The following is a 227318-nucleotide window of genomic DNA, read 5'->3' as shown; positions in this document are numbered from 1 at the left end:
GCCAGCCCATCTAATATTTCGGAGATGATTTAGAGATTTTACTCAAGAAGAGATATTAAGGAGGGTCTCAAGATGGACAGTGTGGGTGAAGAGCAGGTGGAAGAAACAAAGCCTCTGTGAATGAGGATTATATTCATTTTCTCGTGGCTGCTGTAGCAAAGTACCACAAACTGGGTGGCTTAAAACAATAAAAATTTATTGCCTCAGTTCTGGATGATACAAGTCCAAAATCAAGATAGTAGGGTCATGCTCCCTCTGAAACCTGCAGAGGGGAATTCTTCCTCACCTCTTTCAGCTTCTGCTGGTTTCCAGGCATTCCTTGGCTTGTAGCCCCATCACTCAAGTTTTCTGCCTTCCTTACTTGTCACACAATATGCTATTTGTGTGTCTTTGTGTCCACATGACCATCCTTCAAGGACACCAGTCATACTGGAGTAGGGGCCAGCCCTACTCCAGTATGAACTCATCTTAACCAGTGATATCTGCCACCACCCCAGGTTCAAATAAGGTCACACTCTGAGGCTTTGGGGGTTCGGATCTCAATGTATCTTTTGGGGGAGGGACACAATTCAATGAGGAGCATGACCATTTGGAGAAAAGTCAGTGGTTCAGTTTGGCTGAGAAGTTGACTATGATTAGGGAGTAATGGGAGATGAAAACAATCTAGCAACTAAAATAATTGGAGAGTAAAACTGTGGACTTATTAGCTTAGTTTAATACTGAGAAATTCTCTCCATCTCTCATTCCAGTCCAGCACCTTACAATTTTTGCAACTGGTCAAAAGAAAGAGGGCTACCATGCAGGTAAGCCAATAATGTCTTCTCTATCTCTCTGTCTTTCCTTTGTTTATTAATCCAATAGTATTTATTGAGCCCCATGTGTGAGGAACCATCCCAGACGATGGTTCGGTGGCAAACAAGACAAACCTAACTTCTGCTCTTCTGGAAACACAACTCAAAGTGTGATCTTATTAATCTCCACCTATGACCTTTTTCATCAACATGTAAAAATGTTTAAAAGGAATTCCAAGGTAGAAAAATTAAAAACGGGCAGGTGGCAAAATGCAAAACAAAACAGGAAATCATTTTAAAAGTAGAAAATAAGTAAATACACCCCAGGTAGGTGGCAAGCATATGCAAAGCTCTTTCTATGTCAAGGCCAATGGCCTTAACGTATTATAAGGTATCAGATAACTAATTCCTCCAAACTGCCGAGGCATGCTTGTCATTCCCATATTGAAAACTGGAAATCTTCAACTGCGCCTCCTGGAAGGTGACAGTGTAACACACTGCCCAATGCTCAGCCACCTGCTGAAGTTTAAAAGGCACAGTGGGAAATACATAGCTATTTCTTCCATACATTAGGAATAATTGGACCATGCCTGGACAAGCACAATGAGTTGGACGCAAGCCTTCAATTCTAATCTGGCAGCACACTTGTTGATAAATTGCAAAACGTCTCCTGGTTTCCATGGAAAAAAAGGAAGGTACTGTGGACATGCGACTCAGTGCAATTATGTTCACTATAGTTAATATTTTCCATAAACTACAGATGGTCTCTGGATTGGGCAATATTTGCAGAAATTATATTATGATACTATCAAATACTACATAGAATGAACTTCCTTTTTTTTTTTTTTTAATGTTTATTGCTTTTTGAGAATGAGACAGAGAGACAGAGCATTAGCAGGGGAGGGGCAGAGAGAGAGGGAGACACAGAATCCCAAGCAGGCTCCAGGCTCTGAGCTGTCAGCACAGAGCCCGATGTGGGGATCGAACTCACGGACCGTGAGATCATGACCTGAGCCGAAGTCAGACGCTCAACCGACTGAGCCACCCAGGCGCCCCTGAACTTTTAAAGGAATAATGTACGAGGCAACAGCACATCTCTTATCATTCAGCAAGTGACCTTACCTGGCAGGGTTTTTTTTTTTTTTTCATTTAATAGTATATTTTCACAAAAGGTAGGGAAGAAGAAAAGAAAAAAAAAAAAACAACCAGTAAGATAGTGAATGTCATTTGAGATATTCACAAATAGTCTGGCATTCATCTCTTTCTAAGAACATAGTAGGACTGTATTTCTCTGCCCCCTTTCAAGTTAGGTATGACCATGTAACTTACTTTGGCTGATGAAATGGGTACAGAAGTGACGTCATTCCTTACTGAAACCTTTCAGAACCAGTGCACAGTTTGTTACATTCTCCTATTTTGCTGCTTTAGAGGTTGTGGAAGTAAGTGTCAAGGTGAGTCCTCTCAGGATGGCTCTCTTGATGACACTGATGAGCAGAGAAACAGAGTGTGGGTGAAAATCACAGATTTATAGGATTAAGACATTGAAGCTTAGGGTTTTTTATTACTGCCACATAACCTATCCTGTTCTGATTGAAATCAGCAGCAAATTCTTCGTGTCCATTTCTACTAACCAACTAGTCAACACCTTTGGTGTTAATGGGGGAGAGTTCTCAGATGGGTGGATGGTGCCCCCTAAAGGGAATACTTTTGGGTGTGTACCTGTCAGGGTGGATCTGTCAGGGAGACCAAGGTTGGGCTCCAGATAGATTGTAAGGCTTTAGTAGGAAGATACTAGAATACGTTTATTTTAATTACTCAGTTGTAATAAATGCTTTGGATAACTATGAAATATTTCAATATGATATGATTTCAATGTGATTTTATTCTAGTCAATACTCAGCAGTGAAGTTCCAAGAATATTATGATGAACAAAGGGACAAAGGAAAAAGATGGAAAACCATAGTCAACAGAATATCATGTTAATAGATGGACGTAGCCATTGACTTAATGTGAAATTCATCCATCTCTCTCTTTTCTATTCTTAACTCCCTTAGTTAAGTCAATCTAACCACCCATTTCCAATCCAGAATTCTACTCTTACACTTCTACAATGACTATCATAGCTACCTAAGATTACTTTTGGGACAAAGCAGGGTACAAATGGAGGAATAGACAATTCCTTTATCCTAGGGAACTGTGAGGTTTGCTTTACCATGGCTTTTTCACTTCACCCATAACTCCTTTTTCCCTCCCTGCCTTCTAATCAATTCCCTTTACCCCAAACCACTCTCTTGCAAGTATGCTCTGATGGCTTTTCTCACATGGTTTCACTCATCTGCAAAGCCCTTCTTGCTCATTTTTTCCTATTCAAATCTGACCATCCCTCAAGGCTCAGCTGCCATCTCCATGAAGTTCTGGAACTTCCTGATGTCTTTATTAGCATTCCTCTTTTCTAAATTCCTGTAGCAGTAACAGTCTGGAGTACATCATTTGGTTCTTAATTATATAATGGTTCACCCCTGTTTTGGGTGCCCCTGTTCTGTCCCCCAGTCACTTTTTGGGGTTGTGTGCAACTCAAGACTTCTCTCTCTCATCCTTTCTTTCTCTGTCTTATGTCTTTTCATAAAAAACACCCTGCACCATGCACAGAAACACAAAAATGAAACAGGCCTTACTATTAAAAACAAAAGAGCATGACAACTCAATGTAACCAAAATAATTCAAATAGTACCTTCACTTATGATTGATAACATGCCCTTCTGAAAAGTAAGGTCTATGTAAGATGACTATTACACGGAAGCTATTTTACTGTGCAGAAGCTAGCAAAGGACAGATTACATATTTAAGATAAAATATTACATGTGGACTTCATGTGGACTTTCATCTTCTTGATATTTTATATGAAATTGAGATTCTTTGAATCATTTACAAAACATGTCAATTAATAAGAGATTTCAGGAACTTTTGCTAATGTGTTAGGCTTTTGGTTTTACCAAGCACAAATGTAGGCTCAATGCCTTTTTTTTTTTCCTTTTCAAATATTTTATTTACTTTTTAGATAGAGTGTAAGCAGGGGAGGGGCAGAGAGAGAGAAGGGGACAGAGGATCCAAAGCTGGCTGACAGCAGCGAGCCTGATGTGGGGCTTGAACTCACGAAATGAACCACGAGATCATGACCTGAGCCCAAGTAGGATGCTCAACCAATTGAGCCAAGCAGATGCCCCGGTTCAATGCCTTTTTTTTAAAAAAGTTTTATTTTATTTATTTATGTATTTATGTATGTATTTATTTATTTATTTATTTTGAGAGAGAGAAAGGGAGAATGTGCGTGTGAGCTGGGGGGTGGAGCAGAGAGACAGGGAGAGAAAGAATCAGAAGCAGGCTCTGTTATCAGTGCAGTTCTCGAATTCGAGAACTGTGAGATCATGACCCGAGTCAGAATCAAGAGTCAGATATTTAACAGACTGAGCCACCCAGATGCCCCAGGCTCAATGCCTTTGATGATTCCATATACCTGTACACTCATAGAATCAGAAATGGTAATTAGCATGTGGTCAGTTGTCAATAAATTTTTGTTGATTATTCACCTTCACTATAAAGTGCTTTGATTTTTTTTGACAAAGCCTTTTGGACCTGAGCTCTGGCTTTCATATGCTAATATATGTATAATACATACATATCCATGTATTTTAGTTTTAAGTGATTTGAATGTATGTGTGTACTTAAAGCCTTTTTGGCAAAACTAGGAAAAATTGAATACAGAGGACTACATGTTAGTTGTCATTTGTTAATTTTCTTAAGTATGAGAATGGCATTATGCTTTTATAATAGCATTTTCTTATTTTTATTTTATTTATTTTTTTTTTTTTAATTTTTTTTTTTCAACGTTTATTTATTTTTGGGACAGAGAGAGACAGAGCATGAACGGGGGAGGGGCAGAGAGAGAGGGAGACACAGAATCGGAAACAGGCTCCAGGCTCCGAGCCATCAGCCCAGAGCCCGACGCGGGGCTCGAACTCCCGGACCGCGAGATCGTGACCTGGCTGAAGTTGGACGCTTAACCGACTGCGCCACCCAGGCGCCCCGCATTTTCTTATTTTTAGAAGATACATACGATAATACTTAGGTTTTGAAGTACCGTGATGTCTGTAACTGATTTTCAAATGATTCACCAGAAAATTATAGGTAGGTAGATAGATAAAGCAAATATGGAAAAATGTTAACAATTGTTGAATTCAGGGGATAGACAGTTGGGTGATTCTTTATTATTCTTCCAATTTTTCTGTATATTTGAAAATGTTAATAATAAACAATTGATTAAAGAAAACTTGCTATCATGAGAAAAATCAGAAGCAGGAACATTAATATTCAGACCAATTATAATAGCCAGTGACGTGGATGTGCATACATGAATTGTGTGACGGAATCTCTGTTACTGAGGTTTATCGTGCTGTTATTTCTGAGCAATACTTGATGCATTCTAATAAATAGATGTTACTATTTGCTTGACCCATTTGGGGGATCAGGAATAGAAGTTTAATTCTACAGTCAAAACAATGGCTTAAAGGTATACACGGTCATTTGACATTTCAAGAGATGGAAGTTAAAAACTTACAATCAGGCTTCAATCAGAAAAATAAACGGGTAATTTAATTTTTAATATAAGGATGTTTTTGGAAAAAAATGATACATTGCAAACTACTTGAATGTTATTTTCTCTTTTTAAGGTAATATAAACAAAACTGGGTAATGTGATTATATCTGCCTGACCAGATTTTCTTGATGATAAAAACCATTCCTGGTTTTTTATTACTAATGTCTGATGAACTCTTGCAAGCATTTTTAAATGCCACAAAATTCATCAAAGTCATGATTTCTTCCATGTGGATAAAATCAACAACAATGGGATGAACAATTTTGATGAATGCAAACTGAAAGAAAATGCAGCATATGAAATTCACATTTTGGTATATTTTTATTTGCTAAGTCTTTTCAGCTTTAATAAACACATGTCAAGATATACCTACTAAATATTCTATCTTCTATTGTGCATTTTAGAATGTCAATTTTAAACTTAAAGTGCCCCCAAATATTTGGAAGACCAGGGTGAGGTGCAAGAACTTTTTTTTTTTCAAGAAAAGAAAATCCAGCAACAAAAACAACAACCAACAACAATAAAGAGGGGGTAATGACATAGATTCAGAGCTAAGCTTATCTCACTCTACACTGTATAACCTCTATTTCTTACTGTGACATTCAGAATAATAAGTGTACTCATTAGGACATTTTTAACCAAGCACATCTTAACAAAGTCTGTTTTCCTCTTCAATCTCAGTTCTTGGGTTCTAAGTCTAAAGAAGAAACACCATTAGGATTTGGCTTCTGTTCAAAATAAGGATATAATTACATAAAAAATTGCTCCATTCCTTCGGCAAGGTGGGTGTCTTTCCCAAACACGAAGACAAAGATACTCTAGCAAACCTCTGACCGGCAGAAAACAAACCTGGCTCTATGTTGCCATCATGTGGTCAATATCTATATTACACCTTCACTCCACCGGTGCCGCGCAAGATGGCAGCCACCTGGAATCTTAAACCACCTAGAGTAGTGTCAGTGGGTCAAACCCACAGGCCTCATTTTTCATATAAAGAAACCACATTTTATGGAGGTGCAGTGTGTTAGTTATGTTTTTGTTTTCTTAACCCTTTATTCTTCAACCTAGTAACTGTACCCAGAAAAAGATAACAGATTAACAAGATGGATACAAAAATGTTTAGTTTCTTAGTTCCAAGTTCAGTGATTCTTTCCTTAAAGATCTTTACTTTTAATGCACCTACACATAGTTCACATTAATTTCTGCCAATTGACTAATAGCTCCCTTTTGATTTAATGAATACTGAGCACCGTGTGTTTTAGTAGATAGAAAAGGCCCAGACTATAGCATTGTGTGTCAACTATACTTCAGCAAAAATACATACATACATACATTTTAGGAGATCTGTGTGTTAGATCCACTTGGTCATCCACCTAAATATATCAGGCCTCATGCAAGTCACTCGATGTTTAAAGGGCTCCTTCCTCCTCTGCTCAACAAAGGACTTTTATGGGGGAGAATATCCAGCAAAAAAATCCTATCATTATTTTGTTTCAGTGTGCACCACGAGATTTAGTACTTAATTTTACTGTCTTATTTAATTTTATAATTTTTCTAATGAGTCCTAATCTTGTTTCTACAACTAAAATTTAAGTTATTTGATTGCAAGAATGATAGCAGACTCTCTGGCCTGTGGACTGTATTACATTACCTGAAAGGTTAATAGTCTGCATTTAATAATTCAATGTCGATTAATTTTCAGCAAGTCAAAATAACAATGAAATTGTAAAACTATTTCACTACTTCACCTTCATATTATACTAATATATAATATGCAGCACCATTGATGTACTAGCTAATATATTAACAACAACAACAACCAAAATGTTTCAAATGTGGGCCAGAAGTGAGCCATCACTACCCACTTACTTGAGCCCACTGATTCTCTATATTACTCTGTGGTTCATTTTATCAAGCACAGTAGAATCTCTTCAGGACTGATACCTAAGAGTATGCTAGGCTTTTATTATTTAATCCTATTTTGCTTTGTGGCAGATGATTCACCCTTGTATTTGAATTCATGTAATGCTAAGCAGCATTACACAAGGTTCTACCATTAAGTCAGTTTCTAAACCTACAAACACATCCCCCAGAAATCTCTGTTACTTACACTGAGTTAAGCCCATCCATTACCATCAAACAGCCTCTACTAGGGGGGAGGGGTCTCAAAATTAATCAAAGTTTTTTTTAATTTTTAGTAGGAAATATCTAACTTCCTGAGAACTTGAGGATGTGTTTTCGTTTGTTTGTTTGTTTCCATTAAATTTTACTCATCATACAGAATTCACAAGGACTCCATGGTCAGGTCAGTGATTTTCCTGTTGTGATTCCTGTATTTGAAGGTGGTCAAATGAACTTAAAAATTATGCTAATCAGATAATATAGTCTAATATCTCTATCTGCTTATCTGCCTATGTACTAGAGTCCCACTAACGTGCTTAAGAGTTGGATTAGGGGTGCATAGGTGGCTCAGTAGGTTAAGCATCCAACTCTTGACTTCTGCTCAGGTCAGAATCTTGTGGTTTGGGGGAGAGAGACCTGAGTAGGGCTCTGTGCTGACAGTACTGAGTCTGCTTGGGATTCTCTCTCTCCCTCTCTTTCTCTGCCCCTCCCCTGCTTGCATGCTCGTGCATGCTCTCTCTCTCTCTCTCTTCAAATAAACAAATAAACATTTTTAAAAAAGAGTTGCATTAAGGGCCATAGATTGCCTAAAAGATTACATCCTACTAGTTAAGTACCATCAATTTGATTAGTGACATACAAATAAGCCACTAACCTTTAAGAACTCTATTCTTTTAAACATTTGCAAGATAATGCAGCCTTGGGGCACCTGGGTGGCTGGCTCAGTTGGTTAAGCACCTGACTCTTGATTTCAGCTCGGGTCATGACTTTGAAGTTCATGAGCTTGAGCCCTGCATCCTGCTCTATGCTGACAGCGTGGAGCCTGCTTGGGATTCTCTCTCTCCCTCTCTCTCTGCCCCTCCTCTGCTCATGTTCTCTCTCTCACTCTCTCAAAATAAATAAATAAGCTTAGAAAAAAGATAATGCAGCCTTTGTTAAGCAAGGTTTTCTTCTTAGGAGTAGGTTAACATATGTTCCAATATTTAGTTTATGTTGGTGAGAGAAAATCAGCTAATTACACTTCTGCTGTTTGCTTATTGATCTTCCTTATTACTAAGTGAAAACAAGCAATATTGCTTGTTATTTTTATACCCCTGTGCATTTGCTCATGTTACTTCTGTCTGGCATGCCCTTTCCACATCACTTGTCATGTACTATTGCCCTTATTCATTTACTCTCCTAAGTCCTTAAAGAAAAATGACCAGGTCTTTTATAAATTCACTCATTTATCTATTCGATAAAGATTTAGCTATGTGCCAGCTCTGTGGAATACAGCAGTGATAAAATCAGACAAAAATCCCTGCCTTCCTGGAACTTATATAGACATGATATAACAAATGACTAAAACATATTGTTAGCTGGGTGGCAGCAAGTGCTAAAGAAGTGGGATAGGGTGTTGGGAGGATGGAGTTGCAATTTTTAATAAGGCAGCCAAGGAAAGTTTGGCTAATGCAACAACTGAGCAAAAAGACCTGAAAGAGGTGAGGGCAAACCACATAGAAATCTGGGGATAGAGAGTTCCAGAAAGAGGGACTAGCAAGCATAAAGTCACTAAAATGGGAGTATTCTAGATAATTCTAGATTTGAAGAAGAGCCAGAAAGGGGCCTATGTGGCTGGAGTAGAATAACGTGAATAATAACCTTGTTTATCTTGATATCCCTAGGTTTTATTACTGTGTCTGAAACATATTAGGAATGAACAGTTTTGATGAATTAATGAATATTTTAATGATAATGTAAAAAAAAAAAGGTCAATGTTTCACAAAACCTGAATTGTGCTAAATCCAGTTACTTTTTTAACAAAAATGTTTTCTTTGGTTGTCCTATCTTTAGTTTGTCATTGGTATGACTTTTATTCAGGTTGTAGGTACATTCAGGATGTCATGTTGCCGTATATTATAATCTTCTCTTTGCGCTTCTTCCTATTAAAGTACTTATAAAGAACTGTAACCTACAGTGAATGCAGACACTGGAAAATGCTAGCAAACATTGTTGGATGGCATTCTTATAACATTCAGATCTCTTAGCAAATTAATAGTGCTACTTAGAATCACTTAAAGAATTTGCCAGTTTATGGAGGGACTTGTCTTCCAAAACTTATTTCTCAGAACATCACTCATAAAATGTGTATAAAGCGTACCATGTGCATAATCTTATTAACATTTATTGTATTTGCAAAATGACTCACTGTTAGCAGCAGATGGGGCCATGAACACATGTACACCAAGGCAACCACCACCAGCAAGACTGATTAGCTCTTGACCACTTTGTGCCTGATTGTTCCTTTCCCTGGGTCACTTTGGACCCCAGGTGTTAGCATTTCCTGCTATGGCTTTTTTTTTTTTAAAGCAAAAACAAAAAACTTTTTTATGTTTTATTTATTTTTGAGAGAGAGACAGAGACAGAGACAGAGCATGAGTGGGGGAGGGGCAGAGATAGAGGGAGACACAGAATCCGAAGCAGGCTCCAGTCTTTGAGCTGTCAGCACAGAGCCCAATGTGGGGCTTGGGCCCACAAACCATGAGATCATGACCTGAGCTGAAATTGGATGCTTAACCAACTGAGCCACCCAGGCAACCCCCTGCTATTGTTTTTAACTTGTCAGTGGATCCCTTTGAATCAATGACCTCTCCAAATTGGTTGTTAATCTTTAATACTGATTAAGTTTTTATTCTAATTATGATATTTTCTGTCTTCCCAATTTCTCTGCTGATTTCTTCTTGAGATTCAGAAAAACATATTCAGGGGTGCCTGGGTGGCTTGGTCGGTTAAGCGTCTGACTTCGGCTCAGGTCATGATCTCACGGTCTGTGAGTTCGAGCCCCGCGTCGGGCTCTGTGCTGACAGCTCAGAGCCTGGAGCCTGTTTCAGATTCTGTGTCTCCCTCTCTCTCTGCTCCTCCCCTGTTCATGCTCTGTCTCTCTCTGTCTCAAAAATAAATAAACGTTAAAAAAAATTTTTTTTAAATGTTTAAAAAAAAAAAGAAAAACATATTCATTTCCCTACAGTTACCAAGAAATGCTTGAAGGGGAACACCAACTGTAAAAGATTTATTTTCTCAAAGTTGCCAGATCCTGATAGTTTTGGAGTTTTAACAGAACCCTCAAGAAATCAAATGTTGTCAAGTGTCAATGCCCTTCAGCTGGAGGCTGAAATCAGGAAGTCAGCTATAGTAAACCCAGTTGTATTTATTTCTTGTTGCAACAAGGAAGAATACACACCATGGGGAACCATGGGCTGTCTCAGTAAGATGTTCAGAAAACACCTATTACAGAATTTGGGCTTTGGTTGGTGACTTGAGGTAGAGTCTGAAGAAACAGGGATTTGTCCTCAATTGGATGCTATCAGAAAGCCAGGACAATTCCATGATTGGGCATCTCAATAAATCTTATCTATAGGGAGAGAAGACTAACATGAGAATAAAGCTATAGTTTGTAAAGAAGTAATAATCATTCATTTTGGCCAATAGAAAGGGTGTTTGGTATTTTGTGGGACAGAGTGATATTGTTTTTGTCTGTATTTAGACAAGTTTCTGAAGTGTTTTGTCTTATTTTTATCATGCTTTTACAATGATACCTTGTCCAAGGTTGATATTTCATGAGGTTATTTATATCTATAGGAGAATAATACAGCTTAACTGTGAGTGTCAGGCCAGCTTCTGAATGTCAGGGACTCTTCATGTTTTTTCCTTTTCATACGTTATTTTAAAAAGTTTTTTTTAAGTTTATTTATTTATTTTGAGTGAGAGATAGGGGCAGAGGGAGAGGGAGAGAGAGAATCCTGAGTAGACAGCACAGAGCCTGATGCAAGGCTTGAACTCATGAACCATGAAACCATAACCTGAGCAGAAATTAAGAGTCGGATGCTTAACTGACTGAGCCACCCTGGCACCCCTTTCACATGTTATTTTTTACCTTTTCATTCAAATACAGTGTACATACAGAAAAGTATACATTTTAAGTGAGCTTTGATAAAGCGAACACACCTGTGTAACCAGGGTTCAGTTCAAGACTAAAAGTCTTTTGACTTTTAACACCACAGAATAGTTTTGCCTGCTTTTGAGCTTTTTATGAATGGAAGCATATGAGCTCTTTTGCGTCAGCCTTCTTGGGTTCTACATTATGAGATTTATTCGTGTGTTGTATGTTACTGTAATTAGTTCATTTTTGCTGCTAAGTAGTACTCCATTGTGTAAGCACACTACAGTTTTATTCGACTGTTGGTGGACATTTGGGAGTCTCCAGTTTGGAGCAGTATAGAAATAATGGTGCCATGAATGTTCCGGTACATGTATTTTGGTGGACACATGTATGCATTCTTGCTGGGTAAAAGTAGAATTGCTATTTGCTTATATTCATAAAAGAGTTTTGCCTGCTTTAGTCCCATGTTATTTAAACTGCTGTTGAATACAGAAAAAGATGAAACTTGACTTTTTCCTTGATTCTCTACTTACTAGTTGTGCACCTTAGGCACGTTATTCAATGACTCTGCTGATTTCCTATGTGCAGAGTGGAAATAACTGTACCTACCTTTAGTAGTAAGGATTAAGTACCTTAAACAAGAAGGGATTCAATGAGTTATTATTATTATCACTTTTTAATTGTAAAATTGTTTAATTGTAAGAATTTGTTCTCAGCCATCCCTTGCTCCTTGAGAGCAAGAGACTGACAGTGGCACATTCTAGATACTCAAAGAATATTTGTTGAATCCTGACCAAAGCCTTCACAACTTCCTGTCTTTTCTTTCTTCTCTCACCTGTCTTTATCCCATGTCCACCTGCATAAAGTCTAACCCCAAATGGTCGATAACCACTTTTTTTTTTCTTTGAGAGAGAGAGAGAGAGAGAGAGGGAGCGCACATGTGAGTGGGGAAGAGGGGCAGAGGAAGAATGGGACCTTAAGCAGGCTCCAAGCTTGTGGAGCTGGTGGAGGGACTTGATCCCACGACCATTGTATCGTGACCTGAGTGGGAATCAAGAATGGGACGCTCAACGGACTGAGCCACCCAACTATCCCAATAACCGCTCCTTAGAACACTTTCTTTGTACAAAATCTGATGGTGCTTATTACATTGTTTTGAGTACTAAATGAACAATGTTTTCGTTTTTGTTTTACAACACTTGGGATATAATAACTACTAAGTAAAAGTTAATTGTTATCATCAGGTTAGTTTTTGTGTGGTTTTGTGTAAGTTCCTTTAGGGCAGAACTGTGTCCCAGTTTTTGGTTTCACTTTAGTGTCTTCAAAGCACAGTGGCAAAGGCTGTCAGAGAAGACAAGTGCTAATGGCGGGGAGGGAGATGGGGCGTCCCAGTACCACCCAGGGAAGTGGGGCGTCCCACGGGCGTGCAAAGCGAGACAGAGAGGAGTGGGTCGAACAATTAGTCACGCGATTTAGGCGGTGAAGGCCCCAGCTCCCAAATTTTCACTCATTATTCAAGTTAGAGCTAAGTTCTCAAGCAACAGACGTTTGTGCAGGGATCGGAGGCCAGTTTGGGGACGCCCGGGTCACACACCCCTGGAGGCGGGTACAGCGGAACCTTCGTCCTCAGCTCCGTGTTTCCGCGACTCCGCTCCCATCGCTACACTACCAAATAGCCTGCCTCCTTCCCCACTCCCGATGGCCTATTCCGGGAACAGGTTCCAGACTTTGTGACTAGAATTTCAACAAAACGATTAACAGACATCCCGATGATCGAGGACAGTTTCTCCGAGCACCGTGTCTCTAGCGCGCCCCCGCGAGTTCCCCTTAGCGGAGGGCGCCCAACGCAGGGCCGCCCGCCCTTGCGGGTCCAACGCCGAGACCGCCTCCGCGCCTAGCCCCGCGCGCGTGCTCGGACGCGTGCTCAGGCGCGTACGCCGCCCGTCCTGCCCCGCCTCTCGCGCACGCCGCCCCGCCCCGCCCGGCGCGCACGCCTCCCGGCCCTCGCCGCCTGCAGCCCTTCCTCCCCGATCCCCCAGCTGCGCAGCCCCCAGACTCGCTCGCCGGTGGAGGGACCCGGGACGAGCCAGAGCGCGCTGTTAGCCTGAGGAAGCCGGGGGAGACCCGCTGGGCCGGGCAGAGCCGTCAAGAATAGCGGAGCCTGCCCCGCACGCCCGGGAGCGAAGTGAGAGCGAGGCAGAGTTACGTGAGGCAGCGCAGAGTAAGTGGGCTCGGGTCCGACTCGAGGTCGGGCTCGGGACCGAGACTGGTGGGCCAGGCCCCCGAGCCGGCGTTACCCCCGGTCTGAGGAGCACCGAGCGGACACAGAGGGACGGACCGAGCAAGGACTCATGGCCTCGCCATTCCTGCCCGCGGGGGCCACCACGGGCGACAGCGGCGGCGAGCTGAGCTCGGGGGACGACTCCGGTGATGTAGAATCCCTCCAGAGCCCCGAGACCGAGGCGTCCGGGAGCCTGACCGAGCTGTTTGAGAAGGCTGCAGCGCACCTCCAAGGCCTGGTTCAAGTGGCCAGCAGGGAACAGCTCTTGTACCTGTATGCCAGGTACAAGCAGGTAAAGTCCCAGGGAAGGGGTGGGTGCGGGAGAGCCATAGGAGACCTCTTTCCTCCAAAAACTAATAGTAATGGCTAGGTTTAAGTGTGTGTGTGTGTGTGTGTGTGTGTGTGTGTGTGTTTAATCATCTATTAAGGAATAGCATCATTCTGAATTTGGAAAGGACCGATCTGCTTATCCTAGGGATGAAGGTTCACTGGACATTGAATGTCAGGTTTCTACGACTTCTCAGACTTGCACAGTGACCATGTACTTATGCTTTTACCAACTTTAGAAAATGAGGATGAGAAAATAAGATTGATCATTCACTGTTGCTAAGGGTCATATGGAGGTAGTTATGGAAGTAATATGGTCATATGGAAGTGATGTTAAAAAAATTGTGAGATCCGAGGAAATTATATAATTGTCATAAAAGGGTGATGCAATACAAAATAAAGTATTACCACTTTTATTATTGTGATTTTTTAAAGTCCTAAATATATTAGACTTATGTTTTGGCTAAATATGCTTCTGTTAGATACAATTATAAAAATTTTAGAGCTAGTAAACACCAGGTGAAATAATCCCCTTCTTTTGCGGGAAAGGGAAGCCCAAAAAGAGTAGATAACTTGCCTAGGGTCATACAGAAAATCAGAACTAGAACTAGGTTGTAGCTCCTGGACTCTCTCTAAGGTTCTGAACTTTACCTGGAAATAATAATCATAATGTCATGTAAGACATATTTAATTTATCATTCAAAGAATCAAAGGTACCAGAAGTGAAAATAATTAATTGCTTTATCATAATCAACCAATACACAGCATCTTTTATGTGCAAAACACTTGGGTGTTATGCCTTCCGGGAGTGCAAAGAAGAAAACCATGATGGTATTTGCCTTTAAGAGACTTAAAAAGTTACATGAGGCATCTAGATTTAAACATGTGAAAAATTGCTAACAAGAGTTAAATAACATTTTAGGAAGACTCCATCTCTTTGGAACACTGGAAGCAATGACGTTCTGGGTAATAGTCCATTTTATTTTACTAAAAAATTTTCCCCTGTCTTTTGCTTCTTGGTATCTATTTCCTCCTGTTTCCTTTTAGAAAAAATAGTTGAGGGTCCCTCTGTATTCTTCAAGTGAATATGCTGAGTAGAGCATTGATGAATTTTGAAGATTGATGAATTTCAGTTATGAATATCAGTTAAAGTGGTTTGAGAGAGCTGTAGATATGTATGATATAATAGTGTTGAATGAAAATTGCCCCTGAATTGGCCTTGGAATTTGCTTTCTTGCAGAAGTTGTGGATATCTAATTTTTCTTTGGTTATTTACCCTGTCCAAATAACGTTAAAATGAGATGTGCAATGATTTAACAAGAGTTTATTGAACGTTGTCCTAGGACCTTTAACATATCTGAATAATAATTCTCTGGGCAGTATAAGACTTTTCCTATAAATTTGCTGGAGAACATTCTTTTTCTTTCTAGGACATAACCTTATCTACTGATATTAGAGTCATAATTATTAAATATCTGATTTCTAAGTTACCAGTGAACTGCAGTCACCTGTCAGCTGGTAACGATTCTGTCTCAAGTATAGTCCATCCAGATACACTGAAAGAGGTGTGCCCCTCACCCTTATAAGAGTTTGATGTTAAGGTGTTTAGAAATACTTTGTATCTGGAAATAAAATTTTTCATTATTAGAGAATAAGGTTATGTTTACTTAGACATGACATTGGGACACAATTTTTATGAATCTCTTATAAATATTTTACTTTTAACAGAATCCTGAGATAGTGTTAAAAATAGCATCTTTGATAGAGTAATAAAGTTGAAATTCCAATATAATTTTTGCATCATGAATCAGAATTTCTCATGAAACAATTATGTTTTGTTTTGGAATAGCACTGTATTTTGTAGGCTGAATGAGGTAAAGTTGTCCCCAGGAAGATGATAAAAATAAGCTGAGCTGTGAATCTTCTTTTCTTGGGCAGAGCCCTAAACTTACCTAACATAGTAGCTCTTTTAGTTTCAGAGAAGCCTGTAGCTCCAAAATCATCTTTCAGTGAAGTTTCAAAAAGATCACACAAATTAACGGTTTTTTGATTCTCTGCATTAGCAGCAAAAGATAACTAATTGACACCTGTGAAAACTCTAGGACAATGAAAATTTCAAACTCCTTTTGGCTTTATTTTATAGGAGCCTTCAGCATGAGCACAGTGAGGATACTCAGCATGTTCTCTTACTTTAACCTGGTCACATGATTCACTGGCATTTGCTATTAGCACCCTTTGTTAAAATATTCTCTTTCAAGGCACTGGATGTATTCTATATATCAGAGAGAAGAGAGTTTAGATGTTCTTTTAAAATGGTACCTTTTATAACTCTGCTTTATAGTTCATGATTCATTATTTAATCATTTGGAAACTGTTGCTCATCAAGTCCTAAAATCCTGTAGTTTTGTTTTTCCAGTCCTTTCTGATCCAGAACTGTTCTTTGAATTTGGGAATACAAAAGCTTCTGTGTCAGAATACAGGGTCAGCTGCTGAACTTTTATTTTCATTGCACATAATGGTGTGGAGGTAGGTGATCTAGAGCTGGTAGGGTGGCTCTGCTTCATGAGGTCATCCAGGGGCTTGGTCTTTTTCTGTCCTGTAGTTCTGTCATCCCTCAAGGCAGCAGTTCTCAAATTATGGTCTGGAGATCCCTGAGAATCCCTGAGACTTTCTCAGGAGATCTGTAAGGTCAAAAGTATTTTTGTAATAATACTAATACACTGTTTGCTTTTTTTCTATGTGATGAAACTGGTGATGCATCAGTACGAATCAAGGCAGTGGCAGCAAACTATACTAGTAGTCTGGTATTTTTACCACTAAGTACTCAGAGTAAAAAAAAAAAAATCCAATTTCACTTAAAAATGTCTTTGATAAAGCAGTAAAAATAATTGATTTTTATTAATATTAATTCTTGAGTAGGAATCTTTAGTATTGTGTGTGATGAAATGCAGGGTACACCCAAGGCACTTCTGCACACTAAATTATATCGGCTATTTTTGAGGAAAAACACTTGTGTAATTTTTGAGTTGCAAGCTGAGCTATCCAGTTTTTTCATGAAATATCATTTTTCCTTAATAGAACAAGTCACAGATAAACTATGCTTGTTCAAATTTGAGTATTTGGGAGATAGTTTCTTCAAAGTGAATAAAGTGAGCCGGTCACTTTAAGGAAAAAAGCTGATAGTATTTGTTGCCAATGGTAACATTTAAACCTTCAAGTGAAAATTAGTAGTTTGGAAAATCTGTATCTGCCATATAAACCAAACAGCTTCCTAATACTTAAAAACTTTTTGATGAGATTAATGGTGATTTTAATGATTGTAAACTTTTGCTTTTGTGTAATGGACTGTGTCAACCTTTGGAAGGAATGCACAACTCAGTGAACCATATTTTCCAAATATTGCATGAAATGTTACAAATTGTGAGTAAAAGATCCATTCAAAGTGCAAGTTAGGGCGCATGTGTGGCTCGGTTGGATTTCCGACTTTGGCTCAGGTCATGATCTTGTGGTTTGTGGGTTTGAGCCCCACGTCGGGCTCTGTGCTGACAGCTCAGAGCTTGGAGCCTGCTTCAGATTCTGTCTCCCTCTCTCTCTGCCCCTCCCTCACTCACGCTCTGTCTCTCTCAAAAATAAATAAACGTTAAAAAAAATTTAAAAAAGAACGAAGTGCAAGTCAGACCAATGGATTTTATTGTAACAGTATGAACAGTTCATTGATAGGACCTCAGAGTCCACATTGCATCTAACCTTAAAGAAACTGCCACTTGTTGAGTTTTGGTGTGGAATCAAAGAAGGATAGGGGCGCCTGGGTGGCGCAGTCGGTTAAGCGTCCGACTTCAGCCAGGTCACGATCTCGCGGTCCGTGAGTTCGAGCCCCGCGTCGGGCCCTGGGCGGATGGCTCAGAGCCTGGAGCCTGTTTCCGATTCTGTGTCTCCCTCTCTCTCTGCCCCTCGCCCGTTCATGCTCTGTCTCTCTCTGTCCCAAAAATAAATAAACGTTGAAAAAAAAAAAATTCAAAGAAGGATATCCACAGTTATCTGAAAATGCTACTAAATTCTTCTCTCATTTCTAACAACAAATCTGTGTGAAGCTGCATTTTCTTCATATACTTCAAACAAAGCAACATATTGCAGTAGATTGAATACAGAAATAGATAAGAGAATACAACTGCCTTCTATTAAGGCAGACGTTAAAGAGGTGCAAAATGTAAAACGATGTCACTTTTCTCAATAAAGTTTTTTTGCTTCATATAGTTTTACAAAATTTTGTTATTAATTTAATGAGTTTATTTTTAAATGAGAATGCATATTTTAAGAAGTCTTCTAATTTTTAATATGGTAAATATTGATAGAGACAACTCACATAAAGCTTCTTGGGGTCCTCATTTTCTAAGAGGATAAAGGCATCATGAGACCAAAAAGTTTTATAACTGTTCCCCTTAGATCCTCTTTTCCTGGCCAGAGATGGCTCACCATCACCGCATGCATGTTCTAGTGAGGGAGGGCTCAGGGAAAGGGAAGGACAAGCCCCCTTTTCTTTCCTTTTTTTTATGTTTGTTTATTTTTGAGAGAGAGAGGGCAAAGAGGATCCCAAGTGGGCTCTGCGCTGACAGCAGAGAGCCCAATGTAGGGCTCGAACTCACAAACCATGAGATCATGACCTGAGCCAAAGTCAGTCGCTTAGCCAACTGAGCCACCCAGCCACCCCATTAAGGAAGATATTTATATCACTTTCACACACATCTCGTCCCTTGAACCTGGGCTTAAGTTGCGTGACCACATGTAATGTTTAGCTGGATGACCATGTGTCTGGCCAAGATTTCGTGTAGGAGAAATGGAGAATAGATACTGTATTTGTTTCTGCCACTGGCTGGTGTCTGGATAAAAACCAAAGGTAGTAACTGCAGCTGTTTTTATGATGTGTCATAGTTTCTCTTATGATTCTAATAATCCATCAGTTTGGGTGATTTTAGAGATGCCAGAACTGAAGCCTAGATTCTATGTGGTATGTAAAGCAAAGTGGTATAGAAAAGGAATATTGGACTTCGGAGTCAAACAGTCCTAAATTCAAATCCTGACTACTAATTCAGGATTTGCTAATGTAACGTGTGAACTCCAGCACCCCTCTCAGTTTTTCTGTACTCATTTATAAAATGAGTTTGTAATGGCAAACCTAACAGGCAAATGAGTTGTATGGCCCAGTTGACACAACGTGTGAAACTTTTGTTTTATGGTGATCAAGAAATGCAGTTCCTGTTCTCTCACTGTTTCCCCTTTTGGTCCCATTATAATAGATCTACTCCTGTGTAAAGGTACATTTTAATATTCATCTGAGGGCCATGTGATTGTTTGCTAAACAAATGATAGAGATGATTATTGTTATGAATTCAGAGATGGATGAAATCATTGTAGACTGAAAGGGTTCTTACATCTGAACTTTTGAGTGGGACTAAAAGGTGTAGCATTTTGAAAGGCTGAAGGAAGAGAAGGCATTTCATGTGAGGGCAATAACATGAGCAAAACAGAATAAAAATCCCTAAAGCAGTGAGTAGATCCGCCTGGTTAGCGAGTAGACCATCAGTTTGATTTTAGCAAAATTCAAGTGTATAAGAGTAATAGTAGATAGTGAGTAGGTCTCTGAGAAGTAGATGGGGTCGGGTTGTGGTATTTAGCATTAGGAAAAATAGATATTTGGTTGAACATGTGCCTGACACATTCATTCCACGTTCATCAAGCATTTTTAACAACCTTAGATTAGGCATTATATAAGGTGCAAAGAATGTGTTAGGAATGGTTTCCTAGCAGCTGTGTTCTGACAGAAAGATGAGACTTTACACAAAATTTTCTAATACCAGGTAAAAGTGAAAAGTGCTTTCAGAGGTATACGGAGTAAATGCTGTGAGAGTTCATCAGAAAGAGAGATTACTTCTGCCAGTGGGAATCAGGGGCTGTGTAATGAATTCTACACTTGTGTGAATTTCATTTGTTTATTCACAATGAAAATAATTATTGTATAGTTTTACTACAAATGTTATTTGAGGTTTTACAAATAAGTATTGACCACAAACAAGAAAAGATTATTGTGGAGTAGATAGAATTTATTTTGTTGTTGAAAAACCCTTCAAAATTTTTTGCACGGCTTTCAGCATCTATATTTGTACTGATTAGTTTCATAATGGGATACTTTACAAATAGTGTGCTTTATCCTGGAATTTGGGAGAGAGAAAATGCTAATAATGTAATGAGAATCAGCATAAACAATGTTATGAATTCTGATAAATTGTACTATAAATCTTGTTTTTTGCATGTTTAAAAATTCTTCAATAGAATAAATGGTAATAAGGATTACATAATCTGTATTTATAATTTGCCTTACATATATAATTTGTCTACTAGTTTAGGAATGCCAGTGTTTGTTACCCATGTTTTTTTGTGTATCACAGTGTTAGACAACAGTTGTTTTATGTGGTAAGCCAAAGCAGCCTTTATTTAAAGTTTGTTTTTTGTTTGCTTTTGCGAAGAATATTAAGTTTTGTTATTTTATATAGATATTTTCTAATCTATAGTTACTAAGTATATATAATAAATTTGAAAATAAAAAGTTTCTCTGGTATTTCTTTGAAAAATAAGTTCTTGATTTTTTTCCCCCTCCCTTCAATTAGGTCAAAGTTGGAAATTGTAATACTCCTAAACCAAGCTTCTTTGATTTTGAAGGAAAGCAAAAATGGTAAGAAATTCTTGGAATCTAATGAGGTTGTTGGAAATGGTTTAGGTGTTTAAGAATTAGAAAGTAGTGAGCGGATTAAAGAATTATTTTTATGTTAATCTCTCTGCTATAGACTGTACTAACAACAGGCAATTGGGAGAGAGATTAAAAGAATCCGCTTTTAGCTAAGTATCCTAAAGGATTCTCATACCACGATGTTGGTATATACTTAGTCCACAACAGACATACACTTCTTACATATGAATAGCTTCTTAGACAGTGACCATAAGAGCTATTCCTTGAGATTTTCCTATCCTGTCATACAGCCCCTAATGGATCACCACTTCTGTCCCCTGGAAGAATCTTTGGAAGAAGGACAGGAGGATGGGAACAGAGAACAGGATAAATCCTCATTTTTACCCCTCACCCCTGCCCCAATTTTATCTTCTCATTTCTATTGCTCTTCTGTTCCTTGCCCTACCCACACCACAGTGAAGACTTGCTTATAATAATCTGTTGGGGAGAAAGTGGGGGGGAAGATACTGAGTCCATTTCTTTCCTGAATCCATAAGAAAAATTATACCCTCCCCAGTTTTTTTACTTATAATTCAGAGGTTCCTTCTTATCATATGAGGCCTTATTTACTCTTACCTAAGTGAAAAAAGAGCAATCGTGTACAACAGGGACCCTTAGTTACAGAAGGAAGGACTTTGGAGTGTCAGTCTTGGGATTAACAGTATAAAGGAAAGGGTTTAAAAAAAAAATATGGTTGTAGAGAGAGGGGTGCTAGAAAAGGATTCTAACTTTACATTTTAGAGCAGTGCTCCTCAAAATGTGGTCCCTGACAAGTTGCCTCTCTGGACTGTTACCCAGCTGTAAAGAGAGAGATGCAAAGCTTGAACTTAATGTAAATCAGTTATGTCATTAAGCCCCTGTTTAGTTCAGCTTTTTTTGGTGTAGGACATTCTCAGTAAAGGAAGCATTGCTTTGATCTCCATTCTGGCAGCATCTTTCTTTGCTAATGATGACAACTAGTTCTCTGACACTTTATTACCGTTGTAGAGAATAGCTGATGAAACTTTTATTGTGAGTTTTTTTGTTTTAACTTAAGAAATTTCATAACTTCAGCATTATTTTTTCCTATATGCTTGCCTATTTTTTCATTGTTTTTAGCAATTTTAAAAAGTTTTGATTTTACAACCACATAATAATTCAAGCAAGAATCATCAGTGGATGATTTCACCGTTAGATGAAAAACTACTGAGGAGCAGCATTTACACAATTCTGACCCACCGTTTACTTTTTAATTACAAGGAAGACAACTGGGAGATATTGCTTCTAGGTCTTTAATCTTATCATTGATGATGGGACAAAGTGATGTTATGTGCCCCCTGATGTGATGCATGATAAAGGACACTCACCTATATATTGCTCTTGCCAAAGCATTTAACCTGATTCTAATCATGATTGATCATTTTTGGCAAGAACACTGTAGGTGAGGAAACAATCAGAGAAATCCAAATTGATAGATCTTTTATAAAACAACTGGTTTGGACTCTTAAAAAATGTCAATATCATGGAAGACAGAAAAAGCTAAAGATACATGAAATCAATGCTATGTGTGAATCTTGATTGGCTCCTGGTCTGGGAGAAGAAATCTATACAGGACACTATTGGGCAATGAGGGAAATCTGAAGGTAGTCTATATATTTATATAACGGTATTGATGTTAAATTTCCTCACTTTGAAATATGCTGATGTATTTAGAGATAGAGTGTTAGGATGTATTCATTTATCGACTCAGGAGAGTCAGTAAAAATAAATTTGGAAAACCTCAGAAAGATGTTACATTCGTTATGGGTGCAGGAAGGTGGTAAAAACCTGTGGCACTGAATTGTGTTTTATGCTGGATCAGTGGATCTACTTCCTGGTTGGAAGCAGAACTGGGAGGACAAAACCAAGAAAGAGCCTATCTTGGCAGCTTGAAGAAAAAAGAAGAAAAGGATGACCCAGAAGGGGGCACAGGATTAAAATATTACTCTTGGTATTTATATTGCAAGTAGTCCCTACCTTCTTACTCATTGGAATTCTTATCTCTGTCCTTACCACCCCTCACTTTTGAAGTCCCTGTCTCAGGACCCACTACTAGCAGCTTACAGATGAGATAACAGCAGAAGGGAAAGGTGTATTTCTCACAGCTTAAATAAGAAGTTTGAAGTATTTTCCCAGGAAATATTGTTTCTTGTGTTGATTAGTTCCTATGTTACTGAAATGCTATAAGCACAGTTAATTCAAAAGGTGGAAACTACTTTTATTGGTCTGTAGATCATACATTCTCAATAGGGATGAAAGGTGGGTTTGGGGGAGTTATAAAATCTTGGATATTCTAGTGGTTTGTGGTCTTCCAAAATTCAATTGTTATACAATGTATCTGTGTTACTAAAATTTCATGGGGGAGGGTGATTAGGAAAAAATGTTTAAAAAGACTCCTTAGGTGGTGGGATATAAGGTGTGCATTGGTATAGACCAAGGTAAATGCAAAAAGAGACCTACTCATCTATGGCTTATTAGATCTATATCCCACATCCTTAAAATGTGTATGCCAATTTTTTAATACTAAAAAGGAATGTGCTGTTTGCATTATTTCCATAGTTAATGATAGGTCATTTTGGATATTCTTTACTGTAGGGAAGCATGGAAAGCACTTGGTGATTCAAGCCCCAGTCAAGCAATGCAGGAATACATTGCAGTAGTTAAGAAATTAGATCCAGGTTGGAATCCTCAGGTAAGATTTGATGATTGTAAATAATGCTTTCCAAAAACATGATCTTCGTCTCCCAAATAAAGGTTTAAAACCAAGTGTAGGCTTAAGTAACATTTTTAAAGTTTTATTTTCTTAAAAGATTGTAAAGTTATTATAATATTTGCTTGTCTCAAAATGCTGTTGCTTGAATGTTAACATAACCAGCTACTGATTCTGAGAACTCCTCTGAATTATAGAGAATTTTTAAAAGTATAATCATAATTTCAATTTTGTAAAAACTCCGTTCATGTCAGAATTTGAAAGTTTAACGTGAGATAATCATTATCTTGAGAAATGGTAGGTTTCTCTTGGATTTTTTTTATGAGCACTTTCTGTACATGTACAAAATGCTTTTTGATGGGGATAAAATGTGTGTAAGACATGCTTTCTGCCATTGTATAGTTTATATTATAGAAGATAAAACATAACAAAATATGATTATAGTATAAAACAGTAGTAATATGAGTGCTAGGGAATCCCATGGAAAGAGATTACTTTGGACTTTGGGGGTATTGGATGTTGTTCACTTAAGCGTACGCTTTTTTCCTGGTAACTTATTGGAGAACATCTAGAAAGAACTTAATAACAGTGGGGATGCTATTTTATTTGAAAAAAATTTTAAAAACATGGTTGACAGGTGTTTTAGTGGAATAAAGACTACTTTGGTATCATGTAAAAAATTCAAATTGAGAGGTTCCTGGGTGGCTCAGTGGGTTGTGCCTGACTCTTGATTTCAGTTCTGGTCATGATCTCATGGTTCGTGAGTTCAAGCCTGCATCAGGCTCTGCACTGACAGTGTGGGGCCTGCTTGGGATTCTGTCTCTCTCTTTTTCTCTGCCCTTCCTCTGCTCATACTCTTTCTCCAAAATAAATAAACTTAAAAAAACGCAAATTATTACTTTTTATTAATAATACTTAGACAAAACATTTCAGTAATGAATGAATACAGTGATTTTCAGATTTTTTTGGTAATAATTGATTTCATTGGTACACATGTTTTACCAGTTTGAAGGAAGTTTGCTCTATTAATTATGGAATCCTGCTTAAATTTTTTTTTTTTAGTGTTCATTTTTGAGAGACAGAGTGTGAGTGGGGGAGGGACAGGGAGAGAGGAAGACACAGAATCTGAAGCAGGCTCCAGGCTCTGAGCTGTCCATGCAGTTTGATGCAGGGCTCGAACTCACAAACCATGAGATCATGACCTGAGCCGAAGTCGGATACTTAACCGACTGAGCCACCCAGGCGCCCCAGTCATGGAATCTTAAAATGTCTTAAAGATTATATCTTATGACATAAAAAAATCTACCTTAATTATGACTATAGACAGGGAGAGATAACCAGCTTAGGGTATCTTTAATGGTACGACTGGCTTTTTGAAGTCATTGAAACATTTCCTGATGTTTTTGATGTGCGTGAATATTCATTTTCAGAAATATTCCATTTTGTTAATATCTTTTATAAAACCAAGTTTGCATACAAATACATATCATAGAGGTCCTAAGGACTTCATATCTGAAATTCAGTGGTCAAAATAGGTGCCCCTCTGAGCTGAACTCAGCCTGAACACATATGGCACAATGTTTAAAAAGCAAAACAAGGAGGGTGTGCCTGGGTGGCTCAGTTGGTTAAGCATGCGACTCTTGGTTTCAGCTTAGGTCAGGATCTCACAGTTTGTGGGTTTAAACCCCACATCGGGCTCTGCTCTAACAGTGCCGAGCTTGCTTGGGATCCTGTCTCTCCTTCTTTCTCTGCCCCTCCCCCACTTGTGCTTGCTTTCTCTTTCAAAATAAGTAAACATTTAAAAATACATAAATAAAAAGCAAAAAAAACCTTGAGTTTGAATGCATTTTGGTGAGTACTTGTCAGTCACTGTGGTCTTAGTTCTTCCCTATTGATTTTACTTGACTGTTTCTGATGGCTGGCCCATGTAGACATTTGAGTTTAGAACTTCTTTTTTTTTTTTTTAATGTTTATTTATTGTGAGAGAGAGAGAAAGCACAAGCAGAGGATGGGCAGAGGGAGAAAGAGGGAGAATCCCAAGCAGGCTTCATGTTCAGTGCAGAACCTGACGTGGGGCTTGGTCTCATGACCATGAGATCATGACCTGAGCCCAAATCAAGAGTCAGACGCTTATATACATTGGAATACTACTTGGCAATGAGAAAGAATGAAATCTGGCCATTTGTAGCAACGTGGATGGAACTGGAGAGTGTTATGCTAAGTGAAATAAGTCAGGCAGAGAAAGACAGATACCATATGTTTTCACTCATACATGGATTCTGAGAAACTCAACAGAAGACCAGGGAGAAGGGAAGGGGGAAACAAAGTTACAGAGAGGGAAGGAGGGAAACCAAAGAGACTCTTAAATACTGAAAACAAACTGAGGGTTGATGGGGGGGGTAAGGTGAGGGGAAAGTGGGTGATGGGCATTGAGGAGGCACCTGTGCGATGAGCACTGGGTGTTGTATGGAAACCAATTTGACAATAAATTTCATAAAAAAAAAAGAGAGATGCTTAGCCAACTCAACCACCTAGGTGCCCTTGAGTTTATAACTTCTGGTAAATGACAAAAATTATGATTTCTTACCTTCAGTACCTTAATTACTACTAAATAAACTTGCGTTAACTCTCACTCTTACAAATGGTTACAGAGTCCATGTGGTTAGATAATTCTTCCTTATGGAAATTTAAACAGGCAGTAAGGATGCTTTTTAAAAATATCTGAGGGGCGCCTGGGTGGCTCAGTCGGTTGGGCGTCCAACTTCAGATCAGGTCACGATCTCGCTGTCCGTGAGTTCGAGCCCCGCGTCAGGCTCTGGGCTGATGGCTCAGAGCCTGGAGCCTGCTTACGATTCTGTGTCTCCCTCTCTTTGTGCCCCTCCCCCGTTCATGCTCTGTCTCTCTCTGTCTCAAAAATAAATAAACGTTAAAAAAAAAATTAAAAAGAAATATCTGAATCTCAAAAATTAAAAAAAAAAAAAAAGAGGGGCGCCTGGGTGGCTCAGTCGGTTGAGCGTCTGACTTCAGCTCGGGTCATGATCTCACAGTCTGTGAGTTCAAGCCCAGCGTTGGGCTCTGTGCTGACAGCTCAGAGCCCAGGGCCTGCTTTAGATTCTGTGTCTCCCTCTCTCTCTGACCCTCCCCTGTTCATGCTCTGTCTCTCTCTGTGTCAAAAATAAATAAACGTTAAAAAAAAAATTATAAAAAATAAAAAAGTAAAAATATCTGAATCTCAGGTCACCTGGGTAGCTCAGTCAATTAAGCATGTGACTTCGGCTCAGGTCATGATCTCATGGTTCAGGGGTTTGAGCCCCACGTTGGGCTCTTTTGCTGTTGGCACAGAGCCGCTTCAGATCCTCTGTCCTCCTCTCTCTCTCCCCCTCTCCTGCTCTCTCTCTCTCAAAAATAAACATTTAAGAAAAAAAATCCAAATCTCACCTATTGAACATAAACTTGAATAAACCAAGCAGAATCAAAGGTACTTTCAAATAAAGATCATTCTTCAATACATTGTTCTAAAAATATTTTGACATCCATAATCTAGTTGTAAAGAGGAATTTTATGTTTTGTTTACATTTTTTTAATGTTTGAGAGAGGAGGAGAGAGCACATGGGTGGGGGAGGGGCAGAGAGAGAGAGGGAGAGAGAGTCCCAAGTAGGTGCCATGCTGTCATCACAGAACCTGATGTGGGGCTTGATCTCATGAACTGTGAGATCATGACTAGAGCTGAAATCAAGAGCTGGACGCTGAATCGACTGAGCCACCCAGGTGCCTTGTTTACATTTTTGTTTTTAATTTAAGCACTCTGAGCTGGTCCCCTTTGACACAGCTGTTTTCCCCTTTCTTTTTGACTGATATGAAGTTGATCATAACTGAAATCTCAAGACATTTGGTATTCATTCATTATCTTTTAGGTTAAAGAAATCATTTTCTTTTGATACTAGTTTCTGCAAACAAATAACAATGCCTCTCATTGCTGAATGTGCTAAGCTCTTTATATGTATCATCCTTTGAAATCTTCACGAGAATCTTAAAAATTAGATTAGAAACTATTATCGTCTTCATTTTAAAAATGAGGAAATTTAGGGATGTCTGGGTGGCTCAGTGTAAGTGTCCCTCTCCCTCTCTACCCTTCTCCTGCTCTCGCTTTCCCTCTCTCTCTTTTAAATAAATAAACTTAAAAAAAAAAAGGGCAGCTGGGTGGCTCAATTGGTTAAGCATCTGACTATTGATTTCAGCTCAGGTCATGATCTCGCAGTTGGTGAGATCAAGCCCTGTGTGGGGGCTCTGTGCTGACAGCACTGAGCTTGCTTGGAATTCTCAGTTTCCCTCTCTTTTTCCCCTTTACACGTGCTTTCTCTCTCTTTCTCTCTCTCTCAAAATAAGTAAACTTTAAAAAATAGAATAAAATAAAAATGAGGAAATTCAGGCACAGTGACTTAGTATCTTATCCAAGATTAGCCAGCTAAAAAATGATGGTGCTGTGATACGCACTTTTATGTGTAGGAGTCTAGAGCCCCCACTTCACCACTCTGCTATCTGTTCTGTAGCTGACATTTTATATTTACATGTATTTACACACATATATATTTGTGTATATATATAAAATGTATATATTGCATGTAAACTTATGGACGTGTATATGCATGAAAAATTCAAATAAAAGCAGCTACTGATTTAATCAAAGCTCCATGGAGTGAAGTATAAAATGAAGTATGAAATGAGCAATGCTTTAAAATGTAAACCATTGAGGGGCGCCTGGGTGTTTCAGTCAGTTAAGTGTCCAACTCTTGGTATCAGCTCAGGTCATGATCTCATGGTTCATGAGTTCAGGCTCTGTGTTGAGCTCTTTGCTGGTGGCGTGGAGCCTGCTTGGGATTCTCTCTCCTCTCTGACCGTCTCCTGCTTGCTCTCAAAACAAATAAACATTAAAAAATGTAAACCCTTGACTATGTTTTCTGTTATGTTTCATCTTATCTCAAGAATGTGCTGTTGAATGTCTAATCAAGGCAATTCTTTTGCCTTATTTGGTTTTTTGCCAGGGAAGAAAGGTGAGTTTTTATTTTGGTATAAATTATTATTTTTTTGACAAATAAAAATTATATATATTTAAGGTATATTTGATATATGTATACAGTGTGAAATGATTATCACAAACTAATTAATGTATTCATCACCTCTCATAGTTACCATTTGTGTGTGTGTGCTGAGAACACTTCGTATTTATTCTCTTTAGCAGATTTCAAATATATAATACATTAACACTATATTAACTAATAATGGTATGTTATTATTAACTAATGTATACTTGATATAATTAAAACAATTTTTTAAATATTTATTTATTTTTGTGAGAGAGAGTATGAGCAGGGGAGAGGCAGAGAGAGAGAGGGAGACACAGAATCCGAAGCAGGCTCCAGGCTCTGAGATGTCAGCACAGAGCCCAATACAGGGCTCAAACCCATGAACTATGAACTCATGACCTGAGCTGAAGTTGGATGCTCAACCGACTGAGCCACCCAGGTGCCCCGATAAAATTTTTTTTAAAGTTTCAGCAATAGTACAAAGAACTTTTGGACAGTCTTTATTTAGATACACCAGTTATTTATGTTTGCTTTAGCATTCTATTTACATGTATACACTCAAAATTTTTCTGAACCATTTTAGACTTTACCACTAAATACTTCATTATTTCTTAGAACAAGGACTTTCTCTTCTATAACTACACCATAATTATAAAAATTGGGACTTTTTTTGGTGTTATGAGTTCTTTTGAAATTGCCTTTTTTTTAAATCCCTGGGCTCAGAGTCCCTGTGGGGCATTGTACACACACCCACACACACCCACACACACCCACACACGCACTAACTGTATATACTTAAGGTACATACCATGATTTGATATACATATAGTGAAATGGTTACTACAGCCAAACTAATCAATATATCCTTTCCCATATAGTTTTTTTTTTTTTTTTGTAATGAGAGTACCTGATATTTACTCTCTTAGCATATTTCTAGTATTCAGTACGGTATTGTTCAATTATTGAAGTCATCATGCCTTTATGTTATTTATTTTATTTATTTTTTTTAAAGCTCCATATCCAATGTGGGGCTTGAACTAATGACCCCAAGATCAAGAGTTGCATGCTCTACTCGCTGAGCCAGTCAGGCACCCCTATCATGCCTGTATATTAGGTCTTTAGATGTATTCATCCTATACAGCTGCAACTTTATACCCTTTGACTAACATCTCCCCATCTCCCATTCCCTACCAGCCCATTAGTAACCACCTACTCTACTCGCTGCTTCTTTGAGTTTGACTTTTTAATTTCCTCAGATTCTGCATATAAGTGAGATCATACAATATTTGTCTTTGATTTATTTCACTTGGCATAATATCTTCCAGGTTCGTCTATATTGTCACAAATGGCAGTATTTCCTTCTTTCTCATGGCTGAATAATATTCCATTGTTGACATATAACACATCTTTTTTTTTTGCCTTTTTAAAAATTGTTGTTTATTTTGGGGAGAGAGAGAAAGAGAGAATGAGCATGTGCACGAGAAAGGAGGACAGAGGATCCAAAGCAGGCTCTGCACTGAAAGTGTGGGGCTTGAACTCACAAACTGTGAGATCATGACGTGAACTGAAATTGGGTCAGGTGCTTAACCAACTGAACTACCCAGGCTCTTTATCCATCTTCTGTATCTATTCATCCATAGGTAGACACTTGGGTTGTTTCTGTATCTTGGCTGTTGTGAATTATGCTGCAGCAAACATGGGAGTGCCAATATCTCTTCAAGATTCTCATTTCATTTCTTCTAGATGTAGAGTGGAATTACTAGATTGTATGAGGGTTCTATTTCTGATTTTTTGAGAAATCTCAATGCTGTTTCCTGTCTTGGCTGTACCAATTTTCATTCTGGTCAACAGGATGCAGTAGTTCTCTTTTCTCAAAATCAAGAATTTTAACATTAAATTCAATATCACTGTTGAATCCATACTCCATATTCAAATTTATCATTTATTTTAAAAATCTGCTTTATCGTTATTTTATTGTTTTTATTTATTTTTAGAGCGAGAGAGAGAGAGAGAGAGAGAGAGAGAGAGAGAACATGCACAGACATGCAAGTGGGGAGAAGGGCACAGGGAGAGGGAAAGAGAGAATCCCAAGCAAGCTCCACACTCAGTGCAGAGGCTGATGCAGGGCTTGATCCCATGCCTGTGGGATTATGACCTGAGCCCAGATCAACAGCTGGATGCTCAACCGACTGAGCCACCCAGGTGCCCCTCCTTCAAAGTTATTTTAAAACATTCTGATCCATCATCCAGTCCATGCATCCAATCATGCACTGCATTTAGTTGTCTCTTTAGTCTCTTTTAGTCTGCAACAGTTACTTAGCTTTTCTTTTTCTTTCTTCATTGTGATAGGTTTGAAGAATATAGGCCAGCTGTTTTGTAGAATGTCCCCAGTTTGGCTTTGTCTGCTGTTTCCTCATAATTAGATTCAGATTATACATTTTTAGGAGGAATACCACAGAATTGTGTCCTCAATGCATCATACCAGGAGATACTTGATGTTTATTTGTCCCAATAGTGGTTATGTTAACTTTGATCACTTGCTTAACATGGTGTCTGCCTGATTTCTCTACTGTAACGTTCCTATTTTTCTCTTTGTAATTAGTAATTTGTGAGGAGATACTTTGAGACTATGTGTCCTTTTCCTAATCAGATTTCATCCACTAGTTTTAACATCCATTAATGATTTTTCAACTCCATCATTTCTTCTACATTTATTATTTGGCATTCCGCTGTAAAAGTGGGCTTTCCCTTTTTCTCTATTTGTTTACTTATTCATTTTCAAGAACTATGAAAGATCTAGGATTGTACCCTACTTGCAAACTAATAAGTTAGCCTGTTACTGTTTCTTAGATGCTGGCAGAGGTACAAGACTCCTGGGTCTGAGCCAAAGGACTTTATTATTCATGGCATGGCAAACTGCATGAGATTCATTTGATTTGCATTGGTTTCTCACATCCCCCAAGTCCCACAGGGATGATGCAGGTGAGCCTAGATGGATTCCTACATATGCAGTCGGTTGTGCTATAGCAAAGGAGCACTGAACTTTTGGGATTCACCACTTTTATAGTAGGTGGAAGCAAGCCTGCTCTTTGTCAGGAGTTGGGAAGACATTACCTCATCCTTGAGGGTTGCTTGCTGCACACACAACCCTGAGAAATGGCCTAGGTAGAGAGTGGTCAGAGCCTGGCCTACTGACAGAGAATGTGCTGATTGCCTCTCCCAGCATTTCATGTATTTATATCAGTACTGTATATACTTAGGGATTTCTGTTTTATTCAGTGAGTTATAATCCATTACTCATCCTTAGTTATTTGGCTACTGGGAGCTCCTTCAAGATGGTTCCTGTGTCCTTTTGATATGTGTCCATCATTCTTTGAGCAGTTTCTTACTTTTTGGCACATGATGTTATAGGCTATATTAGTTTCCTAGAATTGCCATAGCAAAGTACCAAACACTGGTACTTTGTAGTTGAAAACAACAGACATTTATTCTGCCACAGTTCTGGAGGCTAGAGGTCCAAAATCAAGTGTTAGCAGAGCCATGCTATCTTTGAAGGCTGTAGGGAAGAATTCTTCCTTGCTTCTGCCAGCTTCCAGTGGCCGTAGGCATTCCTTAACTTGTGTCAGCATAACTCCAGTCTCTGTCTGTGTCTTCACATGGCCTTCTTCCCTGCATGTCTGTATCCAAATTTCCCTTTCCTTTTTCTCACACAGACACCAGTCATTGAATTTGGGGTCCACCTCAGACCTCATCTTAATTGTCCCCCCACCCTGATTTTTGAGGTATAATTGGCATAGAATATCATGTAAATTTAAGATGTAAAACATATTGGCAGAGTTTGGTAAGATGGCAGGGGAGTAGGAGAACCCTAGGCTCACCTTCTCCCACTGATGCAGCTAGATAACTATGAAGTCATTCTAAATACCTAAGAAATTGACCCGAAGACTGGCAGAACAAACTTCATAACTAAAGGCAGAAAAGAGGCCATATCCAAGAATGTAGGAAGTACAGAGACGTGGTTTGGAAGCGAAATGGGTTGTGGCCACTGCAGTGGGAAGGGAGCCTTGGTTGCGGAGAAGAGTGAGAAACAGACTAGCACACAGGGGAGCACATGGGGAAAACGAATCTCCATAGCAGTTGGGTTGGAAGGGTTTTAAGAGGGGCTGGATTTCATGAACTCTTGCAACCAGCAGGGCTTAAAGCCTTGACTTTTCAATGTCGGTGGGCTTGGCTTGGGAGAGCCTGTAGGGATTGGGGCTGCTTTTGGAGAGAAAGCAGGACAAACAGCCTGTGGATGTATAGTGTGGAAGCAATGATCTGAAGAGCGCCTCTGGCACAGTGGGAAAGTTATTAGCTCATCTCAGAGTGTATGCCAGAGAGGCAGAATTCATGGAGAAATCCCTCCAGGAACAAAGGAACTGGCAGATGCCATTGCCCTCACCTGCCCCACAGCATAAGAACAGAGCCTGTGGGAACCAGCCCATCACCAACACTTGCTACTTAACTTGCTTACACCAAGCCCTTCACCCCATGTTTCGTTGGAACCACCCTTCCCAGTCAGGCTTGTCTCAGTCCCAGGATGGCAGGACCCTTCCCCAAAAGACCAGCCCAGACTGTTGTCCATACCACATCTCCCTTCTGGGAGTTTTGCAGGACCTCAGTTCTGGAGGCAGTGGTGACAGGTCACATTTCACAAGCAGATCAGAGCACACCTACTTAAAACTTAACCACATTCAGGCCAGGGACAAAACACTGCCCACAACAGGCAAAGAGAGTCTCTGCAGACAACTGTCCTGAAGGAAAAAGCAGCCAGGACACAACAGCAGAGCACACACAGCACACATTAGAGGCACTCCCTGAAACACCAGGTCCTGGGAAACAGGGGACACTACACTGCAGGACACTATAGGACGTCTTCTTCATAAGGCCATTACCCTCAAGAACACAAGAAGTAGCTGGCTTTTCTAACACAGAGAGAGAGGCACAGAAACTTTGGCAAAATGAGACAACAGAGGAATTTGTCCCAGATGAAAGAACAGGACAAGGCCACTGCTGAAGATCTCAGTGAAACAGATAGAAGTAACATGCCTGATAGGCAATTTAAAATAATGATCACGGCGGGGCAGGGTGGCTGTTGGCTGAATGTGACTCTTAATTTTGGCTCAAGTCATGATCCCATGGTTGTGGGATCAAGCTCTATATAGGGCTCTGTGCTGAGTGTGGAGCCTGCTGAAGATTCTTTCTCTTGCTCTCTGCTCCTCTCCCCAACTTATTCACTCTCTTTCTCTCTCATTAAAAAAAATAAATAATGATTATAAAGATACTCACTGGACTTGAGAAAAGAGTGGAAGACATGAATGAGACCCTTAACAGAGATGAGGAATAACATAGCAGAGATAAAGGTTTGAATAAATGAAATAAAAAAATACACTTGATGGAATGAAGAGCAGGCTGGAAGAAGCAGAAGAATGAATTAATGACCCCAAAGACAGAGCAATGGAAAGTAATCAAGCTAAACAAAAGAGAGAAAAGAAAATTAGGGAGAATGAGAATAGACTTTGGGAGCTCAGTGACTCCCTCAAACATAACATTCATGTTACAGGGACTCCAGAAGAAGAAGAGAGAAAAGGGGGTAGAAAATTTATTTGAAGAAATAATAGCCAAAAACTTCCCTAATTTGAGGAAAGAAACAGATCTCCAGATCCAGGAGCCACACAGAAACTCCAACAAAATCAACAAAAGCAGATTCACACCAAGACACATTATAACTAAAATGACAAAATGTAGTGATTAAAAAAAAAATTTAAGTAATGAGACAAGACAGACACATACAAGGGAAACCACATTAGTCTAACAGTCTAACTTTTTTTAGTCACTAAACCAGAAATATTAAAGGTGACTTTGAGTGGAAAGGAGAGACCAAGAGTGACAGTATGGAAGTAAGAAACACAAAAGCAGTAAACATAAATATTTCTGTATAAAAGCAATCAAGGAAATAACAAAAAGGTGTAAAGTGTGACATCATATACCTAAAATGTGAGGAAGAGTAAAGAATGGGTTCAGACTTAAATGACTATCAACTTAATATATAGACTGCTCTGTGCAGATGATATTATATACAAACCTAATGGTAACCACAAATCAAAAACCACTAATATATATGCAAATGATAAAAACAAAAGATCTATCACTAAAGAAAACCAGGAAACCATGAAAGAGAAGAAAGGATCAGAGAAAAACTTCAGAAACAACCACAAAACAAGTAACAAAATGGCAATAAGTACATATATCTTGATAATTATTTTGAATGTAAAAGGATGAAATGCTATAATCAGGACACAGGGTGACAGAGTGGATTAAAAAAAAAAAACCATCTATATGCTGCCTACAAGAGACTTATTTCAAATACCTGCAGATTGAAAGTGAGGGGATGGAGAAACATTTATCATGCAAATGGATATCAAAAGAAAGCCAGAATAGCAATACTTATATTGCACAAAATAAACTTTTAAAACAAAGTCTGTAAAAAAAAGACTAAGAAGAACTCTATATAATAATAAAGGAGACAATCTAACAAGAAGATATAACAATTATAAATATGTATGAACCCAACATGGAAGCACCCTAATACATAAAACAGTTAATAACAAACATAAAGGAACTAGTCAATAGTAATATAATAATCGTATGGGACTTTAACATCTCACTTACATCAATGGACAGATTATTCAAACAGAAAATGAACAAGGAAAAAGTGGCATTGAATGACACCCTGGGCCAGATGGATTTAACAGATATATGCAGAGCATTCCATCTTGAAACAGAACACACTTTCTTTTCAGGTGCATATGGAACCTTCTCCAGAATAGATCACCTATTAGGCCACCTAATAAGTCTCAAAAAACGCAGAAAGATTGAGGTCATTCCATGCATCTTTTCTGACCACAATGCTGAAATTAGAAATCAACCAAAAGAAAAAAAACTAGAAACACCACAAATGCGTGGAGGTTAAATAACATGCCACTGAACAATGGATAGGTCAACCAAGAAATCAAAGGAGAAATAAAAAAAAAAATTGGAAACAAATGAAAATCAAAACACAACAGTCCAAAACCTTTGGGTGGGATGCTCCAAAGCAGATCTAAGAGGGAAGTTTATAGCAATACAGGCCTACCTCAAGAAGCAAGAAGAATCTCAAATAACCTAACCTTACACCTAAAGGAGCTGGAAAAAGAACAACAAACAAAACCCCAAACCAGAGAAGGAAGGGAATAATAAAGATGAGAGCAGAAGTAAATGATGTAAGAACTTAAAAAACCAAACAAACAGATACATGAAACCAGGAGTTGGTTCTTTGAAAAGATAAAACAGTATTCACATACACATCGTATATACTTAGCCTCTACTCAATATATACACAATACTCATGTATGTATTTGTATAGTACCTAACCCAGACTATAGATACAGACATATGTATGTATGTATGCACACACACCTGCCTAACCCTCTCTCATATCTCCTATATTTATACTTATATATTTATGTGCTTATATATTAAAAACCACAAATTTATTTTCATACCTCTAATTCCAACCCAACACTACATTGGGTACATTTTAGTCTTCCCTCTTCCCGTATTTGTAACTCCTTTCTCCAACACAATCTTGGCTCCCAGTATTCTCATTATATTTACTTATTTGTTCAAACTTCGTCTACACAGAAAGTAGTTTCAGAATTGTTAACCTATAGTACTGTGAAAAACAAGCTTATTAACTGAAGTTCACTATTTTTTAACAGGGCGTTTTTGTTTATTAAGGTAAAATTTATATACAGTGAAACGTATAAATCTTAAGTGTATAATTTGATGTTTTAACGAATATTCAATACCATTTTGTAAAAACCTTGGTGAATTTGGAGAATTATTGTATCCTGGTCACTTTTTCTTACTGCCACCTAATTGACTTTAGTCACTTGGGAGATCAGGATTCTTTTTAACGTGAATGCTCTAAACCATGCAGTAATCCTGTTCTGAAGTGGCCACCTTGCTTCTCAACAGGTATCATTGACATAAAGTAGGAACACCAAATTGTAAGTCCTATAACAATTTTAATACATTTCTCACTCTGGATAAAAAAGATTAATAGTTCTAGAAGAGTATATTTTCCAAATTAAAGAATTAAATGTTTTTCCATAATTTCTAGCTAATATTTGATATTTTTATAGCTCCTTTGAAAAGATTCTTGTTCCAAGGTGCATAGTGTGATAAATACTGTTTTGTTTTTTAGTCCCATATGATGGCTTTTGAGCACTATAGCAAAATGCTTGAATTTGAGCTTATTTGTTATCTGTTTGTCCTGTATTAGGCAAAAATAAACACATACACACCCCACACACAATGCTCTCTCTGTAAATCTCATTTATCAAAAGATTAATATCATGCATTTTGCATATATAGTTAAATTTTTATCCTAATCTGTAAGAGATTATTGTTTCATGTTGAACTAAATATGAAATGAGGCCTTTGGTCCTATTTTGGATATTTGTTAAGGTATTACTGATATTATCCATTAATTCTCATTAATTGTATATTTATTGTGTGCAAATTATGGCTCTAGGTGCCGGGCATATAACAATGAACAAAGGAGAACCTCTCCTCCTCTTAAGGAGCTTATAAAGTATAAGTAATAAAATAAGTAAATATTATAGTGTATTTGAAGGTGATTAATGCTATGAAAAGAAAGTGGGAGAGGATGTACAGGAGGTGGGATTACAATTTTAAATATGATGGTCAAGGAAGGCTCACTGAAAAGGTGACATTGAGCATAGATTTGAAGGGGTGAAAGAGTGAGCCATATAGCTGTCTGGGGAAGAGCATTCTGTATAGATGGGACAGCCAGTGCAAATACCTTAGACAGAATCATGCCTAGTGTGCTTTTGAAACTGCAAGGACTGAATGGTATATATGGCGATGGGGAGGTGGGCAGAGAAGTAGGAAGAGGTAGAGTGGAGCACAGGGAATAAATAGTCTACCCTAAGGATTATGGCTTTTACTCTGAATAAGAGGAATAGACTCATTAATTGTAAATTTGTGAGAAAGTTCGGGTGTTTTTCTATATTGTCCAAAAAGTAATGTTTTACTGAAAGTAATATAGGCATATGCAAATATGTAGAAGACTATCAAATGAAACTTTATATTGCCCCGCACATCATATACTCTTTCAGTTATATTTTCCAGAAGTATCTATCCACTTGTGACTGTGTAATTATGCATGGATACCTTTATAAGACTAAACTATAAATTCGTTCTTTTAAAAAAATGGTCTTCATAGGTTGAACATTTATTTGACATACAGTTGGAGGTTAATCTGGACAGTTCCTGCAGTTGTATTTGCTCTCTACCTCCATGCCTACTCTAGTAAAACCTCTTGTGGCCACCAGAGGGAGCAAAGTTCACTATGAATAAGATGAGATTTTACTCTTAAGAATTTTTTTATTTTATTTTTTTAATTTTTTAAATATTTATTTTTGAGAGAGAGGACAGAGCACAGGCAGGGGAGGAGCAGAGAGAGAGAGAGAGAGACAGAGACAGAGACAGAGACAGAATCTGAAACAGGCTCCAGGCTCTGAGCTGTCAGCACAGAGCCCTAAGCGGGGCTTGAAGTCGGGAATGGCGAGATCATGACCTGAGCTGAAGTTGGACACTTAACCAGCTGAGCCACCCAGGCGCCCCAGCTCTTAGGAATTTCTAAGGCTTTCAAGTGTATTTCAGTGGTATCGTTAATACCTTGGTTCTCGCCATCTAGTCTCTTGCTCTTTATTTTTTTTTTTTTTGACTCCTTAGATTTTTAAAACTTTTATGTTTACTTGGGATCTTGTCAATAACTTTATTTCTCTTTACCTTACTAGTGTGATGACTTTTAGACTAGTGTCTGTTGTATTATATTCGTGTGTTGTACATGAAGATAAATAGCATAAATGAGAGAACTGATACTCCATTCTCTTTTGTTCTGATAGCCAAATAAGTGGTTATCTAGCTGTCCAGTAGCCATCTAGCCTTTTGTAAAACTTGCTATATTCATCTGTGGTTTTTATAGCATCGTCCTACCTATCAATTGATCAATAGAGTACATAAATTCATATGTATAAATATACTTACCCATGATCTCACGGTTCATGGGTTTGAGCCCTGCATCAGGCTCTATGCTGACAGTGTGGACCCTGCTTGGGATTCTCTCGCTCTCGCTCTCTCAGTCCCTTTCCTGCTTGCGCTCACTCTCTCTCTCTCTCTCTCTCTCTCTCTCAAAAATAAATAAATCTAAAGAAGTAAGTATATTTACCTATAAATGTAGTCATAACTTTTAAAATTTACATTAAAAAATACTGGGCAGATATGTTTACTTTTGCCAAAAATTTATCTTTGATCTTTTTCTCATCATTCAGATTTAACTTTTTTTGACTGTTACTTACTGGTATTGCATTGGGTACCAATTCAGTTTAATGTGCTTAATGAAAGGCACATTGGCTGCCTTATGCTAGAGAATCATTCTTTAGGCTACAGTCTCTCATATGTTAAAACTCTCACATTAGAAAGAGCCTTATCTAACCTTTTTTGATGATAATACGTCTAGCCCACAGGCTCCTGAAAGCCTAGGACCATGCTGGGTTCATCTATGTATCCTGGCCATGCTGCCCACTGGGCAATGCCATAGAAGGAATCTAGTAAATAGTTTTTAGATTATTTCTTCTTTCTCAAATAACTCTAATCTTTTTACATTTGTCTCACAGGAGGTATTTCTAACCCTTTTCTGGCTCCTCTCTTGTTGCTTCAAGTTCCAGGGCATAACTTATACTCAGTATTAGGGGGATTGCTTTATTTAATTCAGCAGCATTTATAGAGCATGAGATATGCATGGTGTTATTTTAACTCCTGAAAAAAAGTACCTGGAGATAAATAGAAAACTCATCATTTATGGTTAAGGACTAACAGTGTTGCTGAAGGGAACACACAGGGAAAGTGAATTTTGAATGAAGTTGTGAATGTGGTAAAGGCCATTTTTGACTTGATAGAAATATTCATAAAGCATGAAGTCCGCATGATTAAATACTGTTTTGCCCAAGGATTCAGCTTATGTTGATGTTTCTCCCTACCATTCTTGCCATTTTAAGTATAATCTGTGTTGATTATAAATGTATTTTTTAGCTCTGACCTTTTCTATGATCCTGATTACAGCTTTTTAGACCAAGGTTACAAAAAAGAAAAAAAAAGAGAAATGCCTGCAGAGACAAGGCCATTAACATAAAAGAATGAAGTGGGTTGGAATTTATACACAGTTGTGGGGATTATGGTTTACAGAGGTGTGTAGGTCCTATTTACACAGGAATCCCAAACAGGTTCCACGCCATCAGCACAGCAGGGCTCAGACTCAGGAGCCGAGAGATCATGACCTGAGCTGAAATCAAAGAGTCAGATGCTTAACCGACTGAGCCACCCAAGCACCCTTGTGCTTAGCACTTTGAATTTAATTTTTCTTTCTTTTCCTATTATATTACAAATTTACCCAAAATTAAGATTATATTTATATTCCTTGTAGCAGGACAGTATCTGAAACAGAAGTGGATCAGTAAATGTTGAATTGAAATGATCTGGCAGTTGTGTCATGTGTGATGCTGGGGGAAGGGTTGTTTTGCTTTATATAGCTTTCCCAATTATAATAGTGCCAAGGTAATAGGAAATTGAGTTAAGACGTTGTATACATTGAATTCTGAATGCAGTGTCTTTATTCCTCTTTTATATGGCTTGTGTTCATGTTTTCTCAGGTACGTTGTATATGGATTAATTGAGTTAGATTTTAATTGGCTTAAGTAGTGTATTCCTTATGCAGGAACATGAAAGTTAATGCCTATTTAACTGCACATGTAGTTTTGGGTGAGCCAGAGAGGAGAAACTTTAAAATTGAAGAATATTTGAAATAGGCATTTATCTAGGATAAACCTATTTTTTTTTAATGGTTATTTATTTTTGAGACAGACACAGCATGAGCAGGGAAGGGGCAGAGAGAGAGGGAGACACAGAATGTGAAGCAGGCTCCAGGCTCTGAGCTGTCAGCACAGAGCCCGACGCAGGGCTCGAACTCATGAACTGTGAGATCATGACCTGCGCCGAAGTGGGACGCTTAACCGACTGAGCCACCCAGGCGCCCCTAGGATAAACTTATTTTTAAAAAGAGCTTTATGTAGTGTAGAAGAATCTTGCTACAAAAACAAGGCAGGAATGTCCAAAATTCCTTGGCTGGATTGAATGGTGATTTAGATAAATTGAATTGTCTTTTAATTCAGTGGACTGTAGAGGGCAGTGTTTCACAGTTTAAAGTTACTGTGATTTCCTGTGAATGTTAATAGACTTATTTTGTGCTTATTTTGTGTTTTTGTTTCCCTTATAGACACACATTATAGTAACTGTAGGGTTAGAAATTTAAAAAATTTTTATCTCTATTTAATATATCAAAATGTAATGTTTCGATGAAAAATAAGGATATAGTTTCAATAAAGAACATCTTTTATTTTTACATTCAAAAATGTAGGCTTGGAATAGTAGATGAGAACTAAAAATGAGAAAGGATTTTATTTTCCTATTTAATTCATATAAGGAAAATAAACGATATAAATTTCATTTGGTAATTAAATTTATTAGAAAATTAGTATCTTGTGTAATTAAAATTTTCTTTTACAGAAGAATTCTTAAGACTTTTCTTTGTGCAGTAGAATAGGATATATTTATTTGTGAGTAAAGCAATTACACATTTGACTAGACATAATTCAATTATGATATTAAAGACTTAGGCAGAAGAAATAGTCTAGAAATAGTTTTTTTTGGAGTGGGTTATTATTTCAGATTTATTTTATTTTTTTATTTTAGAGAGAGAGTGCAAGCTGGGGAGAAGAAGGGGAGAGGGAGAGAGAGAAAGAGAGAGAATCTCAGGCAGGCTCCACGTGCAGTGTAGAGCCCAATGCGGGGCTCAGTCTCATGTTTGTGAGATCACGACTTGGGCCGAAATCAAGAAGAGTTGGATGCCCAACCGACTGAGCCACCCAGGTGCCCTTCAGATTTATTTTAATTAAAAAACAACTTAAGTGTATTAGTTAGGAATTAGTAATTGAAAATGCATTTTATCTAGTTTCCAGATTATAGATTATTTTTTCTACTGGAAAACCATTTGTTCTAAGAGTAGAACTCTATTATAATATGTTTTGTTATTAGAAACAAATATTGAATATACTTAGGGTCAAATTGATTAGCTTCCGTGTACAGGTAATTTCTGATACAGAGAAGCATGGTGTATTAGTAAAAACATAAAATGGTCTACCCTACTGATTTTATAGAGGGTGGTACAATATGGAGCTGTAGAATTCGTAATACTTGTGTGCATGCATGTATGTGTGTGTTTGCATTTGCCGTTTTAATCTAGTGGTCCCCATTTGTGGTTAAAAAATGTATAATGTTTTGGTTAGTTTCAGGGGAGAATTGACAAATAGGATAATCATCTGATGTATCCATTGGGTATTTTCACATTCCTTCTTGCATTTACTTGTCCTCTCCTGTTATATTTGCCAATTGAAGAAAGGAAGAAGTGGTGTGCATATGCCTGTATGTGTGTGTATGCAGAATTGAGTGACACGTTGATTCTTTGTTAAAAAAATAATTTAGTGACATAACTTAAAATACATGAATGGTTTTAGGACTAACATTCTGTCTTTAAATAGCACTGTAGTTTTTCATCATAGATCTCATGCAAAATTACCTTGGGATAAACTTCTAATGTTTTCATTGATATTGGTGGGAATGGATTGCACTGGAACCAGATACTGCTATATAATGTGTATTTGCTTTGATATTTCTTCTTGAAGTACATGGACATAATAAATAAATGTTGTCATCTTCCACTTTTTCAATTTCTCATTAGGTTAAATATTTCATATATTTGAAAAAATTTAGTGGAATTCTTAGTAGTCTATAATTTTAAATTAAGTAAAGGAAAATATATTTAGAGAAGTTTTTTTGTGTTTTTTGTTTTGTTTTGTTTTTAATGAGATGTGTCCCACCTGCTCTTGTTAACATATACTTAGGTTTTACCATAGCATTTTCCCATCATACAGTAGTTTTGACACAGGGCTTTTTTAAATTTAGGGCTTGAAAAATCTGCTAATTTGGATTTGAAACCCAGTGAAGGAAGATAATTTTTGTTCCCCATTTATTTTAAAAACATAATGATACAAAAGTCAGCAAAATTGTATATTGCAAACTTAATGTAGAATTGTTACAGATTTCTCCTGTATTTTAAGCCAGTCTAATAACTTCATATTTTATAACTTTTAAAAGAGAAATATACAACAGATTTGTTTCAGTATGGCTTTATAGCTTTAATTCTTTCTTGACAACATAGTGTTACTCCTTGTATTTACACTGGATATAAGTGAATATTGACAGAATCATTAATAAATCGGAAATTGTAAAATAACTGAAAAGTGTCCTCTTTGTTCTGAAATTGAAGTCTTTATAATGTTTTAGGTAAGAATTCACAGTGTTTGAAAATATTTAGAAGTATTTAATGTTAGATTTACAGTGAGGAGAGGGGCTCCTGGGTGGCTTAGTCAGTTAAACATCCAACTTTGGCTTAGGTCATGATTTCACGGTTTGTGAGTTTGAGCCTTGCGTAGGGCTCTGTGCTGACAGCTCAGAGCCTGGAGCCTGTTTCAGATTCTGTGTCTTCCTCTCTCTCTGACCCTCCCCATTCATGCTCTGTCTGTCTCTCTCTCAAAAAGAAATAAACATTAAAAAAAAATGTAGATTTACAGTGAGGAGAAATCTTTTTTTAAAAAATTTTTTTAAATGTTTATTTCTTTTTGAGACAGAGACAGAGTGCAAGCGGGAGAGGGGCAGAGAGAGAGGGAGACACAGAATCCAAAGCAGGCTCCAGGCTTTGAGCTGTCAGCACAGAGCCCGATGCAGGGCTCAAACTCACAAGCTATGAGATCATGACCTGAGCCGAAGTCAGACGCTTAACCTACTGAGCCACCCAGGTGCCTCTGAGGAGAAATCTTAATATGGACTGAATATTATAATTTCAGAGTTTTAACCTTGTAAGTAAGAACAACAGTATATGTATGTATAAACTGATATCAATGTAGGTATTAATCTCTTAAAACAGGTATAAGATTATAAGAAATATTTTGATCAAGTGAATCTAGAACTTCTACTTTGGTGGTGATGGTTTGTTAGTTTCTTGTGTGTATGTATACATGTCTTTTAAATTTCCTTCATATTACTTGCTGTCATTTAGCATTCAATATCAGTAATTGTAGCAGAGCAGTTTGAGGGTATTACTAAGAAATGAGATATATTAAAACCTAAAAAATAGCGAAGTTGTGTTTACATATAGTGTTAACATTGCATCCCAAATAATCCTATTTGTATTGCTTACTTAAAAAAAAATGCTTGTAATTGTCCCCTATTTAATGTTTTTAAAATTCTGAACATTGTTTTGGATATCAAAATTTTATAAACCTAGATGGATAATGTTTTTCAATTTAATTTTAATTCCAGTGCAGTTAACATACAGTGTTTTATTAGCTTCAGGTGTACAGTGTAGTGATTCAGCAGCTCCATATATTACTCTTTGCTCATCAAGATATGTGTACTCTTAATCCCCTTCACCTACTTTACACATCCCCTCTGGTAACCTAGATGGATAAATTTTAAAGTTGATTTCCCTTCCCATCCCCCCAAATTTGGATCATGTGCACAAGTTTTACATGTTGAAAGATAGAATGTTTCAAAGTCTGATATTTGTACAATAGCTGGCTAAATCCTTTTTATCACTACTTTAATCTTTGTGTCCTTTCTATGAATTAATTTTTCTAGTCACAGAGCGTTTCTCTTGTATATGCTTTATTCTATGGAATTATTCTGTATCAGTTACTCTAGTACTGTACTAGGTTTCTGTATTTCCAAGTGCTATAGTCTTTGTTTTCTTTTTAGATCTATTTGTGTTGTAAAACTAGGGGTGATTTATTGAGCCTTTTCAGGCTGCATTACTTAGTGTAAACTAATGGTGTAATCCCGCTGAAATCTTATAATAATAATGATTAATTATTTGTCATCTTCTGAAGTTTTAAAAGAAATGATCTACTTTGGAATGTGATTTTCTCGGCAAACTCAAGATTACTTATTTTAACCTTCTTCCTCTAGCATTTCTGTTGATCAGTGTAAAATCATGAAGTCATCCAATTCAATTGTGTCATAGGTATGACTTAAAAAATAGAAGATTTTATGATTTTTACAATTATCGATTTTACACGCACACACACACACACACACCCCTACACACCTACACACGCACTTTGTAGTATGTCCCAGGGAAATTTAAATGGGGATATTTCCCATTAGTCCATTAGTCCATTAGTCCAACAAGTAACCTCTTTTGGCTTTATCCAGAGTTTCCAGGGATGCCTGGTGGGGTGCTTCAGCTGAGTCTGTACTTGATGCTGTCACCTTCTGATACTGAGACAGTCTTGGTCTATCAGTAAGGTGTGAGCATTTCCTACTCTGGCTTTTTGCCAGGTGTCATCTACCCAGATGAACCAACCCTGAGTAATGAAGTAATGGAAGAGTTAATATATTTTGTACCCAGATAACCCCAGCAGAGCATATGTTAGCTTAAAGGATGAGTTTGACATTAGTTGGAACCCCTCAGATCAGGCCTTGTCCTATTTCTATATAAATTGCTAAAATTTCAGCACATCATATATAATTAAGTGCACAACTTTAGTACTTAGAGATGTAAACATTTTCTGTATGTACAGATGTGTGTGCATGTGTATACATGCATGTGTGAAAGAGGTTTTTGATGAAACACATTGATATAAACCTCTGCTGAGGCTGAAAACCATGTATATTCAACAACTTGTTATACCAACCACACTTATTTTTTCTTTGATCATTCTTATGCTTAGATAAAATCTGTCGCCTTTTTATTACCTTATGCTTGTTGGAAAAGAATGAAGTGTCAATTACCTCCTTCCTTACAAGATGACAGATTAACTTTTAATTACTTGTATCATGTTGGAATAAGAAAATACCAGTTGCAAAATGAACAGGACAATAATTCTTAAATTGCAAATTTCTGTTTATGTTATTTCTATAAGTTAATGCAAAAAGCTCTGAAATATGGGAAAACTTAGAATGTACTTCTATTCAGATAACACTTTTAAGAAATGGGTTGAATAAAAAATTGAATAGTTAAACATTTTTATCCATCTCCACACAATGGCATTTGTTTTTTTTTTTTTTTTTCTTTAAATTTTTTTTTTTTTTCAACGTTTTATTTTTATTTTTGGGACAGAGAGAGACAGAGCATGAACGGGGGAGGGGCAGAGAGAGAGGGAGACACAGAATCGGAAACAGGCTCCAGGCTCTGAGCCATCAGCCCAGAGCCCGACGCGGGGCTCGAACTCACGGACCGCAAGATCGTGACCTGGCTGAAGTCGGACGCTTAACCGACTGCGCCACCCAGGCGCCCCTCCACACAATGGCATTTGGTTTTATTTTTTTTTATTTTTTTATTTTTTTCAACGTTTATTTATTTTTGGGACAGAGAGAGACAGAGCATGAACGGGGGAGGGGCAGAGAGAGAGGGAGACACAGAATTGGAAACAGGCTCCAGGCTCTGAGCCATCAGCCCAGAGCCTGACGCGGGGCTCGAACTCACGGACCGCGAGATCGTGACCTGGCTGAAGTCGGACGCTTAACCGACTGCGCCACCCAGGCGCCCCGGCATTTGGTTTTAAATGTCACTTCAGTCATGTACATAAAAATCATGTCAACTTGGGGCTCCTGAGAGACTCAGTCAATTGAGCATCCAGTTCTATTTCAGCTCATGGTTTGAGAGATTGAGCCCTCCATTGGGTTCTGCACTGACAGTATGGAGCCTGCTTAGGATTCTCTCTCTCCCTCTCTCTGCCCCTCCCCCGTTTGTGCACATGTGCACATGCACATCTCTCTCTCAAAATAACATTTTAAAAAATCAGTTCAACTTAACTTTATATATTTGTACAAATATATTTTACAGTGAACACAAATAAAATGGCCTCTTAATGCCTGGATATGATAAGATGTTGCGGATGTAGTATTTGTATGAAAAAGTAAAAGCTATGTTCCTGCTTTTTTTAGGCCTTTTTTTGTTTTGCTTTTTTAATTTCTGTATACTGGAGTTCTTCATCAGCTGTGCAAATATAGAATCATAGGGGGCTCGAGATCTTCTAGGTATTTGAAATATTGTAATATATTCCCTAGTTTAAGTGTATGCTGTTTTACAGATAGCCTTCATTTCATGGAGAGTCCTGTATTTAAATAATTCATATCATTGCTATTCTAAGAAGTGCTTTTGCAGTCAAACATCTGAAAGGTGATTGACTTTTTTCCCATAGCTCCATAATTTATAAGAAAACATAAAATGAAAAGACTAGACCAAGATGATTTTGGTGCATGGTTATAATCTTAATATCAGTACAGAAAAGACGAAGACTAAGTCGGTTCAGAATAGACTGGTTAACTAACTGATCAGCTTGAAAATTATATAACTCTTTTTCATTGTTTGTGTTTGCATTTAATTTGTAGGTGTTGGGTGTCTTTGATTTTATGTCTTTTGAGAAATTTATGATCAGGTACTTTATTTATGACATTGTAGTCTCAGCTTAGGCAATTGATTGAAATACAATATAGGGAAATTTAGTGTGTATTTTTTAAAAGCTTAAATTGGGAAAATGAACCAACCGTGCTAATGTGGAATTGTCTTGGAGCAACTAAGGGAATGGCATGTTAATTTCTTTATACTTGTATTGGTCTTTTATTGTTAAAATATTATTTTAATATGATATTTGATATCATAACATTTGATATGATTTACTTATGCCGCTTTGTAGTATATTGTCATTTTAAAGGTGTGAAGGAAGATTATAATTCATTGAGATTATATATGTATATGTTTGTAAACTCTAGAATGTAATACAAATATAAATTATTTTATACCAACTGTAGTTTTAACAGATGCAAGAATTATATTAATATGGTACTAAAAATAAAATGGGTGTTACTGTTGCTGAGGTTTGTGAGTGAAAATGTAGCACATGGTAGACTATGTTGAATAAATGACCAAGTTGAAATTACAGCGGAATTATTTGAGGGAAAAGTTAATTCATATCTTTCCTTTTTGTGACTGCAAACCTTGAATAGTATAGGACTGATTTAGTTAAGTCTAAGTCCTGTCCTTTTTATGCAGAGTTGGAAAATATAGTTTTTCTCTGTATATATCCAATCTGTCAGCTGTGTGAATTAGAGTTTATTAACCAAGTTGAAAATAAATATCTTCATTTTAAAGAAAAAGACAAAAGATGTTTGTGATCTGAAGAGAAACAATAGATTAATCGATAAGGAGGGTGTGGGGTGTGTGTGTGTCTGTGTGTGTGTGTGTACGTATGTGTATACATAAACAATAAAATACTACTCAGCCATGAAAAAGAATGAGGTCTTCCCATCTGTGACAACATGGATGGATCTAGAGGGTATGGTGTTAAGTGAAATAAATTAAAGAAGGACAAGTACCATATGATTTTATTTATATGTGGAATCTAAAAAACAAAATGAACAAACAAAACAGAAACAAAGTCATACAGAGAACAAATTGGTGGTTGCCAGAGGGAGGGTGGGAGATGGCTGAAATAGGTGAAGGGGTAATGATTAAGAGGTATAAATTTGCAGTTATATAATAAATAAGTCCTAGAAATATAAAGTACAGCATAGGGAATATAGTCAGTAATATCATAATAAAGTATGGTGACCGATGGGGACTATACTTATGGTGAGCATTGAGTAATGTATAGGATTATTAAAACACTATGTTGTACACCTGAAACTAATATAACATTATATGTCAACTATAATTTTTTAAAAAGGCTTGGATTTGAAACACCGTCTGAAAACAACATTGTTTTCATTCTCACTATAGAGTACTCCTCTTCTAGAGGCAGTGCTGTTTATTCACATCACAGTGCATGAGAAGTAAGATCTTCTTCCAGGTATTCCAGGCACAGTTCCTAACTTGAGAGCAAAAATATTACTAACTTTCAGCTTTATAGTCAAAGCTTCCATGTTTGTTGGTCTTTCAATTTTTAGAGTATGGCAGAGATGAAAAGGGAGAGAGTGGGGTAATGGATTGACCCTTGGGTACAATGCAGAAATTAAGAAAAAAAAAAACAAAACACAATCAGGATAATTTTTGAAAGGGAAAATGGTGATGAGAGGAAAAAGAGATGTTATCGCAAATTAGGGTCTGAATTTCTTTGTACCTGTGTTTGTATGGAAAAAACTTCTATGTTGGGGATGCTTATCTTATGATCAAAACCCTACAGTGATAAAAGGAAATTTGAACTAGACACTGGCAATGAAGTTTGATTGGTTTAGAAACAATGATGATGGCAAGCTGGAGTCATTGTTCTGACTGATAACTTAAGCATTCAGGCCAGAGCTCAAGGACATATGGAAACTGGATGGAAATGCAAACTTTTTTTTATATATCCAAGTTTCCCTAAATGGTACAAAATGTGATTATGGAAACTGGGGATAAGGAAGTTGTGTTTTTGCCTTGTCCTCTTCTGTTACAGCTATGGACAGAATAACCAGTGAAGATATTTTATGTTACCATATTTAAGCTAGCTGCTGGTCTTAAGTATCTGATTTATAGTAACCCAGAGTAATTTTAGGGAATAGGGTAGCACTGAGAGTGACAAAATCCTGTAGTTTAATTATAGTCTTGAAATAGAATGGTGAGAAATGGCACCTGGAATTTAAAGGAATAAGCCATTCCCAGAAGAAATAGTGAAAGATGCTTGATCTCACTAATAGTCGAGAAATGTAAGATAAAACATTGTGTGCTACTTTTCTTCTGATAGATTGAATTAGAAGCCCCTTTGGCAGGGCATGGGGCAGTCAGCACAGGCATGCACTTTTAGTGGAGTGTAAATTGGCAGCAGTCTTCTAGGAGATGATTTCTTTGCCTCCTAAAACCACTTGCCTGCCCACTTAGCTTCTTTTGGTATGAGGACCACCTTCAGCAGGATTTCCTACCCAACCAGACTCAAAGAGGCTTTGATTCTGTCTGCTTCTTCCAGGTTCAGGTGATCAGGTAGGGTATGTGCGGTAGAAGCTATTGCCCAGCAGCTATTTGAAGCCAAGAAGTTCAGGGGGCAAAGTTTGAACGGGTAGAGACAGGAAATGGGACAGAACTGACAGTTATATAGCTTTTCCTTTCTTCCTTTCTTTTTTGCCTGTTCTGAGACAGTATGTCCATTTAGCCTGACAAGAAGACATCCTCTGTTACCTAGGTCAGTGAAGCCAGCTCAATAACAATATCATCTTTTATTTGCTTTATCTTCCTTACCTGTCTCACTTCCTTTTCCTTCTTATTCTTCATATCCTAAGATTTTACCTCCTAAGAATTCCTTAGTTTGGAAGATTTGCCCCAGATTCTGTTCTTTAGGGAATAATAGGTCAAGAAGCTAGCAATCCACGTCCAAGACTCAATTTCATAAAAATATTTGCAGTTTCGGGGCACCTGCGTGGCTCAGTTGGTTAAGCATCTGACCTCAGCTAGAGTCACGATCTTATGGTTTGTAAGTTCAAGCCCTTCATCAGGCTCTACACTGACAGTGTGGAGCCTGCTGGGGATTCTTTCTTTCCCCCTCTCTCTGCCCCTTCCTTGCTCTTGCTCCCTCTCAAAATAAGTAAATCAACTTAAAAAAATATTTGCGGTTTCTAGAAGATATATGTTTGTGGATGTACATTGCAGCATTGTTTACCTTACTGAAAAGTTGGAAACAATATAAATGGTCTTTAGCAGGGAAGTGTTTAAATAATGATATACAATGGAATGCTATCCAGCAATAAAAAGAATGATATTGAAAGTTGTCCATGATATATTATATGAGATAACGTGCAGGTCAGTATGTTCAGTTTGATCCCATTTGGGAAAATTAAGCCACCCAATGAATCAGACACAGGCGTAACATTGAAAGAAATGATGTCAGACTGGGGAAGAAAGTGGGGAGAAGGATTTTTACTTTTCCCTTTATGTACGTATGTAAAACTGATTCTCCCCCCCCCGCCACATTGAACATGTAATAAAACATTGGAAGAAGAATTTGCTACTTAAATCATTTAGACAACTGGGAAAGTTATTAAAAATGTTTAGGAGAGAGAAAATATATCAGAGTGCTTAGTCCATCCAATTTTAGTGTTTGGGGATCATGCAGAAACTAACTTTTAAACTTTATTATGTAGGGGTGTGTGTGTGTATGCTTAATATAAACTGGGGCATTATTCTGAATGCTTTGTAGATATTATCTTACTGGTTACAACAACTCTTATGAAGTAGGTGCTAATAGTACTTCTGTTTTACAGATGAGGAATCCAAGGTGTAGAAAACTTAAAAAAAAATACCCCACAAAACCAAAACATTACTTGACATTATATAGATTTAACTGTGGTTAGGCAAATCCAGTTTTGCCTAACTCCAGCGTGTGACGTTTTAACTATATTGTTTCTATCTAATTCAGTCTGATAGCACCTAGTTATCACAACCTAAATATGATCTGATTGCAAGGTTGCTTACAAACTACTTGACATAGATAGCCCGGTTTTATTGGTATTTGGTGGGTAGGAACAGATATTTTTAACGTTTGTTTATTTTTTGAAAGAGAGGGAGAGGGAGAGAGAGAATCCCAAGCAGGCCCCACCCTGTCAGCTCAGAGCCTGACGTGGGGCTGGATCCCACAAACCATGAGATCATGACCTGAGCTGAAATCAAGAGTAGACGCTTAACTGACTGAGCCATCCAGGTGCCCTCAGATTTTTTTTTTTTTAATCAAAGTGGAAATCAGTTTTTTTTTTCTGATTGTAAAAAATTTTATAGAAACTTGGAGACAACACAAGTTTTTGGATAAAAGTAAGAATTGTTTTAAAGATAACTATTGTTAATGTTTTGGTGTTTGTTTTTTGAAATTTTTATGTGAACATTTGTATACATATGTAGTTAGAATTTTAAAAATTTAATTTTTTCCCAAATGCATCATACCACTCAGATGATTTTTTTTAAATGTTTATTTATTTTGAGAGAGAGCGTGTGCAGGCACGAGCTAGTGCAAGCAGCAGAGGGGCAGAAAGCAAGGGAGAGAGAGAATTCCAAGCAGACTCCATGCTGTCAGCTCAGAGCCCGACTAGGGGCTTGATTTCAGGAACCATGAATCATGACCTGACCTAGTGGAAATCAAGAGTCTGACGCCCAACCGACTGAGCCACCCAGGCACCCCTTCTCAGATGATTTTTAAAAATCTACTTTACTTGCAGTTATCATAGTCATCTTTCCTTATCCGTGCATGTGTGTATAAATTTCTAATGACTGCCTAGTATTCTGTTGTGTGGATAAATCCCAATTAATTTAGCCAATATTCTATGTTTGGCTGTTCAGCTGGTTTTTTTTTCTCCTTCCTTCCTTCCTTCTTTCCTCTTGCAGGTAATGCTGCATTAAATGTTTTTCTACTTATATTTTTATACGATTACCTAATTATTTCTTTAGAATGATTTCCTAGAAATCAGTAGCCAAGTTTTATAGTTTCAGGTCTTGATTAATGTCTTAGATTCATTGAGCAATGCATTATTTGTCTAGGAAGAAATACAATCTCATGTTTTAGTCACTTGTGAATTTTCATTAGTGGTTAATAATTATTTAGTACTCACATGCATATTGAGTACCACTGTGAACATTGCACCACATTACTAGGTGTTATTTTCAGAATTTTCCTCTGGGGAAATCTGTGACTACAACCCATAAGCTGGAGTTGCTTCAGAGTAAAGCCTGAAAGCAATATATAAGAATATTATTCCTTAAGATTTGGAGGAAAAAGAATGAAATATTATTTTAAAATCTATATAAATTATACTTTTCCTTTATATAGTGTTTACTTACATTATAATTGATTATTAGTACTTGTCTCTTCCATTCTCTAAACTTTAAGCTCCAAGAGGTAAAGAAAACATTTATCTGTTTAGGTCACCCTTGTACTCCCAATTCGAAGTAACTGTACGTTGAATTATGAATAAATGAGAAATAATATGTTTATACAGGGAAGTATGATATCTGTTTCCTAGGTTATTTGTAGAATTGTAGCTACCAAGCTTTGTCTACGGCCATACCACCCTGAACGCGCCCGATCTTGTCTGATATCAGAAGCTAAGCAGGGTCGGGCCTGGTTAGTACTTGGATGGGAGACCAAGCTTTTTGAATACATATATGATGTTGCTAAATATAATGTTTTAAAGCTATATATGTGAAACCAGCATTCTCAATTCATTTAATTAAACTATTTCATTTTATATGTCCATACCATTTCATAAAGTGAGATGGTGAACCACCATTCTGTTTCCACATTATGCAGTTATAAACTCAGGGTCAGACCAATACTGGGAGGCAGCAGACTAATGCATCACTATTACAAATGATATGCCCCAAAGGAGTGTTTACTGGTTACTTTAACCAACTTCTAAATGAATAGCTTAAGACCACAAATAATTAGATAGGGTCTGGAGTAAAGAATTCCTATAAAATGCATGGCAAGTTTCTTGGTATTTGAAAGTGTTAACTCCTTTATGCTGATTTTTGTTCTAAGTTCTCACTGGTGTTCTCTGTATAGGTTTTTCAACTTTCACTTGTACGTAGTTAAAGCTAGATAATCTTTATTGTAACTATAAGAAAATACAAGTAAATCACTTTAGAAACAGCAAATTTTCTGGGCCAATTGAAAAGTATTTCTTGGGGCACCTGGGTGGCTCAGTCAGTTAAGCATCCCACTTCAGCTCAGGTCATGATCTTGCTGTTTGTGAGTTTGAGCCCCACGTTGGGCTCTATGCTGACGGCTCAGAGCCTGGAGCCTGCTTCAGATTCTGTGTCTCCCTCTCTCTGCCCCCCCCCACGCCTCTCTCTCTCTCTCTCTCTCTCACTCTTTCCTTCTCTCTTTTTCTCTCAAAAGTAAATAAACCTTTAAAAAATTAAAGTATTTCTTAAGCTTTTGGCATTCATAGTCTATTATTTTTGTGCATAGGCAAACTACTAATTGAAGGTAAATTTCAACCAAGATTTATCATAATTGTTTTAATAATAAAACAAAGTACTTTAAGTTTAAATATATCCAATAATACATTATTAATTTCCTTAACAAGTCAGGAAAACCAGCAAGTGCTGGGGAAGCTTTAGACTGTTGTTGAATGAACCTTAGAGTCAAACCACCAGCCTCCAGATCACTTTATAGATTGTCAGTGACTGCCAAAAGCCTAATGAACCTTAAAAAATGTTGATTTACAAAATTTAAAACACTGTCTATATTAATCCAAATTAGTTAGTAGAACTATCCTCTATGACTAGACTTAGATAAAAGGATATTAGGAAAATTAGTTTGATGTGCTTGGTGATTTTGTTACTATATGAAATATAATGATGCCTCAACTTCGGAATGTTTGAAATGGTTAAATGTGAAGACATGGCTTAAAATGTGTATTAATCAATGTTTTGCTTTTATTATTTACTTTTTATTCATTATGTTAATAGTTTATTTTTTTCTAAATATTCTTCTAAATCACGAAATTATCTAATTCAGTGGATTTTGGGGTAGCATACAAAATATTAAATTTCTGTAAGTTGTATTGTAGTACTGTGCTATAGCTACTGAATTACAAAGATTTAGTAATCATTTGTTTGCTTGTTTACTTATTTTTTACTCAGTCAATATGCCTAGCCTTAGTGCTAGATTTGGGGATACAAAAATAAATAAGGCATAATCCATTTTTTCAAATCCAAATCTAGTAAAAGAGAAAAAAATACTTAAACTGATCATTGTGGCAGAGTGTGAAGAATGCTAACAGCATTATGAGCACAGGGCTGTAGAATCATAACAATGACTATATGCTTGTTGACCATTGGAAAGCCATGGAGATAACCTGGGTCTCATGGTGTGAGCAGTTTTATTAGAGGAAGAAGAGGATGGAGCTGCATTTTGGGTAGAGGCAGAAGGCGCAAAGGAGTAGAAGCATAAGAGAGTTGGTTTGGTGTATTCAGAAAAGGGAGAGAAGTTTATTGTCTTCTTTATTATTATTATTATATTTTAATTTTAGAGTGCGTGTGAGCGGGAGAGAGGGACAGAGGGAGAGAGAATCTTAAGCAGGCTTCATGTTTAGTGCAGAGCCCAATGTGGGGCTTGATCCCACGACCTTAGGATCATAACCTGAGCTGAAATCAAGAGTTGGATGCTCAACTAGCTGAGCCACTCGGCGCCCCTAGATTGTTATTTTAGGATCAGCGCAAAGTTCTGTCTGGAGTCAGGAGAGACTGTTCTTTAAAAGAAAATATTATTTTGCTTTAAAATGTTAGAATTTATTCATGAATTCAAGAATATTTAGATGCTTCTTGGCAGATGTTGTATTCTTACCTGAAAATTATTAATGTAATGATTTTACTTTAATTGATAACAGTTTAGATATTGATCTAGAAAAATTCAGACACGGAAGAACTAGGTTCTATGACTTGATTTGAAAGAATGAGGAGATAGTTTAGAATAGTGTGCATATATCTGCAGTACTTAAATTTGGTTTAAATTGCTATAGGAAAATTACAGAGCAATATGTATGTCTAACATCCTTAAAACTTAAAATTTTTTTTTGAATTCTGAATGTGATATGTGAATAACATTCTAATATATACTCTCATAGTAACAGTGTAAATAAAAAGGCATTCTTAAATAATCATAGGATACTTAAAATGTTTAGTTTCATCCCATTGATTTTACTCTACTTATCAAGATATAAAAATAGAAACAATTCTGTCAAGGGTGTTCTCTTCTTTAAACTTGCAATTTCAACTGTGTAATGTTTGTTTTACCAGCATCTGAAGGATTCTCTTTCCTAAACCTTTGGTATCCAATGTAGTTTATTGCCTCAGCTCTTTTGTGAGATAGAACTTTATTCACTAGATTGTACTAGAGCTATTATTAGCCAGATGAAATGTTAGAAGGAACAAGTATCTCTCTAGTCCGAAGGAATAATCATTGGCAAATTCAGGAAAAAGGAAAGCCCACTTAGGTGAAGATATTCTGTAGTGCTTGGCATTTTGGTTACCAGTTTTAACTTATGTGTTGAATGTTGACTATACTAGACACAATTCTTTCAGATTAGTGGTTTGGGTTTTTTTTCCTTTTTCAGGATTGTAGACATTATTTGCTATAGCCTAGAAGTATCTTTCCTTCTGATAGTTTTGGAAGTGACAAAATTGACTCAGATTAAGCTTTCCATTAATAATAACTTAAGAAATAACCTAATGAGTTTGCTTCTGGCATTGTGATATTTTGGCCAATGTAGTTTAAAAATTACTATCTTGTGGGGCACCTGGGTGGCTCAGTCAGTTAAGTGGCCGACTTCGGCTCAGGTCATGATCTCACGGTCCGTGAGTTCGAGCCCTGTGTCAGGCTCTGTGCTGACAGCTCAGAGCCTGGAGCCTGTTTCAGATTCTGTGTCTCCCTCTCTCTGACCCTCCCCCGTTCATGCTCTGTCTCTGTCTCAAAAATAAATAAACGTTAAAAATTTTTAAATAAAAAAATTACTATCTTGCACTATATAATGCTTATTATTTACATTTAACTACATTGTCTATGAAAGTTTCTTTTAAATCACAAAGTATTATGGGTATCTTGAAAATAAATGATTCCAAATTTATTAATTTCTGTGGTGGTTACCACACAATTGTGAGGAACTGCTTCCAAATCACATGTGTAGTAAATATTTTTATAGAAATATGGTCATAAATAGTCCCAGGAAATCCCTCTTGAATATGCTATATTTACATTTCAATTTTATGTTGTTGGTTTGTTACTTTAAAATTGAATATAATTAGAATAAATAACATGCTAATGGCTTCATTTTACATTTTGAATCAGAGCCTGCTAAATTAAACCTTTACCCCCAAAATAGCATCTTGAGTAAGCACATGCAGTTTACTGTGTTTAAATGTTTTCTTGCGATAATGTGTTTGATGTTTTCCTTTATAAAATTTAAGAGTGTTCTATAAATACAACTAGATGTATAACAACACTTCCCTTGTACAAGCATCCCTCATTTAATAGAATTCTGAAGATGAGCAATTCATGAATTAAATAACAAATTGACTTAAATTTTTCCTTTTTCCCCATGGAACTTGAGGATCTTAGCATTGCACATACGTTATCAGATGGAGTGCCAAAGCCTTCTTACTGTGTATGTTATAGTTAAACTAAAATGAATGAGAACACCTTTTTAAATGTGCTGACAGCTATTAGTGAGATCCTAGTCCCTATTGCACAGACCTTTATATTGGGAATGGAATGGTCACAAAGACCAAGCTTCTCATTTGCCGTCATCTTTAGGATATTTGGTGCTAAACTGTTCATCAGCTGTGAGTCCTAGTTGTTCGTGTTGAGTCTCCTTAGCTAAACTAGGATTGAATATTTTAGTCTTTGGCTTTATGAGCTGCTGTTTCTTCACATCCAAGGATACCCTTAACAAACTGTAGGGATATAATTAGGGCAAAATGTTAGGAAATAGAATAAATTATAGTTATAATGGAGAAAGTACAAATAAGTTAAATTATTGACCATGGTTTCAAAATTAGAAATGCTTAAGGTGAACTTGAGCCAAATTACTGAAATATTTAGAGATTTCTCTTGAATAAGTGGAATATTTTAAGTTCTCTGTTATACTACCAAATTATCTGATGAGGTTGTCACTTTCTGTATATTAATACTACAAATAATTGTAGAGTTTGTAATATCAATTACTTTTAGAGATCTGTACTACTGGGATTCTAAAAAAATTATTACTTCTATTAGAACATTTGAAACTAAATGTTTTAAAATTTGATATGTTCTAGGTGTGATTAAATTACATATGGAGAGGAACAGTTTTATACTGGAATGTATTTTCCTCTTTATAATGAAGGTTAACAGGAAGATGACAAAAACTTGTCTTGTGCTAAAGTACTGAGGAACCATTAACTCAAATCTAAGTTAATTCTTAACATTCAAGTCCTCTGTAACCTGTATCTCTTTCCCCAACATTGTGAATCCAGACTTACCTCTAACTTGACATACTGTAAATTTGACTCCCATCTTACATGCTTTCTCATTGTCCCTCAAATACAGTTCATCTAGTATGCTTTTCTTTACTCATGCTGTTTTCTGAAATGCCTTCTGTACTTTTTTTTTTCATGTTTATTTTGAGAGAGAGTGCGTACAAGTGAGGGAGGGGCAGAGGGAGAGACCCGTGCTGATGTGGTTCTCAGACTCATGAACCGTGAGATCATAACCTGAGTTGAAATCCAGAGTCGGCCCCTTAACCAACTGAACCACCCAGATGCCCCCGTATTTTTGTTTGTTTGTTTGTAGCTCTGATTAATTCCTATTTACTCCGTGAACCTCTAGTCACATTAATTTTCCCCTTTCTGTAAATCGGTTAAATTTATTGTTATAGTGTACAATTTAATATTTGATCTTACTTCCTAAATCCCTGGTAACCCTAAGTGTCTTGATTGAAGGTACTTCAATTAACATACCTTCAAGTGATAAGGTTTGTTTTTAAAAGAGTGATTGCTTAAAAGTACTTACTGTGTTGAATTGAGTTGAACTGAAAAAAGGGATATTTATTAACATAAATTATGCCTCATAAGATGGCATATATGCTTTTCGAATGTGATTCTAACAATTATATATGTTTTCATTGTCTTTTTGAAAATCTCCAGTTGCTGAAACATGCTAATTCATTGAAGGGCTATTTTGAGCCATGCTGTAGAAGAGATATTTAAAATAGGATGGGGGACCCCAGGTGGCTCAGTTGGTTGAGTGTCTGACTCTTGACTTCGACTCAGGTCATGATCTCACAGTTCTTGGGATCAAGCCCTGCATCATGCTCTGCACTGACAGCATGGAGCCTGCTTGGGATTCTCTCTCTCTCACTCTCTCTGCCTGTCCCACGCACGTGTGCGTGTGTGCACTCTCTCGCTGTCTCTCAAAATAAATAAATAAACTTAAAAAAATAAACCAGGATGTATGTTATCAACATTGATAAAAAGTTAATGTTTACAGTAGACTTTTATGGAATAATACATTTAGTGTTCATGTATGTGTGTGTATAACATTTTATTGTATGAAAGTTCTCTTTATTCAATTAATTTTGCCTCCCTCAAAAAAAAGCCACTTGTTCTGATTTATCTTAGCCTCTTTCTCTTCTTAAATGATGGTAATTTTTTTTCTGACTACTGATTGTAAGTTTCCTTAATGCTGGTCTGATTATTGAGGTCTTTGGAGCAGTGACAGACTGACAGGCAAAGAGAGATGTAATTTTTTTTCAAGTCTGGTAGGCCAGTGAGCTAGCAACCTCTGATCTCTCACTGAGACAAAGTGAAATGGAGTAATTGAGACCTTTCTTCTATTAGGACTCTGCAGGTGAATGCAGATCCTTCTTGAACGAAGAGATTGAGGACAGTTCAGCCTACCAGAATGCTTAGGACCATAGATAGCATGTGGTGACCCCTCTCTGCTTACTAAGATAATCTATTTTCATCAGATGTTTGGGCCCCTGAAAGTTCAGGTTTTACTCCCAAGGAAATTTTGTCCCAGCCTTTGGCCCCTGTACCCTCTTCCTTTAGGCATACCCATAATTTCTTCTAGGCTTGTTTAGTTGTTGAGTCCCTCCAGCATGTTATATGGAGGGAGAGGGAGCCAAGGATATGTGTTTAGTCTACCATCTTCCTGCTTTTCAGATAAGTTTGCTGTCCCTGCTGTCTTTCTGGTGTTTCCAGAGTCCCCAGGTTTCCTAGGCTCTCGGTTCAATGTAATTTCCAAATACTGAGTAAGCTTTTGTTACGGTATGATGTTATGAAAGAATTTATGTGGACTGTGCAAAAGATCAACATTTAATCAGATTCATTGTGTGAATTTCTCCGGCATTCTTCATAGTTAATTGAAAGGTATAGGTAGAAATATCTTCTAGAATTGCATGTTGTTCCTATTTCATGGTTTATCAGTCTCTTATCAAAGGAATGTTCTGCGTGTCTGCTGTGCCTATATCCAGTGTATTCATACTCCTCATGTGCTTTCTTTGGGTGGAATTCCTGAACCAACTGTATCCAAGGAGAGTTTGCCATGAATTTTCTTTGAGCTGACCCTCAATAGTAACAGAAAATACCAGAGCAGTTGCTGCACACACGTTAATGGTCTTCTAATCTCCAGCCTTGCATGTAATTGCTGCTGTCAAATACAATTACTGTCTGCCCACGTTTCTTCCCCTGGGGGCGGTCGTGCCATGCCTTGATACATAGTTAGAAAATGAGAACAGAGTTTCCGAAACTTTTTGAAGGTTTTGCTTATAAACCTATCTACTTTGAAATTTTAAAACTATAAATTACCTTGCTTTTTTTTTTTATTTTTTAGAAGATTGACCGGAAGAAGTCTGACAGTAATAAGAGAAAAAGAAAAAAAGATTTGAAGTTTCATTGGGTGTAATTATATTTCTGAAGAATTAATTATAAATACATTTCCTTTATGGATTAGTACCATGTTGACCACAGTTCAGGAAATGTAATTCTAAGCTGGTGTTAATTTTTTTTAACAGTATACATACTAGCTAAATCCCTACATAATCTAGAATTAATTCAGTTTTGTGATTGTAGCAATAAGACAAGATCATAATGTAGTGGTTCATGATTGGAGATTGATTCCTTGATTCCACACCTGTCGAATGAACTGTTCTACATGAGTGAATTTTTCAGCTAACCAAATATATTCTTAAATAGCTAAGCTTTTTTATTTTTAGGTGAAAATTCTTTCTATGTGATTATGAGTTTCCTAGCTTCTTTAAACATCGTTTATTGAACACATTTTATCATTTTCCTTACTTTTCAGGGTTTTATATTTACTAATCATTGTGATAATTAATGTGATGAGCTTATGGGCTAGTGAGGATGCAGATTATTTATCCCTTCACCTACTGTCTCAATACTTTATGCTCTTTTGGGTGCTCTTTTTTTTTTTTTTTTTTTTTTGAGACACCGTAATTCATACACTGTACAGTTCACTCATTTGAAGGTTTTTAGTATGGTTACAAAGTTGTATAACTTTTACCACAATCAGGTATGAACATCTAAAAACCCAAATGTCCATCATTGGGTGAAAGGATGCACAAAATGTTATACATGCATACAACAGAATATTATTTGACTGTAAAAAAGAATGCAGTACTGATACATGCTACAACTTGGAAGAATCCGTGTTGTTCCATGCTAAACTGTCCTAAATGAAAGAAGCCATTCACAAAAGACCACATATATTATGATTCCATCTATTTGAAATGTCCAGAATAGGCAAATCTATAGAGAAACAGATTAGTGTTTGCTTAGGACTGGGGGAAATGAGGAGACTGATAGCTAAAGAGTATGGGGTTTCTTTTTGAGGTTTTAAAACTACGTGTTAGCTGTCAGTTTCAGTCTCCCCGTTCTTATTGCCAAATAATATTCTATTGTATGGAGATTCCAAATTTTTTGTATCCATTCATCCATTGATGGACATTTGGGTTGTTCCACCTTTTGGCCATTAAGAATAATGCTGTTAAACTATATGCTAACTTGGATGTAAATTTAAAAAAAAGAATAATGCTGTTAAAAAAAAGTGCTGTGCAAGGTTTTATGGGGATATATGTCTTCATTTCTCCTGGGTATATGCCTAGGAGTGGATTTGCTGGGTCAAATAGTAACTGTATGTTTAACAGTTTGAGGAATTGCCAGACTTTTTTCCAAAGTGGCTACAGCATCCTTCATTCCTGTCAACAGTGTATGAGGGTTTGGTTTCTCTACATTCTTGCCAACACTTGTTATTTTTTCACTTTTTGATTGTAGCCATTCTAGTGGGTATGAAATTGTATCTTATTATGGTTTGATTTACATTTCCCTGGTGTGTAATGATGTTAGGCATCATTGACCATTTATGTCTTTTTTTAAATTTTTTTTTTTCAACGTTTTTTATTTATTTTGGGGACAGAGAGAGACAGAGCATGAACGGGGGAGGGGCAGAGAGAGAGGGAGACACAGAATCGGAAACAGGCTCCAGGCTCCGAGCCATCAGCCCAGAGCCTGACGCGGGGCTCGAACTCACGGACCGCGAGATCGTGACCTGGCTGAAGTCGGACGCTTAACCGACTGCGCCACCCAGGCGCCCCTATGTCTTTTTTTAAAAAATCATGTTTCCCTTCTTGTAGGACTGTAATCTTGTAGTTAGAATTCTGTTTAGTGGTTGTCTAGACATCTCGAGTCTATTCCAACATACGGCTTTTAGCTTCTGTTAGAAGACTCATGAAAGTATACAATTTAATAAGTAGTAATAATAAATTAATAAGTATTAATAATTAATAATTAATATATTAATTATAATTATTATATTATAATTAATTATATATTATATTAATTATATACAATACATTCATTATATTCATTATAATATATTTATTACAATATAATAATTAATTATATTATAATTAATTAATTAATAATTAATAATAATAAATTAATAAGTCAGCCCAGTTAAAAAATTTTTTTAACATTTATTTATTTTTGAGACAGGGAGAGACAGAACATGAACAGGGGAGGGTCAGAGAGAGGGAGACACAGAATCTGAAACAGGCTCCAGGCTCTGAGCTGTCAGCACAGAGCCCGATGCGGGGCTCGAACTCACAAACCGCGAGATCATGACCTGAGCCGAAGTCGGCCACTTAACCGACCTAGCCACCCAGGCGCCCCCAGTTTTTTAACTCCAGTTATTAGAAGCTTCTTTCCATATTAGGCCAAAATCTACTTTACTGTCTTATTTTTATTGTTCTTTTCACATATATTCCGTATTTAGCTTTCCATGCCCAAGTCCAGTTCTTCATCTACAGAATAGTCCTTCATTGTTGTAAGACAACTTTGACATTTCCTCTTCTTCAGGCTAGGTATCCCTAATTTCTGAAATTGTTCTCCACTCCTGATTATATCAAGCCCTTTCACCATCCCAATCATTCTTGTGTGAAGAAGTTTCAGTTTCTTAGTATCTCTTACAGTATGGCTTTTGGAATTGTGAACAGATTCTTTAAGACCCAGTATGACCACTAGAGAATAGAACTTTTCTTTCATTTGAGTTCTGTACTTCTGTGATGTCATTTAAAATTACTTTCACATTTTTGGCAGTCACATTAAAATGTTAGTTTTTCTTTAACTTTCAGAGAACTAAAATCCCAAGTCTTTTTTTGTTTTAATAAATCTTGTTATGCAATGTCTGTCATGAACTATGTTTAGTACTTTATGTGTCCTCATATTAAATTACATTCATCTGATTCATTATATTTTTCCAACATTAAGATTTTTTTGGAGGGCGCTTGGGTGGCTCAGTTGGGTAAGTGTCCGACTTTCGCTCAGGTCATGATCTCGCGGTTTGTGTGAGTTCCAGTCCCACATAGGATCTGTGCTGACAGCTTGGAGCCTGGAGCCTACTTTGGATTCTGTGTCTCCTTTCTCTCTGCTACTCCCCTGCTCACGCTCTGCCTCTCTCTCTCAAAAATAAAACATTAAAAAAAATTTAAAAAGATTTTTTTGGGATCATGAGTGTGTTATCTATTTACAAGCTCTTTTTCATTGACCCTGTCATCAGGAAATTTGATTAGCATGCTTTTTCATACCTTGAGTCAACTATTGATGAAGATGGTATATAGGGATAGGGTCAAAGACTTAACTTCCAGTAGAAATTTAACTGGAGATTGATATTGATCCATTTATACATGCCTTTTGGTTAAGACAGTAATAATAAAAATAATAATTAGCTGTATTTACTGAGCTCTTACTATGTGCTGTGTGCTATTCTAAGTGCTTTAGATGCATTATTTTATTTCACTTTCACCACAATCCTACAAAGCAAACACTATTATTTGCATTTTCTGGAAGAAAAATCCTCAAAGTTAGGGAAGTTAATAATTTATCCTAAAGTTACATAGCTAATAAGTGGTAGAGTAGGATTTCAACACAATATGTTTCATTCTAAAATTAGTATAGAACTTAAATTCACTGTCATGTAAAAACCTACCTATCTGAAGCTGTGCCTTATTTTTCTTATCCATTTATTCATATATTCAAAAAATATCTATTAAGTGCCTTCTGTGTACCAGGCACTGTTCTAAGTTACTAGGGTACATCAGTGAACAATAATAGACAAAAAACCTTTCCCTTGTGGACCTTAAATTCTACCACAGGAAGACAAGAAGACAAAATGTGTAACATACAGGAGGTATTGGATTATAGTTCTAAATAGGGTGGTGAGGGTAGGCTGTGTTGAGAAAGGCAATATTTGAATAAGGACTTTAAATTGGTAAGAAAGCGAACTACTCAGATAACTGGAAGAAAAGATTACTATTCATTCCTCTTTGAAGTTATTCTTCAGTATAGTAGGACCAGAGATAGTTACTTAAGATTCTTTTTGATTACTGTAGAGGATCTAAAATATACTCTCTGGGGAACTGCTTCTTTATCAATCTTTCTGTGCCCCGTGTATTGCAGTTTGCCTCTCTTATACCTAAATAAGAGGAAGGGCCTTATATTGGCCAAGGAGATTTTTGTTTTGAGCCTTTTGTTTCCATCCATCAGTTTGTTCTTTGATAAAACAAGAACATATTTCTCTTTTTTTTCCAAGTGGGAAGCCAGAGAATCCACTAAAAGTTAAGAATATTTCTGGGTCTTTATCCTCAATAGGTTTCTTCGTGAATGAATTATAATTCCCAGAGGACATAATGTTTTTAAGTTTGCATTTCAAGAAGCTACAAAAAGAACCAAAAAAAAAATTAAAAAAAAATAGAAAGGTAAGTGGAAAAGCCAATAAAATAGAAAACAGATGTGTACTGGAGAAAACTCTGCAAAGCCAAGAGTTGGTTCTTTGAAGAGATTGATAAAACCCTAGCAAGAATGATCAAAAAAGAAGAGAAAAAAGACAAATGGCCAATGTCAGGAATGCAGAAGGGACACCACCAAATATCTCAAAAAATTAATAAGTAGATCTTATGAACAACTAAATTGATTATCTGGAAAAAATGGACAGTATTTTCAAAAAACCCCAAATCAATAACTTAGCAAAGCTGACTGAATAAGAAATGGAACAACTGAATAGTTCCATATCTATTAAGAAATGGAAAAACATTCTATGCTCATGGATTGGAAGAACAAATATTGTTAAAGGAGTTGACTCTTTAGAGACCTTACTGCAAAAAAAACCTCTGGCCCAGATAGCTTTACTGGTAGATTCTTTCAATTGTTTAAGGAAGAAATAATGCCAATCTTACACAAACTCATTTGGGAAACAGGAAGAGGTGGAACACTTCTCATTTCATTAAAAAAAAAAAAAGTTTACCTATTTTGAGAGAGAGAGAGAGAGCAGGGGAGGGGCAGAGAGAGACAGTCCCAAGCAGGCTCTGTGCTATGTTGCCAGTGCAGAGCCCAATGCAGGGCTTGATGCCACGAACAGTGAGATCATGAGCTGAGCTGAAGTCAAGAGGGGTGCTTAACTGACTGAACCACCCAGGCACCCCTCATTTCATTTTTTAAAGACCAGAATAAACTTGACACTTAGGCTTGGCAAGAACAATACCAAAAAGGATAATACAAATCAATTGCTCACATTAACATAGGTGAAAAAAATTTTAAATATACAGTATTAACAAATCAAATCCAGCAACAAATAAAAAGAATAACACATCATAATGAAGTAGATTAATTCTAGGAATGTAAGAGTGGCTTAACTTTTAAAAAGCAGTGTAATTTGTCCTATTAGGAGAAAAAAGAAAAAATCAATGATCATCTTGACAGAGGGAAAAAAAGATTGAACAAAATTTAATACCTATTCATGATAAAAATTAATAGCTGCTAATAATAGAAGGGAACTTTCTTAATCTGATAAAAGATATTTATAAAAGCCTATACCAAACACTGAACTCAAATAGTTTTAATGTTTGCATATTTGTTAAATGTTTTCAGTGCCTAAGTTGGCATATCTGATGAGTTCATGAATATATATTTTAAAAGTAATGATCATAAAACAATAGATACTGTACTTCATGAGTGCTATCCATCCATAAGGTAAGTAACATTGATTTGTACTTGTGGATTTCCTGATGACATTAATTAATATTCTGTGTACTTAAAATATGAATTAATATAAGTTTGATTTAATTATTTGAAATCTGCTCATATCAAACATAATACTTCTGTTAATGGGATCATACCAACCAGATTTTGAGCTGTGAATCAAAAAGTGTGATTTGCTGTAGGTCAGTGACATGTTGCTCCATTTTATATCCATCTGGCTTGTTTGTGCATGTGACTGATGAAATGTAGGTCAGAGGCCTGCCTATAGTTGCTGCAAGGTAGTCTTGGGAAATGAGGTTAAGAGGATTGTGCTTTGGAAAGTTGAGATCCACAATATGGAAAGTTATTAACATGTTGAAATAGTATTTTAAGGACTTTGGTAAGCCACAAATAACACATGTTCACTAAACTTGTCTTGCCTTGGGGGGCCTGGGTGGGTCAGTCAGTAATCTCAGGGTTGTGACTTCCAGTCTCACATTGGGGGTAGAGTTTACTTAAAAAAATAAATAAATAATCTGGTCTTGCCTGATCAATCTTTGTACCTCTCTTTCATGAAATCATCCATTCATCCTATTAAGATGGTTGGTTGAATGGCAAAAGCAATGGAAAAGAGAATGGAATGGAAATACACCTAGTTTAAACTTAAAAAGAAAGAAATACACCTAGTCTAGCACTACTAATTTATTTATTTGTATATTCCCATTCACTTATTCCATCAAAAATCATGTGTGATTATTGGAATTCTAGGAAGATGGCTATAGCCGTGGCTCTGGCATAACATTCAAATATTTTTGAATATTCCTAAATGTTTCCTTAATGGAATAACCAGAATAACTTAACCAGAAACTCTTAAGCAATATCTGTCAGATAAAATTGGGACAAACCATCAAGATTGGTGTAGCATTGGGATCTCCATAGGATGAAGCAGTAGGGAGTCTGACCTGAGAATGGCATGGTCCTAAAATTGCCAACAGCTAGTTTAGAGGATTTTGCACACTTCATGTCTGAGTACAAAGGATTTTTTAGAGCTGTCTGGGCTCTGGAACTTCCAAAATTAACCAAATTCCTCTTCCATTATAAAACCTTATACTACAAGGAATCTGCTGGAAATTTGATCACAACCAAACAAGACATTGACAGGCAAGACAATAGGAAAAAAACAGATAAAAATGGGAGAGGGGATCAGGGCCAAGCAATCTTGAAAGTATCCCCGAAGTCAGATTTTTAAGTACTTTATGAAAACAACAGAAAAAGGTGTAAACCCCAAGATCTATCCTGATCCACATTTCAGTCTTAAAAATTCAAGAACATTTATTTCATGTAAAGATGAGTAACAGAAAGGATTGTGATTGAATCCTACAAATTCTAAAAAGTTATTATAATTCAGAATTGTATTTTTTTTCTTATAATCCACAAGCTGTATTATTGGTGAAAATAATAAAGGTATGCTAATATTTTTATGGGTCTTGGTAAGATTGCAGTATTGCTTTCCAAAGAGTAATACCATCTTAGAGGCTTCTGGGAAGATGGCAGAGTAGGAGGATGCTGGGCTCACCGTGTCCTGCGGATCACTTAGATTCCACCCACACCTGCCTAAATAACCCAGAAAATCGCCAGAAGACTAGCAGAACGGATTCTCCAGAGCCAAGCGTAGGCAAGAGGTCCACGGAAGAGGGTAGGAAGGGCGGAGAGGCGGTGCGCGCTACACGGACTGGCAGGAGGGGCAGCCCGCCGGCAAAGCAGAGCCCCCGAGTCTGGCTTGCAAAAACGGAGGGGCCCGACGGAGTGTGTTCTGACAGCCAGCTGGACTTAACATCTGGAATGTTATAAGTTAACAGATCTGCTCGGAGAACGGGAGGGCTGGAGGACAATGGGAGGGAGAGTTGTTGAGCCCCGGACAACAGAGCGTAGCTTGGCGGGGAACAAAGGCACTAGCCAGCGCCATCTCCCTCGCCCATCACCCAGCCAAAATCCCAAAGGGAACCAGTTCCTGCCAGGGAGCTTGCTTGCACTGCACAAACATCCAACGCTGTGCTTCTGCGGATCCATCCCTCGGCGGGTCTGACTCCCTCCTGGTGCCGCAGGGCCCCTCCCGAAGTGGATCTCTGAAGGAAAAGTGAGCTGAGCCTGCCCCTCCTGCCCCTGTGCACCTTGCCGATCCACCCCAGCTAATACGCCAGATCCCCAGCACAACAAGCCTGGCAGTGTGCAAGTAGCCCAGACAGGCCACACCACCCCACAGTGAATCCCGCCCCTTAGAGAGGGGAAGAGAAGGTACACACCAGTGTGACTGCGGCCCCGCCCACCAGCGCAGGCTATTCAAGACAGCACAGGGGAAGTGCCCTGCAGTTCCGCACCACTCCAGGGTCTATCCAAAATAACGAAATGGACGAATTCCCCTCAAAAAAAACCTCCAGGAAATAACAACAGCTAACAAACTGATCAAAAACGATTTAAACAATATAACAGAAAATGAATTTAGAATAATAGTCATAAAATTAATCACTGGGCTTGAAAACGGTATAAAGGACAGCAGAGAATCTATTGCTACAGAGATCAAGGGACTAAGGAACAGCCAGGAGGAGCTAAAAAATGCTGTAAATGAACTGCAAAAGAAAATGGAGACGACCATGGCTCGGATTGAAGAGGCAGAGGAGAGAATAGGTGAACTAGAAGATAAAATTATGGAAAAAGAAGAAGCTGAGAAAAAGATTAAAAAATCCAGGAGTATGAGGGGGAAATTAGAGAACTAAGTGATGCACTAAAGAGAAATAATCTACGCATAATTGGTATTCCAGAGGAGGAAGAGAGAGGGAAAGGTGCTGAAGGTGTACCTGAAGAAGTCATAGCTGAGAACTTCCCTGATCTGGGGAAGGAAAAAGGCATTGAAATCCAAGAGGCACAGAGAACTCCCTTCAGACGTAACTTGAACCGATCTTCTGCATGACGTATCATAGTGAAACTAGCAAAATACAAGGATAAAGAGAAAATTCTGAAAGCAGCTAGGGATAAACATGCTCTAACGTATAAAGGGAGACCGATAAGACTAGTGACGGATCTCTAATGAAACTTGGCAGGCCAGAAAGGAATGGCAGGAAATCTTCAATGTGACGAACAGAAAAAATACGCACCTGAGAATCCTCTATCCAGCAAGTTTGTCATTCAGAATAGAAGGAGAGATAAAGGTCTTCCCAAACAAACAAAAACTGAAGGAATTCGTCACCACTAAACCAGCCCTACAAGAGATCCTAAGGGGGATCCTGTGAGACAAAGTACCAGAGACATCGCTACAAGCATGAAACCTATGGACATCACAATGACTCTAAACCCATATCTTTCTATAATAACACTGAATGTAAATGGACTAAATGTGCCAACCAAAAGACATAGGGTATCAAAATGGATAAAAAAACAAGACCCATCTATTTGCTGTCTACAAGAGACTCATTTTAGACCTGAGGACACTTTCAGATTGAAAGTGAGGGGATGGAGAACTATTTATCATGCCACTGGAAGTCAAAAGAAAGCTGGAGTAGCCATACTTACATGAGACAAACTAGACTTTAAATTAAAGGCTGTAACAAGAGATAAAGAGGGGCATTATATAATAATTACAGGGTCTATCCATCAAGAAGAACTAACAATTATAAATGTCTATGCGCTGAATACAGGAGCCCCCAAATATATAAAACAATTACAAACATAAGCAACCTTATTGATAAGAATGTGGTAATTGCAGGGGACTTTAATATCCCACTTACAACAATGGATAGATCATCTAGAAACATGGTCAATAAAGAAACAAGGGCCCTGAATGATACATTGGATCAGATGGACTTGACAGATATATTTAGAACTCTGCATCCCAAAGCAACAGAATATACTTTCTTTTCGAGTGCACATGGAACATTCTCCAAGATAGATCACTTACTGGGTCACAAAACAGCCCTTCATAAGTATACAAGAATTGAGATCATACCATGCATACTTTCAGACCACAATGCTATGAAGCTTGAAATCAACCACAAGAAAAAGTCTGGAAAACCTCCAAAAGCATGGGGGTTAAAGAACACCCTACCAAAGAATGAATGGGTCAACCAGGCAATTAGAGAAGAAATTTTAAAAATATATGGAAACAAACGAAAATGAAAATACAACAATCCAAACGCTTTGGGATGTAGTGAAGGCAGTCCTGAGAAGAAAATACATTGCAATCCAGGCCTATCTCAAGAAACAAGAAAAATCCCAAATACAAAAACTACAGCACACCTAAAGGAAATAGAAGCAGAGTAGCAAAGACACCCCAAACCCAGCAGAAGAAGAGAAATAATAAAGATCAGAGCAGAAATAAACAATATAGAATCTAAAAAAACTGTAGAGCAGATCAACGAAACCAAGAGTTGGTTTTTTGAAAAAATAAACAAAATTGACAAACCTCTAGCCAGGCTTCTCAAAAAGAAAAGGGAGATGACCCAAATAGATAAAATCATGAATGAAAATGGAATTATTACAACCAATCCCTAAGAAATACCAGCAATTATCAGGGAATACTATGAAAAACTATATGCCAACAAACTGGACAACCCGGAAGAAATGGACAAATTTCTAAACACCCACACACTTCCAAAACTCAAACAGGAGGAAATAGAAAGCTTGAACAGACCCATAACCAGCGAAGAAATTGAATCAGTTATCAAAAATCTCCCAACAAATAAGAGTCCAGGACCAGATGGCTTCCCAGGGGAGTTCTACCAGACATTTAAAGCAGAGATAATACCTATCCTTCTCAAGCTATTCCAAAAAATAGAAAGGGAAGGAAAACTTCCAGACTCATCCTATGAAGCCAGTATTACTTTGATTCCTAAACCAGACAGAGACCCAGTAAAAAAAAGAGAACTACAGGCCAATATCTCTGATGAATATGGATGCAAAAATTCTCAATAAGATACTAGCAAATCGAATTCAACAGCTTATGAAAAGAATTATTCACCATGATGAAGTGGGATTCGTTCTTGGAATGCAGGGCTGGTTCAACATTTGCAAATCAATCAACGTGATACATCACATTAATAAAATAAAAGATAACCATATGATCCTGTCAATTGATGCAGAAAAAGCATTTGACAAAATTCAGCAACCTTTCTTAATAAAAACCCTCGAGAAAGTCGGGATAGAAGGAACATACTTAAAGATCATAAAAGCCATTTATGAAAAGCCCACAGCTAACATCATCCTCAGTGGGGAAAAACTGAGAGCTTTCCCCCTGAGATCAGGAACACAACAGGGATGTCCACTCTCACAGCTGTTGTTTAACAGTGTTGGAAGTTCTAGCATCAGCAATCAGACAACAAAAGGAAATCAAAGGCATCAAAATTGGCAAAGATGAAGTCAAGCTTTCACTTTTTGCAGATGACATGATACTATACGTGGAAAATCCAATAGACTCCACCAAAAGTCTGCTAGAACTGATACATGAATTTAGCAAAGTTGCAGGATACAAAATCAATGTACAGAAATCAGTTGCATTCTTATACACTAATAATGAAGCAACAGAAAGACAGAGAAACTGATCCCATTCACAATTGCACCAAGAAGCATAAAATACCTAGGAATAAATCTAACCAAAGATGTACAAGATCTGTATGCTGAAAACTATAGAAAGCTTATGAAGGAAATTGAAGAAGATATAAAGAAATGGAAAAACATTCCGTGCTCATGGGTTGGAAGAATAAATATTGTTAAAATGTCAATACTACCCAAAGCTATCTACACATTCAATGCAATCCCAATCAAAATGGCACCAGCATTCTTCTTGAAGCTAGAATAAGCAATCCTAAAATTCATATGGAACCACAAAAGGCCCCGAATAGCCAAAATAATTTTGAAGAAGACCAAAGCAGGAGGCATCACAATCCCAGACCTTAGCCTCTACTACAGAGCTGTAATCATCAAGACAGCATAGTATTGGCACAAAAACAGACACATAGACCAATGGAATAGAATAGAAACCCCAGAACTAGACCCACAAAAGTATGGCCAACTAATCTTTGACAAAGCGGGAAAGAATATCCAGTGGAAAAAAGACAGTCTCTTTAACAAATGGTGCTGGGAGAACTGGACAGCAACATGCAGAAGAATGAAACTAGACCACTTTCTCACACCATTCACAAAAATAAACTCAAAATGGATAAAGGACCTGAATGTGAGACAGGAAACCATCAAAACCCTAGAGGAGAAAGCAGGAAAAGACCTCTCTGACCTCAGCCGCAGCAGTTTCTTCCTTGACACATCCCCAAAGGCAAGGGAATTAAAAGCAAAAATGAACTACTGGGACCTTATGAAGATAAAAAGCTTCTGCACAGCAAAGGAAACAACCAACAAAACTAAAAGGGCAACCAACCGAATGGGAATGACATATCGGACCAAGGGCTAGTATCCAAGATCTATAAAGAGCTCACCAAACTCCACACCCGAAAAAAAAATAATCCAGTGAAGAAATGGGCAGAAAACATGAATAGACACTTCCCTAAAGAAGTCATCCAGATGGCCAACAGGCACATGAAAAGATGCTCAACATCGCTCCTCATCGGGGAAATGCAAATCAAAACCACACTCAGATATCACCTCACGCCAGTCAGAGTGGCCAAAATGAACAAATCGGGAGACTAGATGCTGGAGAGGATGTGGAGAAATGGGAACCCTCTTGGGAATGCAAACTGGTACAGCCACTCTGGAAAACAGTGTGGAGGTTCCTCAAAAAATGAAAAATAGACCTACCCTATGACCCAGCAGTAGCACTGCTAGGAATTTACCCAAGGGATACAGGAGTATTGATGCATAGGGGCACTTGTACCCCAATGTTTATAGCAGCACTCTCAACAATAGCCAAATTATGGAAAGAGCCTAAATGTCCATGTCTTTATGAATGGATAAAGAAATTGTGGTTTATATACACAATGGAGTACTACATGGCAATGAGAAAGAATGAAATATGGCCCTTTGTAGCAATGTGGATGGAACTGGAGAGTGTGATGCTAAGTGAAATAAGTCATACAGAGAAAGACAGATACCATATGTTTTCAGTCTTGTGGATCCTGAGAAACTTAACAGAAACCCATGGGGGAGGGGAAGAAAAAAAAAAAGAGGTTAGAGTGGGAGAGAGCCAAAGCATAAGAGACTCTTAAAAACTGAGAACAAACCGAGGGTTGATGGGGGTGGGAGGGAGGGGAGGGGAGGTGATGGGCATTGAAGAGGGCATCTTTTGGGATGAGCACTGGGTGTTGTATGGAAACCAATTTGACAATAAATTTCATATATTAAAAAAAAAGTAATACCATCTTACAAGGTCATTAGGACTATTTGTGAGTACCTGTTTCACTACAGTTTTGCCAAATTGGATAATTTTGTTATCCTAATGGAATTAAAGTTTCTTGCTCATTGATTTAATTTGCAGTTTTAAGTATTTTAAACATTTGTTTTTTTATTTAAATTCAAGTGTAATTAGCATACAGTCATTCATTTCAGGTGTATAATGTGGATTCAACAGTTCTTTAAAAAGTTTTTTTTAATGTTTATTTATTTTTGAGAGAGACAGAGACAGAGTGTGAGCTGGGGAGGGGCAGAGAGAGAGGGTGACACAGAATCTGAAGCAGGCTCCAGGCTCTGAGCTGTCAGCACAGAGCCCAATGCAGGGCTCAAACTCACAGACTGTGAGATCATAAACCAAGCTGAAGTCGGATTCTTAACCAAGGAGCCACCCAGGTGCCATGTCCGCAATTCTATACATTACTCAGTGCTCATCACAAGTGTACTCTTAGTTCCCTTTACTTATTTCACCCATCCCCTTCCCCCCCACCACCACCACCTACTTCCCCTCTGGCAACCACCAGTTCATTCTCTATATTTAAGAGTCTGGTTTTTTGTTTGTCTCTTCTTTATTTCTTATATTCCACATATGAGTGAAATTATATGGTATTTGTCTTTCTCTGACTTATTTCAGCAAAAACACTAATTCAAAAAGATCTATGTACCGCTGTGTTTATTGCAGCATTATTTATAACAGCCAAGGTATGGAAGCAACCCTAGTGTCCATCCATAGGTGAATGGATAAAGAAGATCTAGCATGTATACATATGTGTGTGTGCACACACACACAATGGAATATTACTCAGCCATTAAAAAGAATGAAGTGTTGCCATTTACAACAACATGGATGGATCTAGAGGCTTTAAGTTGCCTTTTTAAATAATGAGACATGTTAAATGTTTTCCCAGGTATTGGTAACATTATTGATATTTATGTGTATATATGTGAGTAAAACCCTAAACCTCTGTGTAACTTCAGGTATTTAATTATTGCCTGCTTATAACCATGGTCTGTTTATCCATTGGCTCCTAATGTTTTTCTTATATATGAGGTTGTTCAGTTATATTGCTTATAATATTATAGAGATATAAGTTGTTTGTTTAAAACATAGCTACTTCTGCTTATTTTTACCATATTCTTACAGAAATGGTGTTTTAAGTATTTGAATGTTGATCTTTTATGATTTTCTTTGGTGCTTAAATCTAAGAAGATTTATATTTTCTGAATAGATACAAATATTCAGAATAATTTTCCAAAGAACATTTAAATATTAACCATTGTTTCTTTTCTAGAAACTCATAATGAGTTTAATTTTGCATGAGAGACATTTTAAGCTAGCATTAAGTAAAAATACTGCATAAAGATAAGTGTGTTACATATTATATAGTGGAAGCTGGGCATGTGTACAATTGATCATCTTTATACCTTTGTTTTACAGTAGCCTAGAACCAAGACAGTTGACAATAGCCAGGAAATTTAGAAGACAAAATTAATGTATTTATTCTTAAATTTCATTATAGAGTGGTAAAAGAGCAACTTACTGTTTTTCGTTTCGTTGTACAGTGATAAAATTTATTTGGTGAATTATAAGGGTTCTATAAGAGTTCTATTAACCATATTAATTATCTGGAGAAATTATCATATATTTTGGTGATACAGGTTAAAGTATTTGGTTAAAAGTGTGTTTTTCAGTTTTTTAATATATTTTTTAAAGTTTATTTTTTGATAGGGAGCAAGAGAAAAATATGAGTGGGGGAGGGGCAGCGAGAGAGGGAGAGGGAGAGAGAGGGAAAGAATCCCAGGCAGGCTCCACATTATCAGTGTGGAGCTGGATGTGGGTGGGACTCAAACTCACGAACCGTGAGATCATGACCTGAATTGAAATCAGACATTTAACTGACTGAGCCATCCAGGCACCTCATCAGTTTTTTTTATATTTTAAAAATCTACATTTTTGAGCTAGTGTATATAGTATATACACAAAAAATAGTGGACACTACTGAAATTTGGAGGTTTGGATAAAATACTTGCACATATTTCTCCTTTTTTTCTTTGATCTAAAAATTATTTTCCAATTGTAATTTAAGCATTTCTAGATAATCGACATTGATATTATTAAATATCCATTGTCGTTAAGGTTTTAGGAGTTGAATTTTTTAAAATATACTGTTTGTAATTTTAAGAGAAACTAAGGTTAAAAACACATAGATTTGGGGCACCTGGGTGGCTTAGTCGGTTAAGCGTCTGACTTCTGCTCAGGTCATGATCTTGCAGTTCATGAGTTCGAGCCCCACGTCGGGCTCTGTGCTGACAGCCCAGAGCATGGAGCTGCTTCAGATTCTGTGTGTGTCTCTCTCTCTGCCCCTCCCTGTTCATGCTCTGCCTCTCTCTCTCAAAAATAAATAATAAAACATTTTAAAACTTTTAAAAAAAAACATAGATTTATGCAATTTATCTTTCTTGTGAAATTTTAGAAGTATTACTGTTATAAATTATAGCAGCCAACAATATTCTCATGGTAATTTTTTTTAACACTCATGACAGACAATAGCTGAGATGAGGTTAATATTATAACTTTTTATAAAGTTTTTATTTACGTTGAGAGACAGCAGGAGTCGGGGAGGGGCAGAGAGGTTGAGAGAGAGAATCTCAAGCAGGCTCTGTGCTGCTAGTGCAGGGCCCAGTGTGGAGGACACTGGGCGATCATGACGTGAAGCAAAACCAAGAGTTAGATGTTCAACTGACTGAGCCACCCAGCCACCCCACTATTCTTACTTTTACATTTGGAAATAAATAAATACTCATGTTTCAGGGGAAAAAAAACTACAATGAATATTGGTAAGGGATTATTAGAAAAATATTCTTTTTTAAGGACTTAGAACTATAGTATTGGTCATGTAATTGATTAAGTTCATAATTTATAATAAATCAGCTCCAAAAAAGTTGATATATGTTTAATTTTAAAGTTTCCTTTCAAATTATGTGTTTAATTTTTAAAACCAAAGTTAAGAAAGTGAACAGAATTTTAATTCAGAATATTATCAGTATATAATAATGGCTTCTAAAAGTAGCCTGGAGAGGTAACATAGTTAAATGAAAGAGCAGAAGCTTTGGATATCAGAAGATCTTGTTTGAATCTTGATTTTGCCACTTACTATGTGGCACTGAGTACTTCATTTCTCCTATTTTCAGCTTTCTAATCTGTAAAGTGGAGGTACATTTCATCAAATATAAAGCAGACAGTTATTAAGTTCTTGACATTTAAAAAATTCTGTGTCGTAAAATTGGTATATTTGTGGGCTTTTTTCTTAGCATTCTAGAAAATAATGGTACTCTTTATAATTGATGTCTTAGATTAAGTGAATACAATAAAAATGCCAACTTTCTAGAATTGTTTTGAAGTTGGAATTGGATAATATATATAAAGTGCAAAGCACATGGAAGACACTCCTTAAGTTCTATTCCTTTTTTCTTAATGATAAGAGTTACTATGTTAAGTTTTTTATTTGTTTATTTGATTTTGGGATTGGTGGTTTTATCAGGAGATTCAGAAGTTTAAGGGTATTAGAGGAAGACTCATGGTTCAATAATATAAGTCCCCACATCAGAACGTCTTGTTATCTGTATTACTGAGACACTTTTGCTTTGAAGAGATGGCTGTATTTTGGCTAGTGATCATTATTATATTAGCTAACGCTTATATAGTGTCCTCTTTGTGCTGGGCACTGTTCTGTTTTACATACATATTTTATACCTTAAAACACCCATATGAGATGGGTACTAATATTCCTATTTTTGCAAATGAGGAAACTTGGACAGAGAGGTTAATTTATCCAAATTTCTACAGCTAGACCTACAAACAAGTAAGGCAAACAAACCAATAAAAGAAAAGCCAAACAAGGTAGCACATGGAAGCAAGAAACCCCCTCCTTGCATATATTAGCCTGATAATCTTTGGAATAGTTATTTTTCAGTTGGAAAAGAATGCTTCACAAGGTTTTAAATCTGGACTCTGCAACTAAGGTGGAATCTGAATCAAGTGATAAAGATTCAGCCAACAACTTATCCTTTCCCCTTTGAGTGAAGGAGCATTTCAGTGTCTCAAATAATATAGTCTGAGGCAATATAAGAATTGGCAAATTTTATCCTATTGGCTGCCAAGTTGGAGTCTCTTTCTTTAACTGCTGATGTAACATAAAAATAACTTAATGGATTTTGAGTAGAGAGAAATGGAATAAACTTCTTAAGCCTCTATGAGAAACATCTCATTGGAGTGGAAATAGAAGGATAAGGTAGCCAAAGTTTACCCCTTCTTGTAGATGAAATAGATGGAGAGCAAAACTAATGCATCTTTGGCAGCTTTATTCTGAATTCAATCTGATAATGGCAGACTTTTTTAAAATATTATTTCTGCTTAAAATACAGCCTTTTCCCTCCTCCACCAAAAAAGTTGACACCAGCATTCTAACATGCACAACGCTTCAGAAAGAGAAATTAATCCCAGGAAGAAGAAGTATATACTATAATCAGATGAGTCATTTTTTTCCTAAAGATTTTAATTAAAACTAAACTATGCTTTATATACAAAGACATTTATCATATCTTCGCTTATGTGTGAAAAAGTGAAAATAACCTAAAAATTGTCAGATAATGGATAAGTAAATTATGCATGGAATATTATGTTAGATTTTAAATTAATGTGTGTGGGACTTCTGGGCATTGTGGAGTAATGGTGACAAGATTTACCCTTTTGTCTTAAACTGGAAGAAAACCAGGCACAATAGATGAAAGATAGTGATTTTCAGACATTGTACTAAAACTAGTATAAAACTAGGAAAGAAGAGAAACAAACAAAATGAGCCCTACAGTTGCCTCAGCTTATGGCCAGGAAACAATTTCCAAGCTGTAGCCCAGGGAGGAGGGTCCCAAAAGAATCTGACTCTCTTACTAATTTGAGCTGGAAAATGCAGGGCTGAATACTGGAGAGGATGTTCTTGCATAGAAAGAGAGTTTTAAAGATGTACAGAGGGGTCCCTTTGGCTGAATACTAATCTGTGCGTGAGAGAGGAAACTAACAAGCTGAGGAAAGAAATACAAGAAAGCAGTAAGCCAAAATAATTCCTGGAGCTGACACATTTCATTTCATACTAGTCAGAGTGGAAAGAAAATTTAGTATATGGGACATAATGTTTTAGAGGCCTCAGAAGGATTTCTGTTTAGTAGTGAAGCTAAATTAAGCTCTGGATTAAAGGCTGCTCTGCCTCTGCCTTAACAGAACTTAAAAGTGAGCCTTGAAAGGATCAAATTGATTCCACATAACTGAATTCATACCAAAACAAAGTCTGACATAATTAAAAGAACACAACAACATCAAGCAAATGATTAAAATTCACAATGTCTGTTTTACAAAAAAAAGTAAAAGTCTTTCAGGCATGCAAAGATGGCAGGAAAATATGACTCCTAACCTGGAGGAAAACCTGTCAATAAAAGCAGATGCAGAAAAGATAGAGATGAGAAAATTATAAATATATTTTATAAACTCAAGAAAGTTGAGGAAGACATACAAACATAATGGGTAAGAGAAATAGGAGATACAAAGAGACCCAAATGGAATTTCTAGAGATGACAAAATAATTTCTAAAATGAAAAATATACTGCATAAGATTAACAGCAAATTAGACATTGCATAAGAAAAGATCAGTACTTGAAGATGTAGCAAGTGAACCTAATAAAAATGAAGCACACAACATAGAAAGACTGACTAAAAAATGAACAGAGCCCCAGTGAACTATGGGAAAATATCAAGCAGTGTAGCATGTATATAGTCCCAGAAGGAAGTGAAAAAGCAAGAGAGAGGAAAAGATAGGAGAAAAAAAAAACCCAAAATATTAATGATAGCTGAAATGTTAAAACATTTGATGAAAACTTATAAACCAGAGTTTTCAGCCTTTGCACCATTGACATTTAGGGCTGAATAAGTTTTTGTTGTAGAGGGCTGCCCTGTACATTGTAAGATGTCTAGCAACATCTCTGGACTCTACTGTCTAGATGCTTATCCGACCGAGCCACCCAGGCACCCCATAAACTATGGACTGTAATTAATTACATGTACTACATTAATGTAAGATGTTAATAACAGTGGAAAATTTGGGAGAGGGAAGAATATGGGAACTTTCTGTACTTTCCACTCGATTTTCTGTAAACCTGAAACTCTAAAAAATAAAGGCTATTAAATAAAAAAAAACTGTGCTCATCCCTTTCCAAAATACCATATAATTCTTAATTATTAGTATGTGTTTTCACAGCAAATAATTGCCAAGCAGATCACAGGTGTTTTTCTAAATTGCCTATTCACATTAAGAGGTTCAGTGAATGACACCAACAGAAACTATGATTGTCTTGTGAATAACCTTGTGTTCTTGCTTCTGTCTTGCCCCCTAAAATATACTAATCAGCCTTCAGCAAAGAACACGAATACATAAATTCTGTAACATTCTAAGCATACCCTCACACTAAGGCCTGTGCACTGGCTGTTTCCTGTACCTGGAACAATATTCCCTAGATATTTGCAAGGCTCACCTCTACCTCTTTTATGTCTTTACTCATATGACCTTCTCAGGGAGGCCCTCCTGACCTTATTTAAAATTACAGTTCTCTTCCCCACATTAATTTTTTTTCCATAGCACTGATCATTTTTAATATTAGAAAACTTACTTATTTTTCTCACTCTCTCAGACATTACATGATTTCAGTGTGTTAGTATTATATCCTGCAATTTCGCTAGATTTGTTTATTCTTTCAGTTTCTTGTGGTCTATATGTGTGTATGTGGGAGGGATCTTTAGGATTTTCTGCATATAAGATCATGTCATCTGTGAATGGAAATAATTTTATTTCTTCTTTTCCAATTTGAATGACCTCTTTTATTTTCCTTGCCTAATTGCTCTGGCTAGGATTTCCAATACCGTGTTGAAAAGAAGTGTTAAGAGTGGGCATCCTTCCTTTGTTCCTGATCTTTGAGGAAAAACTTTAAGTTTTTCACTATTGAGTGTGCAGTTAGCTGTTGCTTTTCATATTTGGCCTTTAGTATGTTGAAATAATTTCCTTCTATTTTGGGTTTATTCAGTGTTTTTTTTTTTTTATGAAAGGGTGTTGAATTTTGTCAAATACTTTTTTCTGTACCAATTGAGATGGTCATGTAGCTTTCCTTCGTTTTGTGATGTTTTTCATGTGTTAACCATACTGTCCTTACGTTCACAGGAATAAGTCCCACTTGGTCATGATATGTAATCCTTTTAATGTATTCAGTTTGCTAGTATTTAGTTGAGGGTTTTTTCATCAGTATTCCTCAGATATTGTTCTGTAGTTTTCTTCTAGTTTCTTTGTCTGGCTTTGGCATTAGGGTAACGCTGACCTCATGAAATGAGGTTAGGTATGTTGCCTCTTCTTCAGGTTTTTGGAAGAGTTTGAGAAGGATTAGGTTTTAATTCTTTAAATGTTTGGTAAAATTCTTTAGTGAAATGTTCTGGTCCTGGGCTTTTCTTTTTTGGGAGATTTTAAATTTCTGAACCAATCTCCTTAATGTTTATAGGTTTCTTCAGATTTTTTATACATAATTGTATCATGGTAGGTTCTATATATCTAGAATTTATGTATTTCTTCTACATTATCCAACATGTTGGCATATCATTGTTTATAGTAGTCTCTTAAAATTCTCTTTCATTTCTGTGGTATTAGTGGTAAAGTCTCCTTTTTAGTTTCTGATTTTAGTTGTTTACTCTTTTTTCTTAGTTAATCTAGAGCAGCTCATTTCTTTCTATCACAGAATAATATTGTATTGTATAGATATACCACAGTTAGGTTCTCTGTTCATCTGTTGAAGGACATCTTAGTTGTTTCTAGGTTTTGCCAGTTATTAAAAAAAACTGCTTTAAACATTGATGTTTTGTGGATATAAATTTTCAATTTGCAGGGGCGAGGGGGGTCAGTACCTAGAAGCAGAATTACTGGATCATGTAGTAAGATTATATTCAGTTTTAGAAGAACTGCCAAAACCCTCTTCCAAAGTGGCTGTTCCATTTGCATTTCCTCCAGCAATGAATGAGAGTTCCTGGTGGCTTTACATTTTTACCAGCATTTGGTGTTATCAGTCTTTTGGAATTTAGCCATTCTAAGAGGTATGTAATAATGTCTCATTATTGTTTTAATTTGCACTTCCCTAATGACATACGATGTTGGACATCTTTTCATTTGCTTACCTGCCATCTGTGTATCTGTGTATCTTTTTTGGTAAGGTGTCTGTTCAGATCTCTTGCCCGTTTTAAAAATTGGAATACTTATATTGAATAAAAGTGATGAGGGGGTGTCATCCTTGTCTTGTTCTTGATCTTAGAGGAAAAGCTTTGAGCTTTTAACCATTGAGTATGATGTTAGCTGTGGGTTTGTCATATATGCCCTCTATTATGCTGAGGTATGTTCCCTCTGTACCCACCTTGTTAGGAGTTTTTCTCATGAATGCTGTTGAATTTTGTCAGATGCTTTTTCTGCATCTATTGAGATGATCATATGATTTTTATCCTTCATTTTGTTAATGTGGTACACGTAGATTTTCCCCTCTGGTATGTTCTTGGAGTCTGTTCTTTGTCAGGAAGCTGCGTGACGCACCCTTTCCTTGTTTTCAGTCTTGTCACTCATTTAGCAAGCATCTCTTGGACACCATCTGTGTTTCAACTTTATTGTACTAATGGAGTATGTATTTAGAACATAATTGCGTTGAATAAAATAGGTTCTCCCTATGGTATGTGCTTTTTTAGTATAAAGAAAACATTCTCTATTCTGGAAATTCTTTGCAGCATTTATTCTCTAAGAATGGTCTTCAGAGAAGAGAGGGATCTGGCATTTACTTGGTGCTTCTTACTTGCCAGCATCAACTAGTATACCTTGTCATTAAATTGTGACAGGAATTATTTATGATATTGTAGCTTTGTTTCTGTCATAAATTGGTAACTGCATCGATTCATCTCAAAAATTTCCACCCTTTCTCAAAACTGGTTTTCCCAGTGATCTCAGGAACTAATAGAATATGCTGTCTCCAAGACCTTTTTCCTTTACCCAGTGGTTCACAAACCAAAAGTAACCACAGAAAGTGACAACAATAAAACAAAACCTCTTCTTTAAAGAACAGGGGGAGGGGTGGGGAACCAGGTATATGGGGATTACCTATATTTTTCTGAAGTGAAACTAGTTAATTAAATTAAACAATAACAGTATTAGTTTCTTTTTTTTATTATTTTAAAGTTTATTCTTGAGAGACAGAGAGTGAGCACATGATCAGGGGAGGAGCAGAGAGGGAGAGAGAATCCCAAGCAGACTCTGCATTGTCAGCGCAGAATCCAACATGGGGCTTGAACCCACAAACTGTGAGATCATGACCTGAGCTGAAATCCACAGTTGGATGCTTAACTAACTGAACCACCCAGGCACCCCTGTTTTTTTTTTTTTTTTTTTTTAGAGAGCAAGAGAGAGAATCCCAAGCAGGCTCCACGCTCAGTGCAGAGCCTGATGCAGTTCTCAACCCCGTGACCCTGGGACCCTGACTTGAGCCAAAATCAAGAGTTGGACGCTCAACTGACTGAGCCACCCTGGCTCCCCTAAAAGTATTAGTTTTGATTCTAAGACATTTATGTTTAGAATTTTGATTTTGGCAGGGTGTCCTGGCCTAAAAACTGTCATTATTGCAGGAGATGTGGGCTTTTGCAGAGATTGCAATTTGAACCTTTTAGACAATAACATCTGAGTTTACTGCTTCCATATTATATGTTTTAGAAGAATCTTATTTCTAAATTAATCTTAATTTTGTGCTTTTTTAAAATATTGAGGGTCAGGGCCTATTGACTACTTAATTTTGGAAAGTGTTTCCATAATTGCTTCTTTTTTTCATTTATCTTAGGTCATAATTTCCTTTCCTTTCTCCTCCACCTTCTCTCCTTTCTTTTTGCCACCAAAGAAATATTTTTTCTTTGTGTTTGAGTTTGAAGTTTTAGTATGGTTTAGTTTTTTTCTTATTTGGAAATTGTAATTTTGTTAATAATCTAGGTATGATTTTCTTGATCACGTTCATATCTGGTATTTATAGGTCATATTTCATTTTCATTTTTCTACATTGAGCATCAATATTCTCCACAGTGAACATAGCATCTTCTAATCAGCTAAGGGAATGGTGGGCTTCAGGTGGCTCCAGAGCTCAGTAGTGGAATGACCTTGGTTTGCTAGTGGGTACTCATTCCATTACTCTGATGACTTGAGAATCGTTTTGCCTTTTGGATACCATCTTGAAATTGTTACTGGGGCCTCAGAGAAATTGTGGACCTCAAATCTTTAGTATTCCTTAGCAAAGTATTATATTGGAACTATTTTAAATACACACTACCTTAATCCATGTATCTTTTTCCACCTTCCTTCCTCCCTACCCCCTGTCCCCATACAGTTACCTGAGAAGAAAGGAAAAGAAGCAAATACCGGTTTTGGTGGCCCCGTTGTTAGTTCTCTATATCATGAAGAAATCATCAGGTAATTTTTCTTCTGGTATTGGGTAATAGGGATACATACATACATATATATGTGTATTTATGTGTGTGCATATGTATATGTGTTTGTGTGTATTTTTTTTAATCCTGAAAGCTTCTATTTGTGAAGAACTTTTTCTTAATGTGAAATGAAACCGATTTTGGTGGTATCTCTAGGAGGATAATAAATAGCAGGAAAGAATTTTTTAGGTGTTTTATCTTTGAGATCAATAAGTGTCTGAATCATTGCCAGATAGTAACCTTTTCCACCATGTAAGTAGTTGGTAGGGCAAGGTTTTGTGTCTCACACAGTCTAAAGCTGTGGATTTTTGTTGTTGATGTTGTTTTCCTCAAAATATCATCATTTCTTCGTGTGTGTGTATGTGTGCGTGTGTATTTGTGTTCATGTTTATTTACAATACTGATAAAAATGCCATTATCCTTTCTTTTCTTTTTTCTTAGTTTGGCTGTAATCTGAACTCAAGTATGTAAAGGGAGGTAGTGATTCAGTCTCATAAAGCTTGTACAATTTCTAAAAAATATTTATGTTCTTTTTTAGAAAACAAAGGTTTTTAATTTTTTGTTGTCATTGTTAAATTACCATTTCTTTTAAAGATTAGAAATCTTCTTGAGTATAAAACGGTACACCAAGGAGAATATTGTGGAGAGTCCTCAGAAAGTTAAACAGAGAATTACTATATGATCCAACAATTCTACTTTTGATTTTATATCTAAAAGAATTGAAAACAGGATCTCAGAAGACCCATGTTTACACACCCACGTTGACAGCAGCACTATTCATAGCAGCCAAGAGGTGGGAGCTACCCGGATGCTCATGGGCAGTTGAATGGATAAACAAAATGTGGTCTATACATATAATAGAATATTATTCAGCCTCAAAAAGGCAGGAAATTCTGACACATACTATAGAACATGGATGAAGCTTGAGGACATTATGCTAAGTGAAATAAGCCATTCACAAAAAGATAAATACAATATGGTTCCTCTATATGGAAGTATCAAGAGTAGTCAGATTCGTAGAAACAAAAAGTAGAATGGTGGTTGTCAGGAGCTGGAGGCAGTAGGAAATGGGGAGTTGTTATTTAATGGGTAAGGAGCTTCAGTTTTCCAAGATGAAAAAGTTCTGGGGACCGGTTGCACAACAGTGTGAATAATACTTAACACTACTGAACTGTATACTTAGAAATGGTTAAGAAGGTAAATTTTATGTTATGTAGGGTTGTTTAACTACAGTTAAAGAAATTCTTCGTGATCATCTCATATTATTTAACTAGGATCTTAAATTTTATGTATAAAATGTCTTGATTAATCTTTTTCTTTCAGTACCATGTGAAAATCAGGAAAGCGATTTTGTCCTGCTTTAAAGTCATGTGGCACATTCTACTAAGATTTTTACCTTACAAACAAATTTAAATAAGAATCTCTAATGCTGTTACACTTTTTGAGTTACCTGAACTTTATTTTTCTTACTTATTCACATGAAATGAATGAGCAGTAATTTTTTTAAATTTTTTAAAAATGTTTTATTTATTTTTGAGACAGAGAGAGACAGAGCGTGAGCAGGGGAGGGGCAGAGAGAGAGACACACACAGAATCCGAAGCAGGCTCAGGATCTGAGCTGTCAGCACAGATCCTGAAGCGGGGCTCAAACTCACAAACCGCGAGATCATGACCCGAGCCGAAGTCGGACGCTTAACTGACTGAGCCACCCAGGTGCCCCGAATGAGCAGTAATTTTTAAGTGGAAAATTGGGTTCACCTAAATTTATTGAAGGGCAATATCTATCTTTATTGAATAAAGAGTAAATTGTACCAAATATGTATGCTGCACTCTTACAGAAGAGTTTGCTGACATTATCTCCCACATGAAGATGTAATGATAGGACTCCGGGGAAACATTCTAGGAGGAAAGTTATTGCTTCCACTATGAATCAAAAACTTTAAAAGCTCATAGTTTCCCATTCCTGACCAGTCATTTGGTACTAAAGGTCCTATCTTGAATCTGTTTGCAGAGTAAGCATATCATTGTTATAGATTAAATGTTTATTTGGGGTGGGATAGGGGAAGGCTGATGAGAATACATTTGCCACTCTGATCCCTTTTTGGGACCCTGAGAACTCTGAGGAGCATAGTTTAAAAACTTTTTCAGAGTTAAACCCCCCCTTCCCCTCAGCCCTTATATAGTGGTTTACTTAATTTGTGTATTCTGTCTTTAGAGTCTTCTAAAATTGGCATTTTAGAACTTTAATCCTACCAATCAAAATTTATTAAGTGTTTAAATCAAATCAGTAAAACCTTTAGAGTCATTTTTCTATATATTAAGAGGACAGGTTAGTCATTCCTTCTGTTTTCCTGTAAGTCCTTTATTCACACTTGTTATAGCATTTATCACGTTATAACACATTAAATAGAAGTTTTAAAAAGCCTACATCCTGGAGTGCCTGGATGGCTCAGTTGATGAAGTGTCAGACTTCGGCTCAGGTCATGATCTTGTGGCTCATGAATTCAGGCCCGCATCAGGCTCTGTGCTGGTGGCTCAGAGCCTGGAGCCTGCTTCAGATTCTGTGTCTCCCTCTCTCTCTCTCTGCCCCTCCCCTGCTCACGCTCTGTATCTCTCTCTCAACAATAAATAAACATTAAAAAAATAATAATAATAAAACCTTGTATCCTTTCTGCTGAATTTTTAGTTTTTGGAGGCCAAGGATCATATTTTATCCATTTCTGTGTTTTGAGTGTCTGAGGAAGTTCCCAAAACTTAGTAGGTTATCTAGTAAAAGTACCCAGAACTCAGGAGGTATCCATGGCTCTTCCTTCAGGGAGCTGATAATTCAGTGATTGTTGCTCACATAGAGTTAACCTAGTGTTCATATCATAAAGCAAAGAGTGCTGGTTTGGTTTTCTTGTGATAATACCCATACTCACTTATTTTCCTAGGCAGTTTTTAAAAATGTGTAAGCTATTTCCTTTCCTAGTTAGATTAAATTAAGATTATGTCTTGACTTTTTTTAAAAAAATCATTATACTTAACTTTCTAACAATATCAGTTGTCTATAAACAATAGTGATCTTTATTTTGTGTGCCAATTTCCTTAAGGGCTCCCAAAGCCTAGTACTTTTCCAAAAAACATTCTGAGTACAGTTTCTTTTGGAATGTCCAGTGACATGGCTGATTACAGTTAAACATTACTCCACTGGAAGTGAAAGTAAATATCTGGATAATTGGTGTATTTCTAAGACAGAATTAAACTATCCTGGAAGAGTTAACCTACCTGCTTATCCTCCACCCAGTTCCTAAAGAAGTCACTCTTAGATTTAAATCAAATATTTAGGATTTTGACCATGAGAAACAATAACAAAATAACACAGCTTATTTTCATAAAGTACAGATTTGAATTCATCTCCTCACACATTTATTATGAATCTGTCAGACAAACATTGTGGATATTTGTGCTTCCCATCTTCACTTTTGAATAGTATGTTCTTAGTATTTTTGGCATCTATAGTATGTTTAATAAATATTACTCCTTAATCCGGTGAAATATGAACCTCTGCTAGGGACAAAACTGATTAATCTTGGCCTTATTTTTTTAAGTCATCTAAATTTTCATTCTCTTGGTGTGTATTTTGGAACGTATGATTAAGATATGAAACAGTAGGAAACATGAATGTGAACCACTGAAAGCCTTTTAACTGTTTCAGATGTTAATTTTGTCACTACTAACAGTGGAATCACAACACTTAGTCATTTTCTTGTAATCAAGAAGTCATTTTACAATTGAACAGAATTCTACTATAACAAACTAGATCATGATAAAAATCATTCTAAACTGAGGGGCGCCTGGGTGGCGCAGTCGGTTAAGCGTCCGACTTCAGCCAGGTCACGATCTCGCGGTCCGTGAGTTCGAGCCCCGCGTCGGGCTCTGGGCTGATGGCTCAGAGCCTGGAGCCTGTTTCCGATTCTGGGTCTCCCTCTCTCTCTGCCCCTCCCCCGTTCATGCTCTGTCTCTCTCTGTCCCAAAAATAAATAAACGTTGAAAAAAAAAATTAAAAAAAAAAATCATTCTAAACTGAAATGTTGATTATTTCAGTAACGGAGTAGAGGTGGTCCCTGTTGTTTCTGAAGTATAAAAATGCAGTTGCAGCAATGAAAACAGGCTGTTTGTTGGAGTTTGTGTAATCAAATTTTGCTTGTGCTTAGGTGACATATCTGGTATTTTATTTTTCCAAGAGGAAGTTGTGCTTTAACTAATTGCTAATTGCAGTTTCTTGGCAGAATCACGCTCAACTGAAGTGAAAGTGACAGGTTTTAGAGTTTTAGAAATGTCAAATGGCAAACTTAGGTGAAAGGAAAAGTTTTCTTTTGTAGAACCATTTTTTTAAAAGCCACTAAAAAAGTATTTTGAAGGTCTGTTTTAGATACTTTAGTATATAAACCTCTAATTTTTTTCCCCATTTTTAAAGATCAGGAAAATCAGTATCTAATAAACTCACGTAATAAGGCTTGGGCTCCATTTTTGTGGCAGTTTTCCTGACTAATGTGTATTGTAGGTGATAAGTTAAAGGCCCATTTTCATTTTATTGTAAATGTTCTTGAGCCGAGGGCCACTGGGGCCAATTCTGAGCTTGCTCCTTGCCTGTTGTGGTTCTGACCCTTATTTCCACTCTGTCACAGAAAGTGACAATATCATGTCATAGATACAGATCTCTGTGTTAATATTCTAGAGCCCCGACACCAATTTTTCACTATGAAGCTGGTTAATTGTTCTGTAGTATAATGGAGAAGATACAGTGTGAGGCTAATTAAATACCAAAAATTATGAGGCCAGACTGCAGCATTCAAATGTTGATTCCCTCAATAGTTCTGTGACCTTGGACAAGTTACTTTATCTACAAAATAGGGGTAACTGTATTACCTTTCTCATATGACACTTACGTGAATTATTTGAATATGTATACATAGGCATCCTAGAATAGTACCTGGCACAAAATGAGTTACTATGTAACTTTTAACTTTTATTAACATTGTTATACTCAGCACAACCCCACAACAGGAACCGACAGCACAGGGCTCAGGTTTTGAACTAAAAATCACATGTCAGCCTGGTTATAGAATTAGGTACAGGTTGTTTGCTTTTGCAAGAGAAAATGGAAAACAAGGAAGAAAGAGCCAGTGCTATTAGAATCTGTATTAGAACTATAGAAACAGGAGAGTAACAAATCTTTTAACTCAAAGACAGTTGCTCTAGACTTGAGATCAGTTGTGTTTCATTTATACTGCAGATGGGCATAAAAAGCTCTGATTAATAAGCATAGGGCTTTGCAAAGAGTCAAATGCTTCTGCACTACATATACTGACTCACTTAATAAGAAATCACTTTTGGTGACTTGTATACTTAGAAGGTTTTATCTAGAAGATGGCACATAAACTGAGAAATTAGGGCAAGAATTAAAAATACAATAAATGAAGCATGTACAGTGTCCATTCTACCCTGCAATAAGATTTGGTCCTCCTTGTTATATTTTGTACTTTGATGCTATGTAATCTATCAGAATTTTATTAATCCCACTTAGACAGGCAGCCATCTGGACCTTCTCTAAGCAAGACCAGACCAGTATACAACCAAAATGATTGATGGGCTCTGGAATTGATTAGTTGTTCTGTGAGACAAATGAACTGTTTTGGCAGAAAATACCAGAGGTCACTGCTGTGGTCAGACACAAAAGCCTGTAGAATTTTAAAGAGATGCTTTCATCATTGACTTAGAAAGTTAAAAATTTTAAACAGTAATGGATTTTGAAAATATTTAAGAATTATCTTTTTATTGGTTGCTCTTTAGTTCTGAATATAAAGTGGAATAATATAAATATAATTCACAATAAAAGTGATTATACTTTAATTTTGTATTTGTGATGAAAATATGAACTGGAATGATAGTCGTATAGAGGCCTATCACTTACACATAAATTGTACTCTAAAATTTTCCTGAAAGAGGTGTGATTGGAGAAAAAGCTACAACATACATTGTTTTATTTTTAAGTGATGTATAAAATCAGATGGTATAAAACTCCATTCAGTTATGTATTCAGCTTCACATTGTTAGATAGCAATCTGTTTGAACAAATCTATGTAAGACTCCAAAGCTTTAAGAGAATGTGTTACATATTTGTACTTTAAAATTTGAATATTTGGATTTTTTTGCTTTCAGTTGGCTAAGTCTTTCTGGGATACTACTGTCCCATTGACACCACTGTCCTTAGCACCAAAAAGATTATCCTGCTTCCTTACATCTGTTTGGCTGGTAGTAGTGAAAACCTTCCCTGTTTCACTGTGTTGCCCATGATCAACATTGTGTTAACACTTTGGTGATAGGTGATAAATTGGATGACATATGTCTTGTTACATTCTGGTTATTCTTTGAGGACTACACAAGTGTGTATAGGCAAGTGGGCAACTCCCCCTTGAGAATCTGACTGCTCAGAATGAACTTGAGTTATGGATTTATTCAGCCTGTAAAACCTCAGCTGGCATAAATAATTGAGAAAGCAAAGGTTTTTCTGTGGTGCATACCTCAGGGACTCATGGCTCCCTTCCTCCTCTCTACCCTCCTTTCTTATGAAAATGATCCCAGTTGCACTCCTAGATAATAACACACCAAGCAATTAAAAGCCATGGGTGGCTGGAGAGAGGAGAAAAGGTTTAGTTAATGAGCTTTTCCTCTTCCAGTGCCCAGGAGAGCCTTAGGAATGACAAGGCGATTAAAGCGAAGAGATAATTATAGATTATGTGAAAATGGGTCCCTTGAGACAAGCAGGTCTTGCCATAAACAGTAACTGTTGTAAGAGTCTCCTGGCTCTCATATTCACCCTTTTCTTACGTGCTTAATTTAGCTCCTGTGTGCTCAGTGTCCTGATGCCAACCAAGCATCTAGGCAGATCCACCTGTTCGTAGATCAACAGCCCTTTCTGAACAAGAGGTCATTCCTCAACTAAAACCATCATCTTCTCCTCTCTCCTTTTCTTTTTTCTTTATTCTTCCCCCTCTTCCTTTTCCTCACTTTGTTGTCTCTTTTCTCTCTGCTCCTCTAATCTTATCCATATCCTTATATAGTACTTGTGAAATGGTAGACACTTAGACTTGTTTACAAAGTTTAGTGTGTGTGTGTATGCACTATAAAGATGCATATAGTTACGGGTTTATTGTATCCATTATAATAAAAAGTAGTATATGTATTACACATAATATAAATAAATGTTTTCTGCTATTTAAATGCTTTAGAGACATAAAGATATTTTAAAATGTTAGAGATGTTAGCATTGTGAAATAGTCATCTTCTTAATTATCATTTAATTATTGTCACCTATTCTGTCAATACTGAAAGCAAGCAATTTTGGTTCATTACATTGCCTTTTGATTTATAAGAACTTTGCTGATTGCATTGTATACAGTAATAAATGGTGTTTATTAAAGTTGGAATTCTGTGTGAAAAGGACATTGTTATATTATATGATTTTATTTATAAATTTTACCCAATATAAAATTTTATATATGTATTAGGTAAGTATTTTACCAGTATTTTATGTAAAATATGTCATTTCTAGGTCTCTTATGTCACACTGGTCTACTGTCTCCTTTATCCCTTACTATATCAAAAATTCTGTTTCCTCCTGTTCCAAAATAATTCAGATCCACCTAGCTTTCATTATCGCCACCATCCTGCCTTTTGCAATACTGTCACTAAACAGTCATCGTCTCTTGGCCAGGACACTGCAGAATGGTTTGAGAACTAGATTCCTTTTTCCTTTCCTGCCTCCTCCCCAGATTTATAACTCATATCATTGTGTCACTCTCCTACTTGAAGCCCTTTTAATGGTTTCTTATAGCGCTTAGGATAAAGTCTAATATTCTTTAACATGTCTTACAGGGCCCTTCATCATCTCATCTGATGCCAGTTTCTCCCCCCCCCCACCCCCATACTGACTCTACTCCACGTACATTGGCGTATTTTTATTTCCTTGGAGGTCTAATTAAAATTTGTTAGATGAATTGATTGATAGTGTTATATAAAGGTATATGAGAAATGACCCCAGTGTACAACATGTGTTAAAACCTTAAGGTAATAATATCAGCTAACATTTATGGACCACTAATTATGTGCTAGTTACTATACTACATGTGTTATATATATTATTTCAGTTAATCTTCAGAATGATCCTTTAAGCTGTAGGTATTGATATCCCTATTTTACAGATGAAGAAACTTAGACTCAGAAAAGTTAGGTTACTTGACCAAGGTCACGTGGTTTGTACTCTGCTGTTGCTACAGTATACTGCCTCTGAGATGGTTGAGGAATCCTTGTGTTCTGCAATTAGTGAAATTAATTTTGATAGTTGTTATTATACGAACAGAGTGAATATCTTCAATTTAAACTTTTAAAGCCCTTTTCTGTTTGTTTTTTAAGATGTGCTTTACCAGTAAAATTATATCATCATTATACTGATGATGTTTCTTTTGGATTCATTGACGTTATTGATTTTAGACTTACTGTAATGTTTGAGAATGTAACTCAGCTCTATAGAGCCTGTTAGCCAAGGATTCTATAGATGTTTCTGATGTGGCCACTGGTTTTCCAGGATTTGATCAGAATTAAAATAAATTTTTTCATATGGTCATTTGAAGTATCAGAAATTTTAATCAACTATTTTAGAGTTAAGTAGGTTTTTAAGAGGTAGAAATGCATTTTTAGTAACTAGTGTCTATAAATCATGGCTAGATAACTTTTCCAGAATAAGAGGTTATCTTCAAGAAGTACCTGGGACATTGATCTTTCCTTTGTCATTGCTTCCTTGAAAAAATGTGAGGAAAATACATTAACAGCATATTAACAACTTAAATAAGATAACAGATAGAACTTTTTATTTAAGGCTTTTTAAGAATTTTCTAGACCTACCAATAAGTATGCTATAATATAACCCTGTCGAAAATATTTATTATTTGGTGAAGAAGATATTGTCATTACCACATAAAAGGAAGGGGGAAAACTAACTGGTTATGTACTATAACTGTGTGAAAGTAATTGCAGATACAGTAGCAGTCTGAGTGGGAGGATTGCGATTCAGTATCTATAAGTTCTTTCATCATTCACCTGTCCTTTTGGCACTGTGTATTTTGAACCTACCTATTTTATTGACTCTAAAACACCACTGGTTTAAATACCATTAAGAAAAAATGCCACTAATTAATTGTAAGAGTCTACAGATAATAAGATTCATCAGAAATGTTAAAATATGAAAAAATTTGTGGTTTTTGTTTTTGGTTTTTTTTGAGAGATCTTGCAAGCAGGGGAGAGGGACAGAGGGAGGGAGGGAGAAGATCCCAGGCAGGCTCCATGCCCAGCATGGAACCCAATGTGGGGCTTGATCCCACAACCCCAAGATCATGACCTGAGCTAAAATCAAGAGTTGGATGCTCAAATGACCAAGCCACCCAGGCATCCCATTATTTGTGTTTTAGAATCAATGAAATATGGCAGCTTTAACAAAGAGTTTCTCAGTGTCTTTTTGCCATCTAGGATTTCAGAAATTATTTTAAGAACAACACTGCAAACAACAAAAACCCCACTTTTGTAAGTGTCTTGATCTGAATGCTAGGTTTCTTGAGCTTAGTTATTGCTCCAGCATTGTTTGCCTCCTCTAGGGCATATGACCAAGGTATTTCAGAGAGGATGTACTATTTACAAGATTTTATCTGGAGGACCATAGTATAGACTCTTATTTATGGTCTTTGTAAGATTGATACTCGAAAACAGTGTTTTACGATGAAATTAACATCCAAAATTTTAATTAGATATTAATTAAAAGTGGGATTTTTGATGTGCTAAATATGACAGCTCTGAGTACTATTTAATTCTTGAGATAGGAGCTGACTTTACCAATTTGCTTCTCCCAGATAAGTCTTTCACCAGCTTTGCTAAAAACCTTTGAGTAAGAACAGATTTTTTCTTTCAAGAAAGAAGCAACTATAAACAAAGTTAAGATATGCTTGTATTAATTTTTTTATATTTGTAAATTAAAACATTCTTTTTTTAAGAATACAGTATCTTAATTTCTTTTTTTTTTTTTTTTAATTTTTTTTTTCAACGTTTATTTATTTTTGGGACAGAGAGAGACAGAGCATGAACGGGGGAGGGGCAGAGAGAGAGGGAGACACAGAATCGGAAACAGGCTCCAGGCTCTGAGCCATCAGCCCAGAGCCCGACGCGGGGCTCGAACTCCCGGACCGCGAGATCGTGACCTGGCTGAAGTCGGGCGCTTAACCGACTGCGCCACCCAGGCGCCCCAGAGTATCTTAATTTCTATGTAGATATTTTATCTCAGTTTCTAAAGTATTGATAGTTTAGTCATATCAAAGGTTATGTTTAGATATATATGAAATAAAGGTTGTACATTTACATATAAAATACAAAGGTTATATAAAAAAGAATTAGCATTAGACTTTGGGCTTTGTATTTAGCCTACAATAATAGAATGTTGATAATTTAGTCAGTGAGATCAGTAAGATGACGTAATTATTTACTAAAGTTATATTTGGACAGAATAGCAAGTCTTTACCTTTCAAATTGACAACTTCTGGCCATATACTTGTCAAGTGAATTAAGAACTTAAATTCCTACAAAGAAGGTAGTATTCAGCAACAGCACTACTAAATTTTGTAAGACAGGGAGCAGGCTTTCATCCTAGAAAGACTGGCTCCTAAGGAACTTCACAGTGTGTTTTTAGTGAATTTATGTCCATTCTTCAATCTCAAAGATCTAAAAAAAAGACGCGTAGGTGAGCAGACTCTCAGAGACAGAGTAGTATAATAAAATTCATCTGAAACTGAGGTGTAAACTAAAAAAGGCTTATTTATTTACCAAAGGCTGTGTCTTTGTAGTGATCCAAGTGTTTAGGTACCCTGGGTACCCTCTAAGTATTCAGGAACCCAGACAGATTAATAGGCGACCATTTGTGAATATGTAAATAGGTGAACCATTTTAAGAGTTGCTTTAACCAAGGTTCTAATGAAGCCTCTTGAACAAACTGTCTCCCAGCAGAGAAATAACTCAGGATTTTTTTCCCCCTCAAATTAATTGTTTCTTTTGGTCCGAGTTCAAAATTGGCTTCACTTTTCCCCTCCTATGGTTTATTGCTAACCATACCTCCTACTGAGGATAGTTGCCTTTTCAGGTTGGTTGGTTTGTTTTAGATATGCTAAGGTTAGTGTCTGACTCCAGTAGCTCTTTGGGTCTATATCTGGTATCTAATTTATCTCTCAACACTCTTGAGCGCTTTTTGTTGTTGATGCTTTTCCTTTTCTTTCTGTTCTTTGGAATATTCTTTCTGTTCTTCAGTAACCCAGCTGGCTGGCTGGTCAGTTCATCTTCCAGAGAGATAGGCTATAACGTCAACTCTTCTGTAGTGCTTTATTTGATCATCCTTAGTGGATTAGCCCACTCCTTATTTCAGGCCTCTACTTTATAGAATATTGGGCTAATTTGACACTCAAAACAACTTTTTGCTATTGTAGTCCCTAAGAGAATTTTGGAAGACTATGTTCTCCTTTAGAATTTTATGATAACATCTAAAATTCTTATTTAAAAGTTTAAGTGTATTACAAAGGGCACAATTTCTGGTGTTTTGTAAATAATGGATTTTATAAGAAGAGATTTTATTTTGAAAGAGAGTGCAAGCTTGTGAGTGGGGGAGGGGCAAGGGGAAGGGAGAGAGAGAATCTTAAGCAGGCTCCACACTCAGTGCAGAACCTGACACAGAGCTCTATCTCCCAACCATAAGATCATGACCTGAGCTGAAACCAAGAATCAGACACTTAACCAACTGAACCATGTAAGCACCCTGTGCAAATAATGAAATTTTAAAGTAAATAGATCACTCTTTTAGGTGAATCTAAATACTATAATGATAATCCATTTTTAAAAAGTTTTGCTTTGTTTTTTTTGAGAGAGAGCAAGAGTGGTGGAGGGGCAGAGGGAGAGGGAAAGAAAGAATCCTAAGCAGGCTGCACCGCCCATTGTGGAGCCTGTCCCAGGACTATGTCTCACAACTGCAAGATCATGACCCGAGCTGAAATGAAGAGTTGATACTCAACTGACTGAGCCACCCAGGTGCCCCTATAATCCGTTTTTTAAAGTACATGAGCATGCTACCATTGAGAGGAGCTGGGAAATGGTACGCAAGATCTCTCTGTATTATTTCTTATATTGCATGTGAATCTTCAGTTGTCTCAAAATAAAAAGTTTAATTAAAATTCTGATCTTGATTTAAAAATACATGAATAGGGTCTTTAACAGAAATTTTATGTCATTCCTTTTTCTCCTTTAATTCTACTTCTCCCACACAATTGTATTTTAAAGTAATACATTTTTATGTAATCTTATTGCACTATCATAATTCTGTGTAACAAAAATATGTATATAAGTTGGACTTTTTTAAAATGTAATTTTCTTTGACCCAGAACTATGCATTAAATCTTTTCCCATTTGAGTTATCACTTTAATTCTTCCTTTTTTTTGTTTTTAATGTTTTGTTTTATTTTTGAGAGAGAGAGCATGTGCATGAGAGCAGGAGAGAGGCAGAGAGAGAGAGGGGACAGAGGATTCAAAGGGGGCTCTGTGCTGACAGCAGAGAGCCCAACATGGGGCTCGAACTCACAAACTGTGAGATCATGACCTGAGCTGAAGTCCGATGCTTAACCGACTGAGCCACCCAGGTGCCCCATCATTGTAATTATTCCTATACAGCTGATCAACATACATCATAAATATTATTAAAAAATTATTAAACATAAGTAAACTTTAATCGAAAATAGGTCTTAATGAGGTGGGTGAAGCTTTTAAAAATAGTTTTAACACAAAATATTACTTTTTATTAAAATGAGACAGAGATCAGCATCGTCTGTTTTTAGCTTTGTTTATTTCAGCCCTTCCATTCTCTAACCTTAGCTATAGAATGTTTCCCAACGCCAATCTTTCACCAGAATTGTCCCTTTATTTAGTACCAAGGAAGGTTTTCTATCTTGGGCTAATACAACCTACGTCTGATTTTTTCCCCCAAACCTTTTCCAGTATATTAGTTAAACAGAGTATTTCTAAGCAAAAGAGTAACAGGCTTAATTAATAGTCATTGCTAAGTCTTAGCAAAGTCTTAGCAAAGTCTTTTGGTTATACTTCTTACAAGTATACCATACTAAGGAGAGAGGTATATGCCTTTCTTATATAAACTAGGAGGGGTGTGATCAGAGCAGAGGGAATTTTGAGAAGGAGAATGGTGATAAAATATTTACCACAGTAGTTTCTTCAGGTAGATCAGTTAAGGAAAAAAAAATGCATTTATTTCCAAGTTTGAGCTGTAAATTGATTCACTTAAAATTTTTCTTTTCTTTTTTAGCTTAAAATTTTCATACCTGCATATCCCTTTATTTATTTTATTGTTTAAATTTTTTTATTTTATTTTAGTGAGAGAGTGTGAAGGGGAGAGGGACGGGGGGGGTGGGGTGGGGAGAGAGAGAGAATCTCAAGCAGGCTCCATGCTCAGCTCAGAGCCCAACATAGGGCTTGATCCCATGATCCTGGGATCATGATCTGAGCCAAAATCTGAGCCAAAATCACTCAACCAGCTGAGCCACCCCAGCGTCCCAATTACCTGCATATCCCTGTAAAGGTCTTTGTGTGCCTCCACAGAGCATGCAGGTCCACATTCCTTAGTTTGAGGATTAGTGACATTTGTTTATTTATATTTGTGTGGGTACTGGCTTACTCTGTGTTTTCCTTCTTTAAATAATTTTTCATTGCCTATTTACTGGCATTCTATTTTTTATCTGATTGTGAGTTGCTTAATATATAAATTGAATTGAATATTTATTGAATGTATCTAGGAAATAGATATCTGAGCTAGTCCCATAAATATGTTTTTTTAATTCTATAGAATAGGTGAAATAGTAGCTAATGGACTTTAGGTGGCCTGTTATGAGACCTGTTTGAAGTATTCTTTGTTTATTTTTGAGAGAGAGCATGTGCGAGAGTGGGGGAGGGGGGGGGGAGAGAGAGAGAGAGAAGAAGGAGGAGGAGGGGGAGGAAGGAGGAAGGAGGAAGGAGGAAGGGAGGGAGGGAATCCCAAGCAGGCTCCATGCTGTCAGTGCAGAACCCATTGGGAGGCTCAATCTCACAAGCTGTGAGATCATGACCTAAGCCGAAATCAAGAGTCGGACACTTAACTGACTGAGCCACTCAGGCACCCCTGAAATATTCTTTTGGTAGGAAAATGCAATCTTTGTAGAAAGTGGTACAGATAATATTTTTATGAGTGTGCAAAGATCTGTTCTTCCTATAATTGATGAAAGACAACCATACTTAAACACCATTCCTCTTTCCATAAGGGTGTGTTCTCATATTTCAAAAGAATTTCAGAGAAAACCAGTGACTTTTCTTCCCTTCAGATACACAATTGTGTATTCTGTCAATTTCCAAAAATTTGGAGTAGAGAGAGACATTCTGTCTTTTGCTAGGGATATTGGGATATCTTTGAGGGTAGCATCTTGGCCATAACTCATGCTTATCCATAGAGAATGGATATGGTCATGTTATCACTCATATTCAGCAAAGAGAGGAAGATAGCTGGCCAAGAATTATGAGAGAAAGGAAGATAAAGTGAGAAGATGTGGAAGAGAACTAACATTTATTTAGGCTCTACTGTATTTGGTAATGGCTGAGTTCATTTGCACGTTTTATTTAAAGTAAGTGTGTTTATAGAGGAAAAGATTGCCCATGGAATACTTTATTAACAGGGAAATGTAGAGGGGAAAAGAGAATTTGATTTGTAAACTGTACGTAATCTTGCTGACAAGAAAAGAGATGTGGAAAGTTGTTGCTCCAGATGTTTCTTCATTTGGGACACTAGGTGGTGACATTGTATAAAGACAGCTTGGTTGCTGGCATGGAAGAGAGTCAAAACTTGGAGCAGGGAGAACTGTATTAGCAACTAAGCCCAAGAGTGTCAATTTTCTTTTTTATCTTAGTCACTTAACTTTGTAATACATTTGTGGTGATTTTACTAAATTTCTTTTTCATATTTAATTTGCATTGTGTATTCTACCCATAAGTATTTTTTAAGTCCTTTATGTGCCCGACATACTTTGTGGTGATAACAGATGATAAACTGGTATTCAGATAAAAAAAAAAATGTTCCTGCCCTCCAAAACATTCACATATCAAAACAAAATAATTTATGTAAGTGCTACATATAGTAAATATTGAAAATGTAAAATGAGTAAAATAAAATTTTAAATAAGTTTGTACTATATTTACTCTTTTACTGCTTATGGCCTAAGTATACGTACACATTTGGGATTCAGGAAGAGAGAGCTCATAGATTCAGAAAATCCTCTCATCTATGAATAACCCTTATGCGTTACTGGGTATGGGTAACTTACATCCCAGGGATCTTCCTTACTTTCCTTTCTGTTCCTCACCACTAACTTTCCATTATTTCCAAGTTCAAAACAACTAGGGAATAGTGTATTTTTTGTTATGACTTCAAATGATACAGTCCTTTCTCTCATAAAGTTGCTGCCTCTTGAATTAGAGTGCTCTGTCTTATTGGATTGGAGGAAAACAGGTCCCTCTTATTCCCAAGTCAGAATTCTTAATATGCTTTTTCATAGAAACAGTGGTTTGTTTGTGTGTGATAAATATAGCTGAAGTGGTATTATATGCAGCCTTAATTTTAAAAATCATACTTCTCCTTTCTGGGGTTTTGGCCTCAGACTTAGCTATTTTCTTTCAGAAAAAGTGATCTGGAAAAGCGTTTTCTCTTCTGTAAAATGGACATTTTTGAGAGACCATACGTTCTTTTTCTTCCTGGAAATCTACCTCTTTTTCTCCAGCTTAAAGCAGGCTGTTTCCCCTGTGTACTCGTATAAGCCTTTTTAAAGATCCATTTTTATTTTATGTTAATTGTATATGGATTTTATCATCCTAACTGTATTGAATGTAAAGTTTCTTGTTCATCTGTTACTAAACGGAATCTTGCCCAGTGCCTTTGCATGTAGTAGGTGCCCAGTTAAATACATCACTTGCATAAGGAAAGCTTAGATGGTTAATGCTAAAGTAGTGTGTTTTAAGTTAATTACCTCTGAGTGGAAATAACTTTTTATAGGGTATAAGGTATTTAAATTGGCTTTTAAGATAGGAAGATTCCTATGGCCAAGTGCTTGCATTAGTGATGAATAGAAGCTATGGCCCTGCAGGTTGTAAAACATATTAGTATAATTTTTGAAATTCATCTTGCGTTCTTTTATGCCTGTCCAGAATGTGTAGTCCACATATAGAACAGTTTCATGGATAATATTCCAAATTACTGGTCCTTTTGAGAATTACTGATTTTTTGAGACTCTCATTGATGCTATCCCTTACCCCCACATACACACAGCACGCTCAGAAAAATGCACACACATTTACACAATTCTGTATACTGTTTCAGAGAACTCATAGATCTCATGTTAACTTCTACATTAGGTTGTAGAATAGACTAGCTGGCTAGTCTAGATGTAGCTCAATACAATAGAAAAACACACCATATACAGAATCAGCTGATCTGAGTGAGTTCTAGCTCTTGTTCTACCTTCAATAAATGTGATGCCATTTGGCAGGTCATATAGTTTCTCCTTACCTGTTTCTTTTTTGTGTGAAGTTGTTGGATAAGAGTGAATGAATTTAGTCGATCAGTATACTTAGAAGAGCACTTGTACATAGTATGCTTCCCAGTTTTTGTTCCTAGTCTTTGTTTCTAATATCTCATAAAAGATTGTGAATTTTGTGATGTTTTAATTATCTTTTCCTTAGGAAAATTGCTTTTTGTCTTTCCTTTAAGAAAATTACATTAGTGTGTGTGTGTGAGTGTGTATGATTGTGTGTGTGTGTGTTTGCATGAACTTGAGTAGCAGCAATCAGCTTATTCTGTTATCCTGTAAGAAAAGTAATAAGCTGTGTCCTGATTTTTTAAAACCTCTGTATAGACAATAGTAACCTTGTTACTGCAGTGCTACTACTGAAAATTCTGAGTCAGGAAAATTTGTGCCTGTCAGTGTGTAAAAAGGAACTGGGGAGAGGAAGAGGGCTGAGAAAAATGTACTAAAGTGTTATATCATTGTATTAGTGTAACTTGTTAAAGCAGATGAAACTTTTCCCTGTAATTATAGTTGCTAACAACTTTAGAGATGGGATATATTATGTCTTATGGAAAATCCATTATTGTTCATGTAAAATTCTTCATGAAAACAGAAATTCCATTGATGTTTGTCAGCAGTAAACAAGTTATGTTAAAAATATGTAACTTTTATGAATTACCTAGTAAAACACTTTTTATTTTTACTCTAATTAGGGAAGAAGACAAAAACATATTTGATTACTGCAGGGAAAACAACATTGACCATATAACCAAAGTCATCAAATCGAAAAATATGGATGTGAATATGAAAGATGAAGAGGTATGGAAAACATGCCTTGTTAATTTTTTTTTTATGCCTGCTGTTCTGCCCCAGTGTTTTTTTTCGAAATGGCTTATGAACTACAACTCAAAATACAGTGTAAGATTGAATCAGAATATTTATGTGAGATAGTGTCACTCAGTTAAGATGCTTTCTATGTATGTGTCCATCATCTTTCTGTTGATGTTGTTTAAGTTACTAGCTGAAGCTTGGTGCAGTCAAGTAACTTGTTTCTTCATAATAAAGGGAGAGACTGTTAACTTAATAAGTGAAATCTATAGATTATATAAAAATATTTTTAAATAGTTTTCACATCTTCTATCATCACAACTCCTATCATTGTACTTTTTTTATTTAAAGATTTAAAAGACTTTTTTTTTAATTTAATGTTTGTTTATTTTTAGTATATGTGCTGCCGAAGCGAGCACTAATGTTTGTTTATTTTTGAGACAGAGAGAGACAGAGCATGAATGGGGGAGGGTCAGAGAGAGAGGGAGACATAGAATCCGAAGCAGGCGCCAGGCTCTGAGCTGTCCGCACAGAGCCCGACGCAGGGCTCAAACTCACGGACTGTGAGATCATGACCTGAGCTGAAGTCGGACACTTAAACAATGGAGCCACCCGGGCACCCCTAAAGATTTTTTTTAATGTTTATTTATTTGGAAGCAGAGAAATAGGGAGACACAGAATCTGAAGCAGCTCCAGGCTCTGAGCTGTCAGCACAGAGACTAGCGTGGGGCTCGAACTCGCAAACCATGAGATCATGACCTGAGCTGAAGTCAGATGCTTAACCAACTGAGCCACACAGACGCCCCACTGTCATTGCATTTTGACCAAGTATATTGTCCTTTGCTCAGTAAATATATTTCTAGAATACTGTGTGTCAGAATTTTGGTAAATCCATTCATTTAAATGTGAGCCCGCTACTTAAAGGGAGTCTGTACTAAATTATTTTGTAAAATATATTACTTTTTAATTTATTTGGTTTGTGAATAAAACTGTTGACATACAGAGCTTAAACTGTCCCTGAGTTACAGTTGTTAAAATAGGGAATAAAATTTACTAATTCAGTTTTAATCATTTTACTTACTCTTTGATAATGCAGTGTAAAATGATTGAAATGACCGAAAGGTGGTGATTGTTAGGAGGTGCTTCTTGCAGTGATCATAGATAATGTGAGGAGTAGATAAATAATCAATGTATGTATTAATTGAGAGCTCTTTATACAGGCTAGGCCTTATTTTTACCTCATTTTCAGGCGATATCTTTCCTGTAATACATATTGTCAATGACATCTGGAACTGAAAATATAAGACTATAATTCTGCAGTAAAGGGGGACCAGTAACAGTTGTGTTCTCCCCTAAGTAATGAAACAAACAGCTAAGAGAGATGTGGGTGGAGAAAAGTAGATTGTGAAATAATAAAACCAGGTCGGTTTTTTTTTAGGCTTTGTTTTTTTTATGTCTATTTTTGAGAGAGAGGGCCTGCATGTCCACACGTGTGTGAGCAGGGGAGGGGGAGAGAGAGAGGGGGAGAGAGAATCCCAAGCAGGCTCTGTACTGTCCGCACAGAGCCCGACATGGGGCTCAATCCTACCAACCGTAAGATCATGACCTGAGCCGAAATTAAGAGTCAGACACTTAACCGACTGAGGCACCCAGGTGCCCCTAAAACCAGGTCTTTTGATTCCCACTAGGATGGGTTTTTTTGCCTTTCTGGATTAGACTACATTTTTGTCCCACTAAATCAGGTGTGACTGCTTTCCTTGATTTTATTGTTTTTTATTTTTGTACTTGTGAGTTAAGATTTTTATAAAATCAGCATAGGGGCACTTGTACCCCAATGTTCATAGCAGCACTCTCAACAATAGCCAAATTATGGAAAGAGCCTAAATGTCCATCAACTGATGAATGGATAAAGAAATTGTGGTTTATATACACAATGGAATACTACGTGGCAATGAGAAAAAATGAAATATGGCCTTTTGTAGCAACGTGGATGGAACTGGAGAGTGTGATGCTAAGTGAAATAAGCCATACAAAGAAAGACAGATACCATATGGTTTCACTCTTATGTGGATCCTGAGAAACTTAACAGGAACCCATGGGGGAGGGGAAGGAAAAAAAAAAAAAAAAAAACAAAAGGACGTTAGAGTGGGAGAGAGCCAAAGCATAAGAGACTGTTAAAAACTGAGAACAAACTGAGGGTTGATGGGGGGTGGGAGGGAGGAGAGGGTGGGTGATGGGTATTGAGGAGGGCACCTTTTGGGATGAGCACTGGGTGTTGTATGGAAACCAATTTGACAATAAATTTCATATATTAAAAAAAAAGATTTTTATAAAATTAATACATGCAGGTAGTTCAAAGAAAATTAGTACTATAAGTCTTATAACAAAAAAACGTATTCCTTTGCTTGCACTCTTCTCACATTGATTCTAGCTCCCTTGAGGCAAAAACTCTCAATTCTTTTAGTTGTTTCTTTTGCAACTTACCTGCATAATTCTAAATAATATACTTATATCTCTTGACATTATTGATTTTCCTCTATGTTTTATTAGGATTTAGCTGTTTTACTCATATTCCCCACTCCTTCTCTCCCCACCCTCCTAACAACTATATCACAACTTTTAGTTTCAGCTTTCTGATTGCATCTCTATAGAATCAATGTTAAAATATTATTTTATAATTGTAATATAGCTATAAAGTAATTATGTTGTTATTACTATGTAAATTATGTTCATTGCTGAGCCATAGGTGGTACTGTATGTACTAGTCAGCTTTTGCTGTTAGCCAGATTTCAGTGGCTAATAACTACATTTATTTCTTGCTCGTATTTCAAAAGAGTTTGGGATCAGTCCAGGCTCAGCTGGGTTTGCTAGCCTTATTTGGGTTCAGTTCATCTTAATTCAGCTGTCTTCTCATTCTCATACTGAGATCCAGTCTTAGTGGATAAACACTATCTGGGGCAGAACTAAAGGCAGACAGAATCAGACCCCACGCATACATTTAAAACTTCCGCGTGGGAGTAGCATGTGTCACATCTACTCACATTCCTTCAGCCAAAGCAAGTCATGAGGCCAAACTCCAAGTCTGTATGGTAGAAAGCCTATTCTGATTATGGTGCGATGGTGGGAAGGAAATGAATAATTATAAATTATGAATAATGCAGTCTATATACCATGGCACAGCATTCTGTTTTTCGTAAGGCTAATAGTTGCTTCTTTTTTGTTTTTTTGTGTTATATCTTCTGTGTTTCTATCATTAATTCTTTCCTCAAATTGCCCAAAAGAGGTCTTCTCTGCAGATGTGCAAACACATCAGGTAATCAATCCCATATTGTTTTAGTGGTAGCCCTTCTGGAACTCTCCTTTCTTCTTTAATCTCCATTGGTTGCTCTCTAGGCCTGTTGCATAGATGTCATCCTGGAATGATGCTTTACCACTGTCCTGGGAATTCTCTTCCCTTCTCTCCTGGATTCTTCTGTTTTCTGGATCCTGGGTCTTTATCTTTTATTGTTTACTTCCTTGTTTGGATGAAGTGTCTCCTTCAGTAGCTTCCTTTTTTATTTGGTTCACAGTTTTGATGGCGCATTTCTTTCAGTAGCTTCTTGAGAAAGATAAATATTTTGACATCTTCCTTGTTGAAAATGTTTTATCAGAGTTTTTGGCATATTCCACTCAATATGCTCAATAAATATTTGATGAACTAATGAATGATTCAGTGAATAATTAGAAGCAGTATAATTGTGGTGAGCTAGACTACATGGGTTCAAGTCTTGGCACTATCATTTCCTAGCTATGTGACTTTTGTCACATTTATTCTGTGTCTCGGTTTCCTAATGTGTAAAATGGGGATTGTGATGGTACCTGTGTTAGCGTTGTTTTGAGGATTATGTTAATGTGTATAAAGTACTTAAACAATACTGGACACACATAACAAACTGTTATCTGTTAGATCAATGAAAAATAAGAAAACAAAAGTTTTTATTTTGCCTTCACTTATTGCTTCTTCTCTCTTCTCGTTTTCTTTATGTAGATCCAAGTTATTATTTTCCTTCTCTCTAAAGAACTTCTTTTAACATTTTTCCAAAGTCTGCTGACAACAAATTCCCTCAATTTTTGTTTGCCTTCATTTTTGAAGGAGAATTTCTCAGGATACATAATTCTAGGTTGGTGGAGCTTTTTTTTCAAAACACTTAAAATATTTCACTCCACTCTCTTATTGTCTGCATGGTTTCTGAGGAGGAATCAGATGTAATTCTTATCTTTGTTCATTTATAAGTAAGGATTTTTTTCCTCTGACTTCTTTTAGGATTTTTCTTTGTCTTTGACTTTTTATGATTTGAAAATAATGTGTCTAGGTGTAGGTTTTTTGACATATATATATATATATTACATGTATATATACATGTATATATATTACATGTGTATATACATGTATATATATATATTACATGTATATACACATGTAATATATATACATATTTTCGTTTATTTTTATTTATCATGAGAGAGAGAAAGTGAGAGCAGGGGAGGGGCAGAGAGTGAGAAGCCCAAACAGCCTCCTCACCATCATTGCCTAACCTGACACAGGGCTTGAACCTGTGAACCATGAGATCATGACCTGAGCCGAAGTCAGATGCTTAACTGACTGAGCCACCCGTGCGCCCCTGACCTTCCTGGATCTGTGGCTTGGTGTGCAGCATTCATTTGCAGGAAATCGTCATTGTTTTATATTCTTCTTCTGTGCCTTTTGTTTCTTCTCCTTCTGGTGTCCCCATTATGTATACGTCACACCTCTTGTAGTTTTTACACAGTACTTGGATATTCTATTCTGTTTTTTTTCAGTCTTTGTTCTCTTTGCTTTTCAGTTTTTTAGGATTTTGTTGGATATATCTTCTAGCTCAGAGATTCTTTCCTTAGCTGTATCCAGGCCACTAGTAAGCCCATCAAAGGCATTCTTTATTTCTGTTACTATTTTTTTTAATCTCTAGCATTTCTTTTTGTTCTTCTTTAGGATTTCTATCTCCTGGCTTACATTGTCCATCTGTTCTTGCACGCTGTCCATTTTATCTGTTAGAGTTTTTAGCATATTAATCATAGTTTTAAATTCTTAGCCTGATAATTCCAGTATCTTTGCCATGTTTGGTTCCACTAATTGCTGTCTTTGAATTGTGTTTTTTGCCCTTTGGTATGCTTTGTAATTTTTACTGATAGCTATACATCATATACCAGGTAAAGGGAACCTTTTAAAATAGTCCTTTGGTAATGTGGTGGCAAGGCGTGGGGGAGGGGAAGGGCTCTGTTGTCCTATGATTAGGTCTCAGTCTTTAATGAGTCTGTGCGTCTGGACTGTGAATCCCAACAAGTGTTTCTTTTTTTTCCTCCCTGCTTAGGTGGAATAGGATGGCTAGAGTGGGCTAGATTTGAGTATTTCTCTTACTCCAGGTCAGTTGGCTCTGATAATACCCCAGCAAGTTAGACACTAGTTAACTAGTTTTCCCTGAAGGCAGGCCTTGTTAAGAACGGAGTGCTCTGGCATATTTTAGAAGCATTCATTTCCCCCTCCAGAAGTGGGAGGGGAGTTTTCTTTGAAAGTTACTTTGGGAACCTGGCCAAGCTCCTGGAGGTAAATCTCACAAAGATTTCTACCTTCCCCACCATGAGTAGATCCCCCTGGAGTTTTTAACTCTCAAGAGTTGTCCGCACTGAGCCTTTAGCAATTTGTCATTATAGTCCGGTTTTTCTGCCTGGCACTGGTTCCTTGGGTGGTTTTCACTTGTGAAGCTCTGCTCTACAAAGTCGAGTCACCTGTCTGTCTCTTTAGTCTTGGGGGCAGTGATTTGCCCTGTGTCCTCCCCTCTCTTATCGATCCAAGAATAGTTGATTTTTCAATCTGTTCAGCATTTTGCTTGTTGTTAGGATGGAGTGGCAACTTTCAGCCTCCTTATATTTGGAACTGGAAACTCAAAGTCCACTTAACTTTTCAAGGTCACTTTCCCTGGAATGTATTGTGCATGTACTAGATGTTCCCTATGAGAACTTTCCATCTTTCAAATAATAAACTTTATATGGTGTGTGTTTTAGTTCACAGAGTATTTTCACTTATCTTCCCAACAATCCTGTAAGTAGATGCTATCCTCATTTTACAGACAGGAACTAAATCAGAGTTGTCAAATACATATAATTGCTAAGTGGAAATGGGGGTCTGAGAGTGTTCTTTTTGCCACTGGATTTAAGAAGGACGTACAATTTCCAGTTGACCCTGCTAGTGTTATGCTGATTTGCAACAATTTCTTTTATCAAATAGTCCTAAAAGGCAAACCTACACATGAGCTTTGCAAAGATCATTGGACAGCAGTCATAGGAATAAAATGTCTAGAACACAAATAGCTTCCACTAACACAATTTTTTTAAAGATAAAAGGAACTGATAAAATGTATTGCTTCTGTCATTCAGTTACTCTGGTGTAGTATGGCTTCCCAGGTCTTCCAGTTTGTTACCCATGCAGCTACCTTCACCCCCAGCCTGCCAGAACATTGTGTTTCCATGAACAGATGAAGTGCTTACACATTCATAGACTGAGACGCCAAGAATTCAGTTGGGTTCTCTCATTGCTCCAAGCAGATTTCTGCCCTCTCAGCCATGACATCTCAGGCTGGGCCTTGAATACTGATGGCAAGACTTTTATTATTAATCAGGGATTGGTATGAATTAATTTAAGAACATGAGGGAAATGAGAGCTTAAAATTAGAATCAAACTTAACATCCTAAATAAAATAAATGGTATTGCTTCATGACTTTTAAAGCTCTAGCAAATAAAACAACTTGTTAAGCCTTGATGATGAGCTAAAAGTATGCAATGTCAGAATTAAATTGCTAGCAAAATACTTTTAACCCCTTTATTTTAAAAAAAAAGGCATTTCCCTGCTATAATAAGTTGGGTGACAATTACAGTTTTGAAAGGACATCCAGTTCTTTGTGTCTATCTATTTGATATTTGAGCTTGAGAGATTTCATTACTGATTGCCTAGGATTCTTTGGGGTGGTATATGACTTTATTTAAAATGTTCATCCAGCAAGTTCAGCCCAATTTCATTCTTGCCCTTAGATGACTAAAAATTACATTTATTGCACTTAAAATTTGCTATAAGCTCATAAAGAAATTTAATTATAGTCATAAAATGATAAGTCAAAGTCATAGAAATTTAATTTATAGTCATAAATGACTTGCTTGCATTTCCACGTATTGAAATAAACAGTCGTATACTGCTGGAAATATATATGTATGTATATTTGGATCTATAACTATCATGGCTCGTGAACCTATATATAAAATGTATTTAAAATAATCATATTTTATAATGAAGTTAATTTATTATGAATAAGTATAGTTCCTGGTGTGTGTGTGTGTGTGTGTGTGTGTGTGTATAATTTATTCAAGTTGTAATTACTAATATAGTAAAGCATGTATTTCTTTGTTTTTAATATAATTTATTGTCAGATTGGCTTACATACAATACCCAGTGCTCATCCCAACAAGTACCCTCCTCAGTGCCCATCACCCATTTTCCCTCTCCCCACACCCCCGTCCACCCTCAGTTTGTTCTCTGTATTTAAGAGTCTCTTGTGGTTTGGTAAGACATGTATTTCTAATATGAGAAAATTGTGTGGTGTTTCCAGCTGATACAGTAATTAGGACATTGTGTTTCCCATAACAAAAAAGTTTTGTAGTTAACTTTTCTGTACCATTTTCCATGTTTATTGATTCTTTCAAATGCTTTGAAGGAAGTTACCTTTCTCTTCACTCCTTTCCCTTCTTGCTTTGTTTTGAATTTGTGGCTCATATCACAATATAATTTACATGCTTTTGCCTTAGAAACTGCTGAAAAACCTGGTAAAATTGAGAACATAAACCTAACAAAAAGTTTAAGAAGCAGAGTCCATACACTGAGGCTAAATTTATGGTTTTATTTAGGATTTGAGAAAGGAACAAAATGTATTTTTTTAAATAACTCTCTACATTTGAGTATATGTTATTTCGGTTGTATATTTATTTGATTTAAATAGTAATTTGAAGGAATTTGTTCATTCACACTAATAATTGAGAAGTGCATTCTAAACTGTCATATTAGTTTCATTTGCATTAATGCAGCAGCACCATTTCAAAATGTAGCCTAACTTTACATCAGAAACTCAGAATTAATACAAAATCAGAAAAATAGTAAAAGTAGTTTAAATCTTATGCTCTTTTTGGCAACTTACTTTTTATTTATTTTTATTGTGGTAACACATACATAACATAAAATTTACCATCTTAACCATTTTTAAGTGTGCAGTTCTGTGGCACTAAATACGTTCACATTGTTGTGCAACTACCACCACCACCCACCTCCAGAACTTTTTCATCTTCTCCACCTGAAACTCTGGGTTAAACACTAACTCCCCATCCCTCCCTGATCTCCACCCCCTGGCAACCACCATTCTACTTTGTATCTCTGTTACTTTGACTACTTTAGATATCTCATGTAAATGGGATCACAAATATTTGTCCTTTATGACTGGCTCGTTTCACTTAGCATAACGTCTTCAGGTTCATCCATGTTCTCGCGTGTGTCAGAATTTCCTTCCTTTTATATGTATTTATATAGTATTGCATTGTATGTATATACCACATTTTGTTTATCCAAATATCTGTCCTTGGACACTTGAGTTGCTTTCATATTTTGGCTGTTATGTATAATGTTGCTGTGAGTGTGGGTGTAACAAATTTTTGTTTCATTTTTTCCCAGCACTTTATTATGAAAAGTTTGAAATGTACAACAAAGTTGAAAGGGTTTTACAGTGAACATCTATATACCTACCGCCTAGATTCTACCACTAATATTTTACTATGCTTGCTTTATAAGTATCTATCCACCTTTCTATCCATCAATCGATCTATCTCATTTGATGCATTTCAGAGTATTTTGCTTCCATCTAAATGCTTCAGCATCATATTAACTACAATTCAGTATTAGTTTGATTTTTAAGATCGCATTTACAAACAGTGAAATGCACAAGTCTTAACTGCACATTCGATTAATTTTGATAAATGCATATACCTATGTTACTGAAGCTCCTGTCAAGATCTAGAACATTACTATCACCCCCAGAAATTTCCCTCATGCCCCTTCCCAGCTGGTTTGTTCTTCTAATTCCAGAAAGGTAACCACTGTTCTAACACTTTTTCTACCATAGATTGATTTTATGTGTTCTAGAACTTTATATAAATGGAATCATAATACTTTTTGTGTAAGTTTTCTTCCATTTAGTGTAATGTTTTTGAGATTCACCCATTTTGTTGTGTAAATCAGTTCTTTTTTTTATATTGCCAAATAATATTCCCTGAAAATAATATATTATTACTTAATCTATTGTCTTGTGATGGGCACATGGGCTGTTTTCATGGCAACTTATTATTGCTTTATTACTTATTTTATACAGGATAAAGTAATATCTCCTTTACTTATTTCTTCACTCTTAAGTTGCTACCAGCATGGCTTAGTAACTCCTTGTGAAAAGATTTTTTTTTTAAATCCTTCTCAATTCCCTGATAACTCAGCAACACCATTTCTCTTTACCTTAGATCTTAGCCAGTGAAAGAGATCAAGCAGTTGCTCATTTTAAATATGTATCACACATATTGGTGTGTGGTGTTCTTCTTAATGCTGGTAAATAAATTATCCTACAGGGAGCCGCTGGCTTCCATGCTAGGTACATTTGGAGACCTTAAACTGCCTCCCAGTCCTAATCCTGTATTTCAGTTTTTTGTTTTTTGTTTTTTAATTTTTTTTTAACATTTATTTATTTTTGAGAGACAGAGTATGAGCAGGGGAGGGGCAGAGAGAGAGGGAGACACAGAATTCGAAGCAGGCTACAGGCTCCAAGCTGTCAGCACAGAGCCCGACACCGGGCCCAAACTCACAAACCGTGAGATCATGACCTGAGCCGAAGTCGGACACTTAACCGACTGAGCTGCCCAGGAGCCCCTGTATTTCAGTTTTTGAAACAACAGTGTCGATTCATTATTGAGAGGGATTGTGACATTGTATGGTTTCTGGTGCTTGCAGGTGAGGATTGTCACTGTAGCCAGCTGCTACAGCAGCAGCAAAAGGTGGAAGATAAGGATAGGATAGAGGAGATAGAGACATGGAAGGTTATTGGTAGCTGACGTCAGCCTCTACTACAATTGTCAATTTAAATACAGTTCTTTTGCAGAGAGAAATTCAAGTCGATTTGTTTACCATATTTCATTTGCACAGAATGGCAAGTGACAACTCTTAGAAATTTAAACATACCCATTTTGCCAGGTTTTTGTTTTTGTATGGTGTATGTTTTGTGTCTGTTCACAAAATACTATAAGAACATCAAGACTCATTTTATAATGCATTCTCTTTTTGTTTAATTTGTACATCAGGAGAAAATCTAGTTTTAAAAAATTCTACAGTTTATAAGGGCAAGTAACTAAGGATATCAAAGAAGCATTTAAAATATTAAGACCTGCTCTGTATTTTCGAGAAGGTATGAAAGTAATACCACTTAATAGGTTAGCTGCCACCCTGCACTTTCCAAGCACTTAAGTCATTCATCTGTCTGAGGTAGGACAGTATCTGCACCTGTGGTTAACAGATGAGAACTCTTCTTTTTTGCCCCCTGTGTGTTAACTGTATTTGAATTCCAGAATTTATCCAGAGCTCTCCAAATAGTGCTTGTAAGTCTTCTTATGGCCACAGATTCCTTTTAATAATGGCTTTCCCTCTAATCTCCTAAATACTTGTAAGATATTTTTTAAGAGAGTTGTTAAAACTAGAAACAAAGATTGTCACCTTTTGTGGTAGCAGTAAAAATATATTTAATTTGAAAATGTGTAGGAGATTTTATCATTTATAGAAGATAAAGCAATTATATAAAAAATGCACAAACTACTTTATGAATTTGGATAGTCTGTAAGCAACTACAGCTTTAATGTGCTCCTAATTCATGGTTTTTCTTTTGGAGGAGAGATGTAAATCCTGTATCTAAAATAATTTAATAATTGCATTGTGTTGGTCCAGATGTGTTTGTGGTTAACAAAGAGAAAGAAAAGAAACCACAGGTGTTTACTTCGTGATTTTGTCCTGAATGGTTTTGAGGTTGGCATCTCTGCAAATTACTGCTTATGTTATTACTTGAATTAATAATCTCAAATTAGAGCATGTTTAAGGGAACTTTATAATTTGAAGTAAAGAGTTATTGCATTCAGACACCTGGTTGTGCTGGTCTTTGTTCTTTTAAGTATAGAACATTTTGAAAGCAAAAATTCCAAAGCCTGATTTATCTTTGCTTACTTACAAGTATGTTTAATCTTGCTCTTGTTTTGAGCTTCTTAATACTGCATAAAGATATTAATCATTAGGTGGTCTTAATGTAAGATATTTTCAGCACTTCTATAGAAAGTCATTGTCAGGGAATTCATTCTAATTCAAGGTTAATTAGTGTACCATTAAAATAATGTGTTACAAAAATTAATTACATCACAGGTCAAAAAACGTATTAAAAAGCATAGTGTAAATGTCTGAGAGCACATCATCCTCTTAAAACATTGCTATACTCGTGCTACCGTTCTGGAAAATATATCTAAAGTGAAAATCACTACTGAGGTCCAGTCATAGGTGTTTCTCTTAAAGTAAATTTTTGGCACCACATATGGGAAATTTAAAATATATCTCCCATTAACAGTAAAATGTGTTGCTTGTCTGCTTTCCCATTGCAACAGCTAAAGATTTATATTTTAGCATTAGTCGATATAACCCTATTGGGTTAAACCTAAGGAGAAATCAGGAACTTGGTTAAGAAGTAGAAATTATCTGTACAGTTTGAGGTAAAAGTACTAGATTTATTAATACTATGTTTTCTTACTTCACTGTTAGGTGTTTTGGTAGGTGTTCTGTGTAAGTATATCACACATCGTTTTGACTATGCAGTAATTCTTATTAATAGTTTAACTTCATAGCCGTAAAATGTACACTTAAGATTAGGTTGAAGATGGAGACTTTGAAATTCTATCTGATTCTTTTAATGTAAAAGCTATGAAACAGTTAAATAGAACTATAGAATACTTTATACATTGGTATTTTTCCCGAGTCTTATCAGGATATCTGATTGTCCATATTAAGGGTTTTGGAATTCGTGCCTTAATAACAGCAGGTCACTACACATTAAGAGCTACAGAAATTTTAACATATGAGACTCTTTATTCAACGATACATTTTTTACTTAGTTTTTAGAACTGTCTTCATTAAACAAAATTCTTACTGGGCTCTGAACAAAATAGCTTACTATAACAAATTGTGACTAATTTGCCCACATTTAAAAATTTTCTTCTTTCCTGCGTCTTTGGATTTTGTGTAAGCCTATAGGAAAACATATTCACAAGTAAATATAAACAAATTGAGTAAATGAAAGAAAAAAAGAAGGATAATTTGTAGGGAAGAAGTTGGCTTTGTTTTGTTTGTTTGTTTCAAGAATAGACCTGGTTTAATTAGTTGAACTACTAGGTGCTTGAACAGAGTCTGAAAGACAAAGAGTAAAAAGTGGGTTTAGAAAAGCTTTCTTGAAAGGTGGTTTTTACTTTTAAAACCATCTTTGTCCCAACTTACATCTTCTTAAATCTTTTCTAAAATGACATAGAGATTTCTACTTAATGTAGAAAAACATTCCATTCTTTAAAAATGACATCACTACCACCCTCAAAGAATAGTGTTAAACTATGCATCACTCATTTCTTCAGAAAAGCCCTTAGCTTCTAGGAGTTTTTTTATTCTTTAGACCAAGTGAGCTTCTTTAATTAACTAAATCAAGATTTTCTGACCGTGGAGAATAGAATTAACCTGTTGATAGTGACTGTGAGTCTTAGGTAGACAATGATTAAAACTAGTGTTTCATATTTAGTACTTGGTCTCCTAACAGTTTATCATCTATTCTGTTTTGCAAGTGCAACATTTGAAGATAGGCACTAGCAGACTGTGTTAGTGTTTTTTTAGATATTTCAGAGCGAAATTTGGGATATTAATGAGCAATGCTTAGTTTCAAACTGATTAAATTTTCTTGCATTTTAAGGAATATATTTGAGTAAATTTAGGTATACTGATTATGATTTCTACCTACATTTAAGTATTCATATTTTATCCACAAGGTTTCTTTCACCAGAAGAAGTAACCATAATAATTCAAGAAAACTATTCTTTACATGTGTAAACTACTTTAAAATTAATAAGGCATTATCTTATAGCTCATTCATTCAACAAATACTATTGGTGTTACTGTTTTAGTAGTATTGTTTTCTTCACTCCGTAGGTGAGGAAATGGATCAGGCTGAAGTAAGTCATTGGGCTAGTGCATAATGGATTCCAGAGTACAACTCAGGAGTTCCAATTAATTTAGAAAAGTCTACCTTCTTTCCATAGAACATTTTATATCAAGCATGCTTAGGATAATCAACCTACAGTTTTACATATTACTTTGTCTTTCTTAAGACATTGTATCTTTTAGTACATACCTATCAATAATTACTTTAATGGCCTAAATGCTCCATTTGAAAGACACAGGGTGACAAGATGGATAAAAAACAAGGCCCATCTGGGGCGCCTGGGTGGCTCAGTCCTTGAAGCGTCTGACTTCAGCTCAGGTCATAATCTCACGGTTCGTGAGTTCAAGCCCCATGTCAGGCTCTGTGCTGACAGCTCAGAACCTAGAGCCTGCTTCGGATTCTGTGTGTGTGTCTGTCTTTCTGCCCCTCCCCTGCTCGTGCTCTGTCTCTCTCTTTCTCAAAAATAAACAAACATTAAAAGAAATAAAAAAAAGACCCATCTATATGCTGCCTATAAGAAACTCACCTCTGATCTAAAGATACATACAGACTGAAAGTGAAAAGATGGGAAAACATTTACCATTCAAATGGAAGCAAAAAGCAAGCTGGGATAGCAATACTTCTATCAGACAAAATAGATTTTAAAACAAAGACTAATGGAACATAGAAGAGCATCATTACATAATGATAAAGGGATCAATCCAATAAGAAGATATAAGAATTGTAAATATCTATGCACCTAACATTGGAGCACCTAAATACATAAAGCAAATGCTAATGGACATGAAGAGAGAAATTGATGGTAATACAGTAATAGTAGGAAATTTAACACCCCCCTTACATCAATGGATAGTTTTAGGCAGAAAATCAATAAAGAAGCAGTATATTTGAATGACACAGTATACCAGATGGCTATAATAGATGTATACAGAACATTCTATCCAAAAACAACAGAATGTACATTTTTTCAAGTGCACATGGGATATTCTCCAGAACAGATCCTGTGTTAAGCCACAAAACAAGTCTCAATTAACTTAAGAACATTGCAGTCACACCATGCGTTTTTCTCATCAACAATAGTATGAAACTAGACATCAGTTACAAGAAAAAAACTGGAAAAAACACAAACACGTGGAGTCTAAACAACATAATACTAAACAGCCAAAGTGTCAACGAAGTCAAGAAAAAAAAAAATACATGGAGACAAATGAAAATGAAAACACAAAGGTCCAAAATCTTTTGGATGCAGCAAAAGCAGTTCTGAGAAGGACATATATAGCAATAAAGGCCTGCCTCAAGAAACAAGAAAAAGCTCAAATAAACAATCTAACCATACACCTAAAAGAACTAGAAAAAGAAGAACAAAGCCTAAAGTGAATAGAAGAAAGGAAATAATAAAGAGCAGAGCAGAAAGAAATGACCTGATGACCTAAAGACTAAAAAAAAAGAAAAGAAAACAAGAAAAACACAATGAAACCAGGAGGAGGTTCTTTGAAAAGATAAATAAAATTGATAAACACTCATCCAGACTCCTTAAGAAAAATTAATAAATAAAAAGACCCAAATAAATAAAGTGAGAAATAAAAGAGAAGTGACAATTGACACTACAAAAATACAAATGATTTTAAGAGACTGCTATGAAAAATTATATGCCAACAAATTGGCCAACCTAGAGAAAGTAGATAAATTCCTATAGACATACACTCTTCCAAAATTAAATCAGGAAGAAATAGAAAATCTGAAACTCTAGTAAATTGGTGATCAAAAACTATGAAAAAAATAAAGTGCAGGACCAGATAGATCCATAGGCGAATTCTATCAAACATTTAAAGAGTTAATTCTTATTGTCCTTAAACTATTCCAAAAAATAGAAGGGGAAAGAAAACTTTAAAATACATTCTACGAGGCCAGTGCTATCCTGACACCAAAATTAGACAAAGATGCCACCAAAAAAGAAAACTATGGTTCAATCTTCATGATGAACACAGGTGCAAAAATCCTCAGCAAAATATTAGCAACCACATTCATAATACATTAAAAGGATCATTCACCACGATCAAGTGGGATTTATTTTGGGGATGCAAGGATGGTTCAGGATTCGTAAATTAATCAACATGATACACCACATCAACAAAATGAAGGATGAAATCATATCATCTTAATAGATGCAGAAAAAGCATTTGACCAAATTTAACGTCTGTTCATGACAGAAACTCAGCAAAGTGGGTTTAGGGAGAAAATACCTCAACATAAGAAAAAGCATGTATGAAAAACTGACAGCTAACATGATACTCAGTGGTGAAAAACAGAGTTTTCCTCTAAGATCAGGAACAAGACAAGGATATCCACTCTCACCACTTTATTCAACATAGTACTAGAAATCCTAGCCATGGTAATCAGACAAGAAAAAGAAATAAAAGGCATCCATATTGGTAAGGAAGAAGTTAAACTGTCACTATTTGCAGATGAGATGATACTCTGCATAGAAAACCCTAAAGATTCCACCATAAAAACCATTAGAACTGATAAATGAATTCAGTGAGGTTACAAGATATAAAATTAATCTCCAGAAATCAATAGCATTTCTGTATACTAATAACAAAGTAACAGAGAAATTAAGAAATAATTTCATTTACAATTACACCAAAAATAATAAAATACCTAGGAATAAACTTAGGAGATAAAAGACCTGTACTCTAAAAACTATAAAACATTAATGAAAGAAATTGAAGACAACACAAACAAATGGAAAGCTATCTTCTGCTCATGGATTGGAAGAATCAATATTGTTAAAATGTTCATACAACCCAAAGCAATCTACAGATTCAGTGCAATCCCTATCAAAATACCAACAATATTATTCACAGAATGAGAACAAATAATCCTAAAATTTGGATGGAACCACACAAGAGCCCAAATAACCAAAGCAACTGTGAGAAAGAAAAAGCTGTAGGTATCATAATTTTAGATTTCAAGATATACTACATAGCTGTAGTATTCAAAACAGTATGGTATTGGTACAAAATAGACACATAGAGGGGCGCCTGGGTGGCGCAGTCGGTTAAGCGTCCGACTTCAGCCAGGTCACGATCTCGCGGTCCGTGAGTTCGAGCCCCGCGTCGGGCTCTGGGCTGATGGCTCGGAGCCTGGAGCCTGTTTCCGATTCTGTGTCTGCCTCTCTCTCTGCCCCTCCCCCGTTCATGCTCTGTCTCTCTCTGTCCCAAAAATAAATAAACGTTGAAAAAAAAATTTAAAAAAAAAAAACAAAATAGACACATAGATCAATGAAACAGCTCAAATATAAACCCATGCTCTTATGGTCAATCTATGATAAAGACAAAAATATACAATAGGGCAAAGATAGTCTCTTCAGTAAATGGTGCTGAGAAGAGTAGACAGCTACATATGAAAGAATGAAACTATACCATTTTCTTACACCATCCACAAAATTAAGCTCAAAATTGATTAAAGACCTAAATGTAAGACCTGAAATCTTAAAAATCCTAGAAGAGAACACAGGCAGTAATTTCACTGACATCAACCATAGCAACATTTTTCTAGATAAGTCTCCTAAGACAAGGGAAACAAAAGCAAAGATAAACTATTGGGACTATAGCAAAATAAAAAGCTATGCATAGCAAAGCAAAACAAAAAGGCAACCTACTGAATGGGAAAAGATATTTCCAAGTGACATATCCAATGAGGGGTTAATATCCAAAATATATAAAGAACTCATATGCCTGAACACTAAAAAAAATAAACAACCCAATTAAAAAGTGAACAGAGGACCTGAATAAACATTTTCCCAAAGACATATAGATGGCCAATAGACACATGAAAAGATGGTCAACATTAGTAATCATCAGGGAAAATCAAATTAAAACTGCAATGAGATATCACCTTACACCTGACAGAGTGGCTAAAATAAAAAACAAAAAATAAGTGCTGTTGAGGATGTGGAGGAAAAGGAACCCTCCTGCGTTGTTGGTGGAATATAAATTGATGCAGCTACTGTGAAAAACAGTATGGAGGCTCAGAAACTTAAAAATAGAAATACTGTATTATCCAGTCATTTCTCTACTGGGTATTTACTCAAAGAAAATGAAAACACTACTTTGAAAAGATATATGCACCCCTATGTTTATTGCAGAATTATGTACAATAGCGAAGATATGGAAGCATCCTAAGTGTCCATTGATAGATGAATGGATAAAGAAGATGTGGTATATCTGTATGTACACACACACACACACCCACACACACACACACACACACACACACACAGGAATTAAGCTCTTGTAAAAAAGGATGAGATCTTGCCATTTGACAAGACAATATGGATGGACCTAGAGGGTATTATGCTAAGTGAAATAGATCAGACTAATAAAGACAAATATCATACGATTTCACTCATGGAATCTAAAAACAAATGAATAAACAAAAAGCAGATTCAGACCTATAAATATAGAGAACAAACTGATGGCTCTCAGAAGGAAGGGGGTGGGGTTATAGGAAAAATGGGTGAAGGGGAGTGGGAGATACAGACTTTTAGTTATGGAATCAGTAAATCACAGGAATTAAAGGCACAGCATAGGGAATATAGTCAGTGATCTTGTAATAACATTGCATGGTGACAGATGGTAGCTATGCTTGTGGTGAGCATAGCATAACATATAGAGAAGTTGAATCACTATGGTGTACACCTGAAACTAATGTAACATTGTGTGTAACATTACTCAAGTAAGATAAATAAAAATACAATTCTCAACCAAAAAAAAAAGTATTTTACATGGCCTCATAACTGGATTAAGAAATTCATTTATCTCAATTTTTGTGTTTTTAGGGCAGAACTCTACTCCATTGGGCGTGTGATCGAGGACATAAAGAACTAGTCACAGTCTTGCTACAATATAGAGCTGATATTAACTGCCAGGTAAGAGTGATGATGAGGGAGTTTTTTAAAAAATTGAGGTAAAACCCACACAACATAAAATTCACCATATTAACCACTTTAAAGTGTACAATTTATTAGCATTCATACACTTAACAGTGTTGTGTGACCGTCACTACTTTCTTGTTTCACATTTTCATCACCCCAAAAGGAAACTTTGTACTTATTAAACAATCACTCCCTATTTCCCCCTCTTCACAGATCTTGCCAATAGCTAATCTTTCTGTTTCAATGGATTTGCCTATTCTGGATATTTCATGTAAATGGAATCATAAAATATGTAGCCTTTGTGTCTGGCTTCTTTCACTTAGCATAATGTTTTCGAGGTTTATCCATGTAGCATGTGACAGTACTTCATTTTTTATGGCTAAATGTTATACCATCATATGGATAATACCACATTTTATCTCATCATCAGTTGATGAAAAGTTGGATCATTTCCATTTTTTTTTGGCATGAACAATTGATATGAACAATTAATGCATGTGTTTTTGTTTGAATGCTTGTTTTCAGTTCTTTTGATTCTGTACCTAAGAGTAGAATTTCAGAGTTGTATGGTAATTTGATGTTTTTGAGGAACCTCTACAAACTGTTCTCTACAGAAATTGCACCATTTTACATTCCCACCAGCAATGCATTGGGGTTCTAATTTCTCCACTGCTTTGCCAGTACTCGTTATGTTCTTTTTTTAACAGCCATCCTAGTGGAGTGAAGTGATATCTCATTGTGCTTGATTTTGATTTGCATTTCCTTAACAACTAATGATGTTGATATCTTTTCATATACTTGTTAACAATTTCTGTATTTCCTTTGGAGGAATGTCTGTTCAAACCTTTCACCATTTTTAAAATTGAGTTGCTTGTCTTTTTGTTAAGATGTAGGAGTGTTTTATATATTCTGGATAGTAGACCACTGTCAGATACATGATTTGCAGATACCTTCTCCCTTTCTGTGGGTTATCTGTTCACTTTTTGATAGTGTCACTTGGTGCACAGGTTTTGAATCTTGTTTTCAGGTTTTTTTTCTTTTTCTTTTTTTTTTCTATTCTTTTTGTTGGTTGTGCTTTTGGTATCATACTTAGGAAACCATTGCCAAGTATAAGGTCATTAAGATTTGTCCTCCTGTTTTCTTTCTTATTTGTTTTTATTGTTTTAAAGGTGCATAACATAAAATTTACCATTTTAACCATTTTTAAGTGTGCAGTTCTGTGGCATTAAGTACATCCACATTGTCCAACCATCACTATAATCCATCTCCAGAACTTTTCTTCTTCCCCAACTGAAACTCTGAATTCATAGCTAACTCCCCATACCCCCAGCTCCTAGCAACTACCATTCTACTTTCTACCTTCATGAATTTGACTATTTTAAGTACCTTATATAAGTGGAATTACATAATATGTGTCCTTTTGTGACTGACTTATTTCACTTAATATTTTCAAGGATCATCCATGTTGGTAGCATGTGTCAAAACTTCCTTTCTTTTTAAAACTAAATAACATGTCATTATACATATATACCACATTTTGCTTATCCAAATATTCATCTATAACATTGAGTTTCTTTATTCTTTTGACTATTGTGATTAATATGCTATGAAAATAGGTAGCAAATTTGAGTCCTTACCTTTGTGTGTCTTGAGTATATACCCAGAATTGGAATTGCCGGGTCATGAGGTACTTCTTTATTGAATATTTTGAGGAATCACCATACAATTTTACACAGTGGCTGCACCATTATGTATCAGCCTTGCATAAGTGTCCCGATTTCTTCACATCTTTACCAACACTTGTTATTTTTTGTATTTTTGATAATAGGCATCGTAATGAGTGAGAGGTGGTATCTCATTGTGGTTTTGATATGCACTTCCCTAATGACTGGTGATGTTGAACATCTTTTCATGTGATTATTGACCATTTGTATATCACTTTGTTTATGTCCTTTGCCCATTTTTAAATTGAGTTGTTTGTGTTTTTATTGTTAAGCTGTAAGAATTATTTATATATTCTGGATGTCAGTCCCTTGTCAGATAAATGATTTGCAAATACTTTCTCCCATTCTGTGAATTGTCTTCCACTCTATTGGTAGGGTCCTTTGATGGACAACAGTTTTAAATTTGATGAAGGCCACCTTTGTCTTTTATTGCCTGTGCTTTTGGTATCATATCCAAGAAATCACTGCCAAATTCAATGTTTTGAAGCTCTTTGCCTATGTTTTCTTTAAGAGTTTTTTAATTTCAGCCCATATGTTTAGGTCTTTGACCCATTTTGAGTTAGTTTTTGTATGTGGTATAAAATAGGGGTCCGGTTTCATTTTTTTGCATGTGGATAGTCCGTTTTCTCAGCACCATTTGTTGAAATGTCTTTTCCCCATTGAATAGTCTTGGAACCCTTGTCAAAAGTAATTTGATCATATCTGTAAGGTTTTGGGCTTTCTATTCTGTTCTGTTGGTCTATATTTCTGTCTTTATGCCATTACCATACTTGTTTGATTTACTGTAGCTTTGTAGTAAAATTTGAAATCAGGAAGTGTGAGACCTCCAACTTTTTTTTAAGTGTATTTTCTTTTTTTTTTTTTTTAAGTGTATTTATTTTGAGAGAGGGTACACGTGCCCATGTGTGAGCAAGGGAGGGGCGGGAAGAGAGGTAGAATCCCAAGCAGGCTCTGTGCTAACAGTGCGTAGCCTAATACCATGAACTGAACCATGAGACCGTGACCTGAGCCAAAATCAAGAGTTGGATGCTTAACTGACTGAGCCACCCAGGTACCCCTTGTTTTTCCTTTTCAAGACTGTTTGGCTATTCTGGGTTGCTTGATAGGATGATTTTTTTTTTTTTTCTGCAAGAAAATGTCATTGGGATTGTCATAAGGATTACGTTGAATCTGTAGATCACTTTGGGGAGTATTGACATCTTAATGTTAAGTCTACCAATCTGTGAGATGTTTTTCCATCTATTGGTGTCTCGAATTTCTTTAGGCAGCATTTTGTGGCTTTCAGTGTATATTTCTTTCACCTCCTTGGTAAAGTTTATTCCTAAATTTCTTTTTCTTTTTTGATGCTATTGTAAATGAAACTGTTTTCTAAATTTCCTTTTTGGATTGTTCATTGTTAGTGTTCAGAAACACAATTGATTTTTGCATGTTTGTTTTGTATCCTATAATAATGCTGAATTCATTTATTAGTTCTTACAGATTTTTGTGGGATCTTTAGGGTTTTTTACATATAAGATCATGTTGTCTATGAATAGAGATCATTTTACTTCTTCTTTTACAGTTGACATTCCTTTTCTTTTCTTTTTTTTTTTTTTAAGTAATCTCTACACCCAACGTGAGCTCAAACTCACGACCCCAATATCAGGAGTCTTGCGCTCTAATGACTGAGTCAGCCAGGCACCTCAGGATTCCTTTATTTTTCTTGCTTAGTTGATCTGACCAGGCCTTCTAGTACTGTGTCGATAGAAGTGGGTATCCTTGTTTTGTTCTAGGTGTTTGCTTTTTAATTTAGTGTGTTAGATATAAAATGCTTTTCTTTATGTAACATTTGTTGCCATATATATCCATTTTGGTCCAACTCCCTAGGCCTCATGCACTCATCCTGGCTCTTTTCATTAAATCTGAAATTTTTAGTTCTGACCACACTCTCCATTTCATCTAAATCTCTTACTTCACCTAGAAGATATCTTTAGTTTCTCTGCTAATCCACCTTCTCCCATTTCATCTTCTCCCATTCTCATGCTATTATCCTCAGCCTCATCTCCATTCCCTCTATTTCCACTGTTACAGCCACCTGGAAAAAGCCTAATTCTGATTAATCCAGTTACCTGCCTTTTGCACGTATACACCTAGTCTCTGGGCAAAGCTAGGAAGAAAAAAAAAGTATACAACCCTGATATTATCATAAATCATGGTATGCATCTTTAATTTTGCCTGAAAAGTCTTATGGTCCTTTTCATTCTCAGATTACCTCTCATTTCATAGAGAATAGAAGAAATCTTTATCACCAACTCAGATCTTAGTCAGTAGATCCAAAAACATAGAACTCTTCTTAGCTATCCTTCAGACACTTCCAAGTCACATCATCTTACACTGAACCCTACTGTCTCTCAACAACTGCCGCTACCCCTCACCATAATTGGCACCATCATCCAACCAGTTTTCTAGGAATCATCCTTGATTCTTCTCTCAATTTTCACACCCATTCAAGTCCTTTAGGTTCTACCTTCTATCTCCAAACCTACCCACTGCTCTATTTCAACACTTCCTGTACACTAGTTCAGGCTTCTTAAATTATTTCAGCAGCTCTGAACTCTCTTTCTCCTTCTAATCTTGATATCCTTCAGTATATTTTCAACTTTTCCTCTGGATAGTCTTTCTAAAATGCTAATTTGCAGATATTTTCTTGTTTACTTTTGTTTTTAAGATAAAATCTAAATTTAATATACTCTGTAAAGCCCTTCATGATCTTACATCTCCACTGTTTCTCAGCATGCTGCTTGCTTATAACCCTCCCTGGTATGCCAAGCTCCACTTCTTTGAAGAACTTGATATACTGCTCATCTCCTGGTCTTTTTATATGCTGTTTTCTTTCTTCTTCATTCTCCTTCCTAGGCCTCAGCTTACACATTACTTCCTCCAGGAAGCCTTCCTTCACTCTAACCAGTTAGAGATTCCCAATAGTTTATAGCTCCTTTTTTTAAAAAAAATTTTTTTTTAATGTTTATTTATTTTTGAGACAGAGACAGAGACAGCACAAGCTGGGGATGGGCAGAGAGATAGAGGGAAACACAGAGAGATAGAGGGAAACACAGAGATAGAGGGAAACACAGGCTCCAGGCTCTGAGCTGTCAGCGCAGAGCCCAATGGGGGCTTCAGCTTAGAAACGGCGAGATCATGACCTGAGCCAAAGTCAGATTCTTTTTTTTTTTTAATTTTTTAATGTTTATTTATTTATTTTAATTTTTTTTAATGTTTATTTATTTTTGAGAGACAGAGACAGAGCATGAGCAGGGGAGGGGCAGAGAGACAGGGAGACACAGAATCCAAAGCAGGCTCCAGACTCTGACACAGGGCTTGAACTCACAGACCGCGAGATCATGACCTGAGCTGAAGTTGGACACTCAACTGACTGAGCCACCCAGGCGCCCCAATGTTTATTTATTTTGAGGGAGAGAGAGTGTGCGAGCAGGGGAAGGGCAGAGAGACAGGGAAACACAGAATCCGAAGAAGGCTCCAGCAGCACAGAGCCTGATGCGGGGCTCGAACTTGACAACTGTGAGATCATGACCTGAGCTGAAGTCGAATGCTCAACCAACTGAGCCACCCAGGCGCCCTTATAACTCCCTGATCTTAAGCGCATCAAAAAGTTATGACAGTGCAATCACTTTGTATTATAACTGGTTGATTACATGTCTGTATTCTCAACACTATCATATACAGGTACTACAATTTGGTTGTATCACTAGCGCCTCAAATAATATCTGACATACAGTAGATGCTTAGTAATTATTGAATAAAGGAATATTGGTTTATAAAGAAAATGTTGGAAAAATAGAACATGAGTACCAGGAAGGACCTGAGCACTTTCCAGAGCTTTTTGGGTATCCTTGTTTTTTTAGCAGAAGAAATACCTCTTTCCCCATTAGATATGTGTATATTGTTCTTGGACCAGTTCCCTAGCTTTGAGTTATAGGTCAGATCATAGCTTATGCCATAATCTTGCCTTGAAATATATATATTTCATTGATTTTTTTTCTTTTAGTTGGTAGTATGTATTAAAAAAAAATACCTGGGGCACCTGGGTGGCTCTGTTGGTTGAGCATCTGACTCTTGATTTGGGCTCAGGTCTTGATCTCATGGTTCATGGGATTGAGCCCCGTGTCAGGCTCCGTGCTGCCAGTGCAGATCCTGCTTGGGATTCTCTCTCTCTCTCCCTCTCTCTCTGCCCTTCCCCACTCACTCATGCTCTTTCTCTCTCTCTCTCTCTCTCCCTCTCTCGCTCTCAAAATAAATAAATAAACTTTATTTTTAAGTAATACACTTTTTTTAAAAAAGTCAAAAAATGCAAAAGACTAATTTTTTTTAATTTTATTTATTTTTGAGGTGAGAGAACACAGACGAGAAGCTGTATATATATAAAAGCATGTACAGCAGCAATGTGATACAAGCTACACACGCTATTCTATAACTTGCTTTCTTTATCTTGGAGATTGTTCTATATCAGTATATAGATAATGTTGCCTTATTCTTTTTTTTTTCTTTAAATGTTTATTTATTGGGGTGCCTGGGTGGCTCAGTTGGTTAATAAGCATTGGGCTTTGGCTCAGGTTACCATCTCAGAGTTCATGAGTTCAAGCCCCACATCGGGTGAGCTTGAGCCCCACATCTGGTGAGCTTGAGCCCTGCTTTGGGTGAGCCCTGCTTTGGATGATCCCTGCTTCTCTCTCCCTGTCTCTGCCCCTTGCTCACTTGCACCCTCTCTCTCTCTCTCTCTCTCTCTCTCAAAATAAAATAAAATAAAATAAAATAAAATAAAATAAAATAAAATAAAATAAAATAAAATAATAAAATATAAAATAAAATAAAATAAAATAAAATAAAATAAAATAAAATAGTATATTTATGTTGAGAGAGAGCATGAGTGGGGGAGAGGGAGAGAAAGAATCCCAGGCAGGCTTCACGCTGCCAGTATGGTGCCCAACGCAGGGCTCCAATGCACGAAACATGAGATCAAGAGTCATACACTTAACTGACTGAGCCACCCAGGCATCCCATGCCTTATTCCTTTTAATGGGTGCATAATATTCCTTTATAGAGATGTATCATAATTTAGCTGGTACCATATAAATGGGCCAATGAATTAATTAATGGATTAATATCCTTTAACCAAGAACCACTTGTATTTCATTTTCTGTGAAACATCTGTTCATATTTTTTGCTCAGTTTCCCACTGGATTGATGTTTTCTTCTTAATTTATAGGAACTTTTTATGTGTTAAGGAAAATGAGCACTTTGTGATATAAATATTAAAAATATCCCCATGTTTCCTTCTCATACCTTCATCATTTCATGGTTTCCTTGATACATCTAGAATTAATTTGTCACATGTATGTAATACACATTTTATTTTTGTCCAGATGGTATCAACTTTATTTTTGTGTAGATGATTAACCTTGTTCACTAATGTTTGTTGAATAATCTTTCCTCTACTGATTTGAAGTACCTTTTTTCTTTTTTCATATTCTCACTTCCTCTGTGTATTCCTGGGCTGTTTCCGATTCCATTGCTCTGTTTTTTGTTTACATACTTGTGTTATGATGTTTTAATGGTTATAGCTTCAAAATATGTTTTAATATCTGGTAGGATAAATTTCTTCACTACTTACTGAGAATTTTTCCCATGATTTTTACTTATTTTTCTTTATGAACATTTAAATCTTTTCATTTGATAATAAATTATATTCAATAAATAAATCATCTTTTCATCTTTTGCTTCCCTTATCCACTACCATTAAGTTAAGTAAGTTAAAAAACAAAAGCAATAAAGTATTGGTGTGCTCATGTCTTTTACTTGGTTTGTATTGTTAGGGGGTGTTTGGAAGGGAAATGTTCCCAAGTTAGGAATAGCCTGAGGTTTTCATCTGTTTGTCTTGTATTATGTTTGGTTAATATAAGACAATTCAAAAACTGCTTTATGTGGCTTTATGGAATACTCTTTACAGAACACCAGCTTTAATGCAAAGTAAAAGTCCACATAGGTTTTTTGGATGAGTCAATTAGGACTATGTGCAACCAATGTTTTCCTTGACGTCTTTGTATTCACATGACTACTTTATATTGCCCCTAGCCTCAATTTTCCTCTGTTATTGACAATCCTGATTCCCACAATCTAGCTTCGGTTAAGGGAATGCTTTTGGCTTTGTTAGTTTGGATTACTTAGATGCTTCCAAGTCACAGGGCTTTTGGAGATTAGCTCTCAGAATAGCTTTCCCTTTGTGATTTCTTCTTTGGTTTCGTTATTGAAAACTCTTTTCAAATATAGACAATACAAACATAATAAATGGAAGGAAAGGTTCATCTCCCTCATGATTCAATCTTTCTTAAACAACATTATTATTGACTGGCCTATTGGTTGCCAAAAAGGAAAATCAATTTTATTAGAAGTATTTGCTTGGCCACAGATCTTGGTACTAACCCAACAGAGACAGGCTGATGTTATCAACTATCTGAAGACTAATTTTTACCATTAGCCTGAAACGGAGTAGTAATTAGACATATGTCAAAGTCTACTCTGTGTTTTTCTGTCATTTTTACCCGTCAGTATATCTCATATATACTTTTATTGCACTGCAGTTTCTACATTCTGTGACTGATGGAATTGGAACTTTTAATTTTATTTTATTTTCAAAGAAAGATCCTTTATAGATTTCATTTGTTACCTGGCAGTATTATGGACACAGTTTTGTCTCTTCCACTGCTTGGTATTGATTTTTTAGTTCAACTCTGGAAGTTAGGTTCTTAACCACATTTGAGATTAGGATATGGGTTAAACACACAGGCATATACCCCACAGACCTCTTGAATAATTTTGATCTTTCAAGCCCTGGAGAAAGATTAAACCTATTCCCAAAGCACACTGGAAGTATTTGAATGCTGAAGATTTATTACCAGGTTTTCTCAGATTTATTGTAAAGTAATATTAAGGAATTCAGTAGGTTGGGGGAGAAGTGGGAGCATCTGTGGTGTTAGGTGTTTACACTGTGTACTGGGTATTAATGCAGTTCAGGAGGAAAGCGTTTGTTTGAGTGCTATGTTGAAGACTTGGCGGTTTATAAATGACCTAAACTTAACGCTTTACATGATGGCATAGAGCACCATGCCCTCTCTGTGAGTGCCTTGGTGACTGTGTGTTGTAAAAGATTTCAAAAACATGAGATGTTAAATAAACTTATTGTGGTGATCATTTCACAGTATATACAAATATTGAATCATTATGTTGTATATCTGAGACTAATATAATGTTACATGTCAATTATACCTCAGTTTTAAAAAAGAATACTTGTGGAAGAAAAGAATAAATGAATGTATCTGTAAAAAAGGAATTCTATATCCGTATATAGTTTTATGAAATAAATAGAAAATGCACTTTTTTTTAAAAAGCAGAGGAATAATTGCAAGTCTAGATTTCACCAGGGTGTTGTGGAGCTTAAAGTAGTGACAGTGGCCTCTGTACCTCAAGCTGTCCTGCGGCACCTGGGCAAGTGTACCCCTCTTCCCCAAGTCCACCAAGCATATTGCTTCCAGCAGAGACTTCTCCAGACTGTTGTTTATTATGTCACTGGCTTGATCAGAACTCTGATAATTGCACTACCCATAGGATAAATTCCAAACTCTCTGGAGTTGAATTCACTTTTCTCCAATATCTGAAAAAAAGACAAAAATAAATAAATAAATAAATAAATAGCCATGAGAAAATTATAAAGCAGTAAATAAAACTATAATCCTATTGTATGTGTGTGTTGGGAGAGGGATAAGATATAAAACAGTTTTGTAGTGCATACTATGTATCAAACATCTTATATGTATTATCTCTTTTAGTCATCACATCAGTCCTATAATGTAGGTATATTGTTATCTGCATTTTACTGGTGAAGAAACAGGAGGTTGGGAAGTCCTAGAAGTAATAAGTGACAAAGTTTAGATTTGAACATGTCATTCTGATTCCAAAGCTTAAGCTCTTAACCTCTCCACTGTAAAATTTGAGTACATTTTTATTCTCATCTTTATTTTCTCTACTTACATGTATGTAACATATTTTAAAGATATTTGGTACACGGGTGCCTGCCTGGCTCAGTGGTAGAGCATGTGACTCTTGATTTCAGAGTCATGAGTTTGAGCCCCATGTTAGGTGTAGAGAGTACTTTAAAAAAACGTTTTTTAAGAAGGTATTTGGTACAATATTGTACATAGAGTAGTTTTTCTGCAGTATTTAAGAGAATGGAGATACTAAATACATTTAGTGAGATACATATAGTATTAAAAACTTAAGGACACAACTGAATACCACACCTTTACCCACACTCACACACACACACACACACACACACACACACACACACCTGTGCAACTACCACCTATATCAAAGTAGAACATTGCCAAAACCCCAGTAGGTTTGTTTCCTTAAGCAACTAATGTCAGTATCAATCCTCCCACCCCCACTCTGAGGGAACTATTATTCTGACTTCAATTGCCATCAATTAGTTCTCCTTCTTCTGGAAATTCAAATATTTACAACATATATTTTCTTTTGGATCAGTTTTATTATACTCAATATAACATTTGCAAGAGTCATTCATGTTGTTACATATATCATTTGTTCCTTTATTTTTATAGCTGTATAATGTTTTATTGTGTGCATGCATATACCACAATTTATCTGTTTTCCTCTTGATGGACATTTAGGTTTTTTTTCTTCAGTTTTAATGAATATTGGCTATTATGAAAAAAGTGGCTATAAACACTTCACGTGGGCATATACATATATCTTCACTTCTCTTGGATATATACTTAGGAGAAGAAATGCTGGAGCATATGGTAACTCTGTGTTTAACCTTTTGAGGACTGCTTATGGTTTTTCAAAGCGACTGCTCATTTTACATTCCCACTAGCAGTGTACGAGAGTTCCAGTTTTTTTACATCCTTGTCAACACTTGTTATTATGTCTTTTATTTTGATAGCCACTTTAGTGTATCTCATTGTGGGTTTGATTTTCATTGTCCTGATTGTTACTGATGTTGAGGATTTTTTCCTGTGCTTATTGGCCACTTCTGTATGTTCTTTGGGGGAAATGTCTATTCAGATCCTGTGCCCACTTTTTTTTTTTAACTGGGTGAAAAAAGCCATGGAAAGCTCAGTAAGTTTTTTTATAGGCAAAATCTGTTAAGGGAATGGACTCAAGGCCAGCCCTTTTGAGGCGGATCATCATTTGTGTCTCGTGTTGCCATCCTCTCCTCTCTCAAGGTATTTATCTGGGTGAAAGCAGCTTTGAAAGGACCAACAGTGGTGACTCAAAGGGAAAATATGTCAAAGCAGAGTCTGAAGGGTGTGAGTCTGAAGGGTGTGAGTGCAAGGGAGGAAGTTGGGGACTTTGCTTAGGTGATGTATTAGTAGTGGGATAAATGAGGTGACTGCCTGAATCGGACCTTTTATTTTGTTTGGCAGTTTTCTTTTAATCTCCCTAGCCATCATTAATTAAGAGGAACCCGCAAAGAAAAGGGACCAGGGTAGTTTTGTGGATTCACCTAATTCTGTAGGGGCTCTCTATACCTCAGCCAACTAGAACAGATTGATATTAACAGTGTCTTTCCCCATTTTAAAAATTTGGTTGTCTCTTTACTGTTGAGTTGTGAGACCTATTATGTATTCTGAATATAAGCCCCTTATCGTTTATACGATTTGCAAATATGTTCTTCCATTGAGGGGGCTGTCTTTTTACTGGCCTAGTAGTATTCTTTGAAGCACAAAAAGTTTTAATTTTAATGAAGCCCAGTATATCTAGTTTTTATTTTGCTTGTGTTTTTTATGTCATTTCTAAGAAACTGTTGTTTAATCAGAGACCATAGTGATTGAGCCTTTTTCTTCTAAGAGTTTTATAATGTTATCTCTTACATTTAGGTTTTTGATTAATTTTGAATTGTGTACGATGTGAGGTAGAGGTCCAACCTTATTCTTTTACATGTGGATATCTAGTTGTTTCAGTCTTTCCGTTGAAAAGACTATTCCTCCTCCCCATTGAATTGTTGTAGGACCCTTATCAAAAATCACTTGACCATAAATTTGAGGGTTGATTTCTAGATTCTTCTTTCTTTTCCATCGATTGATATGTCTACCCTTATGACAGTACCACACTATCTCTCACTTCTTTTGTTAAATTTATTCCTTTACTGAGATTTTCTGTTTTTGTCATTTATTGCAAGAATGCTGATAACTGCTCATTAAAATATTTTATGACAGCTATTTTCAAATCTTTGTCAGATAATTCTAATATCTGAGTCACCTTGGTGTTTGGTGTGTGTGGATTGCCTTTGTGTATTCAAATTGTGATTTTCTTAGTTTTCTTTACTGTGGCTTTGTAGTATATTTTGAAACAGAAATGGGAGATCTCCAACTTTGTTCTTTTTTTCAAGATTGTTATTGCTATTCTGGGTCCCTTGAATTTCCATATAAATTTTAGAATCAGCTTATTAATTTCTGCAAAACAAAATGCAGCTAAGATTTTTATAGGGATTGCATTAAATCTGTAGATCAGTTTGGGGAGTAGTGACATCTTAAAACATTAAGTCTTGTTATCCATAAAATATCTTTTCATTTATTTAGGGCTTGTTTAATTTCTTTCAGTGGTATTTTGTAGTTTTCAGTGTACAAGTCTTATATTTCTTTTGTTAAATTTATTCCTAAGCAAAGGAATAGAAGACATAAAAAAGAACTAAACAAAAATTATAGAACCAAAGATATAATAACTGAAATAAAAATTCACTGGTCTCACTACCATAATGGAGGTGATAAAGAAAAGGATCAGTGAAGTTGAAGTCAGATAGGTAGAAAGTATCTAATTTGAAAAACTGAGAGGAGGTAGATGGGAAAGAAATCATCAGCAGGGCTTCCAGGACCTGTGTGACAATTATAGAAGATTTAGCTTTTTTTGTCATTTGAATTCCAAAAGGAGAAGAAAACAGTGTGAAGCTGAAAAATATTGAAAGAAATCATGCTGAAAACTTCCCAATTTGATGAATAGCATTGTAGATTCAAGAAGCTGAGCAAACCCAAAACAGATGAATCTGAAAAATTCTTTGCCAGAATACATCAAAATCAAACTTCCAAAAATTAAAGAGAAGAAAACATTGAAAGCAGCTAGTGGGAAAGAATGCATTATGTTTATGGGGAAACAGTGATTGAAATGGTTTTTCATGGAGGTCAGAAGGAAGTGGCACCACATTTTTCAGGTGCTGAAAGAAAAGCTGTCAACTTGTAATTCTATAGCCAGTGAAAATATCTTTCAAGAATAAGGTGAAATAAAGACATTCTCAAATGAAGAAAAATACAGAGTATTTGTCACCCACCAATCTACTCTAAAAGAATGGCTAAATGGAAGTTCTTTATTTTTAAAACAGTTTGTTAATGTTTATTTACTTTAGAGAGAGAGACAGAGTGTGAGAGGGGAGGGGCAAAGAGCAAGGGAGACACAGAATCCGAAGCAGGCTCCAGGCTCTGAGCTGTCAGCACAGAGCCCGATGTGGGGCTCGAACTCATAAACTGTGAGATTATGACCTGAGCCAAAGCCAGCCGCTCAACTGACTGAGCCACCCAGGCTCCCCTAAATGGAACTTCTTTAAATAGAAAGGAAATTATAATAGAAGGGAACTTGGAACATAAAGAAGAAAGAGAAACAACAATGGAATGGGTGAAAATAGAGATAAACATAATATATGGTCCTTTACTCTGGACTTTTAAAAATTATGTTTGACCACTGAATCAAAAATTTTAACATCATCTGATGTTATATAAATATTCTACTGATCCACAGGAAATATTTAAGACAATACATTATAAGTGGGTGGGGGCTCCAAAATTAAAGAACATAGATCCTTACAACGACAAAAAAAATAGTTGAACACATTGACAAGGTCATGTGAAAACACAGGAGCTTACTCCCTGTGTTTTCTTTCAGTTTTGTAAAGGTTTCAGGCATTAATCCATTTTGAGTTGATTTTTGTGTATGGTGTAAGATAGAGGTCCAGTTTTATTCTTTTGCATGTGGCTGTTTAGTTTTCCTAATACCACTTATTGAAGACACTATCTTTTCCCATTGTATATTCTTGCCCCCTTTGCCTCCGATCAATTGACCATATATGTGGCTTTTTTCTGGCTTCTCTGTTTTGTGCTGTTGGTCTATGTGTCTGTTTTTATGCCAGTACTATTCTGTTTTGTAATGAAGTTTGAAATCAGAGTGTGTGATGCCTCTCCAGCTTTGTTCTTCTTTCTTAAGATTGCTTTGGCTATTTGGGATTTTTCATGGATCTATACAAATTTTAGGGTTGGCGCTTCTATTTCTGTGAAGTATTCTATTAGAATTCTGGTAGGAGTTGCATTGTGTCTGTTGATTGTTTTGGGAAGTATGAACATTTTAGTAAGAAAGCACAGGATATCTTTCCATTTATATGTGTCTTTTTCAGTTTCTTTTACCAGTGTTACAATTTTCAGTATACAGATCTTTTTCATCTTCTTGGTTAAATCTCTTCCTAATTATTTTATTCTTTTTGATGCAATTTAAATGGGATTGTTTTCTCAATTTTTTTGAGAATGCAATGTTTTAGAAGTATTTTAAACAACTGTTGACATAATGTACCACAAAGCAGATATCAACGAAAATATTTTATATCAGCATATTCTCTGAGTGTGGATCAATTAAATTAGAAATCAACAAAGGTGATTTAAAACATATATATACTGGGTTACCTGGGTGGCGCAGTCAGTTAAGCGTCAGACTCAGGTCATGATCTCACTGTTCATGAGTTCTAGCCCTGTGTTGGGCTCTGCGCTGACAGCTCGGAGCCTAGAGCCTGGTTTGGGTTCTGTGTGTGTGTCTCTCTCTCTGTTCCTCCCCGACTCTCTCTCTCTCTCTCTCTCTCTCTCTCTCAAAAATAAATAAACATTAAAAAAAATTGAAGAAAATAGTTGAACAAACTTAAAAGCAAATGACTTTTCTTGAGCCTATCAGATAATTAAGTTCTCAGAGTAAACTGCCACCCTGACACCTGAAGAAACTGGCAAACACAGATAATCACAGCTGAGATCACCTGGAGCCAAAGCCACTGGAGCCATAAACTCGTAGGAACACAAGTGGTAATTGATCAATAGCTGGAGGCTCAGTGTGGAGTAGCTTGAGAGGAAGTAACTCCAGGGGCCTAGTCTTAGGTGTGCCCCACACTATATCGTAGTTTTACTTATAGGAACCTACTTCTATCCTCAAGTTCTCACAGTGAAGATCTGAGGAAAAATCTCTCTTGTTTCTGTCAGGACAGAGGGAAAATAACAATGTTGAAACATACTAAGAGCATTTTTCATAACAAAGGCCCACCTTCCAAGGGAAAAGTCTACCAGAGCAGTTATCCTACTCCAGCCCCCTTTAATTTTCCTAAGAGGAGGTGGGGTTGGGGGGTGGGTACTAAGAAACACCTGTAAAGATCCAGGCACACTAAAAGACTGAGATTTAATCATAAGGTTACAGAATGCTTCTCTGCTCCCTATACCTTACCACCACAGCCATGTGGCTCTCATTACAGTAAGAGCAGATTGTAGCTGAAAGAGCTCCAAGACACTGACTCTTTTTAAGTAGGAGCTCTTAGGGAAACCCAAAGACAACAGGGGAGACAAAAACAGGAAACTGAAGCCTCAGGTTTCTATAGCTACGGTAAACATTGAACACAGCCCAGCTATTCGCCAGATTAATATAAAACATCACACTAAATTTCTGTTTACCATAGTTTCTATTATTGGATACCTCACATCTAGCTCTCAATAAAAACTTACAGGGCATGGTGAACAGTTAGAAAAATCATAGTCTGACAAAGCAAGTATCAGAACCAGACTCATGACACAGATTTTGGGATTATCAGATAGGGAATTTGTATGATTAAGTAATATGTTAAGTAATCTAATGGAAACAGTAGATATATATAAGAATGATGGATCATGTAAGCAGAAAGATGGAAACGTTAAGAAAGAATGAAAAGGAAATGCTCGAAATCAGAAACACTGGAACAGAAATGAAGAATACATTTGGTAGTTTCTTCAGTAGAGTACACAAGTGAGAGAAGAGTCAGTGAACTTGAAAGATATGTCAGTATGAACTCTAAAACTGAAATGTAAAGAGAAAAAAACAGAGAAAGATAAAAAGAACAGAATTTTTGAGAACTCTTGGACAATTTCAAAAAGTGTAACGTACATGTAATTAAAATATCAGAAGGGGAAGAAAGAATGGAGCAAAAGAAATATTTGAATAGCTGATAGTTTTCCAAAATTAATGATAGACACCAAGTCACAGATCCAGGAGCTCAGCAAACACTAAGCAGGATAAATATCATTTTATAAAGGGAGGAAGTAGAGGGAGCTAAATGGAGGTAAGAGTTCTACAGTTTCATCAGAGTGGCAAATTATCAATACCAGTAAACAGTAAACACACACACACACACACACACACACACACACACACACACACACACAGAGTGATACCTAGATCAACCATTAAAAAAATGTACAGACACATATAATAATAAGCACTATAGATGAATTAATGTTTAGGTGAATTCACCAATGAGGCCATCTAAACCTGGAAGCCTTTAAATTATAAGTTCAGTTTCTTTAAATGATAGAAGATTATTCATATTTTCTATTTTTTCTTTGATCAGTTTTAATAAGTTGGGTTTTTCAAAGAATTTGCCCATTTCATCTTAAGTTATAAAAAAATTGACCTAAAGTTCTTCATAATACCATCTTGCACTTTAGTGTCTCCCGTGTGTGTAGTGATGTATTTTTTTGTCTGATATTTCTAATATATTTTTTACTGATTATTTTTTTAAGCATTTGTCAACTTTAGTAATCTTTTCAAAGAACAAGCTTTTAGCTTTGTTAATTGTCCCCATCCTACATTTTGTGTCTGTGTCATTGATTTTTGTTCTTTGTTCTTTCCTCCTCCTTTTTTTTAGATTTAATTTGCTGTGGTGTTTTTCTCTAACCTCTTGAAATAAAAGCTTAGATATTGATTTTCAGCTATTCTTTTCTAGTAGGTGTGCTTAGAGGTAGAAATCTCTTGTTATGCACTCCTTTAAATGCATTTTACAGATTTTGAGATATTTTTATTATCCTCTAGTCAAGATATTTTTTTAATTTCCAGTGTGATTTCTTTCTTTGAATTGTGGGTTATCCCGATGTATGTTGTTTAGTTGCCCAGCATTGGGGGAATTTATAGTTCCTTTTCTGTATTCATTTCTATTTTGAATCAAGTATGATGAGAGAACATACTCTGGAGTGTTTCAGTATTTTGAAATTAACACTTGCTTTTTGGCTCTTCATATGGTACATTTTGGAGAGTGTTGCATGTTCACTTGAAAAGACTGTATTTTGCAGTTTGGTGTAGTCTTTCACAAATATCGTTTATGTGAGGTTGGTTAATAGTGAAGGGCTCTATATTCTTACTGATTTTTTGTCTACTTGTTTATCAGCTACTAAGAGAATTGTGTTGAAATCTCCAATTATGATTTTTGTAAGTGTGTTCATTTTTATATACCTTCAAACTATGTTATTAGATGCAAATTTAAAATTGTTTTAACTTCTTGTTGAATTGACCCTTTTATCATTGAGAAATGGCTATTTTCAGATCTAATATATATATATATATATATAAATCTATATATAAAATCTAATGTGTATAAATCTATATATAAAAGCTAATATATATATATATATATATGTATACACTTTGTTTAGTGTTTTATAGTTACATCAGTTTTTTTTTTGGATAGTGTTTACCTTATGTATTTTTTTCTATCCTTTAAATTTTACCCGTTTCTGTGTTAGTCTGCTTGGGCTGCCGTGGCAAAATACCACAGACTGAGTGGCTTAAACAGCAAGCATTTTCTCACAGCTCTGGGGGCTTCAAGTCTAAGAGCAAAGGGCTGGCAAGGTTGGTTTCTGGTGAGATCTCTCTTAGTGGCTTGCAAAACCCTGCCTTCTCACTATATCTTCACATAGCCTTTCTTCTGTGTGTTCACAGAGAGGTCTCTGGTGTCTCCTCTTCTAACAGGACAACAGTCCTGTTGGATCAAGGCCTCATTTGACCCCATTTAACCTTAATTACCCCCTTAAAGGCCCTGCCTCCACATACAGTCACATTAGGGCTTAGGGCTTCAACTTAAGAATTTGAGGGGAACACAGTTCAATCAATCAGCAGTATGTCTTTATACCTAAAATTGTGTTTCTCATAAATAGCATGTAGGTAGGTCTTAGTTTTTATTCAGATCTTTGTCTTTTAATGGTGAGGTTTAATTTATATTTAATGTAATTTGTGGTGCTAATCTGCTTAATTTTGTCATCTTTCTGTTCTCTGTTTCACCTTCTGTTTCTCTGTTTTTCCTTCCCCAATTTTTTCTGTGTGAAGTATTTTTTTTCTTATTCCATTTTGCCTTCTTTAATGGGTATTTGCCATTCCTTTTAGAATCATTCTTTTAGTGGTCGTAATAGAAATTACACCTAAAATTGCTTCACCTGAATACTGTGAACATCTTAAAATGATATGATTCTGTTTACTTTTTCCCCCTGCTTATGTTGCTATAACTGTGATATATTTTTACTTCTCTAAGTACATACCTCACAGGATACTGTTTTGGCATTAAACACTCAATAGTCTTTATCTCTATTCACATAAATGATGCTTTTTCATTCCTTCTTTTTGATGTTTTTTCATTCCTTGTACTTTCCTGATTTCGTCTGGTATCATTTTCCTTTTGCCTGCAGAACTTCAATATTTCCTATAATATTGACTTCTAGTTATGAGTCATTTCACCTTTAGTTATCTGAGTATGTCTATTCCATTTATAGTTTAAAAAGGTAATTTTGCTTCATAGAGAATTTTAGGTCTGACCCCTCTATTTCTTTCTCTAGAGCTGCCATTCCATTTTCTTCTAGCTCTCATATTTTCTTTTTAGAAGTTAGCTGTAAATCTTATTGTTCTTACTCTGAAGGTGATATCTTTTTGCTCAGACAACGTTTAAGATTTTCACAGTATGTATCATTTTCCAAGAGTGGCTAAGTTGGTGGTGGTGGTGGTGGTGGTGTTTAACTCTGGGGTCCACTGAACCTTCTGACATACTCTTGATTTCACAAATTTTTTTGCTGTGATGGTGATGTCTTCAGATATTGCTTCTCCATTCTCTTCTCTCATCTGGAATTATAGTTTCTCATATGTGAGACCACTTGACATGTATTCTAAATGTCATATATTCTCTTTTATTGTTTTTGTTTTTATTTGTTCATCTATGTTATGTTGCTGTTTAGTTCTCTGAATGCTTCAGTTAGGATAATTTTTGTTGACCCATCTTTGTCTTTGGTAATCTTATCTTTTCTGTTAAGACTACATTGAGTTCTTAGTTACAATTCTTCAGTTCTAGAATGATCATTTGAATAACTTTACCTAATTCCTTTTTATGTTGAAAATTTCCATCTTTTACTCTATTTTCTTTCATGTATTTGTAATGATCATTTCAGTTTTTTTCTCTTAATTTAAATAACTGACATCTTTGAGGCAGCTGCTTTTGGCTCCTTCTTCTTTTGTTTATAGATCACAATTTCCCACTTGTCCACATGTCTCAATTAAATTTTTTTAAATTGTGAAACAATCTCAAATTTATACAAACAATAAGAGTGTGTTTGAATCTTAAACCTTGAACTTTAGGAGCATTTTGCCAACATTATGCCCTATCACCTGTATAAAGATGAGGATATTCTATTATATAACCACAAATAAACTATCACAATGAGGATATTATCACTAATATATTACCGTCATCTAATCTTTATACATCACTCAGGTTTTGCCAGTTGGCCCAAGAGTTTCTTTTATAATAAAAGGATTCAGTTTAGAATCCCACATTGCATTTGATTATCATGTTTAAAAGGGCCTAAAGGAGGAAACTAAAGATCTCCTTTAGTCTTGAACAGTTACACAGTTTCTCTTTGACCTTTATGACTTTGATATCTTTAAAGATTACAGACCAATAATTTTTTAGACTGTTTCTCAATTTGAGTTTGTCTCATGTTTTCTCCTGATTATGTTTACATTATGCATCTGTTGCAGTGATGTTGTAGAAGTGATACTGTATTCTCATTGGGACCTATCCAATAGCTCATACTTTCAATTTGCCCCATTACTGATATTTATGTTGATCATGGAGTTAAGTGATGTCTGTCAAGATTTTCACAGTGAAATTACTTTTGTCCCTTTGTGATTCATTACTGTTTTGTGGGAAAGATACTTGGAGATATATAAATATCTTGTCCTCATCAAAACTTCAATTTATTCATGCTTTTATTTATATCAGTTTGGATTCATAGTTCCCTATTTTATATTATAATACACTGTTTATTATTATTTACATTTATGCTCAAATTATTCCATATTTGGCCAATGGGAGCCACTTCAGTCTGGCTTCTGTGTCCTTTTGACATACTCCCATAATTCTTTGAGAATTTTCATATTTTCTTGCATAGCAAGAAGTTCCAGTTCATCTTGAACTCTTCTCTTTCCCAGCCATGGAAACAGCAGAAAGCTGTGGTTCAATTTAGTAGAGAATGGTGTTTAAAAACCAGGATCTGAGTAGGTGTGCTCATTGCTGTTGGGCTATCACTCTTCCCAAATCCTCTGACATATGTGTATACACATATACATATACACATTAATATCTGTGTTCATTTTTCTTTGTATGTTGTGTGTGTATACCGTAAGTTCACACCAGTATCTCTACTTCCATTTCAAAACAACAGGATTCATTCAGTTTTTCTACGTGTAACTCTCTTTCTCTGACAGTGAGAAATCTGGCTCCATTATCTTATCATATTTACTATTTGATCAATCTCTCATTGCTGCTGCCACCCCCCCCTCCTGCAGGGATGCCCTCATCATCCTGAACTTCTGACAGTTTGCTCAGACCACTCTCCTGGAGCATGTTGTCCTCATTCCTCTTGGTCTCTGACACTCTGAGCCAGACTGCTGTCTCATGGGAGTGCCTTCCTCAGTCAGCTTAGGCTTCAGCATCCAGTACCTTGCCAACCTTTTGTAGGGCTGTCTTCTTCACTCTACATAGACTCTGACACTTTGTACCAGACCATTTTTCTTTTCTTTTCTTTTCTTTTCTTTTCTTTTCTTTTCTTTTCTTTTCTTTTCTTTTCTTTTCTTTTCTTTTCCTTTCCTTTCCTTTCCTTTCCTTTTCTTTTTTCTTTTCTTTTTTCTTTTTTCTTTTTTCTTTTGTAATGTTTATTTTTGAGAGAGACAGAGACAGAATGTGAGTGGGCAGATAGAGAGGGAGACACAGAATCCAAAGCAGGCTCCAGGCTCTGAGCTGTCAACACAGAGCCCGATGCGGGGCTCAAACTCACGAGCTATGAGATCATGACCTGAGCCGAAGTCGGATGCTCAACCTACTGAGCCACCCAGGCGCCCCAGACCATTTTCTATCTAGACGTCTTCTTCATCCTGTGTGAGCCCTGACACCTCACATTAGGCTGCTACCACTCCAGGTGGACACCCTGTTATCCTGGTTAGGCTCTGATACCTTGCTCTGTACCATGACAGCTCCCCTTTCTCTACCCTTCCATTTACATGGATACCTACTTCATTCAACCTTACCTATGGTTTTAAAGCTGAACTGTTCAAGAAAGGAAGAGGAAGAGCTATATCCCATAATTTTAAAATGGTATGTTGCACATTGTGCATAAAGGAGAATAGAGACTGAAGTCAGTGTTATTTGCCCCAAGAAAGGGCACCCCTTATCATCTGTCAGATATATTGATTGAGGGGCTAATCACTTCAGGCCAGTGAAGAATTGAGCAATGTTGGGGCTAGGTTGTAACTCTAGTTATACCTCTGCTTTCTTACATATCTTGGGGGGAGGCTCTTGAGGGCTTTTGCTTGGGAGCCTAAGGGTCTCTGCCTCCCTTTCTTGAAAGACTGATTAAGACTCCATCTGATTCTTTCTGCTTTGAGCTTTGTTCTCCAGCTTCCTATCCCACACTGCTTCCAAATTTTGGTAAATGTGTTTGGGCTGACATTTGTTGTTTGAGGCAGGCCCTGTTCCTCAACTGGGACTATCTCCCTCAAATACTCCAAAACAACAGATTCCTATGTGCTCTTTTAGAAACTCTGGCTTCCCACATAGCCCCTGAACTCAGAAATTAAACCAGTGGGAAAATAGTACTTTGTGTTTGGGACTTCTGAAATTTTTCAGTTGTTGACCCAACCCCTAACAACCTCCAAAATGTTATTTTCCCCAGTGTCATCATTTTATTTGAGCCACTCTCATTCCTCAGGCTTTACACAGAATCAGCAAATACTCCCAGGTAAGAAAGCAGCAGGAAAGAGCCTATTCTCTCTCTCTCTCTCTCTCTCTCTCTCTCTCTCTCTCTCTCTCTCTCTCTCTTTCTCTCTCTTTCTCTCTCTCTCTCTCTCTCATTTTTGAGAGCTTGTTCTCTGAATAGCTCTCTGATTTAGTTCACTCAGTCCTTTTTGCTTTCATAAACACAATTTTTCAATTTTCCTGTTCTTTCATTGTTGCTAACATTAGGAAAGTTACTTTATTATATCTTCTTCCATCCTACTTGGAACCAGAAACCAGCCATGTATGTGGTTTCTGTACTTCTGTTTCATTTAATATTATAAAATGAACATTTTTCCATGCCATTCAATTTTTTTTAAGTTTTTTATTGTTTTTTTTTTAATGGTTTATCAAACTGAGGGCCTCTGTCCCTGGCAACAGTGGAGTACATGGTATATGTAAGAATATATGAGAAACCTTACGAATATGGTGCATCTTTCCAGAGTACCCATTTGTCTTGAGGATTTGGGGAATACAAATAATTTAACTTAGAAGTAGCTCTAAAAGTCATTTTCTAGGTAAACAAACATAGATATATAATTGTGGAATAGGATATAAAATGTACACGTACTGCTTGGATAAAACAATATTTCAAGGCAATTTCTTGTTTTTAACAAGGCTGTATAGTCACTTAAGATATTCTTCCAGTGTTTCAGTAATTTTTCTCCCAAGAGAAGGAGTTTATAGTTTAGATTTATCTTACCTTCCTTTCTTTCAATATTCAAATATCTAAATACCATTAAGTATCTCATTTGCTAATTTTAGAAGACATGTATTGATCTTTTTTTTTTTTTTGTCTGCCTTTAAAAAGTCCTCCCTAGGAAATGGACAAGGCTTACCTTCTCCCTTTTACTACTTTTATTTTATATGTAAACACTATTCCTGGACATTCAGTATTAGAATATTTAAATTAGACTGAAAAGTTTAGATGGTTAAGCACAAATAGAGAATACTAGTAAATGACATAGGTGTGTATATTTTTTGTAAATTTATCAAAAAATACTTTTTCAAACTCTTAAATTCTTTCATACATTTATAAACCCACTTACAAATATATATATATATATTTGTATACAAATACACTGTATATATTTGTATACAAATACAAACCCACTTACAAATATATATAAATACATAATATATATATATATAATATATAGTTCTCATACTATTAATATGATAAGTCATTGTCTACATTTCAAATATTTCCACTGTAGGGGAAGGTGTAAATATGTTAAATTTTCCTGTTTTCTCTCACACATTATCCTTGTGACCCTAATTAAGAGGTCATTTGAAAAATCTGGGCTAATGTGTTAAATCACCTGTATGATTTGCTAGAGAATTGCTCTAATTCCACTTAAGAATATGCAACTTAATGAAAGTCAGGTGTGAAAACAGACGCCCTTTGCCAAAGCACAATACATTTTGTCATTTGATCTTTTCCTGCTGAGTGGCTCATTATGAAAATAGCCTCAGCCTTCAAATTATTTCTTTAATCCTTGATTCTCTCCCACATTGTAAAGAGTCCAGTCCTCATACCAGTTTTGTTTTTCTTACTAGATTACTGGTATGTTTTGGGTGCTGAGGAAGAAATGTTTACTGGTACTTGAGCTTAGAATTTTTCCATGGGAAAATAGAAAACTCTTCTTCAAAATGAATGGCGTTTTACATGATCTGCAGAACCCAAATGAGTGTGTATGTGGTAGTGAGAGAGAAGAGGAGGAATGGAGATTAAATCCAATAGTTGTAATTTTAAAAAAATATAATTGTTTCATTTTTCATTGCAGGAGTCACTTTCATGTGTGCATATTTCTTTCCCAGGAGACTATTTGATAAGAACACTACCGTTACTAAAGGCTTGATAAATTGCTGATTTGTAAATTTATGACATATCCTTTTGTAGAATGTACCTTCCAAATATACATGTAATTCTCAGCATTTTAAGGGCAGAGTTTGTGCTTTAATTTTGTATTGCTTTTAATATTGAAATTACTACTAGACTTAGACATTCTGATGAAATCTTTCCTTTATGTTCCCTCAAGCTAATCAAAACTCAAAATTTTAGTAATCAAAGAAGTAAAAGGGTTTTTGTTATGTCAGAAACATCAGTTGAAAATATATAGAGTTTTAGGATTCCCTTATAAAGGGAATTATAAATCCTTTCTAAATTCTATAATTCCCTTATAAATCCTTTCTAACAATCTTACAATTTCAGTATCAGATACCAAATACTATAGCCCAGAATGTAAACATTCTTATATAATATTCTTTACATTTTAGAATAAATTTTTTATGTTTATGGAGTAAATCATAAAGTTAGAACAGTATATTTAGCAAATACTGATCCCACTGATTATTGTTATCAACATGATTTAAAGTTCTCATTGGCCATTATATAATCTGTCCCAGTGGGTTATGGATTAAAAATAAATGTATTTGCACATTCTTATTCTTTGCAACTTTGGATATTGCCTTCTTAGTGACATTCTGATTTGTCTGTTTTTAATGTATTAACTAGCTGTAGAGAAAGTGCATTTAGCTAAAGACTAGTATTTTTCTTGGATGATGGAATGTTTTTTTCTTGATGCTCTGAGATTATTAAATGTTTTTGAGTTATATTCTTGCAAATGATTGCTTTGATGAGTTACTTTCTAATGAAACCCTAAAATAGCAGCAAAGTGCTAAAATGGCAAGTACTTTGATGTTTGAATGCAAAGAACATGTTTAGAAAGCTGAAATAAAAGGGGAGACTCCAATGAATGAAAAGAAATAAAAAGTAAATGAGGTAATCAAAATCAGAGAAATTGATATTGGCAGGTTTTGAATGATGTTCCTAGATGAGCAATCTTTCAAAATACTTCTTGTACATTGCTGCTATTCTTTTATTTATTATTAAAATAATATGATCCATGAGGAGCTTGGGGTGACTCTCGGCCTAGCTAATTCTAATTAATCCAGTCGAGGAGAGCAGTAGGGTAAGTGGAGCAGTCTATCGGATTGAAATTCATAACTTAATTGAGGTCAAAGTCCCGGTCTGGGAGAACAAAAGTCTTTTGCTAGGACCAGGCAGATCAATAGCAATAAATATCTGGCTTGGATACAAGTAGCTTATAGTGACAGATTATCTGACAGTGGCCAGAGGTCTTAGTTCTGTTAAGGGCAAAGTCTTGATCATGCCATGGTTCTTGCTGATGTTCAGTCTACACCCATGACTCTTGGAAAGTAGTAATACTCTCAAGAACTCTTGAAAGTCTTCTTGAAGCACTGTGTATGAAACTCCAAGTGAATTCTTTTTGTGATTATCAAATTAACATTCATTAATGGTACATTTTTTTGAATTAGGAGTTTCTATCACATCGCCAGTAAGATCCAGAGGATTTGCAAAGTCGCTACCTTTTCCATCAATAATTTAAAAGAATGTATAGATTGCTTTGGGGAAGGAACATAACAAGCCCATGTTGTCTTGATTTACATATAATTATAAACATTAAGAGGACCATGTTCATTAAAACTAAGGAGTTAGTATTAACCGTTTGAAGTGTGATAATGGTATTTTGGTTGTGTAGGAATTTTCCTTGTTTTTAGGTGCACACTGATATATTTAGGGACAAGATGCCATGTCAACCATAATTTCTTTATCCTACTTCAACAAAAAAGGAAAAGAAAGAAAAAGTATGGCAAAATGTTCACAGTTATTAAATATGAGTAATGGGTCTCTGCTTTTCTCTATCTACAAGTATTTTCATAACAAAAATAGTATTTTCATAATAAAAAATAGTAAGAACCATGTGTAATAAAACCATCAAGCTAACGTGTTACTAGGACAGGTTTCTTTCTGTCCCATTCTTTTCATACTTTTAATTTCTACTCAGTTGTCAAAAGCTTAGCTGTTCTTTTATTCATTATATTATTGTTTATCCATAATAATAATAATTAGTTAGTACAAACATCCAGCATTCCACTCATTGTTTAATAACATTATTGCCACTCAGGCTCAACTACCATCTGACTGTGGGAAAGTAAACTCTTGAGATCTTGAGATCTCGAGTTGTTGGCCTTGTAAGGTATGGAGAGCTTCATAGTATATGTTTCATTTCCATTGACAATCATCTGGTCTGAATTATCATTCATTCATCAGTATATTGCTGTGGCAACTTATTAAAGTGACTTTTTGATCCTCCATAATATTGGTACATTAAGTCTTCCTTAAACACCATTATCTAAATGCTACTTCAATATCTAAAGGATTCTATGACCAAGAACATCTAGTGGTGTCTTATCTATGAATTGGTTCTCAGCTTTTATGCTTGACTATTAAAGCCTCACCTCTATGACCATACCATTTTATCCAGTATTACTTGCTTTATGAAGTAGTCGAGCTCACTTTGTATATTCCAGAAGTTCCCAAACCTGGATCACTAGAATCAACTATAGATCTTCTTTTTTCTTTTTTTTTTTTAATGTTCATTTATTTTTGAGAGAGAGAGCACAAGCAGGGGATGGGTAGAGAGGGGGAGAGAATCCCAAGCAGGCTCTGTGCCAACGCACAACCCGATACTAGGCTGGAACTCACAAACCGTGAGATCATGACCTGAGTGGAAATCAGGAGTTGGATGCTTAACTGACTGAGCTATCCAGACGTCCCACAACTATAGATCTTTTTAAAAATAAGCCTCGGGGCGCCTGGGTGGCTCAGTCGGTTGAGCATCCGACTTCGGCTCAGGTCATGATCTCGCGGTCCGTGAGTTCGAGCCCCGCGTCGGGCTCTGTGCTGACAGCTCAGAGCCTGGAGCCTGCTTCCGATTCTGTGTCTCCCTCTCTCTCTGCCCCTCCCCTGTTCATGCTCTGTCTCTCTCTATCTCAAAAACAAATAAAACATTAAAAAAAATTTAAAAAAAATAAACCTCCACTCCAAAAATTATGGCTCAGTAAATGAGTTGGGGATGGCAGATATTGGGAAGATGAGAATCTCAAATTTTTAAAATGTCTGCATGTAATTCCATGTAGTACTGGATTTGTAATTCTAAACCCTATATTCACCTGCCAGTTCTGTGGTGCTATGTATCTTAAGTAGGAGTTAGGATAAAATAATCAGATAAAACTAATGGATTGCTGTGATGAATCACTAACAACTGTTTAGATTTCCTAGATATGGTGCCAAGTTTAAAGGAGGGATGCAAATTTAGATATAATCCTATGGACTGAGCACTTGCTATTTTTTAAATAACTGTGCAAGCTATGTCTACGTATTTGGTCATTTTTTTTCTTATTAAAAGAAATTTTTCCACATAATTATCCAAAGTCAGACAGCTCCAACGTCAAGAATCAAATCCAAGATTTCCACTAACAAATGATCCTGATTGGTAAATTTTCAGTTAGTTTATCAAACGAAAGTGAAAACATCATGGACTTTCAGAGAATGTATTTTTAAATAGAATAAACAAGGCTGTTCAACCTGAGGTCATTTTTCAGTGTGTTTCTACAGTTTCTGCCCTTTATTCATTTTGGAACTCACATATTTTCTGTAAGTTCATGTCCATACCAGAATAATAAACCATTAGCAACTACTCACTGATTGCATATTTGGGAAACAAAGTTGTAGTTTTTTTTTTTAATTTTTTTAACGTTTTTTATTTATTTTTGAGACAGAGAGAGACAGAGCATGAACGGGGGAGGGGCAGAGAGAGAGGGAGACACAGAATCAGAAGCAGGCTCCAGGCTCTGAGCCATCAGCCCAGAGCCCGACGCAGGGCTCAAACTTGCGGACCGCGAGATCGTGACCTGAGCTGAAGTCGGACGCTTAACCGACTGAGCCACCCAGGCGCCCCTAAAGTTGTAGTTTTTTAATAGGTCGTTTGGAAGGCAAATGTAGTGAGAGACTATCTACCCTGATTAAGTTCAAGACAGCATGGTGGAAAAATTCCTTAGCCAAGGAAGATTAAAGAACCTCAGTTCTCAAGTAAACTCCGTTATATATATAGGATATTCTCCAGTCATTTTATTTAACTGCTGTTTTTTGCCATAATTGTATTTACTTGATTGTTCAGCTTTGGTGTCACTAGTGGATTGTAAGGTATTTCAGTGTAAGAATCAGGTTTTCTGTTTCTTTAATATTCCAAGTAGTCTCTTGCCTAATGTTTGACATACAGTACACATTCAGTAAATATTATAAAAATACTGTTCCTTTGTAGATGAGTACTCCCCCAGTCTGAAGCACGCACACACACACACAACACGCACACACACGAGTGTACGCACACACATGTACACAAAGCCTATAGTTTCTTCATTGAAACATCACTTCTTTTGGGAAGACCCTGACCTAGCCCCTCCTTTTCCTGCAACCACAACCTCCTTTTAGACCCCCTCTTTTGCACTCCTATAATACACTTTGTTTACACCTGTGATAGGATTTGTCATTCTTTATTATAATCATCTCCATTCATAAGACTCGCCTCCTTGAGAGTAAGAATTTTGATATTTTTCTACTCCCAGCTCCTAACACATTACTTGACATATCATTTAATATGTGTTTGAAATAAACATGGAGTAAAGATTGAGGATAGTAATAATAATGCCCCAAAGAAACAATGTCTTTGAGAAATTTATGGAAAGAAAAAGAAATTAGAATAGGAAAACTTGATCTTAACAAGGTTATTGGAATACTTAATGACTTTTCTTGACACATTTGGTCAGTATGCATATTCTGTATTGTCTGAGTGTGGCAGGCCTAAACAAATATGCTGTAACACATATATCAGGTAGACATTCTTGAGCAGTAGATGCTAAAGACCATTCTGAAGACAAATTAGATGTATTCTTAAATGAAGGGTATGCATTATGAGACTACAGTACCCATGTTGAAATGGCTTAATGCTCTTGACAGATATCTTGGCAGTTAACTGGTTGTGTTTCATGTAGCTGTTACTTCTCTTTTTCAAGCAGTTCTTTATTTTTTACAACTGCAGTGTTTAATTTTAACATACTTTTTAAAACATGAATAGATTGAAAGAAATGTATCTCTTAAAACTGTGGTAGAATATATTAGTTTATGACTAGAGTAGAAAGAAGAAACAGCTGAGGTGTACAATAATCATGTCTCTTATTTATCCCTTCCCAAAATGTAAAATTTACATTCTCTTTGTACTTTTAAATCACATCTTCTACCAGAAATGCAGTTGGCTTTTATGGAGACCAATTGAAATGGCCCAGTTCACTCCCAGGACCCAACCCAAGGGCAGATCTTGCTGCTGGTATGCCCCTAGGCCTGAAGGATGGGAAAGGGGCAAGTGATTGGAAGGTGGAGGGATGAATTGAGCTTGGACATGGGAGCTGAGGTGTCTCTACTCATGTATGTGAGGCCCTTTGTGAAGTCGTATGGAGCCTGGAGTTGCAACAGAAAGGGGTTCTAGAAATTTCCATTTGTACTCTTGCCCTGGGTGCATACAAATTTGAGGGGAGGCCTATCTACCAGCTTAGTGGTTTTCAGTGTTTTGTAAATTCCCACAGAGGTACCTAGAAGTTTCCCTCCCTACCTCAATTTTTACCTATTTTAAGATTATGCTGCTGAATATGATTTGGTTTTAAAAAAGAAGTCCCCAGGGCACCTGGGTGGCTCAGTAGGTTAAGTGTCAGACTCTTGATTTTGGCTCAGGTCATGATCTCACAGTTGTGAGATCGAACCCTTTGTTGGGCTCAGCACAGAGTGCAGAACCTGCTTGTGATTCTCTCTTCCTCTCTCTGCCCCTCCCCAGCTCGCATGCGCACTCTCTCTCAAAATAAATAAATGAAAATAAATAAAAAAGAGGTTCCTTATAATGGAGTATGAAGGTAGAGATCAAGTCTAGTCATCACTGTGTCCCAAGCCTTTAGTATTATTTAAATCTTGGGAGCTTTAGAGGCATTTTGTAAATATTTGTTGACTAATAAAACAAATGTATTCATCCTCTTGTGCAAAGAAACTCTACATCTCCAAAAAATGTAGGCAGAGTTTTCTGGCTCACCAGAGGAAGACAGATGTCACTGCAAAAGAAGTCTGAAAATGGTGAGCAAAAATGATAAAACCAATATTGAAAGGTCAAATATTTTATCATATTTTCTATTCTACAAAATGTATTTATATATATTAGCTCATTTTATCCTACGGGAGTCCTGTGTTACACTATCCTCATTTCATAGTTGAGAAAACTAAAGCTCAAAGAGGTTATGTGAATTGCTTGAAGACACAAGGCTAGTAAGTAGATAACCAGAGTTCACACTTCAGTATTTTAACTGCAGATTCCATGCTATTTTCCTGCATCGTGCTGTCATCATTCTCTATCACACTGATTCTGTGCTTTTAGAATCCACAGCCATCTGATGCATTTTGTGAGGATTATAGTAACAAGTTCTTCATGTCCTTAGTATTTATTTCCTTATTTATAATGAAATTCTTATATGTAGACATTATTTTGTTCACCAGGTATGCCCCTTCAGTGTGACTTTTAATCTATATTCCTTTTCTCACAGCTCACAATTTTCTTTAATAAGTTTTTTTCTGTCATTTTTATATTGAATAGTCACTTCTTTTGCTAAGTTTGTACCTGAGAATGAACAACTGACTCACAGTACAGTGTGAATCAAGTTCAAATTACTTTGAGTTCAGAGAACACCCAGTGTCATCTTATTTTTACATCTAACTGAATTATAGGACACTGTCAAAGTGTTATGACCTGGTATAGTAAATTGCTCCTTCTTAATGGTCCCCTGGCTACATTCTCTCTTGCTATTGCTGTGAACCACAAATTGTTGACGTCTTATACTATCCTAAACTTGAAAACAAAAGAATTGGCCTTTATCCCCAGGCAGTCTACCTTCACGGTAAAGATTTCTGAACATCTTGGCTACCTACAGCTGAATCATAACATTTTGTACACTTTAAAGTTTATTGTGCCCTCAGAACTGGGTTAATTCTGTAATTGTGTAACTTTTTAAAAAGTCAAGCAGTTCTTCCTCATTGAACTCAAGAAATGGATGAGTCATCTGCTTTAAAGAACTAACTTGTTTGAATGTTGAATGGTGGCTCATTGATGATTTCTGAGATGTATTACTTAAATGTGTGTATGTTACAAAATTTACTTGGCTGTGCTTGGTGTTGCTAAGTCTAAAATGTTCTTCTAAATGTCACATTAAGAAGGCAAATTAGGGGTGCCTAGGTGGCTCAGTCGGTTAAGTGTCCAACTTCGGCTCAGGTCATGATCTCACGGCTCGTGGGTTTGAGCCCCACATTGGGTTCTGTGCTGACAGCCCAGAGCCTGGAACCTGCTTCAGATTCTGTCTCCCTCTCTCTCTGCCTGCCCCCCTCCCCACTATCGCACTCTGTCTCTCTCTCACTCTCTCAAAAATAAATAAAAATTTAAAAAAATTTTAAGAAGACAAATTAAATATGAAGGAATTCACACAAAATAACAAAAGACTCGCAAATGAGTTGACCGAATAAAGTCTAGAAATGGTTAAGCTTGCTTTTTTTGATGATATTCTCATAGACTGGTTAAATGCCTGAAAGATGGGAATAAGATAATTCAAGGAAAAAAATGTCTCTTCAAAGAAGTGATTTGTCTATAAAATAAGTGTTTTTAGATATTTTTGGGACAGGGCGCCTGACTGGCTCAGTCAGAAGAGCATGTGACTCATGATCTTGAAGTTGTGAGTTCAAGCCCCACCCTGAGCATAGAGATTACTTAAATAAAGAGAACTTAAAAAAAAAGAATATTTATGGGCCATATCCACATATACACGTAGAAAGATTGGTTATACACAAATACCATCTGTAGAAAATTTGACATGTATTATGGACCATAGGTGAACACTGAGATTGTACTGTAGTGTTGATCTTGGAAAAACCAATTTAATGCTGTAACAGGAATATAATCTATGATAGCCAGAGCAAATTACTGTTATATACGTAGCAGACTGTATAATTTATATAAAGCATAAATTTTAGATTTTTGTATTTCACGAAGACTGTTGACAAATCTGAAGAATCGAGAGAAGGATTTTTAAAAATCAGTAATTTGCATGTGGGGATTTGAGGAAAATCTCATGGTCACACACTGGCACGGGTCATATGCAGCCCAAAGATCAGTTTTTGTTTAGCACCTATAGTTTACCCACAGTTTGTACATAAAAGCACAGGGTTTAAGATTCTCTTGAAAATCTAAAAATAAGACAGTCCTGGGCACATTCCCATATGGCAGCAATCAGCAAGAGCTGAGTAGCACTGCCCTCTGTTGACAGGCTTGAGCTCTCCAGTTCCTCATCCCCCCACTGTTGCTTCCCTGACCCAGTTAACCTCAGTCCTGTATTAACTGCCTGAAGACATTTGAGGGGTTTATAACCTTGTGTTTAGAAAAGACCTTAAGTTTGGAATCAAGTTACCTACATTCTAGTTTCTATTCTGCCATTGACTGTGTGACCCTGAATTCAAAGCCTAATTGTGAAATCTTTTTTTTTAATGTTTATTTAGTTTTGAAAGTAGGAGAGGACACCCGTGCACAGGGTGGGGAAGGGACAGAGAGGGGGTACAGAGGATTCAAAGCAGGCTCAGGCTCAGGTTCTCAGACATGTGAGATGATCACCTGAGCCAAAGTCGGACACTTAACCGACTGAGCCATCCAGGCACACAGTTTCACCAACTGTGAAATCATAAAGGTAAAAGAGAATTTAAAAATCATCTGGTTCGGGGCTTCTGGGTGGCTTAGTAAGTTAAGCTTCTGACTCTTGATTTCAGCTCAGGTCATGATCTCACAGGTTCCTTGAGTTCAAGCCCCACATTGGGCTTCATGCTGACAATACAGAGTTGCTTGGGATTCTCACTCTCCCTGTCTCTCTCTGCCCCTCCCACTTGTGGGGGTGTGCACACACTCACTCTCTCCCTGTAAATAAATAAACATTTTAAAAAAACATCTGGTTCAACTTCTCACCTAATGCAGGAATTCTCTCTACTAAATTTCCAAAAGGGTAAGCCAGGTGGCCTCTGTTAGAACATTTCTGTTTATTTCACATAGTAGACTATTCAATTTTCGAAAGCTCTAATTGGAAATTTCTCATTCATATTGAATCTGAGTCTGCCTACATGTAATACTAAAACTGTACATGATATAATGTATCTTCTTACTAGTACAGAAAAGAGTAGAACTATAATCACTTAATAGATATGACATGAAAGACAAGGTACCTACCTTCCTACTTCCTTTTATTTAAAAGTGTAGTTTGTGGTAAAATATGCTAGGCCCTCAAATGAGTGAGTGATTTTATAGCAAAGCAATATACACATGTAAATATTGTTAAACTATTAGTCAGATTTTAGCCAGTTAGCCAGATTTTAGTTAAATTGTAGACTTAGTAACCAGTCTTTATTGTATCATTGCTTTAAGTACTTGCCATTTCTTAAAAAAAAAAAAAAAGGAAAGGAAAGGCGAGAAGATTTAAAGGTATCTTGTATTCTTGTTGGTGTAATGGCATTTATCAGTGTGTTCATACTTTTTAATTTTCCAGGACTTGCAGACTTAATCCCATGAGCTCACTTCTAATATCGGTAAAGGGTATGAGCTGTCTATGTGGTTCAAGCTGCCACTTGAGGGTTTCTCCTTCCTGTGGAGCTTTCTAATGGAATTCAAGGTTCTCTCGTAAGCATTATGAAGCCTTCCCAGGCTGCTTGAGAGGAGGAAGTGCACCATAGGTTCAAGGACACACGCAAAGTTTAATGTGCACAAACATGCTCCTGCTCCTGCTTACTCTGATTGGCAAGGTTAACTCTGAGAGCTGCAGCTTTTTACAGTGATTTGATTAGACCCACCACTTTATTCCTTTCAGTTTCCCCCCTCCCCTTCAAGCATCAAACCTCCACCTTCTTTGTCTTTGTGGTCTTTGCTTTGCCAGTTACCTTTTCTCTCTTCTGTTTTCCTGATTTTGTATCAAATTTTGGTATATTTGAGAAAGAGAATAAGGAATAGTAAAAGTAGTAACTTGCATCATTGAAAGTTTTGTCATGAAAGATTTCCATACTTATGTTTTTTTACATGTATGTTTTCTATGAGTCCGATTCCCTTACCTTCAAGATAGAATTATCACTTACATTAGCAGTTCACTTAGATTGATAGATGAAATTCCATTTTGAAAATGGCGGTTTAAAAAAATAATCTTTTAATTATAAAGACTTCAACCACATGCAAAATTAGAGAAGCTGGCATAACGAATTTCCATGTACTCATCACCCAGTTTCAGCAATTACCAATACATGTTTAATCTGTACTACTACCCCACAACAGTGCTCTTTAACCTTCTTAGGAAGAGTTTTAGGAAAGTTGTGGACACCAGAGAGAAAGGGAACACATGTACAGTTTTTGCAAACAATTTTAATAGGTTCATACACTTGCTGAAGCCCTTTCACAGATATCCTATGAATCTGAAAATCCAGAATAAGAATCTCTACATTCCAGCAAAGAGAACGCTAAGTTTTCTCAGTATTTCTGTTCACCTGAATGTCAGGTTTTGGGATTAGCATAGGTTCTCCTGTGAAAGCAGTAGTAAAATTAAGCCAATAGTAAGGCCTTTTGATGATGAAAAATTCAGTATAGACTCTGAATATATTTCATTACCCTCTGATCAGTTTCTTTTCCCTTTGGTTGCTTATTAGTCTTTTTATAATTGGTGTTTTATCAGTGTTAACAGATTTGGAAGACTTTCATCAACTCAACTTTCCAGGCCTATCAACTTAAAATTTCATCGAGAGCTCCTGAGTTGTTAGTACTAACAGCTAAAAAAGGAAAACTACCTTCCTCTACGTGTAAAGGAGAGAATGACTAATACTGAAATGCATTAACTTGTTAGGAACTTAAGTAATAAAGCTGAAATTTCCATAAAATGAGACATTAATAATTAAAGTGTATTAATTGAACATATAGGGATAACTGATTGTACATGACAAGAGTATAGCCTGTCTTTTTCCCAGCCTGCTTGACATTCTTCTTTTGTCAGCTGGCACTTCACTAAGCCTCCCTCTGGAACAGCTGTGGTCACAGGGGAGACTTAAAACAGCAGCAGTTAAAGTGGCACCAGCATCCTGCAGGACTCCCTTACTGAACTATCGCGTTGTTGAGCCCCACATCATCTGGCAGGTAGTATTTTTTAGAAGCAGGTAATAAAAGAGGAGTAGTTGACATAATTTAATTACTAATTATTACATTTTGAAGTACTAGGCATTTTGTCTTTGGCTAGTTTCTTACCTTCTCTCTCCCTCTCTCTCTTTAGAGTAAGGTCCTCTATTTAACCATTTAGATGTGGTTAAAAATATTTCTATTAAGGTGATGATTCAGGAAAGGAGCTATACTCATTTATAGGTAGTCATTTTTTTTTGAGTCCTCTGTTCTGGTATTCCCTCTGTAACATTTTGTTTTCTGCTTGTAAGTACTTTTAATATTTGATTGAAGAGGGGAACATAACCAGAACACCCCTCACAGTGTTTAATGGTTAGATCCATTCAAAAATACACCAAAATATGTGATCATAGAAGCTAAGTATAGACTACTTTATTACTATGTTTCTTGAGATATATACAATCAACACAACATATATATCTACTTTTTTTAATTAGTTGATATTTCTGTAGTATTTTGAAAGATGTAAAGGTGGGGTTTTAACCCATTACAGGTTGCAGTGTCTCTCGTTGCTGTGTAGTCTCTCTTTCTACTGGAAGATTGTTGAATGCCTGATCTTTGCACTGTCCTTTGGAGTTGCCTTTGTTCAAGGCCATATTCTTGAAGAAATTTTTCAAGAAGCTCAACATAAAAATATCACTTGTAAAAAGATTACCATCATTTCCAATACATTTCAAAGTATTTTCTTTTTTTTAATGTCCTTAATTTGTTTCAGATATTTTACAGATTCCAGTACGATTCATTTGTTTGCTGTTTGGGCTGAAGTTGAGTTCTCTGCTATTTGAGGTGGTGCCCCAACCTCTCTATATAGAGAAGCCTAAGCATGTCTAAGCACCTTTTTTTAAAAAAAAAAAAAAAAGTTGCCTGTAACAAAAACTATGCCCACCTACTACAATTTATTAAACCTTGACATACTGCGTTACTTAAAAGTTCTCAGAGAAAATTAAAACCCTTTTGACTAGGTTTTGCAATGCAGGGAAATTTTTAGTGACATTTAAAAGGTTTCTCTTGTGTTCCTCTAATGGGATAAATAAAAAAGGCTTGTTTTAGCCCAGCAAATGGGGGGACAATCCAATTTCCTTGATTCCATCAAGACACTCTTAAAGCATTAGCCTGTGCAGTAAAAAAAAAAAATTCAACTGACCCCCTTTGCCTGATGGCTTTGAAAAGTGTCCTGATGTGTAGGTATCTGCCCACCACAGCATATACTTGGTTATTGCTCTTCCAACGCATCCGTTGATGGAAAAATCTTATGTGAAGCTCCAATAAATGTCAGTTTATGTTATAGAACTATAAAAACAGTGCACCAGACTATAATGGTACCTCTGATGGACAGCCTTTCACTGGAAGATGAAAAGAAATTCTGTCAAGTATGTTTAAATTTAAAAATTAAGGAAAAGATAAATCATTTAAAATAACATTTTAGTAAACTTTTTAATACATGTAATTATTTCACTATGGTTGATATTTAACCTCTGTTTGTCCAAAAGATGGTGCTCATTTACAGAGAATATATATATATACTAGCACATTGAGGGCAGTGGCCCTCAAATGTTGGCTAACATTAGAATCGTTAATCACTAACCCTCCACAGAGTTTCTGGTTTAGTAGGTCTGGTGTGGAGCCTAAAATTTGCATGAAACTAATACTACTGACCTGGAGCCCATACTTGGAGCACCACTGGCCTAGGAGACCTGTGACAAGAGATGCACACCTCTGGATCAGTGGTTCAGAACTTGAATCAAATCATTTGGTCTGAAAGTCATTACCATCTGAGAGCACTCTGATGTGTGAAAAGTGTGTTGATGGATATCAGTATAATCTTGGGTGGACAGGCACGTATTTGACATTTGGCCTCCTCATTGCAGTCTTTAAAACCCATTCTTTGTGGGGGGAAACATAAAGACAGAGCTTTCATTTTAGAGACATGCAGAAGAGAACATTGTGGGCACCTGTGTGTTATGTAAAAGAACAGAAACTGAAAATAAGTTTTTAATGACATTTATTTAAAAATGTAAGTTTTTTAATAGTAGAATGAAGCTGTCTTTTATTGTGTCTTGATATTTAAAAATTTCTTTCTAACAAAAAACTTCTGCCTTTTAACCGTGTAAAAACCCAAAGCACCTATCTACTCATTTAAAAAAAAAAAAGTAAATTATATCTGATATTCTGGTTCTTTGAAAACTGGTAATATTTCTATAAGAAATATGATAAATTATGTTATCCAGAACATCTCATTCTAGCATATCAGCAGACATTTCTTTGAAATACTTAAAATTGATGCAATAGCCTACTTGTACTTTAGAATCAGAGTTAGATACGGTCAGTTCACTTGTCCTTCAGATCACCTGTGAGATAACTAGGAGACCAAAAAAAATCACCTTTTTGACAAGAAGAAATTATTGCAGAGATTTGTTGACATCCAAAAATCAGAGAAGCAAAATTAGAATAAAAGAGGCTTAGGAACCTCAGATAAACCCTATTTAAAGAAGGTGGTCCAGCAGCCAGTCTCATTTTATTCTCGTGGAAGAATACATCTGATAAAAAGTAATATGTGTATCTGTTCATATAATGTCTGACTGTGTTGTAGTCAGTCTTCACCATTCTGTTTTCTTCTGTCAGTCCAAGTAAATTCCATCTGAAATCCTTTTCATAAAATAATATATTTATATATCTTACATTTGCATAACACCTTATATTTTTAAAAGGACTTCTACGTACATTGATTACATGTCATCTTCAGAGCAGTTGTTTGGTTTTTAATGGTTTCCTTTTAAAGTCATGGAAATATCATATAATACAGATGGGGGGGCAAAAAAATCTATCTGATTGAAATAATGCTGCTTATTATAAATGTTCTTGTTTTATTCATTGGCTCTATCACATTTTAAAAATATTTGTTGGATTTGTGGCTAGCTTTGACACAAAATAAATGTTACTGTTTTTAAAGAGTTATCAGTTGCTTTGTGCTTCCTTTGGGAGTAAGGGTGCTATCTGCATTACTTAAAACTCAGCTTGAAAATAATTAAAGGTGACTTAGAAATTGCCACGGGTTAAATGAATGGAATCAGGTAATCAGCACTTTTCCAGAGACCTCCTGCATTTCCCTAGAGTCTTCTGAGCCCTACATTTTTTGATTCCCTTCCAGGACCAACTTTCTTATTTTGATTTGGTTTTTTCCCTCAGCTAAGGATAGGTAATCAAGTCAAGTGATAATGCTCCACACTGTAGTGGGTCCTGTTCTGCTAACCTTTCCCAGTGGTAGAGGGAGTACTTGACGATGGAGTCCAGAGAAGACTGCGTAGAGGAGGTCAGTGCAGAAGTGGTAGCAGTTAATCTCTCTGCCGCTCTGATATCCGACAGCTGGTCTCACATGGGCCCGGTGCCAGCAGTGTCTTTACAGGCTTTGTGGCTGAGATTATTTAAAGGAGATTAATCTCTCTAAACCCCTTATATTTTAATTATTTCTGTATGTATTTATAAGACCTGCAGTCTGCTTGTTTCAGGGCACAACTGTCCAAGCCCTTGTCTTTAACCTGGTTTCCACAGTCAGACAAGTTTATCTCTGTTACCACAAAGGATACACCATTGATATGACTTTTCTTGTTATCAAAATTGGGAGTTGTTTGGATTTTGTTTTTGTTTTTTTAGTTGGTTTTTGGTTTCTGCTTGATATTAACATGACTGTTTTTTGAAAGAACTATGGCTTATTTCAGAATATCTACTAAAATGTTTTGTATTACATGATAGGAATCTAAAGCTGTAGATGTGTAAAATATGAAAGCCTGTGTGTATTATTAAAAACAGGAGGCCTTTCAGGATATTATTTTTGAAAGATGGGTTAGTAGACGGGCCTGCCATGGTTTCCGGCATTGTCGGCTAACATTATACCTAACCAGGGCATCCAGAGCAAAAACTTCTGCCTCCCTAGCTTTTGTTACTGAGGGCTACAGAAATTTCCTCTGAACTCAAGATTCACACAGTGTGAAGGAACAAAAATCACAGGAGCTTATGAGCTATTCCCCGTGGCAGTACAGCATCATGTCTCTGGCCACCATGGAAGTGCTCATGTGTGTTTGACATGCAGAGAAGCAGTTCTGCTTCCTCATACACTCTTATTGCCCCTTCCTCCAGATACTGGGGAGAGGAATTCTTTGGGGATCATCCTCCTGAAGGTCTCCCAGCTTCTATGAAACTTCTAATAGTACCTCCCTTGATTCAGAATGTGTTCATGCTATTTGCACCTTCTAACACTTATGATAGATTGTTTTATTTTAGTATAAAGTTATTTTTAGTTATTGAGACTGTCCTTTCTCAGTTGTATTTCTTCATGATTAACTGAGTGAACATTGACAACGTATTTAGAGATGGAGGAGGGATCTTGGTTGGCCAAAATATTAGTAGCTAATGTTTTATTATTCACCTTCAGTGATAACTGTTACTTGTGATCTAAAAGTGGGAATTAAACACTAAAATTCCAAAGCTTGCCATTTCTTAATTTATTCCATTTGTGTAGAGGACATAAATTTAATTCCTAATTCCGCTGTTTGACTTACCATACTACTTTGGGCAAGTCATTTAACCCTGTTGAACTTTAACTTCCTTATTTATAAAATGTATTGTCTGTCCTACTTACTTCATGATATTAGTTTCAAATAAGTTGGTCGATATAGCAGTGTTCTGTAAATAATATACAAGTGTAAATTTTTGTTTTCTTGAAAGAAAAACCTGTCTGAATTAAGAAAGCTCTGTGAGACGTTAGGTAGTATAAAGATCTTTTACACCATCATATTGTGTGGCTGTATTTTTAATTGGTATTAAATGAGCCTTTTCCTGCTCTCTTTCCAAAAAATATATTCTCTTCCCTGTACTTTTTATTTTTTAAAAGTAGCCTTTAACATAATGGCTATTATGGAAATATGTATTACCATAAAGAATTAGATTATAATTTAATGTAATATTATAGTACTAATAATATAAATAATCGATATTCATTACATAATATGTTCTCATATTTGCGCTGATCTAAACTTCCTACATATACAATGTTAATTTTTAAAGCCACGACAACATGCCATATTCTGTTCAGAGCTAGAGAAATCCTTAGTTAGAAATTCTTATCTGACTTGAAGACAGAATATGCTTCAAAGTTTTAAATAGAAGAATAGCATGCTTAGGACAATGCTTGCAAGTGGGATAAATTATCTGGGAGACCAGGTAAATTATTAGGGAGACTCTTGTAGGAATTAGTGAGTTAGGAGGTTAGGACCTGGATAGGATCCATTACTGTGGAAAAAGAAAGAATCAGAGATACAGTGCAGAGGAGAATTCAGTCAACCTTACTTGATGAAGACAATATGAAAGATAAAAAGGATAGAAGTTGAATATTATTCCAGAGTCATGGGCAAAAAAGATTTCTGTTTTGACGTGGCTAATTTTAGGTGGCTATCATGAAATCCTTGAAAAAAATGTTCTAAAGAAAAAGAAAAGCCAATAGAGGACATTTGTACACATATAGATCTTTTACGAAAAGAATAATAACATATTCTAAGAGATTGCTGAATCTTAAGTATAACACCTCAGAATACTGAAAAGCCTCTGTATAAATACGGACAAACCCATAAAGTCCCAGTAGTGTTGAAGAGCAATAAGCTTTGGAGCCAGAGACTTCATTTAAGTTCTGGCTCTGCCACTAACAAATCATGTGACCTCAAAGTTACTTAACCTAACTAAGCTTCAGTTTCTTCAGTTGTGAAATGAGATTCTTCCTAAGGTTGTTGGGTGAATTAAATAAGAGAACACCTGTAAATTGCTTAGTACAGTAAACAGATAGCCACTACCATCATTGTTTTTGTTCTCAACTGTTATACAGTTCTAATAGGTGACTTGAGTGGAGACATTTGTTCTTATTTTCAATAAACCTGTATCAGAAATAAGATTTTTTACTTGATTCTTTATTGTAGAGCCATACACAAAAATTATTAAATTACAGTAGGGCTGGGAGGTAGTTTGAGTAGGAGAATAAACGAAAAAGCTAACATCTATTTCTCTTAATGCAATCATTCATTCCCCTAAATAAAATCAGTTGCTTGTTCCAGGAGAATAGCTCAAAATAGTTTTATCTTTGAATGTTTGGATTTCGTTACTTTTTTTCCCATACGCTGTGTCCTATTTTATGAAGTCCCCAAAGAAAGCAGTTTATTTATCATTTCCTTAGGAAACCCAAGAAAGAATTCAGGTAGCAGTACTAATGTGGGCAGTGAAACGGAGGTAAAAATCTTTCCGTGTTTTTAAATATTTTCTAAAACTACCCTAAAAGAGGATGAAAGTATGTGGTTGGTGATAAAACCACCGTTTGATAATGTTTATAGGCAAATAGTTCTGAAGAAATTACAAAACTAAAAACAGATTGTAGCTTCAGGGCAAATAGAGGGTTAAATCTCTGAGCTGTAGAAGCAGATTGTGTTTTCCTTTTGTGATCTGGGCTGACAAGACATCAGTATTCTATTCATCTGTTGGGAATTAGGCTGTTAATCCAATCAATGACTCTTGAGTGAGCTGTGGCCTACCTCCCCCACTGGGGAACAATCGGATCAAACTGCAGATTGTTTAAGAGCACAGTGCTGTCCTCATGTCAGGTGGAATTCTCAAATGTTCCCTGGTGAATTGGGGATAGGGAAAGCTGTCTTGGCCCATTTATCCTGCTCCTTAAATAACCAGGTATCTGCCTCATCCATAGGAAAGCATTTGGCAATAGTGACAACAGGAATGCAATAGAAATCCATTAACTTTAACTCACAAAAGTGTGGGTGAAAGGAAGGAATGTTTTCAAACACCCCACAAAATAACTTACATAAAAGTTTTTTTCACTTTATTCATATTTTTTTGCTACTCCTTAAACCCTAAATCATTTTTTCTGCTGGGCCTCCTTTTTTTGTTTGTTTTTGTTTGGTTGGTTTTTGGTTGTTTTTTTTTTTTTTTTTTTTTTTGGTTGGTTTATGTCTTTGAATTCTGTTAACCTCCATGAGCTATTTCTGTATATTTACCCTCCCCTGCCTATAGTTTTTATAAGTCAGCAAGGTACAAATAAATTTTAATATAGATTATGGGAATACTAATTAAATAAAGTTCTAATTTTAAAATATGTCTCTGAGGGATGCTAATTAAATAAAATTTTAATTTTAAAATATCTTAGTCTGAGCATACATAATTTTGACATCTTTTGCAGCGTAGCAAAATTTGATTTCTAATTACTGATTTAATAGTCCATTAAGTACATTTGGAAATTATTATTGAACTGATTAGATAGATGTTCAGAGTTGTAGTTATCTTCTATGAAATGCTGTCCCAAATTTTTCCATTTAAACAGCAAGGTGACTGAGCCTATCATAAAGCAAAATATCCAAACTGTCATAGAGAAATTCTCAAAGAAGGTATTTACTCTCCCAATCTCAGTGAAGACAAGCTTTAAAAGATAGTTTTATTGTTTCCCATCTATATTACATGAGTGTTCCAAACAAAAAAAAATCCCTAGTTCTGCCAAATTTATCCATCCATTCTGTGAATATTTAGCGTGCATCTTTTATATGCCCAAGCCCCTCCTAACCACTGGAATTACCACAGTAAACAAGACAGACAAGGTCCACACTCTTTGGGAACTTACATTATAGTGAGAGAAACATACCAGAAACAAACAAGCAAAACAGTATCAGACAGGTGCTAAGAAATAAAGCAGGTTGGGGACTTTGAACGGAGTAATCAAGTAGGACCTTACTGAGGAGGGAGTAGTTAAACTGAGACTTCAGTGGAAAGAATTGGCTGTAAGTCATGCCTGAAATCCCTGAAACAGGAACAAGCTTGACATACTAAGAACAAGCTCCTTATATGCGCACTGTCCTCCAGGCCAGTGGATTTCAGGCCTGGCAAAGCATCCGAATTTCCTGAGGAACTTTGAGAAAATAAAGATATCTGAGCCTACATCCTTAGAAATGCTGATTCAGCAGGGCCGAGTGCCATGGGACCTGTGTATATGGTGTGTGTACACAGTGCTGTGACAGTATTGAAACCTGCCTCTAGCGGGTGTAGTTTCTTCTCTTGAACACATCACTTAACTTACCTGTTGCCACCTGTGCCTTTGCTCCTGTTTTCATACCTGTAATGTCCACCCTTCCCTTGTCACACATCCATTCCAGTCCTCTCGAAGACCATCTGCTTTTCAAGATGCCTTTTCAGGAGGAAGCACAGAGTGCTACTTAGGAAGCATTCTTACCAAAAAAAGTTGAACCCAATTCTAATAAAACCTAATTAAAAAATACATGTGATAATGATGTGAATGACATCAAGAGAAAGGAAATTGGCAAATCTAAACTGTGGGATATTCTGCTGAACAGCTAACTCTGTTACAAGTCAGTGTCTCTTAAAAAGATGAGATCGGCTCTAGGTGGAAAATTACTCGAGAGATCTAACAATCAAATGTAACACGTGATCTTGTTTGGATCCCATTCCTACAGATGGACTGTAAAAATGCAGTTTTAAAACAATGAGGAAACTTTGCTGTGGTGATTATAGAAGTACATTCCCACGTTTTTTAGAGTTTCTTATTGAGATATGTAGGGGTAATGGCATAATATCTGGAATTCCTTTAAATTATTTCAGTAAGAAAAAAGGAATAAATTTGTGAATCAAACAGCAGAATCATTGTAGTTGTTGAACCTGAACGATGGGTACATGGAAGTGCATTTTTTCTATTTGTGTATATGTGTGAAAAGTTTTTTATAAAAATGTTTAAAGGGCATGCAATCTTTATGTTTATCTGAAGGGGATATGAATATTTAAAGGTTGAGAATTATAGTACTGCACCATTTTGCCTTACCAAACTGACAAGGATACTTAGTTACCCTATAAAAAGATACTACTGTCACCTCCTAGCCTTTTGGCTACGATCAAGTGTCAAAAGATACTGCTCAAAGGGATTTATCAACAAGTGCCTTAATTCCCTGTTGCATTTAAAATCTGTTTTGAAGTGCTCCTGACTTTTCAGAAATAAATCTTTTGCGTAAAATGAGGTAAGCCTCTAATTCCCAGGACGCTGTTTCACACAGTTTTAAATGCTGCGCTCCTTTGAAGAAGTCTTTGCCTAATCATTAGGATTTTTCTAGCACATAGAATATTCACATTTTTAGAAAAATACTGATTATCTGGCCTCAAATACAGTGAAGTTTAAAGTAACTTTGACTTTAAAGTTTAGTAAAACAGAGAAAGGTGTGTGTATAGAGGGTGAGGATCAATCCAACTTCTATAAGGAAAAAACTTAGAAGCTCTAAGACACAATAGGTACTGTACAGTTAAATATAAATAATTTTTTTAATTTAATGTTTATTTGTGAGAGAGAGAGAGAGAGAGAGAGTGTAGTGGGGGAAGGGCAGAGAAAGAGGGAGACACAGAATCCAAAGCAGCCTCCAGGCTCTGAGCTGTCAGCACAGAGCCCGATGCAGGGCTTGAACTCACAAACTGTGAGATCATGACCTGAGCCGAAGTTGGAGACTTAACTGAGTGAGCCACCCAGGCGCCTCAATATAAATAATTTAAAATAGAACTATACATAGTATTATTCATAGTAAAAATCATTAGAGTTCAATAAATCTGGGTTCCATTATGAAATATGTATTACATATAAGTGTATATGCATATGTGGAAGAAAGGACAGTAGCATTCTGGTAGAATTAGTAAGGCCAATGAAAGTAATTACTGTCACAGTTACCACTAATACTATTATTTTATAACGACTTGTTTCCTGTTAGAGAATCTTCTCCCTTGCCCAACCATTCAGCATCAAGTATTACTTTGGAATGTCTAGCATTTAAAACTGCAGGTAAAATAGGGCAATCCCGGCCATGAAGATCAGAACCAGGAATCCAGCTAAGCAGAAAAGGTTCTGTCAGATAAGTGACTTTCAGGAAGGCTAAGAAGTTAGCTAGAGCAGAGCCTCACATCCAGGAATTTGGACTGTTAGCCAGAGTCTTTTCTTCTGAACCTAAGGCAGGGACTCCACTTTCTGTCCTGTTTAATACTACCTCCTAGGTTTATGTAACCTTGGGCTCATTGATTCAGTAAGTTTTTAAGCATTTGCTATAGTAAGTAGGCTCTGATCTAGACCCAGTATGTAGTTACATGACTGAACCCTTTCCATGGTACGACTGCACCTCAGCCTGGAATAACAGACACACATAATGACACAATGGGATGACTGCTGTCATAGAAATGCATGTGAAGGGGGGCGCCTGGGTGGCTCAGTCTTGGTTAAGTATCTGACTCTTGATCTTAAGAGTCTTGATCTCAGCTCAGGTCTTGCTCTGAGGGTCATGAGTTCAAGCCCCCGCATTGGGCCTGCACTGTCTGTGAAGCCTACTAAAAAAAAGAAAGAAAGAAAGAAAGAAAGAAAGAAAGAAAGAAAGAAAGAAAGAAAGAAAGAAAGAAAGAAAGAAAGAAAGAAAGAAAAATGTGCATGAAGGGATGTAGCTGTCATAGCAAAGAAAATCATTTGTCTCAGCCTCATGCTTCTCAGAGGAAGTGATACTTGGGCTTACCTACTAGACCTTTTTATACTATACTATATATACTCTTTCCTTGATACTCTCTTCCTTTGGCTTCAGGCTACTTTTGAACTGTTTATTTTATTTTGAGAGAGAGAGAAGAGAGCAGGGGAGCTCTCTCCCTCTGCAGGGGAGAGGCAGAGAGAAAGGAAGAGAGAGAGAATCCCAAGCAGGCTCCATGCTGCCAGCATGGTGCCCAATGCAGGGCCGAACCCACAGACTGTGAGATCATGACCTGAGCCAAAATCAAGAGTCGGATGCTCAACCAACTGAGCCACCCAGGTGCCCCCCTTCCCCTACTTTTTTTGGATCATTCCTTATCAGGCTCATTTTCTTGTGTCTGTTCTTTTTAAACAACGGGCTCCACTCTCACCCCACCTCTCACTGTATCCTTTCTCTAGATTCTAGACTATCCCATTAACATCTGTGATTTCAGTATTCCTTCTGGCCTGATGTTTTCAAATCTTTATCTCTAGTGCAGACCTCTCTTCTAAACTCTGGATCTGTATTTTCTAATAGCCTATTGGACGTTCCCATGTGGGTTTTTGGGGTCAGAAAGATGCAGGTTCAAATTAGGATTGTACCACTTACATACTATGTGACTTAGGCAAATTACAGAACCTCTCTGAGTGTCATTTCCACTTTTGTAAAATTTGTATAATAATCTACTTAAGATGGTTTCTGTGGAGATTAAATTATATATGTGAAAAGGCCTAGCATAGTTTCTGCCACACAAAAAAGGTATGAAAATATGTTTTTCTTTCTAAATTTTTTATTAAGCCCTGTGTTAATTGCGAATATAAGTAAACAATAACAAATACACATGCAAATGTATGATGGCTTATTGAATAGAATTTTTAAAAATTAGAGCCATTTTTCCAAGGCCTTGCTGCTAGCACTAACTAGTGGCACAGATCACTTTAAAGCCAAAAAGTCACAAAAGTGCCTCTAGTAAATCTAATGGAATTGTAGAATAGCTTCACAGTACAGGCAAACGTCGTTTTGTCGCCCTTCGTTTTACCACACTTTGCAGATACTGCATTTCATACAGATCGAAGATTTGTGGCATCAGACAAGTCTGTCAGCGCCAGTTTCCCAACAGCATTTGCTCACTTTGTGTCTCTGTGTCATATTTTGGCTCCTCATTATTAGTATATTCATTATGGTGATCTGTGATCAATGATCTTTGATGTTACTCTTGTAACTGGGGATTCCATGAACCACGCCCATAGACAACGGCGAACTTAATAAATGTTGCATGTGTTCTGACTGCTCCACTGACTGGCTGTTCCCTCCTCTCTCTCCCTCCCTCCCTTTGGGCCTCCCTATTTCCTGGGACCCAACAATATTGAAAGTAAGCTAATTAATAACCCTACAATGGTCCCTAAATGTTCAAATGAAAGCAGTAGTCCCACATCTCAAACAGTCAACAACACTTTAAATCAAAGGCTAGAAATGGTTAAGCTCAGTGAGGAAAGCATGGTGAAAGCTGAGATAGACCAAAAGTAAGGCCTCTTGTGCCAAACAGTTAGCCAGGTTGTGAATGTGAAGGAAAAGTTCTTGAAGGAAATTAAAAGTGTTGCTCTGCTGAACACACAAATGATAAAACAGCCCCACTGCCGATACAGAGAAAGTTTTGAGTGGTCTGGAGAGATCAGACCAGGAGCAGCCTTCCCTTAAGCCAAAGCTCAATTTAGAGCAGGCCCTCACTCTCTTCAATTCTATGCAGGCTGAGAGAGGTGAGGAAGCTGCAGAAGTAGTCTGAAGCTAGCAGAGGTTGGTTCAATGAGGTTTAAGGAAAGACGCCTCCATAACATGTAAGTGCAACGTGGAGCAGCAGGTGCTAGTATAGAAGCTGCAGCAAGTGATCCCGAAGATCCAGCAAAGAGAATGAATGTAGCTACACTAATCAGATTTTCAGAGTAGACAGAATAGCTTTGTAGTTGAAGAAGATGCCATCTAGGACTTTCAGAATTAGAGACAAGAAGACAATGCCTGGCTTCAAAGCTTCAAAGTGTAGGCTGACTCTCTTGTTAGGATCTAATGCAGCTGGTGGCTTTATATTGAAGCCAGTGCTCATGTACCATTCCAAACATCCTAAGGCCCTTAAGAATTATGCTAAATCTGTGCCTATGCTCTATAAATGGAACAACAAAGCCTGGATGACAGCACATCTATTTACAACATGGTTTACTGAATATTTTAAGCCCACTGTTGAGACCTACTGCTCAGAAAAAGATTCCTTTCAAAATATTACTGCTCATTGACAATGCACCTGGTCACTCAAGAGCTCTTGATGGAGACAAACAAGATTAATGTTGTTGTCATGCCTGATAACACAACATCCATTCTGCAGCCCATGAATCAAGGAGTAATTTCAACTTTCAAGTCTTGTTATTTAAGAAATATGTTTCATAAGGCTGTAGCTGCCATAGATAGTGATTCCTCTGATGGATCTGGACAGAGTAAGTTGAAAACCTTCTGGAAAAGATTCCTCATTCTAGATGCCATTGAGAAAATTCATAATTCATGGAAAGAGGTCCAAATATCAATATTAACTGGAGTTTGTAAGAAGTGATTCCAACCCTTATAGATGACTTTGAGGGATTCAAGAGTTCAGTGGAGGAAGTTACTGTAGATGTGGTGGAAACAGGACGAGAACTAGAATTAGAAGTGGAGCCTGAAGATGGGACTGAATTGCTGCAAATCTCATGATAAAACTTACGTGGATGAGAAGCTACTTCTTATCAATGGGCAAAGAGCATGGTTTCTTGAGATGGAATCTACTTCTGATGAAGATATTGTGAAGGCTGTTGAAATGACAACCAAATATTTACAATATTACATGAACTTAGTTGATAAAGCAATGGCAGGGTCAGAGAAGATTGACTTCAGTTTTGGAAGAAATTCTGTGGGTAAAATGCTATCAAACAGCATTGCATGCTACAGAGAAATCATTCATGAAAGGAAGAGTCAGTCAGTTTGGCAAACTTCATTCACCGTTGTCTTATTTTAAGAAATTACCTCAGGCATCCCAGCCTTCAGCAACCACCACCTTGATCAGTCAGCAGCCATCAGCATCAAGTTAAGACCCTCCACCAACAAAAAGATTACAGCTCACTAAGAGCTCAGCTGATGGTTAACATTTTTTAGTAATTGTTTTTAAAGTATTTACATTCTTTTGTAGACATCATGCAATTGCACAACTTAATAGACTACAGTATAAGCATAACTTTTATGTGCACTGGGAAACTAAAAATTCATTTGACTCGCCTTATTGCAATATTTGCTTTATTGCAGTGGGCTGAAACTGAACCCTTCATGTCTCCAAGGTATGCCTGTAGTTGAATAAAACAAACCTAAAGTCAGTTACTAAAAGTTAAGAGCACAGCTTACTCTCAAGCATCTTGAAGTATTTCCCTGTGTAGCAAAAGACAAGGCCACTAGAGTTTCATACCATTTGTATTAGTCTAGACATTTCAGAACTAAGTCAAATTTGAGAGAAAGTTTAAATTCATAAAAATGGCTCTTCAAAATAAAAAGTAAAAAATAAATAGAGGGGAAGGAATAAAAACACATCATCGGATTTTTTGGGCTTTGTGGGTTAAATATTACCAGAAAAAAAATTTATTTAAATCCCCATAGCACAAAATTAACCATTTTAAGCCATTTTTAAGTAAACAGTTGAGTAGCATTAACTATATTCACATTGTTGTGCTTTTGTCACCACCATCCGTCTTCAGAACTTTTTCGTCTTCCCTAGCTGAAATTCTGTACCCATCAGACATTAACTCTCCATACTGTCTTCCTCCCAGCCCCAGCAAACCACCATTCTACTCTCTGTCTCATAGGAATTTGACTGCTATAAATACCTCATGTAAATGGAACTGTTTTCCATATTTGTTCTTCTGTAGTGGTTCATTTCATTGAGATTATTAAGTCTAACTCAGATATTTTTGTTAAATACTTACTCCATAGCCTAGATGCTACAAGACACAAAAGAAGTATCTACCATAGTCCCAGCCCTCAGGCTGCTTACTATTGAGCCAGTAAAAAACTCATTAAATAACAAGAACATTTACAAGCCAGATTGAAATCAAGTGCAGTAATGAGAGATACTCTGAAAGTACTTTAGAGAGAGGTAATGGGGGATAAAGTAGAGAGATTGGTAAGAGCCACAGTAGACAGAGACTTCTTCAAGAGGGAATTGTGGCCTGTCAAGAACTGTAAACGCCAGGTGATATTTGATGGCCATGGAGATGGGGACAGAGATAGATAGCACAAACAGCTTAATCTAGGTAGGTGTTTGTAATGAAGAATAATTGGATAAAGTAGGGAGATTGGGGGTGGGGAGAGTGCGCGCGCGCGCGTGTGTGTGTGTGTGTGTGTGTGTGTGTGTGTGTGTTTTAAAAAAGAGCCACAGGGGCGCCTGGGTGGCGCAGTCGGTTAAGCGTCCGACTTCAGCCAGGTCACGATCTCGCGGTCCGTGAGTTCGAGCCCCGCGTCGGGCTCTGGGCTGATGGCTCAGAGCCTGGAGCCTGTTTCCGATTCTGTGTCTCCCTCTCTCTCTGCCCCTCCCCCGTTCATGCTCTGTCTCTCTCTGTCCCAAAAATAAATAAACGTTGAAAAAAAAATTTTTTTAAATAAAAAATAAAAAAGAGCCACAGTAGATTTTTTTAGAATGATTAGTGACAGTGTACTGTTATTAGGGAGAAAGACAATAGGGAGGACCACCATGAAGATGCCATTGTGTTAATTCAGATATGAATTGATAAAGAATTTGTATTTGAGTAACAACAGAAGATATGAATAAATTTCGCAGATACCAAAAGGAAAATTTGAACTAGAGTCCCTTAACAGGTTGGGTTAAGGAGTGCTGGAAGAAAACATTGAAATGAGGCGCCACTGGAGAGGGTTGAAACATCTTTAGTTGCACTATTACTATCATATAGCCTGGTGGGTCATACCAAAATTGTTCAGTTGCTGGGGAGAGGAATGGGGAGTGAGGAGAATGCAAGTAGAGAAATATTTGATATGATTTTTACGATAGCTTAAAGACTTGACTTCAAAAAAAAAATCAGTTTTACAGTGACATTCAGAGGAAAAGCTGAAGAGAATCTGTATTAATAAAACTTTGCGAGAGATGAAAAGAGGAGCTAAAAAGAATAGGAAGTGGTTTTATTTCAGGGGAAAATGAGATGAAAGAGAGGCCCGCTAATAAATGAGAGGGTATGAACCCAAAAAAGCCTCATCATTAACTAAAGAATGAAACCCATTTTTAAAAGCTGACTTCACATAAGAAGTGAATTAACTAAAATTAGATAAAAAGTATAAAATATTTTGTTAAGTGGAAGTGACTTTGCTCTTGCAACGTCCTAAAGCAAATAAAAATCTCTGGAAATATTTTGCCTCTTCACCTACAAATGATATTTTAAAAAAAAAACAGCTTTCTTAGTGAATAAAGGTAATTTTCAAGTATATTCTTGATCCCTAATATATTTTGTTCTGTTAACTTGAAAACTAAGAAAGGGAAAAGAAAAGTATAAGAGCAAAAAGAAAGCTTATTTGGATTTTATTTGTTGATACATTGTTCAATAAGTCTGTCATTTAGTAAAAGCAGTGCAACAAATGTAGAAAGTAAATGTTTAGAAAGCTATGGACTATACAGCTGACAAAAGTAAGCAATATTTGTATATCCAGAAATAATACATTTAGAAATTAATAGCTTTTGGACTGAAGGTTTTAATTAATGGAAGAGGTAAAAATATGTCACAATTTCTGTCTTGATTCTATCCCATGTGGTTTTTATTCAGGAACTTCAGTGCTCACTTTGAAACCTGCCAGTCTTGGTCTCACTTCGTGAAACCTCGCAACCCCAGACACATTCATTTGTGCTCTGTGTTAACTTATTTGTACACAAACATCTCGGATCATGCTTCCTTTAAGATTTCAAATTCTGATATTTCTCTAAATCATTCTTTTTTTTTTTTTAAGTTTATTTACTTACAGAGAATGAGCAGGCGTGAGTGGGATAGGGGCAGAGAGGGAAGGAGAGAGAGAATCACAAGCAGGCTCTGTGCTGTCAGTGCAGAGCTTGACGTGGGGCTTGATCTCATGAACTGTGAGATCGTGACCTGAGCTGAAGTCAAGAATCAGACACTTAACCAACTGAGGCACTCAGGCACCCCTCTAGATTATTCATTCTTACATCCCCCATTTCCCAATCCTGATCCTTCATTACCTGCCTTAACATGCCTCCCAACTCAACCTGGAGCCCTGCAGTAGTCTTTTCAGTTCATCTTAGGGACCAAGAGGATGGGAGTGTGGTACCAAGACTGAAACCCGATCTTTAGCCCACAGTTGGAGCTCCTTCAGTTTCCCTGTGTGGTTGTATTTGCTAGAGAAAGACACCATTCTTTCTCCCAGAGACAGCTGCTCCTTATCATCAAGGTTTCATTTTTAATTTATCTCCCCCCCCACACACCAAAATTGAAAGGTAAGTAAGTCTTACCATGTTACTATTTCCATCCCTTTCCTTCATTAGTTTTTCATTTGTGCATTTATTCATTCAACAAATGTGTACTGGCTGCTTATTGTATACCAGGCAGCAAATTTTCATGCTCTAATAGAAAGTATCTCTTGAGGCACCTGGGTGGCTCAGTCAGCTGAGTGTGCAACTCTTGATCCTGGCTCAGGTCATGATCTCATGGTTCATGGAATTGAGCCCTGAGTCGGGCTCTGTACTGACAGGTCAGAGCCTGCTTGGGATTCTCTCTCTCCTGCTCTCTGCCTCTCCCCAGCTCGCTCGCTCTCTCTCTCTCTCTCTCTCTCTCTCTCCCTCTCCCTCTCTCTCCCTCTCCCCCTCTCTCCCTCTCCCTCTCCCTCTCTCTCCCTCTCCCTCTCTCTCTCAAAATAAATAAATTAAAAAAATAAAAGTACTTCTTTATTCACATACAGTATTTAAAGATGCAAGTGTTTAAGAAAGAGTCTTTAAAGATTACTAATCATACCATCAAGAAATGCTTAGGGTCTCTCTATACTAAGCCTACTAATCAGTCATCTTTCTAAGCTTGAGACTTCTAGGGATAAGGAATTCAAAGACTATTAAAGTAGCTGTTTTATGTTTGGAAACATCTTTCTATTAGAAAATTAAGTATCTGACTCCCTAAAATGTTCTCACATTCTTCCAAGTTCTACAATGTGTAGCCATGTAGAAGCAAACTCAGTTCCTCTGTTTTCAGATATTTTCTCTTTCATGTCTGACATGACATAATTCAAAATTACTGTACCATCCAATTAAAACCTTTTTTAAGCTCTTTGTATATGCCTTTCACAACATTTTTCACCCAGATTCAATACTACTAACACTGTAGGAGTCATCTAACCCAGAGAATAGCACCGTATTGTTTTTTTTTTAATTGCTGCATAGCCTATTACCACACATTCAGCAGCTTAAATCAATACATGTTTATTATCCCATGGGCTCTATAGTTCAGGAGTTGGGGTATGGCTTATTTGGATCTTCTCAGGGTCTCTCAAGGCTGCATTCAGAGTAACAGCCGTGCTGTATTTTCATCTGGAACTTGGTATTGCCTTCCAGACTAATTCAGATAATTGGCAGAATTTAGTTACTTGTGGTTGTAGGACTGAGGCCCTCCCTCAGCTGGAGGCCATCCCTCTCCATAGGCAGTTTACAACCTGGCCAACATGGCTGTAAAGGACAGCTCTTTCCATGCCATCTCTTCCCTCCATTATGGAAGTAGTATTCCTTATATTCACAGGTCCTAGTGATGCTCAAGGGGAAGGGCTTGCATACAAGGGCGTGGATCATCAGAGATCATCCTAAAATTCTGCCTGTCACAGGGACTGTCACTATCCTCATGTTAACATTATCCCAACTCTTAATACATTCCTAAAGTATAATTTGTTTTCTGAGTAGCTGCATCAAACTGAGTGAACTTATTCCTGCTAAAGACCCATGTCTTCAATTTATGCTCTCTAAGATATTTCCTCCACACTGTAGTTCATGACTATTTGGTCCTTTGTACAGAATCTTACATTTATCTGTTAAATTCCATCCTGTTAGATTCAACTGATCCAGCCTGTCAACATTTTGTTTCTCTCACCCAGTATACCTACCACATCTTAACTTTGGATGGATTTCCAAAACTTCAGATCAGAATTCTAAATTTCCAACAAATACTATTAGTTTTCAGGGAGCTGCTATAGGCCAGACTTTCTATATTGTAAAATAACGTAACTATGAAAAATTCAAGGTGTTTTAATTTTCCGTCGTAGTGGTAGTACCCGCTCATAGAATATATAGAAAAATAAAACAAAGGAAAATACTGCATAGATGTATATCTATTTACAATGTAGATTTTTAAAAATAAGTTTTCAGTATGCCATATTTTCTTGTTTCTTTGCTTGTTTTACATAGTTGAGGTCTTACTGTAAAAACTTTTTTTTTAACTTTATTTATTTATTTTGAGAGAGAGACAGAGAACAAGAGAGCACGTGAGGGGCAGAGAAAGGAAGAGACAGAATCCCAAGCAGGCTTTGCACTGTCAGCACAGAACCTGATGCAGGGCTCGAACCCAAAAACCCTGAGATCATGATCTGAGCCCAGATCAAGGGTCAGATGTTTAACCGACTGAGCCACCAAGGAGCCCCACTGTAAAAATACTTTTGATTCTTCCATTTTACACTTAATAATATTGTGATGATTTTCTAGGTTATAAATACCTTATGACCATCATTTTAAATTGCTATATAATAATCCATTCAACACATGTATTATTACCTTGTCCTATACTGTTGGGCATTAAATTGTTCCCAGTTTCTGGCTATTCTAGATAATACTAGAATGAGCTCTTTTTTTCCCCAAAGCTTTTAAAATATTTGAAGTGTTTTTTTAAGATAGATTCTAGAGATGCTAAACCAGAGGCAGTGAACATTTACTGAGTGTTAGGCTTACGCTCTTTGCAACAACAAATGAAAGTGCCTATTTCCTAGCACCCTCTGTGGATGGGGAACTGTTTTTTTTTTTACCTAGCAGACTGAAAATTTTCATTGTGAAAGTAAAGAATGAGTAAGTATGATCAGAAATAATCATTTCTTGGGTTTCTTTGCTCTGTGTGTGATTATTTACCATACAGGGGGTTTAGAATAGAGCAGATTGAGGTATATTGAGTTTTAACTGTACAATATTATAGAAACAGTAATGCTGTGAGCAGAACTCCCTTCAGAAGAGAAAGCAGCTTGGCTCTGATATCTTACATACCTTACGTATGCTGGACTAGTTTAGAAGGTTAATCTTTTAAAATAAACCAACAGCTTCTCAAAATATGCATACCTGAAAAAGTACAGCAATCAACTGAGGAGAAGTAAAGATGAGTGTATAATCCTGAGGAGTAAGATTATTTACCACTGAATGTGACGAAGGTGTGCTGTATGTGAGACTATAACTTCAGTTACCTGTTGTCTTTAACTTGCGAAAGTAAAAAAATTTAACCACTCTTTTCCTTACTTGTATTTATTTTTGTTGATTTCCCCTTTCTCCTTTTCAGTAGCATGGTATATTTGAAAAAAACATGGATTTTGATGTCAGAAGAGTCTGAGACCTTGGGCAAGTTATATATAATCTCTCTGAGCCTTATTTTACTGGAAATGGGAATAAGAATGCTTATGTAATAGGGTTGTTGTGAGAGATCAAAAGAAATGTTTATAAAACTTTCAGCATACGATAGGTATTCAGCCAGTGTTTGTTCCTCTTTCTTCCCTTAGTCTAAGAAACTTGTAACTATCTAGCACCTGTTGGAAAGTTAAACATTTTAGATTAGTATGGGTTTCAAATAACTGAAGTACAGTTAAATTCTGCTTTTCATTTTTTAGCTGATCTTCTATAAACATTTTTTTCTAACATATATTCTATACTTCACTGCCTCCTTCTTAAATTGTTGTTACTATACCGTGGGTATTTATAGAGAGCGTGAAGCATAGGGCCAAAAAGCTTCTCTTTCTCTCTTGCGATTGCTAAAATCGACTGGTTGGTGCACAGCCCAGCCCACTGTATGGCTAGCTATTCTCTGTGGTCTACAATGCCTGCAACTTGCCACCTCTGTCACAGCTGCTCATTTCTGCTGGCTGCTGCTGTTGCTGCCCTCATTCTTCCTCCTCATTACCGTTAGTCTCTGCTAGTCCTCTTACCATTTCTCTTCTCCTTCTTTCTCTCCAGGTTTCTTCCGTTGCATCTCATAGTTCGTAGGCAAATTGGGCCTTCATTGCTTTCTCAAACCAGGTAGAAGGATCCTTCTATACAGTGAGCCAGCTGGCCACAGCATGTTTAATGTGGTCCTTATCGGCATTTTTCCTCCATACTGTGGGCCCTATTCCAGATACTTGAGAACACTAAACAAGTCCTTGGATTAGTGAGGTGTAACTAGATCTGGTTTTCTTACAAGTCATTTATTTTTCTTTAGTCTTATTTAACTTTAATTTTATGCAGAGCTTTGTGCTAGTTACAAGGGATGACAGTAATTGGGGTGTCATAGGTTAAATTATGCCATAGTCCTTTCAAAAGAGCAGGAGAACACGTATTCACAAATAATACAAGCTAAAGAGGGGATGAGAGAGACAAAGTTTTAGTTAAGAATTGGGAAGGCTCAAGGTTCTAGTGGAAGTTCTAAAGCAGAGTGGCTGGCTGCCTTTGAGTCCAGTCTCAGAGTGGTGGATGATAGCTTTGAGTCCCTTCAAGAGTCAGAACAGAGAAACAGGCTAGATGGAGGGAAGCTTTCATGATTCTTTTCCATTTCAAAGGTAATGGTAGAGAATCACTTAATGGGATTATGGGCACATTTTTCCTTTTCTTACTTCTTTTTCTTATTTAAATTTCATGTATTATTTTGTCATTCCTTTATATTCCTTATGAATTTTTATTATTGATTTGGAAACAGGACGTGGAGGTATAGTGGAGGGTTGCACATTTCTATACTTTTGTAGTCTGAATTTTAAGCATGGCTGAATTTTTGTACACTCTTAACTTTATTATGTGATTTTGTTTATTTTAATTCAACTGAGTATTTTTATTTTACCCTAATGTATAATCCCTTACAAAGATTTTAAATGTATAACCAATTTTAATTTATTGGAATTGTTTTTGCTGCTGTTTATAACAACTCCGTATTTATTAACCTGGAACATTTGTTTTAAGCTAAAACAGAAAGGGAAGGCATAAATAATCATGACAAACAACCCTTTTCTGGTGTGGTCATTTGAAATGAAACAACTAAAAAATTTAATCAACTTAAATTTTAAAAAATTAGCTGATATAAGTTGTAAACCAGATGAGTAAAAGCTTTCACTTACTCATTCTTGACATTCAATTCCATTTATTCTTTGTAATATATTTTAAAACAGAATGTTTATAAAGACTAAGGTTTGGTTTCCTATATCCTGTTTTGAAGTTACCAAGAGAAAATGTCTAGAGTCATATTCTTGTTTTAATACAAATTCCACTTTAATACACAAAGTGGAATAGCAGAGGTTAAGATTTTGCAAATACAAGATAATGTGTTTTGTATAAAGTATCATAATCATAATAGTAAGAGTATTATAATATAGTAGTTGATTTAAAATAATTATTAACTATGATTAAAAACAAGCTTTATATTGATGAGCCATTACCATTGAGTTCATTGATTGAACATTTCTTAAGTGCTTATTATGTGCTAGGCATACAAAAGATGAATAAAAGAAGAATTTGCATTTGAGTCCCTAAAGACTGCAATATGATTAGTGAGTAATGTAAAATAATCGTCTTTCTTTGTTTCACCCAGAAACCTATTCTTTAGACATATCAAGGCACTTAGACATACAAACAACTCAGAATTGAGGAAAATTCTTAATGTCTTTTTAAAGCCTATTCCCTTCTCTAGTACTCTTGGAAGACAGGAAACGTAATAGAATTAGAAGACAAGCTGATTGTCCTCCCATCTTTCTATTCCCAACTTGCCAGTCAGTTCTGTGATTAGAGTCATGGTTCTTACGTTCATGTCCCTGCTCTAATTGATTTCTGGGTGGACATGCTCTAAGTCGAAAGATCAAAACTCTCAACATTTTACATTAAACACTAGAACACTTCAGCCCGTAGCATGTGAACTCAAAAGCCCCAAATTAGACATGGTGATCCGAGGAACATAGCAAACGAGAAATGTGTGGGAGGTAACCCTATCATGCTTGTAATTGTGAAGAGCCATTTACAAGTAGTCATGATTCTAATTGGTTTGATCAGTTTTTATTGGAAAGACCTAAGTAATAATTAGAATCACTGAAAAATAAATGTAAATATATACATAGTATTCAGATTCAGAGAAAATACAAAGGAATAGTAACTTTTTCTTGTTAAAAAATTAATAACAATAATATTAAGACATTTTGTAAAAGTACAAATAATAGATATAAAGAAAAAGATTTTAATCATCTTTAATCTCAGCGTTGAGGTAACCCCTTATCACATTTGATGTTTTCCTTATCTTTTTTCTGTAGGTAGGTAACACATTTTAAAAACAAAAAAATGGGGGTACCTGGGTGGCTTAGTCGGTTAAGGGCCTGACTTCGGCTCCAGTCATGATCTCACATCTCGTGAGTTCGAGCCCCGCATCGGGCTCTGTGCTGACAGCTCAGAGAGAGCCTTGAGCATGCTTTGGATTCTATGTGTGTGTCTCTCTCTTCCCCTCCCCTGCTCCCAATCTGTCTCTCAAATATAAATAAACATGTAAAAGATTTAAAAAAAAGGGGGGGGATCATCGTGTACATAGTTTTATAACCTATTTTATTTATTTATCACATATATCTTCTCTTTTCCATAGATACGTAATTTAACATAATTTCTGATGGCTGCCTGGTATTCTGTCACGCAGGTGTATCCTACTATAGCCATGCCACTGGTGAGATGCTTGTGTTGTTCTCTTTTGCAGTATGTTAGCTAGATTATAAGCTCCATGAGCACAAAGACACAGCCGGTTTATTTATCATTGTGGCCCTCATATATAGGCTTTCAGAAAATAGGTGCTTAATTCTCCTACCCTTCCTTGTCTGCACCTACGCAGCTAAACATGCCACCTGTTTACACAACTGTGCTCACTTCAGAGTTGTGACCGTTAATCTCAAGTGCCGCCCATTTGAGTGCCAGCCCTTAGTGCTGTCCAGCACTTACACTACCTTTCCTTACTTCCTGAAGTCTCCTGCCCTGTGAGATAACGCTTTCATACTTCCTCTTCTCTCCTCAAAATCCAGACACCTCCTTCTTCAGCTTCATTCTCTGCTAATGACTTTTCTTCCCACTTAACTGAGGAAGTAAGAGTCATTTTAAAAAAACTGCCACAAGTTCTTACCATCACATCTACCCACCTCCCTGCATCTGTGCTTATAGACCCCCTTCCCGCCTATGAGTGTGTATGAACTACCTGTGCTCCAGAAGCCAGCCCCTCTGCTTATATATCATCCCATCCTACTCAGGGATCTTAGTCCACATATCCTTTTATGCATGGTCAGTTTTCTTTCTCTTCTTTATAAGAATTGGTGCTATCTCTGCCCCATTTAACTGTCCCAACTACTGCCCCATTTCACTCCTCCTCTTTATGGCAAAATTCCGTGGAAGAGTTGTTTGTGTTCTCATCCCTCCTTTCCCATTAGTTCTTGGACCCACTTGAATGAGGTGTCCATTTCCACTATTCTTCCAGTTCTTACCAGGAAAACCACTAACTTCCACTTTGCCAACTCTAGGGATCACTTTTCAGTTGTTACCTTACCTGAACTGTTTAGCCGCATTTGGCATAATTACTCCTTCTCGAAATACTTTATTCTCTTATGTTTCAGAACATTACACTCCTCTGGTTTTCTTACTACCTTATTGGCTTTCTCAGTTCCGTGGGTTCTTTCCTCTTCAGTAGTCCCTTCTCAGTTCCTTTGGTTGCCTCTTTTGCTATCCTCTTGTCTTGGGATGCCTGAGAGCTCAACCTTTTCTCTTTGCGCAATTCTTTGGTGATCTCGTCCATTCTCTGGGCTTTAAATATATGCTCACAAATCTCAAATTTATATTTCTATTCTGTACCTCTCTCCTGAACTTCAGACCCATATTCTGACTGCCAACTTGACATTTCTCCTTGGATGTCTGATAGACATCCCATACTTAACCTGTCCAAAACCAGACTCCCAAAACCTCCTTGGCTCCAGTCCTTCTCATCTTAGTTAATGGCAATTATATCCTTGCTTCTCAGGCCAAATTCTTGGTGGAATCCTTAACTTCTTTCTTTTCTTACACTAATAACCAATCTATCAGCAAATCCTATCCCTTCTACCTTCATAATATGAACAGAATCTGATCACTTCTCACCTTGCCTTCTGCTAACCCTTTGGCCCAAGTCTTCTCATTTCTTACACAGATGGTTAAAATAAGCTCCCTGGGTGGTTTTCCACTTTCCCTTCAGTCTCTTCTCAGCCTAGTGGTCAGGGTGATCCTCTTAACCCATAAATGAAGTCAAGTTACTCCTGCTTAAAACCCTCCAGTGATCTCTTAACTAAATTCAGAATAAAAGCCTACAAGACCCTGTGCCATGTGGCCCTCTGTTACCTCTCACACCTCATTTCCTATTACTGCTCTAACTTGCTCACTCTGTTGCTGTCACACACTGGCCCCTTTTTAGTTCCTGAAACATGCCAGTACATGACCATTTCAGAGCCTTGCTCATCTTACTCCCTCTATTGCCTCCCCTCCCCACCCACCGCCGAGAGTCACAGAGTTTGTTCCCTCATCATTTTCAAGTTTTTCACCTCCAGTAATTTTTTTAGTAAGGCGTGTGTTGACTACGTTATTTTAAGCTGAAAGCCATTGTACCTGCCTCCAGTGTTCCCTGTCCCTTCCTGCTTTATTTTTCTCTACATCATGTATTATCATCTAACATATTGTGTATTTTACTTCCTTCGTTTATTTTCTGTGTTCCCCTCCTCCAAAACTAGGATGGAGATTTTTGTCTGTTTTTATTTCCTGCACTGAGAACAGTGCCTGGCACATAGTAAGTGCTCAGAAAATATCTGTTAATGAATGAATGTAAGCATTAGCATCCTTGGCATATAAACATGTGTACAAATCCATGATTCATTTTTTCTTTCACTCAGTGAAATGTTTGAGTGTTTACTGTGTGCCAGATACTGTGCTAGGTACTAGGTGTGTAACAGTCAAAAAGTCAGACAAGGGGGCGCCCTTGTCTGAGTGGCTTAGTCGGTTGAGCGTCTGACTTCTGCTCAGGTCATGATCTCACGGTCCGTGAGTTCAAGCCCCGCATCAGGCTCTGTGCTGACAGCTCAGAGCCTGGATTCTGTTTCAGATTCTGTGTCTCCCTCTCTCTCTGACCCTCCCCCGTTCATGCTCTGTCTCTCTCTGTCTCAAAAATAAACGTTAAAAAAAAAAAAAAGACAAGGGACCTACCCTTATGGAGCTCATAATCAAATGAAGATGACAGAGAAATACATTTTTAAACTATAAATTGTAGCAAGTGTTATGAAAGAAACAACCAGGGGATTGAACTGAAGAAAAGCAACAGGAGGTGACCTCTCTGAGGCAAGCAGTGAGGGAGGACTTTCTCTACATGGATGAGAGAAAGGCTGGGACTTGAAGGATGAGGAAGGATCCAGCTATGTGGAGAGCAGAAGGAACAGCATTTTAGGAGATCAGATTAGAAAGTTAGGCAGGGTTTCCTAGGTCCAGTGGTTCTCAAAGTATGGAATGGGAACCCCTGGAAGTCCTTCTGGTCTTTTCAAGGGGTCCATAAAGTCAGCACTATTTTCCTAACAACATTAAGACACTGTTTGCCCTTTTTTGCACTCATTCACTCAGGAGCAAGCAGTGGCATTTTCCAGAGGCCACATGACATGGTATCACAACAGACTGAATGCTGAATAGGATATGAATATCCAGTTATTTTTTACTTAGGCATTAAAGACATTTGCAAAAATGTAAAATAATGTCACTCTTCTCAGTGTTTTCCTTTCTTTTGGAAAATGTATTTGCATTTAAAAAATTAAGTTACTTATTATAACAGGTAATGATTTTTAAATTTCTCAACTTTAGTTTCTAATATGGTAAATATTGATAGATATAAACCACCTAAACAAAAGCTCTTTAAGGCCCTCAGTAATTTTGAAGACTTACTATACAAGGGCCTTCAGACCAAAAAGTTTAAGATCTGCTGTCCTAAGTTATGGTAAGAGTACTTTTTGTACTTTATTCTAAGAGTGATGGAAAGCTGTTGAAGGATATTAAACCGAGGTAGTGATGTGATCTAATTTAACTTTTGAAGAGTTCACTCACTGCTATGTAAAGAATACACTGGAGTGGGCCAGCAGTGGGGGGGACACATATGTAAAGGCATTGCATCAGGCCAAGTAAGCAGTGATGAAGGGTTGTACTGAGGTATGGAGTATTAGTTTGTAGAACTGCCATAACAAATTGCTACATACTAGGTTGCTTAAAAAAAAAGGTATTTATTGTTAGTAGGGCCATTTTTCTTCTGAAACCAGTAGGGGAGAACCTCACCATGCCTCTCCGAGCTTCTAGTGTTTGCTGGCAGCCCTTGGGATTCCTTGCTTTATAGATGCATAACTCCTGTCTTTTTCCAAATAAGGTCACAGTCTGAGGTAATGGGAGTTAGGATTTTAACATTATGGTGCGTAATAGGGGGAGGCAATGAGGACGAAGAGAAATGAAGGTGTCTATTTTGGAAGTAGAACCAGAATGGGCTGCTGGTTGATTAGATCTAGAGGATGAGGAAAAGAGAAGTCAGGGGTGGAACTCCCATTCCTGGCTTGGGAAGCTAGATGAATAATACACCCAAATGACACGCCATTTATTAACATGAACACTTGAGGATGGGACCATGTTTCTTAAGGGATACATTTCCAGAAGTGGAATTGCTAGGCCACCATTTTCTTGAGTATGCTCATGCATTTTTTCTTCCATACAGACCTTATTTAGTGTTATTAGTACTGTTTTAGCATTATTTAGTATTATTCTATCAGGCTGTCCTGATTTAAACAATCAGATATAGTAAAATGCAATATCGTAGCCCAGTTCACCTAGGTAGTCGAAGAATTTAGGCAAAAAGAAAATAAAAATAGGAAGAGAAAACACATGCCCTGAAAGAAGCTCTAATGATCAAAGTGACATAATTAAGAGTTGGCAAAGTCCTTTGAGATCCAAAAAGTATTTCAAATTAAATTTCTTGATGGGCATTCTGGATATACGTTTAATACCATATGATAATGTCTACTACAGTTTCCCCTGCTGTATGAAAAGCTGGCCTTAGGTAAAAATGTCTAAGTTCCCTAGTAACCTGGTGAGGTTAAAGATGTCAATTATAAGGCAGCCAACGGAATGGGAAAAGATATTTGCAAATGACATATCAGACAAAGAGCTAGTATCCAAAATCTATAAAGAAATCACCAAACTCCACACCCGAAAAACAAATAATCCAGTGAAGAAATGGGCAGAAAACATGAATAGACACTTCTCTAAAGAAGACATCCAGATGGCCAACAGGCACATGAAAAGATGCTCAACGTTGCTCCTCATCAGGGAAATACAAATCAAAACCACACTCAGATATCACCTCACACCAGTCAGAGTGGCCAAAATTAACAAATCAGGAAACTATAGATGCTGGAGAGGATGTGGAGAAACAGGAACCCTCTTGCACTGTTGGTGGGAATGCAAACTGGTGCAGCTGCTCTGGAAAACAGCTTGGAGGTTTCTCAAAAAATTAAAAATAGATCTACCCTATGACCCAGCAGTAGTACTGGTAGGAATTTACCCAAGGGATACAGGAGTGCTGATGCACAGGGGCACTTGTACCCCAGTGTTTATAGCAGCACTCTCAACAATAGCCAAATTATGGAAAGAGCCTAAATGTCCATCAACTGATGAATGGATAAAGAAATTGTGGTTTATATACACAGTGGAATACTATGTGGTGATGAGAAAGGTATGCATGTATGTATGTATGTATGTATGTATGTATATACCACATCTTCATTATCTATCAGTGGATACATGAGTTGCTTCCCTATCTTGGCTTCTGTGAATGTTGCAATAAACATAAAGGTGCATATATCTTTTCAAATTAGTGTTTTCATTTTCTTTGGCTAAATACCCAAAAGTGGTATTACTGGATCATATGGTATTTCTATTTTTAATTTTTTGAGGAAGCTCTATACTGGTTTCCACAGTGGCTGCACCAATTTACATTCCCACCAATAGTGCATGAGGGTTCCTTTTTCTCCACATCCTTATCAACACTTGTTATTTCTTGTCTTTTTGATTCTAGCCATTCTGACAGGTGTAAGATGATCTCTTATGGTTTTGATTTGCATTTTCCTGATGATGAGTGATGTTGAGCGTCTTTTCATGTGTCTGTTGGCTATCTTAATGTCTTTGGGAAAATGTCTAATCAAGTTCCATTTTAATCAGATTATTTGAGGGGGATAGAGTTGTAGAAGTTCTTTTTTTAAAAAAAATACCACTCTTATTTTCCAACAAAGGTTTGTTTTTCTTTGTTTTTGTTGTTGTTTTTAGTATAATTGATGCACAATGTTACATTAGTTTCAGGTATACAACCTAGTGATTCAGCTTCTCTGTATGTTACGCTGTGCTCCCCACAAGCATAGCTACCATCTGTCAGTCACCTACAATGCTACAACGATGTCATTGACTATATTCCCCATGCTGTGCCTTTTATTTCTGTCTTAACTCATTTCATAACTTTATATTTTGGATAGTAACCCCTTATTGAATGTATCATTTGCAATATTTTCTCCTATTCAGTAGATTGCCACTTGATTTTTGTTGATGGTTTCCTTTGCTGTGCAGAAGCTTTTTATCTTGATGTAGTCCCAATAGTTTATTTTTGCCCTTGTTTCCCTTACTTGAAGAGACAAATCTAGAAAAATGTCACTAAGGCTGATGTCAGAGAAATTACTGCCTGTGTTTTCTTCTAGTTTTATGGTTTCAGGTCTCACACTTAGGTCTTTAACCCATTTTGAGTTTATTTTTGTGTGGTCCAATTACATTCTTTTGCATGTAGCTGTCCAGTTTTCCCAGCACCATTTGTTAAAGACTGTCTTTTTCCGGGGCTCCTGGGTGGCTCAGTCGGTTAGGCGTCTGACTTTGGCTCCGGTCACAATCTCACGGTTTGTGGGTTCAAGCCCCGCGTCAGGCTGTGTGCTGACAGCTCAGAGCCTAGAGCCTGTTTCAGATTCTGTGTCTCCCTCTCTCTCTTCCCCTCCCCCACTCTCACTTTGTCTCACTATGTCTCTGAAAAATAAATAAATGTAATAAAATTTTTTTAAAAAGACCGTCTTGTCCCCATTGCATATTCTTGTCTCCTTTGTCGTAGATTAATTGATCATATAAGCATTGGTTTATGTCTGGGCTCTCTATTCTGTTCTGATCTATGTGTCAGTTTTTGTGCCAGTATCATACTGTTTTGATTCCTACAGCTTTGCAGTATATGTTGAAATCTGGGATTGTGATACTTCCAGCTTTGTTCTTCTTTCCCAAGATTACCTTGGCTCTTGAGGCTCTTTTGTGGTTCCATACAAATTTTAGGATGATTTGTTCTCATTCTGTGAAAAATGCTGTCGGTATTTTGGTAAGGATTGCATTGAATCTGTAGATTGCTTTGGGTAGGATGGACATTTTAACAATATTGGTTCTTTTAATCCACGAACCATGGAATATCTTTGTTTGTTCGTGTCGTCTTCAATTTCTTGCATCAGTGTTTTATGGTTTTCACAGTATAAGTCTTTCACCTCATAAGGTTAAGTTTATTACTAGGTATTTTTATTCTTTTTGGTACAATTATAAATGGGATTGTTTTCTTAATTTCTCTTTCTGTTACTTCATTACTATTGTATAGAAATGTAACAGGTTTGTGTATATTAATTTTATATCCTGCAACTTTACTGAATTCATTTATCAGTTCTGATCGTTTTTGGTGGAGTCTTTAGGGTTTTCTATATATAGTATTATGTCATTTGCAAATAGTGACAGCTTCACTTCTTCCTTACCAATTTGGATACCTTTTATTTCTTTTTATTGCCTCATTGCTACAGCTAGGACTTCTAGTATTAAGTTGAATAACATGGTGGGAGTGGACATCCTTGTCTTATTCCTGATCTTAGAAGAAAAATTCTGTTTTTCACCATTGAATATGATGTTAGCTATAAAATATGTGTATCTTGACTTAGAAATATGCCTCTTCAAAGCATAAGAGACTGTTAAAAACTGAGAACAAACTGAGGGTTGATGGGGGGTGGGAGGGAGGGGAGGGTGGGTGATGGGTATTGAGGAGGGCACCTTTTGGGATGAGCACTGGGTGTTGTATGGAAACCAATTTGACAATAAATTTCATATATTAAAAAAAAAAGAAATATGGCTCTTGATTCAGTTTCATAAAATGCTTCTAGCAGTAGGGAAAAACTGAGGACTTGGCCACAGAGTTTTATGCACAGGAATTAGTAATGTTATCAGTGGTTTAATGTTAAAGGGATAAAATAAAGTCTCCTATATATCAGTTCTAAGCAAAATTTTTAATATTTTCATCAATACTTCATTTGGTAAAATTAAATATATTTCTTATATTTGATAGAGTGCCCAGTCTGGAGATAGAAGAAAACTAAGTTCTTAAAGAAATAATTACTAATAAAATGGAGACGTGATTAAAACAAAGTAAGAAAGGATAAGTGCAGAATACATGTGGGGAGAGAAATAACCTGTATAAATTCATGAGGGACCAGTTTGTTGTGTGACCCTATAGAAGAAAAGGAATCTGGAAGTCATACTGAATATAGTAATCATTTAGCCCTTAGTTAACTATAAACTCAGTCTCCTGTTCATCATTGTTTAGTCCCTCATTACATTACTTTATCTGGTATTATATTCCATACTATAGGAATTATGTGGGAACTTTTGTTTTTAATTCAGGTAAAAGAAAAAAGGTACATCAAGAAATTAAAGAATAAACCAATGAGGAAAGATTAATGTATTCATTCCCCCATTTCAAGAACATTTATTGAGCATACACTATATGCAAGATACTGTGATGGGCACTGGGTAAAAGACATAGTACTTGTCTGCAAGAAGTTTACAGTCTTAGTGGAAGAGACAGGTAAGTGTGTATGATCTGCCCAGTGTAGAAAAAGAGGAGTTGGGGAGGTTTCCTGAAGAAAGTGAACTGAGTCTTAAAGGTTAAGGAATTTCCTTTTCCCCCAGATTCCAGACTAAATCTGAAAATTTTTCCCACTGTAAAACACCCAGCAGTGCAGCAAAAAATACAATAAGCATCCCTCTGAATGCAGAGCAGAGCTTTAAAAAAAAAAAAAAAGCAAAGTAATTCTCCAAGGGCCCAAACACACACAGCTAAGAAACAGAATTTCAGAGACTCATTTTCTCTCCATCTCTGACCACTACTTCTCTCTGTGAATACTTACTCACTTTTTTCCTACTGAAGAAGTTTTCTCCAAGAAGTGAAGAATGTCTCCACTTGCAGTTTGGGTTCACACCTTCTGCTGTTGCTTCTTTAAAACTTTCTTTTATTTATATTTTGGTAAAATACAACATAAAATTAACTGTTATAACCATTTTTAAGTGTACAGTTCAGTGGCATTAAGCACATTCACACTGTCGTGCAGCCACCACCACCATCCACCTCCAGAACTTTTTCACCATCGCAGATTGAAACTCTGTACCCATTAAACAATAACTCCTCATTCCTTCCTTCCCTGAGCCCCTGGTGTCCACTATTCTGTTTTTCTGTCCCATTGAATTTGGCTACTCTGAGTACTTCGTGTAAATGAAATAATACAGTATTTGTCCTTTTGTGTCTGTCTCATTTCACTACACCATTTTCTTTTGCTTGGAGAGGAAAGGATCTTCTCTATACACATACTTCCATCCCCTAGTTCCATATTTTAAAATCCTGAGAGAAAAAATAGGATAGGTTTGGCTTAGCTTTTCAGACCAGGAGGATGATGAGTGCTATGGTTTGTTCAGCTTGGGTTACCCTCGCATCTTCCCCAGTTCTTTGTGTAAACATACCTTTTCATAGAGCCTTTTTTTGTCCTATCTAAAACAGCACCCCACATCACTCTAGATTCTTATTCTGCTTTATCTTTTCAGAGCACTTATCTCTGCCTGTTATTAAATATACTTACTTGCTTATTACTTTTCCTGGCAGTAGAATATAAGATTTATAACATGAAGGACCTTGTCTGTCTTGCTCATCTCCGTGTTTCTAGTCCCCAGAACAGTGACTGGGACATAATAGGAGCTCGATAAATATTTTTAATTAACTGGAAATTGGGCTGAAGATACACATTTAGTATTCATTGGTAAAAGTGATTAAAAGAAATGGTTTCCACCTCCCTAGTGAAGATAACCAATTAGAAATTAAAAGAAACTAGCCTTTAGTATATATGAATAGGGTGATTAAGAAAGTTATGCACAAATAGCAAGAGAACTACACTTTCTAAAGATAGATAATTGTGGAAAATAATAACCTTGCATGATGGATGCATAAGTCCAAAATTATAATAGATTAAGCCCTTTCTGAAATTGTTTTTCTATTACTGGACATTTAAACCATAAATGAATAAACGAACGTATAAACTCATCACATACATGCGTGTGAATGCATAAACACACACACACACACACACACTCTTTTACTGATTAACATTGGAAGCGGGCAAAGTAGATGTGAGTCTAAAGCTGTAATGGGCAGTTCAGTTCTTTCTAAATGCCTTTGGTGGTAGCCAGGCAATTCAGAACACTCTGGAGCACAACTTCCCATTGTCATGCTGATCACCCATCAGCATCACATGGATTGGAACCTGTTAACTGTAGCTGCCTTCGCTCTCTTCCCTTACCTGTCCTTAACCTCAAGAGCAGGGCAAGGCAAAGGGGAGCAGGGAGCAAGGTAGGGGCTATATTGGAAAAGACAAGAAAGAAGTAGGTATTTTGTAATGTATATAATTGTTGAGTCACTATGTAGTATACATGCGACTAATATAATTGTGTCAGCTATACTTCAATTAAAAAAATTTTTTAAGGAGGCAAAAATGTTCTGTTATCTCCCTGACTTCTTAGTGCTGCTTTCCATCATTCCCTTAGAATTTATTATCCTTATGTTGCTCAATGAGCATCCACTGTTACACTTCAGCCAAGTCTACCCTACTCCCAGGGGCCCTCAAAATTACTTCTTTCATATCTCCGCTCACTTCTCACACCTCACTCCCAAATCCAAAAGAATTCCCATTCTCTGGTAGGAAAACTGTTTAATTAAACTATATTGCAGGGCACCTGGGGGGCTTAGTTGGTTAAGCGTCCCACTTCGGCTCAGGTCATGATCTCACAGTTCGTGGGTTCAACCCCACGTCAGGCTCTGTGCTGACAGCTCAGAGCCTGGAGCCTGCTTCGGATTCTTTGTCTCCCTCTCTCTTTGCCACTTCCCTGCACTCTCTATCTCTCTCAAAAATAAACTTAAGAAAAAAAATGTTTTTGAACTATATGGCCTTAAAGTTGTCTCCCTACCTCCACTAGAAGTCACCCCTGTAAACCTTCTCTAGGTGTTAAAAAGCCCTTAAGGAGTGACTTTCTCACTATTTATCTGAACCAGTAAAGAACTTTCCTGTGACAGCTTTTTGCTTTCCTTCCTAGGGGATTAAATAGAACCATAGCCAAAAAGTTCTGGGAATCAATCCCCACATTCAACTTTTAAGAAGTGGGAAAGGTAGATACGATGTACCCTAGAATAGTTGATTAGGTCATAATATCACCCTCTCCCAGTTATTCACAACAATTAAGCTTTTTTTTTAAATTTTATTGTGTTTTTTCACTTTTGAGAGAGAGAGAAAGAAGGCAGGCAAGCAGGGGAGGGGCAGAGAGTGAGGGAGAGAGAGAATCCTAAGCAGGCTCCTCTCCAGCATGATGTAGGGCTTGAACTAGCGAACCGTGAGATCATGACCTGAGCAGACACATAACCAACTCAGCCACCAAGGTGCCCCTAAGCATTTATTCTTAATTATCAGGGCACAATAGGGCCATGCATATTACTAAGTCAATATCAAATTAATTACTAAATTCTGCTTTCACTTGTACTTAATCCTGATTTATTTGTTGTTCATTAATATCATCACCTACTCTCAACTTAATAAGAGGCAGTATTGCTGGGGTGCCTGGATGGCTCAGTCAGTTGAGCATCTGGCTCTTGACTTTGGCTCAAGTCATGCTCTCATGGTTCCAGGGTTCGAGTCCCATATTGGGCTCTGTACTGATGGCATGGAGCCTGCTTGGGATTCTGTCTCCCTCTCTCTCTGCCTCTTCCCCACCCATAAGCACGCACGCACTATCTCTCAAAAATAAACGTTAAAAAAAAGGCAGTGTTGCTAAAAAGCACTTACCTGTGCTAAAATTAGTATATATAGTTAGAATATCTTGGTTTTAAAAGAATAAAAAAATTAAATCAACTATTGGAGTTATCTATGGGAACTCCAAACTTAGTAACTTCTAGGACTTTGTGTGCTTTGAAATCACATTTCTTTTTTTTTTTTTTCAACGTTTTTTATTTATTTTTGGGACAGAGAGAGACAGAGCATGAACGGGGGAGGGGCAGAGAGAGAGGGAGACACAGCATCGGAAACAGGCTCCAGGCTCCGAGCCATCAGCCCAGAGCCTGACGCGGGGCTCGAACTCACAAAGCGCGAGATCGTGACCTGGCTGAAGTCGGACGCTTAACCGACTGCGCCACCCAGGCGCCCCTAAATCACATTTCTTTTTATTTATTTATTTTTTCAAGTTTATATATTTGGAGAGAGAGAATCCCAAGCAGGCTCCACGAGCCCAGCATGGGTTTCAATCTCACAAACTGTGAGATCATAACCTGAGCCGAAATCAAGAGTCAGACGCTTAACTGACTGAGCCACCTAGGCACCCCTGAAATCACATTTCTTTATGGTATTTGCTCTGGTTAGGAAACCTAATATTTGAATGTAGAATTTATGAATATTTGAAAGGGGATTGAAAAGCTACTAACTTTTGAGAAATCACAGATGTCTCAGATATATCTGGTGATAAACTTAAAAAAACATTATAATACTAGCTGAGATCAATGATACACAGCATCAGAGGGTTTTTGCCATTAATTGGGTAATCAAACTGCCACATTCTAAGAGGTTCCCTTTGGTTTAATATCTGCAATCTGGTTATCCTGTGACTCTGCTGTAGCTACTTCAGTACACAAATTACCATTCAACACTCTCCTATTCTCCCAGGTAGAGCTTGGCCAAAAGTTACTGTGAGGCAAGAAGAACTGTATTTGATAAACCTTTAGAACTTTGGTATATCAGATATATTTGCTATAGCTTGTGTACTTCCATACTTCTGCAATAACTTAGACTTCTAAAATGTGTTATTTGTTTCTTTTACAGGACAATGAAGGCCAAACAGCTCTACATTATGGTAAGATGTCTCTAACTTATTAATAACCATATTTGGAAGTTTTCTTTATTTGTTTATTTCAACTTTGTCCAGCCCTGTGTAGTGCTTGGAAAAAGGCCTGGACAGTTGGTACAGCCAGTGTGGAAAACAATGTGGAGGTTCCTCAAAAGATTAAAACTAGAATTACCATGTGATCCAGTAATTCCACTACTATATACTTACCCAAAGAAAACAAAAGCACTAACTAAAAAATATGCACCCCATGTGGACTGCGGCATTATTTACAATAGCCAAGATACAGAAGCAACCCAAGTGTCCACTATAGATGAATGGATAAAGAAGATGTGATGTGTATGTGTATATATATGTGTACACACACACAGAAATATTAGCCACAAAAAAAGAATGAGATCCTGCCCTTTGCAACAACATGGGTGAACCCAGAGGGTATTATGCTAAGTGAAATAAATCAGTCAGAGAAAGACAAATACTAGATTATTTCACTCGTTTAAGAATTTAAGAAACAGGGGCGCCTGGGTGGCTCAGTCGGTTAAGCGGCCGACTTCGGCTCAGGTCATGATCTCATGGTCCGTGAGTTCGAGCCCCGCGTTTGGCTCTGTGCTGACAGCTCAGAGCCTGGAGCCTGTTTCAGATTCTGTGTCTCCCTCTCTCTCTGCCCCTCCCATGTTCATGCTCTGTCTCTCTCTGTCTCAAAAATAAATAAGTGTTTAAAAAAAATTAAAAAAAAAAAAGAATTTAAGAAACAAAACAAATGAACAAAGGAAAAAGAGACTCTTAAATACAGAGAACAAACTGGTGGTTGCCAGAGGGGAGGTGGGTGGGGGTGGGTGGGTGAAATGAATGAAGGGGATGAAGATTAAGACTGTACTTAATCTTGGTGAACACTGAGAAGTATATAGTATTGTTGAATCATTATATTATATATCTGAAACTAATATAACACTGTATGTTAATTATACTTTAAAATAAAAATAGATTTAAAAGGAAAGTGTCTAGCACTAGCAGAGACACAGTAATTTTTTGTTTAGAAACAGATTAATAACCTCCACAGTTGGAGGTATGTTAAAATTCTGTGGGAACATTCATAGTAAATAGAGCATTTCTATACCGTCAACAGAAATGGAGCCTCCTCCAGTCCACCTTTGAAAATTCATTCTTTCATTCTCAGTACTCTCAATGACAAGTGAGATACTAATCATTGTCACTCTAGGAGCTACAGTCTCTCCTAAAAGATATACTTTCTTGATGTAACTGAAGTAAAGAAAAACAGATTTGAATTTATAACTAATTTCACCTGCTGATTACCTTAGTCAAGTAATCTTCACTTAACTAACTAATCTATAAAATAGAGGTTAATCTGTAAGATGCAAATAATATGGCTCTTAAAGAGTACTGGGTAAATTCAGTGAGATAAAAGATATTTTGTAAATAAAGCACTTACTAAAAGGATTCCTACTTTTATTCTATTTGGCTGTGTATATGGTTGAATAAAACACAGCCATCAATATTTAAACTAGATTAAGGATCAACCCCCTTCATACTTTTGGGGACAGAATACATTAGGCTCTTTTGCCACTTTTGGCCATCCTGGACCACCATTCAATAATAAATGGCTCAGATGCCCCTGGACATTTCTGTCCACTGCTTATTAGCATTTGCTTGGATGTCAGGAACCTCACTGAATAGTCTAGGAGTCTAAACTGTTGGGCTAGCTGTTAATGCTAACTATATTTTTCAACCTGATAATGAAGGGTGAAATATCACCAAATGCATGCCCCTAACTTGGGTACCAAAACCAGTGCAAAAAAGGAAAATTTGAGTCAGTCTCACTTTTGAACATATATGTAAAAATCCTAAATGAAATATTAGCAAATTATATTCATCAGTGTATTTTTTAAAGCTGTGACAAAGTTGAATTTATCTTAGGAATTCAAAGAAGATTTAACAGTTCAAGCATTTATCAATGTAGTTTGCCACGTTAACAAATTAGTTGAAAAACCGTTTGGTCAAATCAGATGCAGAAAAAGCAATTGAGAAAATTCAGTACTCAGAATGCAATATAAAGAAACTTATAGAGAAAAGTAATTAAGACCCCAGGCTCTTAAGCCGGACTTCTGGGTTCAAATTCTAGTCCTACTCCTGAACTTGGACAGATTATTTAACTTCAATGTACTTGTTTACTCATGGTGAAATAGGAATAATAATAACCTGAAAGATATATTATGAACATGTAATAGGCTAATCTATGTGAAGTGCTTAGGACAATGTTGGACACCTTGAAGGCACTCAGTAGTGTTAGCTAATATGATTGTTCATGAGATAAATTCCTAATAAACTACAAATGCAAGGAAATTTCTATGGCCTAATTAAATTATACATTATAAACCTAGTGCAAATATTACTGAAGATGAAATATTTGAAGCATTTCCTTTAAAATCAGGAATAAGAAAAAGATGCCTACCAAAACTAATTTTCTTGGGGCGCCTGGGTGGCACAGTTGGTTGAGCGTCCGACTTCGGCTCATGGTTTGTGAGTTCAAGCCCCACCTCGGGCTGGGTGCTGATAGCTCAGAGCCTGGAGCCTGCTTCGGATTCTGTGTCTCCCTCTCTCTCTGCCCCTCCCCCACTTGTGCTCTGTCTCTCAAAAATGAATAAATGCAAAAAAAATTTTTTTTAATCAAAAAAACTAATTTTCTTTAATATTGTATTGGAACCCTAGATTACACAGAAAGAAATGTAAAAGAAATAAAAAGTATATGGGATGGATAAAAAGAAACAAAGTCATCATTAATCTCAAACAATATAAGTAGTTACATAGAAATTCAAGAGACTCTATAGTCAAATTATTAAAACTCATACAGTTTCAGGGTGCCTAGGTAGCTTCGTCAGTCAGGCATCCAACTCTTGATTTCGGCTCAGGTCATGATCTCACAGTTCATGGGTGCAAGCCCCACATTGGGCTCCATGCCAGCAGTGCAGGGCCTGCTTGGGATTTTCTCTCTCCCTCTCTCTCTACACTTCCCAACTCACATGCACACTCTCTTTCAAAGTAAAAAATAAACCTAAAAAAAAATAAAACCAGTACATTTTAGCAAAGATGCTGCATACAGAATAAGATTTTTTTAAATTACATTCTTTTTGTTTTAAATATAGAACTAGACTTTTTTTTCTTAAGTTTATTTATTTATTTTGAGAGAGAGAAAATCGCAATGTGGGGCTCCATCTCACAAACCATGAGATCGTGACCTCAGCCGAAATCAGTCAGATGCTTAACCAACTGAGCCACCCAGGTACTCCTAATTGCATTCTTAAACATTAGCATAAAAAGGTAGAAAGTAAGGGCACCTGGGTGGCTCAGTTGGTTAAGTGTCTGACTTCAGCTCAGGTCACAATCTCACAGTTCATGAGTTGGAGTCCTGAGTCAACCTCTGTGCTGGCAGCTCAGAACCTGGAGCCTGCTTCGAATTCTGTGTCTCCCTCTCCCTCTGCCCCTCCCCACTTGCGCGTGCGCGGTCTGAAAAATAAACATTTAAAAAAAATTTTTTTAAGATAGGAAATAAATTTTAAAGAACTAAGCCCTGGGCAAGCACAGGTAAGAGATAGGGACTCCCTTATTCTGCCCAGGATCCCATCATGAAATGGGGTCTTTGATGTGGTGCACTGAGAATATTGAGGCCCTGATCACCCTTGCCCTGACTTGAGAGGTGGTGGTTCCATACCAGGACCGCAAGGCCATGTATCCCCTCACTGCTACCAGCACCAACTCCTAGAGCCGGGGAGGGAGGGGATCACTCAAGAGAAGCTTGCTGTTATCCACATTCCTAGCTCCAGAGTCTGGCTCAGAGATTTTGCCCGCGGTGGGGGGAGGGGTAGAGAAAGCTATAAAACAGCCCCTAATCTCTTCCCAAAGGAACTGACTTCATTTACAACAGAGCCTGGAGAAGTTCAAGGCTAAGGGTCCTCTCAAGAATAGTAGAGAGAATGGGAGAATGCTACAGCTGGGAGGAGCCTTCATGAGTCAGAACAAATATCAAACACTGACCTTTAAAGAAGCCATGATTTGATTGGGCTGGTTTGTAGGACAATTTGTCCTGGTTGAGTGTTTTTCTTTGAGCACTCTGAATATGTTATCCCACTGTGTTCTGACCTTGAATATCTATATAATACAGAAGGAATCTGTATCTATAATCTATATCTAGCAGAGCTGTCTTTAAAAAATTAAGATGGACTAAAACCTTTCCCAGATAAACAAAAACTGAATTTGTTGCTAGCAGACCCACCTGACAAGAAATACTAAAGCAGAATATTCAGACTGAAAGCAAATGACCCAAAAGATAATTCAGATCCACATGAAAAAAAGAGAGCACTCATAAATATATATGTAATTGTAAAAGGCCATATAAATGCATATTTTTTCTCCTTTCTTTCCTTAACTGATTTTAACAAGTGATGTCTAAATAATATGTATATAATGTATTATTGAGCCCACAGCCTATAGAAGTATAATATATTTGCCAGTAACAGCACAAGGGAGATGGATGAGAACAAAGTTATAATGGGCTAAGGAAATGACTACAAATGTTAAAGTAACTATAATAATGTATTGTTAGATTTGTAATATTAATTTATAAAACAGGTAAAACATTACTACCACCAAAAGAGGGAAAATGGAATAGAAGTATATGGGAGTAATGTTTCTACATATCACTGGAATTAAGCCAAGTATAAAGCCAAAGCTGAACTTAAAATGTATGTGGTAAACCCTAGAGCAACCATTAAAGAAAAAACTCAAAACAGACAATTCAAAAATAATAGTTGGAGATTCCAGCACCCTACTTTCAGTAATGGGTAGAACAACTAGACAAAAGGTAAACAAAGAAATGGAAGACTTGAACAACACTATGAACCAACTAGATCCAAAAGACATCTATGAAACACTCCATCCAACAACAACAGAATATATATTCTTGTCAAGTGCACCTAGAGTGTTCTTCAGGATAGACAATATGCAGGCTATGAAACAACCTCAGTAAATTTAGAGGAATAGAAATAATGGAATGTATGTTCTTAATGGAACAATGGAATGAAATTAGATATCAAGACTTGAAAACTCACAAGTATAAGGAAACTAAACAACAGATTCCTAAATAACCAGTGGGTCAAGGAGGAGGAAGTCAAAAGAGAAATCAGAAAATACTTTGAGATGAATGAAAATAAAGATAGCACATGCCAAAATTTATGGAGTGCAGCTAACTCAGTGCTCACAGAGAAATTTATAGCTGTAAATGCCTATGTTAAGAAAGAAGAAAAATCTCAAATTAGTAACCTGATCTTCCACCTTAAGATACTAGAGAAAGAATAGCAAACAAAGCCTAAAGAAAACAGAAAGAATAATGGAGATTAAAGTAGAAATAAATGAAATAGAGAATAAGAAACAAAACAGATGAACATATGGGAGAAAAAAAAAAAAGAAAAAAGAGAGGGAGGGAAGCAAACCATAAGAGACTCTTAACAATAGAGAACAAACTGAGGGTTACTGGAGGGGAGGTGGGTGGGGGTGGGCTAAATGGGTGATGGGCATTAAGGAGGGCACTTGTTATGATGAGCACTGGGTATTATATGTTAAGTGATGAATCACTGAATTCTACTCCTGAAAGCAATGTTATACTATATGTTAACTAACTAGTATTCAAATAAAAATTTGAAAAAAAGAAAAAGAAAAAAAGAACTATCTTCCCCATAAAAAGAAAAAGAAAGAAAAGAAAGAAAGTCAACAAACTAAAAATTAGTTCTTTGAAGCAAAAGAACCAGCTGGTCAACGCACAGAATCATTAAAAATAATGCATTGCTGGGGCGCCTGGGTGGCGCAGTCGGTTGGGCGTCCGACTTCAGCCAGGTCACGATCTCGCGGTCCGTGAGTTCGAGCCCCGCGTCGGGCTCTGGGCTGATGGCTCAGAGCCTGGAGCCTGTTTCCAATTCTGTGTCTCCCTCTCTCTCTGCCCCTCCCCCGTTCATGCTCTGTCTCTCTCTGTCCCAAAAATAAATAAAAACGTTGGAAAAAAAAAATTAAAAAAAAAAAAATAATGCATTGCCATATTTAAGCCACCAGACATTTTGAGTGGTTTGTTATACAACAGCAAATAACCAAACAACTCACCCCACACACATAAATCAATTTTAGGTGAATTGAATACATATATAGAGAAAAGCAAAATTATAAACTTTTAGATGAATAGAGTAAGGAATGGTTTCTTAACACTCGAAAGTACAAATCATAATTTAAACTATGATAGTACATTAAAATTTTAAACTTCTGTTAAACAAAAGATAGTATGAGCAAAGTAAAAATGCAAGGCAAAGACTGGGAGAGTATCTTTAAAATGCAAATAACCTGCCTAAGATCATTATTCAGAATATATAAAGAACATCTACTCAGCTAATAAGAAGGACAATCAAATGGAAAAATAGAACCTGAAAAATGGGTAGTGCACAAATAGGAAGAGCCAGATATCAAATAAACAGCAAAAGATGCTCAAACCCCCCTCATAACTGTCAAGAACTAGGAGTAATCTGAGATTATACTCTGCTTGCAAATTAACAAGTTAGCCCGACAGTTTCATGGATTCTGGCAAAAGACACCAGACTATTATTCACAGCACAGCCAGCAGCATGAGCTTTACGTTTGTGTCATTGCCTTTTGAGTCCCATAGGAGCAACGCAGAGAAGCCCAGACAGATACTACACACATAGTGTATCGTCTCTTAAATCTTAACCTTAAGGAACTCTAGTCTGTCAAAGTGAGCTGCAAGCAAGTCTGCCCAGCTGTGGCTCCAGAGAACGAGTTCTCTTCATTACACTGGACAGTAAGCAAACCTACCCTCTACTCTGGAAGGAAACACCACCTCTGTTGTCCTAGGCTGTTCACTCTGCAGACATCCTCGATAAGATAGTCTGGAACAAAAGCTGTCATTACCATTGCTCTCAAGAGGTGCCGTACCATGAAGAGTCCTTTGAAGAACTGTAATCAGAGAGTACAGATTATAGCATGTAGATATGTTTTCACACTGGTGAGATTGGCACCAGGCAGACACCTACAAGTATTAGTAGTGGGATGTGGAACAACAAGAACGTGCATACTTGCTGAGGGTCACCTGTCACAACCACTGGAGATCAGTTTGGTGAGATCTAGTGAAACTGAGGGTCCGCATCCCCTACAGCCCAACAGTTCCACTTCTGTTTATATACCCTAGCAATACTCCTGAACGTGTTTGTAGTGAGACATGATTAAGAGCATTTATTGCAGCATTATTTGTAATAGCCAAAAATTTGTTTTATTAGCCTTTATATTCCTCTGTATGCCATACTTAAAATATGTGTTAATTGAAATTACATATATACACATATACTTAGATACAGACATATATACTTTACGTTACCAAATGCCTTTGAAAGGGGTACCATTAAAAACATACTTACACATTTTCACATTTTGTAAATGAGGAAACCAAAGCTGCAAGAAGTTAATAAACTTACCTAAGGGAGCTAGAAATTTAAACCCACATCTGTAGATTTCCTAGGAGAGGAGAGAAAAACAAATCCCTCCTGTGCCTCTTCCCACAGCACTCCTCACTCACTCCTCTGACACATTGATAATTCTGTCGCTTACATCCTCTAACATCACCAAGAGCTGGCTATTCTAAACCCTAATTTTCCACCCAGAAGAAAACTTTTCTTAGCTGCGTCCACAGCTGTGATCTCAATCTGGGACAACCAGGCATAGGTCAAACAGCCACAGGTCATCAGAAAGGGGAAAGAAAAAACTTCTCAGTGATTGTGAGGCTTTCAGGGCAAAATCCAGGCTACCCCTTTTTCCTGATGCCTGACTTCAAACAGCAAACTTCTTTTACACCAGAATATTTGCCATTAGGTCCGGAGTTCACTGCTCTGCTTAGAGAGACAGCCCCTGCCAGGGCATCCACATGCTCTGCTAAATCCGTTCTTTCATTCCCACGTTTCTTCTCTCATCCACTCATTTGGTTATGTTTAGTGCCTTCTCTATGGTATGTGTTGTGCTTTCCTTTCATTTCTCCATCCAGAAACTGTAGAAACAGTTAAGGCAGACTGAATGTACCCTTGAGAATGTAGATGAGTCACTCTGTCACCCCTAGTTAACCATTAGAGGTAAATGCCTCTGTGGATGTGGGAATGTGTCCAATTAAGTTTGATATATGCAAAATGCATTTCTACATAGCAACAGGATTGGAATTTTCCAAAGGTCTTTGGACCTTTGCTATATTTTATTTATGTACTAATATGGAAAAATCTCTAAGCTACATTGTTAATTAAGTGGAAGGATTAAGATGCAGAATAGTGTATATCGTGTGCTACCATGAATATATCTGTACATATTTGCTAATAACTGCATAAGATATCGCTGGAAGGATACACAGAGAGTCAGTGTTGGTTGCCTAAGGGAAGAGGAACTGTGAGGCTAGAGTACTAACATAGGATAAAAAGGTCTTCCTATAAACCCTTTAATAATTTCTCTATTTGGAGATAGATAGATAGATAGATAGATAGATAGATAGATAGATATTACCTGTTTGAAAATTACATTTAAATTATTTTATTTATGTATTTTATATTTATTTTTTAAATATTTGAGAGAGCATGAGCAGGGGAGGGGTAGAGAGAGAGAAAGAGAATCTCAAGCAGACTCGGTGCTGACAGCATGAAGTCTGATGCTGTGCTCAAACTCACGAATGGTGAGACCATGACCTGAGCCGAAATCAAGAGTTGGCTGCTTGGGGTGCCTGGGTGGCTCAGTCGGTTAAGTGTCTGCCTTCAGCTCAAGTGATGCTCTCACGGTTTGTGAGTTCAAGCCCCATGTCGGGCTCTGTGCTGACAGCTCAGAGCCTGGAGCCTGCTTTGGATTCTGTGTCTCCATATCTCTCTGCCCCTCCCTGGCTCACTCTCTCTCTCTCTCTCTCTCTCTCTCTCTCTCTCTCACAAAAATAAACAAACATATAAACATTTGGGGCACCTGGGTGGCCCAGTAGGTTTAGTGTCTGACTTTGGCTAAGGTCATGATCTCATGGTTCGTGAGTTCAAACCCCATATCGGGCTCTGTGCTGACAGCTCAGAGCCTAGAGCTTGCTTCAGATTCTGTGTCTCCTTCTCTCTCTGCCCTTCCCCGACTCATGCTCTCTCTCTCTTCTCTCTCTCTCTCTCTCTCTCTCTCTCTCTCTGTGTGTCTCAAAAATAAAAATATTACAAAAAATTTTGAAAATAAATAATCAAACATTTTAAAAATTTCAAAAAAAAAAGAGTTGGATGCTTAACCAACTGAGCCACGCAGACACCTCTAAATTTAAATTATTTTAAATCACAATATCATAGGCTCTATTAGTACTGTGAATATGACTTACCTTTTTAATTATATTTCATTCGTTCATATTTTTGAGTACTTACTAGTTGCTAGATAAAATATACCAAACATCCTTTTAGAGGTTAAAGGATGTCCCCAGACTTTAGGTGTCTTCAACTCTCACCCAGTATACAAGGATGTGGTAACCATAGTGGTAAGTGTGTGAGCTAACACTATCTAATTTGGGAAAACTTCAGGTTTGGGTTTCAATGCCACCAAACCCTGGAAATGATACATCTTGAATGAGAAATAATGAGGAATTAGAACTGAAACCTGCACATAAACCAGGACATTCAAAGGGCTATACCCTCAGTTAAAAAATAATAATAGTAATAATTACATTAGAAAAAGTCGCCCTACCTGTAAGAACGGAAGACAAAGCAGCTTATTTGCCAGATACCAAAATCTGGGTGGGGAAAAAAAAAAGTCCCCATCTCATGCGAGTTTGGGTTTAATTTATACTCTGATTATTTCAGAAATCCTCAAGTCAATAAATTAACATAATAAGTGTCTAGACAGGTTACCCATGAGGGATCTGGCAAAAGCAAATGCTAAACTTCTCTTGAGGGACACATCCTCAACCAGGATGGCACAAAATTCCTATACAAAGAAGCCCTGCTGAAAATGAGCTTACAGTCCAAAATTACAAAATATACTTAAGTGATTGTCAGTAGACATAATAAACCTCACGATTAGACTTTGAAGAACTTGAATAAAACTACTAGATAGAAATTATCAGAATAAGTTTATATAAAATCAATGGATGAAAAACCTAAGAATAAGACATTCAAAAAAAGAACAGGGAGATTCACAAGAGAACCAAATGAACTTCAATAAATAAAAAAATACAGAAATTTTATAGTGGATAGTTTAAAGTGCAGAATTGGCACAGGTTTAAAAAAATGGTGAACTGAGAAGTGCCTGGGTGGCTCAATTGGTTAAGTGTTTGACTCTCACAGTTTGAGTCCTGCGTCTTGGAATTCTCTCCCCCTGCCACCACCCGCCGCCCCTCCCCTGCTTGTGCACTCTGTCTCACTCTCACTCTCTCTCTCTCTCTCAAAATAAATAGACCTTTTAGAAAATGGTGAACTGAGGGGCGCCTGTGTGGCTCAGTTGGTTGAGCTTCCGACTTCGGCTCAGGTCATGATCTCATGGCTCGTGAGTTCGAGCCCCGCATCAGGCTCTGTGCTGACAGCTCAGAGCCTGGAGCCTGCTTTAGAGTCTGTGTCTCCCTCTCCCTCTGCCCCTCCCCTGCTCACACTCTGTCTCTGTCTCTCTCAAAAATAAATAAACATTAAAAAAAATTTTTAAAGAAAATGGTGAACTGAAAGATAGTTCTAAATGGCAACACAGAAGATAAATGAAAATGTGGAAGAGACATTGAGTGTAAAATAACAAAGTCTAGCATTTTTAAGTAAGAGTTCCAGAAGGAGAAAGTAGGTAAGAATCGATACTTGAAGATACATTTACTGATAATTTCAATAATTGATAAAACACTCTAATCTTCAGATTCGGGAATTATGAGACCCGATCAGGTAAGGTAGTCATCCAATGGAATACTATACAGCAATAAAAAAGAACTATAACCACATGCAACACCTTGGATGAATCTCACAAACATACTGTTAAGTTCAAATTGCCAGATACAAAAGAGTACATACTGTATGCATCCATTTGTATAAAGGTCAAAAACAGGAAAAATTCATCTCCAGCAGTAGTAAACAGGATAATGGTTACCTTGAAGAAATGGGTAGGTAGTATTTAGAAGGGGTTAACAGGGCAGCAGTGTTCCTGAGATTCAAATAATGATCTGATTCTTGATCTATGTGCTGGTTACATGGATGATATCATCTTAAGAAAATTTGTATAGATGATTTTGGTGTTCTTCTCTATTTAACTTATATATACTCTAACAAAATATTCACACACAAAAAGCCCTCCAAACCCAAACAGACATAAGGTGGTGGTGGTACTGTTTTCATATATGTAATCTCTTAACCTTTCCAACAAATGTTGGAGGTAAGCCTTGTTTTCATACATTTGCAAATGGACAAACTGAAGTCTAGAGGGGTCAAGTGACCTTGACAGGGTAATTCAAGTGTAGTAGCAGAGCCAAGACACTTGTCCAGGTCTTCTGACTCCAATTCCAATCATGTTTTCATAATTTCATAAAAAATTACAGTCCTGGTATCCTTTTAAAGCAGACATTATTTTCTGAAAGATAGTCTTTTACAGAAATAAAATAAATGAAAATTCTTTATCATTGGTCACCTAAGACAGTGCATCAAGGCTATTTTTCAGAGCTGTACTTTATCAATATCTGTGTCCATCCATGTGCTTTTATATTCTTCTTTCTGTTCACTGAGAGTTTAGACATTAATAAAAATTATCTCTGATTTAGGAATCCTGCCGAAAATTGATCTAGTAAAACAACCTCCATTTCTCTCTCTCTCAGGTTATATTATTCATTGCATAAAAAACAAAACAAATACCATGTATGTTATAATCAAGATAATTAAGCACTAAGATAATGTCATTAGTTAAGAGGTTTTGGCGTTACAAATATATAAAACTAAAATATTCTGACAACTCAGGAATATTTCATGAAATTAATATTTTAAGTTTAATTAATAATCACTTATAGGAGTGATTCATCTTTAATTAAGATTTTTTACCAGGTCACTAGACTTCTGCCACTTTTTGAGGTCATCAAAACAGAGTTGGACATGTAATAATAATTACTGTTTATTAAACACTGTGTGCTAGGGAATCTGCTGGACATATTTTATCCATTTAGTCAGTAGTATTTAACCTTTTTTATTTAATAGGTACTCCATAGCTATTTTTTTATTTGATTTGATTTGATTTTAGGATCCTTAACCTGTTTGGGGAACTTTCATAAAACTGTAAGTACAGTTAAATCAGTAAGTGCAGACAATGTTAGGGATGTCTTGGGGGCTTAGCTATTATTTTTTATGAATTACAGTTTGGCTTGACAGCTGTCCTTGTGTTGACAGCTCTTCTGATTATAGCAGTTGTCAAACTCCATCCTTAAGCAGGTTGTAAATCCTGGCTTCTTCCGATTAAAACTGGGTCAGAGCCAATGGCAGGTTAACTAGAGGCCAGTATCCTACTACTGTATGTCCTCACTAGTTCATTTTAAATGGGTTTTGCAAAGCACCGTTCTAAAACCCATATTTGCCTCTGTTTAACTTTGGTGTTTTTTAATCTTCACATACCGGTCCTCCTGTTGTTTTGTGATTAAACATGGTTCTTGCTGAAGAGTATATTAGTGTAAGTGTGGTCTTCCTTGTAAATGGCCTGTTAGCCTTCCCCTCCTCTCCCTCCACTGGGAATACTAACATCATTGCGTCTGTGTCTCCCAGGGGAAATCAAGGCTTTTCCTTGCACGTGCAGTCATGTGATTTCAGAGTGGGCAGGCTTTGTATCCTCATGAGCCCTCGGTCTTCCACGTAAAGCACCATCTGTTCTGTTCCTTCCACACTGTTACAGGGCAGTGGGAGGAGGCATTAGAGTGAAAATAAATAAAATAAAAAAGGAAAGAAATTCATCATCAAAACCCTGAGGATTAATGGAGTCAGAAGGCTCACTGCTCTGAATGAAAATTCATCTTCACCTGTGCCAGTGTCAGGGCTGCCTCTATGGCACTTGACAAATAGAGGTTCCCAGGGTACCATAAATTCAGCAACCGTTCTAATCCCTGTAGACTTGCTCAAGCTTTTCCGAGACAGGCTTATGACTGTTTTTGTATTTCCCAGCACATTGTGGGCACCAATATATCCCCTCATTAATTTGGTAAAATGTTAGCACCCTTCCCTTCTCTCATCTTCTTTGCCTTTGTCCATTTTGAGGGGATGGGAAGCTCACACATTTCTGAAAGATGACTCTGCTTTGTGAATTGTTCTTTACTTGAAGATGCCAAAGGCAGAGAATCAATTAACTAATGAATTTTGAGCAAATACCAAGTTCCCAGCACTGTGCTAGATGGAGAAGAGAATATAACAAAGCACGTAATCAAGTAGCTCACCAACTAAGTGGGGGTACAAACCGTATTTTTTTAAACTATTGTTGGGCACCTATATTTGCCAGTTGGCTCTGTGCGAAACAAAGGTAATTGATGATTACCAAATCAACGGTGCATCTCCAAGAAGTGTGTGTCTTCCTCCTACAAGGATAAGGCTCACCTGTATGGTTTCCTCTTGTCTTTTAAACCAGTCTTCCTCTTCCCTTCCCTTTTTTCTATTACAACTTCCTGATTCCTTGTGCTCATATCAGTCTGTCTTTGCATAAATCCCAGGCATTTGTTAATAATTAACTCATTTTCCTTATGGACACCATATCCCTCACTCTGAAAGACTATTCTGCAACCCTGAAATTCCTAATTTACTCTTTTTTGTTTCCTTTTTTTTTTTTAAGTAGGCTCTACACCCAGTGTGGAACTTGAACTCATGACCCCCAAGATCAAGAGTCGCGTGCTCTACCTACTGAGCCAGCCAGGTTCCTCCTGAACTTCTGATTTAAACCTCACTTTACAGTTAGACTTGAGCTAAAATTTCACTCACATTTGTTAGGTTAGGGGATTATTATGTAGCCTGCTTAGCCTTTTCTCAGCTGGTTGGCTGTGGTCCTTTAGATGTGGAACTTAAAAATTTAAGCTCTATTCCTGGGTTAGTACTCATATGTTATATCCTATCTCACTGTTGGGAAAGTCGTTTCATTATATGCCATGTATGAAATTAATGCTCCTTTGTCTGAGATGGCCAGCTTAGTGTCTTCAGCCATAGTACACATCTACTTAGCCTTGATCTTCATGCTTAGGAGCCTTAAGTATTGGGTTAGATTTGTGCCAAGTGTAATCGGACAGATTGTGGTAGTTATTATCCTGTATTACAGATTTATACACTAGAAAATTTATTCCTCTGATCCTGCTTTAAAAGTTCCAATTTTAAAACCTAACTGTTTCTTACAATAAATTGAGACTGATAGCTGCGGCAAAAAGGTTAAATGATTATTTCTCAAAATATAAATGTCATGTAGCTAGTTCTATACCGGATAAATATCTCTTCTCACAACTACTTGATACTAGGCAGTGTGTCTTTAACTTTGTTATATGTTATAAGAGACTGCCTTCCATTGGAATCCAACCTGGTGTACAGTGATTCATGGTAAAACCATTCGGAAATGTGAAACTAAAACCTTCATTATATTATTTGTATATTATTTGAGGGACATCACTTTAAATTCTTGAAGGGATATTGTATTCCTACATACTTTCTGTTGAATCCTGGGCGTGGTGGGATATTCTGTCTCCGCCTTCCTCCCTGTCTGTGGCATACCATAACAAAATACAATCTCAGCCCATTAATACCTGTCCCAGGACTGGACTAGGCAGTTCTTGCCTTTTTCTCCCTTTTCTCCTACTCTCTATGTATTATTCATTCATCCATCAAATGTTAATTTAACATTTATAATCCTGGTAGCTTTCTAAGAAATCCCACACCACTGAAGACAGAGATAGGGTTCTCAAATGGTCTGATTTTAGCTCAGAATAAATTCTCCTCTCCATCTCTATTCACTTAGCACCACCTCTGAGCCTGTGTTATTATGTAGAGATTGGTGCCCGAGTGAAGCTGTCCCAAGGATATAACTCATCACAACCTGGTTTTGGCTGTTGGTTCTATGCCATCGAACAGCACATAGCAGGGGGGCCAGAGCTGGAAACACCCACCAGCAGAGGAAAGAGTCAAGGAGCCAGAGAAACTATCTGAGTAACAATAAAGAGCAAAAGAAGAAATATCACTACCAAATCATTTAAAACCAAACTCCTATAGAGTTCTGTTTCCACTTAAGATATAGAAAACTATAAGAGAACAATGCTCCCATCCTAACAAGAAGAAAAGGATAGATAATCTACAAAGATTGTTAATTTCTTGAGCCCATCAGATAGCAGAGGTTGCATGGCAGCAAAGTAAACTGGATTCCAAAGGATGACAGTCCCCCACAAGACACACAAACTGTTTCGCCTTCAGTGGAGCACCTAAGGAGGAAGCAGCCACCATAAACACTGGTAAGAAAACAGCTAAAATCGACAGATTCTTAAAGTGAGTTAGTCTGACATTCTAGAGTAACAGGGAGCCTCAGACCCAAGAGGAATCCTCATTCACATGCTCTTTGCCATAAACTGGGAGAACCATAAGAGGAACTGAGAACAGAGAGAGCCCTTCCCAGTGACACACAGGCATGAAACCCTGCCATTTCCCTGGATTCTTATTTCATACAAAGCAAAATGCTTAAGACCCTCAGGAAGAGCAGAAAACTTTTCTGTCCTCTTCTCTTTTCCCCAGGCTCAGGCAGATATCCACTGCTTTTGAAGGAGGAGTAAAAGCAAAATCTGTCTGCCACTCGGGAAGGACAGGGAACCCTACACTGACACCAAGCAGACATATCTCGCCACTGAGGGCAGGGCATGAAGCTCTCTCCCTCTCCAGATATGTTTTCCCTCATACAAGGTAGAGTTTGGTTGACATCTGGGGGGCAGGGATGCAGGAACACTGAGAAATTGCCACCTCTGAGGACCTGCCTAAGACTGAGACCAGCCCAAAAGGACAGAGAGGCCATGAGGCTTGCCCTAATAAGCAATCGCAATCTTATTGATGGAGAAGGAGCAAGAGTGCAGAGAGAAACTCCCTCTGTAGTAGACGTGCAGAGACTGCTGAAGGCTGCGGGGGGGGGGGGGGGGGAGGGTAAGAATACTGGCACCCGAGGACACTCAAGAAACAAGGTAACTGCAGCCCACAGGTGGAGGAATTTTAAAGTGTGTGATGCATTGAGGTTATCTGTAGCAGCAACAAAACCCAAACCCAGTTCAGCTGCTGGCCAGATTGACTCTACACCCATATTAACTGTATGACAGTAGAAGAGGCATAGCTATTTCTGGATGTAAATAGTGTCCTTCTACATATGTTCTGCAGTCAAAACTGAGACATAGAGTAGCAAGGAAAAAACAACTCATTGTTAAACTATAAATTAGTAATTGACAGAGCAAGTAGATAAAAATTTAGCAAACATATGAAAGAATTGAACAATACTAACAACCAACTTGACTTAATTAACATCTGTAGATCTCTCTAGAACATCTATAGAACACTCCACCTAATAAACAGAATACATCATTTCAAGTACACTTGGAACACTTATCAAGATAAACCATATTTAGGCCATAAAACAAACTTCAACAAATATTTTAAAGTCTTCCCTGAGACCACCACAGAATTAAATTAGAAGTCATTTACAAACACATATCTGGAAATCTCCCACACACACAATTGTGCAAAACTTCAACACACTTCTAAATAACTCATAGGTTAAAGAAGAAATTCCAAGGGAAATTACAAAATATTTTGAACTGAATGAAAAGAAAAACACTCTATCAGAATTTTTGGATGCAGCTACAGTAGTGCTTAGAGGGGAATTAAGTGCTTTTATTAGAAAAGAAGAAAGCTCTCAGTGACCCAAGATTCTACCTTTCAAAAGTTAGAGAAAGAAGAGCAAGTTAAGCCCAAGACAAGCATGGGCATAAAATAATAAAGATCAGAGTAGGGGCGCCTGGGTGGCTCAGCCAGTTGAGTGTTCAACTTCAGCTCAGGTCGTGATTTCACAGCTCGTGAGTTTGAGCCCCGTGTCGGGCTCTGTGCTGACAGCTCAGAGCCTGGAGCCTGCTTTGGATTCTGTGTCTCCCTCTCTCTCTGCCCCTAAGCCACTCGCATTCTGCCTCTGTCTCTCTCAAAAATAAATAAACATTAAATTTTTTTTTTTAAATCAGAGTAGAAATTGTGGAAATAGAAAACCAAAAATCCATGAAATCATTGAAAATCTTTGAGATGGTTAATAAACCTGGTTGGCCTCTAGCTAGAGCAATAAAAAATAAATAAATTACTATTTTCAGGAACAAAAAGGAGACGTCACAAACCATGCAGATATTATGAAGCAAATAAGGGGACATTATGAGCAACTTTATAGCAATAAATTAGATAACTTGGAGGAAATGGACACATTTCTTAAAAGACACAAAGTCAAAAAAGAAATTAATAACCTAGATAGCCCTATATCTATTTATTAAGGACATTGAATTTGTAGCTAAGAACTTTTCCACAACAAAATTTCCAGGCCCCAGTTGCTTCACTGGTGAATTATACTAAATGTTTAAGGAAGAAGTAAAACTAATTCTACACATCAACTCTTTCAGAAAGTAAGAGAAGGAATACTGTCCAGCTCATTCTATTAGGCTGACATTACCCTAATACCAAAACCAGAAAAAGACTCTAGAGGAAAAGAAAACTGCAGGCCAATATCTCCCATGAGTATAATGTTATATTGTATATACAATATACAAAAAGGATAATAAATCATACTCAAATGCCTTTATCCTAGGAATGCAAGGTTGGTTCAGCAATGGAAAATCATTGTATTTCACCAACAGATCAAAACCAAAGCAAAACATATGATTGTTTCCATATATGTAAAAAAAAGAAAAAACAGTTGACAAAATTCAACCTCCCTTCATGATTAAAAAAAAAAATGCAGCAAAATAAGAACAGAAGGGAATTTTCTCAACCTGAAGTAATTGATAGCTAACATGATTCTTAATGGTGAAAGGCAAAAGGCTTTCCTTCTGATCCAGAGCAAGCAAATATGTCCACCCTCCCCTTTGATTCAACATCATACTAGAAGTTCTAGTCAGTGCATTAACCAAAGGAAAGAAGTAAAAAGTAGATGGGTTTGAAAGGAAGCAATAAAACATCCTTTATTCACAGATGCCATGACCACCTACGTAGAAAACCCCAAAGAATCGGGGCGCCTGGGTGGCGCAGTCGGTTAAGCGTCCGACTTCAGCCAGGTCACGATCTCGCGGTCCGTGAGTTCGAGCCCCGCGTCGGGCTCTGGGCTGATGGCTCGGAGCCTGGAGCCAGTTTCCGATTCTGTGTCTCCCTCTTTCTCTGCCCCTCCCCTGTTCATGCTCTGTCTCTCTCTGTCCCAAAAATAAATAAACGTTGGGAAAAAAAAAAAAAAAAGAAAACCCCAAAGAATCTATTTTTAAAAAAATAGAATTAATAAATCGAGTTCAGGAGGTCTAGAGGCTCCCCTGCCATTACCAAAACGGAGACTTTGTGCTGGGTCCTGTTCTTACTGCTCGAATGCCCCAACCTGAAGCTGAAGAAGCCGCCCTGGGTATATATGCCATCGACCATGAGGGTGTATGCTCTGGTGGTGGTGTCTTACTTCCCCATTACCAGAGGAATAATTTATGATGTTATTGTTGAACCTCCAAGTGTTGGTTCTATGACCAGTGAACATGGACATCAGAGACCAGTAGCTTTCTTGGCCTACACAGTAAATGGACAATATATTATGGAAGGACTTGCATCCAGCTTCCTGTTTACAGTGAATGGGAGGTTTAGGTTTCACAATCCCGGACCAATCGAATGCACCAAACATTCCAAAACTCAGTAGATTTCTTCTTCTATTCATTGGATTTGTCTGTATCCTATTGAGTTTTTTCATGGGTAGAGTATTCGTGAGAATGAAACTGCCGGGCTATCTGATGGTTAAAATGCCTTATGAGACGAAATCTGTAGATATTGGATTTGTTCCTGTTAATGAAGTTTTAAAGGCTGTACCAATTCTCTGATGTGAACTACGGAAAAGAATGAAGCAGCAGAAAAGAAGCATCTAGTGAAAACATAGGAAGCATGTTAAAGCTTGAACTAGAATGTCTTCTTGGTATCAAAGAGACAAGCTTATCACAGTATTTTTTCCTGCTGGCCTATGCCAACGTACAAACGATGTTAAGTAGCCTTTTCCTCTTAGTTTTTCATTTCTTAAAGAAAATATTCTCCATTTCTACAACTTTAATACTGAATAAAGTGATAATTTTTTACAGCTCCCTTAACATTTTTGGAGAGGATATTTGTGACTCAAAATTAATGTAAAATCAGGAAATGAGATACCATAAGCTGGGAACTCTGGACAGATGATCAGCTTTACCTGTGGTGCTTTACCTTTAAATAGAGTGTGTGCTCTGGAAAACAGTGTGGAGGTTCCTCAAAATATTAAAAATAGACCTACCCTATGACCCAGCAGTAGCACTGCTAGGAATTTACCCAAGGGATACAGGAGTACTGATGCATAGGGGCACTTGTACCCCAGTGTTGATAGCAGCACTCTCAACAATAGCCAAATTATGGAAAGAGCCTAAATGTCCATCAACTGATGAATGGGTAAAGAAATTGTGGTTTATATACACAATGGAGTACTACATGGCAATGAGAAAGAACGAAATATGGCCCTTTGTAGCAACGTGGATGGAACTGGAGAGTGTGATGCTAAGTGAAATAAGCCATACAGAGAAAGACAGATACCATATGTTTTCACTCCTATGTGGATCCTGAGAAACGTAACAGAAACCCATGGGGGAGGGGAAGGAAAAAAAAAAAGAGGTTAGAGTGGGAGAGAGCCAAAGCATAAGAGACTCTTAAAAACTGAGAACAAACTGAGGGTTGATGGGGGGTGGGAGGGAGGGGAGGGTAGGTGATGGGCATTGAAGAGGGCATCTTTTGGGATGAGCACTGGGTGTTGTATGGAAACCAATTTGACAGTAAATTTCATATATTAAAGTAAATAAATAAAGTGTGTGACAGTATGTTATTTCAGATGTGTCTGCAAGACCATTTCCTGCACAATAAGGTGTATGAAAGGAGCAGAAATAATTTTTCTAACTAAGACAAACAATAAAAGAAAATAAATTGAGTTCAGCAAGTTTGCAGGATAGAAAGTCAGTTTACCAAAAAAAATTCCTATACACTGGTAATGAACAGTTGGAAACTGAAAGTTAAAAACACAAGGTCAGTATACAGATATCAGTTGTTTTCCTTTATACTTGCAATGAACCAACTGGAAGTCAAAATTTTTAAAAATACGATTTATAGTAGCCTCAAAATTAAATTCTTAAGGGTAAATCAAAATAAATGGACAGAGATACTGTTGTTCATTGATCAAAAGACTTGATGTTGTTAAGCTCTCCAGTCTCCTCAAATTGATTTATATGTACTCCCAATCAAAATTCCAGCAGGACTTTCTGAAAAAGTTTACAAGCTGATTCTAAAAGTTATATGGAAAAGCAAAGGACCCGGATGGAGGACACACCCTTACTTCAGGACTTACTATAAAGTTACAGACATTAAGACAATGTGGTATTGGTGAAGAGATAGGTGTATAAATCAGCGAAACTTGGTAGATAACCCAGAAATAGACCCAATTACAAATGCTTGCTTGGGTGATCAATAAAGAGCAGTTGTAAGTTCACAGCAAAATTGAGGGGAAGGTACAGAGATTTTCCATATACCTCTTACCCCATGTATAGTCTGCCTCTAAAGAACCTTGTTCTAAAGAACAAACATGCTCCCTGTGTGTTTCTCCTTTACTCTCACACTACTACCACACTTCACTGCTGGTCACTGTGTGTTGTGAGTTTTTCCTCACAACAAGCAATTCTCTGTGATACCAGCTGAATGTTCTTCCACTTAATTCAATTCAGACACTATCTACCTTCCCTTCAGTCCCACAAGACTACACCTCTGCCTTCAGATGCCAGTCACAAGTCCCAAGTTGTCACCTGCACTTCTGACCAACCATCTATAAATTGTGGTTTCATGACCCCTTCTTGGGTTTGATAATTTGCTAGAGTGGCTCCCAGAACTCAAGGAAACACTTAGGTTTACTGGTTTAATATAAAAGGATATGATAAAGGATACAGATGAACATGGAGATGGAAAAAGATACACTGGACCAGATATGGGGGAAGGGGAACAGAGTTTCCATGCCCTTACCAGTACCACCTGTTACATATTTCCAGGTGTTCAGCAGCCCAGAAGTTCTCTGAACCCCATACTTGGAGGATTTTTATGGAGGCTTCATTACATAAGCATGATTGATCATTAACTCAATCTCCAGCCTCTCTCCCCTTCCCAGAGGAAGGAGTTTGGGGCTGAAAATTACAAGCTGCTTTTTTTTTTTTTTATAACTTTTTAAATGTTTATTTATTTTTGCCACCCGGGGGTGGGGGGAGGGGAGGAGGTAGGCAGAGACAGAGGGAGACACAGAATCCCAAGCAGGCTCCAGGCTCCAGGCTCTGAGCTGTCAGCACAGAGCCCAACACGGGGCTCAAACTCACGAACCATGAGATCGTGACCTGAGCCAAAGTCGGACACTTAACCGACTGAGCCACCCAGTGGCCCCATGAAAATTACAAGCTTCTAATCATGGCTTGGTCTCTTTGGTGACCAGCCCTCTTTCTCAAGCAATCCAGAAGCTCACCAAGAGTCACCTCATTAAAACAAAAGATATTCCTATTATCCAGGAAATTCCAAGTGATTTAGGAGCTCTGTGTCAAGAACCAGGGTCAGAGACCAAGTATTAGAACAAAAGATGCCTCTAGTGCTCTTATCACTTAGGAAAGTCCAGAGGTTTTAGGAGCTCTATGTCAGGAACTGGGGACAGAGACCAATATGTATCTTTTCTATTATTTCACACTCTGTCATTATCAACATCTCCGATCAGAGTGGTACATTTGTTATAGTTGATGAACCTACATACCTAAAATTATTCTCATAATTATTAAAATTATTATCATAATCACCCAAGGTCCAAAGTTTACATTACGGTTCACTCTCATTGTGTATTCTATAGACAAATGTAAAATGACATGTATCGATCATTATGATATCATACAGAGTATTTTCACTGCCCTAAAAATCCACTGTGCTCTGCCTGTTTATCCCTCTCTAACCACTGATCTTTTTACTATTTCTGTAGTTTTGCCTTTTCCAGAATGTTCATATAGTTGAAATCGTACAGTAGGTAACCCTTTCAGATTGGCTTCTTTCACTTAGTAATATGTATTTAAGGTTTCTCTATGTCCTTTGATAGCTTGATATCTCATTTCGTTTTAGTGCTGAGTAATATTACACTGTCTGGATGTATCATAGCTTATTTATCCATCACCTATTGAAGGACCTCTTGGTTGCTTCCAAGTTTTGGCAATTAGGATTAAAGCTGCTGCAGACATTCATGTGCAGATTTTTGAGTGGACATAGGTTTTTGAGTGGATACCAAGGAGCATGGCTGCTGGGTCATATGGTAAGGGTATGTTTCGTTTGTAAGAAACCACCACACTGCCTTCCAAATGGCTGTACCGTTTCGCATTCCCACCAGCAATGAGTGAGTTCCTGTTGCTCCACATCCTCACTAGCACTTGCTGTTGCCAGTGTCCCACATTTTGGCCATTCTGATAGGTGGGTACTGGTATGTTCTTTTAATTTGCATTTCCCTGATGACATGATGTGGGAATACGCTTTCCAAAAGCGTATTTGCCATCTGTAGATCTTCTGTGATGAGGCCTCCGTTAAGGTCTTTGACCCCATTTTTAATCCAATGCTTGTTTTCCTGTTGTTGAGCTTTAAGAGTTGTTTGTATATTTTGGGTAGTAGTCCTTTATCAGATGTGTCTTTTGCAAATATATTCTCCCAGTTTGTGTTTGCCTTCTCATTCCCTTACCATAGTCTTTCGCAGAGCAGAAGTTTTTTTTATTTTAATGAGTCCCAGCTTATCAATTCTTTCTTTCATGGATTGTGCCTTTGGTGTCATAGCTAAAAAATCATTGTCATACCCAAGGTCATCTTGGTTTTTCTCCTGTCTTATCTTCTATGAGTTTTATAGACATTTTCTAGTACCTCTACCAGTATTAGTAATACCAGTATTCCTAATATCATGCCTCAAACCAAGATTATTTCTCCCCTTCCATCATTTTCTTCTTCTCTTCCCCTCCAAAAACTCCTGCTCTTCCTTATTATGGTTCCTTATTTTAGAGATAATGTCACCAACATCTCTGTGGTCTCCCAGACTGAAAACGTAAGTTATCATCTTTGGTTTTTACAATTCTTTTGTCCATTATCCTTTTGGATTGATTTGTTAACACTTTTTAGATATCAAAGATATTAGCTCTTGTATGTGTTATATATGTGAATATGTTTCCCAATTTATGGTTTACCTTTGTATATCATATTTTGTGTGTGTGGTATAGCTGTTTTAAATTTTTATGTGTTCAAATTTGTCAATTTTAGGTTTCTGTGTATTCAGATTTACCAGTAATTTTCTTTATGTGCTTGGGTTTCATATCAAGTGCAGAAATACTCCGGCCATTTTATTCAATAGTAAACATTATGATCACAAGCAGTGGGTCTGTAAGCTTTTCAAAAACCTATAAAAATATTTGAAACCTAAGATAAAATACTGTTCTTCCAAAAAACAACAGGAAAATCACAAAATATAAACACGTGTTTGTCTATAAATATAACATTTTATCAGCTTTATTAATTATCAAATTTAGTGTTCATAAACATTTTCTTAAAGCCCATCCTGTACTTTGCTATGTCCTATCCACATGAATTTCAGTGGCTTATTCAATCCCTTCTTTTAAAAAAAAAAGTTTTTATGTTTATTTATCTTTGAGAGAGAGAGAGAATGCAAGCAGGGAAGGGGCAGAGACAGAAGGAGACACACAATCCGAAGCAGGCTCCAGGCTCTGAGCTGTCAGCACAGAGCCTGACTCGGAACTCAAACTCAGGAACAGTCAGATCATGACCTGAGCCAAAGTCAGCCGCTTAACCAACTGAGCCACCCAGGCGCCCCCAGTCCCTTCTTTAATTTTTTTTTAATGTTTATTTTTTGAAGGAGAGAGAGAGAGAGAGAGAGCATGAGCGGGGCGGGGGGGGGGGGTGGGCAGAGAGAGGGGAGAGACACAGAATCTGAAGCAGGCTCCAGGCTCTGAGCTGTCAGCACAGAGCCCAATGTGAGGCTCGAACTCATGAGCTGTAAGATAATGACCTGATCATGCTTAACCAACTGAGCCACCCAGGCTCCCCGCCCAGTCCCTTCTTTATATTCGTGCTGACACTGGCTGATTTCAAGCCTCCTGAAAGAACTACCATAGTTTCCTAATTGGTCTACCTGTCACAAATTTCTAGGCTGTCCAAGTCACTCATTGTAGAATTATCATCCTAGCACAGCGGCCAAATTACACCACTCCCTTCTTTATAAATGCAAACTTTAGTATAGCATTCAAAACCACACTTTTGTCAGCATGGCTTAGTACAGCTTTCAAGGCCCTGCATACTTTGACTCAAGTCCAGCCTCTCTGCTTTTGACTGTGTGTATATTGTGTCCCAGAACCCACAGACAGTTCTCTGGGCACTCCCTGTGCTCTCCTGCCTCTGTTAGTGGTGCTTTCTCCCCCTGCAATGCCTTTCTGTCTCCAGTTACCTGGAATTTTACTCTGTCCTTCAGAGCTCAGTTTACATATGAACTACTCGTGTTTTCCCTGATCCCTCAACTTCTCCACCCGCACCCCAACTCTTTTGCAGGTTTCTATGTGTGTGTGCACGCGCACTCCACAATAGTTATTCTGTGTTAAGAGTGTCCAGTTTACATATTAGCCTCCCAGGTGTTAAACAAATTCTTCAGAGCAAGAATCTTAACTGATAGGATTGTTATAGCATGTACTCAATAAAATGACCATTGAATCAAGCTTCCTACCCTTCTTTCTTTCCCTGTTTTTCTTTTTTGATTTGTTGTTGCTGTTATGTTACATCACACTGTGAAAGAGTATATAAAAGGTATATGAAGAATTTTAAATGTAACTTTAAAAAAATGAACCCACCACCTAGCTTAAGAAATGGAACATTGCCAGTATCTTCGAAACCTCCTGTGTGTGCCTATCCAACCATGTGACCTTCCCTCCATGGGCAGGTCCTTCCCCAAGATTAACACTATCCCAAATGTTATATTAACAGTTTCCCATATAGTTTCACTACATAATTGTCTCTCTGAACAATGATGTTTAGTTTGGTCTATTTTTAAAATTTTGTTTAAGTGTAATCATACTGTATATATTCTTCTGACTTGCTTCTTTCCCTCAACATTATGTCCTGGAGATAAACTCGTGTGGAAAACCATAGTTCATTAGTTTTCAATGCGGTGTGGGATTTTATTGTAGAAGTAAACAGTATTCTATTTTCACGTTATTTTTTTTTTCAACGTTTATTTATTTTTGGGACAGAGAGAGACAGAGCACGAGCAGGGGAGGGGCAGAGAGAGAGGGAGACACAGAATCGGAAACAGGATCCAGGCTCTGAGCCATCAGCCCAGAGCCTGACGCGGGGCTCGAACTCACGGACCGCGAGATCGTGACCTGGCTGAAGTCGGACGCTTAACCGACTGCGCCACCCAGGCGCCCCTCACGTTATTTTTAATGGGCATTTGCGTTGCTTACATTGGGGTCTATTACGAATAGTGCTGCTACACACGTTCTTGCACGTCTCCTGGAGACCCATGCACGAGTGTCCATGGAGGATGGGAATAAGAGCGGGATTGCTGGGCTGCAGGGCCTGTGTGTGTGCAGGTTTAACACGTAATGCCAAACTGTCGTCCAAAGTGACCCTACCAGGGCCCATCCGGAGGGGAGCTGCCCTTGTTCCAGGCTTCCTCAGTGCTTGGTATGGTCTGTTTTTAATTTTCACCTATCTAGTGGGTATGAATTGGTATCTTCTGGTTTTAATTTTCATTTCCCTGACGGCTAATGTGGTTGTTCATCTTTTCATATGTTTATTGCCATTTCTGTTTCATCTTGTATGAAATACCTGGTTTTGCCTTTAGCCCAGTTGTTTCAGTGCCTCTGAATTAATGGATCTTTGTTTCCTTGCTGATCTGCGATGCCAGCGTCATCATAAATCAAGTTTCCATATATGTGCAGAAGAATAGATGGCTCTCCATTCTAGCCCTTTGGTCTGTTTGTCCTTCCTGGGGGCGATACCGTACCATCTTCATAATAAGTCTCCATATCGAGAGGTCCTTGTCCCCTTTCTATGCCTAGTGTGATTGGGGACATTTATTATTTTTCTAAATAAATAAAAGTTCTATAGATGGATGGTGTGATTCATAGGCTAGCTTTTTTGTTGTTGTTGTTTTACAAATTTTAAAGTTACTCATTTAACCCCCTCTTCAAAGACAAAACAAAATATTTTCTTTCACAATATTTTTAGCCTTTTGACATAGCCTGCACACCTGTCATTATTCTGATCAAAGTAAAACAAATACTCAAACACTGTTTTTATTCTTTCTCTTTGTCCCATCCTTAAGAATAGAGTCTGAAAACCTCACAGTTTTAAAAATGTGTCTGTTTGCTCCTGGGCAACCAAAAATGTGAATTTGCTTTTCCTAACCCTGGAAAAATCCACACTAATGGCACAGTTGTCGTCACACTGTGACGTTTCTTGCTGTTTGGGATCCCTCGTTGCTCGGCACTTGCCTTTCCTGCTGGAGTATAGTCGTTTCTCTTGGTCTCATAGTAACCTTGTTTTCATATTTGCCAATTTTCCTGGCAGCTGCTGCCTGCGAGTTTTTAGACATTGTGGAGCTGCTGCTGCAGTCTGGCGCTGACCCCGCTCTCCCAGACCAGGACGGCTGCCTGCCGGAGGAGGTGACAGGTTGCAAGGCTATCTCTTTGGTGTTGCAGCAGCACACGACCGGCAAGGTATAATCAAAAGGCTGGAAGACCACAGTCCGTAACATCATAGAGCTCCAGTGATGAAGGACACCTGCAAAAATAATACTTCTTTTAGCACCCATCTTTGGTATACATTGGCTAATAAAATCAGTTCTGAGGAACTGGGATTTTGAAGTCTCAGCAATTCATTCTCCTTGCATCCTTTCCAGCAAGTACAGTTGTGGTGATGAACATGTGTCCTGCGCATAATACAATCCAATTCTGCTGAGCGCGCGCTGAAATTTATCACTGTTCTAGAGGGTGGGGCAAGGAGGGGACGCCTCGTATTTCACAGTATTAAACATGGCTGCTCTTTTAAAAAAACATACAGAAGCAAAATATGACCGACAGAACTACCCTGACAGGGAAAGTTGCATGAAATCCCAATACAGTAGAGGTCAAGTGATCTTGTGGCATTTTGCACAGCTGGCCTGAATATCGGTAGCTAAAATGTCTATTTTTGGCAGACAGAATTGAGAAGACAAAGACAGAGGAGTGTTAAAAAGCAAGCAAAAGAGAAAAGGTAGAATTTTGTCACATAGGGGCCTAGAAGTCCGAGAAACAACCAGATTTACTGAAAACCTCAAAACCTTGGGCATTTTAGAATAAGATTCAGTGACCTCACTTCAGGACTGAAGCGCAGATTCAGGAGAATTCACTGGTTCGTTCAGGATTCCTTAAACTCACCTCCACAAAACGGGGCGGGATTTCCCCAGGGCCCTTTTAATTGGCTCTAATGTTCCAGTCACATACTGGCAGTAGTCTCTGGAAATGAGCTCAGGCCTGAACTGTGAGGCTGTTTGAGTCTGATGTGAAATAGCCCGTAATGCCCCAATGCTTAGCTGTGAGTATAGTTACTTCTGGATACCAAGAGAGCTTTTATTTTCTAATTAAAAACATAGACAAATACACCACAGCTTTTCTTTAAGGGAGCGACAAGTATGCCGCTTTTGAAACTGGCTCCCTATGTTTTCCCCTTCAAGCCTCAGAACTCCATCTGAGGAATTCCTTGACATTTCTCATTATATAAAGAAAGTAGGTAGTTGTCCTAGGAAGAGAAATGAAGTAAGAAATGATTTGAGATGCAGAGATGACTATTTAAAAGATAATTTTTCCAACGTGTCTCTATTAAAAAAAGTAATAAACTTGCTTAGCAGAGCCCTCAACAGTGGACACGATTTTCATTAGCTCAGGCTAACCTGTCCTTCTGGAACAAGCCCCTTCAGAGCAGAAATGAGGCATATTAATGCTGTTTATTTTGTGATTTTTCTAAGCTCATTTCTTATTTTCTGAGATGTAAACCAAAACCATTCACCAAGACTGTTCATTCTTTAATTGATTTCTTAATTATCTGTGGAAGTGATATGCACGTTAGTACACAGTGAAAACATTACTGTAATTCTAGTGGAGCTTTCTATTCATTATCTGTTCTTTTCCCATAATCCCAACCACATTTGCAACCCGCTATAAGCTAAATTCTCTCATGTTCCACATTAATTGTGTTTTAACAAACATTATTCATTAGTTACAGTAAAAGTGACCAAGATGTTGCATGCAGCTTTCATTAATAGTACTTTTGCATTTTTAGGACATTAGCAAATCAAAATATTTATTCATTTCAGATTTACAGGGTCATTATCTAAGCAAAAAGCTATCAAGGAGCTCCTTTTTTCATTTCTCTTTTGTAATCTGACCTTAAAATTTCTGAGTCAGGTTTTTCATAACCTGTTTTGCAATGTCTAAAACTATATAGATTGTTTTTAAGCAAAGAATATAACTTTTTATTAATTTTATTTTTCAAGGTTTCTTTGTTTTGTTTTGTTTTGTTTTTTGATGCTGTTGTATGTTCTCTTTTTTTTTAATATGAAATTTATGGCCAAATTGGTTTCCATACCACACCCAGTGCTCATCCCAACAGGTGCCCTCCTCAATACCCGTCACCCACTCTCCCCTCCCTCCCACCCCCCATCAATGGGCAGAAAACATAAATAGACACTTCTCTAAAGAAGACATCCAGATGGCCAACAGGCACATGAAAAGATGCTCAACGTCGCTCCTCATCAGGGAAATAAAAATCAAAACCACACTCAGATACCACCTCACGCCAGTCAGAGTGGCCAAAATGAACAAATCAGGAGGGTATAGATGCTGGCAAGGATGTGGAGAAACGGGAACTCTCTTGCTCTGTTGGTGGGAATGCAAACTGGTGCAGCTGCTCTGGAAAACAGTGTGGAGGTTCCTCAAAAAATTAAAAATAGATCTACCTATGACCCAGCAATAGCACTGCTAGGAACTTACCCAAGGGGTACAGGAGTACTGATGCATAGGGGCAATTGTACCCCAATGTTTATAGCAGCACTCTCAACAATAGCCAAATTATGGAAAGAGCCTAAATGTCCATCAACTGATGAATGGATAAAGAAATTGGGGTTTATATACACAATGGAATACTACGTGGCAATGAGAAAGAATGAAATCTGGCCCTTTGTAGCAACGTGGATGGAACTGGAGAGTGTTATGCTAAGTGAATCAAGATTTCAAATTTATATTCAAAGCTGCCACTAAAAACAGTCACCAACTCTACATTTGCAAGTGCATTCTAAATTTTTTTTTAAGTTTATTTGTTTATTTTGAGAGAGAGCAAGCAAAGGAGGGGCAGAGAGAGAAACCCAACCAGGCCCCGCACTATCAGAGCAGAGCCTGATGTGGGGGTCGAACTCACGAACAGTGAGATCATTACCTGAGCCAAAACCAAGAGTCAGACACTTAACCGACTAAGCCTCCCAGGCACCCCACAAGTGCATTCCAAAGTCAATTTCCAAAATCTCTCTTTTATCACTGGTATCTGAATTTTCGAAAACCTTACTGTCGTAACAATCTGTGGATCTTCTCCCTATGCCTTAAGGGGAAGATTACATCCAGAAGTGTCAGAGAAAACTGGATCTTGGTTTGTTTTCCTTCCCCTTAAACTATCGGATTATTAGGTAGCGCATCACACTTCAGCCAGATCCTGAGTTCCATTGGCAAGAGCTGCAGTAGTTCCCACCAAGCAAAGAACACGAACTTACTGGAGCAGAGAGCCAGCTAACTTCCCCAGATACATGGTGAACCACCTTTTCGTATAGTTCAGCGGGATAAAACTAAGATATAATTTAACTTAGCATAACTTTGGTTCCGCTATGCAGAAATTTTTTCTTCCTGGACAGATTAGTGATGTTCAAGCCAATTAGTATTTTAAAGTATCATAGAAAACCTTTTTCTGAGGGTTCATTTCTGGTCATGACAGAAGTATTTCAAAATAATTGTTGCTTTTTGGGGGGGTGGAGTGGGGGGAAGACATTTACTGGGTTTGGAATTCCATTTACTTCATCCTTGGTTCAAACTCTCTGGTTTGTTATTTTTAGTGTACATGAGTATTTTAAAAATTGAGTCTCTTCTGTGTTCTCCTAAAAAGGAATTTAGTTGGAGTAGTCATAAAGCGGTGGCTAAGTAAAGGCATTTTTCTGAGTTACGAGTAGTTACTTTTTGCTACCTGACCACTTGAAGTTTCTAGACTGTTTATAGATTGCCTTTCTACTCTTACCTCATCTCAGTTTCACATTTATTTTTCTTATCTTCAGGCCACCTCTGTAGATGTTTGTCTACACATAAACACATACCTAGCCCCATTCTCTATCCCTAAAAAACTGCAAAAGGAAATTGGTGGCTTTTTCTCTTTCCTTTCCTTACGATACTGTGATCAGAACAACACTAGTGACTCTTTTCTTTATTTAATATTCATGACTGTCGTTTACTTTGCTGTGCACCAGCTAATCTAAGAGACCCTGATTGCCTTCACGGTGGTTTTGATACAGACTAGTGAAAAATGAGGACTAAAAAGAGGATCATGTAAATAATCATTAAAGAGGAGGCAAAGAAAAATCTCTGAATCATTATTATCTTCAGAACACTTGCTTGCATCTACTAAATCAGTGTTTTTAACTCTTGAGGAGTTCCAGATTACTTTGAAAAACTATAAACTTCTTCCCCAGGTATACGATGTTGTGCATGGAATTTTGAAGAGTTCACAGATCTCCTGCAGCCCATCCGTGGACTCCCCAGGGCTCTGTGGATCCCATTGAGAACCATTTTTCTGACCCCTTGTGTTTCAAGAATGAGAAATCTTTTGTTGACTGACCCTATTTTCATAGTTTTAAGTGCTCCTACCAAGTGACATGGGGTGTTACCCTGCTTATTTGAAAGATTGGGAGAAGTGCTTTTTTAATTTTATTTTATTTTTTATTTTTTAAAATTTACATCCAAATTAGCATATAGTGCAACAATGACTTCAAGAGTAGATGCCTTAGTGCCCCTTACCCATTTAGCCCATTCCCCCCTCCCACAACCCCTCCAGTAACCCTCAGTTTGTTCTCCATATTTATGAGTGTCTTTTGTTCCCCTCCCTGTTTTTATATTATTTTTGTTTCCCTTCCCTTACGTTCATCTGTTTATCTCTTAAAGTCCTCATATGAGTGAAGTCATATGATTTTTGTCTTTCTCTGACTAATTTCACTTAGCATAATACCCTCCAGTTCCATCCACATAGTTGCAAATGGCAAGATTTCATTCTTTTTGATTGCCGAGTAATACTCCATTGTGTGTGTGTGTGTGTGTGTGTGTGTGTGTGTGTGTGTGCCACATCTTCTTTATCCATTCATCCATCGATGGACATTTGGGCTTTTTCCATACTTTGGCTATTGCTGATAGTGCTGCTCTAAACATGGGGGGTGCATGTGTCCCTTCAAAACAACACACCTGTATCCCGTGGATAAATGCCTAGTAGTGCAATTGCTGGGTCGTAGGGTAGTTCTATTTTAGTTTTTTGAGGAACCTCCATACTGTTTTCCAGAGTGGCTGCACCAGCTTGCATTTCCACCAACAATGCAAAAGAGATCCTCTTTCTCTGCATCCTCGCCAACATCTGTTGTTGCCCGAGTTTTTAATGTTAGCCATTCTGACAGGTGTAAGGTAGTATCTCATTGTGGTTTTGATTTGTATTTCCCTGATGATGAATGATGTTGAGCATATTTTCATGTGTCGGCCATCTGGACATCTTTGAAGAAGTGTCTATTCATGTCTTTTGCCCATTTCTTCACTGGGTTATTTGGTTTTTGGGTGTTGAGTTTGATAAGTTCTTTATAGATTTTGGATACTAAGCCTTTATCTGATATGTCACTTGCAAATATCTTCTCCCGTTCTGTCGGTTGCCTTTTAGTTTTGCTGATTGTTTCCTTCGCTGTGCAGAAGATTTTTATTTTGATGAGGTCCCAATAGTTCAGTTTTGCTTTTGTTTCCCTTGCCTCCAGAGATGTGTTGAGTGAGAAGTTGCTGCGGCCAAGATCAAGGAGGTTTTTGCCTGCTTTCTCCTCGAGGATTTTGATGGCTTCCTGTCTTACATTGAGGTCTTTCATCCATTTTGAGTTTATTTTTGTGTATGGTGTAAGAAAGTGGTCCAGGTTCATTCTTTTGCATGTCGCTGTCCAGTTTTCCCAGCACCACTTGCTGAAGAGACTGTCTTTATTCCATTGGATATTCTTTCTTGCTTTGTCAAAGATTAGGTGGCCATACATTTCTGGGTCCATTTCTGGGTTCTCTATTCTGTTCCATTGATCTGAGTGTCTGTTCTTGTGCCATTTTTTTTAAACCACTGACCAAGATTTTAACAACATACATAGACTGCAGTTTTCTCACTGATCACCACACTGGGGGGAAGCTTTTTTTAAAGAGACATTGGCCAGAAAGTTGGACTCTGACCTATTTGGCCTCTGATTCTGCTGCAGGGCAGAAATGAGCCCACGTGTTCAATTCTGTATGACTAGTGCTATCTTTTCATATGCATTTAGTTTTTTTGACTTTCCAGGGTGTTTTCATGGGCATTGTTTAATCTGTCATCCCTCCATTATAACCCTATTAAAGTGGGGTAGTACAGGTGTCTGTTAAGTCTACTTATACAAGAATGAATTGAAAATACAAGCAGGTTACTTCAATTGCCCACGATCACAGAGTAGTAGAGCCACAGTTAGGACCAAGTCTACAAAATCGCAGTCCTTTTTATTAGACCACAAAACTTATGTAAGTGTTCAAGCTCTTCCTCCATTCCATCCACAGATACTTTTTGAGAGCCCACTGAATAACAGACACTGTTCCAGGCCACTGTCACTCCCTTTTCCCCTTATCATGGATATTTAGAATTACTCCCATGATGTTATCTCAAGGTATTGCGTGAGGTAACTTTAAAAGTCTGATAGAAATTCATAAATTACTTATGAAAAACTAAATATTTTAAACCTACTATAACTATGTCTCTAATAAAGATGTAAGAATCCAGCCAACTGGCCACACATTGTTCTCTCTTAGGCTTGTCAGGTAGACAGATAACAACCAAAGTATAATATCTGGAATTGTATCTATTATATCTTTTTTTTTAATGTTTCAGCATTTTCCAGCTAAAAGGTGGCTATAATCAAGTGAACCTTTCTATTAAATAGGTATTTCTTAGCTTCCTGCCAGGTTTAACTGCTTGGCTATGGCTTATTATCCCATGTACAGTACGGCATCTCTGAGGATTAATGAGCAAGGTGCAGGATGATAGCAGAGCTGAGCTTGGGTTGCAGAAGGGGTTAGTGCCTAGGCTAATGAATGCTTCAGTTGAACATGAAGACTTTCAAATGTTTATTTAACAGTTGAAACATGAAAGCTTTCATCAAATTTCAAGTCCCCTAGAAATCCCCCTCACAAATAAATGTTTATCACAGAATAGGTATGTAACCCATGAGCCACAATTTAGTAACATTGAGTTTAAATATTTGTGAGTGAGGGGCACCTGGGTGGCTCAGTCGGTTAAGCGACTGACTTCAGCTCAGGTCATGATCTCACAGTTTGTGGGTTTTGAGACCCACAGCGGGCTCTGTGCTGACAGCTCAGAGCCTGGAGTCTGCTTCTGATTCTGTGTCTCCCTCTCTCTCTGCACCTCCCCAACTTGTGCTCTGTCTCTCTCAAAAATAAATAAACATTTAAAAATTTAAATATTTATGAGTGAATTTCAAATCCCAATTCCTAAGGTATTTGGAGTTAAATGTTTTAATAGTAGTTATAATACTGTATTTGATCCATTCTAAAACACACTTTTTTTTTTGGTTAGTGATACATAAACCAATGTGTCCTTTTTAAAAATTTTTTCTTAATGTTTATTTATTTTTGAGAGAGAGAGAGAGAGAGAGAGCGCGCAAGCAGGGGAGGGGCAGGCTCCAGGTTCTGAGCTGTCAGCACAGAGCCCGATGCAGGGCTCAAACCCACGAACCGCGAGATCATGACCTGAGCTGAAGTCAGACCCTTAATTGACTGAGCCACCCAGGCGCCCCGACTAATATGTCTTAAAATGAATACATCTTAGCTTTAATGCCAGAACAGTAGTTACACCTTTTGTACAAGACTGTGCACACAAGCATCTTAATTGAACCTCAGAATAATTGCAAAAGTAGAAATAATTGGTATTTTCTCTGGCAAACGAGGGAATTGAAACTCAGAACTTTTAGGGAAATTATCCAAGGTCATATAAGTAGAAACAGTAAGCATGCTCATCTTTTTATAGGCTTTATTATATTTAAAGCACTTGCGTATGCATGATCTTTTTTTTTTTTTTTTTTTTTTTTTTTTCAGAATCAGGGTGATTAAGCCTTGTGGCACCAAGTCAAAAAGTTTTCCCTGCACCTCATTATCAGGATAAGCCACAGTGGAAACAAAAGCAACCATACTCAAAGGTACATTGATAATCGAGCCTTGGAGCGCCTGGGTGGCACCTGAGTGGCTCAGTAGGTTAAGCGTCCCACTTCAGCTCAGGTCATGATCTCAGTTCGTGAGTTTGAGCCCCGCGGGCTCTGTGCTGGCAGCTTATGGCCTGGAGCCTGCTTGGGATTCTTTCTCCAGCTCTCTCTGCCCCTCCCCTGTTGGCGCTCTGTGTCTCAAAAATAAACATCAAAGAAACTTATTTTTTAAATAAGCCTCTTCATGGATTTTATCTGTATACATTGGACTTTATCCTTATGACATAAAAAGCCTTCAGTGCAGTCTGTTGTGCTCGTGTGATTTGAAAAATTATCATTGGGGCTTTACCATAAGCATCTTTATTATTTTGGCAACCTTTCACAATTTCTTCATCAGAGAGATTTTGGGTGAAAGTATAGTGATTATCAGACCGAACAAGAAAGCTTCCTTGTCTTCCTCACCTAATGTTTATTATGCACTGAGTGTGATCAGTTTTTCAAATGTGCATTAATTGGCATTACACTAAGGATTGAACAGGGAAAGCTCTGTATCCTCATCTTTACTCACTTATCCTTGAAATATGCTTGTCATGGTCCTCCCTGGAAAGCAGAAATTTAATGTTTTGTTCACCAGAGTTATTAGGAGTGCGTGGTTTTTTATTTACTATTTTTACTTTTATATGTACATTCTTTAAAACTTTCTTTTCTGTGTTTTGTTATATCACTTCCTTTGGCACAGTTACACATGTCATTATTTTGCATTTTTTTACTGTGTCTTCTTTGGGGATTCATGTACTGAAGTCACTTTTGAGGGCGTATCCCTTCCTCCAGCAATAGGAAGCCTCCAGGCCCTAAAAACTAGATCAGAATATTCATAAGGTGCATGCTAGTTTATACTCAAGACAGAATCTTCCTTGCTGATATATTCTTCATACATGGCCTTAGAAAGAATGAACATGAGTTTGCAATGGAACGCCGAGGTTAAAAACCAGATGGGAAACATCCTAGGAGCTGG

The 227318-nt window shown here is 37.0% G+C and overlaps 1 protein-coding gene and 1 pseudogene across 2 annotated transcripts; both read left to right on the top strand.

Annotated features, from left to right (window-relative positions):
• The first annotated feature begins 13485 nt into the window (after positions 1-13485).
• ACBD6 (acyl-CoA binding domain containing 6) lies at positions 13486-218651 on the top strand. 2 transcript variants are annotated; one of them, XM_047076860.1, is made up of 9 exons: positions 13486-14058; positions 20756-20820; positions 23488-23584; positions 83870-83952; positions 101398-101503; positions 119736-119825; positions 191368-191398; positions 203696-203730; positions 218341-218448. In XM_047076860.1, exons 1-9 carry the CDS (start codon positions 13837-13839, stop codon positions 218359-218361), a joined length of 750 nt encoding a protein of 249 aa, XP_046932816.1. In that variant the 5' UTR covers positions 13486-13836; the 3' UTR covers positions 218362-218448. The 2 variants fall into 2 exon arrangements, with proteins under 2 accessions (XP_046932816.1, XP_046932815.1); XM_047076859.1 differs by lacking the exon at positions 203696-203730 and having other exon boundaries at positions 218341-218651.
• LOC124510346 (oligosaccharyltransferase complex subunit OSTC-like) lies at positions 209960-210961 on the top strand (annotated as a pseudogene).
• Positions 218652-227318: the final 8667 nt, after the last annotated feature.

Source organism: Lynx rufus, unplaced genomic scaffold, assembly GCF_022079265.1.
Source record: "Lynx rufus isolate CCGP_SWC_20201006 ecotype Redwood Valley unplaced genomic scaffold, mLynRuf1.p SCAF_15, whole genome shotgun sequence".
Taxonomy (NCBI): domain Eukaryota; kingdom Metazoa; phylum Chordata; class Mammalia; order Carnivora; family Felidae; genus Lynx; species Lynx rufus.
This window is presented reverse-complemented; position numbering and strand designations above follow the sequence as displayed.

What these genes read in the sequence shown, in the direction of transcription:
- ACBD6 (XM_047076859.1), top strand. Translation starts at nt 13,837, where the DNA reads ATGGCCTCGCCATTCCTGCCCGCGGGGGCCACCACGGGCGACAGCGGC. An exon ending in TGTATGCCAGGTACAAGCAG is followed by an intron (nt 14,059 to 20,755) that starts GTAAAGTCCCAG and finishes CCCTTCAATTAG; the next exon opens with GTCAAAGTTGGAAATTGTAA. An exon ending in TTTGAAGGAAAGCAAAAATG is followed by an intron (nt 20,821 to 23,487) that starts GTAAGAAATTCT and finishes TCTTTACTGTAG; the next exon opens with GGAAGCATGGAAAGCACTTG.